Genomic DNA, 233781 nt, shown 5'->3' with positions numbered 1-233781 from the left:
ACTGAACATCTCATTTTCTTTCCCCTGCCCCATAGCTTTGAGGTTTGTACTGAATTTTGATAGTCATTACGGGGTTATTGTGAGACATTCCTATTTGTGGACCAAGGAGTCCCTCTCTGACTCTAGCCATGGGCCATTCCCAAGCAAAATTAGGAAGCAAGATGCCAACATCTTCCTTCTGTGTCATTCAAGGCATGGGAGATTCACAATAGAACGGTGAAATTCTAGGCGAGTGGGACTCGGCATTTTTGCAGGCACTCCTCCAATCGTATCAGAGGTGCAGCATGCACTTAGCCAGGCTGTAAAGCAATCCTGCCTAGACCTGGACACTCTAGTGCGAAGTAGCCTTCTTGGAGTTAACAGTGCATAGAGCACCACATGAATACAGCCCTAACGAAAAGTTGGAGAAGCCAGCATTGTACTATAGTGGGTTACGATTCTGCTTACAGTACCAGGATCCCATATCAAAGCCTCTTGGGAAATGAACTAGTAGATAGAAGATCATCTCTCTCTCTTTCTCTCTCTCTCTCTCTCTCTCTCTCTCTCTCTCTCTCTCTCACACACACACACACACACACACACACACACAGTCTCTCCCCTCACCTTTGTATCACTTTGCCTTGCAAATTAGTAAAATCAATCTTTTTAAAAACTGATGTTTCAGATGCTAAAGAAGATGTGGCTAATAAGAAGCAAGCAAAGAGGGACCTTGGGAATATACCTGAAGAAGATTTTGTCTTCCTTTCATTTCAACAGCTAGTTGTAAGACAGGTGACAAGAAGCCAACAGGGAAACAATGGGTACCTTCCTCTTGGGTTGCCACTCCAACTGGTGAGCATGAGAACTAGGATGGACAGACACGGCTAGACAGAGAGTAGCATCCGCCGGCACATGTGTGGGTTGGATAGTGAAGCTGGTTTGGTTGAACTAGGCTTCAGTGCCCATTGACATGTACAAGAGCTGAATGGAATGTGGGACAGACAGAATCAGTCAGCTGTACATATTGGCAAGCACAGGAACCAGGGCAGAGGTGGCCCTGGTGGGGGTTATTGTGAGTCCTCCAACTAGGCTTCGGCTCCCACTGGTTTGCATGAAGGCCAAGTATGTGGTGGGCAGGATCAGGCTGGACTCCAGCACCCTTTGGTTTGTGTAAAACACGGGGCTAGAGACAGAACTCACCTAGCAATTGCAACTACCAGTGTGTTTGTAGATGCAAATGGAGGATTTGGCAGTGCACTGGAGCCTTCAGAGGATACTTGGTACCATGGCAGAGGAGGAAGGACAGAACAAATGGATCAACTGCCCCAGACAAGCATTGGCAGTGAGTATCTGGGCAGACAGAAACTCTAAGGTGGACAAGAGCAGCCAGTGGATTCCAGCAAGATTTCATCGCGATTGGGGTGGTGGGATCGACAGCAATTCAGGACTGTTGAACTATCAAAATCTCTTGAGAACTTCATGGCATTGTAAATTTCTTTATTTCTTCCTGTTATTGATTTTGTATTGTGGCTTTTAATTTATCAGGATGTATAGTAATTGTGTAATGGAGACTATCATATTGAAATGTGAGGATACAATGCAGTATGCATCTCTATTTCCAGATTAAAGATGGACTCCCAATGAAACTGTTTACCATATCTTGACATTAGGTTGCTGGACTCTTTGCCATTGTCCATGCCTGCAATGATGGACATATGACTGTTTATGAAGAGCAATACTATAATAATAATATAGTGGAACTCAGTAAAGCGGAGGAGTCTTGAGGAGGGCGGTAAGGGAAATTCCAGGAGCTATGGAACTGTATCACAAAATGATAATAATAATAATAATAAAGAGAAAATAGGAAATCAATAGATGAAAGCCAACAAAAGTAAAAGCTGATTCTTTTTTTTTTAAAAGATTTGTTTATTTTATTACAAAGTCAGATATACACAGAGGAGGAGAGACAGAGAGGAAGATCTTCCATCCGATGATTCACTCCCCAAGTGAGCCACAACGGGCCGGTGCTGCGCCAATCCGATGCCGGGAACCTGGAACCTCTTCCGGGTCTCCCACACGGGTGCAGTGTCCCAATGCATTGGGCTGTCCTCGACTGCTTTCCCAGGCCACAAGCAGGAAGCTGGATGGAAAGTGGAGCTGCCGGGATTAGAACCGGCGCCCATATGGGATCCCGGTGCTTTCAAGGCGAGGACTTTAGCCACTAGGCCACGCCGCTGGGCCCCAGTAAAAGCTGATTCTTTGAAAAGATCAGTGCAATTGGGCCTGGCACCGTGGTCTAGCAGCTAAAGTCCTCACCTTGAACGTGTCGGGATCCCATATGGTCGCTGATTGTAATCCAGCAGCCCTGCTTCCCATCCAGCTCCCTGCTTGTGGCCTGGGAAAGCGGTTGAGACCCTGCATCCGTGTGGGAGACCTGGAGGAAGTTCCTGGCTCCTGGCTTCGGATTAGCTCAGCCCTGGCCGTTGCGCTCACTTGGGGAGTGAATCATCACACGGAAGATCTTCCTCTATGTCTCTCCTCCTTTGTATATATCTGACTTTGCAATAAAAATAAATAAATCTTAAAAAAAAAAAAGATCAGTACAATTGCTAAATCTCTGACCCAGCCAACCGAGAAAAAAAGAGAGAAAGGACACCAGTTCCTAGTATCAGAAATGAAAGAGACCATCACTACTGATTCCATTGTCATCAGAAGGACTATTAGGGATATTATGAAAATTTTACACCCACAAACTAGATCATTTAGATTAAATGAAGCAATTCCTTGAAAGAAAATAATCCATATCAGAATCAATAGACAACCCAAACAGGTCTTTATGAAGAAATTAATCCAGTAATTACTTTGTAAAGAAAAACAACCAGCTTTTTCAGGCCTCACTAGTGAATTTAAAATATATATATATTTTTTTATTGGGAAGCCAGCTATACACAGAGGAGGAGAGACAGAGGGGAAGATCGTCTATCCGATGATTCACTCCCCAAGTGGTCACAACGGCTGGAGTTGTGATCCAAAGTCAGGAGCCAGGAGTTGCTTCCAGATCTCCTACGCAGGTACATGGTCCCAAAGCTTTGGGTCGTCCTCGACTGCCTCTCAGGCCACCAGCAGGGAGTTGGATGGGAAACAGGGCCATGAGGACACAAATAGGAACCCATATGGGATCCTAGCGCAAGCAAGGTGAAGACTTTAGTCACTAGGCTACCGCATTGGGCCCCTCACTAGTGAATTCTAACAGATATTTAAATAAGGAACAATAGTGGTTTTCTATCATCGCTAACAGAAGCAGAAGCAGAGGTTAGACTTCCTAGTTTATTCCAGGAAAACAGCATTATCCTAATATCAAACCAAAGGCACAAGAGAGGAAAACAAACTATGACAGATATCTCTCTTGAACACAGATGTAAAATATCCTCAACGCTGTGTTAGCAAATTGAATTCAGCAGATTTTAAAAACTCTATATGACAATCTTAGTTCAGGTATGAAGCTTAATTCAATAATCAAAAATCAACTCAGATAATCCAGTAGGTGTAGAAAGCCACCTAAAATCTAAAAGGCACTTGAAACCTAACATTCACTCATGGTTTTTAAAAAAATTCATCTTGGATCTTTTATAAAAATTATGAAGATAAATTTCACCTGGGTAAATTCACTTGCCAAGAATGCTAAGACTCATTTCAATAGAGTTCTAAAGCATGTTAACCCTGGATAATGATCAAAAGGGAACAAGCAGAGATTAAAACCTCAAAGTTATGTTTGCACTGAAGATTGGTGCTAAAATGATGCATCACCAATGAGTGTGGTGTTCGCTCTCTGCTGTCGGCATGCTCTTTTGGATTCAGAAAAGAAAGAACCCCTTGCCCTTTGCTGCTGGCAGAGTCTGATGGACATGATATGACCCCGGAAGGGTAAGCCTCTGCCCTCCCTGGAGCCACGACCTCGAGGTCGAGGCAGGGTGACGGCAGCAGGCCCCGGCAGCTAGCAGTGAACAGACTCGGGCTGTGTCTAACCCTCTGTCCCCTCTGACATTCCGCAACCTACTTGGCCTTTAAAGCACAAGGACTTGGAAAATGAGACCCATTTTGCCAAGAGAAACAAAGGGCTGTCAGCCAAGAGAACAAAGCAGTCATGAATGTATCCTTTCCAGCTTGAAGGGGCCTTTCACCTCAGGCTCACAGGATCAGGACAACAAATCCCTTTATGCCTGATGTTCCAAAGGCAAGGTCTCTTCTCCACTCTTGCCTCGGAGGAGAGGAAATCATGGTCCAGTTGAAGCATTTCAGTTCCAAGAGAATTCAGAATCCAGATTAGAGCTAAATGAGACCACACACACACACACAATTTTTAATATCACCTGTATGAAATGAAGTCATTGCAAACCAGAGTGGTTAAAAGACCAGTCTAAGAACACCCATCAAGGAGAAGCAATATAGGACAATAGTAACAAACAGATCTGAGCTTAGTGTGCAAGCCGGAAGTAATTTCACCCATCTGAGCCCCTGGGGAAAGCAGAAACCATTGAGTAAGACTGCTGTGGAAACTAAGGCAGATAATCAGTCAATCAGCTGGCATAGTGCCACCCTGTGAAAATGCTTGACAGCTGTTACATTTACTTTGTAGGTTCTCAATATCAGAGCAAATATTCAGTCCCTGGAGTCTGGAATCCAAGTTCCTCCCTCTTTCTGCTTCTCCCTCCTATTTCCCTCCTTCCTCTGTTGAAGATTTATTTATTTGAAAGGCAAAGTTACAGAAAGGAGACACAGGGAAAAAGTGAACCATCCACTGATTTACTCTCCAAATGGCTGCAAAGGCTAGGGCAGGGCTGGGCTGAAGTTAAGAGCTTGGAGTTCCATCTGGGTCTCCCACGTGGTGGCCAGGGCCCAAAACACTTGACTATTTTCTATTGATTTCTCAAACACATTAGCAGGAAGCTGGATTAGAAGTGGAGCAGGTGAGACTCAAATCGACTCCCCTATGGGACACTGGCATCACAGGTGGTGGCTTAACCCACTGTACCACAATACCAGTCCCATCATTCCTTTTTTTTTTTTTTTTTCTGATTCAAATGATAGCAACAGGCAGTGTACAAGTGTTTGCAGTGACTTGGACAAGTTAGAAATGAATTTAATCCCTAGCTGTGCTTCAGTGACCCCGTGGTTCCACTGCTGAGCACAGGTGAAGCTGAACTGAACTTAGTTAACCACCACTCAGCAAAGCGATCACGGAAGTCGCTTCATTTTCCCAAACCTACACTTTCAGCCCTGATTTCTAACCAGAACTCTATAGACTAACAATTCAACAGTTTCACACGCATCTCAAATGGACTTGCTTGAAAGAGCGTTAGCCAGTTGCACCATTATGCTGGGCCAAATTTGCTTGAAAGAAAACTGTTCTTGGACCCGGTGGCGTGGCCTAGCAGCTAAAGTCCTTTCCTTGAACGCAGCAGGATCACATGTGGGCACCGGTTCTAATCCCGGCAGCTCCACTTCCCATCCAGCTCCCTGCTTGTGGCCTTGGGGGGCTGTCGAGGACAGCCCAAAGCCTTGGGACCCTGCACCCACATGGGAGACCTGGAGGAAGTTCCTGGCTTCGGATTGGTGCAGCACCGGCTGTTGTGGTCACTTGGGAAGTGAATGATCAGACGGAAGATCTTCCTCTCTGTCTCTCCTCCTCTCTGTATACCTGACTTTGCAATAAAAATAAATAAATCCTTAAAAATAAAAAAGAAAACTGTTCTTCCCTCCCCTTACCCAAATTTTCTTCTTTTCCAGGAATCCTCATACTGAAAAAGAAAGCATGACCCACAGAATTGCTTAAGGCAAACATTGAAGGATTTCTTTGGGTTTATTTTCCTTAGTGCTTGTAGAATCTTTGTCCACAGTGCACCAAAATGTTCACCAGATGTTGCCATTAGTCTCACTGTTCATGTCTAGGTTCAAGTCCAATCCACCACCATTTTTTCTTTTGTTTTTGTTTGTTTCACCACTGCAGTATTAGCTTAACCATCCTCCTGATTCCAAACTTGTCCCCTCTCCACAAAACCACCAGAATGATCTTTGAAAAATATGTAACCATAGCAAATTAGCCCTCTGCCTAAAGCTTTCCTATAATTGCCCATTGCACTTAGAGAAAAAAAATGTCAAACTGCTTCATTGAGTCACCATGCGTCTGTGATCTGGCCCCAGGCTCTCTTTCTAACTCATCTCACACACAATCTCTCTGTTGAACTCACTGTGTTCACATGAACTCCCTTGTTCCAGTTCCGAAAATATGCCAAGGTCAGCCTTGCCGTAGGCCCTAGCCCCAGCTGTACCTCTGGATAGGCCTTCCCTCAATTCTTGGCACAGTGAGCTCCTTCAGAACTCCACTTCATGTCACTGACTCAGTCACCCAATCTAAGAAGCTTCCACTGTATCAAACTCTCTTTCTAACCCTTATCACTTGCTGATAATTATCTTGTTTATTTCTTGCTCTACTAGAGGGGAAGATGAGGTAGCAACAACCTCATCTACTTAATCTTTGCACCCAGAAGCTGTTTTGACACAGACCAAGTATCAAACAGTTATGTGTTGGTTGAATATCCGAAGAAAGCAGCAGTAAACTACATCTTGATCTATTTTACATTACGATAACAGAATACCACAAATTAGGTAACTTATTTTAAAAATTCATCTGTCCCATTTCTGTAGGCTGAGAAGTCCAACACCTAGCTGCCGACATCCTGCTATGGCATCATCTAAAATTAGGTCCCATCTGCCTCTACTGGGATGTGGCAATTAAGTTCCCAACAGATTCTAATAGTGACAAACCTAGAGCATTATCTTGGGTGAATGTTCATTCTAAATGACTCAGAAGATGGGCTCACAAAACCCTGGCCAAGTTCAGAAGCTCAACAGCTCCACTTGGCTAAAGGAGCAGGAATGAGGACAACAGGAAGGATCCCACTCGGCTGGACACCCAGGTGCCTCTCTACAAGAAGAGCTCTGGACACACGGTTGTCTGTGTTTCTGCAATGAGAACCATTCGATGATCTGTCTTCAGAGGCTGTTAAATTCTGTGCGAGATGCTGTGAAGTGCTCGTGGCCTTGCATTTGAGACAGGTGGGCATGACTGTCACTTCCTAAGTACTACAGTGAACGTGAAACTTGACTATTTCCTTATTTTTACAGTATTCCAAGTGCTTTCACCTTTTTTCCTTGTGTTCCTGCTCACCCCACCTTCACTTCCACCCACCGAAAACAAAACTTCAAGGTACTGAGAAGCTCTTTGGCATCTTCCTGGTGTGATAACTGGCTGATTTCCCAGACTGCTCTTCTCTATGGACACCCATTTCAGTAGCTGTTCTGCCTTCTATAATTACTTATGTACATCTAGAATCATTCTTAGAAGGTATATATTTCATGGAGGAAAAACCATACCTTTTTCCCACAGTTTTTTAGAAGGCATATCTGCTTGATAAAGTAATAAAATGAGTAAAAGAATCCAAAAGGTAGAAACAATCCAAATATTTGGCAGATGGACGTATAAACAAAATCCTGTGTGCAATGCAATATTACCCTTTTAAAAAAAGGAAATTCCGACATAGGCTACAATCTATGGATATATTTTGAGGATGTGATGCTATTATGTAATATAAGCCAATTACAAAAAAACAAAAATTGTAAGATTTATATGAGGCACCTGGAGTAGTCAACTTTTCCAAAAACAAAAGGAAAGCAGAATTGAGCTAGTCAGAGGTAGAAATGAGGGGCTGATGAGTTAGCTTTTAATGGGTACAGAGTTTGATTCTTGAAGTTGAATGAATTCTGGAGATGGATGGCAGTAATGATGGAAAATTTTATGCCATATGTCCTTAACCATAATTCTAAAAATTGTGTTTTTGAGAGGGAGGGAGGAAGGGAAGAAAGGGAAACAAACAGAGGGAAGGAGAGAGAGAGAAAGGGAGAGAGAGAGAGAGAGAGAGAGACCCTGTCTGTTCATTCTCCAGAGCTAAAGCCGAGGCTGAGAACTCAGTCTGTGTCTCCACGTCGGTGGCAGGAATCCGATTACTTGGATTGTCACCCGCTGCCTCCCAGGGTCTGTATTAGCAGGAATCTGGAGCCAATGTGGGAGCCAGGTACTAAGCCCAAGTACTACAATATGGGAAACACGTGTCTTAACTGTTAGGCTGTATCCTCATCCCTGCAACATTTCTCAAGTGAGTAAGGGATAAGAGAGAGCAGCATTAGCCCTAATGAAGTAGCGGTTGAAAACCTGTTTATTCTGGAGAAAAACAGACCACAAGGCTAAAAGAGTGGTTCTGATATTTCAGCAAACATCTATGTATATTTACAGCTGTCTTCTCTCTGAGCACAGGGCACAGACAGAATTGAAGAGGCAAACCAGAGACTTGCTATGATTTGCTCAGAGTCATCCTGATGAGAATAACAGAGATACCCAAATGTCAGGGAAAGACAGTTGAAGACTGAGTTACCAGGCAACCCCAGATACAATGCTCAGCCATGCTGGGGTTGAGAGGAAATACTAAGAGAGATTTTAAAAATACATGCATTTGGAGTGAATTAATAGACTAATAAAAATCTGATTTTACATCAGTGTTTGGTTATAAAATTTTTCTAAGAAGCCATATTTGAAAGGATAAAGTTAAGCTATTTTAATAATGATATGTGCTTAAATCATAAATACAACATGGGGCAGGAATTGGGCTGCAGTGGGCTAATGGGCCTTTGGGGACACCCACACCCCTTATTAGAGTAATGCTGGTTCCAGTCCCAGCTACTCCACTTCCAGCCCAGCTTCCAGCTGATGAGCACCCTAAGAGGCAGCAAATGATGGCTCAAGTCACCTGCTATTCATGTGGGACATCTGAGTAGAGTTTCAGGCTCCTGGCTTCAGCTTGGCCCAGCTCTGGCTGTTGAGGGTAGATGGGGAGTGAAATAGCAGATGAGAGATCTCTCACTCTTTGTCTCTCTCTCTCTCTCTGTCATTTATTTCTAATTAATTAGTTAATTAAGTTTCAAATTAAAAAAAACAGGAAATACGATGTGGACAGTTCATGGTCTGTGCCTTTTGGGGATGTCAGATTGTTATCTCTATGGCCAAAGCTCCGACACCTCAGTAGGGCAGCAACATGGGGAAACTTCACAGGGCACTGATTCTTAGTTTTGCCACCTGGAAAATCAATGTAGTCCACTTTAGTGGACAAATGGCACAATTGTAAACAATTCTAAACTCTTCTAAAGGCTGTATCATCACCATTTTTTCCCCTTCCATGGACAGCAAGGGATTATTCAGTATTTGCAAGCACTCCAAAGGCGGCCTCTGTGTCTTCAACACCAACCCCTGCATTTCTGCCAACCTTCACTTCCCATCTCTAAGTTTTCATTCCATGTGCTTGGGTCCTCACTCTTTTCTTTCACAATTTCCTTCTGCCTCTCACCACTCCCCACTCTCTGGCCACTGACTGGGTCTTCAATAAACTATGGCCTCTATGAGAGCCTCTCCCTCTCCAAGATACTTGGAATTAAAACAGCCATAAAGTCGGTACCTCCCAAAGCAGAAGTGTGTACAGTCCTCTGACTCAGGGCATTACCCTGGGTGTCTACATAGAGAAATGAGAGTGTGCATTCAAAAGGCATGTACAACAGCATATAAAGGAGGCTCATTAATCACAACCCAAAGCTGGAAACAACCCGAATGCCCACTAACAGCCAAATGGATAAATCATGAGACATTCACACAATGGAATAGATACACAGTAGTGAAAAATAATGAGTTATTACTACATCTACACCACCACACATGGATGAAGGACAACAATGATGAGCAAAAGGGCTCTCACACACACCTACCCATATACCAGAGGGCATTTTAAAAAGTTCATGGAAAAATAAATTAAATGTTTTGGTGTCAAAGTTTTTAAAATCCACGCATATTTTTTTCACCATATGCACTGTCATGAACTTTTTTTGAAGACCCCTCATGTACACGGATTTCCAAGTTTAAACTCTGGTGTCTCCATAGGTACATATCAAACAGGCAAAGCTAATCCATAGTGCCAGAGGTTAGAAAAGTAGTTATTTTTGAGGGGGCTAATGAATGGGGAGGGAGCATAAGGGAACCAATTGGAGCCCAGAAACATCCTGTATTTTAGTTTGACTGGTGGTTACTTGGACCAATACTTGGGCGAAAAATTGCTGGGACTTTATGTAAGTTATATACACAGCTGCGTCTGGGTTGGGGTCCAGCTGCACCTCCCGATACCACCTTCCTGCTGATGCAGACACTGGAAGGCAGCAGATGGCTCAAGTACGTAGGTCCCTGCCAACCTTGTGAAAGCTCCCAGCGGCGTTCTAAGGCTTCTGGATTCAGCCTGGCTCAGTTCTGGCTTTTGTGGGCATTTGGGGTGTGACTAGTGGATGGAAGAATCTCTTGTCATTCTGCCTTTCAAATAGCCTTAAATGAACTACTTTGAAAGTATGAGAAGATATATACTCAAAAATAAAGTAACCTAGAGATCACCACAAAGTCTAAAACAGCACAAACCATGCTCACCTCCCTACCTTAGCTTTGCTGGAGCAGTCTCCCTTGGTTGTGAGCCAGGGCGACATCCAAGGGCTGAGCAAGCAGATGATGTGGGGAAACCTGCAAGACAAGCAGACAGTATGGCAGATGGAGGTGCACACACACCTGTGAAAAGAAGTGATAGGAATCTGCTTCTTGTAATTTCCTCAACTGTGGAGAAAGATGAAGAGTGTGTGCCCTGAGAAAAAATGGCAGAAGAAGCAATTGCCGATAGTTTTGCTTGACTGCATGCCTCACGCCCTTCCTTGCTGCTGAGAACTCTTTGAAAGCACTACAGCCAAGGTCCCACTTCAACAGGAGCCGGTGTCTCCGTCACTGTGCCACGTCTGCCCGACCCCGCAATGCCGCCCTGATGCCTTTGTAGCATCCACTTCGTCCACTTTTCGTTGCTGTATTCTCCTTCCTCTTCTGGCTTCTCTTCTCCCCTTCCGCCCCCAGATCCTCCTTCCAACCCCTTTCTTCTCCCATCCCTTCCTAATCTTTCCCCTCACTTCTTTCTTTTTTGGCTAGGGGTTGGGGACAAGGAAGAGAACTAGCCATTATTTGATACCATTCTGAATGTTGTCCCTTTAAAAAGAAATTTGCAAAAAGCTGGTTTTTTTTTTAAAGACCCATTCCCCATTAATTTACACATGTACATTATCACATGAAAATTTGATTTTTTTTGGTTATGTAGCTGTCACTCTGAAAGTTAAAAAAGACAAAAGACATAAAAAGTCTGCTGGAATTGCCCTATGGGGAGGCTTGCTGTTTTCTCCTCAGGAAAACAATTGACAGTAACATGTTATTAAGAACTAAAAAGATTGACTCCGAGTGAAAGTCACATAAAAATCTCTCTATGACCTCCATTTCTACACACAATAGCTCCCAAAATGCTTAGAGATAAAATGCTGCTGTTTCCTGCATTGTTTACAACCCACTGAGAGAGGCTGTCAGGGATGCGGGGAAGAGGCCTGCCTGGGGGAGGTGGGCTTGAAAGCTGCCAAGCAGAGGAAGCAGGCTCAGCCAGGGCTAATGGTAATGTCTCCGGAGGCTCATAAGCAATATCTGGAAGGCAGCCTAGTGCTGTGTGGCGGGGAGAGGACCGTCCAGTGCAAGTGTCTCCTCTGTTGTCCTGAAGCATTCAGCTCCCTAACCTTGCACGCCAATTCAGCCGAACAAAAAACCGCAGGAGCCTGACCCTCTTGTGCCATGCTCAAGGCTTTGTAGTAACAAGGGGTTATTACCCTCTCCCACTCATGGGATCATTAACCATTTCTCACAGCTAACAACTTGACCTTCTCCAGGAGAAATGCTGGAAATGAACAAGTCTCCACCCCATTACATTTCCAGTAAGGTCTTGGCAGCTTTTGAGAGATTTTCTCTGGGCACTTGCTGTTGGCCCAGATTATAATTCAGCTCTACAGGGAGTTATTGCTAGACAATTCATAAAACCTACAGTAAGAATGTGGGTGGGAAATATGGTCATTTAACCTGATTCTCGGCTTCCAAATCTTCACAGTTAGGATAAGCATAGGGTTGCTGTGAGGCTCAATGAAATGCAATAGCTCACGTAGTAGGTATTTGGGAAATGCTGTTAACTGTTCAACTCCTCTCCATTTTTTATCTCTTGAAAAAACTGAGTTGAGAGGCTGGCATTTGACAGAGTGGTTAGGACATCACTTCGGATGCCCGCATCTCATAGGCGAGTGCCTGGGTCTGAGTCCTGGCTCTGCTCTTAATTCCAGATTCCTGCTAATGTGCGCCCTAGGAGGCAGCAGATGATGGCTCAAACATTTGGGTCTTTCCTACTAACATGGGAGACTCAGATTAAAATCCTGGCTCCTGGCTACTGTATGACCCAGCTAAAACAGGGATTGGGTCCTGTGCGATAGCTCAGTGGCTAAAATCCTTGCCTGTACATGTCGGGACCCCATATGGACACACCTGTTCAAGTCCTGGCTTCTCCATTTCTCATCCAGCTTCCTGCATATGGCCTGGGAGAGCAGTCAAAAACAGCCCAAAGCCTTGAGACCCTATATCCACATGGGAGACCAGGAAGAATCTCCTGGCTCTTGGTTTCAGATAGGTGCACCTCCAACCATTGCGCTCACTTGGAGAGTGAATCATCGGACGGAAGATCTTCCTCTCTGTCTCTCCCCTTTGTATATCTGACTTTGCAACCAAAATGGATAAATCTTTAAAAAAAAACTTATTAAAAAAAGCCCTAGGCTACGGTGCTAGGCCCTAAATCTTTCCTTTAAGATGATAGATTTGGAGGCAGATCGAAAGGTACAAAATCCCAGCTGTGTCTTACCTGTATAACCTTGAGAAAGTTATTTAACGTTCCTCTGTTTTGCACATCTGTGAAGTGGAAATGTATTAGAATTATTGTGATGATTCAATGAATTAACCAATGAAAAGCATTCAGAATAGTACTTACCTAGTATATGCTAACTTCTGAAACTACAGAATATATTACATCATCAGTGAAATAAAACTTCAGTATATTTTACATTCAAATTTATAAATGGGGCCCAGCATGGTAACCTAGTGGCTAAAGTCCTCACCTTGAATACGCCAGGATCCCATATGGGTGCTGGTTCTAATCCTGGCAGCCCTGCTTCCCATTCAGCTCCCTGCTTGTGGCCTGGGAAAGCCTTGGGACCCTGTACCCCTGTGGGAGACCCAGAAGAGGCTCCTGGTTCCTGGCTTTGGATCAGCACAGTTCCGACCGTTGCGGTCACATGGGGAGTGAATCACTGGATGGAAGATCTTCCTCTCTGTATCTCCTTTTTGTTTTATTGGTTTTTTTAAAATTTCATTTAAAAACTCACTGTTATTGGAAGGCAGAAAGAGATCTTATGGATCTCAGACACACACACACACGGAGAGAAAGAGAGAGAGGTTTCCACCTGCTAATTCATTCCTCTTATACTTGAACAGTTTGGGCTGAGCCAGGCTGAATCCAGGAGCCTAGAACGTGATTCAGGTGTCCCACCTGCGTGGCAAGGACCTATGTTCTTGAAGCATCATCTGCTGCCTTCCAAGGAACAGGAATTTGGAATTGGACAAAGAGCTGAGAGTTGAAGCCAAACGTTCCAACATGCGATATGGGCAACAAGACCCAGCCCAACTGCTGTGCAAAGATAATTTTGTCTAGGAAACACAAGTTTACTTGGTAGTTAAAAGCCTGTGTTCTACATTGAAGTACTTGTATTTGATTGCTACTTCCGGCTTCTAATTCCAGCTTCCTGATAATTGCACATCCTGGGAAACAGCAGTCATGGCTTGCCACTCATCTAGGCAATCTTAACTGATTTCTTCTTTCTTAGCTCAGGCCAGTGCCAACCCTGCCTGTTGTAGCTATTTAAGAAGTGAACCACGAAGGACGGAACAGGTCAATCAACCACCTCAGCTAAACGTTGGGCAGCGAAATACTGGGCAAATGAAGACTCCATGATGGACTGTGACAATCAGTGGCTTCTTCAATGACCTAATCGAGCTGGGAGGGATGTGACTGGCAGCGATCCATAACTGGAAGACTTTTAAGACCACTTGAGCAAGTATCTCAGCATGCCCCACATCTGGGACCTTGGGCGGGTGGGAGACTGGGTGGGGATTCTCCCTCAATATCCCCCTTCACCTCAGATACATAAATAATAAAAATATATATAAATTTAAAAAAAAAAAGAAGTGAACCAGGGCCCAACACGGTAGCCTAGTGGTTAAAGTCCTCACCTTGCATGTGCCAGGATCCCATATGGGCACCAGTTTGTGTCTCGGCTGCTCCACTTCCCATTCAGCTCTCTGCTTGTAGACTGGGAAAGCAGTCAAGGATGGCCCAAAGCTTTGGGATCCTGCACCTCTGTCGGAGACTTCAGAGAAGTTCCTGGCTTTGAATCAGCTTATCTCTAGCCATTGTGGCCTTCTCTGGGTCTCCCATGAAGGTGCAAAGTCCCAAGGCTCCAGATTATTCTCCATTGTTTTCCCAGACCATAAGCAAGGAGCTGAATGGAAAGCGGAGCAGCCAGGAGACGGCACCCATATTGGATGCCAGCACTTGCAGGCAGAGGATTAGCCAATTAAGGCATTATGCCACTGCATAATATGGGACTTTAAAGACAGAAGTATTTAAATCAACTTATCCCATACTGAGGTGCCACCCTGAGTCCTAGAATTCAGGTGCTCTGCTTCCAATCCAGCTCCCTGTTAATATACCTGGGGGGCAGTGGAAGGTGACCCAAGTGCTTGGGGCCCTGCTACCTGTGTAGGAGCCCTGGATGGTTGAGCTCCTGCTGTCTTTTATGGAGCGATCCAGTGGACAGAAGATCTCCCTGTGTTTGCCTCTGTCTCTGTGTGTATCTGAATCTACCTTTCTCTGTTGTTCTTTCAATAATCTAGTTAAAAAGCTCTTGATAATTAAGACTCATTCTTGCAATGGGTCCTGTTTCAGTTGTTTGTCTTTCTCTCGTCAGACATTACAGAGACGTATGTGAACACTCCCCAGCTCAGTGTGCTCTACTCTCTTTAAAAATTGAGCTGTGAGCTGGCATTGTGGTGCAATGGGTTTAAGCCAGCATCTGCAGTGCCAGCATCCCATATGATCACTAGTTTGAGTCTCGGCTGCTCCACTTCCCTTCTAGCTGCCCGCTAATGTGCCTGGGAAAGCAGCAGAAGATGGCTCAAATGTTTGGACCCCTGCACCCATTTGGGAAACCCAGCCAACTTCAGCCTGGCCCAGCCCTGGCCATTGTGGCCATTTGGGAAGTTAATCAGTGGATAGAAGATTTGTGTCTCCCTCTGTCTCTGTAACTCCAACTTTCAAAGAAATAAACATTTTTTTTTAAAGAAAATTAAGCTGTCCTGAACTTTCTACATATTTCAATACAAATATTTTAGATTTTTAAAGGTATATTGGCAGCATTATGCCAACAACAATGCAAGTGTTTTAATGCTGCAAAAATAAGACAGCGCTGAAATATTAATACACCAAAGCATCAGAAAAAGTGAAGTTACAGTCTGTGTGTTGAGTCTCCACATGTTCCGTTCCGTGCAATTGTTGAGCTAACTCACAGAGAGCCTCGTGTTGTTCAGACAAGCAGTGTCCAATCCTTTCTTGTTCTCTTCTCTGCAGCCACCAGTCCTGACCAGCCTAGCAACCTGCAAAAAGCAAGCTCCTTGTTTTGTTTTTGCCAGGCCTATTGAGGTGCTTCCTCATGCAAGACGAATGCAATCCACTAGGGGGAGCCGTTACACTCCAGTTGCCCACCTAGGCTTCAGGAAACATTCCTGCAGGGCAGATCACAAACATAAGTAGCCTATGACCATGTCACACGAACATTGTTTAAAGATAAAAGTATATCTGACACAGTGACTTTTAAAATTAAGAACATAACTAGGGATCCTAAATCTTTACTGAAAACTGTTCAATACACTAATTATTACTATTCAATTTGTTATTATGTCCAATTCATGGAAAGAAAAAGATGGCAATGGCCAAAAAAACCAAAGATGGAAGGAGAAAGAGAGAAGGCAGGAGAGATAAGAGAGGAGAGGGGGTAAGGGTCTGATGAGGCAGAATCCTAAGGGGTCAGTGAGGCGGTCAACATGCAGCATAAGAGGCAAAGTCTAGAATAACGAGTCTTGAATCATGGGTCTTGTCTTTCCTGTTCCATCACCATCTGCTCTGGGACATGAGGAAGTATGGACTTCTCATACACTGGCCACGCGTTTCTATCCGGGGTTAAGAATTCCTGGGCAGCAGAGAGGCAGAAGCAATGAGAAGGGAACAAGAGGTGGAACAATGGAAAGAAGGAAGGTTAGAAAGAGCCACAGGGAGAACAAAGCAGGCAGCAGGGCATCAGCCCATTCCATGAGCAACCCTGGGCAAGCCTTGCCGAGGGCTCTTCCTCGGTGTTCCTTGTTGCCCTACCCTGTCTTCTCTCTCCTCAAAGCTTTCTCCCACTGTGGCCCTGACCCTCGTGAGCCATTCTAAGGCCCCCGGAAAAGGGAGCCTGCGCTGCTGCCACGTACCTTTAGTCCTGTCACCTGGACTGCCATCTCCCTCTCTAAGTCCCCATTTCTCATTTGCACGATGATGGGGATCAAATGAAATGGAATAATTTTGAATCAATGCAATGTCACCTCAGAAGTTGTCTGGGGCCCTACAGAGGACCCAGTGTCACGGACAGAGAACAGGAGCAAAGGCTGTTAGACAAGCTGAGGCTTCTCCTGCCATGTGTGCTCGGGACTACAGGAATAGGTGACTGGGAATGAAGTTACTCCCCTTCTTGTGTTTGTGCGTATTGTGACCACGGTTAAAATCATCAACCCAGAGCCCTGAACCTGACCTTTGTCCTAGACTTCTTCCCTTCCTTGGAGTACCAACTGAATATGGCCTAGGAGGACATCGGGAAGTGAGCTGCATAAATTCCAGCTTATCCTCCAAGGTAACCTTTAACTTGGACTATAATTCTAGTGTCCTTACCAAGAGCTAAAAACTACAAGAGAAAGTTTCCGTTGGGGATTTGAAGCAGGAATAAAATAATAATGATGACATTTGACATTTCTGGATTAGGCCAGCCGCTTTTCAGGAGTAAGGACTACTGACACAATATTCAGAACCTCATGTTATTTTCTTAGGGGTTATATTTCCTAAGCATCTGGGGGGTGGAGGGTAAGTATTGCTCAAAAGAACCGAGGCTTTGTTTTGGATCCCTTGGAGCAGACAATGTCTCCATTCAAGGGATCAAGGTGGGCTGGTCAGGGGTAATGGATTGAGGAAGAAAGGAAGAGATCAAGTGTGAAAATTCTGTGCCAAACAACTTCCCCAAACTTCCTTCCACCTAATCTGACCCTTTTCAACGAGATGTGTGAACTAAGCTGTTGCTTTGATGATCTTTCCACTTTTTTTTCCACTGAGGTGAACATGGAAGCCATATGGCACCCACTCATTTACAAGCCTACAAGAGAAGGCTCTGGGCCAAAGGTGAATAATGAGGCCCTCCCTTCCAGTCAGTCAACAAGTGCTGCTCATTAAGATGCTCCCTGGTGCACTGCTGTGCCCACGGGCCTTTCAGATGTCTGTACTCTTCCTGCTTGCCTACCACATAGCACAGTCAACCACTGTGCTGCAAGGGCTTCTCAAGTAAAGGAGAAAGGGCAAACAGATCTGAGAAGCACCCTGACCACTTCTCACCACCTGCATGTTTGTCTCTGTATGATTCAGGGAGGGGTTTCTTTCATTTCTTGCCTTGAACCAACAAAACAACAGGCCTGTTTCTGAAGTGTGTGCCTTGGGTTGTAGCAGCAAGTCAGCTTTGCTTTTTTTTTTTTTTTAAAGATTTATTTTATTTTTATTACAAAGTCAGATATACTGAGAGGAGGAGAGACAGAGAGGAAGTGGAGCTGCCGGGACCAGAACCAGCGGCCATATGGGATCAAGGCGAGGACCTTAGCCACCAGGCCACACTGCCGAGCCCAGCTTTGCTTTTAAAACAGAATCTAGGACAGGCATTGTGGTTCAGTGCATTAAGCTGTCACCCGAGAGACTAACATCCCACATGGGTATCAGCTGCTCCATTTCTCATCCCTGCTGGTACACCTGAGAGAGCACTGGAAGAAGGCCCCACATATTTGGGCCTTGTATCCATGTGTGACAGGGGTAGCATTCCAGGTTCCTTGCTTTGGCCTGGTCAAGCCCTGGTCATTTCAGCCATTTAAGGAGTGAACCAAAAGATTTCTCTCTCTCTCACTCTCTCTTTCTCAACCTCTGTATCTCCCTCTTTTTGTCACTCTATCTTTCAAGTCAATCGATAAATCAAAAATAAATAAAATTCCAAGAGTCCTGGGTCTGATCTCAGGCCTACTGAATCAGAACTCAGTTATCTGTTTTTTCATAACCTGTTCATCCCTGATGATTTTTATGCAAAGAACAAGGGAGACTCTCCAGTCACTGTCAACAGACTGGATTTCTAGTGCTGGTTTTCCCTTCAGGCTGACTAGGCCAGTGTTACTATCTGTTGGGTTAGATCAGAGATCAGCAAACTATAGCCTGTAGACCAAATCTGGCCCGACGCCTTTGTCATTAAAGTTTTATGAGAACACAGCCCTGCCCATTTGTTCATGTGTTGTCTATGTCTGCTTTTGTGCTTGGAGTTACAACAGTGATTGTTGTAATTAGAGAGCTTCAATTATTTATTGTGTGGCTGTTTGTAGAAAAACTCTGCCAGTCTCTCAGTAAGATGATATATTTAAGAAATTTTCCAACTCTAGGAATCTTTAAAAATGGAATTCGTTGTACCTTACATATATGCATTTATATTGCCTCTGTATCAATAATTATTTGTCTACATGGCCAGGGAGGAAGGTCAAGGATGGAGGGGAAAGAAGAGGGCATTTGGAGACAGAATTGGGTGATTGGCCACACTTGAAAAAACAGGGGAATTTAAGAGAAGGCAGGAAATCTTGCTCAGAGTTTGTTTTAAGCTATTAAAGTGTGTTTTGGTCTAAAACTGAAGTAGCGACAATTGGTTGCTGTACCTACAATTTTTTGCCTATCCACATTCAAAATCCTTTCCCAGCTTAGAATTTATAATCCCAGATTGGACCATTATCTCTCCTTCCATTGTATTGAATCCCTTTTCTCTCCCATCTAGAAATAAAGATGTTAATCCATTAATCCATGTTGATAACAGAGAACAGTAAAATAAGCCCACTCTTCCATAGGAAAAGGACATATTCACTGCATCTATCGTGTCTAATGGTTAGATGCTCACCTGTCATTCTCTTTAACATTAAGAATCTCAGTTTAATAAGTGGACTACCTACCAGGCTCTTGAGTTGCATGCTCTGCTCTAATGAGGAACACACTATACAGCTCTCTCACTCTCTATTCCTTATTGCCACCACATCTCCTGTCCACTGAGTCATTTTCACTCCATTCGCTGAAATCACCTGGTCCCAGTTTCCTCCTGACCCATCCTCAGAAACTTCCAGGCCTATACCAACTACCCCAATGACCGGCAATAGGTTCTCGGGTACCTGACAACGTCATGGCCAGTGTCCATCTTCTCTGTTCCATCCTGTCATCTGCTCCCACAGTTGTACCCTGAACTCCTTATCTCCAGAAACGGGATCCAAATTCATGCAAAACCAGGAGAGATCTTTTACTGGCCCCTCCTCCAGCGTATACCATGTACTTAAAAAAAAAAAAAAAGCTTTCATTAACCTCTGCTAGGATTATAATGTGTTGAAAACGATCAGCTTTGGGTCCCAACAGGATCAAGCAGAGCCTCATCACCACCAGCTGACAACAGAATCTCAGATATCCCCCGTGCTGCCAAGAGGGGAAGCAGCTGAGTCAGCAATGTAAGAAGCCATTCTAGAGAAGGGGTCTTAAGGGCCATCTGCTGCTTCCCTCCACCCCAAAGCTGCTACATAAAGAGATGGCTGGGCACAAATGACACATATCATTAGCAATAGAATACATGAATGCTTAAACCTAAATAACATTTTCAAAATAAGTAGGCTAAGCAATCTGTATAAAACACATTACAGATCAATTTAACATAAATTCTAAGGCAGAACATTATCAGGCAGAACAGAAAATAGAAGGTACAAACATTCTTGGCATCACTTTAGTCACTACTGAGTCTCAGGCTAGTCATCCGGAAAGAACAGTAATGGCACAGGTACCCACACTGAATAAGCTAGAATAACTCCAGCACTGCTTTGCCAGCCTGGATTGAAGATCCCCGGTGAGGCATCAGTGTGTAAGGCATCCTGTATTTCCCCAGGCCCTGCTTTCTGCTGCTCTTACAGGGATTACCTCATACTTCTGCCCAGCTCCTTATGCTTCCAACATCTGCTCCATCCCTATGCTAAGTGCCCTTACTTGCTATGACTGGACAGATTGCCACCAGGGCCCCCCTAGCACTTACCAACCCCTTGGGTGCTGCCTTCCCATTGTTATTCTGGAGGAGCTGTATCACATGTGGGTGTGCAATGGAACATCTTAACAACTACACAGAAGGCTGCTCCCTCAGCCCTACTTATTTAAAGATTTGTTGATTTCTCTGAAAACATTTCAATCCTTTCACAACAAGATTTATTTGTGTTTTTATTGGAAAGGCAGATGTACAGACAGAACTAAATTTCATGCACTGGTTCACTCACCACATGATCACAATGGCTGGAGCTGAGCCTATCTAAAGCCAGAAGACAGGAGCTTCCTCTGGGTCTCCCATGAGGGTACAGGGTCCCAAGGCTTTGGGCCATCCTCTACTGCTTTCCCAGGCCGCAAGCAGGGAGCTGGATGGGAAGTGGAGCAGCTGGTACATGAATCGGCACAGGTATAGGATGCCAGCATGTGCAAGGTGAGGATTTAGCCACTGAGCCATCGTTCTGGGCCCAACATTTCAACTTTTTAAGAGGCATGGAATGGGATGAAGAGACAGTGAGATGAAGTCTCATTTACTGAACACCTAACTTACATGAGGCATTGGATCTCATTTAGCTTCCTCTAAGATTTGGGAACTGAGAACCTGGTTAGGTAACTCGATTCCCCTTCCCCCAATATTCTTATTGCGGCTTTTACAAATAGTCCAGAAATAACGCCCAGCAGTGCGGGGCCAGTTACAGGTGTCCAGATCTCCATCTCTCTGGAGTGCCTGGAGTGCTGACCATCTCAACTGCTGGACCAAACGTCCACTCCAGTTATCTAGAAAGTTTTGTGTGTGCTGATTCTGTATTCTGCTACTTTGCTGAATTCATTTCTTTATTCTTACATTTTTTAATAGAATCTTCAGTTTTCTATATGTAAGTTTATATCATCTTTAGCTGGAGATAATTTACTTCTCCCTTTCCTATTTGGGTACTATTTGGCTGTTGTTCAGGGCAGAACATCCAGTACTGTGTTGAAGAAGTGGTAAAAGGATGTCTTCTTCATGATCTTAGAGGGGAAGCTTTGTCTTTTCCCATTGATCATGTCATGTGTTACCTATATGCTTTTCATCATGCTTAAGTAATTTCTTTGATTGTTGAGCATTTGTATGAAAGTATGTTAAATTTTGTCGAATGCTTTTTCCACATCAACTGAGATGATTGTTTTTCCCATTGTTCTGCTCTTGACCAATGTTAATGTCTTGAGCTATCTTTTTCTCATTTTTCCATTGAAACTTTACTGGAAGGTGGTGTGAGAGATCAAGGGAAAGAGAGACAGGGACACACACACACAGAAAATCTTTATTCCACTGCTTCACTTTCCAAAATGCCTGCAACAGCTGGGGCTGGATGAAGCTAAAGCCAGGAACTCTATCTGGATCTCCCACACAAGTGACGGATTCAAACACTCCAACAATCATGTTACCTGCCTGACTTGCTTAGCAGAAAGCTGGATTGGAAGTGGAAGCAGAACTGGATTCCAGGTACTGGGATACGCTACCAAGTGGTGGTTTAACTGGCTGTGCCAGTATGCTGGCCTCCCTTCCTCACTTTTGAAGGACAGTTCTGCTGAATACAAACAGCTTTCTCCCTTCAACATTTGGAATATGTTGCTCTACTGCCTTTGGTCTCCAAAGTTTCTGATGAGAAATCTGCTATTCATACATATCTATAAATATATATGTATTTTATATAACTTATTTATATGGAGGGTAGAGTTACAGAGGGAGTGATTTTTCCATCTGCTGGTTTGGTTCCCAGGTAGCTGCAATAGCCAAGGCTGAGCTAGGCAGAAGCTGGGAGCCCAGAACTTCCTGTAGGTATAGGGGCCCAAGCAGTTGGGCCATTGTTCACTGCTCTCTCAGGCACATTAGCAGGGAGCTGGATTGGAAGTGGAGCAGCAGGAACGTCGAAATGCTGTGCCGCAGTGTAGCTCTCTGCTGATACTCTTACTGGGAAATCCTGTGGCAAGTTGCTTCTCTCAGATCTGTGTTCTGTCAGTTTGATTATAATTGTCCTAGTGTGGGTCTCTTTGAGGTTATCCTGTCTGGCATTTGCAAGTTCCCAAAGGTTCTTCGGCCTCTCTACATTTTCACATTTCTACATTTTCACAGAGATGACTGTTTTCTCAGTCTTCATGTATTTTTCCACCCCTTTTACCTCTAACCTGACAGGAATCTTTCCAAGTACTTACTGGTTACAGAGGTAATTGAATTGCCTTTAATTCAATCTCCTTTTCTCCCTTAAGTGTAGTTTCTCTAGACTTCTGGGTCTCTGCAGTCTGGCAATGGGATGACAAAAGAAATATCTACCGTGAAAAAGTGTTTACTCTTCTACTTTAGGTAATTTGAAGTCTGTAGTGTTTGTGTTACACGGAAATGTATACTTTGCGTAATTTAATTCTTTCTGTTAAATAGTAAGAGGTAAACATGGAGGGAGTTAGAGTAGGTGGCCACTGTTACCTTGGTTACCCAGACATTAATTTTAGCTGTCTTTTTTTTTTAAGGTAAAATCTATTTGAAAGGCAGAAAGAGAGGGAGGAAGGAATGGAGGGAGGAAGAGAGACAGAGAAAGGTTTACCCCTCAAATGCTGCAATAGCCAGGTCCAGCTTGGCCAAAATCTGATGTCCAAATCTCCAGCCAAGTCTCCTCACCTGAGACGGGGGTATTTGAACTATTATCTGCTATCTCCCGCGACGCATTAGCAGGAAGCTGGTTTGGAAGCAGAGTAGCTGAGAAATGAACCAGCAGTAATTGCAAATAGCAGCCACTGTACCACAATGCTTGCCCCTTGGCCCTCACTAGAGTGTTTCCTGGGTTAGAATGTGATTTGTAGTTGTTTTCTTCTGGGTGAGTTGAGATACATTCCTGTCTTCTAATTTCCTACTATTGCTAAAGAGAAATCACCCTTCACTGTCTTTGCTCCTTCTTTGGGACTGATCTGTTTCTGCTCTGTCTTATTTTTTCTCTTCATGTGTTCTTCTTTCCTATAAGATATTTAAATGCAATTTTAAGAATGAATCTAATTTATTTTTATTGGAAAGGCAGATATACACAGAGAAGGAGCTAGAGAGATAAAGATTTTCCTGTCTGCTGGTTCACTCCCCAAGCAGCCACAATGGCAGGAGCTGTCAATCTGAAGCCAGGTGACAGGAGCTTCCTCTGGGTCTCCCACATGAGTGCAGGGTCCTAAGGCTACTTTCCCGGGCCACAAGCAGGGAGCTGGTCAGGAGGTGGAACAGCCAGGACATGAATCAGCACCCATGTGGGATCCCAGCATATGCAAGGTGAAGATTTAGCCACTAGACTATCATGCTGGGCCCCAAAAATGTTTCTTACGATTCTTTAAGCTCCATGTAGTTGGCAGTGTCAAATTCAGCCATTAGCCCTTCACAATTTCTTTAACCTCTTATGCTTTTAAATGTGTGTGTGTGTGTGTGTGTGTTTTTTAAGGAGCTAGTGTTGTGGTACAGTGGTTAAAGCTACAACCTGCAGCATTGGCATCCCACATGGGCACTGGTTTTTGTCCGGGCTGCTCACTACTGATTTAGCTCCCTGCTGGTGACTTGAAAAAAAGCAGTGGAAGATGCCCCAAACGTCTGGGCCCCTGTCACATAAATGAGGGGCCTGGATAATGCCCTCCTGGCTTGGCCTGGCTACTGGGGCCATCCGAAAGGTGAACTTGTGGATGGAAAATCTCTGTCTCTCCCACTCTCTATAACTCTTTCAAATAAATAAATCAATGTTTAAAAATCACGTTTTTAGTTTGTTTATTCCATGTTACTCCCTTGGTTAAAATGCTCTAATATCACTCTTTTATGCTTTAAACAATATACTCTTATGCTTTAAATAATACATTCTTCACAAATACCTTTAAGGACCTTATTGCACGACAGTGTTACTTCATAACCCAAAATTAGGCCTTTAAATGTTTACTTATCATTTCTGCTTTTCATTTAGTTTCCATTTTGTTCCCTAACATGATCTCAGCAATTGATGTGCCCAATTAATAATTATTATTTGTGTCTTTCATGTCTTTTTAAAGATTTATTTATGAAGTTTACAAAACGGTGGGGAGAGTCAGAGAGAAGTACAGAGATTTGCTGGTTCACTCCCCAAATGGCACAACAGCTAGGACTGGGCCAGGTTGAAGCCAGGATCCTCTTCTGGGTCTCCCTTGTGAGTACAAGAGCCTAAGCACTTGGGCCATCTGCTGCTGCTCTTCCAGTCACTTTAGCAAGGAGCTGGATTGGAAGCAGGACAACTGAGACTGAAACTGGCCCCCTGATGGGATGTCAGTGTTGCAGGTAGTGGCTTTATGCAATATGCCACAATGCAGGCCCTGAACCTGTCGTAGTCTGTGATGCTTCCTGTATCTCCAAGCTTCAGGCTAGAAGCAACCTCTTCCCTGCTGTGCTGCCACACTACTTCGAGCACTCCAGACTGCAGAAGTCAGTGCTTCACAGTTACCGCCTCCCTTCAGTGTCAACTTCACAAGACTAGAAACCTTGTCATTTTCTTGGAATGTTTAAAGTATCACTATCTGGTGTAAGGAGGAAGCAAATAGGTGGTTAATGCATGAATGAATGCTACTGATTGGTCACAGAGACTTGAGATAATATCCCTTAAAGTGATTTATATAACAGACAGAAAAAAAAAACCCAATATATAATGCCTGACGCTGGAAAAAAAAAACAAAAACACCCAAAAGCCAAACAGCCTTATTATCACATACATCATTGAAAATAATGATAGATAAAAAAATATATATTTTCTGCAAAAGTAGTCCTATCAATCAACAGGACAGGAGAACAAAAGATTATTAGACTAAGATTTAGTTTGCTTCCCACTTAATATCTGTATTTACTAATTAATATTAGTACTATAGCAATGGCTCCAGAAAAAAAAATCCTGGAAGTCATATGACCCAGACAATCTAGGATTTTCTGCAATGGTTATCATCACATTGAGAACTGTAAGGAACTTATCCTTGTCATTATGGCAAGGATTCTCTAACTGATGGCTAATTGGCACACAGATGATTTCTGCCCTAGGGACTATTACACATTCCCTTGGCAAGCAAAGCTGTGCTCAGTTTCTTTCTAGAGAGCAACCTCCTTCCCTCTGCCCTCCTGGCCACCTCCCCTTATGGGAAATCAGAAACCTGCATACAAATACAGCATGAGAATTTATTTCCCTTCTTCAGCAAATTTCCAATAAGTCTAGCGTCAAAAACATTCCCCAAATATATATCTTGTTGATTAATTTCGTGTGGAGTGTTTGAATATTGTAGTTGTTACTGTACAGGTACACACTGAATATTATTTGAGGTTGCTGAAGACTTTCTCTTAGAACTACAAGACCTTGGGTCTGGCGCGGTGGCCTAGCAGCTAAAGTCCTCGCCTTGAACGTGCCGGGATCTCATTTGGGCACCGGTTATAATCCCGGCAGCCCCACTTCCCATCCAGCTCCCTGCTTGTGGCCTGGGAAAGCAGTTGAAGACGGCCCAAAGCCTTGGGACCCTGAATCGCATGGGAGACCGGAAGAGCTCTTGCTCCTGGCTTCAGATTGGCGCAGTTCCGGCCATTGCGGTCACTTGGGGAGTGAATCATCGGATAGAAGATCTTCCTCCCTGTCTCTCCTCCTCTCTGTATAACTGACATTGTAATCCAATCCAATCCAATCCAATCCAATCCAATCCATCTTAAAAAAAAATAAAAAAAGAACTGCAGGACCTTTAGTCTTAAGCTATCTGCAAAGATACAGTAAAAAGGGTCAGTATAATTCCTCAACTGCAGAATAGAAGACAATGACCCAGGAGTTCCTTAGCAAAAACTTTTTACTTAAAAAAATATTTTTAGGGTCCGGCGGCATGGCCTAGTGGCTAAAGTCCTCACCTTGAACACCCCAGGATCCCATATGGGCACCGGTTCTAATCCCGGCGGCTCCACTTCCCATCCAGCTCCCTGCTTGTGGCCTGGGAAAGCAGTCGAGGACGGCCCAATGCATTGGGACCCTGAATCGCGTGGAAGACCCGGAAGAGGTTCCTGGTTCCTGGCTTTGGATCGGCATGCACCAGCCCGTTGCAGCTCACTTGGGAGTGAATCATCGGATGGAAGATCTTCCTCTCTGTCTCTCCTCCTCTCTGTATATCTGACTTTGTAATAAAATAAATAAATCTTTAAAAAAAAACAATAAGGCTATCTATATGTGATTCTCCTTTGTGTAGGTGTGCCCTGTTCAGGAGTACCCACACACCAGCAAATAAACCTATGCTCCCTAACTCTTTTAATAATTGGCACACTTGAAAATCTCCTTTATTCCAAAGCCAAACCCACTCCTTGTCTCCTTCTGACAAAACAGTTTTGCTGGTTGAGAATGTGGGGCTGAGACAAAGGCAGGATTCAGTCAGATTAACAGAGAAAAATAAACAGAATTTTAAACAGGAGGAAAATAAGATTAGAGAGACAAAAAATAAGGAAGATATGAGAATAAATGATAAGAAAACTGAAAAATCAATGGCTGGAAGAAAAGAGAAGGAATCTTAAGAAAGTTAGCAGGGACTGTTCTGTTATTAATCTCGACACCTATCTCTCGCCACCCACCTCCACATTGTTGCAACTGGCCAGGACTCTGAAATGCTGCTAATTCTTAATGTACTCCTTGGGCTGTTTTCCATTACTCATTTGTTTATTGCCTACATGCTGCAGATACGGAGGTGTGAGGCTTAGTACACCAGTTTTTTGTTGCTGTTGTAACGAATTACCCCAGGCTCAGGGGTTTAAGCAACACAGTATGATTATCCTACAGTTTGGCAGCTCCGAAGTCTGAAGTGGGCTTCACTGACCTGACAGCAAGAAACCATGGAGTTCCTTTCAGGACACCGAGGAGGGGGAGTTTACTTCTTCTGCTTATTCTGGTTGTTGTCAGAATTTCTTGCACTTGTAAGGTGAGATGTGCTTGCTGGCGCTCCCATTTCCACTCTAGTTGGGTCATGCTTTCAGTTGAGAAAATAAGGGTCAAATAAGAACAAAGATTACTAGCTAAGAAAGTCTTACCAAGAATCTCTTCAACACAGTTACTTAACAAGTTCTTAAAAAGAGAAAGGAAAAGGTAGCTAGAAACTGATCATTAATCAGAATGGTAGAAGAAATTTGGAGATAGTTCGGTCACTTAAAAATTTGTAAAAACCTTATGAAAGGGGCTTGGCACAGTAGCCTAGTTAGGCTAACGTCTTTGCCTTGAACGCACCGGGATCCCATACAGGTGCCTGTTCTAATCCCAGCAGCCCTGCTTCCCATCCAGCTCTCTGCTTGTGGCCTGGGAAAGCAGTCAACGACGGCACAAAGTCTTGGGATCCTGCACACCCGCGTGCGAGACCAGGAAGAAACTCCGGGCTTCTGGCTTTGGATCAGCTGCGGCTGTTGTAGCTGCTTGGGGAGTGAATGATCAGATGGAAGATCTTCCTCTCTGTCTTTCCTCCTCTGTATATATCTGACTTTCCAATTAAAAAAAGTTTTGAGATAATTGTAATTTACATATTGTCTTAATAAATAAATAATATTCATACCTAGTTTCTCTTAATGATAACTTTTTGGAATAACTATTAACATAGGAACCTGAAAATTAGCATAGACTATGCTAATTTTTCTATTCAGACTTTCATTTAACATGTATGTCAGTTCCATGCAATTTTAGCACATGTAGATTTGTGTAACCACCAACATGGCTAAAGCACAGGGAAATGTCAGTTTTTAAAAGTGGTTTCCTTGAGCTGTCAGAGTTCTATCTAACTCTTTCAAGGAATGCTGCAGAAGATAAGGGTTATGCAAGGCGAGGCCAAGAAAAAGCGGTATTCCTGGCACTCTGCCTTCCCTTTCGAGAAAAATCTGCTTTTATTTATCTATTGAAAAACAATCTCGTACAAAAAGCCATTGACTTGGCCCAATACTTTGATGTTACAGGTGAAGGAACTGTATTCATGCTATTATAGTGCTTAGTTAATAAAGGCTCCTTAGTACAAAAATAATAGTCTAACTCCTAGCTAGCCTTTCTGTGCACGGAAAAAAAATATCACCTGCCATTTGCCTACATGGGTTAGATTTCTCAGTGGAAAACCGATATATTCTAATGTGTTTATTCTTTTTTTTTTTTTAATTACAAAGTCAGATATACTGAGGAGAGATAGAGAGGAAGTGGAGCTGCTGGGATTAGAACCAGCAGCCATATGGGATCAAGGTGAGGACGTTAGCCACCAGGCCACGCCCTAATGTGTTTATTCTTAACAGATATTTACCAAGCCTCTATTTATGTGCTTGTAAGTGTTGTTATGTAGTAAGAATATAATAATGAACATAATAATGCCTTTTACTATAGTGACAAAATAAGTCCAAGAGAGGGGTATGATATATAATAATGTGTTTTTATTTTTATTTTTTTATTTTTAAAGATTTTTATTATTATTGGAAAGCTGGATATACAGAGAGGAGGAGAGACAGAAAGGAAGATCTTCCATCCGATGATTCACTCCCCAAGTGAGCCGCAACGGGCCGGTGTGCGCCGACCCGAAGCCGGGAACCAGGAACCTCCTCCAGGTCTCCCACGTGGGTGCAGGGTACCAAATCCTTTGGCCATCCTTGACTGCTTTCCCAGGCCACAAGCAGAGAGCCGGATGGGAAGTGGAGCCGCCGGGATTAGAACCAGCGCTCATATGGGATCCCGGGGCTTTCAAGGTGAGGACCTTAGCCGCCAGGCCACGCCGCCGGGCCCTATAATAATGTGTTTATACATTTCCATGAATCAGATTACTGAGTCCTGTATTATGAGTAAGAAAACTTAGTGATATTATAATATGGCATGTGAAACCTAATTTAAAAATAGCAGTGCAATATGCTACACAGGCTGTTTAAACAGAAAAGCTGGAAGATGATATAGAAAATTATAGTCAGATAGTAATGACAAAAAGAGAATAAATTATTCAATTTTATTAAAAATTTCCAATTTATAACCAAAATATACAACCACTACATTTTAAATCAGTTTGTACACTCACAGTTAAAGTGCTAAGAAAAAACATTTACAAAAACTGACGACATCAGTCTACTGTAAACAAAATAAATCTACAAGAGCAGAGTGCAAAGCACGTCCAGCTGATGTGAAGGTACAGTACATGCGCTAACCCAGTGCACTTGCCCTATCCAGAGCGCAACAGCATCTTTCCCACTCATTTGGAAATGAACAATTTTAATGCATGTATGAAACAGGAACATGAAGAATTAATGCCGCAAAAACCAGTCTGTAAACTTTCTAACTATATGTTTATGTGATAAAGATTATATATATATATAATCAATCCAAGATTACCTCAGCAATTCAATTCAGAGAAACAAAAATGCTAAGTGCCAGTTGTTTAAAGACAGTCACTTTTTTGGAACAAAGTAAAAACACATATATTCCTTTATGTGTTTCAAAAACTTGCTGTTAACCGTAAAATGGGGAGAGGTGGTTTGTTTTTGCTTGTTTTCACCATCATGAACAGTGTTCATCTGGAAATTTCCCATCAATGAGCAGATAGGTCCAGCTGTAGCACATCAAGACAGACACACTAATGGACTTTTAAAAGTACAAGTGATACAGGACTAGGATGCGCCAGACAGCGCCCTGGAACTGAAAGGAAAACAACACAACACAGGCTCACCAGTTTTGACTTCTAAGGCCCGTTACACCCTAACCAGTTCCCTTCCTTCAGGTCACTGAGGGCATACAGCACTGTGAGGCTTCATATGATTTCAGAGAAAAGGAGCAGATTTGCAAGTCAGGTCATTCCATGATAGCTCTTTCCTCAAAACAGTCTCACAATGTTAATAACGTTATTTCTACTTTTGTTTTAAAACATCAGTGTTCCAGTCATCGAGATGATCTGTGTTAACAGCAATGTGCTTTTTAACACAGATTTTAAAGGAGATAAAAGGGCTATGGTCATTAATACTTTAATAGGAATGGGTTAATGCAAACTTCCTCTTTATTAATGAATGAGATATTACTTGGCATAACTGAGGTCCTACTTTGGAGGTATTGAAAACAATGATTAAGAAAAGCAGTCAAGAAGGAAGATTTTAGATAATGTAGCAGTTGAGGAACAGATCACATGGAAAGGGTATGTATGTGGACAGAGCTCAGAATTTCACAAGCATACCAACCAAAGAACCAAATTTTCCTCAACTATAAAAAAAATGCATCCAACACCAAGACCCCCAGAGTAAATTCAAGAGTATACTAGATTACCTTTCGTTGGAGCAACACAATTCACAACTTTCTAGATTATCAACTTGAGGATACCCTGAATAGTAACTTCATGTTTTTATAATCACATATTACACTTACAATTTCAGTTCTCAAAATTTTAAATGGCATTTTATGGCAAAGTGGTTTATTACATCATATAGTAGTGTTCATAGTATTCACTATTTTAGGATGCCTACCAAGAAGATAAAATTCAACTTTAAAATCTATTTATTTGAAAGACAGAGAGGCAGATAGACACGTAAAAGACCAGTTAAGAGAGCTCTAATCTGTCTGCTCCCCAAATGCCACAAAGGCTAGAACTGTGCCTGCTCAAAGCTGGGAGGCAGGCACTCAACCTGAGTCTCCTATATTGGTGGCAGGGACTCAACGACTTCAGTCCTCACTTGTTGCCTCTAAGGGTCTGCGTTTGTAGGAAGCTGAAATCCCACGGATGCCTGAAACTAGAATCCAAAGACTTGGGTAATGGGATGTGGTAGCACATGTAGCATTTTAACCAGTAGGCCAAAAGTTCACTCCAAGAGTCTACAGCTAGCAAACTCTGAGTCTTTATTGGGTAATAAGAGAAAAAGAAAATTATTTTGCCCCTAAATAACATTTACAGTGGAATCCTTTGATATATGATAGTATTATAGCCGAGGCTAGCCTTCGGCTAAAGTCCCCGCCTTGCACATGCTGGGATCCCATTTGGACACTGGCTCTAATCCCAGCATCCCTGCTTCCCATCCAGCTCTGCTTGTGGCCTGGGAAAGCAGTCAAGGATGGCCCAAAGCCTTGGGATCCTGCACCAGCATGGGAGACCTGGAAGAGGCTCCTAGCTCCTGGCTTTGGATTGGCTCGGCGCCAGGTGTTGTCGCCAATTGGGGAGTGAATCATTGGATGGAGGATCTTCCTCTCTCTATATTTAACTTTCCAACAATAACAACAAAAAATTAAAATAAGTTATAAAAACTTAAAAACCATATAAGTTTCATAAAAGGCTTATGCATTCCCAAAAGGTATTTGCTTTCTTTATTAAAATCACTTTGATAACATGTCTTCAAGAACTAGGGAGTTTAACAACAAAACCAAAACTCTTCTTGGTAAGATTCATGGTTATTTGTAGACTATTCTACATAAGCCTTTTGACAGTTTGATAGGAAATGCTTAAATGAGAAAATAACGTAATTCTGAATATAAGATAAATGTAAAATAGTTCAGATTACATAAATATGAACTTTTGGTCTTCCATATTATGTTACAGGACATCACAATTATAGACACATTTATATAAATAATCCCCCAAAATTACTGCCATACTAGAATGTAGAAAATATTTTAATCTAAAAATTTTTAAGAAATTCCTTCCATAGTTCTTTCAAAAATCAAAACAAGTCATTTGGTAGCTTTTGAGCTGTCAAATGAATTTTCCTTTCAGGAGCTGGGAGCAAGGAATGATGGCAGTGATATCTTTATTATGCCAAAGCTATTATTTGAACTATAGCCACACATTTATATATGAAATAATTTTAGACTTCAATGAGAAAACTCAGAAACAAAATGGCATTTGAAAATAAAAGCAGAGAAATGGTTTGAAGTTGCTATTTAAAGATATGAAACTGGATAATTATAAAGAAGTTATGTATTATCAAAAGATGAATAGTTCAGATAAATCACAGCTATGGCAGAAATGATGACAAGAGCACTTCCAGATGAATATGTCTATACTTCAGAGTCCCTTTTATGATTAAAAACAATTAAATTTATGTTCAAGAGTGTCCTGATTTTGTCTCAGAAACAGAAAATTACTGAAATATTGCTGCTGACAATTTACTTCAGGTAAACTTACATGGGGCAAGGTATTTGTACATTTCTTTTTCAAAGCCCAGGAGTTAAGCAGTTAGGAGAAAAAGGAAAACGGTAGGTGGATAAACAGAAACTAACTTTAGGATCACTTGGCATGTATCAGAGAATAGCCTATTATCGAAATCCAGAAAACATTCAATGAAATCAGATCTCAGATTCAAATTTAACAAGTCTGACAACAAAGGTTTGCAGAAGTAGAAGACTGAAAATAAATTTGTTGTTGTTAGTGCTCTGTTTGTAGGCAATAAGATAACGTTTTCATGGTATGGGCATCTCTGAGACAAGCTGGCCATCTACTTTGATTTCCAGAAGCCAGCAGCAGAGTTACATGACCCAGATGGAAGTCTCAGCTCTTGGCTTAGCCCTGTCTATTAGGCAACTTTGGGAGAGAACAAATGAATGAATGAGAAATTTGGTTCTCACTCTCTGCCTTTCAGATAAATATATTTTTTAACAATAATAAGTTCATATCTGAATCTTATCAATCTGTATAAACTGAAAGTTCATGAATAAATATGGCTCATGAAAGAATAACAAGAATAAGTCCAAAGTGATGATAATAATAAGGCCAAGAAAGAATCAAATTAGAGCAGGTGAGGAAGTCGAGGAAACATGTCTTGTCTAACTTGCACAGCTCCCTGAAGGGAGGCAAGATTAGAAATTAGGCACCCTCACTCAAAATCCTGTATTTTTAACATAACTGTGCATTGTTAGTCATCACAAAAAAAATTCAATTTAGAAATTAAACTTTAAATTTTTAAAAAAGTCAATATGGTTAACATGAGAAATCATTTGCAACTAAGCACATAAATAAGGTGATACAGAACAAAACCCTTACAGGCTACCTAATAAAGGGATTCACCTTACTCCATAAATGCAAAATAAAAAGCATGAAAAAAGCACCTATAATACTAACTTTAGCAAAATAATGGAACAGTACATCTTCAATCTTTGAATTATTACAAGGTAATGATTTTTTTTTTTATCAGGGGAAACTGGTCACAGGGCCATATAACTAAATTATGAGCAATGTTATCATATCAATGGAAATAGCCAAGAAAGAAAATAGTAGATTTCCTGAGGCAAGTGATTATTTAAAAAAAAAAATCTGAAGGAAATTGTTCTTTATTGCGTTTAAGTAGACTGAATTACTCATTTTACAGGAAACAACCTGTTGGTTCGGGTTATGAGTAAAACATGTAAATTCTTTCTTCTGACAGTAACAAAGTTTTAATCTGAAAGGCCCAGAAAGACAAAGAGACAGAGAGAGAAGGGGAGAGAAAAAAGGAGAAATAGAGACAGAGAAAGATGAATTCCATTTGTTAGTTCAGGCCCCTAAAGCCCTTGAGGGGTCTCGGAGCCAGGAACTGAATCCAGATCTCTCATGTGCCTGGCAGATACCCAACTGCCTGATCTACCATCTGCTGCCTTCCAGAGTCGACACTGGTGGGAAGCTGGCATCAGAAGCCTGGGTTGGGTATTGACTTCAGGCAGTCTGGTAAGGGGATGCAGGTGTCTTTACCACTAGGTCAAACCCCCACTACTGGTTTCCTAAAAGATTTGGGTCCTAAGAGCAAATTAAAACCCTACAGCGGTTTATTAGAGCAGTATAAGATTAAAATTAAATTAGAAAAATAAAAACCCAAGAGACTGATGACAGTTTGTCAGAAAGCAAGGATGCTTAATCTTCCTCTGCTTTTCTCAAAGAGAATTAATCTATGAAGACATGCCAACATGACTTTTTCAAATAAAATGGATCAAAATTACATAATAAAGTATAAAATAATAAACATACTAGGAGACAAAGCTGAATTAAATGTAAACACTTTTCTTATTATGATGTTATAAAAAGGCATAAGAGCTTAAAAGAATCATGATGAATTCCTTTGTAAATCCAGGTTTTATAAAAATGCCATCCATGTGTTTGTGTGTGAAGAATTGGGGGAAAATTCTTCTTTAGCAATTGTTTAAAAAAATCATATCTATACCATTTCTATTGTAGCATTATTTAAAATGTAAAGCTTTTTCATGAAGAAAAACAGTGAGTTACAACAATCACTTTTTCAAAACTTGTTCTCAAATGGAAAAGAACTAGGTACATAAAAACCTCCAAAGGAAAAAAAAATTATATGATCTACATTCTTCTTTATATTTTTTCTATAAATTTCAGTCAAGTTAGTGTACTTACACAGTTTCATATGAAAGAAAAAACTTAATGGAGGTCCCTAAAGTTCTATTAGAAATGACTTCAAATTCCACTAACTTGAGTGTACCTTCTAGCATAATAAATATTAACAGCCCATATAATTCAAGAGCATACATTCAAGAATCTCATTTTTAATGGTCAATAGGACTAAAGGAACGCTGGCCTAATTCCTATTTTGTTATTAATAAAATTAAATACCAGTGATAAAATTGTTGCTTTCTATAACTCTCAAGTTCTAACAGAAACTAATAACATCAGCAAATCAATTCACAGGCTAGAGTTCTATAATATGCGTTATGCCATTTGATCCTTGCAGTGAAGTAGAATGGGACCAAAAATTATCTTAGCACAATTTCACACTGCAAAAATTGAGACTAAGAAATTAAATCAGCAGTTCAGTAGACATCATTACAGGTTTCTGAATTGCAAGCCAGTGCAAGATTTTCATAATGCAAGATTATGTAAGTCATCCAAATATGATAATATGGAACTGCAACTTTGGCATGTCAAAAAGCTACATAATCATATCAAAACTTTGACAATTGGTGCTTTAGAAGCTCCAGCCAATGATCTACTCAATTATCAAAAACAAAAACCTAAAACCTTAAGTATTTTCTTGTATTTCATGGGCACACATCCTAAACTAAGATGGGTATAATTTCAGTTATTTCCAGCATCAGCATAAAGAAACTAATCAGGCAAGAAAAAATGCAGCAATTTTTTTAATTTGAAGAGATTCTTACAATTTTTATGAAATCTAATTTTAAGAAGCAATAGGAAAAAAAAAAGTCTACCTGGATGATCACCTAACTGGTACACAAATACCTAATTATGCATGAGAATAACAGGACCTGTTTACTCACCTCCAAGAATCAATGTTCACCATTTTAAACAACTAAAAAGGCTGGTGTGTGTTTATATGTGTATTTCTTCAATTAAAAGAATAACATGGTTGTTGGCCAAGAGACACAAGTTTCATTTGGTATAATCTGCCTATTTCTTATTTCACTTAGCTTTAGATTAAGATCTTCCAAATCTGTTTTGAAATAAGACCCACAAGTTGTATGACATGAGTTTTCACTAATTTAAATCTTTATTGAGAAACTTGCTAGGTACTCAGTTCTGTGCTAGCTGCTGCCCTTCTAATAAATTGTTCTTTGAAACTCTTTGAGTTTTATGTTATTTTGGATCTTTTGCTTCATGACTAGATAAAATACTGCTGAAATAAAACACTTTTTACAACCTTTTGACAATATAAAAACCTTTTCTTAGAGTATTATTTTCAGTTGTCAACTGAACAAACACCAAACATTAGCACGTGTCAATCACAGCACAAAGTAAACACATGGGAAGAGAGTGATCCAGACCTATTTAAGGTGGTTTAAGCCAGTTGAGGCTTTTGCTTTAGTCCTTCAAAGGTCTCTTCAAAAAGAACACATTCTTAATTTGAAATGCTAGTTTACTAAATGGCATGACCCAAATTAAATTCTGTTCTTTAAGTCAATGGATCAACACTACTAATTAGATTCTGTGGAGCAAAATATAGATAGTTCCTGTTAAGTAAAGGAAGCGTCAATAAAGTCTTTTACACATACAGAACCATCTAACAGAGAAGATACAAATAAATACATAAAAATCTGAAAGCACAAAGCTAAGATTTTCACGGGAATGTTCACTTCACTGTCTATACTTGGCCCACTGGTACAAGAAAACCAATTAACATTTTGGCAGTTGGTTATATAATGCAGATGGCAGTGGATGGCAACATCTTTGAGCTCAAACTGGTACCTTCTATATTTTAACTATATTTTTGTTTGTGTATGTTTGTTTTGGTTCTTTCATGCTGTTCTCAGGAGAGATTCTCAGACAAAATCTTAAAGGAATTACTTATTTATAAATTAACTCTTACAAGTTTGGTCTTTAAAGAAAAGGTTTGCAAAACAACCAAAATGTCAAAACAAACAAGCCACTCAAGAAATGGGCACGGGAAATGGGCAAACACTTCACAAAGGAACAAACCCAAATGGCAAATAAACATATGAAAAAATGCTCAAGTTCCCTGGCAATAAGGGAAATCCAAATTAAAACATCAATGAGGTACCACCTAACGCCAGTAAGACTGGCCCACATGAATAAAAGCACCAACGACACTTGTTGGCGAGGTTGCGGGGAAAAGGGAACCCTACTCCACTGCTGGTGGGGCTGCAGGCTGGTACAGCCTCTATGGAAATCAGTATGGAGAATATTCAAACAACTCAAATTCAACATACCGTATGATCCAGCAATAGCACTCCTAGGAATATATCCAGAACACTTGTTCTATGAGAAACCAACATGCACTCCTATGTTCATAGCAGCACAATCAGTAATTGCAAAAACATGGAAACAACCAAAATGCCCATCAACAGAGGATTGGATAAGAAAGCTATGGTTCATCTACTCCATGGAATACTACTCAGCTATTAAAAAAAACAGAATGCAGTTCTTTGTGGCCAAATGGGCCAAACTGGAAACCATAATGCTAAGGGAAATGAGCCAATCCCAAAAGGTTAAATACCACATGTTTGCCTTAATTTAAGATGATATGATGTTATGTATAACATGTTATGTTTTGAATGTTATATGTTGTGTATAAACTAAAATTGAAGTATAGGTGAGGTGGTCACAGAAGGTGGCTGGGAACCCGCATTTACTTTTAACATATTGGTTACTCATTACTATGTCAATTAATTCCATAATGATGTAAATTTTTGCTGATGGTATGTTGGAGCTTTCAATTGACTGGGATGATGCTCTGCTGGCTCTGTCATCAGACCAGAGAGGGTATACCTAAGAAGCCGTTGAACTTGACGGGACAATAAGATGCTGGACTCTATGTTTGGTATACGCTTGCAATGGGGAAATCTCAACTGAACTTGAGCTGTGGTTATGCAACAAGGTGGAGGAATCCACCATGGTGGGAGGGTTTGGGGAGGGGTGGGGAGAACCCAAGTATCTATGTAATTGTGTCACATAATACAATGTAATTACTGAAGTTAAACAATAAATAATTAAAAAAAAAAAAAAAAAAAAAAAAAAAAAGAAAAGGTTTGCTAACTGTTAGCTGTGAGGGAATTCAGACCTTGCTTGTCTTGAATGCCAACTCTAGATCTAAGGATAAAGACAAAGAGGAGAAAAGAAAAACATTTTGGGCCAAATGGCTAAATATTTTATGAAGAATTAATAATAACTCATTAAGATGTCTGAATATGTATTTAAAAAAAACATGAAATGCAAACACACTGTTAACTTGTCTGAAAACTGACTCTTCTGCCCAATGAAATCTGCTTTTTCACCACCTAAACTCTTGGTATTTTTTTGTTTTACAGGATGAGAGAAAGTAAATGTAGATTAATAACGTCAAGAAATTCCTCAAATAAATTCTCAATAATCATAACCTCTTCTATTTCACAATACTTAACAGTTTTCAAACAGCTTTCATATGACTTGTTCCATTTGATATTGACTTGACAGCTTTTTGAGGTAGGTAGAGAAGGTTTTTAATCATTTATCTTCACTTACAAGCAAGGGAACAAAAGCTCAGAGACTGACTTGTTCAAGGTCAAAAACTCACATACATCAAAGCTTGGCCTCTCTAGAGTCTACACTGTTTCTCAAAGTTTGATTTTTGGGTCACCTGTGGTTTTTTTTTAAATATATAAATACAGCTTTTTAAAGTCCTACTACCTTTGAGATAAGAATCTCCAGCAATGGTAGCTCCGAATTCTGTATTACATAATGGACAATAAAGTGGAAAACAATTGTATATTAGGTAATGACATAAAAACATAACATTGAATGCTAGATCTTCCTCTGATATAACATGATAACATCAGTTCATTAGGGCAAGTTAGTTTTAAACAGTTGGTTTCAAGCATGGCTGTAGATGAAAACATCTGGAAAGTCTTAGAACAAAACAAAAAGCTAAGAATTATCAACTGAGTGGTGGAAAGTGTTGGACCTCAGCAGTTTTCCAGATGGTTCTTACCTATAGTCAGGGTTGACAACCACTTGTTCAAATATGCTTTTCTACATAAGACATCTAGCATTTTCTATAATTTTTTCCATTTTCGTTTTCCCTTTTGATTACTTTTTACATATTACAACATTCAGTTCATATTGTAAATTACTTAAACATTACAAGATAATATGTCAAATATTTCTTGATATTTTTAAGATTAAAAAATACTCATAGTAAGACTAATCATGCTCCATTTAGCTACGAGATTTCAAATATCAAATTATTTATCACTTTGGACTTGGGTTAATACGTATATTTCAGCTATGAACACGAATGATCCAGAAACTGAAAATAAAAATGTGGGACAAAAGCTGTGGTCTACTGGCTACTGGGACAGCACAAGTGCAGACAATCAACTCACTATGGAGGGGCCTGGATACCAAAGTCTGGTGGTTTGGGCAAGGTCACAATTCACTGCAGAAAAACACAACAACACGGAAAAAAGCTTTTGCCATTAAGTAACTGCGGTTACCACAAAAAAACCTTACAATGTATGTTTATCTCATTAGATGCCTCCACAAAGCACATCAGGACATGAGGTTCTCTATGAATCAATACTATTACATGAGAAGAGATGGGTACAAATTAAAATTTTTCTATCATGCATATGGTTAAGTTATAAAAATACAGCCAATAAAAGTAATATTTACAAAACAAAAACAACACAATTATAGGGGGGAAAATGCCCACCTCTGCTTTTATTCCATTACTAATCCAAATCCTATCTCTGGATAAAGATTATTTTGACTGAATTTTGATATAACCTTCCACAGACTAACCAGATTCTTCTGCTGCACTTACATTCTATTAGCTAAAATACACTTGCTGATTTATCAAATTTTCCTACAGTTTAAAAACAGCTTTTTTCTTCACTTCCTGGAAATAAAACTACAAAGTCCTACAATTCATCTGAGAAAAACACCTTGCATAGAAAATTTCTTTAATTCTGAAATTTTGTTATTAACAGAACTACCAGAATGTTATCTCACAACTAGTTCATATCATATGAAAGTTCACTACAAAGCAGTCACCACACATTGAGGATTTTTCTAAATATAAAATCAAGTGGGTTTATAAAAATGCTTACCAGACAAATAATTATCTCTTCACCACTTAGAAAGGATTACTTGTGAGGACTGAGGATTATATAATTCTTTGTGTTTTGGAGGCTTTGATGTTTGAAGCTTGATGCAATAGAAAAGCAACATTTACCTTTCCAACGGATACAATCTGCACCTGACTGAAAGCAGCGCGGTCAACTGAGTTTCAGCAATCAGTCATGCAAAGGCAAAGAAGAAAACCTGCTTTTTAAACAGCACAACTTTCCCACTGAGGACAAGACCAATCAAGCGCTAGTTCCATCTTCTTCAATAACTCGATTCATGCTGGTGCCGTGTGTGATGTGAGTCATTGGGTTGTTACTGAGGTCTCTGATGCTGCTGTGTCGTGACTGTTCGTTGAGCCGATGGGAACTGCTGTGCCTGGAGTGATCTGTGAGCCGGGACATGCTGCCGTGAGGTAGTCTCTCCTCCACTCCTCGGTAGCTGCAGGGAGTGAACCTAACACAACAGAGGTTATGTCGAGGGGTAAGAAAACACACTAGAAAATCACACTCATAATTTTCTTGAAAATGCCTATTAAAGACTTAAGCAAACTGGTAATGAGAATACAACTTGATTATTGAGAGTGATTTTTACAAATCATGTAGAATTAACATAGCTAACAAAAACAGCAGATGACCCACTCAAGTTCTATTTCCTGTGAAAGGCAAAAGTTACATAACATGGGCCAATCTGGAGCTACACTGACTGTGGAGAGCTTCTTCATTCAACTAAGTTTTGAGTAACTTTCAGGGAGAGGAGGCACAGTAATAGGAACAATGTGGCAATGCTCCTTAGAGCTTAGATGACTACTTAGGATCAATAGTAGAGCAAATTCAAATCTTACTAGAAGGCTAGGAATGGAAGAGAAACATGAAATCGGAGAAAAGAAATTACTATAACCTTAGAAAAGGTGAATGAATTGGCAAACAATGATGACAGTGTGTGCTGACAGTTTCTTTCCAGAAAGCTCAGTTAACAGCTGAATTAACTACCTACAAATGATCTTAATTAATTTTCATTAGGCTTGAGGCTGTGAATGTGTTTTTCATAGAAACTACATCTATACTTGGAAGTTACATCCTAACATTTTGTATCCTGTAAGAATATTCCTGTTAGAGTCCCAGAGCAGTAGCCTAGTGGTTAATGGATACTCCAGGATCCCATATGGGAATCAGTTTGTGTTCCGGCTGCCCCACTTCCCGTTCAGCTACTTGCTTGTGCTCTGGGAAAGCAGTGGAGGATAGCCCAAAGCATCGTGACCCTGCACCTGCGTGGGAGACTCAGAAGAGGCTCCAGGCTGCTGGCTTCGGATCAGCTCAGCTGCAACAGTTGCAGCCACTTGGAGAATGAATCAGTGGATGAAAGATCTTTCTGTCTCTCCTCCTCTATGTAAATCTGCCTTTCCCATAGAAATAAGTAAGTCTTAAAAAAAAATTCCTGCTGAAGTAAGTTTTCTGTAGCTCTCACTCAAAACTCACTCCGAGTACATCAGTGAAGTAACTGCTTGCTGCTTGTAGTTTCCTCTACCACTGGGTTGACCTTGAAAGGCAGCAGATGGAGCTGGTAAACTTTTTGTTGTTGTTGTTGCAATCCTGACTCATTGACTCACATTAGAGGTAAGGATATCTGAAAAAAAATTCTCAGTCACAGGGAGTGATGACTAGCTCTAGGTCAGTCACGAAAATCAGTCGCTTTTTAAAAATTAGTTCTTATCTTATAAAGCTAGTAATTTGCTTATCGATCTTTCTGGCTTTATAGTAAAGGACCATGTTTTACTTATCTTTTAATTTCTAGTGCCTCAAGAAGTATTTGTCTAGGATACTTGTTATTCACACATACCCTCTGTAAGATGACTTGACTTAGAAAAATAAAGTTCAAAGAAAGCTGAGTATAACACTGATATAGTAAGTTCTAAGTAATGTTTCTTCTACAAGTAAGCAGAGTGTAGCAAGATTTTAAGTCATCTCATCAAAAACCTAATTATAACTAGCTGAAGATCTACTGCCTGTCAAAAGGCATTCATCTGCCATTCCATCATAATAATGCCAAATTTCATGATTCAATATGAATCATTTATAAAACTTAAAGATCATAAAGACAGATTCATATCCTACTGAGGTGATTTTGCTTGTTAAATATTTTCAACAGATCCAGAGTTTACAAATTTATGTCCTTTGGAAATTTATTCTTTTAAAGTAATTTTTGTTTTCAAATTGAGTAAAACAAAGGAAAACTTAAGACTTGGATGGGGCCCGGCGTGACAGTGTAGTGGCTAAAGTCCTTGCCTTGAACACGCCGGGATCCCATATGGGTGCCGGTTCTAACCCTGGTGGCCCTGCTTCCCATTCAGCTTCCTGCCTGCGGCCTGGGAAAGCAGTTGAAGAGGGCCCAAAGCTTTGGGACCCTGCACCCGCGTGGGAGACCAGGCAGAAGCTCCTGGCTCCTGGCTTTGGATCGGCACAGCTCCAGCCATTGTGGCTGCTTGGGGAGTGAACCATCAGACGGAAGATCTTCCTCTCTGTCTCTCTTCCTCTCTGTACATCTGCCTTTCCAATAAAAATTAATAAATCTTAAGAAAAAAGACATGGATGGATGCATATTTAAATACAAATAAGATATTTCAGAGAAAAACATACTTTATAGTTTAGAACTGAAGTTTTTAGTTTATAGCGTATGTTTTAGTTTATACCATATGTTTTAATTTATACCGTATACCATAAATTATTATGACTTGTGTATAATTTTTGCAGATGAAAATGTTCAGAATGAGCTTGTTAGTTTACTGCAAGGACTATTATAATTATCACCCTATTATTATTATTGCTGTTCCTCTAGTATTATTATTGCCCAAGGATTATTATCATTATTATTCTTTCCACGAAGTAGACAACTCTTTCTGCTTTGTATGATTTGCCAGTTTATTTCAATGACTTCACAGTATCTCTTTCAAATAAACATGGTAAATGAAGGCAGTAAAATAATCTTCAGCATTATAATCAGGAAATGAATCATTTTTTTTAAAGACTTATTTATTTTTCATTACAAAGTCAGATATACAGAGAGAGGAAGAGAGACAGAGAGGAAGATCTTCCGTCCGATGATTCACTCCCCAAGTGAGCCGCAACGGGCCGGTGCGCGCTGATCCGATGCCAGGAACCAGGAACCTCTTCCGGGTCTCCCACACGGGTGCAGTGTCCCAATGCATTGGGCCATCCTCGAATGCTCTCCCAGGCCACAAGCAGGGAGCTGCGCGGGAAATGGAGCTGCCGGGATTAGAACCGGCACCCATATGGGATCCCGGGGCGTTCAAGGTGAGGACTTTAGCCACTAGGCCACGCTGCTGGACCCGAATCATTGTTTTAAAATATTGTGGTAGGAGCTCCCTGCTTGTGGCCTGGGAATGCAGTCGAGGATGGCCCAAAGCTTTGGGACACTGCACCCGTGTGGGAGACCTGGAAGAAGCTCCTGGTTCCCGGTTTCGAACTGACTCAGCTCCAGCCATTGCGGTCGCTTGGGGAGTGAAACATCAGATGGAAGATCTTCCTCTCTGCCTCTCCTCCTCTCTGTATATCTGCCTTTCCAATAAAAATAAATAAATCTTTAAAAAAAAATATTGTGGTGGGGGTTGAGGCAGGAGGCAGGTGTTCTACCAAGTCCTCCCCTCAAGAACCAGGTCCTCTCCTCAAGTTCCTGGGCTTGATACTCGGCTGCAGGTCCTGTCTGAATCCTGGCTCATGCACACTGAGATGCAGAGGTGTCGCTTGGTTCCTGCTCTGTAATGGGAGGCCTGGATTGAATTCCTGAGTCCCAGCTTTGGGTCCAGTATCAACCACTGCAGCCAACTGGCAGGGAGCCAGCAGATGAGATCTCTCTTACTCTGCCTCTCAAATAAATCAAACTTACAAAGTAAGAATTGGATATTTTCTAAAATGAAATCTCAAACTTTCAGTTAAAAATAAAAACACATTTTTCATAAAAAAATTACTAAGTAATCACACCTAATTATTTAAGTGACAAGTATGACAATACACAAGATTTTCTAAAATGTGAAAAACCTGCCCATGGATAACTAAAAATTAACTACACAGAGAATGACAAATTTAATTATATTGCTTAAGTTCAATATTTTATATGCAAATTACCAAGTTTATTTATCTCATGACAATAATTTAAATCACTGTAACCACTCACTCTAATATACAATATGAAAATGTACATTAATTACCTAGAAGCTTAGGTAAAATAATTAGGATTTTTAACTTGTTGCTATTGTTAAAAAAGGAAATGCATTCCAAAGTCAGAAGTAGAAAAGCTTGAAGATTAGTTACTGTTTCAGATGTTCTATACTACTTGTATCTGCTACAATTAATCTAAATAATTATACTTTCACCAGTACCTCATTACTCATGCTCAAGCTTGCCATGTTACTGTCACCTACTTACTAACCTAATAATTCAATCCCATAACTTTGCGTACCTACTCATCCACTTTATTTTCTATCCACCCTTTCATCATTGAAGTACCAATTACTGACTCTTTAAAGTTGACATATACGTGTAGGCATATTTATGTAAGCCTTTTTAATATTACACAGTAAAGAGATCAATAAATACCCCTTAAGGAGTCTGGACCAAAGTGAGTGTTGGGTATATGTGTGATTCCCCCAGCCAAGACACCACGACATGATGAGAAGATGGCCTAAAGACAGTGTTAACACACAAAGTTAAAAACTGACTGAAGTGGAAAGAAATCTTCATAGTACAACTTTTGCAATAATGAAAATTCTTGTTTGGGCCCAGCAGAAAGGGTCAGTGGCTAAATCCTTGCCGTGTATGCACTGGGATCACATATACTTTAGTTCAAGTCGTGGATACTCTACTTCACATCCAGCTGCCCATTTATGGCCCGGGAAAGTAGCAGAGGATGGCACAAGTCTTTGGAACCCTGCACCTGTGTAGGAGACCTAGAAGAAACTCCTGGCTCCTGGTTTTGGATTGGCTCAGCTCTGGCGTTGCGGCCATTTGGGGAGTGAACCAGAGGACAGATCTTTCCTTCTGTCTCTCCTTCTCTCTGCAAAGCTGCCTTTCCAATAAAAAATAAATAAACCTTAAAAAAAATTCTTGTTCATTTGTCTCTGTTCAATGTAGTCTTGTAATCTCTCAAATTTGCTCTTGAAGTTCTAAGTATGACAGTCTTGCGATGTAAGTATTCACATCTCACAATACCGAATACCTTTATCAGGCTGCCACTGGAGCCCTTGGGCCCTGATTTTCTGGGAAACATCCACATTATTTCTCAAACCACTAATTAGTTGACAGTCTTGTTAACCTGCTACCACACGTATACCTGATGTTGTGCTGGGTACTGTGGAGGAATATAAACATGTATGCCTCCTATTTCTTATTCTCCTTAAGCTATAAGCTTAACTGAGGAAAAACAATGTTGAAAATTGACTAAAACCAAAAGAATGACAAAGGTTAAAAAAAAAGGAAAGAAAAAAAAAGTAGGCTTACTGCCAAGCAGGAGTAGAGAAATTTTCTGCCACAGGCCATTTCAAGAACCACCTGCCATTGTGTTGGCAGGATTGGACCAGAAGATTTATTTGTATGGCCTGTGGGCTAGATGATCCCCACTCCTGCTGATGGGCAATTCAGATTAAACACAGTGGTAGAAAAAAGGGAAAACAGGAAGTCATAACCTATCCTCTGATTTTCATGGCAATATACTTTTAATTTTTTATTTGAAATACAGAGTTATAGAGAGAAACAGACTGAAAGGGAGAGAGGGATGGAAGGAGAGAGAGATGGGAGGGAGAGAGAGAGAGAGAGAGAGAGAGAGAGAGAGAGAGAGAGAGAGAGAGGTATCTTCCATCTGCTGGTTCACTCTTCAAGTGGCTGCAACAGCCAAGCCAGAGCTCAGCTGATTTGAAGCCAAGAGCCAGGAGCTTCCTCTGGATCTCCCATGTGGGTGCAGGGGCCCAAACAATCGAGTTTATCTTCACTGCTTTCCCAGGCCATAAACAGGGAATTGGATTGGAAGTGGATCAGCTCTTGAACCAGTATCCACATAAGATGCTAGCACCACAGGCAGAGGCTTAGCCGACCATGCCATAGTACTGGTCCTGTCAACATACTTTTTATAGACTTATTTGCCTATAAACACTATCTCTGAATCCCACGGCCACTATTCTTCAAGTATGATTATTATTGTAACCATTTATTAAGTCCTGTCCTTTCTTCTTTTTTGAAAATTATGATTCAAGGGATCCTATCTCACAATTCTAATGACCAATTGTCTTATACAGATAATTGTAAACTTTCTTATTTAAGTTCCAGTTCCAGTTAGATTACAGTGGCTGATACCTCCAGTCTAACTTGTACTCAAGTTCTCTACTCAATATGAATATATTTTTTATTCATTTACCCTATTGCTCTCCTTTAAGATATTATTATGGACCAGTCTGACATTTTTTGTTATTGAAGTTCTACAATATTCATCACCTCTAATACAGATTTAATCACATCTTAGCTTGCAGTAGGATATATGTATATATGTGTGTGTGTATTTATACATATATATGTAAACTTTGGGAGATACATATATCCTGTCTTTAATATAAGGTTATATGCTCTTATAACACATAAGTTACATTCTGGGGCTGGGCTCACAGGTTAATCCTCCACCTGCAAGCACCGGCATCCCATATAGGCACTGGTTCTAATCTTGGCTGTTCCACTTCCAATCCAGCTACATGCTTAGGACCCGAGAGGCTATCAGAGGATGGCTCAAGTCGTTGTGTCGCCTGTGTAGGAGACCCAGAAGAAGCTCCTGGCTCCTGGCTTTGAATTGGCTCAGCTCCTGCCATTGTAGCCATTTAGAGAGTGAACCAGTGAATGGAAGATCTCTCTTTGACTCTCCACTCTGTAACTGCCTTTCAAATAAAAAAATTTTTAAAGAAGTTATACTTAGTTTTCTTGTATATATTTATTTATTTATTTTAAAGATTTATTTACTTTTATTGCAAAGTCAGATATACAGAGAGGAGAACAGACAGAGAGGAAGATCGTCTGTCTGATGATTCACTCCCCAAGTGGCTGCAACGGTCGGTGCTGCGCTGATCTGAAGCCAGGATCCAGGAACTTCTTCCAGGTCTCCCACATGGGTACAGGGTCCCAAGGCTTTGGGCCATCCTTGACTGCTTTCTCAGGCCACAAGCAGGGAGCTGGATGGGAAGTGGGGTCACTGGCATCAGAACCAGCGCCCATATGGGATCACAGGGTGCATTCAAGGTGAAGACTTCAGCCACTAGGCCATCGCACTGGGCCCTGTATATATTTATACACAGAATGCCAATGTATAGGAGTTGTATATAAGGAACTGCTCATTCGTTGCAGAATGAGATTAATAACAAAAATGCCAACACTGAGAGTTCAGGAAAGACAGTACTTGATAAAATACAGTCTGAAAGACTCTGATTCCCTCCCTCCTTATCAGTATTTAAGCTAGGACTTGCAAATTACTATAGAAACTTACTAACAAGTCTCCTTTCTATGCTGTTGCCAAGAGATTTTTCTAAAACACAAATATGCTTTATCACCCCAATGCCCAAAGTCTTGTAATAATTTCTGTTTCTGGGAAAAATCCAAACACCTCAGGGTTGTTTCACATCCTAACATTGCTAAGACAGACATACTATGCTCTAAATCCCTCCCAGGTACCTAACCACCTGCCTGTCTTCCTTGCCTCCACATAGGCCATTTCCTTAATCTGCAACTGCTTCTTCTGAATCTAATTTAAAGTAGAGTGCCATCTCCTTTGTGAAGTTTTCTCTGAGTTACCACGGTATTACTCATTGCAATACTATTTCCAAAGCGCCCTGTCCATATTTGTATTACAACTCTTGCAATGTATTAGAATAGACTGTTTTTGTCTTCCATTTCTGTATCCCTAGCTCTCATACACAAGTGCTAGGTGGGAAGAATGAAGGCAGGAAGGAGCAAGGATATCTCCATGTGGTTAAAACAAGGCCATTGGTAATCCAGAGCGCAAAGTGTAGGCAGGTCAAGAAGAGAAAAAGGTTAGAGTTACTAGAGATGAAGCACCAAATTGGTGTATACACAAACTATTCAAAATATTCATTTCAAAAATCGAGCAAGGAAAACAAAAAGAAATTGGTATTATCTTTCTAAGAAAGATTGATTTTAAAACACAAAAAGCACGAGACAAAGTTGGACGGCAAAAGAAAGCAAATTAAGAAGAAAAACAAGGTATCAAAAAAGAATATAGAAATCATATTCTACACCAGCACATAAGGAGAAAAATGATAGAACAGACTAAGCTTGATAGGCTACAAAACAGCTGAATGAAAGATGTGTTTAAGTAAATGCAATGCTCTTGATTTTAAAGATCAGAAATGTCATTCTTTCCATTTCCAAAACTAGAAATCTAGAAGAAAAAAATACAGAATATCTTTGGTGTATTTTTTTCTAATTGCTGTTGTTAATCCATTATCAGTTCCTATCTTATTCCCCCTAAACATTCTGCAGGTCAAATCTTGTCTCACCTACTTCCACTCTACTCTGAGGTTCCAATATCTCTTAACTAAATTACTACAAAGTGCCCAAGAAGTTTCTAATTATATTGTCTAAGTTTTCAAACTTAAAAAGAAATTCAGTCAGATATTTCTAAGTCTTTTCTCTGTGAAGTTTGAAACCCAACTCCTACCAACACAGTAATTAGTCACACCCTCTTCATGCTACCTTATCTGCTACACAAGGGATGGTAAACAACTGATGCACAAATCCGGCCTTCTCTTGCTTTTGCAAATAAAGTTTTATTGGGATACAGGTATTTGCACTTGCTACATATTGCCTAAAACTGCTTTCATGCCATAATAGAGGATTGCAGAGTCGTGATATAGACCATGTCACTCAAGAAGCCTAAAATCTGATTCTTCATACAAGACATCTCCCAGATTCTGAACTATACCATTGTACTTACATTTCACCTCGTTCAAAACAAGTAATAATAGAAGGTAACATCAGGCACTTACTGAATAGGTACTGTTCCAAGTAATTAGGTATGTTGCCTGAATTAATTTTTAAAAAATATCTGACCACAATATAGGGCAATTCTACCTAGCAAAGTTTAAAAGATTTCATCATGGGCCTGGCGCAATAGCCTAGTGGGTAAATTCTTGTCTTGCATCTGCTGTGATCCCACATGGGAACCGATTTGTATCCTGGCTGTTCCACTCCCCATTCAGCTCCCTGCTTGTGTCCTCGGAAAGCAGCAGAGGAAGGCCTGAGGACTTGGGATCCTGCACTCATGTGGGAGACCCAGAAGAAGCTCCTGGCTCCTGGCTTCAGAGTAGCTCAGCTCTGGCCATTGCAGCCACTTGGAGAGTAAACCAGTGGACAGAAGATCTTCCTCTGTTTCTCATCTATGTGTATCTGACTTTCCAACAAAAATACAATAAATCTTAAAAAAGAAAGAAAGAACAGTTTCCATGGCATATGGCTAGCCTGGAACCTGACACACAGGAAGCTTCTGATTGATGTTAATAATTACTAATGTTGCAGCATCTCTTGGGGAGTGATTCAGTGGATAGAAGATCTTTCTCTATGTATGTCCTGCTCTCTGTATATCTGCCTTTCCAATTAAAAAAAATCCTTTTAAAAAAAAGTTCCATCATGTTTAAATTCTATTTTAGAACTGGTTACTCTTGTGGTTTTTAAGCATAAAAATAACTCAACATCTGAAATAAGCTTGTCATTAACAAAACTCACCTGCCATCACGCGACCTGTGCAGGCTGCCGTGGTAGCTGCTCACTTTGCTGTGGACGCTTCCTGCTTTGCTTCTCTGATCATCCACCATAGCCAACTGAGTGGAAGAGGCATGTGTAGATGTTCCTTGAGTGGAAGTTCCTCTTGATTTTCTTATAATAGGAGTATTGGGATCCCTAAGGAGTGACTGGGCGAAATCGGGTTCCTGGAGGACCTGTCGGCTCTCATTCACTATCCTGGACAACAAAATAGGAAGTTTAAGCCAATCCCAAAAGGTTAAATACCACATGTTTGCCTTAATATAAGATGAAAGGATGTCAATCTGGAAAATAATACCCATGTATTGTAATATTATTTTAACCTCAAACAGCCTGTATCTAATGCATTAAGATATTGTGATGTATTCAATGAACATACAATTAATGTGAATCAGACTGCTTATGTTCTACATCAAAGAACTGTAAAACCTAATATACTTTTTTTTTTTTTTTTTAAAGATTTATTTTATTTTTATTACAAAGTCAGATATACTGAGAGGAGGAGAGATAGAGAGGAAGTGGAGCAGCTGGGATTAGAACCAGCGGCCATATGGGATCAAGGCGAGGACCTTAGCCACTAGGCCACGTTGCTGAGCCCCAACCTAATATACTTTTAAGACACTAAGCTACTCGGAAATGGGGTGGAAGAACAAGGAAATCTTCCATCTCCTTAGAATGTGTGAGGAAGATGTAAAGTATAACCTACCAAAAACATAATAGATAATTCACAGACAACAGCCTCGAATCAGCATTGAACAATATAGTTAAATGACAAAGACATATAGGGAGAATCAAGAGCGATCCTGACAACCTCTTAACAGGAGGTCATATGCACAGAGCGGGGGGGGACCCCAGAGTGGAGCAGGTGGACAGGAGGGGGCTTGTATCCCAACCCTGAAGACTCAGATCCTCACCAAGGACTTATCAGTTTGGGCACCAAGGACCACATCCCAACAGACAAGGAGAACACGGGGAATTGGAGTACCTTCGGGGGCCTAGAACTCTGAGGTCACCCAGCCCCGTTTGGATCTACCACATGGGATGGAAGAGACCCAAATCCTTCCTCACAGGACCCAAGGTCATCGGAACAACCGCCAAGAGCCCTGAGAGATCTCAGAAACAGAAGAACAGCAAACTTCCTTTGGGTCTAGGGAGAGGAGCTTCTTCTGGTCCTTACTTAGTTCCAACCTTGGATCCCCTCCCTCTCTTGGAATGACCATCAGGATCGCCCCGGAGCCCATCCCCCAAAATAAAATAAATAATAAAATAAATAAATAAATAAATAGGATAGTCAGGGAAATACAAGGAAAGCTTAGAACCAAACAGGAAACTATCAGAGTGGATCCACACAAACCTTACTAGATAGGACACAAAGATTAGTTACTCCTCACTAGGGTACGGAAGATTTCTCTGCACACCCCTCCTAAAACTGTTCTGCACCTCAACTATAGACAAAGGCCTGGTTAGATTTATAAGCCAGTTTAAGACTATCCTAAAATCTACCAAGTTCAGCAAAATTACGCGTCAATACGATAAACAACTAAATACTAAAATGAAAACAGACACGAGACAGCTGAATAGTACCCTATAGCCACTTTAAGGTGTATAGCAGCCGGTGCTCAGTGCAAACAAAAAATGAAGGGTCAATGAAGTAATCACAGGAGGTGGTTAAGAATTTGATTATTCAATACTATGTCAACTAATTCTATAATGTAAATTGTTGTTGATGTTGTGCTGGGGCTTCTAATTGATCAGGACGATATTCTGCCAGCTCTACCTTCAGACCAGAGAAGGTCTCCCTAAAAAACTGCTGAATTTATCTGGACAAAAAGATGCTGGACTCTATGCTTGGTATGATTGCAACGAAAGAATCTAGACTTAATTCGAACTGTAATACTGCAACAAGGTGGAGGAATCCACCAAGGGGGGAGGGCACGAGGAGGGGTTGGGGAAATCCCAGAGCCTATGAATCTGTGTCACATAATGCAACGTAATTAATTAAAAAAAATAAGATGTAAAAATCTCTGTATCCAATAAACAAAGTACTGTGCAAAACTGACATTATTACTGAAATCAATTACTCTACAAAATATGTCTTTGGGACTAACGTAAGGTAATAATGTCAGCACACTGAAGAATATAACTTCTCCCTGCCCCATATCAATCTGTCTCCTAAAGTAGTATGATGGAAAGAGGTCTATGTTAGAAGAAAGAAATCAGGTTTTCAGTTCCAACTTTACCAATAAACATATAATCTTAGGCAAGTTGCTGTATTATCTTTCACATAACAACAAGTAAAATAATAATTAGCAAAAACTAATCGAAGAGCTATGTTTATAAGTGTCTTAATTTATTTAAATATGAGAATCAGATTTTAAAATTACATTAAAAAAACTTATTTACACATTTGAGAGACAATTCCATTTACTGGTTCACTCCCCAAATGCCCTAAAGCAGGGACTGGGGGCTGGGCAGAACCCAGGAACTGGGAATACAGTCTAGGTTTCCCATGTGGGTGACAGGAGCCACAGTTCCTAGACCATCTCTGACTCTCAAGATCTGCACTGGCAGCAAGCTGAAGTTAGGAGCCAGAGCCAGGAATCAAATCCAAGTACTTGGATGGGGGACATGGTCGGGCACTTTAACTGCTAGGCTAAATAATTTTTCTTCTAAAGTTAAAAATATGATGTGTAATTTCATCAAAAAAAAAAAAAAAACGGACTCGCAAGATGGCCGACATAGGAGGAAGACTGTGAGGGAGCTCACAGACAGAGAGGGCTGGAACGCGACAAAAGCGTAAGTGGAGCAGCATAGAACTACAGGGAGAAGAACGTGAAGTTCCCTGGACAGTGTGGAGCCAAAAAAATCCACACAACTCGGAAGAGCAACCAGGGAAAAACAAAACAAAGGGCAGGGAAGACGGCTTTCCGCTCCTGACCTGCTGAGTCACCTTTGAGTGCAGCCGCTGAGAGCCGCAGTCGACCCGCAGACCGACCAGCAGACGCTGTGGCTGTGAGGACCAGCGGTGATCTGGACCCGTTGGCACCTGCTCACCCTGGTCGCCAGGACCCGCCAGGACCTGCGCCCACTGCGGACATCAGGACCTGGAGTCATCGGGACCCGCCGGCATCCGCCCACCCTAGTCGCCAAGCCCCGCCGGGACCTGCACCAGCCGCAGCCTCCAGGTTCCATCCGCCTGCACCCGCCGGGACCTACAACGGACGCAGTAGCCAGGAGACGCACCCGCGGCGAGGGTTCCCACCAGAGGAAGAGGCAGACTGCAAGAACCTGAGATTTGAGTGAGTTGGGTGGGGACAGTGGTGGGTTGGAGGCTCTGGGAGTTGGCCCCCCAGGGGCATGCACAGAGCCTGAACACCCTTGGTGTTCGTCTCCCTGCCCCTCCCCCCCAGATTCCAGCGTCTAGGGACACCTGGCGAGTACCTTGAAACTGCCAAAACTGTGTCTGGGAGGTGAGGCACAGTGGTCCTGTGCGCTGAGGAGAAAGGCAAAAGGCACACTGAATACTCGCCCGTGCCTTTGCGGTCTGGCACTCAGCTGGGCGGTGCTATCCCACAGGAACCCAAGCACGCCTCTGGGCTGGGCAGTCCTGTGCTAGCGCTGGGGCGGTGGGTCCCCTGCAAGCGCTGGGGTGGGCGGGCCTGCGCAGGAGGCGCTTCCAGAGAGCACCTGGAACACCCCACGCCCTATAGTCCCATGCTTGGGAGACACACCAGGAGAGCACTGCAGACCCGTGTGCAGGAGGTGTTCCCAGAGAGCACCTGGAACCTCCACGCCCTGCAGTCCCTGGCATTGGGGACACACCGAGAAAGCACCTAGAATCCTCCGAGCCCTGTGATCCCGCGCACAGGGGGCGCGCACAGAGAGTGCCTTCACTCCCCCACGCCCTGTGGTAGCATACCTGTAGGGGACGAGCTGAGAGTGCGCTTGGAATCCGCTTGGCCCTGGAAGTGGCGCCCTGAGGTCCAGTGTTCTGGAGACGCACCAAAAGTGCCTTGAAAATTCCCACACCCTGCTATTCCACGCCTGCAGACTCCGATATCTACAGGATAGTGCTTGGAGACCCCTCAGCACACTGGTGCCTAGGTCTCTCACAAAAGAAACACTAACACAATGGGAAGAAATACCAGAAAAGGTAATGATCCAGATGAGAGTGCCAACACCCTACCAATAAAGGATCAAAAGCCAATGTCTATTTCGGAGATGCGAGATGAAGACATAGAAGATCTACCAGACAAGGAATTCAAAAAAATAATGTTAAAATATGTCAGAGACAATGAGAAGAATTGGGAGGACTTCAAGGAATTCAAGAACCACATAGCCTCAGAAATACAACAAATGAAAAGTAAAATCCTTGACTTAGAGCACAAAATTGAGAGCCTAACCAACAGAACAAATACAGCAGAAGAGAAGATCTCTGAAACGGAAGACACACAAAACGAACATACCCAGTTCATTAAACAGCTGGAGACAAGTCTGAACAAAGCCAATAAGACCATACAAGAAATGAAAGGCAACCTCAGAAAATCGAATATTAGGATTATTGGCCTTCCTGAAGGAGCGGAAAAAGAGTCAGGAATGCAAATGGTGCTCGACAAAATTATACAGGAAAACTTCCAAAACACTTGGAACATGAACCCAGCCCAAATCCAGGACGGTCAGAGGACTCCCAGCAGATATGACCCAAAGCGATCTTCACCCAGACATATGGTGCTCAAGTTCCACTCCAACGAAGACAAAGAAAGAATCCTAAGACAAGTACGAAGCAGAGAAAAGATCACATACCGGGGAAAACCAATCAGGATCACTGCTGACTTCTCTGAAGAGACCTTACAAGCAAGAAGAGAATGGACAAAGATCTTCCAAATCCTGAATCAGAACAACTGTCAACCAAGAATATTGTACCCAGCAAAGATCTCATTCGTATTTGAGAACGAAATCAAATACTTTCACAGCAAAGAGAAATTAGAAGAATATGCCAGCACAAAACCAGCTCTACAAAATCTCCTTAGAAATGCACTAAATCCAGAAAAAAAGGAGGTGAGTCATAAGCAAAGATGGCAAACAGGAAGATCTCCACACTAAAGTCCACACAAGGAAGGGCAATTACACAGATATCAACACCCACAAAAACAAGTATGGCAGGGCAAAATCACAACCTCTCAATTTTAACTCTTAACACAAATGGCCTGAACTCACCAATCAAAAGGCACAGATTAACAGAATGGATTATCAAACAGCACCCAACTATCTGTTGCCTACAAGAGACACATCTAACCAGAAGAGATTCTAAGAAGCTGAAAGTGAAAGGTTGGAAACAGATATTTCATGCCAATGGACGAGAAAAAAAAGCTGGGGTAGCTGTCTTAATTTCAGATGATGTGGACTTCAATCTGACACACATCAAAAAGGACAGGGAAGGACATTATATATTGGTGAAGGGACTGATCCATCAGGAAGTAATTACCATTGTGAACATATATGCACCAAATTCAAACGCACCTAGCTACGTGAAGCAATTACTCACGGACTTAAGGGGAGACATAGATATACACACAATAATAGTGGGTGATCTTAACACTCCACTAACAACAATAGACAGATCAACAAAACAAAAACTCAACAAAGAAACAACAGAGCTCATACAAACAATAGAACAACTGGACATGATAGATATTTATAGAATTTTTTATCCTAAGGCCACAGATTATACATTTTTTTCAGCAGTGCATGGCACCTTCTCCAGGATCGACCACATGATAGGACACAAAGCAAACCTAAATAACTTCAAAAAGATAGGAATCATACCATGTACCCCCTCAGACCACCATGGAATGAAATTGGAAATCAGCAATTCAAAATGCCCCAGGAAATACAGAAACTCTTGGAGGCTGAACAATATGCTATTAAACGAACAGGATCAGAGAAGAAATTAAAGATGAGATCAAAAAATTTATGGAAACCAATGAAAACTCTGAAACAACATTCCAAAATTTGTGGGACACTGCCAAAGCAGTGCTACGGGGTAAACTCATCGCAATTGGAGCTCATGTCAAGGCCCAAGAGAGGCGCCAAATACAGGAACTAAACACACACCTCCAGGAATTGGAAAAACAACAGCAGAAGAGCCCCATACACAATAGGAAACAAGAAATCATCAAAACAAGGGAGGAAATCAACCAGATAGAAATAAAAAAAACCATACACAAAATCAATGAATCAAAAAGCTGGTTTTTTGAGAAAATAAACAAGATAGACACCCCACTGGCCCGACTGACAAAGAAAAAACAAGAGAAGGCAAGAATTAACAGCATCAAAGATGAAAAAGGCGACATAACAACAGACACCGCATCCATTAAGGCCATAATTAGAAATTACTACAAAGCACTGTACTCCAACAAATCAGAAGATCACCAAGAAATGGAAAAGTTCTTAGACTTCTACCACCTGCCAAAACTTAGCCCAGAGGCAACAAACGACCTGAACAGACCCATAACTGAAGTAGAGATTGAATCAGTGATTAAAGACCTCCCAACAAAGAAAAGCCCAGGTCCAGACGGCTTCACTACAGAATTCTACAAAACATTCCAAACAGAACTGACCCCAATCCTCTACAAACTCTTCAAAACAATAGAAAAAGAAGCAACCCTTCCAAACTCATTCTATGAAGCCAACATTACCTTAGTCCCAAAACCAGACAGAGAACTAACAGAGAAGGAAAACTACAGACCTATCTCTTTGATGAACATTGATGCTAAGATTCTCAACAAAATCCTAGCCAACAGAATTCAAAAACACATCAGACAGATCATTCATCCAGATCAAGTAGGATTCATCCCTGGAATGCAGGGATGGTTCAACATTCGCAAATCCATAAATGTGATACACCACATCCAAAAACTGAAAAACAAGAATCACATGATAGTATCAATAGATGCAGAAAAAGCTTTCGACAAAATCCAACACCACTTCCTACTAAAAACCCTAACCAAGGTAGGCATAGATGGAAAAATCCACAACATAATTAAAGCCATATATGAAAAACCCAACGCCAGCATCATACTGAAAGGAGAAAAGCTGGAACCCTTCCCACTGAGATCTCGAACAAGACAGGGATGTCCACTTTCTCCACTACTATTCAACATAGTCCTAGAGGTACTCGCTGAGGCCATAAGACAAGAAAAAGAAATCAGAGGAATCCAAATGGGAAACGAAGAAGTCAAACTCTCACTATATGCTGATGATATGATTCTTTATGTAGAAGAGCCAAGAGACTCAACACAGAGACTGCTAGAACTTGTACGAGAGTTTGGTAGAGTGGCAGGGTACAAAATTAATGAACAAAAATCAACAGCCACAGTGTATGCGAACAGCCCCAAGATGGAAAAAGACTTAACCAGCAAGATACCATTCAAAATAACAGAGAAAAGTATGAAATGTCTGGGAATAAATCTAACCAAAAATGTAGGAGACTTATTTGAAGAAAACTACAAACTACTTAAAAAAGAAATTGAACAAGACCTCAAAAGATGGAGTAACATCCCATGCTCCTGGATAGGTAAAATCAATATCATTAAAATGTCTATACTGCCAAAAGCAATATATACATTCAACGCAATCCCAATCAAATTGCCCAAAACATTCTTCATGGAACTGGAAACAATGATCCAAAGGTTCATCTGGAAACACAAAAAACCACGGATAGCTAGAACCATCCTGAAGAACACGAAGTTAGCAGGGGGAATCACAGTTCCGGACCTCTGGACATACTACACTATAGGGCAGTGGTTATCAAAACAGCCTGGTACTGGCACAAAGATAGAGAGGAAGATCAATGGAGCAGAATAGAAACATCAGAAAGGAACCCACACAGATACAGCCAAATAATCTTTGACAAAAAGACAAACAACAATCCAGGCAAATGGGAAGGTCTGTTCAATAAATGCTGTTGGGACAACTGGTTAATAGCCTGCAGAAACAAAAAAATAGATCCATATCTCTCACCATACACTAAGATCAAATCTAAATGGATAACAGATCTAAACCTACATCCAGAAACCTTAAAACTTTTGGAAGAAAATGTTGGAAACACACTGCAACACTTAGGGGTAGGCCCTCACTTCCTAAAAAAGACTCCAAATGCAGTAGAAATCGAGACCAAAATAAACAATTGGGACCTCATCAAACTAAGAAGCTTCTGTACAGCTAGAGAAACAATCAACAAAGTAAAAAGGCAACCCACAGAATGGGAGAAGATCTTCGCACACGACATAGGTGATAGAGGGCTGATCTCCAGAATATACAAAGAGCTACAAAACAACCAAAATGTCAAAACAAACAAGCCACTCAAGAAATGGGCACGGGAAATGGGCAAACACTTCACAAAGGAACAAACCCAAATGGCAAATAAACATATGAAAAAATGCTCAAGTTCCCTGGCAATAAGGGAAATCCAAATTAAAACATCAATGAGGTACCACCTAACACCAGTAAGACTGGCCCACATGAATAAAAGCACCAACAACACTTGTTGGCGAGGTTGCGGGGAAAAGGGATCCCTACTCTACTGCTGGTGGGGCTGCAGGCTGGTACAGCCTCTATGGAAATCAGTATGGAGAATATTCAAACAACTCAAATTCAACATACCGTATGATCCAGCAATAGCACTCCTAGGAATATATCCAGAACAATTGTTTTATGAGAAACCAACATGCACTCCTATGCTCATAGCAGCACAATCAGTAATTGCAAAAACATGGAAGCAACCAAAATGCCCATCAACAGAGGATTGGATAAGAAAGCTATGGTTCATCTACTCCATGGAATACTACTCAGCTATTAAAAAAAACAAAATGCAGTTCTTTGTGGCCAAATGGGCCAAACTGGAAACCATAATGCTAAGGGAAATGAGCCAATCCCAAAAGGTTAAATACCACATGTTTGCCTTAATTTAAGATGATATGATGTTATGTATAACATGTTATGTTATGAATGTTATATGTTGTGTATAAACTAAAATTGAAGTGTAGGTGAGGTGGTCACAGAAGGTGGCTGGGAACTCGCATTTGCTTTTAACATATTGGTTACTCATTATTATGTCAATTAATTCCATAATGATGTAAATTTTTGCTGATGGTATGTCGGAGCTTTCAATTGACTGGGATGATACTCTGCTGGCTCTGTCTTCAGACCAGAGAGGGTATACCTAAGAAGCCGTTGAACTTGACTGGACAATAAGATGCTGGACTCTATGTTTGGTATACGCTTGCAATGGGGGAATCTCAACTGAACTTGAGCTGTGGTTATGCAACAAGGTGGAGGAATCCACCATGGTGGGAGGGTTTGGGGAGGGGTGGGGAGAACCCAAGTACCTATGTAACTGTGTCACATAATACAATGTAATTAATGAAGTAAAATAATAAATAATTAAAAGAAAAAAAAAAACAAGTTTGGGTCATATATTCATAAAGAACCTGAGAAAGTATAGTCTAAGTTTTTAAATTACGTGAGAACTGGGCCTGACATGGTGGCTTAACTGGCTAACTTAATATTATAATGGTATGGTAGCTTAACCACTACCTCCATGTGCTGGGATCCCATATGGGTGCTGCTTTGTGTCCTGGATGTTCCACTTCCCATCCAGCTCCCAGTTTGTGCTCTGGGAAATCAGTAGAAGATGGCTGAAGGCCTTTGAATCCTGTACCTATGTGCAGACCTGAAAGAAGCTCCTGGCTCTTGGCTTTGAATCAGCTCATCTCCAGGCATTGTGGCTACTTGGGAAGTGAACTAAAGGATGGAAGGTCTTTCTCACTGTCTCTCGTTCTCTCTATAAATCTGCCTTACCAATAAAAGTAAATAAATAAAAAAATTACATAAGAATTTTTATTATTTGCTTTTGTTATTTTTCTTTTTTCTTTTTTTTTTTAGATTTATTCATTTTATTACAGCCAGATATACACAGAGGAGGAGAGACAGAGAGGAAGATCTTCCGTCCCATGATTCACTCCCCAAGTGAGCCGCAATGGCCGGTGCACGCCAATCCGATGCCTGGAACCAGGAACCTCTTCTGGGTCTCCCACGTGGGTGCAGGGTCCCAATGCACTGGGCCGTCCTCGACTGCTTTCCCAGGCCACAAGCAGGGAGCTGGATGGGAAGTGGAGCTGCCGGGATTAGAACCGGCACCCATATGGGATCCTGGGACTTTCAAGGCAAGGACTTTAGCCTCTAGGTCACGCCACCGGGCCCACTTTTGTTATTTTTCATGCTGAGGTAGAAGGGCTGAGGAGAATGAATTATTTGTTGAGTATTTTATATACACATGCTCATTTAATGCTTTTAGTGATATTCATAATTTCAAAAATTATGGAGTATACAGAGAGATAAGGAATAACTCTGTGAAGAAACAAAACGTATCTATCTGAATCCAAACTCCAGGATCATGATAACAGGCACACCAGAAGCCACCAAGATATTTGCATTAAAGTCAGGAATACAAGAATACTGCTGTCACTCTTGATTATTTTTATTTCAACAGCTCTAGGCTGTAATTACACCTCCTCCCTCCAAGAAATCAGTTATAAAACTTTTAGCATCTACTGCATCAGAATAAAGTAACAGCTTATCTCTTTAACACTGCTGGTATACTGGAACAGTAATGAACAATCAGAAATGGAAGCTTAACTCTGAATACCCGAGTGACTTTGGCCAAGAGCTTAACCTCTTTTTGTCTTAGCTTTATGGTCTGTAAAACACAAATGAAAACCCACACAAACCTTTGCAGGAATATCAGGAGGATTATGAAAGAATGTATAAAAAACATTCACTTGTTTTTTTAAGAAAACTATGGGTATCTGACATGGCAGTAAAGATGCCGGTTGGGATGCCCACGTCCTTAGACTGGACTGGTTGGGTTCGAGGCCTGGCTCTGCTGCTGACTCCAGCTTCCGGCTGATACACCCTTGGGCTCAAATGTTGACACCCTGTCACTCAGGTGGTGGACTTGTTTAGAGACATAGGCTTCTGGCTTTAGCCTACCCCAGACCTGGTTACTGTGGGTACTGGCATCTGGGGGGAGGTTAATCTCTCTCTCACAAATTTTGCCTTTCAAACTTTTTTTCTTAAGAAAATCAACATTTTTTGTTATAGCTAATTGTTTATTTAAAAGACAGTTACAGAGAAAGAGGCTTAGAGATATATAAATATTTCTTCCTTCCACTGGTTCACTTCCCAAATGGCCACAATGGCCAGGATTGCCAGTGTTGCAGGTGGCACTGGTTTTACATGATGTGCTACGACACTTGTCCCATAATTAGGATTCTTTTCCGCATAAATATTATTCATCCTCTAAATACTCTGAATTATCTCAGGAGCATACTTCAAGCTTAGTGTTACCTGGCTGTTTTGCTCAAAATAAATGTTTTAATTAAAACATGCTATTGTACCAATCGTAACTGGTCACTTCTGGCAAGGGTATAGTTTTGAGTTAATATTTCTCTATACTCAACATGAGTTATAAATAAGCCTTTGACATAAGCACTGCAAAAAACTTTCATAAAGGTGAGATGCATGAATATTGTGACATTAAAACTTACTCTTTTTTCCGACGACCATGGAAGAAACTGGCCCATTCAAAACATGTCTTTTTGCTTCCAACCCAAAATACAGAGGGAATACCAACTATGAGAGCCATCAGGTATTTCATGAGAAAAAGAATCAGGTCTGGACGACTCATTTGAGTCACCTACAAGAAAGTAAAGAAAAATATCTTAAGCATATAAAAGAACTTTCTACTAATAGGTCTTATAAACATTTAAAATAAATAGTAAAATATTCTAAAGATTTGATTTTTCACTTACAAGAGTCCATAGGTAATTTTCTTGTTATATAGAAAAAAATATACTGAAAATTCATATTCTCTATACTGGACTACATATTGTTTTATTAGCTGACATTAGACACCTTCTAAGGAAAAAGATTATTATCTTAGAAAATAAACCATGTACAGTAAGAAAGGCTCAGATAATATCTAAATTCTTCTTGGTCAATTTCACAATGAGGAAGTATTAATCCCTTCCTTTTATTAATTTTGTTCTTAGGTTTACTATGTCCTTCATTCGCCTATTCTATTTTTTAAGTCTCCTCTTCATAAAAGTGAGCTTTTGAGAAAGTCCATTTTTATAGTCTGTAGTCAGATAAGCTTTTAAAAACATTTTTTTTAAAATGTGGCATTGTGGTACAAAGGGTAAAGCCACTGCCTGTGATGCTAGCATCCCTCAAACGCACGAGTCTGAGTTCTGGATGCTCCACTTCTGATCAAGCTCCCTGCTAATGAACATTAGAAAGCAGCCCAAGGACTCGGGCCCCTGCACCCATGTGGCTCCTGGTTTCGGATCAGTGCAGTGAATCAATGGACGGAAGATCTTCCTCTCTGTCTCTCCTTCTCTCTGTATATCTGACTTTACAATAAAAATAAATAAATCTTTAAAAAGTATAATTAAGTAAAAAGCCTACAATTTGTAAAAAAAAAAAATGGCCAAAAGATGCATTATTTACAGAAAAAAAAAAGAACAAGAGTTCAGAGTCAGTTAAAATTATACAAAGCCTCTATCTCTTAACCTATCAATAAGAGGCAAATGCCTAGTAGTATACTATGTGGAGAAATAGATACTTTCATATACTGGCATCATAGTCAATTTTCTGTTGCTGTAACTGGCTATAACTGAATACCCTCATTTGTACTTAGATAACTCTGAAAAGATGTATACAAACTCTTTATAATACTCCAAGGTATCCTTACGGAGGGCTGTTTGGAAATTAGATAATACAGTTAAGGACAGAAGGACCTTGCCTATATAGTTTTTGTAACTTTGGGCTTTGAATAAGGTCAATATTATGCATTTTAAAATTCTTAAAAGATTGTGGAAAAATGGAGGATTTAATTATTTTAAAAGCATGAACATTCCAAACATAAAAACAAGTGATTGGAAGGTTATTAGGAAACACTTTCCGGGATGGCACAGAAATATACATCTAATTGACATGTTGCAATAATCAATAGCTGTACTTTTTGCAAACTGCAGTAAGTATGGTTTTCTGTTTAAGTTGCAGTGACTTTCTGACTACAGACCTTTGTTCTTCTGAGGCAGACTTTCAGTTCCCCTAAATGCATTTGGGAATAACTTTTTCAAAGTAATCCAAAGCTTTCCCGACCTCTCCTTGTTCTCTGTCCTATTAAAAACTGTAGTTCTTTTCTGCTGTTTTTAGAACCTTCTGTTACTGTATCTACCACTTTCAGAACCAGCTTTATAACTAACACCACAAGGATGGCCTGAGATTCTTTCATCAAAACTTCTCTCTTTAAGGGGCTCATAATTTCTTTATTGCTGTCCATTATAATTTTCAAAATCACTGTCGTTTCCATTACCACCATAGTAAAATTTTCTCCTTCACTATAACTCTCCCATTCCACCAAATTTACTCCCCTGGTTTCCACAGCTTGGTCTATCACCACCACAGTCTCTTCTGCAAATATAACTTCTGCTCTGTCTTTATAACTTCTAAGGTTTCAACCTTGTCATTCTTCTCAAAGTAGTCACTCAAATTATACTCCGTATTGGGCCCAGCAGCGTGGCCTAGCGGCTGAGGTCCTCGCCTTGAAAGCCCCAGGATCCCATATGAGCACCGGTTCTAATCCCGGCAGCTCCACTTCCCATCCGGCTCCCTGCTTGTGGCCTGGGAAAGCAGTCGAGGACGGCCCAAAGCTTTGGGACCCTGCACCCACGTGGGAGACCCGGAGGAGGTTCCTGGTCCCGGCTTCGGATCGGCGCATACCGGCCCGTTGCGGCTCACTTGGGGAGTGAATCATCGGATGGAAGATCTTCCTCTCTGTCTCTCCTCCTCTCTGTATATCCGGCTTTCCAATAATAATAAAAAATCTTTTAAAAAAATTATACTCCGTATCTTCTTTAAGACTACCAGCAAAGGCCTCCCTCACTGTTAGATGGCACCATGCTTTACTGAATCCTCTCTAGAAAGAACTCTGTGGTTCCACCACACACCTATCAACTTTGTGTGGTTCAGTATGCATTGCTACCGTTTATTAGAAGAACAAGTTACAAAACCAAAGCCCTTGCAATATTTTATTTGGGGGAGTCTGTTATTACCTTACAGTCTGTGAGTGTGCCCCAATTCTCAAAACGCTCTCTCAAACTATCGTCAGTAGTTTCAAAGTTCAGACCAGCAATATACAGTTGTCTCAGCTGCTCTAGTCCCTTTGGATCATGGCCCTTTGGAGGCTGAATCCCAATCATTAGGTGGAACAAGGAAAAAAACAATAGAGATGTGTTAGTAAATGCTTAACGGCTGTCTCTTTGGGTGGAGTGCAGCCATCGTTTGCAGAATGTGCCAATGTCTATGGCCGTTTTCAAGCTACCAATGGACTCATGGAGCGCTCCAGGTAGTGGACTCTTCTGAACCTGTGTGAGCTAGCTCTAGCATATAACCAGGTGTAAACTCGTGTGCCAAGTACTACTCTGATCACTAGTAGTGTAATCACTACTACTATGCATGACTGCAGAGTCACAAAGTTTTAAAAATCAAAAAGTTTAGAAAATTACAATTCAGGTGGGCTTATTGAAAATGTATTTTATAAAGCTTATTGTAGTCTACATATATGGTATTTATAAAGTCTACAGTAGTGCAGGATAATATCCTGTGTTTTCACATTCATTGGCCACTTGGCTCAGTGAGTCTTGAGCAACTCCTACTATGTGAATTTCATTTCTCTTGTTTTCTCATTATAAAGTTGCTTATAGACACAAAATAGATATAAACAATCTTCTCTGCTAAATATTTTTGGCATGGGGCACATTTTTTTAAACTTTTAAATGCACTTGTTGAGATCTGTAAAACTTTCTGCTGAAGTCCTCACTAGATTTTCATGGAAATTCTTCACCTCTCCTTCAGTTACATGCTCTTGCTCCAGTCCCAATAATTTCTCATTAATCAATTCCACCACTAAAAGCTCCTCCCATCCTCATCCACAATCATGTTAAAACTGCTTGCCATCTCAATCACAGCCTTGTTGATTTCTGCAACCTCTGCATCCTTTGTGACTGCTCTAGAAGTCAAAATTTCTTAAGCATCTTCTTCCAGATGCCATTTATACACTCCTTGGTAAATTACAAGTCCAAGCAAGATTTTTGATGTAGTAAAAGATTTTGTAATCCTTCAATAATTGTACATCTTGTTGGTGTGTTTTTTTTTTTTTCAGTTTCAACAATGGCCTAGTCAAAGATTCTCCTCAGATAGTTGACTTTCTAGAGCTCCCTGATCCACAGATGTTTCCAAGGACAAATCCCATTGTGAAGTTAGGATGACCATATGGGACCTATAGGTTAAGACACAGATTTCTTAATGTCTTAATCTGTAGGTCCTATATGGAAACATGTATCTTCCCTAAGTGTGCCTGGGTTTGCTACCTGGCTTGAGCTCGTCAGCAACTTCCTTACAACATTAACCCTTGAAGTTAGTGGTGATGGTTTAAGTAACTGGGTTCCTGCCACCCATACTAGAGTCCTGTATTGAGCTCTTTGTTCCTGGCTTTAGTTCAGCCCAGTCCTGGCAGTTGTGGGTATTTAGGGGAGTGGGCCAGTGGATGGGAGATTTCTGGGTCTCTCAAACAATTTTTTAAATGCGGGTATACGGACACATTTTCAGTGATAAGCAGAATCATGAAAGGGTGTATTATTCTTCAAACAGTACAACTCATTAGCATAGCAATTCTGAGGCCATACTGGAAGAGGAGCTGGGTCGTACATGACTTCTATATTGCTTCAGCAATACATTGACCTTATGTATGCTGGTCTCCTCACTGTCAGATCACAATGGGTTTCAACTTATAGCAGGCAACACTGTACTGAAGTAAAACTGTGATCCTGTTCCTAAAAGCTCTTAAACCTGGCATTACCGTGGCCTTTTTAAGGATGAAAGCCTGGGGTTGGTACAATGGCACTTCGAGTTAAGCTATTGCCAGCAATGCTAGCCTCTCATATATGAATGCTGGTTCAACATATGGTTGCTTCACTTTCAATGCAGCTCCTTGTTAATGAACCTGGGAAAGGAGCAGAAGAGGGTCCGAGTGACTGGGTCTGCATATCACATGGAAAATTAGGATGTAGGTTTAGGTTCTTAGTTTCAGCCTGGCCTAGACTCTGCCATTGCAGACATCTGAGGAATGAGCCAGTGGATGGAAGATTTCTCAGCTTGTCCCTCTCTCTCTGTAATTCTGCCTTTCAAACAAATAATCTTTTCTTCTTTTTAAGAAAAAATATGAAAGTCCTTTGTGGCATGTTTCCTGACTTTGTGGATCATTCAGTTTTCCTCTACAATCAGTCTATCTGTAGTCTCCAGATACCCTCAGCTGTCCTTCCATCAGTACTTGCAGACTCACTATTCACATCCACATACTATGATGAATAATGATCCTTGAACTGTTCAAACCACCCAGAGTAGGCAGTAAATTCAATGTCGTAGTCATATCCAGCTTTTCTCTCGACACCACAAACACTGCTTTGACTGTGATCATCCTAGTTCAAGGAGAGATGTGTTTGTTTTTGGTCTCTAATTGTTTCCCCATATCTAGAAACAAGATGGCGGAATAGGGCAAGAACATGTTTAAACAGATGGAGAATGAAGAGCTAGGATGAAGCAGAGGCCGCAATCCTGGGAAATAAGAGAGGACAGGACAATGGCAAAGGGTCACCTGGAGACCCATGGACATGGGGAAACAGTGGAACGGTGCTGTAGTGATCATATACTCCAATGGCGGTCAGCAATTGGCCATCAGAGCTCCACCAGCAGCCAGATGGGAAGGAAAGTTCACTGGGACCTCAGAAGGTGAACCCAGGCAAAGAACTCCCTGTCCTGCTGATTTGCTTGATTCAACCAAGAGCAGAAGCAGAGTGGCAGAGTCCAAGGAGGCAGGTGTAGGAACAGGGTGAATTTCACAGCTCATACCCACAGCAGTGCCACATCAGTTGTGATTTTGTGTACTGAGGAAAAAGCTGTGGGGTTGGAGGGACAACAGCGAGCTGCACATGTGATAAGGTTGGAGAGAAACCATGTCCGGCTCAACATATTGTTCTGGTCTGACAGGGAAAACAGTACCACTTGGATGCCTATAGGTTCCACTCAAAATAGCTTCAGTGGCCTCCAGACCTAATGGTCTGCAGGCCCAGACTTCCATCAGTGTCACACTGGACACCATTCTGTGTACTGAGGAAAAGGTTGTGGAGCTAAAGAAACAACAGCAAGCTGCACAGGTGCTAAATTGGAAGCAAACTCTCTTCTAGCTCAATACATTGTACTGTTCTCACTAGAAAAAAGGCACCAACTTGGCATCCTACAGGTTCCACCCAAAATAAGTCCATGTGGCCTTCTAACATAACAGCCAGCAAGTTCCAACAAGAACAGCATTGCTGGCAACCTAACGATTTAGAACAGCTGGTGTCTCCATAATCTTACGCACTGCTTGAATTAGGAGTGGGAGAAAGCTGAGCAGGCAATGCTGTGGCCACAGCACAGGATCACAGTGGGTGGAAAGTGGTGAGCCAGGAGCTGGGCTGGCGGAGACTGTGGTGGAAGCCTAGCACAAAAGCCTGGGAGGGAGATTCCCTGGGAGGGAGTTGCAAAAGTGAATGCAAAGAACCAGGCTCTTAAAGCAATCAGTAAACTTGACCTGTAGCCCAGTGGGCAACACAGTCTAGAAAGCTGCCCTAAGGAGAGGAATCTGTTAACCAGAACTGCAATGACCATGAGCAAATCAAGAGACAGAGGCACAATGAATACTACTGATGCCTCCCCCTCAAAAAAGCAGCAGAATTTGTCAACCTCAGAGCTAACTGAGGAAAAGACTGAGAAAATGGGGGATAAAGACTTTTAAAAACTTGTTATAAAGCTTCTTAACAAGAAGCACATACAGGCATTCAAGGAATTTAAGAAATATGTCATATAAGAAATTGCTTAATAAGAAATAAGAAACAAAATCAAGCTAAATTATTAAAAATGAAGGACAAAATGGAACAATTTCAAAATTCAGTGGAAAGCCTCAGTAATAGAACAAGTGAGGAAGAAGAAAGAATCTCAGAATTGGAAGATATTTCCTTCAACAATGGTGAAACAATCAAAAAGCTGGAACAGGAATTAAGTCAAACTAAGAAAAGTATTCAAGAATTAATGGACACTATTAAAAGGTTGAATATGAGAGTTATGGGAGTTCCAGAAGGCACAGAAAGAGAATATGGATTTTAAAACGTATTTAATAAAATAATAAACAAAGACTTGCCTAATTTAGAGAAAGAATTGGGAAACAAAATACAGGAAGGGCATGGAACTCCCAATAGTGTAGATCAAAAATGATCTTTGCCACAACACATGATAATTAAGCTCCCTTCAGCTGAACACATGGAAAAGATTCTTAAATATGCACATGAAAGAAATCAGTTAACATATAGAGGAACCCCAATCAGATTCACAGCTGACCTCTCAGAGGAAACTATAGGCCATAATAAAATGAAGTGATATATTCCATTATTCTAATAGGAAAAAATTGTAGTCCACAAAATGCTCATACCCAGCAAAACTTCCCTTTGTCTTTGAAAATGAAATAAAATTCTTCCACAGTAAAGCTCAAAGAATTTGTTCTTCCAGACCTGCCTTACAAATGATACTTAAAGATGTTCTCTTGACAGAGAAGAGGAATAGCACCTATCAAAACCAAAGGCAAATGTGAAGAATGTCCCAATAAAACAATAAAAGAAAACTAAATCAAACAATGACCAATCCATGGCTAAAATGACAGGACCAAGTTACTGCTTATCAATATCAACCCTGAATGTAAATAGCTTTAACTCATCAATCAGATGTTTTAGGTTAGTGGACTGGATCAAAAAGTAAAACTCATGTATCAGTTGCATATAGGAGACAAATCTCACTAACAAAGATATGTGGAAACTGAGAGTGAAAGATGGAAAAAGATATTCCAGGCTAATGGGAGGGAAAAATGAGCTGGTATAGCCATACTAAATATCAGATAACATAGACTTGGACATGAAAAATATTAAAAGAGATGAATAAGGCTACTACATCATGATCAAAATATCCATTCAGCAAGAAGAGTTCACCTTACTAATTTTTTAGGATTTTTCCTTTTTTAATTTCTGATTTTACTTGGTTTTTCTCTCTTGCTTTTCTTTGTTAGTCCAGCTAAGTTTGTTTTGCTTATCTTCTTAAAAAATGTCTCTTTCTGGGCCCGGCGGCGTGGCCTAGCAGCTAAAGTCCTCGCCTTGAATGCCCCGGGATCCCATATGGGCGCAGGTTCTAATCCTGGTAGCTCCACTTCCCATCCAGCTCCCTGCTTGTGGCCTGGGAAAGCAGTTGAGGACGGCCCAAGGCATTGGGACCCTGTAACCGCATGGGAGACCTGGAACAGGTTCCTGGTTCCTGGCTTTGGATTAGCGCAGCACTGGCCATTGCAGCTCACTTGGGGAGTGAATCATCGGACGGAAGATCTTCCTCTCTGTCTCTCCTCCTCTCTGTATATCTGACTTTGTAATGAAAATAAATCAATCTTTGAAAAAAAAAAAAAGTCTCTTTCTTATTGCAATTTGTAGTTTTTTAGTTTCAATTCTTTATTTTTACTGTTACTTTATCATTTCTTGCTTCCTGTTCATTTTTTCTTTTTTATTAAGTCCTTGAGATTCAAGATTCGCCCTTGAGATGCATTATTTTTTCAGATATTTCAATGTTTTGTAAGCATCTGATATTATATCATAAATATCCCTTTCAACACTGTTTTTGCTACATCTCATGGGTTTTGATTTTTTATTTTCATTTCTTCAAAAATTCCTTAGCGACACATACGTCATACTGCAGTACTGTTTTGTTCAAGGTTTTTTATATTCTTTTTCATTTCTACAGCAACATATGGGTCATTCAGTAGCATGTAATTATTTGACTTCATACTGTAGTAAATTTTTAATTTTTCTTCCTGTTGATTTTATGGCTTTTCATTTAAGGGGATGTATAGTAACTATAAAAGAGATCATCACATCCAGATGTGAAGATACAAAGCAGTATGCATCTCTACTTCCAAATCAAAGATGGATCCCAATTAAACTTAAATATATCTTGACAATAGGATCCTGGACTCTCTGACATTGTCCATAACTACAATGTCAGGATACACTTAAGCAGTAGAATGATGGACTTATGACTGTTCATGAAGGACTATACTGTTGTAATCATACAAGGGTAATCAATGGGAGGGTAGAGAAGTTGGGGAAGAAAAAATCCCAGACCTATGGAATTCTGCAGTCAAATGCTCTACCACTGAGCTATACCTCCCTAGACCTATGGAATTCTATCACGAAATAATAAATGGTAAAAGAAAAAAAAGTTCTTCCATATCTGATATAGACCCTTCTTAAATTCTTGTTAATCTTACTACCTTCAATAAGGTATCTCTTAATAGCTTTCACCACTTTGTTCTTTTAAAAAACATACTTCTATATTAAACATTTTGAATACCATCATTTTGTTCTTACTCTTCAAGATTTTAGTGATGGTGGCATGTGACATACTTGGCTAGAGAGTAAAAACCATTACTGATTTTCTATCTTTTTAGTCTTTAATCACTGTTTATTTCATTTCCAAGTTAATCCCTAAACATAGCCTCTTTCTGGTAACATTAGCAGTGGATTCTGAAGGTTATGGTGAAAAATACAACTTGAAATCAAATGAAGCTTAAGAGAAAATGATGAAATCGATAGGGTAAACATGAGCTATATAAAGGCTGCTGCTGTATAACAAACCACACTGTTTTACAGTATATTCTAAAATAGTGATTAGAAGCAAACCAGTTATCATGATCAAGTGTTATGTACTATACACATTTGTATGGCTATAAATTTGTACAAATGGCAGTAAAGTTTTGTCTACAGCACAAACATGAGCAACAAAGTTATTGAAAATATGTACAAGATAGGTACTACAAAATTTTAAACTATTACACCGGAAACTAATACCACACAATGGCTTATTAGTTATGAAAATGTTTAAAGATGAAAAGTCACTCAAAAATTTTCAAGAAGGAGCTATCACAAAGATTCAATTGGCTAATCGTCTGCCTGCAGGTGTAGGGACAACATATCAGTACCGGTTCACGTCTTGGCTACCCCACTTCCCATCCAGCTTCCTGCTGGAGGCCAGGGCAGATGGCAGAGGATGGCCCAAGCATTTGGGCCCCTATGTTTATAGCTCCTGGGTTTGTATCTGCTCAATTCATTGCAGACATCTGGGGAGTGAACCAAAAGATGAAGGTCTCTGTCTCTACTTCTCTCTGCAAATCAGCCTTTCAAATAAAAATAAATAAATCTTTAAAAAAAAAAAAAAAGCAGAACCTTTAAAGAATAATAGTATCAAAAAAAAAAAAAAAAAAAAAAAAAAAACTTTCAAGAAATAATACAAGGCCCAGTGCAGTAATCTAGTGGTTAAAGTCTTTGCCTTCCATGCACGTGGATACCATACGGCACCGGTTCGTGTCCCAGATGCTCCATTTCCCATCCAGCTTACTGCTTGCGGCCTGGGAAGGCAGTCGAGGATGGCCCAAAGCCTTGGCACCTTGTGCCCATGTGGGAGCCCCCAAAGAAGCTCCTGGTTCTTGGCTTCAAATAGGCTCAGCTCCAGCCATTATGGCCACTTGGGGAGTGAATCAGCAGATGGAAAAGCTTTTCTGTCTCTCCTTCTCTCTGTAAATCTGACTTTCCAACTAAAGAAGATCTTCCTCTCTGTATATCTGACTTTGTAATAAAATAAATCTTAGAAAAAAAAAAAACATTATTCACTATGCAACAGCACAATCACTTAACATTTCTAAAGTTCAAATTTCCCTCCATGTGTATGTGTGTATGTATACGTGGCACATCTTTAAAAACTCTACCTTAAAGAGGGAATTTAAAATTCTAAGCTTCTGTGACTAGGAGACACTTAGAAGTCTTTAAAGATAAATTGCAAAATATTAGTAGTAGACAAAGAAAATGAAGATATAAGGGTTTGTATAACTGCATTCTGTTATTTTTACAAAACCCTCTAAACAATTTCTATTCTGGTCATCAGTAAGATTTCCAGAAAATGACAGTGCTCTTTTTATCAGAGTTCTACAAATTTGGGACTTTTGAGGAATCGACAAACAACTGTTTTGTGGTAACAAAGGTAAATTGATTAGGTCAGTATCTTAGACTTGTAAGTCACCTTTTAAGATGTTCATACAAGTATGTCTATTACATGCTTACTACCATGTAAGTTAATTATCTTCACTTTAAATTTTTAATGTACAAATTGAAGGTTTATGAAAAAGTGTTTGCAAACAGCTTATATTACCTCCAAATAGACAGTCACACACCTGCTTTTCACTCACACATTCTGAAATTGGCAAGAAGGTTTCCCTTACCTGATACGGACATGGAATGTGATACTCCCTGCAGCGCTCTTGGATCCACGTGGTTTCCCAGATGCCACGGTAAGCTTGTTCATAAAAGTAGCATCCAATTACAACCAAGAGTGGTACGAGGTAAAGAATGCTGAAAACACCAATCCGGATCATAAACTTCACTAATTTATCTTGATTCTCCTTTTCTAATGGAATCTCAATTCGAACTCTGTTCAGTGATATAATGCCGGCTAACAGGAGAGAAACTCCGACTACCACATACAGGCAGAGGGGAGCAAGAACAAAGTATCTCAGTGCGTCAACATCGTAGAGGCCAACAAAACACACGCCACTAATGTTGTCACCTTCAATTTTATTCATCGCTAAAAGGATGATAGTTAGAGTTCCGGGGATGCCCCACGCACTGGCATGAAACAGCAATGCTTTCTTCTCAATAGCTTCACTCCCCCACTTTGGCACAGCTGCTAAGAACCATGTGATGGTAAGAATTACCCACCATACACTGCCAGCCATGGTGAAAAAATAGAGTACCATAAAAAGCATGGTGCAGGCCTTATTATGAGATCCTTGTGTCACTGTAGAGGCTTTATACTGTGCAGGGCTGGATGCATTGCAGGCTACTCGGTCCTCAAGCAAAAACCCAATGAAGAAAATCAAAGACACCATCATATAGCAGACTGCGTAAAATATAATAGGCCTTTCAGGATAACGGAATCTTGTGACATCAATCAAAAACGTTAAAAAAGTAAACAACGTGGCAGAAAGGCAAATGATGGAAATCAATCCTATAAAATAGCGAGCAAATGAGAGTTCTTCTCTCCTAAAATACATATTTGGACAAGGAGGTGAACAATCACGCACGTGCAAAAAAGAATAACCAAGATCAGGATCAATTTTTAACTCTCGGGGACACCAAAAACCATAGTCCCTCTGCACTGCCACTGGGGCTCCTTCAGTTGGATCTCCAACTACATTCAGGTCCACAAGTCGAGGATACGGCTCATCGCAATCTGGAAACCTGAAAAACACAAGATGGGAGCGATTTTTACTCAAGGGGAAATCTACCGCAACAGAACAATTTGGATTTCTAAATTTAGCCCCAAGACCTATTTTTTCCAAGTCTGTGGATGGTAATTGCAATAACCAGGAAAAAAAGTAAAAGTTATTTTCTTGTGTGTGAGTCCTACAACTAAATTTCTAATAACTGGGGTGAAAATGACAATGTTCTCTGTATAATTTTGCCTTGTCATCAAAACCAGGATTCATCATTAAAATAGTAAAACACAGCCATCAATTAGTAACAGTATATAAAAAATATAAAGGACCTATTGTTTGGAGTAAGATTTTAATGTCAAAATATATAGATACAATTATATAGCTCCACCAGAACAGTAGCTAAATTACTCTTTTCCTAACCTTTAAACTCTAACACAGTTCTGAATTTAGCCTAGACTCAGAACTTATCTAAGCATTAGAGCTAAAAAAAAAAAAAAAATCTTCCCTAAACACATGGTTCAAGGTGATGTGAGATTAACATACAAACTTTTAAGTGGCTTAATTCTCTGGGGACCTCCAACTGCCAACATAACCAGAGTGGTCTTCTGCAGACATGTAGCAAATGTGTTCATGATCATGTCTGTTCTGCTTAAAACCAGTCAGTCAACTGGTTCCCCATCTCACTCAGAATCAAATCCAAATTTTATCAGAGCCACAGAGATTTCAGTTCCAGTATTTTTCTGATCTTATTACTTTCCATTCCTTCTCATTCACTTGGCATTGCTTCCTAGCTCTTTAGTTTTTGATGTTATTGTTTAAAGAGTTATTTTTGGGGGGCTGGTACCATAGAATAGTAAGCTAAGCTTCTGTCTGTGGCACCAGCAACCCATATGGACTCTGGTTCACATCTCAGTTTTTCCACTTCCCATCCAGCTCCCCACTATGGCCTGAGAAAGCAATGGAGGATGGCCCAAGTCCTTGGGTCCCTGCACCTACATGGGATATCTGTAAGAAGCTTCTGGCTTCTAACTGGCTCAGCTCTAGCTGTAACAGCTATTTGGGGAGTAAACCAATGGATGAAAGATCTCTCTCTACATCTCCTGCTCTCTGTAACTCTTTCAAATTAAAATAAAAAAAAAAAAACCTTTAAAAAGAGATTTATTTATTTGAAAGGCAGTGAGTTACAGAGGGAGGAAGAGTCAGAGAGAGAGAAAGAGGGAGAGAGAAAAGTATCTTTTCATCTGCCAGATGATTTTCCAAATGGCTAAAACGCTGAGGCTGGACTAGGCAGAAGCCAAGAGTGTAGAACTCTATGTGGCAGGGAAGGTGCACAAACACTTGTGCCATCTGTGGCTGCCTGCCCATGAGCACCAGCAGGGAGGTAGATAGGAAGTGGAGCAGCTGAAACTTAAACCAGAGCTTGTATGGGATGCTGGCATCACAGGCAGTAACACAACCAGCTGCACCAGGATCCAGTCCCTAGCTCTTGGAATCCACGCTGTATGCTCTGTCTTTAGGACCTCTGTACATGCTCCGCTGTGTCCTCTGCCTGCATCGCTCTTTCCCGGATATTTGCATCATCTATTTCCTCAGTTTGTTCACCTCCCTAGCCTCATCAGAAAGGATTTCTCCTTGTTAGTAACACTAACAAACATCTTCCCTGCTCCCCACTATGGTATCACTGTCACCATACACTATTCTTTCTTTGTGGTATTCTTTTTTTTTTTTTTTTTAAAGATTTTATTATTATTGGAAAGCCGGATATACAGAGAGGAGGAGAGACAGAGAGGAAGATCTTCCATCCGATGTTTCACTCCCCAAGTGAGCCGCAACGGGCCGGTACGCGCCGATCCGATGCCGGGACCAGGAACCTCTTCCGGGTCTCCCACGCGGGTGCAGGGTCCCAAGGCTTTGGGCCGTCCTTGACTGCTTTCCCAGGCCACAGGCAGGGAGCTGGATGGGAAGTGGAGCTGCCGGGATTAGAACCGGCGCCCATATGGGATCCCGGGGCTTTCAAGGCGAGGACTTTAGCCACTAGGCCACGCCGCCGGGCCCTGTGGTATTCTTTACGATTTTGTTTTTTAAAGATTTATCTACTTTTATTACAAAGTCAGATATACAGAGAGGAGGATCTTTCGTCTGATGATTCACTCCCCAAGTGACCTTCTCTGGGTCTCCCACGTGGGTGCAGGGTCCCAAGGCCCTGGGCCGTCCTCAACTGCTCTCCCAGGCCACAAGCAGAGAGCCGGATGGGAAGTGGAGCCGCCAGGACTAGAACTGGCACCCACATGGAATCCTGGTGCGCCTCCAGGCCATGCCGCCGGGCCCTATTCTTTACGATTTTGACATCATCTATTTAGCTGTTATCTTTCACCACTACCACCATTAGAATTTTACTTCCTCGAGAACTACACACTCACTGCCCATGCACAACAGTGACTAACAAACTAAAGGCATTCAATTAATATGTGTTGAACCAATGAACGTTAAATTAATACTCATGTGACCCTAATCCAAGTAATATGAACCATAACTAGGAGCTGTGCAGAAGACAGACCTGAACTAGACAAAAATGAGAATAAAGATATCCGTGGGGACAGAACAAATTAAAGAGATGCCAAAATAACTAACCAAGTAACGAAAGAGATAAATAAATAAATAAAGCAAGCAAGCCAGACAGACAAGCAGAGAGACTAAGACACATATAAAATCAGCTCCGGCCATTGTGGTCACTTGGGTAGTCAATCATTGGACAGAAGATCCTCCTCTCTGTATATCTGCATTTCCAATAAAAAAAAATAAATCTTTAAAAAAAAAAACAGAATGTATAAGTGATTGGAAGTGGGTGCTGGGGTCAAAGAAGGAGCATCGGAAGATGACAACCAAGGGAAATGAATCAATAAGCAGAGAAATAAAGTCAATTTTGTATATGCTGAAATTGAAGTATTTGAGACCAATTCTAGCTAAGATTCATTCCCACTTAGAGCTTAGCAAGGAGATTTTTAAAAAAGGCTACAAATTTAGATTTAGGAATCATTAGTATAGAGAGTTTAAAATCAGTGAGATGAGCTTATCCAAAGAAAGCTACAGAATAAGAGAAACTGAACTTGGGGAAGAAGCATTAATCAAGAGGTAGAAGCAAAACAGTTTCAAAGGAGGAAACTAAGAAGAATGGAGTAATTTCACCTATGATTTGGGGAAACGAGGACAGATTGAGATTGCAGTGAAAAAGGGGAGATATGGATTTAACAAGATGAGCAAGTCATACAGATTGGACATTAGTGTTAAGGAGACTTACCAAAAAAATTTCCTGATAAAAATAATTAGCTACAAATAGGGTTCCTGTGGTTTGGGAATTCTGAAATATATAACTCAATTAATTGGTGAGATATTGGTCGAAGTAGTCCATTTGAAGTCCTAAATAAGCAAAGGAATGAGGTAAAACCACTAATAAGCATGTTATCTCAAGTAAGAGATCCAAACACTTAAGCTAAATAACATAAATGAGATCAGACAGGGGGTGACTGAGGATAAAAATCAAAATTGTGGAGACGTACATGGTCTGAAGGGATGCTACGGTCTAAATGTTGCCCCCAAATTATGCACTGAAACATAACTGTTAGTGTGATAGTATTAAAAGGTGAGGCCTTCAAGGAAGTGATGAAGTCAGGAGGGCCCTGCTGTCAGAAACAGATTACCACCCTTACAAAAGAAGCTTCAGAGGGAGTTTGGTCCTCTCGCTCTCTTGCCCTCCCCCACTGTAGAAACAATTTGCCTCCTCTTGGAAGACAACGCAACCAGGTACCACCTTGGAAGTTGAGAACAGCCCTTCCAGAAACAACCTTTCAGAGTTCTCATTGTGGGCCATCCTGGACTCTACAAGGGTAAAAAAGTTAAGTTCTACTGTTTATAAAAAACCCACTCTGTGGTATTACAGAGGACAAATAAACTAAGACAATGAGTACACTAGGAACAAGGGTAAAAGAGAAGGAAGAATAAAATATTATAAAAGACCAATTTGCAGGCCTGGCATGATAGTCTAGTGGCTAAAGTCCTTGCATTGCATGTGCCAGGAACCCATATGGGCGCCGATTCTATTCTGGTGACCCTGCTTCCCATCCAGCTCCCTGCTTGTGGCCTGGGAAAGCAGTCAAGGACGGCCCAAAGCCTTGGGATCCTGCACCCACATGGGAGACCCGGAAGAGCTCCTGGCTCCTGGCTTCAGATTGGCTCAGCTCTGGCTGTTGCGGCCACTTGGGGTAAACCATCGGACAGAAGGTCTTTCTCTGTCTCACCTCCTCTCTGTATATCTGACTTTCCAATAATAATAATAACAATAATTTGCCAGAATTTACAATTTTACAATTAGGAATTCTAGGCCACAAAGAAGAAATCAAATATATTTAATCCCCTTAAAATAAAGATTACAGTGAGGTTTTCATAATTATAATTATTGATAATTATAGATAATTATCAATTCCAAACAACAGGAATCAAATTCAAGGGGTTTAAAGTAGGATTTCTGCCCAAGCAATTCACCACCATTGTTATAAAGATCAAGAAATTTACAGACTTCTAAAAGAGAACTAAAAGCACTCCCAAGTGTTTGGAGAGAGATGAATGCTTACATGGGGCTGGATAAGAGAATAAGTCAAATAGGTGGGACATAAAAAGGAAAATGCCAGTGAATTGACTCCAAAAAAGTAACACATGCTTTATTTCCCAAGCATCTCCATCTGTCAATAGTAATATCTGCTTTATATTTCTCCAAGGGTTATTATAAGATAAAAAATTTTCATAAAGGAAAAAATTAATGTTCACAACAGTCTAGAAACAACAAAAATGATGTTGAGTAGGAAACAGCTAAAAACTACAAGGCAATATAGCTGGCCATTATACAGCAATGAAAAGGAACAGACTGGACCTAAAATACAAACATGTAAAAAATTGTGGTTATAAATATGCATCTATGTAGTAAAAATTCCTAACAAACAGGGAAGACAGTGGTTAGGACTTCTGCACCCCCACATCCAAGTGCCGAGCTTGCACACTGAGCTGATTCCTGACTGCTTCCTCCTGCTCGTGCACACTCCAGGAAGCGGGAGTGATGGCTAAACAACAGGCTTCCTGCCACCATCGTCTGAGTGCCCAGCTCGAGCCACTCATGGCCAAACACCGGCACGTGGGGTAAGGAAGCAGAGAGCAGGAGCTCTCTGTCTCTTCCTCTTTGCCTTACTTATCTGATAAATGAATTAAGGGAAAAACATGAAAATGATTAACAACAAATCCATCATGATTACCTCACCCCGGGCAGCAAAGGTTTAAGATGAGTATCAAAGAAGGTCCTTCAATTGCAGCTACATTATTTTATTTCTTACAAAAGTCTGAAGCAACCATCAAAAAAAAATTAAAACTGGACAAAACTAGATAATTATTGGTAAGTGGGCATGCATATTCCTTCTCCGTGAAAAACACAATAAGTACATTACACGATGAGTGCATGTGTAGTATACTATTACTAACGATGCTCACACAAAACTGTAAAGATGTCAGATAAACAAATCCTCAATTAATAAGTCTTGCAAACTGAGTATAATTTGAAAAGCATGCGACATTTCCTGGATTTGGTACGTTATTTTGTGACACACACACACACAAATAACTAACAGAAGTACCTTAATCATTAACACATATACATTGTAAAGGTATTTAAACTGCCACAATGATCAATGAAAAATTTCATACCTACTGCATTCCATATCTTCAGGCCAAGGAACACCAAACATCTCCATGAGCTTCGAACATTCACTGTAAGCTCGCTGACACAGCCTTCGGCAGGGAAGTGTGACACGACCATATTCCATGCAAATAGGAGCATACAGTGCACAAAGAAATGGCCGGAAATCTCGAGAACAATCCAAATTCACCATAGGATGGAATGGCTGGAGAAAAGTTAAGATTGAATAATTAAACACAGGGCTTTAAAAGGGTTAAGGCTTTATACATTACAACATTCATTTTTTAAAGTTTCAGAAGGTTATTAAAACATTTATGAAGAGTTCTTATTTTTAAAAATCTTAGCTCTGTCTCTAATGAATCTGATTTGGCTACATCTGAGGTAGATACCATAATTTGTATGTATGTTAGAAATGTTATACGTAGGATTAGTAAAGAGGCAGGATTGAGAATCACTAATAGTAACACAATTCATTTTATGTTTTTTTAAAAAGATTTATTAATTTTTACTGGAAAGGCAGATATATTGAGAAGGAGAGAAAAAGAGGGAAAGACCTTCCATCTGCTGGTTCACTCCCTAAGTGGTCAACAACAGCCAGAACTAAGCAGACCGTAAGCCAGGAACCAGGAACCTCTTCTGGGTCTCCCACATGAGGGCATGATCCCAAGGCTTTCCTTTGCTGCCTTGCCAGGCCAAAAACAGGGAGCTGGAAGACCTGTGCCCATGTGGGAGACCTGAAGAAGAGCTCCTGGCTTCAGACTGGCTCAGCCCCGGCTGTTGCAGCCATTTGGGGAGTGAATCAGCAAATGGAAGATCTTTCTCTCTTCTTCTCTCTGTAAATCTGACTTTCCTTTAAAATAAATAAAATTAAAAAAAAAAAAAAAAGATACAAAAGGAAAAATTATGGTGTCAAACATGAAACCATATTAAGATAATTATTTTAAGACACAGGAATAGATCAAAATTGACTATTGAATATTTTCCTGTTCATGTAACAGTTTATATAAAAGTCAGTAATGATTTTGAACTAGCTACAGGTATTTTCATAACCAAGTCCTGCCACTAAGAAATACTCAATTTCTGCAAAAAAATTTTTAACACTACTTAAGTCTATATAACAGCTTTCCTTGTAGAAAAAAGAATACTGGACTAAGTTAGACTTTGTTCCCACAGCAAGTTATATAACCAATTTGTCTCTACATTATGTACATTCTCTAGAAGTCTCTCACACATAATGAAACCATAAAATCAAGAGATGTAGAAAGTGAAGTCCAAGAATTATAGATCGAACAGGATAGGCAATATATAATGAACTAGGGCCCGGTGGCGTGGCCTAGCGGCTGGGATCCTCGCCTTGAAAGCCCCGGGATCCCATATGGGCGCCGGTTCTGATCCTGGCAGCTCCACTTCCCATCCAGCTCCCTGCTTGTGGCCTGGGAAAGCAGTCGAGGACGGCCCAATGCTTTGGGACCCTGCACATGTGTGGGAGACCTGGAAGAGGTTCCAGGTTCCCGGCTTCGGATCAGCGCACCGGCCCGTTGCGGCTCACTTGGGGAGTGAATCATCGGACGGAAGATCTTCCTCTCTGTCTCTCTTCCTCTGTATATCTGACTTTGTAATGAAATAAGTAAATCTTTAAAAAAATAAAAAATAAAAAAATATATATAATAGACTAAATGTGACTATCACTTCCAATTATGTACTTTGTGGTAAGTCTATGTTTCTATGAAGAACAACTTTGAAAGAGGAAATGTTTTGGGGTTACTTATGTAAGCTGGAGAATCACTGATGAAAAACAACTTTGAGGTGGCTTGCAAAGTGCAGCCACTACTTTTTCCATGGAGACATTTGTTGAATATGGGTGGAAGGCCAGAGGCTGAGAATTCTTTGCATAGAGAGGTGCTAAAGAACTAAGAAACAAGTCGAATTTTTGGTGATCTTCAGAGGTTATGGAGACAAAATTGCAAATAAAAGGAATGAGATCTAGGTAACACCTGGATACCAGTTTGAGGGCCATCTGTTCTACTTTGTGATCCAGCTCCCTGCTTCTGGCCTGGGACAGCAGCACAGGATGGCTCAAGTCCTTGGTACCTTGGCACCCACATGGGAGACCCAGAGGAAGCTCCTGGCTCCTGGCCTTCAGAGAGGCTCAGCTTTGGAACATTATAGCCCCTTTGGGGGTGAATCAGCAGATGGAAGATCTCTATATATCTCCACACTTCTCTTTAAATCTGGCTCTCAAATAAAAATAAATGTCTTTTTTTTAAAAAGTATTTTTTAAAAAACTACAATAATCAGAACAGTATGCTACTGGAATGAGGACAAACATAAAGGACATAAAGATCAATGGACAGAATTTGGAATAATGTCCTCACAAAAATGTGAACAAGAATATTCACAGGTTTGTTTGTACCAGCAAGAGCTGGAAATAACCTCAGTGAGGGAACGTTTATACAAACCTTGATCCATCTATAAAGCGGAATCAGCAATTAAAAGACAGAAGTGTGGCAGGCTGGTCCTGCCTCCAATGTGAGTGCTGGTTCAGGTCCCAGCTGATCCACTTCCGACACAGCTCCCTGCTGGTGGCCTGAGAAAGGGGCTGAAGATCCAGGACCTTGGGCCCCAGCAGGTTCTGGCTCCCAGCTTCACACTGCCTAGCTCTGGCCATTTGACCATATAGGGAGAAAACCAAAGGATGGAAGGTCTCTCTCTCTTTCCTTCTCTCCCTTCCTCCTTCCTCTTCTCCTTCTCTGTAACTCTTCTAAGTAAAATACAGAAATCTTTTTAAAATGGGGGGGGGATGAGGTGTCTTACCCACTAGGTAGACGCTTGCTTTCCAATCACAGCATTCTTTCATGAGAAAGAGAGAGAGAGAGAGAAAAGGCATTGACAACTGACACATGTAATAACTTGGACCCCAATGGCATTAAATTAAGTTTAAAAAAAGTAATCTCAAAAGATTACATACGTATAATTCCACTATGGCTCTGCCATCACAATTTCGTTACTATATGAGTGGGTTTGTCACTGCAAGAGTCAGTTCCTATTTAAGAGACAAATTTGGCTCCCTTAGCCCTCTATTCGTGGGCAATCACACTCTGCCTCCTGCTCAGCACCTTTATCTTGGGTGTTTCTACTTTCAAAATTCTCAGAAAATTCTCTGTAAATTTCTCTATAAGTTTCCCAATCTGTGGTATTCTGCCAAAGCACCCGAAAAGGTTAGCATACAATATTCTCAAAATGACAAAATCACGCTGTGGGAAACAGAGTCATGCTTTTCTGGGCTCAGGAAAGGTGATGAGGGAGAGATAAATAATGAGAGAACATTGTGGTGGTGCTAGAATAGCTCTGTATCTTGACCACATGCAGGTAACGCAAATGTGTACAAGGGATAAAATTGCAAGGATTAAACACATATGCATATTCACACATGTAACAAGAAACATACACAAATGAGTTGCATATAAAAATTTTTTAAAAGTTAAAAGATTACAACATATGCTGATATATGTTCACACATCATTAGCAGATGCCTATGTACGTCTTAAGTTCCAAAGTTTCAAATTTGCTAGGCAATATTATAAACAAAATATAAAGTATCAAACAAGCAGATACTGTTATGTAACAATGTTACTAAAACCCCCATCTGTGAAACCCACTGTAAATTACAAAACTGATTTGAATGACTACTTTGTGCTGCTTGCACTGAGCATGCGACTCTGTACTTCTAACCTTGCTTTAAATCAGTGAGACTAGTTTGAAATGCCGTATCCTAATACTTTCATTTCATGACTAAAGGTTAGGGATTATTCAAGGTGCCTTACACACATCATCTCATTTAACTCACAACAGCTTTATAAGGTAGGTACTACTAATTCTATTATATATACTTTGGGGGGAAAAATGAGACCGAGGGATTGCTCAAACTTTGCCGTGCCTATCTAGGGCCTTATACTTAACCAATTTGTTTTCCTTGACGTCTCAGCTTCTGTAAAACTGTCTTAATAGCATATAAATAAAAAGACACATCATATACAGCATTGCTAATTGGTGGCTTAATGGGACCAAATAATGGTCAAAAGACAACAGAGCTGTTACAGGCCTGTGTGATGGGCATGAGGAACCTGAAAAAATTCCCTATTCTCAACTGCCTTAACAAAGTCAACTGGCATGACATTTTTAAGAAGTGAAACAACCATGCTTGGTGAAAATCAGAAATCTAAAATTACAAGTTAAGATTCTGCTGACATAAAACTCCAGAAAACGAAAAGTAATCCCTAATGCTAGATGCCTGATCATTTGGTACAGGGAAGGGGTTTGGGCTACAAAAAGAAACAAAGCTGTTCAGATAGCAGTAATATTTTATATGTTAATTGTGTGGTGGTGGTGTCATAATATCTGTCAGAATTCATCAAACTGAAAACTTTAACCATGTGTAGTTTTTTGCATACATACTATATCTCAATAAACTTATATAAAATAAATGCAAACTGCTTTGATTTTTGACCTTAATTTTTTTAATGTTGGCAAAATCAGAATTAAGTCAGAGAGCTTGAAAAAACCTGAAAAGCCGAGTATAAGATAGGGGATACTATTAAAGATCTGTGAAGCAGAAAAAAAGAGCTTTAGCTGATTGAATTTTAAAACGTTGTTAGTACTCCCTAAACATTAAACTTCCATCAAGACCAGGGTACAGGAAGTTTACAAACTAGAACACAACTTTCTAAAATTAAATTTCTGGTATCTGCAACAAAGGTGCACAACATGGAACCTTCCATTCTTTGTTCAAATTCAAATCAACCAAGCCTTTGTATTCTCATTCCCTCTCTTCTTTCAAATTTCCATTCCCGTTACCATAGGAACCTGCTAGCTGACAAGCCTTCAAGCATAGCAACAGCCCAAGCTGAGCAAGGGATGTGAAAAAGAGGACAGAGTCAAAGGCCAAAATCTGACTCAAGAGAATCAGAATTCCAACCTTTGTCCCTCTACAAAGGATCTGGTAACCATAGAAACTGCACCTAAGGAGTTTGGGAATATTATGGTTATATTCACTAAATGTGAAACTACATGTAAAACTGTTTTGAAAATTAAGGAACAGTATTCATAGCCATCTCAGGTGTAAATTTGAATAAGAAACTTCCCAAAAACAACTTCTTAGAAGAATTTAAGTTATTAAAAATAAGATCCTCTAAATATCTCATTTCTGTAACAATAAAATTCCTAGTGAGATAAGGTTTAAAAGTTTAAGATTTTGGATTTTTAAAAAATGATCTTTAGATTTGTAATAACATAAAACAGACTTATTTTTTGCAAATCTTAATTTTTTTTAAAAAAAAATGCCCTATAACAGAATGAGAGTTTCAAGAAGTTGGCTACAGAAATCTGTCATTGTCACAGGAACATCTTCATCCTCAAGTCAAACTGGAGTTCCCAGAGCCGTCGGTAAACTGGACTTTTCTTTGCAAAGTAAACTCTTAACATTTTCAATATCACGAACAGTCCTAAGTTACAGTCTGTCTTTAGAAATAAAATTCTACTATATTTAATAATCTAAAGCATTTTGAGGTATTCCTCTGAAACAATCTGTCACACAAAGAAACTAAACACTCCAAAGTTTCTGAAGTCAGAAATGACTAAGTGTCATATATTCTCCACCATGTGTATGTATATTTTTCAATTTAGAAGTTTCTTAGTGCCTGGCTGGTTTCCCCACTCACAGCCTTCTCAAGCTGCTGCACTAGAATGTTGTTGATTTAGGCAAAGCCACCTTATTATTAACCTGAACAAAAAGGAAAGCGAATCTGCTGTATAATGCACAAACTCGAAGGACAAAAACATTCAAAGTACAAACATAATAAATTTCATTTTCTTAAAGAGCTGTCCACAAAATGCTAATAATTATTGTGTACATGTTATTCTATTGTCTTAAAGCTTCAACCACCACCTAAAATTGTCTCTCACGGTCCATTCAAATACCACCTGCAACTACAAACCTTCCTTGATGCCCTCCCCATCATCTTAGAACATCCTTTCTTGTGGAAACGTCACCAACTTCTTGTTTACAGTGCAGTCATTCAACCAGAATCTATGCAATAAATACTAAGCCTTAAGTTTTGCATTGGTAGCTGGATAAAACAGGACAGCTAATATTTTTAATTAATTTTAAAAGTTTCTTCACCATTTACTTTAAAATAATAATGCATTTCTTCCAGAGAAATGAGAAAATACAAACTTTAGATGAAGAACAAACAAAACTACACATAAAATTGCTAATTCAGGAATAACCAGTTGGCCTTGGTGAAAGATCACTTACTCCACATAAACATGCATATTTTTCCACAAAACCAGGATGATATCATATATGTTTTTCATTGACTCCCCTTCCCTGACCATTTTAAACTCCACAGTGAATCATGTACAATGATATTTTGACAAGCAAAGTTGAAGAAAATTCAGATAAAAGCAGGCTTAGGATTGGGAGAAATATTATTTTGTTTTATTAATCATACCACCTAGAGATGCAAACACATAACACTGAAAGTTTCAAGTCACTTTAACCAAAAAATAAAAATTAAATTAAATTCAGAGGAAAATAAAATGCCAGAGCTCTCAAGTTATATGGTAATTTTAATACTGGGATTCCTGTCACCATCCCTGCCAGGCACAACTCCAGAAGATTAAGAGAAAGGCACAGAACTACCTCAGTAATCATGACTATTACCACCTCCAAGAGATTTATGTTAGAAAGTTCATTCATTATTTAAAAAATCTATTTAGCAGTTATTTTTTTTAAGATTTATTTATTTTCATTGGAAAGTCAGATATATAGAGAGGAAGAGACAGAGAGGAAGATCTTCTGTCTGATGGTTCACTCCCCAAGTGGCAACGGCTGGAGCTGAGCCAATCCAAAGCCAGGAGCCAGGAGCTTCTTCTGGGTCCCATGCGGGTGCAGGATCCATGGCTTTGGGCCACAAGCAGGGAGCTGGATGGGAAGCAGGGCCACCGGGATTAGAACTGGTGACCATATGGGATCCTGGCGCAGTCAAGGCGAGGACTTTAACCACTACACTATCACGCTAGGCCCAGCAGTTATTTATTTAGCAATTACATTAGTAGCAGACATAACCCTGTTTCATTAAAGGAGTTAAAATTCTAGGAGGAACAAAAATGTAAATAATTATAACATATACATTAAAACAGAGGCACAAACAGAAAATACTGGAAAGAATGGAAGAGACAGTCACTAACTTCTGGACATCCCAGGCTTCACAACTAACATCCAAGCCAAGCCCTGAATGCTGAACGAGATTTTCACCAAAAAGGCTACTAGAAGGACCTTCTAGACATAGCATCACAGACTTGGCATGATCCCTGAATGCTGAGTTCTGTGCTACTGTGGAGAACAGAACTGCTCCAAGTGCAGAGGCCATGAGATTCAGCAGGAGCCAACTTGGATTTTTTTGGCCATGATGTTTTAAACAGCAATTTTCACCTACCTCACTTGTTCCTTATAAGCAATTCTGCTCTTATGACACAAAGACATTATACTTCGGCATTGTCACACAGACAAGTAACAATACTTGGGCTTGAAGTCTTCCTCGTCCAAATATCATTTTTACCCAAAAAGTATGTGGAAAAAATGCAATTGAAAGAGGTTTATTTTAATGGAAAAAAATTGAAACCCACGCATAAACCTTTCGTACCATGTATTTCCATGAGGAATTTTCTCAAATATTCTCATATGATGACTCACATATGTCAGTAGTTGTGAAGCAGTCTGTACAGCTGGTGCTGAAGATCCCCAACACACCAGTTTTTTAATATTGTTTGAGTGGCTTAAAACCAAAACAACAACAACAAAAAAAAAAACCACAACCTATTCTATTAGTACAGCTGTTCCCCTACATTGCCAGTGAGAATGCAAAATGGAACAAACTCTGGGTAAAGGTGTGGCAGTATTACATAAGCAACACACACCTTTGTAACACTAGCACCCTATCCAAGAATACATGACTAAAAACATGAAATTACACCTGGCGTGTTATTTGTAATAGCAAAAGACAGGAAAGAACCCAGATGTTTATGAACAGAGGATGAATGAAGAAAAACTACATATCAAACTCACCAGTGATTGGGGCAGGAGTTGTGGCACAGTGCGTTAAGCTATTGTTTGGAACATTTGCATTCCACATTACAGTGTTGCTCTGCAGTTAGTCCAGAATCCTGCTGATGTGTCCTCTTTTTCTTTTAAAAATTTACCTTTCTATTTATTTGAAAGGCACAATTACAGAGAGAGGGGAACGGAGAGACCTTCCATCTGCTGGTTTACTCCTCAACCGGCTGCAGCAGGCTGGGACTATCCCAGCTGGAAGTCGGAAGCCTAGAGTCTTTCCTGGTCTCTCACTGGGGACCAAGCACTTCGCCCAACATCCACTGCCTTCCCAGGTGCATTGTTAGGAAGCTGCATCACAACTGGAGCATCTGGGTCTCCCATCAAAGCTGATAAGGGATGTTACTGCCACAGGCAGCGCCAGACTCTCTTTCAAATACATGAAAAATGATTTTATTTTTAAAGAGATGGCCAAGGCCGTTGTGGCCACTCGGGGAGTGACCTAGCAGATGGAAGTTCTTTCTGTCTCTCCTTCTTTCTGTAAATCTGCTTTTTCAATTAAAAAATAATAATATACATATACATTTTAAAAAGATTTATTTCATTTTTATTGAAAAGTCAGATATACAGAGAGGAGGAGAGACAGAAGATCTTCCATCCGTTGATTCACTCCACAAGTGGCCGCAATGGCCAGTGCTATGCCAATCCAAAGCTAGGAGCCAGGAGCCTTTTCCAGGTCTCCCATGTGGGTGCAGGGTCCCAAGGCTCTGGGCTTTCAACTGCTTCCCAGACCACAAGCAGGGAACTGGATGGGAAGCAGGGCTGTTGGGATTAGAACCAGTGCCCATATGGGATCTCAGCACATACAAGGTGAGGATGTTAGCTGCTAGGCTCCTGCGCCGGACTTCGAGGCCTGGTTCAGTAGCCTAGTGACTAAAGTCTTCACCTTGCATGCACCAGGATCCCATATGGGTACCAGTTTGTGTCCCTGCTGCTCCACTTCCCATCCAGCTCCCTGTTTGTGGCCTGGGACAGCAGAAGAGGATGGCTCAATGCTTTGGTGGGATCCTGCGCCCACCCTGGAGAGTCAGGGGAGGTTCATGGCTCTTGGTTTCAGATTAGCTCAACCCCAACTCTAAGGAGAGTGACTCAGTGGCCGGAAGATCTTCCTCTCTGCCTCTCCTCTTCTGACTTTTCAATAAAAACAAAACAAAACAAAACAACAACAAAAAGTGTTACAGAAAATGAGAACCATTTTATATCACTATGAAGGTTATTAACCAAAAAACCAAACAAGAGAGAAAACAGCAAGTGCCAGAGGAATGTGTGAGTGCAGCCAATATGGAAAAATGTATAGTACAGACTGAGTAGCTCAAAAAAACACTAAGAATACACTCAATAAGAAGTGAAAGCAGGGATTCAAACAGATTGGACAGCCATGTTCATAGCAGCATAATTAATAATAGTCACAATCCAAGTATCTACTCATGAATAAACAGAAAGTGATGTGTGTTCATGTGTGTGCATACACATGCATGCATATGCATGAAAATAAAATTCTGTGAATAACCGTAAATATACCCTAAGTGAAACATATTAGTCACAAACACCATGATTCCTCTTGCATGACATACTTAGTAGTTAAATTCAAAGGTTTGGGAAGTAAAATGGCAACTGGCAGGGACTGAGGGAGAAGAGAATGGGAAGCATAGGGTTTCAATCTTGGAAGATGAGAAGGTTCTGGGGATAGAACTGCAACTTTGGTTATATTTTACAAGTTAAAACTTGTTTTTAAATGAAGTTTACCCACAAACACTATTACAGAATATCAGGTTATTTGTGCTGAAAAACTAGTCTACTTGAGTGAGAACACAAAGATTTCCAGAACTAGGCAGCATTTCAGACTAACAATTATTCCAAATGCTGCTGCTTCTTTTGCTTATAAAACTAAGCAAAATTAAACTGACCAACAACAAAAAGACTGAAGAACCAGCCTGCATTTCAAACAATGGTTCCCAATGCTTCATCCCCTACTTACAATTTGAGTCACATCTATAAATCAGAAAGACCAGAACTAATGTGAAGATCACCTGGCTGGTACACTGTGCCTTTTGGGGTACAATGTGGCAGCCCTTATCATTGATTAAAGCCTGGCTGCTTAGCTGAAACAGCACATTCCTAATTTCAATTACAATCTACTTACACATCAAGCCAGGTTTTAGTTTACTATGTCCCTGGTACTTCTGGATCAAATTTATCATTCAAGTAGAAGCTTCAGAACAATTTATTCTGATCCACAACTGTTAAGTGAAAAAAATATTAAGGTTCAGAAAATGAACAGCTTAACACTATAGAAAAAAATAAACACACATTCTTTAAACGTTTTTATTAATGATATAATTTTCAATGGAAAGTTTTTAAAAAATTTTTAGGGGGCGTGGCATTTGGTATAGTGGTTAAGACACTACTTGAGAGGCCTGTTTCTCACATTAGAGTGCCTGGGTTTGAGCTGTGTCTCCACTCCTGACTCAACCTAGGAGGCAGCAGGTGGCGGCTCACGGGGTTGGGGCTCTACCACCAGCTAGGAAATCCCGACTAACTTCCTGCCTTCCAGCTTTGGCCTGGCCTAGCCCTGCTGTGGTTGTTCTAGAATGAACCAACAGATGAGAGCTCTCTCTTTCTCTCTCCATCTCCATCTTTCAAATAAACAAATCTTAAATATGGTTATTTTTAAAGGGAAGGAAAGAACCAAGGTAGAGGTGAGAAGGATAGAAAGTACAAAACCCTAACTGTACCTTTTTTTTAAATATAAACTTAAAAACACGATTACACTGTAAGTTTAAATAAAAACGTAAGTCATTCCTCAAAACCTAAATGAAACATATAAACCTAAATGTGCAATGAGTTAAACCATACAGAAAAACACCAGTTAACTGACTTTATACCACAATATTTTTTTTATTATATTTTTGACAAATCTGTGCATAGTTAATTAGGGTAAAAAGGTTCAAGGGCTACAGGAAAATGCGTAAGACTATTATTTCCATATTGTTTTCTTCATATATCAGAGGTAAAGGGGAATTTTAAGGGAGAAGCCCCACCCAGTCTCCCACCCACCCCAGGTCCCTGATGTGAAGCATGCTCCGAGGGTCTTGCTCAAGTGGTTTTGATAGTTCAACAGTTCTGAATTGCTGCCAATATCTCACCACTCCAAGCACAATGAGGTCGTTGAAGAATCCATTGATTGACATAGTCTATCATAGAGTCTCCGTCTGCCCATTTTTTCACTGCAAACATATAGCTGAGGTGGTTGATTGACTTGTCCTGTCCTCTGTCTTTTCACAGTTAGGGTTCTGAGTCCGGCAGTTCAATTGGGGAGATCCCCAAAGAAACTTTGTCTAAGGTGTTCCCAGACCAGATTCTTGTGTGCACTAGCAAGTACAGGGCCCAGCACAGTCCATCACCCCGATCTGCCGGTCATTTCAATTGTTGGGTTGGTTCTGTTTCCAGCATTACCTTCCATTGGAACCAATGGGTGTGGCAGTCCAGCCTGGTTCTGCCCAGCACATACTCGGCCCTCATACAAACCAGTGGGAGCTGCAGCCTAGTCAGAGTGACCTACAATAACCCCCACCAGGCTCGCCCCCTACCCTGGTTTGCCAGTATGTGTAGCAGACTTGTCCAGTCTGTCCCACATTCCATTCGGCTCTCAGACATGTCAATGTGCATTAAAGCCTAGTTCCATCTAACCAGCTCAACCATCCAGCCCTTACTGATGTTGCTGGATGCCTCTCTGTCTAGCCACCCCAGCCCCTGTCCTAGTTTTCATGCCCTCCAGTGGGAGTGGTAACCTAAGAGGGAGAAGCCCACTATTTCCCTCCCAGGCCATTCCCACTCCTGGATTGTGCACTCTCCAGGTGGTTCTGTGGTTTAACTTGACAGAATTAGTCCCCAGTGCCAGCTTCTGCCATCTGATGCTGTGGCTAAGCCCAAACAATCCTCACCCACTCTAATAGTAGTTTGCACCAGTAGGAACAATCAACCCAGCCTGGCTTTTCCCTGATCCAGGCCACATGAGGCGCACAGGTGTTGTTGTAGCCCTGCTTAATCTGGTTTGTCCCCATCCCAGCTCACGCTTTCCAGTGGGAGTAGCTGTTGGGCGCTGTGGTCACATCCGGCACAGGTAACCTCACCTTGGCATTCCGTAATGTGCGCTGGTTTTTGTCGTGACCAAACCTGGCTCGACCCACACTCTGTTCTGGGCTGATTCACCAGTGGATGACGTGAACTGATTCAGCCTGGTCTGCTCCCAACCCATGCCAAATGTATGCAAGTGTTCCCACTTTCCACAGCCTGTTCTGGGCTGTTTCCTTTCATGCTTCTTGCGCTTACCTGCAGGGTCTGTGTCCTGCCAGAGGAGCTGCCCAGGCTCCTCCATCAGAACCTCTCCCAATGCCAGATTTCGTGCATACCAGGGGGTCCATGATCCAGCACTACTCAGTTCACCTCCTGTCCTAGCAGGAAAGGTGGCTTTTCCTGACTGGCCTTCAACCCAATCTGTACACCACAATAATTTCATTCCCTAGAGGACATAAAAAGTGCAAAGAAATCGTACATGGTTTTCAACTGTCATATTGGCATTAATACTGCTATCATTATTGTAACACTTTACACAATGTCTTGTATGATAAAGTTTCAGTGTAAGAGAAGAAACACTATGGGTACTTGCAGACTCTCTCTAGTGTGTATATACAGAATTATAAACCTGTGCCTAAATTCTTTTCTGTAATGTACTAAATTGCAAAATGTACTATACTAAATCCAAAATGATTTTTGTACCATTTTTTAAACAAATTCTTTCCACTGTTGGTACCAGACTTACTATAAATTATTACTGCCACGGGGAGTTCAACTTTTTTGTTAGTAAAGACACAACTGGAACACTGAGTTACAAGTAGTATTCTTGGAATAAATAACACAAGTCAATATTATTAGGTTTAGTTCAAAATTTTTTCAATGTCGAAACACAATTTTTTTCACTTGATCTTAGCCAAAAGCCCGAGAAGCAATACATGTTTTTCGAGAAAGAAAAAAATGTGGTTTGATTTACATCTTTCAATTATATTTTATGTAGCCAAGAAAAAAAATCTTTGGTTGGTGTTGTGATCGTCATTCACAGGCAATTGTAAGGTTATTTTATGTGTATTATATAGTAGATAGGTGATTTTGAGAAAAAAAAAACGATTTACATGTTAATAAAAACCCAGTAATATTTTGTTACAAAAAAACCTATGTATTAAGAGAGATTTTTTTTCATCTGCTGGTTCATTCCCCAGGTGGCTGCCAACATCGGGGACTGGGCCAAGTAAAAGTTAGGAGCGTCATCCGGGTCTCCTACATGGGTGCAAAGGCTCAAACCCTTGAGCCATTTTCTGCTGCTTTTCCAGGCCATTAGCAGAGAACTGGATCGGAAGTGGAGCAGCCATAACTCCAATCAGCATCCATATGGGACAGCAGCTTTAACCACTATGCCACAGTGCCAGTCCCAACAATATGTTTAAATTGAGTGCATCAATAAAAACCCATCATAGTTTTCCTCAAAAAAAAAAAAAAATTGAAAAAGCCAGAGAAAAAGATACCTCCCACTCTTTGCATCACTACTCAAATGTTCACAATGGCTGGGTTTGGGCCAGGCGAAAGCCAGCATCCAGGAACTTCATCTGAGTGTCCCACATGGGTACATGGTCTTCTCAGGCACATTAGCAGGGTGTTTGATAGGAAAGGGTGCAATCAGACTTGAATCAGTGCCCCTATGGGGTGGTGGTGTCACAGGCAGCAGCTTCATTTGCTACACCACAATGCTAACCTCAATGGTTTTTCTCTTAAAAAAAAAAAAGAAAGAAAGAAAAGAAAGAAAAAGAAAACTTTTTTTTCTAGCTATGATCATGAAAAGCCCTAAAAATGACTAAACCTGACTCCCAGATAAGGATCTCAAATTATCATTTCCAACAAAAAGAAGCCTAAATAAATTGATGATTCAAAGCATTACAGAGTGGATAAAACTTAATCAGAAACTACGATGTAGAAGTTCTCACTACATTTTGAGCCCCCAAAACAATAATGATTACAATAAATTAAAAGCTCAGTAAATATGTGAGAAATTTGAGTTTATAATGAAATTTGAAAAGTCACTGGCTGCCTTTGGAGAATGTTTGGGTATTAGTGCCTTATTCTGATAATTAATAGAGAAATTTATTCTTTCAAAATATTTTTTGTTTACTTACTTTAAAAGGCAGAGAGGAAGATTTCTTTCCCTTTGGTTCACTCCATAAATGCCCACAACCGCTAGAGCTGGATCAGGCCAAACCCAGGTACCTGAATGTCCATCTGAGTCTAACACTGTGGGTGGCAAGGACCGAGCACATGGGTCATCCTCTGCTACCTTCCAGCATGTGCATAAGGAAGAAGACAGGCGGGAAACAGGGCGTCCAGAGCTCGAGCCAGGCCCTCTGAGAGGGATGCAAGATTCCCAACCAGTGACTTAAGCTGCTGCAACAAATGTCTGTCCCATATTCTGTCTTTTTTTTTAAATGAGTATTAACTGTACATGAGAGTAATCCAATAACTGATTAGAACATTCTAGAGAAGTGATAGAATACGACCATTCTGCAAACCACCAATAAAGTTACTGAGCTAAAAAATGATCAATGGCAGCCAGTGTGGTAGCCTAGCAGCTAAAGTCCTTGCCTTCCATGCACCAGGATCCCAAATGCACTCTGGTTCTAATCCTGGCAGTCCTGCTTCCCATCCAGCTCCCTGCTTGTGGCCTGGGAGAGCAGTAGAGAACAGCCCAAAGACTTGGGACCCTGCACCCACATGGGAGACCCGGAAGAAGCTCCTGGCTCCTGGCTTCAGATTGGCACAGTTCTGGCCATTGAGGCCACTTGGGGAGTGAGTGATTGGATGGAAGATCTTCCTCTGTCTCACCTCCCCTTTGTATATCCAACTTTGCAATTAAAAAAAATCTTTAAAATAAAAGGTCAATGGCTGTTAACACTACAAGCAAAATGAACAACCAGATATATGGTTTTTAGCAGGAATAGTTTACACCATCTATGAGGCACACATCCTACTGTCTCTACTCCAATTCGAAACTGAATTTAATCAGCTTTAATCTTACTGGCTTCAGCATGTGAAAGACAGAGAGGAGAGGCATTTTGGGCACCTGCTTTTCACACCAGAGTGCGTGAGTTTGTGTCACAGTTTCCATATCTAATGCCAGCTTCCTGATAAGGCACATCCTGGCAAACAGAAGGTGATGGCTCAGGTATGTACCGTATCTCTTTTATTACCTAGATTGTAGGTGGTTCAGTAAAAAACAGTTACTGACAACTTACTATCATTCCCATCTTGGACTGTTTCCAACTTAGCTAAATATGGTTTGGAAAATTCAGAAATATGAGGCAAGAATTTAACCTATTGTTTAAGATGTTCACAATCTGTATTGCAGCACCCCAGTTTAATAGCAGCCTCCAGTTCCTGACGACAACTTCCTGCTACAGCAGATTCTGAAAAACAGTGACAATAGCTTGAGTAATTGGATTCCTGTCGCCTACAAGGGAGACTTGGATTGAGTTCCTGGCACAAGCTATTGACTGGCCTGGCCCCAGTCCTGGGCAGTCACTGTGGGCATTTAGGGAACGATCAGTGGATGTAAGCTTATTCTTACTCTCTCAATAAGTAACTTTTTCAAAGTCTCAGAAATGAGGAATTTTTTTCTCTATCTAAACTTACTCATAACCAGCATAAAAACAGAAATATCAAGTTGAAAACTTCAAAATATTTAGCATGTCAACTGGTGTACAGATACGTATGCTTTGGAAAGCAAGGACAGAAATATTAACACAGTAACATGGTCTTTCTTTTTCTTTCCTAACTCAATGGGTTTACACTTTATTTAAACATGTTCCAGTTTCAATGAAAGCGCTTAATTAGAGTCCTCTCTACATAAGAGATATTCAATTTTTTGATTATGAATAATCCAATTTAAAGTAGCCTGGAGTGTTTGGCACAGCAGCTAAGACTTTGCTTAAAACACCCACATCTCATAACGCATAAACAAGTGCTTGAGTTTGAGTCCCAGCTACATTTCCAATTCCAGCCTCTTGACAAATGCACATCTGGGAGGCAGCAGTTGACACAGCTCAAGTAGTGGAATACCCACTACTTAACTGAGTTTCAGACTTCTGGATTGAGTTTCAGGCTTCTTGTGTCAGCTTGGCCCACTCCCACATGTGAGCATTTAGGGAGTCAATCAACAAAGGAAGATCTCTATTTTCCAAATAAGATGAAAATTAATACATCACATAGTTCAGAATCTTCATTTCTCTCATCCTTGGCATCTCTAGCTTACTGTCATAAACCATTCCGTTTCAAGGACTCATTTTAACTCAACAAGCATAAGTAGAGGAAAGGACTCTAGGTGGACTCAAAAGTCTGCGCCTCCCGAAGAGGCTACACCCAGGAAATCATATTTCAATAGTTTCTTATTTAGTCTCACACTGAACACTCCTGAATGTGCCAGGACTGTCTACTCCAATTACTTCTTCCTGGTAAAACCTGGCACACATATTCAAAACTCCTGGATCAGCTGAGGGACAGAAGTGTGAAAGTGGAAGTGCCATTAGCAGTTTTGTCCATGTTACATTGTCTAAGGAGCTTTCCTGTCCTTTGCTACTACGGGAGTTATACACCCTCGTACTTACTATCTGATGAGTCTGTCAGTGGCATCACCATCCTGATACAGCAATGATGCAATAACCAGCCATCAGCAACATTACATTAAGTCACTAGAGCCTTCTCCAAAAACTATTTCCCACTTAGATGATCTCCTTAGAAAGTCTTAAACTGAAAAGATTGCAACAAATATCACATTACAAAAAAAAAAAGATTCTTTGGGGTTGGTTATCAATCAGACAAGAGGGTAGACAGAGCCCACCAGGATAATACAACTAAAGATACAAGTTCATTTGAAGTTAATATATCATCTTGTTAGTATGTCTCTCTAGATAAAGTCCAATTGGAGATAAAATTAGCATTTGTGCTTCAGCTACTCTGTACTATCCATTATGTGAGTCTCTCTTCCTACCCTGTGCAGTATTTTCATAATTACTGTCTTTTCACAAATGAAGGAAAACAAGGCTCAGGAATGTTAAGAAAACGAACCAAAACTTATTTTGTAAAATTTTCTTCTTTTCCTTCCTTCCTTCTTTTCTTTCTCTCTCTCTGCCTTGCTTCTTTCCTTCCTTTTCTCTCTCTCTGTCTCTCACTCTCCACTCTCTGCATATGTATACAGAGAGGGAGAACGAAGATCTTCCATCTGTAGGTTCAATCCTTAATGACCACAATGTCCCAGACTAGACAAGGACAAAGCCAGAACCCTAGGATTCCCTCGAGATCTCTCGGGGCACAGAGCCCAGGGACTTGAACCATCTTCTGCTGCCTTCCCAGGTGCACTGACAGGGAACTGGATTTGAAGTGGAGCTGTCAGAACTTAAACCAGCCCTGATAAATTAGTGTCGTTGTGGCCACTTGGGGTATGAATCGCTTCCTCTGTAAATCTGACTTTCCAATAAAAATAAATAAATCTCAAAAAAAAAAAAGATAAAGCAAGTCAGTACAAAGATCTTAAGGACTAGTTTCTTAAACCCTATTTGCCTTCCAAAGGAATTAGAAATCATAATAATAGAAATAATTCTATCTCTAGTTCAATTTTTTGAGGAAGTAACTTCAGTACATAACAAAAGTTATTATGTTTAAAACCAACTCAAAAACTAATTCTCATTTTCATATACCCTAGTATAGAGTCTATACTAAATTTCCCTCTTTACCACGCAGATCTTGTATAGTTAAAGGCAGAGCAGAAAAACGCCTTGTTCAATCTCAATAGCATTTTCAGATATTTTTGTATATAAGCTGCCACCTCAACATTTCAAAATAAATGTAAAATACTCTTATACAAATTCCCTAGACTTATGGCTTTAACTTCAGAGCAATGAACCTTTGAATTTTATTCTCAAAAGCAGCATTCTAAAACATGCATGTTTCCATTTGTTGAAAGCACTGTAAAAATGGATTAAAGTACAAACCATTTTACCATATCATAAAATTACACTGATAGGAAGATGTAGACGTAAACAGCATAAGTTATCACTTATAGAATGCTTACTATGTGCCAAGTACATATACTCGTTCCTTCATTTTGAACTTGCAAAACCCTGTGTGACTACTGGCTCTATTTTACAAGCAAAGAAACTACAGTGAAAAAAGTTTACATAACTTGTCCAGAGTAAGACAGCTCCTGCCAGAGCTAGAATTGAAACCCAGGCTGTTCAGCCCTCAAATGTGTGTTCCTTACAATCAATGCTTACTGCCTTCTAGTTCCTACACACACACACACACACTATACAGGCACAGGATAATTCCTTGGGAGTTATTCTTAAGTTGATATGAACACAAGACAACCAGGAAGTCATCCTAAGTATTCAAGAAAATTTACATAGTATAAGCCTAAATGTTGGAGAAAAAACTCGTTTTTTAAAACACATATTTAGAACTTAATAAAATAATTGATTCATATTATTTTGTTTATCTACTACACAAAAAAACAGGAGGTATTTAATTTCTGAATGACCATCTCTTACATTTCAGTGTTTAAATTTTTGCTTTGTAAGAGTATCTAAACAAGGAGTGTTATACACCTATTTCTCCCCCTCCACAGCCTCTTCATCCCTACCAGTGGTCCACATGGGTCTGCAATCCTCATCCCTTCACATCTATAATGAAAATTAAGAAGTCAAATAGAAAATAAATTTAGCATTCCCCAAATAAGAATCCTTCACTCTATTAAAGCATGAAGCAAAACATACAAATTTTAACATGTGTAAGTTAAAGTAACATTCTTTTTTTTTTTCTTTAATATTCATTTATTCATTAATTACATTGCATTACATGACACAATTTCATAGGTACTGGGATTCCCCCCCCTTCACCCCAAACCCTTCCCCCATCATGAATTCCTTCACCTTGATGCATAACCACAGCTCAAGTTCCTAAAGTAACATTCTTTTCCAGTTATTTATCAAAGCAAAACAAGAGCCATTATTGATGATGTATCAAAAAAGAGATGAAGCCTTACCTCCATTGCTAAAGCTGCTGTTTGTTGGTCATAATGATTCAGAAGATTAGGCATGAAGGTAGTATTATAAGGCAAATCTTGGCACATCCTCAAGGTAATAGGTTCACAAGAAAACAAACTGTGTCCATTTATATGTCCCACAAACATGGTCAAGGGCCAAAGACAGAAGACGATCCAACGAAAAGCCATCTTTGCTGGATCTGAGTGATATTTTGGATGATCAGCCTACTCAACACAAATTTTAGATCTTTATGCACCTGCAGGTCTCAGCTTGAAAGTACTTCTAATATCTTGCTGTAAAGTTCTTCAACAGTTAAACACTCTTGCACCGTCAGAGATTTGTTAGCTTGATCTCACAAAAGGCATTTGTTGTTGGTTTCACAATATGGGAAAATGACATCATCTTGTCTCTTCCTTTCATTTTATTACATAGGGCACATCTGACCAACACATCAAGTTGATCAACCACATTCCCATACTACAGATTCCATCTTAGGAGAAGAGCTATTTCTTCCTTTGATTAGATTATCTGAAAAGGATTATTTTGAAAATAGAAATTAGTCATTTCCTATCAAAATATTATGAAATAGGCATTAAAATCTTTGATAAGAAATATCATACTGATCTAAAACTAAATACATGGACATATCATTGAGACATTGTTTTCCTGTTTATTATTTATTCTCTAGTACACTGAAGGAATCCTTAAACTGCATTAAAATTTGATTAATGTAAAAATTTCACATTTTTGTGAGGTACAATAGAATATTTCAACAAATAACATTGTGAACTAATAAAATCAGGGAGCCAACACTTCCATTTGTTTATGTTTGGAGCCTCCTGGTCCCTCTTACACAGCCTATAAAAATTTTTAATTTTCTTTCCCTAGTTTCTTAAATAACACATGCCTTATCTTCTTGTCTATGGTGACAACTCTTCATTTGTCACAAATTACATCTGGCCTATTCTAAATGAGTTATTGGCCTAAAATTTATTTAAATAGTATAACCCAAGACATCAAACTTAAAATGTATGGCATGTGATTTAATCACTGATGCTATAATCAGCACTAGCTGACTTGACAGAAGGCATCTGCCAAAGAAAGTTACAGATTCAAGCCTCTTATTACAAGTTATATGACAATAAATATATATCACTTTACTTCTATAAACCAAAATTTTTCTTGAATACTCCAGTGCTACCTCTAACAAGGAGGATGAATGAGTGAATTATGAAGTAATATACTTCAAAAGCACTTTATAAATGCTGAAGCAGTATCAAACATTAAGTAGTTTTATTACAGAATTACAAGTGGTGACTTTACTAACCATGAGTGACACACAGAAGGTTCTGAAAATATATCTGAATTTTTTTTTGTAATACTACACCATTTTTTTAGATAGTACAAAAAAATTAATACTGTAGACTTAGCCCTTGAATCAGAAACATTTATCGAACAGATAGCCATTACACATAGCTAGGCTGCACAAAGAATCAAAAACATCTCTAGAAAGCCACAACAGGAATAGGAATGATTACTGGTTATTTCCACGAGTTTCAGAATCTCTCACTTTCTAGGGGCAAAAACACATGTGATTCTCAATCTTGGCAGGACAGTATGTGTGCAAGAGAAGGCAGGTCTAGTATTTAAAAAAAAAAGCATAATCTCAGCTATCATACTGACTTGGTTTAATAATGACATTAACTTTGCTTCTATTTCATTTTGTCCACATGTATTAGATATTCTTATGTGTGCCATGAAGGGTACAGGTTGGCAAAAGGTATGAAATCCAGGTTCAGAAATTCTCATATCATTATGATAGCATAGTTCTTCATGAGGAGTTATAATTCCATCAGTCTGTTATTTAAGTGTGCCCCGACACTGACAATATGGGAAAAATCAGTTGAGAGGGGGTGGAAATTGGTGGTGGTGGGGGGGGAATCCCAGACTCTACAGAATTATACCATAAAATTCATAATTTTAAATAAAAATAAAAAAATAAATTCTCAGAGATCCAGGTTAACAGGACAACTCAAATACTAGCACCCAAGACAGCTGAGACCTTGAGATCTGATTTGGCTTAAGCAAGAAAAGAAACTGTCCTTCCATTTCTGGATCATATCAGTGATTGAGATCTCTGCAGCCCATGTTTCATTCATTAGGCAGAAAACCATTTAGAAGAAGTAAAATCTGACCAAAATTTACCAATTTCTCCCTCTTATAGATGGTCTTGAATGGCAGAACGGAAAATGGAAGTCTAGAATTAGAAACAATAAGATTTGTGACTTCGTGGTCTGCCATATTTTTTCCCCATTTAGGCTAGTCCCACAAATGTTGAAGTCTAGCAACAGAAACCGATATCAACCACAGTTAAAAACCTATTTAAGCTAACTACCATGCAGCATGGTAACAATTATGCATATCATTAAACATGTGTCAAGTAACTGTTAAAAGCTTTCTTTGATTATAGTGCTAAGATATCCAGGTAAGTTCAGTCTTTGTAGTTTATTGCTTATATAGCATGTTCATCTGCTTGCAACTAAAATAATTAAAGGGAACCCTGCTCCCAACTGGATATGTATTTAATAAGACCAAGGTTTCCAAAAATTTCATTTAGACTAATCTGTTTTTGAAGTACTTAGGCAGCTCAAACTTATGGTCCAAAGACAACTACCATATGGAATTTGAAGTAACTGAGCAACACCTCCCTTGGTTTAAAAACTTGATAAGGCTCTTCCTTTCCTTGTAGGTGATCTCAGGTGATCTGTGAAAATGGGGTTCACTAATCACTTGATTCAGAAAATCCCACAGAATCATGCAATCAGGAGGTTCAAATCTTTGTGTTCACTTTACGAGTGTGCAAGAAACTTCTAGGCCAACAAGGGGATATATATATAAAAAGCCAGTAAGTATTTGAAAGACTTTGCATAAGAAGCAATCTGTACCACTCTGTTGTTAAAATAATGCACTTAAAGAATTCATGGTAGCACTAACAGGCACTTCCTGTGCTACACAGAGATGGTTCTTACTGAAAAGAAACAACAAACTGTTCCTAAACCAGAAGTGGCAGCACAGATGAAAAAGATCTCCCAGAAGAAATGGAAGAAAAACGTGCGGATCAGGAATAAATTCAGCATAGAATCAAAGCATCCTGAAAGCTAATAATTTATTATAACAGAAATCTGATAAAAACTCTCTTCTACTTCCTGCCTACTCCCATCTATTTTTCATGATTTTCTATTAAATATTCCTTTTGGCTTTGTTTGCAAAGGACGCTTTCCATCTGTAAGATAAAGATTTTTCTTTACAGACTATAACGTTCAAATTTCCATATATCAAAACATTTTGCAAAATCTATCAACAGCAGAAAGACAACAATCTTAAAATGGTAAAACACTGACTTAGAATTACTCACATGGGGAAAAAAATGGGGCCAGTGTTGTGCAATGGATAAAGCTGCCACCTGTACTGCCAGCATCCCACATGGATGCTACTTTGTGTCCCGGCTGCTCCACTTACGAATCAGCTCTCTGCTAATGCCTTGGGAAAAGCAGCAGAGTGTGTCCCAAGTTCTTGGGCCCCTGCCACCCACATGGGAGACAGGATGAAGCTCCTGACCCCTGGTTGTAGGAGGACATTGTGACCCTAGAAGGTCAGTGAGCACAGGATTACAGTTGGTTGGATAATATTTGGAGGAGAATAACCAAATGGCTACCTTTTGTATACCTTATTGGATATCATTTGCATAAGAACAGTTGAGTGGAGAGTATGTATATGAGAACACCTGGTGGAATATACAAGACAAAAGAGTTCCAAACAAAAGCATTGATAGTTTTGTTGATGAGCTCAATACTTCCTCCCTTTTCCTGTATGGCCCTCAGTGTATAAAGTTTGATGCCACTAATAAACTACGGCTTTGACCATCAGTCAGGGTCCACGTGTGTTATTATCGGCTCCGTGCACCAAGTCCATCGCTGCGGGACAGCAACACCTGGCTTTAGCCTGCCCCAGCCCAGGCCATTGAGGCCATCTGGGAAGTGAACCAGCATATAGAAGATCTCTATCTCTCCCTCTTACTTTTGAGTAAACAAACAAATCTTTAAAAAACAGTGAAACTTGGTGAGGTTTTTTTCTTTATATACCATTCTCTATACCTAAATGTTAGGATATACTTAAATAGGAGAATGATGGACTTGTGACCATTGTTGAAAGCAACTATTATCATAATATAGGGGGAAAAACTATTGGGGGGGGGTGCAGAGGAGGAGGGAAGAAGGGGAAATCACTAAGCCTAAGTAACTGCAATGAAAAATTAAAAAGGGGGGGGCAATGAGAAGAGCTTATGGAATTTCATATTCCCTAAAACAGTGCTCTAATTTTAAAGTACAGCAGATACATGAATCCCCTACCACAGGTCTACAAAAGCCAAATCCTGAAGAATGACATGCATTCCGTTGAGTATCTCAGGTTACAAGTATTTGTTATTCAGGTCTGAGAAATGCTATTCTGAAACAGAATAATTAGAAAGAGCCAAGATATACTGTGCATAACATATGACAAAAGAAGTCTTAAAGAGCAGAAAAGAAATACCTTAATAGAAAAACAGGCAAAGGACAAAACAAAAACAAAAACAAAAAACGGGCCTGGTACAGTGGCCTAGTAGCTAAGGTCCTCTCCTTGCACACCCTGTGATCCCATATGGGTGTTAGTTCTAATCCCCGCAGCTCCACTTCCCATCCAGCTCCCTGCTTGTGGCTTGGGAAAACAGTTGAGAACAGCCCCAAACCTTGGGACCCTGCACCCATGTGGGAAACCCGGAGGAGGCTCCAGGCTCCTGGCTTCCAATCAGCACAATTCTAGCTGTTGCAGTCATTTGGGGAGTGAATCATCAGACAGAAGATCTTCCTGTCTATCCTCCTCTTTGTATACCTGACTTTGCAATAAAAATAAAATAAATCTTTTTTAAAAATACAAATAGCTAGTAAGCACATGAGAAGACATTTAACTTTACTACTAACAACGAATGTAAATATGAAATAACATTTTTATCAACCAGACGGGCAAAAATAATGATGGAAAACAGTATAGGAATGGGTTGGGGAAAAGAACAAAATCAACATTTTCAGATACTTTGGGCAGAAATGTAAACTAGATAATACTTTTAAAAAACAGTTACTTACGCCACAAGCCCTTAAAATGTCTACAACTGGATTCAGCAAGTCCATTTTATAACATTTTTTTTAAGAAGGCAAACACAAGTACACATGATGCATAATCATACTATCAGTATTATTTGCAAAATAAGAAAACTGGGCTATGAGCCTTAACAGAATGCTGTGGGTCTGAGCCTTGGCTCCTCACTTCTGATGCAGCTCTCTGCTAATATGCTTGGCAAGGCTGGGAGGATGGCCTCAGTACTTAGGCACCTGCCACGCAAGCAAGACCAAGATGCAGTTAGGGCTCCTGCCTTTGGCCTGGCCCAGTCTTAGATGTTGCAGGCATTTGGGAAATGAACCATCATATGGAAGCTCTCTCTTTCACTGTTTTTCTGCCTTTCAAATAAATAACTAAAAACAATCTAAAAGCCTAATAAGGGACAACTACACGATAGAATATTATATAGTCACCAAAAATAACGATCAGGAACCTATAGTGGCAGGCTATGACAATAACGATATAATTAGTAGATACAAAATTCTAAAAGCTTATAGGGCATTATAAAATAGCAAACACTGGCATCATCCCACAAGGATGCTGCTTTGTGTTCTGGTACTTCTACTTCTGCTCCAGCTCCTTGTTAATGGACGGAGACAAGCAGTGGAGGCAGAACGAAGCTTTTGGGCCTCTGCCACCTCGGAGGAGACGCAGCTGAAGCTCCTGGCTCTTGGGTTTGACTTGGCTAAGCCTTGTCTGCTACAGACATCTAGCAAGTGACCCACTGGAGAGAAGATTTCTCTAATTCTCTTTCAAATAAATAAATCTTAAAATGATTCTAAAACATTTATGCTTGCACCCCCATTTTTTTGAAAATTATTTCCTCAGTGTTCTGAAAAACTGATATACACAGAATAAAAACATTTTAATTTGTTAAGATGAAATGTTATAAATGCTTTATATAATTTTATAAAAACTTAGTTATTTTATATATGGAAAAATTAACTATTAAATCTATAGATGTATAGTGCCTATATGACAGGAATAATATACTTAGTAAGATAAGCCAGTCTCATAAAGACAAATATCCTATGTTTATTCTTTGTGTGGTAGCTTATATAGAACACAAAACAAAAAAAGTATAGGAATGAAATGATCACTTTGAAATGATTGCCATTTTAGCTTGTATTTATACTCCAGTGGAAATACAGTCTCCCTACTTTTTACTTGTTGGATATCATGAGCAGTGGCTAATTGAGCACGTGAATACAGAGCAGATTAATGCCAGGGTCTTCGCAAAAACTGCTCCAGAGGAGAAGGGAGGGCAGTGCATTGGGCAGTGAGCAAGCAAACAAGGGAAGTACGCAGTCTTCTTGGAACTGAACCTAGGGAACACATAAAATCTGTCACCTTTATATCAATAAAAACTTTCTAAAGATGACAGGTTTACGGCTACTAATTAAGTAACAAGCAAAGACACACACTAGCAAGAAAAAAGTGATCACAATTTAGTAGAAGTAAAACACTGACTTCAACACTGAAAAAAAATCAGACCCTTATAACTGAATCAAAAGTTACACACATTTTTAAAAGCTTTTAAAATATATTTCAAAGCACTCTCCATTAACATAATACCTGCTTCTCCAGATTCGTGTATCTGTATCTTTTCACTAAGAACTGTGGAAAAACTCAAAGTTCTAGGACATAAACAAAAATCTGGAACTACAGAAATTCTGCCAAAAGGCAGCAATTCACTAAAGAACATTTGCGTTGGCATTCTTGCTGACACTACCGTATATTCTATTTTAAGAATATACAGAATTCAACTCAAACCTATGGGTTAGCTTAACTAGAATGAACAACTTTAGGGGCCAGGAACCAACTCAGTGTAAATGCTATGGCCACGACTCTTTATGAATTATCTGTGGGAAAAGAATAATTCACTTCACAGAATACAAAACATTTGGAAATTGATTTCACACTAACCCATGAAGTCCCAACTTGTCAATCCTGCAAAATTTCAGGACATAAGGTTTCAAAGTTATTATAAGTAGTATATTTATCGCTCAATTTGTCTTTATAGGAGTGCTATATATAAATAAGATGACGGGACACAATAGATTAAATTACTAGCCTACCATTCCATCAGAAAACAAAGACCTTAATACCTTTAAGCCTTCACGTTTCCATTTTTATCAATTATAACATCAGTACTCTGATAGCCCCAATTGTTCCATATCACTATGCTGATGATTAAAAAAGAGGGGAAAAAAGCCCTTAAAATAAAATCAGCTGAATATGTGCCCAAAAGGGAATGATATTCTGCCTAAAAGGGGCAGATGCAATCTTGGAAGACTGTCTTCCTAAGCTGGCAACAAATCAGACTCAAATAATTCAGGAGGGTAAGCAAGATAGCAATAGGAAAGCAGGCCAAATTCCAGGAAAAAAAAACAAAGAGAAAAGCAGATCCTAAGGACTTGTAAAGACGGTCCTGAAAACAAAAGATGTTGAGTTTTCTTCTTGCATTTTCTTTACAGATAAGGATCCATTTCCACCACTCTCAGTTTAATATGCTGGACATTTTATAAATACAGGTAACATATTGTATTTCCAATTCAGAAATACATCTGAAGTTTGTCTCAAAGCAAATACTGAGTACACAGGAGCAACAATAAGAAGAGAAACAATACTCAGCTTTCAGACTCCCTTTTCCAAGACTTTATTGAAAGGAATAACAATGACTACTTTCTAAATAGCTGTTTCTTCTCTATAGGCTACTGACTTCTTAGGCAAAATACAGAGAATATATTCACTACTCAAGCGTCACTTTTCCTAAAGAACAGGTGGAGTTCTGTTTACAATACATTCATTCTCAGGATAGTAATTCTTGGTTGTCAGAAAAAAAAGCTCATATATTTTCAAATGTAATTTATGGGATTGAAACTTCTAATCTCAAAGGTCAGATATCTCCTCGCTTAACTTTTCTATCTCACCTATCCAGGTTTTAAAGCTCATCTAGCTACCTGCTAATCACAATAATCTAATCTTTCAGTTATCTTTAAGTGATAGGATTTTTAAAAAAGAGGAACAAAAATATTAGGTTCAAAATTAAAGTAATGATAGGCATCAAAACCTGGCCCAATTTACAAATTACTAATGAAGCCAAAAGAAATCAGATCATCTTTTTAAATTAACCTGAAAATGAAATTAGAATTAAAAGATGGACAAAACTTAAAAAAAAAAGGTAAAACTGAAATTCCAACCCCCCTTACCTTTCTAATTAAAACTGTTCATCAGAAGTTACCAAGGTCCTGAATTTTCCCCCTAATAAAGATACCTGCTTCGTGTTCTGATTCCAGAGTAATTTTAAAGAGATTAAAATCCAAGGACTGGAAGTTTTTTTTTAACCCCCTAGTCCAGCTGCATTTGTCTTGAACTTCCTTTGCAATGTGTTCTTTACACCCTCCTAACTGTTGATGATTCTTACATGATGAATTCAAAAGCAAAGAGAAAATCCATTTATGATACAATGCTTAAAACTCTTTCCTAGCCAGTGAATAGCTGTTACTCTTCAAACATGTATTTTTAACCTCAGAGAAAGACTGCTACTGAACAACCTCATTTCTTTCCTCAAAACCTGGATAATCTTTTCCCCAGCCTACACTGGATTATTTCTCTAACAGGTACTTTTGAAATCTGTATTTGGGGCCCGGCAGCGTGGCCTAGCAGCTAAAGTTCTCGCTCTGAACGCGCCAGGATCCCATATGGGCACCGGTTCTAATCCTGGCAGCTCCACTTCCCATCCAGCTCCCTGCTTGTGGCCTGGGAAAGCAGTCGAGGACAGCCCAATGCATTGGGACCCTGCACCCGCGTGGGAGACCCGGAAGAAGAGGTTCCAGGTTCCCGGCTTTGGATCGGCGCACCGGCCCGTTCCGGCTCACTTGGGGAGTGAATCATCGGATGGAAAATCTTCCTCTCTGTCTCTCCTCCTCCTCTCTGTAAATCTGACTTTGTAATAAAAATAAATCTTATAAAAAAAAAAAGAAATCTGTATTTGTTTTAGTGTTCTTTTTGTGGCTTTTAAGCGGCAAAATTCTAGAGTCTGGTGTGTATGTGGGCAGGGAGAAGAATACATGAAGCCAAAAGCTCTCTTTTTGGGGAAAGAAAGCAGAGATATGCTGGCAACTGTTTCCTATCACCTTATCTCCTTATGAAAATAAAGTCAATGGCAGCCTAACATTAATAAACTAATATGTTCACCAGAGCCTAAAATCTTGGCATATTACTAACAAACGATTAGAAGTTGGGTAGATTTTTTTTTCTTGGGGTCAAGCGGAAAACAGACAACTTATTATGGGGGAAAAAAAGCCTCTAGTCTCCCTCAATGATAAAGCTTCCACATTGCACTATACTAAGAAAGAATGTACACTTTGCTATTAAAATCCCCTCAACTTTCTCTACTTCCAATCTCAATCATGAAACTTGAAAGAAAAATTCACCTCAAAGTACAAATAAAGCTCAAAAGAAATACAGTAGCTAAGATGAGGAATGTCTTTAAAAAAAAAAAGCCTGGTCGTTTAGTCTTCCTTCATGAAAGGGACACTATTATAGATTCAGGAAGAGAGATAAAGATGGAGAATATTCGCAATAACTAAGCTAAAAAAAGTGAGAGCAAAGACAAGATAGGCTTGGCAAAATTTATTTCTTTTCCTAAGAGTTTCAAAGCATTTGGGAGGTGGGAGGCACATTGTCTTCCTGAATACTCCATGGGGCAAGGAGCAAGAAGAAAGGGCTGCGTCTTCATTATGCCTTCCCTAGCTCCTCAGCTGGATCTCCTCTGATCTCCCAAGCTCTGCCCTGCCAAGCCCACCCAATCAAGCTTTCCCACACGGCTTGCCTAGGCTCCCTTACTCTGAATCTGCACTTCGGCAGGTCAAGTAAATGGTTTGGGGGGATTTTGATTTGTTTAAAAGTCAAAATCGTGGTCTCTTCAAAAACAAAAAAAAAAGCTTCTTCACATCAGAACTAAGGACATCAGAACTAAGGGCTCTTTTCCCAGCCCACAATGCACAAAAACATCAAAACAGCACAAAAACCCGGCTACCAGCACATCACCCAGGGAGGAAAAGAAGGCTGAGGAGGAAGGGAGGGTATATCCTCAATGTCAGTCAGGTCTTTGTTTCCTTGCTCCTCTGGTGTTAGCTTTGCAGAGGAACCCAACTCCCACGAATAAATATTCCAGGTCTAGCAAAACTACTTTTCTAAACCAGGATTTCGTTTGCATTCTTTCACATCGCAGCCCGTCTGCCCCATTGCTGCATTAATCTAAACTGAAAAGGAACCCCAAATTAAAACTGTTCTTTTACACCAAGCAAAACACTGGACCTCTTTGACGGGATGGGTATCTTTCAACTTTAAGTACACTCCTCCCCTTAATGAATGACACACGCTTTTGTGTGTGTGTGGGGGGGGGGGGGCGTCTTTCTCTTCCAGCAAAGGTACCTAACTCAATACTCCAAGGATGCAGCAAGACCCTAGGAAGATGACACAGGATGACTTCACGTTGCCTGACCTCGGCGCAGCGCCTTTATTTCAAAGGCCAGCGTCTACTGATGAGCCAACAGACCCACCCCGTGGCAAACACGACCACCATAAACGTGGCGGGTGGGGGGAGGCAGCAGGCGGTGGGGACTGGAGCAACAGACTTTGCCAACGGACCGGCTGGAGGAGACAACTTTTGGGCGCTGGACTGGAAAGGTCGGAACCGTGCCAAAAAGGGATCCTGGCCACGGGCGAGTCTTGCCGCCGCGCGTCTGGGGCTGCCCGAGTGCGGGCGGCGCGGGAGCCGCGGGTGCAGCGTCCTTCCACTCACGCCCCCGCGGCGCCGGGCTCAGGGGCCGCTCTCGCCCGGCTCCTGCCCCTCGCCAGCAGGGTCGGGGTCGTAGCAGGTGGGGGCGCGCAGACAAGGACGAGGCGGCCACACTCGCACAGGTTGCCCAGCGTAGGCTCAGGACCGACGGGGTTAAGCGTCTCTCAGGGCACCTCCCCGCCTCAGCCTCTACCCCCAACCCCTCCACCAGCCCCAAACTCGGCGGCCCCGACTCCCGAAGCCCCACCACCACGAGCCCGGGCCCCTGCTCTCCACGAACCCCTCCGACCCCCACCCCCGCCCCCACAACAACCCAGCGTCCAAGGCTTTTGTTTTGGCCGCGACGGAGAATAACGATCCCCGAGGAGGAGGTGCCGACTGCCTCCGCCGCCGCTGGAGGTGGCTCCTCCGCGAAGGGTTAAGGCAGAGCGGCAGGCAGCCGCGGCGGCTCATTCTCCATACTCGCTGCTGCCTTTCTTTCCCCTGCACCTGGCCCGGTGGGACGTCCGCCTCGGGGCTCACCTTAGACCTTGGCGCCGGGTTCCAGGATCGGGACGGTGGATGCAGAGCCGGCCGCCGGCGCCCGCGCGTCCCTCAGGTACACCGAGCGGCTCGAGGACCGCTTGCGCGCGCTTGGGAGCAACCGCGAGCTTTCCGCGAGCGCCAGGACGCGCGGCCCCGGGGAGCGAGTGCGCGCGCACGCACGGCGCAGGCGCGCAGCGCACACGGGGCCAAGCGCTCCCATTTTGAGCCTGTGTGGTGCCAACCTTGGGGGCTTCGTGGTGGGCTGGTTTCCTCGAGCTGTGGAGGAGGTGACGACTCCTTGAGCTGCCCGGTACCTGCGTGCTTGTTCCCGGCTCAAGAAGCGTCCGTCTGAAAGGCACTCGGCCGTTCTTGAACAGTACTGCTTCCCGTGCTGCGGTCACCCTAGCCTGGGATACTGTTAGGACAAGACCACCAAATCCTAGCTTGAGGACTGGTGTAGACCTCAAGCCTTCTGGAGTGAGAAGTGGTCTGGGGCAGACACCTGGGCCCAGGGTGAGCTGAGTACAGGTGGAGGCCGGCACCTAGGCTGTTGCAAAACAGCTGGGAATGGACAGCTCTCCCATGAGCAGTTTATATCCTCACTGTCAAAACCTCAGTGAGTAGGTGCGGCTTGTGGTTCCAAGTGCCCTACCCTGTATCTTGATCCTTAGGAACCCCCGTTTCCCCCCCCCCCCACCTCTACTTTGTTTCTCTCAAAAGAACTATTGGAAAGCTGGAAGAAATCCTCTAAGTTGAACCCAGAAATTATTTGACATCCCCAAAACCATAGAGTTTTTCTTTTAAAAGATTTATTCATTTTATTACAGCCAGATATACACAGAGAGGAGGAGAGACAGAGAGGAAGATCTGCCGTCCAATAATTCACTCCCCAAGTGAGCCGCAACGGGTCGATGCGCGCCGATCCGAACTGAAGCCGGGAACCTGGAACCTCTTCTGGGTCTCCCACGCGGGTGCAGTGTCCCAATGCATTGGGCTGTCCTCAACTGCTTTCCCAGGCCACAGGAAGGGAGCTGGATGGGAAGTGGAGCTGCCGGGATTAGAACCGGCGCCCGTATGGGATCCCGGGGCTTTCAAGGCGAGAACTTTAGCTGCTAGGCCACGCCGCCGGGCCCCAAAACCATAGAGTTTTAATGACAGTCTGGAGTCATTCAAAGTCCTGACGGTTTTTGCTGCATAATTTTACCTGTTTTTCTCTTCCTGCTAGTCCTTCTTCAATCTAGACTTCGTGAACATTGTTTTGTTCCATTAGTGGCTCACCAGGCTTTTAATGTTGATCGTGTTGCACAATGATGTGAATGAACTTAATACTATGGAACTACATGCTTATTTTTTAAAGATTTATTTCTCTGAAAGGGTTATAAAAAGAGAAAGGGTGAGACCAATCTTCCATCTGTTGATTCACTCCTCAAATGACTACAAAGTTTGGAGGTGGGCCAGGCAGAAGCCAGGAGCCAGGAGCTTCACCCTGGTCTCCCACATGGATGCAGGAACCCAAGGATTTGATGGGTCAAGTCCTCTGCTACTTTCCCAAGTGTATTAGGGAGCACAATGGAAAGCACAATGGAGAAACTGGCCATGGTGGCTTAACACTATGCCTTAGTGCCAGCCCCAGAACCACACTTTAAAAAGATTCCCATAGGAGCAGGGCCTCTAGAAGGAAAAGCAACAACAAAGGTAAAGATGATACATTTTGTTATGTGTGTTTTTCAAGTTCTTTAGAAGATGCTTCATAAACTGATATTGAAGGGTATTCAGATTATAAGAAGGTGAGCAATGGAGCTGTGTTGTGCTGCCAGTTAAGCAGCTACCTTCAACATGGACAATTAGCTGATCCACTTCTAATCTAGCTCCCTGCCGACCTGCTTGGGAAAGCCTCAGAAGATGGCTCTGATACTTGGGTCCCTGACACCCACTTTTGACTTCCTCCTGACCTTATCCTGGCTCTTAGAACCATTTGGAGAGTAAACCAGCTGATGGAAAATATTTTTCCCTCCCTAAATCTGGCTTTCAAAAGAATCCTCTACTATCCAAAAACAAAATTGAATCATTTAAAAAAAAATCATGGAGGGGCTGGCTTGGTTGCTTAGCATGCTAATCCTCTGCCTGTGGTACTGGCATAACATATGGGCACAGGTTCAAATTCTGGCTATTCAACTTCCGGCTCCCAGCTTATGGCCTGGGAGAGCAGCAGAGGATGGCTGAAGTCCTGAGACCCCTGCACCCACCTGGAAGACCTGGAAGAAATTCCTGGCTCCTAGGTTTGGACCAACCCAACTCTAACCATTGCAGCCATTTGGGGAATGACTCAGCAGATGGAAGGTCTCTATCTCTCTCCTCTCTCTCTCTTTTCTCCTCTCTCCCCTTCTCTCTCTAAGTGCTGACTTTTAAAAGATTTATTTATTTTTATTGGAAAGTCAGATATACAGAGAGGAGTAGAGACAGAGAGGAAGATCTTCTGTCTGCTGATTGACTCCCCAAGTGGCCGCTATGGTTGGAGATGCACCGATCCAAAGCCAGGAGCCAGGAGCCTCTTCCAGGTCTCCCACACAGGTGCAGGGTCCCAAGGCTTTGGGTCATCCTCAACTGCTTTCCTAGGCCTCAAGCAGAGAGCTGGATGGAAGCAGGCCACTGGGTTTAGAACTGGTGCCCATATAGGATCCTGGTGTGTACAAGGCGAGGACTTGAGCCACTAGGCTACTTGCTGTGCCCTAAATGCTGACTTTCAAGTAAGATAAATCTTAAAAAGTGGAGACTCAGTGTCTTTGCTTATGAATGTCTGCAAATGTTTTTTTGTGTTTGCAATGTCCCACTTGAAAATACTGTGGAAGACCAGACTTCCAGCTGTGGAAATGTGCTACCTAGATGAGTGGGAATGGTGTGACTCACTCTTCTGGTGAGAACAGTAGCCAGAGGTGCGGCTGACAGGAGGTACAGAGAAGGCGCTGCTTGAAAGGAGAGACAGAAGGGACCCTCTTTTTCAGGGATAAAAATATTCAAGTCCAACAGGGATAAGTGAAGAGCCTCTCTATAATCCCATCTCTCTTTCCTTCCATGTTGTAACCTCCAGTGGAAGGATTTAATGAGTAGGAACTTCACAGAAAGCACTGCACTCTTGACTTTGTTGAAACTGGTCTTTTTCTGGCTGAACCCGTTTGGAAGCTGTAAATGTTAACTGCTAATGCATGGTAATTTAGTATTGCATCTATGCACTACCCCCCACACACACACACACCCCCACCCTTGGCCGCCCTCTCAAGCCCCAAAGGCATTGTTTATTCATTTACATATAACCTGGTCATGTGGAAAAACCACTAGGCTGGAATTCAAGACAACCTAGGTTCTAATTTCAGTTTAGCTACTTGCTGAGTCTTTGGTAAAGAAAGTAGCAGCCTTTATTTATTTATTTTAATTTGAGAAACACAAATGCTGCCTATCTGAAAACTAACAGAAAAAAAAAAAAACAGGATTTGTACATTTGTTTAAGTTTTTCTTTTTTCTTTCTTTTCTTTGATTGTTGTTTTGTTGGCTGGTGCCCATAAGAACTCTTATACATCATTAAGAAACTGAGAGGTTCTGTCCTGGAATTTTGAACTGTTTGGTGTTCTCCAGCCCATTTATAGCTTTATCATATCTGTCAGGACTGTGAACTTCCCAGTAATTAATTATCCTTGCATTTTCCAGTCTTCCTCATCAGATTTATTTTTTCTTTTTGTATGCCCAACTCTACTCCTTATTAAAAGATGGGCATGTCAATTTATTTCATTAATTAGACTGGATTTTAAGCGTTCCCAAATTTAGAGTGATTCTTAATGGGGCATACCAACTGCTGGTTCCCTGGTATATCTGCCTGAATTCGTGAGCCAAGACACTGAAATTCCTGTTGCAGCATTTGTGTGTTTGGCACTGTCCCTACATCCTTCCAGTTCCTTTGCAGGTGCTATTCTTTCAGTGAATCCAGTCTTGAATTCATCTCCTCCAACCTTCTTTTACCTGTTGGCTGGCCATTCCTAATATCTGGCAAAGTGGAATTTGTATTTCGGAGCTCTGGAATGACTAGACCAACATAACTGGGCATGCTCAGTAGGTATTGGCCACTTTGGAACACAAGATGACTTGAATAAAGGTTTGCAATGCTGCTTGCTTTTAGGATTGGATGTACATTAATCCTGGCATTATATCGGAAATCTTGCAGTCCTTCCCACGCTCCTGAAGCCCACATTTCTTCATTTGACCCTCCTGCCTAATTTGGAGCCAGCCTCCAGGATCTTCCGGCCAATCAAAAGACCACACATTGTTGCCTAAGAGACCCTGGATGCCAGCGACAGGATTTACAAATAGTGATTGGACTGCTTGGAAGCAGGGAGGGGCTGGAAGGAGTCACAGAGAAGGCTGACCTAGTGCAGCTATGGCAACAACAGCGCCGGAGACTTGAAGAGGAAGACACTAAAAGAGGTGAGAGCAGTGGAGGGAGACTCCTTGGAGAGCTCTGGGCCTCCCACAAGCCTTGCCAGTGGGCATGGGTATGCTATTTTGCTTTCCCATTTCAGCTGCAGGTCAAGTATCAGATGCTTCATACTCATGAAATGAACAACCAACAAATAATTTTTGTGCCTATCAAGTACACATTCTTTGCAGTTTATCTTGGTTCTTTGTTTTTAACTAGTGCAATATGAAATGCATGTATATTTAAACCTACCCCTCATCCTGTTTCCTGGTAAAATTTGAAATATTCTTGTCTGATGACATTAATGTGTACAGTGGGTAGACTGTGTGTTGGCAGAGAAACTAAGCCCTATTCAGCTCGGTAAACTGCAAATAAAAATCTGATAACCTCGAGTATTAACAAAGTGTCCAGTTCACAATGTTTTGAATTTCACTATACATTTCTACTAGTTTTAATCCTTAAACTTCTTCCCTCTTCATTGTTGTAGTCATTGCTTCCATTGATTTGGAAATATTTATGTGATTAGGATTCAGGTAAACACCAAAAACCACCTAAGCAAAGGAACATCAGAGTTTTATGCCATGTTCCCAGAGTGGTCAGGAATTTAGTGTTTCTAGGCAGAGAGTAAATGAATAGGGATGGGGGCAATGAAGCTGAAATAGTCAGTGATGAAATCAAAATGGACCAAAACTTTCATGTTAAGGAACACAGACTCTGTAACCATTAGCGAGCCTATGAAGGTTTATGAGCTGAAAAAAAATATATAACCATTTTGTCTTAAAAAAAAAAACCTATCATTAGATTGTGAGGTCCATTACAGACTCTTTGTACCTCTAACACGGGTCCAGTATGTCCTTAATAAAATTATGGATTAATGATGATGGTGTGAAGAATGGCTTAAAAGCTAGATTGGAAGTGTGTGGATGCTGGATTCTGAACACCCACCCTTGCTGATGAACTTGAAACTAGAACTGTACCTGAGTGACTATGACTTTCAGAAGTTGCAACATCAGACCTTGAGCAGTCAACCAACTTCTGAACCTGCAGGTGAGGAAGAGAAGGTGTCTTGAGCCTACTCTCCAAGCAGTATAGAAGCAGAGACTAACCTTATCCTACAAAGATAAAATACAGATCAACTACACTGAATGGCCTACAAAGGATCATAGTAGCGCTTGCTAGAGAGTTGGAAGAGTTGGTGGAAGGTTGCTGCAAGAGGAGAAAGAGGTCATCCAACCTCCTCTTCAGCGACAAAGGAACCTCAGCTAGACCCACATTCCTGCTGCCATCCTCTATGTAAATGTCCTCTAACAGATGAAGAAGATGGAGATTTTTAAGAGCAGAATGATGATGATGACACTGCAGCTTCTTTGAAGAACTGTAAAAAAAAAAAGTTGAGAAGACAGAACTAAATGAAACACAGACCAGGAAGAAAAATGCACAAAACACTGAAGAAGAGAAAATTTGCATGGAGATATTTTTAGTGGAGGCCATATCCTTAATGTCATAGGCTAGCCCATCCCAGCCTCGGACCAACTCTAAAGCTGGGAGAAGGGAGGATGACGATGACACAAGAATTGTGCAGAAGGGTGCTGGTGATGGAAAGAAAGGCAAAAGATTTGTGAATGACTTACTGTGGTAAAAAAATTCATGAAAAAATATGAAATATACACATTTATGTGTGTAAGACTGTAAAATTTTGACAGGGATAGTTTTTTTTTTCTTCCCAGCTATCTAAATTATAGTTATGGCTGCCTTAATTTTAAATTGAAAAACATCTTTTCCTTGATTGATAATTTGATAATGGACTCAGGAATAGGTTTAACCCAATTTCCATGCTCTGATGGTTTTCAGACATGTTTTCTTTTTTTTTTTTTTTTTTTTTTTTTTTTTAAAGATTTATTTTATTTTTATTACAAAGTCAGATATACTGAGAGGAGGAGAGATAGAGAGGAAGTGGGGCTGCCGGGATTAGAACCAGCGGCCATATGGGATCAAGGCGAGGAACTTAGCCACTAGGCCATGCTGCCGAGCCCCCAAGACATGTTTTCTTTTTAGTATCAAGAAAGGAAGTCTGCTTATAATAAATATTTTAATCTAAATTTTTGAAAAACATGCTTTCATTAAAAGAAACCAGACTGCATACCAGACAACTGGAAGCAGCAAATTTCCCTCAATAAGTTCAGGTAGGTTTGTTCATCACACCCATTCTAACTCTTCAGTATGGTGTAGGGCTGGCACTCCTATTATTTACATAGCAGAAAATTTAAAAGGGAGGAGGAATTTTATTAATATCATAGGCACAAAAACAGCATCTCATATTGTGATTTTAAATCTAAAAGATTCCTTTTATTGATCAATATGATACATTCCTACCCAGAGATATTTTGGACTTAACCCCTGTACTCCAATGAAAGTGAAATTAAACTGACTTGGGCTGATTCTTGGTTCTATTACTTGCTGTCTCTATATCCATGGTGAGGGGTGTAACTGTCATCAGACCCAATTTTTTCCTTTATTATTATTGTATTATTATCATTTTATGATACAGTTCCATAGGCCCTGGGATTTCCCCTATCTCCCTTCCTTAATTCCTCACCCCACTGAGTTCTCCCATATCATTACAACAGCATAGTTCCTCATAAACAGTCATAAGTCTGTCATTACAGGCATGGACAATGGCAGAGACTTCAGCATCCCATGGTCAAGACACATCCAACAGTTTCACTGGGAGTCCGTCCTCGATCTGGAAGTAGAGATGCACATTGCACTGTATCCTCATATCTGGATATGTCAGTCTCTACTACACAGTCACTGTAAATCCCCCCAAGTGAAAAACCACAAAACAAAGCCAACGACAGGAAGAAAAATAGAAATTTACAATGCCATGAAGTTAAACAACATGACACTGGATATGATAGCCTCCCTTACACAGTTACCATACATCCTCTTAAATGAAAAGCCACAAAACAAAATCAATAGGAAGAAAAAAATAGAAACTTCTAACACCATGAAGTTAAATAACATGACACTGAATGACTAATGTGTCACTGAAGAAATGAAAGAGGAAATCAAAACCTTCTTAAAGAAAATGATGCTACTATATGATCTATGAGTCATTAAAAATTTTAATGAGAAAAAACATATTTTGAAGAAATGAAACTAAAAATCTTCAAAATCCATGAGGTATAGTTTCCGTTGATCTTTGTTGGTGAGTGCATATCCTATAGGCAATAAATAGATGGGTTTTGTGTTTTTAATCCAATCTACTAATCTATGACATTTGTTTGATGAGTTTAACCCATTTACATTCAAGGTTAATATAAATAGGTGGTAATTTGATCCTGTCAATTAGCAATGGGTTGTTCATTGATTTAGTCTTCTGTTGTTATTTTACTGGGATGTTCTTCACAATATGCTTTTGTGTTAGCTGGGTGCTATTCCTCTTCTCTGTCACGAGAACATCTTTAAGTATCTTTTGTAGGGCAGGTTTGGAAGACGCATATTCTTTTAACTTAAAAAAAACATTTTTTTTTTTAAGATTCATTCCATTTTTATTACAAAGTCAGATACACTGAGAGGAGGAGAGACAGAGAGAGGAAGTGGAGCTGCCGAGATTAGAACCAGCGGCCATATGGGATCAAGGTGAGGACCCTAGCCACTAGGCCACACCGCCAAGCCCAAAAAACATTTATTTTTATTGGAAAGTGAGATACACAGAGAGGAGGAGAGACAGAGAGGAAGATCTTCCATCCGATGTTTCACTCCCCAAGTGACCGCAATGGCTGGTACTGTGCCGATCCAAAGCCAGGAACTTCCTCCACGTCTCCCATGCGGGTGCAGGGTCCCAATGCATTGGGTTGTCCTTGATTGCCTTCCCAGGCCACAAGCAGGGAACTGGATGGGAAGTGGAGCTGCCGGGATTAGAACCGGCGCCCATATGGGATCCTGGTGTGTTCAAGGCGAGGACTTTAGCTGCTAGGCCACCATGCTGGGCCCTTCACTTTTCTTTATTGTGGAAGAATTTTATTTCATTTTCAAAGACTAAGGAAAGCTTTGCTGGGTACATTATTCTGGGCCAATAATTTTTTGCTTTTAGAATCTGGAATATTTCACTCCATTCTTTTCTGGCCTGTAGAGTTTCCTATGAGAGATCAGCAGTGAATTTAATTTGCATTTCTTTATATGTCAATTGATTTTTTTCATGATTACATTTAAGAATCTATTCCTTATGTTCAATTGAGGAAAGCTTAATTATCATGTCTCGTGGTGAAGATCACTTTCGGTCAACCCTGTTGGAAGTTCTGTGCCCCTCCTGATTGTTGTTTCTCAATTCCTTCTCCAGACTAGGGAAGTTTTTCTTTATTATTTCACTAAATACATTTTTAAACCCAGCTTCTCTTTTTGCACCTACTGGGACTGTCATAACTCTTAGATTTTGCCTTTTAATAGTGCCTCTCAATTCTTGAATACTTTTTTTTTTAGCTTGTCCTGACTGCTTCCAGGTTTTTGATCATTTCCCCATTGTGATAAAAAATAGCTTCCAATTCTGACATTCTTTCTTCTGCCTTCTTTGTTCTATTATTGAGACTTTCCATTGAATTTTTTTTCAAAAACATTACATATGTAATCCACAACACATAGATAGCAGGGTTTAGGAGATGGGAGGATATCTTTGATATGTTACATCTTATGGATTACACAGTTAGAAACCAAACCACTTCTTGACAGAAATGTGTAACTGTCTAGCTTTTCTACCAGAGAGTGACCGTGTTCTGTAGTTTCTAGCTTGAATTCCGTGGAGATATTTTGTGTGAGATTTTTGTTTGTTTAATATAGATTTCCTTGGCTAACATGAGAGCTTGTGAATCTGAGTCTCACATGACGCCTGTTCCTTCTTGGTCCATGGAGATGACAGATGATGGCTACAATACAAGAATTCAGTCAAACTAAAGAGGACAACTGATAAAAGCATATCAGGTTTTTCAGTTCTTTGATGCAGTTCCTCTGGTGATTCCGTCTTCTCCAGGGGCAGCATTGTATTCAAGCGAGTTGTTGCACCTCTGAGGTCAGAGGAGCCATAGGGAAATCCACAGTTTTTCAGAAGATCCATCAGGAAATTCTAGAGACAAGAACATAACCTTGTTATTATTGTTATTAATGTTATTAGTGTTCCAGGATACCAATCATTTAGTTGTTTCATTTACCCAGGGATTTGCGAAGTCCTATCAGAGAATGTAGAAAAATGTAAAAAATTTAATATGATTTTTTTTTCTTTTTTAAAGATTTTATTATTAATGGAAAGCCGGATATACAGAGAGGAGGAGAGACAGAGAGGAAGATCTTCCATCCGATGATTCACTCCCCAAGTGAGTCACAATGGGCCGGTACTGCGCCAATCCGATGCCGGGACCAGGAACCTCTTCCGGGTCTCCCACACAGGTGCAGGGTCCCAATGCATTGGGCCGTCCTCAACTGCTTTCCCAGGCCATAAGCAGGGAGCTGGATGGGAAGTGGAGCTGCCGGGATTAGAACCGGCACCCATATGGGATCCCGGGGCTTTCAAGGCGAGGACTTTAGTCGCTAGGCCACGCTGCTGGGCCCTAAAATGAATTTTTAATTTGCTCTATTGCATCCTTCATTTCCACTAATTCGGCTTGATTTTGTTTCAGTGTTGCTATGTGCTGTGTGTCATATTCCTTAAATGCCTGCTTGTGCTTCTCATTGTTGATAAGAAGCTTTACAGCAAGTGTTTTGAAGTCTGTATCTCCTATTTTCTTAATGTATTCCTCAGTTAACTCTAAGGTTGGCAAAGGCTTTTCCTCCTTTGCAGGGGAGTTTTCAGTCATATTCATTGTGCCTTTGTCTTTTCTTTTGCTCTCGGTCATTGTACTTTTGGTTAGCAGATTCTTCTCCTCAAAGTAGGTTTCCACACTGTGTCACCCACAGGTCTGCAATTCGATTTTACTTATTGTGGTTGACATACGGTTCTTTGTTTATAGTCACTTGTGCTATTCCCTCCAGCAAGTTTCAGATCTGGGTTCTTATGTCAGACTTCTACCATGGTCTCCATAGCTCAACTCTTGGCTCACCACTCTCTCTGCCTCCTGTGATCTTGCGCTGTTGTTGCACCGTTATCTGTACAATGTTTCTCTCAGTTCTGGTTCACACAATTCCCAGGACTAAGGAGACATTTGGTGTCCTATATAGCTAGGTTGCTGGTGGTGCTGATCTTGTCGGAACCTGCTGGCCATTAGGTCTGAGGGTCACTGGACCTATTTTGACCTGTACGATGCCAAAGTCAGTATTATTTTCTATGTGGGACCAGTGGAATATATTGAGCTCAGTAAGTTTGCTTAAAGCTCAGAGCATGTACAGCTCACTGTTGTCCCTGCAGCCTTTGCCACACTGTACAAAATGGCACCTGATGTGCAACTCATGGAGTTCTTGAGCTTCTGGCCATTAGGTCTGGAGACAACCCAGACCTATTTTGGGTGGAATCTGTAGGATGTCACGTCATTACAATTCACTAAGTTGGAAATGCGTTCACTCCCAGCTTAGTGCATGTTGAGTGCTGTCCCATAGCCATTGCTTCCCTACACAAGATGGTATTCAATTCGGCTCTACTGGGTGTTTGAGCTGTGAAATCCACCCCTTTCCTGTACCACCTGTTTGGGATCTGCTGCTCTGTCTCTGCTCCTGGTCAAGTCCAACAAACTAGCAAAACAGGCAGCTCTTTGTCTGGGTTCACCTCCTGAGCTCCCAGTGAACTCCCCTTCCCACTTGGTTGCTGGTGGAGCTCCGGCCACTGGTGGAGTTCAGATTGCCACTTGCTGAATGCCTCAGGAGTATCAGGTCACTGCAGCACCACACCATTGTCTCCACTGCTTTCCTGTGTCCACTAGTCTCCAGGTGTTCCTTTGCCATCAGTCTGTCCTCTTCTATTTCCTGGGATGTGCCCTCTCTGCTTCACCCTGCTAATGTTTCTCCATCTGTTTAAACATGTCCTCACCCTCTTCTGCCATCTTGATTCCATCAGCTCCATTTCTTCATCCATAAAATGACAAAAAGACACCATCTCACAAGTTCATTCAGAGCTTTTATTGCATAAAATTGTTGACATAAAGGTGCCTGCACAAAGTTTTTCCTCATTCTATCCCCCAAAATGCTAAAAATATTTATCTGTGTTTTTACTATTCTGAAATTTATACCATTCACTTCTTCTGATAGGTGTGGTCTTCCTTACGAAGGAAAACTTTGCTATTTCATGATGCCATTGGCACCTCCAAAAAGCATCAATGGCTACAAAATGCAGACAAAGATGAGTACCTGGACACCCCTGAATCATCAACTTTTGAATAACCAGGTAAGTGGCCAGAGTTGATAGTGTTGCATCACCTGGAGCCATACTTTAAAGAAAAGCATATTGAAATTTTGCTTATCATAGTATGGATAGGAGATTATGTAATGGATGAAAATAGACAAAAAATGAAGGATTTATTTTAAATCCTTTTAATAAGCCCTTGCTATGTGGTCAAGGCTGGTGACAGACAATGCCTGCCTGGTAAGAAAGCATCTTAGGTTTGTTTTTTGTTCTACTCTCATTACCCTACTTGCTTTTTTTCTCTTCCATCACTGGTTCTGTGAAACCACCAGAACTGAGAGAAGAAAGTGGTCTGCAAGGATTTCTCAGAAAGTAGGTTTTTCTTGTTACAGTTAAGGTCACTCTGGTAATGCTGCACATTTAATCAACAGCATAAAATGAATAAATCTTAGCTAAATAGCCATATGGCTCAGTGAACATTAGAACAATGCCCACTAACATTCTGAGGGGGCACTAGCAGAAAATCCACCGAAGGACAGTGGTGGATTGCTGCTGTGTGGCATTGACCTCTGGGGATTTTTATAAAGCAGGAAGGGTTAAGTATATAGTTTAGACCTGTAACAGATCTGCTGGCTCTTATTTGGAATCCTTGTGTCCTAGCTGACAGTAAAATATAATCAGTAGGGCCCAGCAGCGTGCCCTAGCAGCTAAAGTCCTCGCCTTGAACACACCAGGATCCCATATGGGCGCCGGTTCTAATCCCGGCAGCTCCACTTCCCATCCAGCTCCCTGCTTGTGGCCTGGGAAGGCAGTTGAGGACAGCCCAAAGCATTGGGACCCTGCACCCGCGTGGGAGACCCGGAAGAGGTTCCAGGTTCCCGGCATCGGATTGGGGCGTACCGGCCCGTTGTGGCTCACTTGGGGAGTGAATCATCGGATGGAGGATCTTCCTCTCTGTCTCTCCTCCTCTGTGTATATCTGGCTGTAATAAAATGAATAAATCTTTAAAAAAATATATAACCAGTATGTACGAAGCTGGGAGTGAACTCATTTTGGACTTAGTGAATTGTAATGACGTGGCATCCTACAGGTTCCACCCAAAGGTCCAGGTAGCCCCCAGACCTAATGGCCAGAAGATCAAGAACTCCATGAGTTGCAGTTCAGTAGTTCCTTCCTTATTCTTCTACACCAGTCCCTCCCTCTGGTGAAAGGTACCACTTTACACCAAGTTGTTCAAGTCAGAAAAGTTCATTCTCACTGTCAGGTCTGGAATTTGATTTTGTGCAATTTATAAGCTAATAAATTTACCTGAGGCTGATGAAATAGAAGGTAATGCTACTTTGCAGCAAAAGACTCAAGGCTCTTAGGTCAAAGACAAAGAAGTTTTGCTCACAGCTCTGCAAGAAACATGAGCATCGTTTGCATTGATTCTCTTTACTCACATTGTCCCACTGCAGAGACACAGAGGACCAGGATAACTGCCCCTCACATGATGGGCTTGCCTCCCAACTGAGAAACAATGTGTTGGGGGAATCCACTGATTTTACTTATTTTTTTTTTAAAGATTATTTATTTTATTACAGCCAGATATACAGAGAGGAGGAGAGACAGAGAGGAAGATCTTCCGTCCGATGATTCACTCCCCAAGTGAGCCGCAACGGGCCGATGCGCGCCGATCCAGAGCCGGGAACCAGGAACCTCTTCCGGGTCACCCACGCGGGTGCAGCGTCCCAATGCATTGGGCTGTCCTCAACTGCTTTCCCAGGCCACAAGCAGGGAGCTGGATGGGAAGTGGAGCTGCTGGGATTAGAACTGGAGCCCATACGGGATCCCGGGACTTTCAAGGCGAGGACTTTAGCCGCTAGGCCACGCCGCCGGGCCCTACTTATTTTTTTGTTTAAAAGGTCAAGTGCCAAAGGAAAGTAAGAGAGAGAAAGGTCTCCTAACTACTTGTTCACTCCCCAAATACCTGCCACAGCTGAAGCTGGAATAGATGAAAGCCAAGAGCCAGGAATCCCATATATATCTACCATGTGTGTGGCAAGCAACCTAGTACCTGAGCCTCCTGAGCTCATTTACCAGGAGTAGATTAGGAGACAGAGATGGCTCTCAATCCAAGGTATACCCAATTCTCCACTGCTTTTATAGTAAGCAGTAAACAAGCCTGTTCTTGGTCCCAAGAGGAAATACTATATCAGGTATCAAAGTTAGTATGCTACTAATATAACCTAGAGAAGTGGCCCAAATAGGGAGTGTTTAGGGCCTTGTACTTTTGGCATGCCAACCTATCTAGAAGCAAGAGAGGCCCATGCAAGAATGTCTACCAACATACCCACATTCTCACATTCCATTTGTCACAGAGTTCTCTAATTTTTCCTCCCAGATTGTCATTCAGACCCCTTTTCTCTCCCTCTACCTATGTTCTCCCAGCTCTGCATTCTCTAGCCACATCCTCATCACTTGGTGCCTAGCAATAACCCCTTAATTGGCTTCTTTTTTTTAAAAAAAAGATTTATTTATTTTTATTACAAAGTCAGATATACAGAGAGGAGGAGAGACTGAGAGGAAGATCTTCCTTCCGATGTTTCACTCTGCAAGTGGCCGCAATGGCTGGTGCTGCACCGATCTGAAGCCGGGAACCTGGAACCTCTTTCGGGTCTCCCACGTGGGTTACAGGGTCCCAAGGCTTTGGGCTGTCCTCGACTGCCTTCCCAGGCCACAAGCAGGGAACTGGATGGGAAGTGGAGCTGCCGGGATTAGAACCGGCACCCATATGGGATCCTGGCGCGTTCAAGGCGAGGACTTTAGCTGCTAGGCCACACCACTGGGCCCTAATTGGCTTTTTGACCTCTATCCATACTATGTGTAGTCAGTCCATTTTGGTATTAGACTGATCTTTCTAAAATACCAGTCCTGTTATGAGAAACTGATAATGAGGCCTACTCCAAGGGGTAGATTCCAGCCCTCCCACAAATAGCATCTGACATACACCAACCTCCTGCTTCCCATGCATGACACTGCCCACTCCCACCTGATGCCTAGGGCAACTTGGGGTTTTTCCAGGAAACCTTACTCTGCCATAGCTCCATGCCCCTATCAGAGTAATTTACTGGTCCTTTCCTCTGTGACATCTCCACCCTGCTTCCTGCCTCCTTTTCTTTACTGTCATGCTCTTTAAGGACTCTTCTCCCATCACCCCAAATTCTAATGCATTCCAAATCAAGATCTTCTGTTGTCACCTAATTTTCAGTGTTTGATATGGTTCCCGAAGCCCAAGAAATGGAACCAGAGTTCAGTCTGTTCCCCGGCACCTCTTCCATATACTGTCATCTTCTTGTGGCTTGTCTCCTTTCTTAGCCTGGATTTTACCTTTTTTCTCTCTGCAACTGATAGATACGTTTATCTCTCTTGCCAAGCCTGATGGTCACACCTGAGTCCTCGTTATTTCTACTTCTCTGATGTGAGACATGAACAATCTCAGAGAGCAATAAAAGAGCCAGGGTAGGGATTGGACTAGTGAGAAGTAAAATGAACTCTAAGAAAGAAAAAAAATATAAAAGAATGAGGAAAATGAAATAATAAATGGGGAAAAGGAGAAAGGAAGGGTCAGAAAAAAAATGAAAGGTACACACTGAGAGTGAGAAATTGAGCACTCATCTAGCCATGAACACCAAACAAGTTTATTGAAATATTTTTCTTCATCTCAACAATTATTTATTGAATACCTACTTGTGATGCTCTTAGCTCTCCAACAGTTTGTGTAACACTCTATCTGCTTTTTCCCCAAAACATGGAAGTGTTTGCTTTTGAAATCTGTTTTTCCATAGAATTGTAAAAGATCTTAATCGCAGTGAAAAAGTGACCTGAATTAAAATATACATATTTGTTAGATGTCTTTATTTTTAGAAATTTTCTCAAAGAAATTAAGAGCCTTGAACAATAGCAGCTTTGGAGAGGAAAAGGTGTCTTAAAATGGCCTGTGCCTGTCACAAGTTGGGTTACCAGAGCAGTAGACATTGGCAGTAGTGGACACCTTGGGACAGATGCTGGGATTCAAGTCCCAAAGTCACTTCCAATTCCAGCTCCCTGCTGTTGCATACCACTAAAGGCAGCAGATAATGGCCAAAGTACTTGAGTTCCTGCCATACTGATGGTAGACCCAGATTAAGTTCCAGGCTCCTTGTCTGGATCATACTTGGTTGAGCTGTAACAACCAGCAGTAAAAACCGGAATGGGTGAAGGCCAGTCAGGAAAGACCACTGTTCCTGCTAGGACAGGAGGTGGACTAAGTAGGGCTGGCCCATGGATCCACCAGTGTGCGCAAGATCTGGCCCATGGACCCACCAGTGTGCGCAAGATCTGGCATTGGGGGAGGTTGTGATACAGGAGCTCAGCAATTCCTCTGTTGGGACACACTCCCTGCAGGTGAGTGCAAGAACCAAGAAAGGGACCATGGACCCTCTGATGGGTGTGAGATCTGGCATTGGGAGAGGTTCAGATGAAAGAGCTTGGGGAACTCCTCTATTGGGACACAATCCCTGCAGGTGAGCACAACAACCACAATAGGGAGAAGCCCAGAGTAACCAGGTAATGGTACCCACCAGCACACATTTGGCTCAGGTGTGGGGTGAGCCAAGCGGGGCCAGTTCATATCACCCACAGACAAATCTGAACACTAGAATGGAGTGTGGGTTGGGCCGGGTTGTATCGCACACAAGCCAATTCACCTGAGGGCTGGGACTTGGACTTGTCAGGGCTGGGATAGGCTGTAGCCTATACCAGCATGAGCTAAAACTGGGGGTGGGCAGGGCCCAGCCAGGCTACAGCACCCACTGGCAAATGCTGAGATGAGACGGGCCATGCCAGACTGGGCCATAGCACCCAACCTGCACATGTGAGACATGGAGGAGAGGGGGCAAACCCAGTAGGGGGGCTGTTTGGGGCTCCCTGTCTGGACCACCATTCCCACTGGTGAGCATAAGGGTTGGAATGGGGGCAGACCTGGCTCGGTAGGGTATAACACCTGTTGGCCTTATGTGAGCTGGATCAGGGGAAAGCCAGGCTGGGTTGACTGTTCTTACTGGTGCTTGCATAAGCCAGAGTGGGTGTGGTTTGGTTGGGTTTGCCACAGTATCAGCTGGCAGATGCTGGCATGGGGATCAAATTCTGTAGAACTACCTGGAGAGTGCAAGATCTGGGAGTGGGAGTGAGCCTAATAGGGAAACAATGGGTACCTTCCTCTTGGGTTGCCACTCCAACTGGTGAGCATGAGAACTAGGATGGACAGGGATGGCTAGACAGAGAGTAGCATCTGCTGGCACATGTGTGGGTTGGATAGTGAAGCTGGTTTGGTTGAACTAGGCTTCAATGTCCATTGACATGTATGAGAGCTGAATGGGATGTGGGACAGACTGGAGCAGTCAGCTGTACATACTGGCAAGCACAGGAGCCAGGGCTGGAGGCAGACCTGATGAGGGTTATTGTGGGTCATTCTGACTAGGCTTCAGCTCCCACTGGTGTCCGTGAGGATTGAGTGTGTGGAAGGCAGGATTGGGCTGGGGTGCAACATCCATTGTCTTGTGTAGAAGTCAGGACTGGAGAGACAGAATTGACCCAGCAATTGCAACTACCAGCATGTGTATAAGTTAATTGGGGTGGCAGACTGGGCTAGACTCTGTATTAACAACCACATAGAAGAATCAGGGCTGGGATCACCTCAGATAAGTTTCTTTGGAGATCCCTCTAACTGAATTACTGGACTCAGAACCCCAATCATGGAGCAAACTGCAGGTTTCATGGTCTGACCTTGGAGTGTATGTGTCAAAGCTGGACCTCTTCAATGTCCTAGACGAAGTGTGGACAGGATATCCAGGTACACATGGAGGATATGGCAGTACATTGGAGTCTGCAGAGGATACCTGCTACCATGATAGAGGATGGAGGACAAAACAAATTGATCAACGTAACCAGCCAAGTTTTGGCAGTGTGAATATCTGGGCAAACAGAGACTCTAAGGTGGACTATATCAACCAGTGGATTCTGGAAAGATTTCATCGTTGTTGGAGTGGCGAGATTAGCAGTAATTCAGAACTGTTGAACTATCAAAGCCTCTTGAACAGGAACCTTAGAGCATGTCCCACATCAGGGACCCTGGGTGGTGTCAGGTGGCTGTCCTCCATTCCAGCATACAGAGGCATTTGGGAGGCTGGGTGTGGCTTCTTTCTTTATCTCCCCGATTCCCCCAGACACAGGAAGGAAAAAAAAGAGAATGTAGAAATAATGGTCTCATCCACTTTTCTGTAGCCCTTGACCCTTATCACCATAATTAACTATGTAAAAATAAATAAATAAATAAATAAATAAATAAATAAATCTTTTTTTTTTTTTATATATAATCCATTTTATTGTATTGTTGTTGACAATCTTTACATAGTTAACTATAGTTGAAGGAAAATCAAGAAAGAGAAGAAAAAAAAAAAAAGGTTCAGGGGGATAGGGAGGTGGGCAATGCTATTATGTCCATATTGTTTCCATCATGTATCTGAGGTAAAAGGGGATATTGAGGGAGAAGCCCCACCCGGTTTCCCGCCCACCCCAAGTCCCGGATGTGGGGCATGCTCTGAGATATGTGCTCAAGTGGAGTTAATAGTTCTCCAGTTATGAGTCACTGCCAGTTTCGCTCGATGAGGTGGTCCACTGATTGATATGGTCCATCATGAAGTCTCCATTTGTCCCATATTTCGCTGCCAACATGTAGCTGAGATGAATGATTGTCCTATTCTGTCTTCTGTCTTTTCTTGGTTAGAATTCTGAGTCCAGCAGTTCAAGTGGGGAGATCTCCAAAGATACTTTGAGGTATTCCCAGACCAGATTCTTGTATGTTCTAGCAAGCACAGGGCCCGGCACAGTCCATCACCCTGGTCAGCTGGTGGTTGCAATTGCTGTGTTGGTTCTGTTTTCAGTCCCGAGTTGCACTGGAACCAATGGGTGTTGCAGTCCAGTCTGGTTCGGCCCTTACAAAAAAAAAAGTTCCAGGCTCCTGACTTGGCCTGACATAGCCCTGACCAAGGAATTTAGCGGATAAGCCAACAAGTGGGAAATCTATCTTTTTCTCTCCCTCTGCTTTTCAAATTAAAAGTAAAATCTAGTTTTAAAAAGAGTGTGTGTGTATGTTGCATGTGACTATAGCATACTCTTACTACTCACTTCCTCACCCCCAAAACTAGATGGGCATTGGTAGCCAAAGGGAGATCTATTATAAGAGACATACTTTTTTTTTTTACATTATGCAATATAATAACATTTCACATTTTAAGACATACTCAAAATAAGTAGAGCTAAAAACAAAGAATAATGTCTCTGGGAGCTGAAAACTTTGGCTCCAGGTCAGCTGTCCCAACAATCTCCTGCATGAGCTGAGTAAGTCACTTCCTTTCTACAGGCTTTGTCCTCCTTTGTAAAATGAGTGCATTGGATCAAATGACCTCATAGATCCCTTCCAAATATAACAATTTGGCTATAGGAAAGGGATTAAAAATAGATGTCCAAGGAAAGAGCTGACTGCGGGGAGTCCATACAATAACTTCAAGGGATTTTCCATCCTTCTAAATCAGGGCCTTTGTCATCAAAGATAAGTACAATTTTAAGGTTATGGCTTTGTCCGGGGAATCACAAGTGGGGATCTATCTGAGCCACTTCTTAGTCACCATGTCATCAAATGCATCCCATTAAACTTGAACTTGACCCTGCATTGGGCTTCAATCACATGTTCATTGTTCTGCCCGTGTGAACCCTCACCACTGTGCCCTGGGGCCTTTGCAAGTCACCCCACATACCTGTCTGGGGCCTAAACTGGGAGCAGAGCCAGGTCAGAGACATAAAGGGCCATTGGAAGGGGCTCTGAGCTCCCTGAAGGCAACCTATACAAGTAGCAGGCTGCATACACTATCAAGGAGGCTACTGATTGCATGCTGAGTCCCTGTGAGGGAAAAAAAAGAGCCTCCTCAGCCCACTTGGCTGCAAATGAATTCAAATTTATGTGCATTAAAAAACAGTACATCAGCATAGGCATATGTAACAAATCACAAAATAATTCGGACATTGTAAATTCTGAGTGGAGAAATATTTTACAATTGTGTATCTCTTTGCCATTGAATGTTTAGTTGAAAGTGACCCATGGGGCTGGCATTGTAGCATAGAGGGCTAAGCTGCTGCCTGGCTGGCATCCATATGGGCTCTGGTTTGAATTTCAGCTGCTCCACTTGTAATCTAGTTTTCCGCTAATGACCTGGGGAAAATGTTGAAAATGGCCCAAGTGGTTGGGCACCTGGGAGACTCAAAAGAAATTCTGGCTTCTGGTTTTGATCTGATCCAGCCCTGGCCATGACAGTCATCTGGAAAGTGAACCAGGGGATGGAAGATCTCTCTGGGTAACTCTGGCTTTCAAATAAATAAACACATTTTAAAGAGAGAGAGAGAGAGAGAGAGAGAGAGAGAGAGAGAGAGAGGAGGATCTTTAGCACATCTTTCCCCACTGGCCAGCATACAAAAATCAATTATGGAAAATGAGAAATAATGCATTATAATGATAATGATTGACTTTAGCAATAATTTCTCTGTGTATGTATATATTAAAATATGTTATACACATTGAATATACAGAAATTTTTTAAAAGATTTATTTTTTTTATTTGAAAGACAGAATTGAAGAGAAGGAGAGACAGAAAGAACTCTTCCATTCACTGGTTCACTCCCCAAATGGCCATAACAACTACAGCTGAGCCAATCTGAAGCCATGAGCCAGGATCCTCCTCTGATTCTCCCATGTGTGTGCAGAGGCCCAAAGACTTGAGCCATCCTCTGCTGCTTTCCCAGGCCATAAGCCGGGAACTAGATCAGAAGCAGAGCAGCCAAGATATGAATGAGAGCCCATATGGGATGTCAACATTGCAGGTAGAGGATTAGCCAATTGAGCCACCCTGCCAACCTCAATATATGCAACTTTAAAAGGAAGTTAAAAAGGGAGGATGCTTGACCCAGCAGTTAAGATGCTGCTTGGGATACCTGTGTCCCATAGTCACGTTCAAGTCCCAGCCTCACTTCTGATTCCAGCTTTCTGCAAATGCTTGCTCTGGGAGGCAGCAGGTGATAACTCAAGTACTTGGGTCCCTGTTATCCATGCACGGGACCCATATCTGGCTCTTGGCTTCAGACTGACTCAGGCATTGTGGAATAAGCCAATGGGTAGGAGATTTCTCTTTCTCTCTGTTGTAAGAAACACACAAATAAATAATTTTAAATACATTGAAACACATTTCTTTTAGAGTAGATTTCACATATGTAGTATAATACAATTTAAAATTATATTCTAGGGCCAGTGTTGTGGCATAGCAGGTTATAAACTTCTGTTTGCATTATTGACTTTCCATATTGGACTGTATGTTCAAATTCTAGTCACTCCATTTCTGATCCAACTTCCTGCTGGATCCTCCACTTCCTGGAAAGGTAGTTGTAGATGACCCATGTGCTTGGGTCCTTGCTATCCAAATCAGAGACCCAGTTGGAGTTTTGGGTTCCTGGATTCAGTTTAGTCCAGCCCCAGTCAATGTAGATGAAAAATCTCTTTCTCTGTCTTTCTGTTACTCTTTCAATTAAGTAAAAATATATATTCTGAGACAAATCACTTAGTTGCCAACAATCAATCCTAATTTGGGAACCCCAAAATAATAACTTCTACGCTGTAATGATGTCACATGGTGAAACACACAACTGTAGTGTTAACAGACTAAAATAACAACCGTGGGATTTTTGACTTAACAGCAGGCTCTGAGTAAACTGTGATATAAACAGACTGTGACATTCTGCAAGAAAAGAAGAGCCACTTTAATATTCCCAATTTGAATAGTTAACTTTGTTTTCTAGCTCTTGGAATTGAAGAAACTGATTACAAATCTTTGAAATGAAGATGTGTTTCAAACCAGGAGATATAAGACAATAGCTCTCTCTGAGGATTTGATAATGAAATTATGTGTCTCAAATTGTGTAGGGTAAGGTAAAATCCAGAGGTTTTCCTGATTTATAATGTAGTATTTCTTATCGGCGCCTGCACTCCCATCAGTTTCTCCTTTGGGTTTAGGCCTATTCTGGTGAAGAGTTGGATTTGCTTGGACTCTTGCTTTTAGACTTTATCTTAGTTATAGCCTGCATAACACTTCCCACTTCCTGTTCCATGTCTTTTTCTGCTGTGTTCTTGCTGCCTGTTGTCTCCCTTCAAGCTGCTGGCCCTGTTTCCCATGAGCTGAACCATCGTTGGACAACACAGCCTTTTAAGAAGCTCAGCTGTGGTTTCAGGTCCCAACATTTTTTTTTTCCTTTCTACTGTGGTCAAGGCATGGGCAGACAGCAGTTCATGAAAAACATGGGGCAAGAAGTCAGTACGGGAAAGACCCAATTTCCAGTGAGGAACTGAGTACAGAGTTGAGCTGAACAGATTTTAAAACCAGTGATTTTTTTTTTTTTTAGATTTAATGATACAATTCCATAGGCTCTGGAATTTTCCTTACTCCTCCCCAAATTCCCTACCCCTCCTGATTTCCCCTATATTATTACAAACATATAATCCTTCATAAACAGCCCATGATTCCATCATTCTGCCATTTAAATGTATCCTGACATTGTGGGTATGAACAATAACATAGAGTCCAGCATCCTATTGTCAAGATATATTGAACAGTTTCATGGGGGGGGGTCCATCTTTGATTTGGAAGTAAAGATGCATGCTACATTGTATCTTCAAATCTGGGTATGATAGTCTCTATTACATAGTTTATTATGCATTCCTTTAAATGAAAAATTATTAAGACAAAATCAGCAACAGTAATAAAGCTAAAAAAATTTACAACTTTACATAGAGTTAAAGAACATGCTACTGAATAACCAATGTGTCAATGAAGAAATGAAAAATAAAACAATTAAAAATCTGTAAGAGTGGTCATTATGGCACACTGGGTTCAGGCGGCCATATCTCATATTGTAGTACTTAGTTCAGGTCCCTACTATTCTACTTCGACTCATATTCCTGCTAACACACCTGTTAGGTAGGAGACAGTGGCTCATGTGTTTGGGTCCCTATCACCTATTCAGAAGATTCAGATGAAATTCCTGGCTCCCAGCTCCTAATAGCTGAGGGTAGCAAACCATTGGATAAAAGATCCTCTCTGTTGCTGTCTCTGTGTGTCTCTCTCTCTCTACCTTTCAAATAAGTAAGTCTTTATAAAATATGTATGTATATATATATGTATATAGATATAACTAACCTTTTTGGGGATCAGTTTGTCCTCATTAAGAGAATGGAACAAAAAAGACATTTTTCTTTTAGTTCTGAAATTCCATGACTTTCAAAGATTTTTTGCTGTGATTATTCAATCAGCTGGTGTTTTCTCAGGGCCTACCATGCAGCCTGTACTCATTGGTTTTAAGGAAAATTGAGAAAGGAGTGCTTTAATCCACTTAGGAAGACAAAACTAACAGAAAGCAACAGAGAGCAAAAACGAAGCTAAAACGTCGAAGCAGTGCATGAGCTATGAGTGGAGGAGCAGTTGGGAGGAGACAACCCTGGTGAGGAGCATTAGACCGTAGCTGATTAAAGGAGAGGAAGGGCTTAGGAAATATTTGGATCTTGTGTGTCCTATAGGCTATCTTCTGTTTTCAGATGGAAATTCTGCATTACTTGAGTGTTCTTGCAGCCCAGGTGGCAGTTAATTTGAAAGGGGTGGGGGAGTGGCAGTGAGGATCTTTTATTTTTTTCGCTAATGTGCAAAAAGCATCTCCCTGTAAGACAAGATTCCCCAACCAAGAACAAAATTCGCATTTCACTGTCCTTCAGGCAGTTGTTGAAGCAATTACTTCAACTCTCATTTTGTAGTCACTTGGCAACTAGAGTTTGAGACTCTAAAAAGGGAAGGAAAGCATTATCGGTTGGAAGCATAAAAACAGCTCCTCATCCTCCTCCACAAAAAGGGAAGAAATAGACCTGCACCACCTCTCTTGCAATGCTAGAGCATATAGGCAGTGCCAAGAGGAATGGAAAAACATCTTTGATTTTGAAAGCCAACAAGAAGGTGTATGCATTGCAGTGAGAAAGACAATCATATTTGTTCATTATACTCTGGCCCTTCCTATCTTCATAAGCATCCCCTTCGTCACTCTCCATACACAGAAAAACACCTGGAAATCAATGGTATCAAAATCTGAACACTGTATTGCTCTACTAAAGAGGCTACACAATCTCCACAACCACAGCCTCTTGATTTAACAAGCATGGCTACTCCAAGAGCCATCTATGGAATCCCACACTGAAGATATCAAGATGAACGCAAATGATTTCTGGCCCAGATGGTATTTCCAGAAAAACACTCAGTGGCAAGCCCAGAGGGACAGATACCTACTTTTGATCCTGCAAGTCAAGCGTGGAAGTACCTAGACACCACAGATATTAGTACACACTGAAGAATAGACAGAGCTGTTCATTCAAACATCTTGTAAATTCTTATGTAATTTATGTAAATTCTTAGGTAATTCAGGGAAGCAGTCTTTTCCTGTGTTTTTCTCTCCTTTCAGATTATAAAATTGAGTTCTCCTAACAGTTATGTTGTTTCCTTCTTTCATTTTTGCAAAAATGTTCATTTGAAAATCAGAGGGGAATGAGAGAGACAGACAGGAGAATCTTTCATCCATTGATTCACTCTCCAAATGTCCACAACAGCTCAATGACGGGATTGGGCTACACAAAGTCAAGGTGCTCAGAAATCACTCCTGATTTCCTTTATAGCAGGGACCCCAAAATTGAGTTATCAAATTCTGCCTCCAAAGGTGCACATTAGCAGAGATCTGGATCCACAGTGGATCAGGGACTCAAGCCCAGGAACTGCAGTAAAGGATCCCAACAGCATCTTAATCACTGTGTTTTAATGCCCACCTCATCTTTCAGGTTAGTCATCTTCCAAAGAACTGTTCTTTTTTTACATGAATTATTCCACATGGAAAGACTGAGAAATATAGAAGAGAAGTCATGGCAGAATGGAGGAATGAGCATTTAGCTCAGTGATGGAGATGCCTCTTGGGATGTTCAAATCCCATGTCTGATTCCTGGGGCTCAAGTTCTGGCTTCATTTCTGACCCAGTTTCCTGATACTGTGCACTGTGGGAGGCAGCAGTGAGCAATAAGAGGTACCTGCCAGCCATATGGGAAGCCTGGGTTGGAATTCTGGCCCCTGGATTTGGCCTGGCTCAGTGGGCATTTGATTAGTGAATCAGCAAATGGAAGATTTCTTTCATGCACTTGCGCTCTCGCTCTCTTTCTCTCCACCTTTCAAGTAAATAAAACATTTTAAAATTTTGCACAAGTTAGCAATGGATAAGTATCCTCTCAGGAATGGTCTTTTTATTCAGTTGACAGAGTGAATATTTATTTACTAATCTTTTAATGATGTCTTTCTTGTAATGGGTATTTGAACCATGCTATGTGAGATTACCCTATTCTTTTTTCCCCCTCACTGTAGGTATTTGAAGAAAGAAGAGTTCTGCTAGGAAAATGGGTAAACATTTAAAACATGCCTATTTCTGAATTATGCTCTGTGTTTCAGTCTGTTCATGCTGCTGTAGCAAAATTATGAATTCAGCAACTTAGGAACAACAGACATTTTTAAATTCACACCATCTGGAGGCTGTGAAGTCCATGATCAAAGTGCCACCAGAGTCAGCATCTGGTGTGGGCAGTCATCTTCTTGCTGTGCCCTCACATGGCAGAAGAGAAGAAAAGGGTTTCTGGGGCTTCAACTAACAACCTCCCAAAGGCCTCACCTCTTATTGCTCACACCATGGGTTAAAAGATTTTCACACTGTCTGGGCTGGAGGCAGTGGGTGGAGGAGAGACAAACACTGTCTGTAGCACCATCACAGAGCCTAAAGAATTCCACTTGAACTTTAAGGAGTGATCTGCTCATTTCCTGAGAAGCAGGGCTGGTGCTTTCTGAAAGTCTTTGTTAAGGTGCAGTCAGGAAAACAAAATCATACGTCATCATACAGGTGTCATTTAATGAAATGACTCATCTAAATGAGCAACAGAAAACAGAATAGGCAAAAAGGGAGCTATAAGTTTCCACGGAGCTAGAACTCCTGGAAGTAGCCATTACCAGCTTCCTTGGGACCCGAGGAGCTCAGAGGAGGACCTCCAGTCCTGTGGAGGAGTCAGGCAGCCAAGGAAAAAGAGTGCAATAACATCACAGCCAGCCACTTCTGATTAGGAAGCATGGTGTATGAGGAGAAGCTGGGCTGGGAACGAACTGCTGCCTCCAGGGTGATCCTGCCCCTGCTGCTGACAGCGCACACACAGGGAGCAGGATATCTCTTCTTCTTTCATGTCCATGGAGCCCCTAGGCAGTTCTTGGCACCTGACTTCAGCCTGGCCCTGCCCTGAGTGGTGGATATGTGGAATGTGAACTCTCTCTCTCTCTCTCTCTCTCTCTCTCTCTTTCTCTCTCTCTCTGTCTTCCCACCCCAGGCACTGACCCAGCCATCATTCTGTCTCTCAAATAAAGAACTAATTTTGAAAATATGAATAATAGGAAGCACCTCAAACTTTCAGCCTCTGTTAATGTTGTTAATCAAAACAATACTGTTTTAAGAAATTTAGTAAAAGTAGATGGCATTTAAGAAACTGATCTCTTTCTACATTTTTTTTCCTTTTTACGTTTTTATTTGAGAGAGAAAAGAGAAAGTCTGAAGTCAGGAGCCTGGAACTCAGTACCAGTCTCCCACACAGGTGTCAGAGCCCAACCCCTTGAGCCATCATCTACTCCTACACTGGATATGCACTAGATGGAGACCTAAAGGGAGAGCTCTAACAGCTATGTCAAAAGCCTGTCTATAAAAGAGGAATTTCATGTTTCAGTTCTGTATGTATCTGTTGGCTACTTTGTAAACACAGACATATTCATAGATGAAATTTTTGATAATAGGACTTGGAAATTGAACCAGGTTAAGACAATATGACCAATAAGCAAAGAAAAAAATGTAGCCTTTCTCTTCATCTCTCGCCCACTCTCAGTGGCTGGAACCAGGCAGCTCCAGCAATCTTCCTCACTTCCTGATGCCACAAAGAGAAACCTGTTAACAGCTTCTCTAAAAAAAAGGATGTTTTCAGTTATTTTGAGCCAAAAGTCTCCTTCGGGACCAAATTGTGAAGTCAGGTGTTGTGGCTGATACCAGAACAGCTCTCAGACGCTCTCCAGTCCCACATGAGGAAGCCCTGGCTACCACATTATGCATGTTTTTACTTGAAACAAGGTGCAAGAGATGTCAGAGACTGTTGAATTCCAGCAGTTAACTCTTTCTTCCCTGAGTTATCCACTCTTTGGATTATTCCAGACACCTTCTGAATTCCAAAGGGATTCCCCCTGCTGTTAAGCATTCTGAATCATCTACCAGCCTTGAATTGGTAGGAGTTCAAGGAATGCAAATTCGTTTGCTATTAGCTTAAACAAACACAGTTAGAAAGGAGAATCCCTTGAGGCAAGGAACACCTCTCAAAGCCAAATATAAATTACCTTTGACCATTGTAATCAGAGAAAGAAATGAGGAACCAATGTAATTATCTTTTTTATCTCTAGAGGAAAGTGTTTTAATGTTTTATTTTATAGACTCCCTGAGTATTTTATAATCCTTATATTCTTTTACATTCATTTAAATCGCTCATTCTGTAATCGGTACCCATTCTCTTCGGTGCCAAGGAAAGATTGGCTAGCCTCAGATATCGTGAGTGTGCTTCCCATCCCTGACAACACACAAGCATAGCAACTGGGTGTTTTCTATCCGAAGTTTTTGCACATATCTTTTCTTTTTTGCATTGACTTAACCCACATGCGTATGATATTTAACATTGTGGTTGCATTTTAATAACCACCTTTTTAAAAAGAAAAATATTTTATTCGAAAGTCAGAGTCACACACAGAAGGAGAAATGTATTTGCTAGTTCACTCCCCAGATAGCCACAATGGCCAAAGCTGGGTTAGACCAAAGTCAGGAGCTTCATCAAGGTCTGCCACGTGGTGCAAGACTTCAAACACTTGGCCCATCTTTTACTGCTTTTCCCAGACCTTTAGCAGGGAGCTGGGGATCAGTGTGGAGAGGCTGGGATGCAACCCGGCAGATGTATGGTATGCTCACATTACAGGCAGTGGCTTTGCCCACCTACCACAATGCTGGTACTATTGCTACAGCAAGTCATGCACTCAGGAATTTTATCCATGTATTAGCTTTTTGCCACTACACTGATGTACCTCAGAAAACTAGCCATATGAAGAGAAAAGGCTTGTTTTGCCTCACTTTTCTGCAGTTTCACAGTCGAAGATGGGGCTGTTGCATTGGCAGGACATCTGGTGTGGGCCTTCTTGGTGGTGGCAGTGCATCATATGGCGAGGGAGAACACGTGTGTGTTGATATCAATGTGGTCTCTTACAGCCACCAGGATTTAATCTCAGGGGCTCTCCACTCACAACCCAAGCCAATCAAGTCACTTCCGAAATGCCCACCTTCAGGCACCATGATTAGATTTAGTTTCCACCCTCCCCCTGCTTACAGCCGTTAACATAAAACTGTGGGGATCAGATTTTTAACAACCGGGCCTTTGCAGGAACAGTCAATATCCAAACCAGTATTCAGCCTGCAGTAGTCAGATGGCCATGTTGTGTGATTTTCACTACAATGTTGATATGATTCTTTTTCACAATTTATTTATTTGAAAAGCAGAATGACAGGGAGAAGAGAGAGACAGAGGTTGTCCATTTGTTAGTTCACTCTCTAAATATCAGTAACAGGCTGAAGCCAGGAATTCCATCCAGGTCTCCCTTGGGGTGGTAGAGCCCAAGCTCTTCTACTATCTGCTGCTGCTTTGTCAAGCACATTCGTAGGGATGAGGAGATGAAGCAAAGCAGCTGGGACTTGAACTAGGTTGCTGATACGGGATACCAGCATTGCAGGCTATGACTTAACTCACTTTACAACACTGGAGCTCAAATAGAAAATGTATAAATAGAAGATGAAGCTGAAATACTTCCGGTGAGTATTAGACATAATAGAAAATAGAAATGAGACCCCCTAATATTCGTTCCAAGCTCCCATCGCCCACTCTTAGACCCACCCTTACACTTTGATTAGTTGATCCCCTACTGTTAAGCATTTTGTGTTATCTCTGATTTCTCACAGGGAAAATAATTAGCTCATAAAAAACCTTTGTAATTGTTATCATCCTGTGTTCCCACATAGTCTAGTCTCTACAGAGTCACATTGCACTGCCCCAAGTAATTTAAAAAACTAATTCCTATCTTCATTTTATCTCTTGAAGAAAATCACAGGAGGTCCTATCTGAACTTATAGCTGTACTCCCGAAATCCCTTTCCTTCACTCTGCTTCTCTCATTGTAACTATTAGAGAGGCAATCATAGTGGTTGCGAATCCCCCTAAGTGCCATTAAGCCAAAGCCTCTCACCTGCCCCTTAGCTGTTCACTTTATAGATCAGTTTGGCTTGTTGAACTTGATCCTTCCCTTACCCCCAGCCATTCTGATCTACTTTCTCTTTACTTGTTTTCCTAATAATCCATGCCGCCCAAAACTGGGAAAGAAGTCACTTTTTGTACAAGTTGGACCTCTGGATTGTGCAAAAACCAAGAAAGAAGAAATCAGGAAGCATATATTGATTTTATTCCTGTAGTATTTGTAGTGTAAGTTTTCATTTTTTTTTTTTTTTCCGTTTCAGGAAAATTTCCAAGGAGAGATTTGTGGGTCACTGAAGAGATCAGTAATAGTGAATAACTTTAATTTAGAAGGGAAGGGGCGTTGAACCCAGATCTTATGTCAGAGATCCTGGGATGGAGTCCTGCCTCTGCTTCTACCTTCCTGCTCACGTGCACTCTGGGAGGCAGGAGATGCTGGCCCAAGGACTTGGGTCCCTGTCATCCAGATGAGAGACCAAGAAGAAGTTCCTGGTTCCAGGCTAGGCCTAGTCTAGCCATGGCTGTTCTGGCATTTGGAGAATGAGCCGGCAGATGAAAAAATAATCTCTCCGTGTCTATCTCTTTCAGACACATTAAAATTTTTTTTAGTTAATTATATGACTGTAACAAAGTTGGTAAGTCATAAGATTTGAAAAAGTTTATTTTTTGCTTTCTGTACCTATTTAGGTAGTCAGCATATTTTTTTTTTTTAAAGATTTATTCACTTTATTACAAAGTCAGATATACAAAGAGGAGGAGAGACAGAGAGGAAGATCTTCCATCCGATGATTCACTCCCCAAGTGAGCCGCAACGGCCGGTGTGCGCTGATCTGATGCCGGGAACCTGGAACTTCTTCCGGGTCTCCCACGCAGGTGCAGGGTCCCAAAGCTTTGGGCCATCCTCGACTGCTTTCCCAGGCCACAAGCAGGGAGCTGGATGGGAAGTGGAGCTGCCGGGATTAGAACCGGCGCCCATATGGGATCCTGGGGCGTTCAAGGTGAGGACTTTAGCTGCTAGGCCACGCCGCCGGGCCCGGTAGTCAGCATATTTCATGATTCAAATAAAAGTCACTATAAAATTCTGCTTACTTTTTAGTAACTATCCTAAATATCTATACAGAGATGCAATACTCATACATGAAAATATAGCCAGCCCAAACTTCTCTGCTTTCTCTTCCCTAATGGGCTGAGAGGAAGGAGAGAGAGATGTGAATGCTGGTGAAGTGGCTGGCTCAGCTGGTAGGAGCTGTTCCCTTAAAAGCCTTTCTTTTTTTTTTTTTTTAATTTTTATTTTTATTACAGTCAGATATACAGAGAGGAGGAGAGACAGAGATTTTCCTCCGATGTTTCACTCCCCAAGTGACCGCAACGGGCCGGTGCGCGCCGGTCCGATGCCGGGAACCAGGAACCTCTTCCGGGTCTCCCACGCAGGTGCAGGGTCCCAATACATTGGGCCGTCCTCAACTGCTTTCCCAGGCCACAAGCAGGGAGCTGGATGGGAAGCGGAGCTGCCGGGATTAGAACCAGTGCCCATATGGGATCCCTGGGTTTTCAAGGCGAGGACTTTAGCTGCTAGGCCACGCCGCCGGGTCCAAAAGCCTTTCTTTTACTTTGGCTGGTCAGCTGTTCCATAATGTTAGTAGCCTCTGGGTAAAACTGTGCAGCAGGCTAGAGCTGTTGTTGGAGGTGCCTTGGATTCTTTTGGCATCTATTCCCCCTTTTGTACTCTCTGTTCCAAGTACTCCTCCACCCACACTTCTTCTATCATATCAGTCATTACCCATTCCTATAAATATTTAACCCCGTCTTATCCCTTAAATCCAATTATAAATTCAGGAGTTCACATCTAGCCTTGAGTTTTGAGTACAATGAGCTAATGGAGAAACTATTCAAAGGGAGAGGAGCTGCCCAGGTGCTTTCTCTTAAAACTATTTTACAAGTGCATATTTTCTTCGTTTACACCCATGGCCAGCTCCCAAACTTACCATTCTTATGTAACTGCAAGTTCTGACATCAAGTGCACCTCCACGTACACATTCAGGTTATGCAGATGCTCCAACATGTAAATCTGGAGAGGACAGGTAGGTGGCAAAACCTGGAATGCATCGGTGGGGGAAAGAAAGGGATAATATGTGTTAGAACCAAATCACCAAACTTGCTTTGGATGCCATTGTTGTCACTTCTTCACAGCAAGTCTCTGGTATTAGACTGCACCTGGAGCTCTTTGTGTTGTGTTGTGTTTCTCCAGTTTGACAAGTGGACAGACTCTCAAAGGAGAAGAATCCTCACAGGCTTGTTGGAGCGCTGCTCCCTGTCACAGCAGAAATTCTGCTGTCGAAAGCTGCAGGAAAAAATCCCAGCAGAAGCTCTGGATTTTACCACCAAGCTTCCAAGGGTGTTATCTTTATACATCTTTTCTTTCCTGGACCCCCGAAGCCTTTGTCGCTGTGCACAGGTAAAGTCCTATAGGTAGTAGTAAGGGGAGCCTTAAGACACTCTGAAATGCAATGAAAAGGGCATGGGGGAAAGAGGAAACCGACATATGTGAGGGTGCTGCAGAAACTTCATGGAGAATGAAATTAAAAGGTAAGTTTGAGGGGGAATCCCTGAGTGTGTGGAACTGTAGCTCAAAAAATAAATCTTTAAAAAGTGATAAGTTTAGGAGCAAGTGAGGTGGCACAGTGGGTTAAGCCACCACTTAGGATGCCTGCATTCCGTATTGGAGTTCCTGGGATGGAGTCCTGCTCTCGCTCCTGATCCAGCTTCCAGCTCATGGAAGCAGCAGGTGATGACTTAAGTACCAGGGCCCCTGCTGCTCAAATGGAAACTCAGATGAACTTCCTGATTCTGGCTTTGGCCTGACCAAGCTGCAACTACTGCAGGCATTTGGGGAATGAGCCAGATAATGGAAGATTCTCTTTCTCCCCTTTGTAAATAGCATCTCAATCACAGTTATGAAAGATATATGTCACAATGATGCTAAGTTTCCTACATATTTTAGAGACATTTGCATTTCTGCTTCTGTAAACTACCTGTTCTTTTCCCTGGCTCATTGTAAAGTCAATGAGTATTCTATATTAGAAATAGTATAGGGAAGCAAAAATTATTGGTAGGTAAACTGGTACAGCAGCTATGCAGAATCACTCAGTAGTAGTAACATTTTAGATAAAAATTCTTTTGACCTAGTAGTTTCACTGCTTGGTTTGCCTGATAACTGTGTAAGAATACTGCAGCATTGTTTGTAATAGCAATAGGCTGCAAACAACAAAAATGTCTGCCAGGAGGGGATGAGATAAACAATTAAAAAAAAAATGTCGAACACGTGCACGTGTTACAGTGAAAAGAGCAAATAGTGGCATGCATTTGGGAAGCCCATATCTCATATATCAGAGTGCTTGGGTTTGAGTTCTGGCCCCACTTCCAATTCAGCTTCCTGCTAAAGTACAGCTTGGTGGCATCAGTTGTGACCCAAGCATTTGAGTTCCTATCACCCACATGATGGACTTCCAGTTGGCTTTTGGCTCCTAACTTCAGCTCAGCCCTGGCTGTTGTTAGGAAGCAAACTAGCAGATAGAAGATTTGTGTTGTGTCCCTCTTCCATTCAAATAAATAACAACAACAAACAAGCAGATGTGCAATACTGGCCTACTATTTTGGAAAGAAAAAGAATACATACTTATTCATTAATAAACTGCTCAAATATTTCTTGAATAACATAGAAGAAACTGGTGGCCGGCATTACTTCCAGGAAGGAGAATGGGTGGCTACGGGGTGGAGATGCAAAATAAACTTCATTTTTTTATTGTGTGCCCCTTTGTATTTGGTATTAATGTACTCATGTGACCTATTTAAAAAATGAAATAATTTTTCAAACAGCAATCGACATGCCCAGTTATGGTATCTTATAGCCCTGTGATAAATTACTAAACAGCAATTAGAAATCATGTTTTGAAAGAACAGAGAAAAAGGTAACTAGTTTTATTGCTTACCATGACTTGCAAAAAAAAAAAGAAAGAAAGAAAAGGAATTTCTGTTTCCTTAATCATGTAATCTTTGCTGGATGGAGTTTTTCTTTAAACTGCTCAGAATTTCCCAAATTTTTCATAATGAGAATGTTAACATTAGAAATTCAAAATCACTAATTAAATCAGCTGTATGTCCTGTATGTCCTACCTTGTAAGAACACAGCATGTCTTATTCCCATCATTTCCAGTGAGGAAGATACAGGCCATTGATCTTCAGCTAGATTTAGAGTAAATAGTAAAGTCATGGCACCATAACACCCGGGAGCTGTTTGTAAAAGATGGAAAGAGACGAGATGGGTAATCCAGGGAGATCTGTCACAGTTTTGAAAGCTCCTGCTACCTTTCAAAGCTCTTTTGTCTGTCTTAACTCTGTGTGTGTGTATGTGTGTGTGCACTTACACACACACAAAACAAAAACCTCATGTGCCTTTGAGGAAAAAAGCAACTTCAGTACTTAAGTCAAAACAAGGTCTAATGGGAAGGAGGACAGGACTGAGACCTGAGAGACATTGTTTTCATCCTTATCTATCCCCCTCCCATCCCCAACTCCATCTCTGTGTTGAACTTTCAGTTAGGCTGCCACTTAGAGATAAAGGCAAGTGCTGTTTCATTTCTGGGTTGAACAAACTGGGTGCGATTTCTGTTTCTACCTGTAGGGCTCTGCCAGAGCTCTTAACCTTTTTACTCCTTCCAGCTCATGACCCTTTTGTTTCTTCTAATTGCTCCCCGTGTCCTTGATGGCTCATCTTCAGTACATAAAATAGTCCCGAACACAGGAGAAACTTGATAAACAGTGAATTGGAAGGAGAAAGAAAGGGATGGATTAATGGATATGTGTGGGTAGAAAGGCCATTAAAGGGTTGACTGATTTTGTTGTTTTGGCACACAAAAATTACCAATTATGTAATTAATATCGAAACTAGGTTTGTAATGCTTATGATTAAGAGGATTCCTAGAGTTCTGTGCCATAGGCTGGTGGCTGAAGTCCTTGCCTTGCATGTGCCAGGACCCCATGTAGGTGCCACTTTGCTATCTGGCTGCTCTGCTTCCCATCCAGCTCCCTGCTTGTGGCCTGGGAAAGCAGTTCAGGATGGCTTAAAACCTTGTGGCCCTGCACCCACGTGGGAGACCCAGCAGAAGCTCCTGGCTCCTGACTTCGGATCAGCTCTGCTTCAGCTATCATGGCCACTTGGGGCAAATTACTAGAACTACCATTACATATGGTAGGACCACCTTCACTGTTGGCTAGATGTGTGGAGTTGGTCATAACACAATGGAAATGGAAGGTATAGAACAAGTTATTTTTTGAGGAGTTGTTTATTTTTATTGGAAATAAAGATTAACAGAGAGGAAGAGGGACAGAAAAGTCTTCCATATGCTGGTTCATTCTCCAAATGGCCACAGCAGTCAGCGTTGCAGCAATCTGAAGTCAGAAACCTCTTCTGGTTCTCTCACATGGGTACAGGATACCTAAGCCTTGGGCCATCCTCTACTGCTTTGCTAGGCCATAAGCAGTAAGCTACATGGGAAGTGGCACCTTCAGGATACAAACTGATGCCAATATGGGATGCTGGCACTTATAGGCTGAGAATTGGCCAATTGAGCCACTGTGCCAGCCCGAGGAACAAGTTCTTTATGCTTTGTGGAATCCTGAATGCTGCATATGACATTCCAGATAGCATCAGTAATTATGTTGTATTTAATTGAAATTTTTATTTAGTAAAGGAATGGAGAAAAAAGGAAACATCACAAAAAGAATTTTTAGAAGTACAGATCTGAGTTTACATAACCTTCATATATAACTTTCAAGGAACTTTTAGGAAACTTTCAACGTTTGTCTGAGCCTCCATCTTGTAATATGCAATGTGAAGCTAATAATTATGTGTACCTCTCAAGGTTTACTATGAGGTTGGTAAACGGGCATTCAATAAGCATTATTTGGCTACCATTCTAATTCTGAATAGAAATTAAAATAAAATATCTTGCCTAGATAAAAAGCACCTTAGGCCAGAGTTAACTGAGCTGTGAACTGAAGGAAAATGATAAAAAGAGTGACAGAGAAAGGGACATGTGCACTAAATAGGTATTTTTGTTTTTGTTTTTGTTTTTTGTTAATTGTCCTTGTTTTTTCAGGTGAGCTGGCATTGGAAGAATTTGGCTGAGCTGGACCAGATCTGGATGCTCAAATGCTTACGCTTTAACTGGTGCATCAATTTCTCCCCAACTCCCTTTGAGCAGGGCATATGGAAAAAGCACTACATTCAAATGGTGAAAGAACTTCATATTACCAAGCCAAAAGTAAGTTTGGGACAAAAATCAACAGTCTTATACACATTAGCTATTTATAAATTCTAGAACTAAGAATGAATGATCAAAATGGAAGTGAAGTAGTTCAAAGGAAACACTACGATTTCAAAATTCTCTTTTGAGAAGTGCTTTCCCTTGAGAGCCGTTATTTTCTGAGGCCAATCCTTCACCTGCAAATGCTGTTCATGTCCTGGCTGCTCCACTTCCCATTCAGCTCCCTGCTTGGGGGCTGGGAAGGCAATGGAAGATAGTTCAAGTCCTTGGGACCCTGCACCAATGTGGAAGACCCAAGGAGACTCCTTGGCTCCTGGCTTCAGCTTAGCTCTGGCTGAAGTAAACCAGTGGTTGGAAGATCTTTGTCTCTTCTCTCTGTAAATCTACTTTTCCAATTGAAAGGCAGAATTACAGAGAGAGAGAGAGAGAGAGAGAGGTTTTCCATTAGTATGTTCACTCCCTAAGTGGCTGCAATGCTCAGGGCTGAACTAAACTGAAGCCAAGAGTCAGGAGCTTCATCTAGGTCTCTGTGATGGGTGTTGGGAACCAAGCACATGGACTGTTTTCCAATGCTTTTCCCAGGCTGTTAGCAGGGAGCTGGATCAGAAATGGTGCATCTGGGACAGAAACTGGCACCCATATGGGGTGCCAGTATCACAGATGGCAGCTTTACAGATATGTCACAGCACCAGCCCCTTTATTCTGTTCATTCTCATAGATACTGTTGGTGAGATAAGTTATGGAAAATTTTTATGAGCCCTTTGTTCAAGGCATGATATATATACACATGCAGTCTTGTGCATGATTTTGGATAATAGATGAGTTCCTGAAAAATGATGTGCAAATTAAAATTTTAAGATGTTTTTAAAACCACAGAGTTATTACTGACTGAAAAAAAAAAAAACCAGCGAATCTTTGTAAAAATGAAGAATTTTTTGGAAACACAAATAGTCCACATTAACCTGCTCATTCAGGCTGAGATTTTATTGTGTTTTTTTCAAGTTGTAAACCAAGATTCCTGAAACTTAGGGGCCTCTGAAATAAAAAGAGTCTATTGAGCTATTACAAATAATGGACCCTGGGACAAGTTTCCGTAATTTTCAGCAGCAAGGCTAGGTAACAGTTGGAAGAGTATCTTCTTTACCAGCAGTTAAAGCCCTGTTTTTTGTTTGGTTAGAATCTTACCCCTTCTGGAATGAGTGAGTGGCGCAGTGGATAAGATACCTGTGTTCCTTATTGGAGTGCCTGGGTTTGAATCATGGTTCTGTTTTTTATTCCTGCTTCTTGTTCATGTGCACCCTGGAAAGCAGTAGTGATGGGTCAAGTAATTGAGTCCCTACCACACATATTGAGTGGACCTGGATTGAGTTTTAGGTTCCCGGCTTCAGCCTGACCCAGCTCAGCTGTTGTGGGCATCTGGGGACTGAACCAGTGAGAAGAGATGATCTTTATCTTTGGGTTTTTTTTTTTTTATCTCTCAGTCCCTTTGTCATTCAAAAAAAAAAAAAAAAGAATGACTCCCTCCAAAAGACATGCTCTTGTGATACGGCCTGGCTCAGGAGGACAGAACAGGAGGTTTAGTCCTGGAAACAGGAGGCTGCATTGCAGAAGCTGCCTCTTCAGATGTGAAGACACATAATAGGAAGCTGCCTTCAGGAATGTGACATGCCCCTTTGGTATTTTCCTGCCTTTAGCTGCCAACTGATTAACCTCTTCCATCTACTCCCCTCCCCTTCTGGATTTTTTTTTTTTTTTTTTAAGATTTATCTTTATTGGAAAGGCAGGTGTTTACAGGAAGAAGGAGAGAAAGAGCTTCCATCACTGGTTCACTCTGCAAATGTCCACAGAGGCTGGAGCTGAGCCCATCTGAAGCCAGGAGTGTGAGCTTCTCTCGTCTCCCACACAGGTTCAGGATGCCAAGGCTTTGGGCCTTCCTCGACTGCTTTCCCAGGCCACAAGCAGGGAGCTGGGTAGGGAAATGGGGCTGCTGGGATTAGAACTGGTGCCCATATGGGATCCCGGCCATGCAAGGCAAGGACTTTAGCCGCTAGGGTACCATGCCGGCCTGAAAAAAAATTTTTTTGATTATCATAATTATGACTCTTTAATAAAACTTCTTGAATCTTGATTGAAGTTGAAGAGCAAGAAATAGCCTTCAATAGCTGAAGTTCAAGTTATTATGGGGCAGAAGAGAGAAAGTTGATCAATCAAGTAGAATGAAAAGAGGTTTTGAGTATTACACATAAAACTGTGACATTAATGCTTTATCTTTCCTATAAAACATTTGTGCATAATTCTGTGTTAAAATGATAATTTGGGTAATGAAAATATCTTTTTGTTTGGCATGAAATTTCTGTGAGGAATACTTTATTATATGAAACTTATTTTTTTGTTAAAGAAACAGACCCAAGTCAGAAAGACAGAAATTAATGAAGTCATCTGACAAAGATTAATCAAGTCAGTTGTCAGCACCAGACATAGTTGTGGAAGATGTGCAAGTCTCTGGGATGACTCCAATGATGTGAACACAGGCAACCACTGGAGTATAGCACAATTAACCCTCATTACCCCAATGTGTGTTTCAGCATAGTTTAAAAAATGTTATGAGCAAATGACAGTGGCTAATACTAGTACCCAGCCTTCAAACAGGATGATCTGTGCATGCTCTGCTCTACCCATGCCAGCAATCATGATTTCAACAAGACTCTAGGGGGTTGTTGTGTTGCCATGGGTAAAGCTGCTGCCTGAAATACCTGCATCCCAGATCACAGTGCCAGAGTTCAAATCCTCCCTCCACTTTGACTCAGCTTCCTGCTAATGTGCATGCTGGGAGACAACAGAAGAAGCCTCAAGTGCTTGGGCTTCTACCACTCACCTGGGAGAGCCAGAAGGAATTCCTGATTCCTGACTTCAATTTATCCCAGATGTGACTAGTGTGACCATTTAGGGGAATGAACTAATGGACTGAAGATCACTCTGTCTCTGTTAATTTGCCTTTCAAATAAGTAGATAAGTACATAAATATATAAATATTTTACAAAAGCACAAAGTGCTAATATCAGGAATGAGGAAAATTCTGAAGGGCTGGTGAGGTGATACTTCAGATTAACCCTCCACATGCAGTGCCAACATCCCTTATGGGCATCAGTTTGTGTCCCCGGCTGCCTCATTTCTGATCCAACTCCTGCCTTATGGCATGGAAAGGCAGCAGAGGGTGGCTTAACTCCTGGGCCCCTGCACCTACATGAGAGACCTAGAGAAAATTCCTGGCTCCTGGCTTAAGATTGGCTTGGGGATTTGGGGAGTTATCTAGCAAATGGAAAATCTCTCCCTCTCTGTCTCTCCTTTTCTCTAAAAAAAAACTTTTTAAGATTTATTTATTTTATTACAAAGTCAGATATACAGAGAGGAGAGAGACAGAGAGGAAGATCTTCCATCCGATGTTTCACTCTGCAAGTGGCCGCAATGGCCGGTGTTGCGCCGATCTGGAGCCTGGAACCAGGAACCTCTTCTGGGTCTCCCACGTGAGTGCAGGGTCCCAAAGCATTGGGCCGTCCTCGACTGCTTTCCCAGGCCACAAGCAGGAAGCTGGATGGGAAGTGAAGCTGCCGGGGTTAGAACCGGCGCCCATATGGGATCCTGGCACGTGCAAGGTGAGGACTTTAGCTGCTAGGCCATGCCGCGGGGCCACCTTTTCTCTAAAAATTTGTCTTTCAGAAAAAATTAAATCTTAAAAAAAATGAAAGAAAATTGTAGACAATTACGTGTGACTAAATTTAGTGACATAAATGGACAAGATTCTTGAAAAATACAATTTACTAAAACTGACTCAGTATGTAATATAAAATATGAATAGAGCCTGGTATGGCACAGCTGCTTAAGCTACTGCCCATGATACTGGTATCCCATATCAGAGTATTGGTTCAAATCCTGGCTGCTCCACTTCCAATCCAACTCTCTGCTAATGTTCCTGGGAGGGCAGTGGAGTCTGGCCCAAATACCTGGGTTCGTGCAACCCATAGTGAGAGACCAAGATGCAGTTCCTGATTCCTGGCTTCAGATCCTACTGTTGAGGTCATTTGAGGAGTGAATTGGCAGACAGAAGATCTGTGTGTGTTTGTGTGTGTGTGTGTCTTTCTCTGTGTCACACTGCCTTTCAAATTAGTTAATTCATCTTTTTTTTAAATGAAGACATCTGTATTGATTTTAAATTGAATTTATACGTTTAAAACTTACTACAAGGCTCCAGATCCCAGCACTTTATTGGCAAATTCTCCCACATACTTACAGAAGGCATAATAACACTTCTATGTAACTTCCTGCAGAAGGTAAAGAGGAACTAATTCCCAACCCTCTATTCTTATATCAAAACAAGACAAAACTTTGTAAGAAAGGATACAAAACCATAGACCAATATCCCTCATGAATATAGAATGCGAACGTCCTTTAAAAGTATCAACAAATTAAATCCAGTAATACATAAAAAGAATGATAATGCTGACCTAATGGGATCCAAGGAAAGTCAAATTGGCATAGCAATTGAACACCAGTACAGGGGTGGGCATTTGTCCTGATGATTAAGGTGGTGGTTCTGGCACTTCAGAGCCCCAGATCAGGTAACCTTGATTTGATTCGCCTCTAGCTCCTGACTCCAGCTTCCTGCTAATGCACACTCTGGGAGGAAGCAGTACAAATAAATGGGTTTCTTCCACCCACTTAGGAGACTTGGATTGAATCCCTAGTTCCTAGCTTCTGCTCTCCAGGGCTGTTATGGGCACCCAGGGAGTGGACCATGAGGTTGTAGTTCATTAGTAAGAACTCTTTCTCTCTGCCACATTTTCCTTCCTCTCAAATATTTGTTTTAAGATTGTCAGCCCAATCAATATAATTCACTTAATAAAAGAGACATATATATATATAGGCATTTTAATATGTGTATGCCAACAAAAGCACTTAGCCTACACCAACACCCATTCATGATTCTGAAATTCTCAGAAATACTGGAGATAATATGAACAATAGATTGTTTACTCAATATAGAAAATTTGTCATAATTTCATTAATGCCTATTTTGTGGAAGTGTTGGACACTTTGCATTTTTCAAATTTAGTGTTTCCCCCAAATTTGTTTTTATTATTGTGTGTATTTGTACTGAATAATATTAACTAATCTTCCTCCAGCAAAAACAGGTTTAATTCCATATAAGCTCAGAGAAATGAAATTAATGGTCATTCTAAATGAAATCTTCATAGAACACTGAATACTGCAACCATAAAGAGATGCCAATTATATAAATACAAAATACCTTCCTAATTTGCTACTAGCCCACAAGGAAATATATGGGCAGGTATTATAGCATAGCACGTTAAAGTATAACTTGGGATGCCCAATTCTGATGTCAGAGTCCTGGATTCAAGCCCCAGCTCCACTTCTGATGCAACCCCCTGCTAATGGACATCCTGGGAACCAGCAGGTGATAGTTCAAGGACGAAGGCCCCTGCCACCCATGTGGGGGATCCAGATGGACCCTGGCTACTGGCTTCAGCCTGGCATCTGAGGGAGTGAACTAAGGGATGGGAGAGTTCTTTTTCTCTTTCTGTCACTCTTCCTTTCAACCAATAAAAATGAATATGTAAAGTTTTAAAAAATATATAATGAGTAAATATAGATTGAACACTCTTGTGCATTACCTGCTAAAAGTACCAGAGTCCTAATCCTGCTTTTACAAAGCCTGGTTTGGTACCCTGGGACATAGACAAGTAGACAAATCATTTTAAGACCAAGTACTAAATGGTATCCTGTAGTAAAAAATATATACTAAAAAAGTTAAAACAAGAATGAGAAACTAACTGATTATGCTTGGAGAGATTGGTGGAATTCTTGACTTTTCACAAGCATTTGAAGCAAACCAATTTACCAGAAAAGCTTCCCTAATCTCTTAATGAACAAAAATTATGCCCTTAATTGCTTCTCAACATACCAGGACCACTTCCCTTAGGCAACAACTACATAAAACTTTATGAATTACACACACAAAAGACAGACTCAGTCTGAGAAATTAAGCAGATGTATTCTTTGGAAGTAGCTGAGATTTGGATTCTTGATAAAATCTATAAACCACTTCTATACAACTTAGAATTGTACCTGCATGTTACAGTTCACTAGGGTCAAAGTCCTTTCATTAAAATGTGTCCTTTTTATGACTAAATTCATTACAGTTATAAGGAGGCTAGGTGAGTGTACTTGAAGCAAGACAGAGATGGTACAAATTCTAGATTCAAATTCAAGTTCTATATATGTGTAAGTGGACAAATGATCTGATTTCTACTATCTACAATTTCCTTCTCCATATAACAGGAATAGTGATTATTACTCCCACCAGTGTCATTGTGAGGGCTAAATAAGATAATGCAACAAAATTTCTCAAGGCAATGCCTGCTATATTGCAAACATTCCAGGAGGGTGGCTGCTGTGGTCATCATCCCCTATTATTATTGCCATGATGATGGTAGTGCTGACATTTTTTATTGCTGTTATGGGTGGGTTTTTTTTAAGATTTATTTTATTTGTATTTGAAAGGCAGAGTTGTAGAGAGGAGAGATAGAAATGTATCTGCTAGTTTACTCCTCAAATGGCCTCAATGGCCAGAGCTGAACCAATCTAAAGGCAGGAGCCAGGTACTTCTTCCCTGTCTGTCATGTAGGTACAAGGGCCCAAGAGCTTGAGCCATCCTCCACTGCCTTCCTGGGACAGAAGCAGGGAGCTGGATCAGGAGCGGAGCAGCCAGGCCATGATCAGGTGCCAAAATGGGATGCCAGTGCTCTATGTCACTGGCTCCAACTGGAGTGTTTTCAGAAGAAGGCTTATTCATTTTCTTCTTTTAGACACCTCCAAAAGATGGATTTGTAATTGCTGATGTTAAACCAGTTACAAGCAGTTCTTCAGAGGAAAAACAGTCACCTTCATCAGCTTTTAGGTCCTCTTCAAGAAAGAAGAATGCAGGGGAAAAAGAACTCCCACCTTGGCGATCTTCTGATAAGCATCCGACTGATATCATTCGTTTCAATTACCTTGACAACTGTGAACCCATGGAGCGCATCTGGCAAGGGTAAGAAGCTCCTCCTTCCTTTCAACTTCTTTTTCAACTTCTTTTTTTTTTTGAAACAGGTTTTTTTTTTTTTTTTTGCTACTTCAATGTAGGAAATAAAACTTACTGTAAAATATACAAACTTCACTATATGGAAACAAAAGTAATTGCTACCTGGGTTGGCAAATTCATCCTGTTCATTATGATTTGTTTGAAACTCAAGCTGGTGGTGCTTGCTTTGGCAGCACATATACTAAAATTGGAATGATGAACCTCAAGCTGTAATGATTTAACACTTTAGCATCCTTTAGTATCTTAAAATTCCAATCCAGCAACCTAGGGTACATTCTAGGCTTTCTCCTTTCTGTAATTGTATCTCTCTTCTCTGTAAGTGAGAAAATTGGTTCCCATTATATTTATTTGCTGCATTATATATATACCATAGTGTATGTGTTATATGTTTAATAAATTGATATTTACTTATAAATTCCATAATTAATTTCAGAATTAATAATCCATAGAAGTATGGAAATAAATCTTTTAACAAGAATCCTATATTTAATTATGATTTCTGACAGTACATATTCATAACACTGTGTTCAAAAGTTACATGGCTATAACTTTTTAAAAAAGATCTGTTTATCTATCTATCTATCTATCTATCTATCTATTTATGTGAAACAGAGTTAGAGAGATAGAGTTCATCCACAGGTTCACTACCTAAATGGTTGCAGTGACTCAATTGGGCCAGACTGAAGCCAGGAGCCAGGAGCTTCATCTGGGTCTCCCATGTGTGTGACAGGGACCCAAGCACTTGGACCATCTTTTGTTGCTTTCTCAGGTGCTTTAGCAGGAAGCTGAATGGAAAGTGGCGCAGCTAGGACACGAACCAGACATATATGGCAGCTTAACTTGCTGCACCACAAAGGAAGCTCCTGGGTTCTTTTTTTTTTTTTAAGTGTTCTTCAGAGTGTTTATGTTCCAATAGCTTTTAAACTTAAAGTATACAGGAAGGGAAGTATCACATCACTCTTCCCATCTCTTCCACTCCACTCCAACCCCCATCACCTTTTCTACCCCATTCACCTTAACAACATTCTGTTGTCTGTGACTTACCCTTTCTGTGCTGTCTTTTGAGTAGAGTTACATTGAGGTACCATTTTCCAACAATCCAATTGGCAGAAGCCTTAACACTTGGCATTATTTTCTGTTGGTGAGACTGTGGGGCAAGCAGGCACCTTCATGCACTGCTGGTGGGGCTACATGTTGGCACACACCTAATGGAGAGAGCACCTGTGGTTCACATAGGCTTAGTGCAATATTGAGCAGTTTGTTAAGATACAATTAAATTGTAAGTGATAAAACATGGGCTGATGGTGTTATTAATTTATTTTGAGAATCATATTTAAAAGCTGTTAATTACTGGACCTGAACAGAGAAGGGCTGAAAATGAAAGCCATAGTGTTCTTTCTATTCTTGGCCTAGATCTGTTCACCATTTGCTGTATAGCAGAGGTTGTTTATTTAAACAAACAAAAAAAATCAATGTTCAAAATCATCTAAAATGAGGAGCCTGGATTAAAAATGAAAAGAAGGATAGTAATATAGTAATATATATATTTGCAAAGTTTGATTTAGCTTCTAACATTTGGATTGTAATGTATCAAGATATCAACATGTTCTATTAGGGGTCAGTGTTGTAGTACAGTGAAATAAGTTGCTGCTTGTGACACTGACATCCCATGTTAGAGTGTCAGAGTGTTAGAGTCCTGGCTGTTCTATGTCCCTTCCAGTTTCCTGTTAATGCACCTAGGAAGGCAGTGGAGGATGACCCAAGCACTTGGGCTCTTGCCTGTAACATGGAGGACCCAGATAGAATTCCAGGCTCTTGGATTCAGATGGCCCTGGCCCTAGCTGTTGTGGCCATTTGGAGAGTGGACTACTGAATGGAAGACCTCTTTCTGTTTCTGTATCTCCCTCTATCTCTCTGTGTCATTTTGCCTTTTCATTAAAAATAAATCTTGGAGGGGGTGGGAAGATGTTGGTACATTCTGGTAATTCCTCTTCTGGAGACACACACACACATTTTTATTTTTTTTTTTCCTTTTTTTATTTTTTATTTTTTTAAAATTATTTTTTTAAGAATCTTACCTAGTTGATTAGGGTACAAAGGGTCAAGGGCTACAGGGTGAAAGTGGGTAATACCGTTGTTTCCATACTAATATTATCATTTTTTCCCTGTATCTGGGGTCAGGGGAGAAACAAAGGGAAAAGCCCCACCCAGCCTCCCACCCATCCCAGATCCCCAATGTGAGGCGCGCTCTGAGGGTCCTGCTCAAGCAGTTTTGATAGTTCAACAGTTCTGGATTGCTGCCAATCTCGCCATTACAATCGTAATGAAACCTATTCAGAATCCACTGGCTGACATAGTCTCTTCATGGTTGGGGTTCTGAGGTCAGCAGTTCAGTTGAAGGAATCTCCAAAGAAACTTCATCTGAGATGTTTCCAGACCTGATTCTTGCGTGAGTTTGGTAGTACAGGGTCCAACAACGTCCGTTGCGCCAATCAGCTTATGCACATGCTGGTCGTTGCTATTGCTGGGTCTGTTCTGTTTCCAGCCCTGTCTTCCTTGTGAGCCAATGGGTGTTGTAGTCCAGCTCGATCCTACCCACTTCATACTTGGTCCTCACGCAAACCAATGGGAGCTGCAGCCTAGTTGGGGCGACTTCCCATAACCCCCACCAGTTCTGCCCCCTTGCCCTGGTTCCCATGCTTGCCAGTATGTACTGCAGGCTTGTCCAGTCTGTCCCACATCCCATTTAGCTCTCGTACATGTCAATGGGCATTGAAGCCTAGTTCAACCCAACCAACCTACTATCCAGCCCACATACTTACTGGCAGGTGCCTTTCTGTCTAGTCATGCCTGCTCCTGTCCTGGTTTTCATGCTGTCCAGTGGGAGTGGTAACCCCAAGGTAGGTAAGTGCCCACTATCTCCCTACTAGGCCACTCCCACTCCCAGATTATGTACTCTCCAGGTGGTTCTGGCATTTGACTTGACAGAATTAGCTCCCAGTGCCAGCCTCTGCCAGCTGATGCTGCGGCTAAGCCCAACCAGCCCTCACCCATTCTAAGTTTTGCTTGCACCAGTCGGGACAGTCAGCCCACCATGGCCCTTCCCTTATCTAGCTCACATGAGGCCCACAGGTGTCATAGCCCTGCCTAGTCTGGTCTGCCCTCATCCTGACTCACGCTTTCCAATGAAAGTAGTTGTCCAGCAGGGGAGCCCACATTCCCCTGTCGGCTTTGCCTCCTCCCCCTGGTTTATTTGGGCTCTGCAACCACATCTGGTACAGCTCATCTCACCTTGGCATTCTTTAATGTGTATTGGTATTTGTCACAACCAAACCTGGCCCAACCCACATTCTGTTCTGGTACTCGGATTCGCCAGAGGGTGATGTGAACGGGTTCAGCCTGGTCTGCCCCCAACGAATGCCAAATGTATACCAGTGGGATAATTTCCACAGCCTGTTCTGGGCTGTTTCCTATTGTGCTTCTTGTGCTTACCTGCAGGGACTGCACACACACACATTTTAAACAGCTCCTTTCTGAAATGAATAGTAGCATACAATACACACTGCTTTTCCCACTTTTCTTTCTTCATGTGCCAGTATATCCTGGAGATCATACCACTGTTGTATCTGGAAATATCCGCCTTCCCTTTTACAGTTCATAGTATGCAATTGTGTGGATAGACCAAAGTACGTTCAACTAACTCTCTATTGATAGACATTTGACTTATTTCCAATGAAGCCTGTATTTTAAGTCATAAGAGCAACAAAGTGAAATACACGAAGGGCTAGGTCAACCACCAAAGTTGATAAAGTGATCATTTATGATTTTCCCACTTTCTTTAATTTACAGAAGGAGGAAAAGAAATGAAATGATCCCAGAATTCAGCCGACAGTCACATGATAAGAAAAATAAATTACAGGACAGAGCCAGGCTAAAAACAGCACAGTCACTGGTAAGTATTACTCATAAAAGGTTCACCACCGTAAGGTTAATGAAAATTGCTACATCTTCAATGCTATTTGCAAAATCAAATCTGTTTTTGTTAGAATCCTCAAGTGATCGTTTAAATCTTAGGCTCTGACATTGACCCACAGATGGATTGTGTGACCTTAAAGATACCGGTCCTTTAACCTTTCTGAGTGAGATTTTTATATGTTGTTTTTTTAAAGGCTATGAACTGATATGAAATGACCTTAAAAACATTGCAGTGTGAAGGGAGTATTATTATCATCTGTTGCTTCTTTCTTCAAGGTAGAAGCTACCAGAAATCACTTCTCTCTAGAGTGCAGGTACTACAGACCTAAGAGAAAGGCATACTCTCCATAGCTCTCCTGCTGCCAGCAAAACATGATTGTAAAACTGCATTTAACGTAATTCCAGGAAAGTGAATTAAAAACTTTTCTCTCCCTAATTAGAAAACAGCTAATTGACTTCCCAATCAAGTCAGTAACTGTGATTAGGGACGATTATCATTTTCTCACAGTTTCCCAAATCGTATCTCCGAACCCCAGTGGATCCCTTTCAGTAATGCATGCTGAGTTTTTAGAGCAACATACAGGGAATTTGGTTAGGACTCACACTCAAGGAAAATTAATATAAAGTGAATGCCAGTTGGGAGACGAATCAGTATGTACTCATGAATAAATCACTTTTGTAGTTATGCTTTAAAGGCCTAACGCTTTGTGCTTAGATGTATTTTCAAGTGCTATGTTCTAAAACGAAGAGAATGAACAAGACAGGGGCTTCTTAAAACACAAGTCCATATGCTGAAGGGCTGGTTTCCTTGGACTGGGTGAGGCTTATCACGGACATGTGTACGGCTGCCCAAGGGAATAGGGAAGCCTGGACCAAAACAGTAAAATTGTCAGTGAACACATGAACTGAGGACAATAACTGCATGGCTTGTCACCAGACCCCTGTGACATGATTCTACCTGCTTTTCAGCCCCTGCTAGGCAAGGAATAGAAGTACAGAGACAACAAGGAATTTGAAGGATAGTAGAAGTTGATGGTGATATGTGTTTAAAAATTATCAGCCCAGTCAGAGTTCTCCTGCTTTAAAAATCAACTAACCAATCAACCAAAGAACAAACACAACCACCAAAGGTTGCCCAGAAGCCATGCCATAGGCTTTTGACATTAACCATCTGTCTAACATTTAGAAGGGATTGCTAGAATGAAAATATGCATTATAAATTAAAAATTGATAGCAAGTTGTGCTAATTAAGTCTAAATAAGAAACCAGGGTAGGGCCCGGCGGCGTGGCCTAGCGGCTAAAGTCCTCACCTTGAAAGCCCCGGGATCCCATATGGGCGCCGGTTCTAATCCCGGCAGCTCCACTTCCCATCCAGCTCCCTGCTTGTGGCCTGGGAAAGCAGGAGAGGACGGCCCAATGCTTTGGGACCCTGCACCCGCGTGGGAGACCTGGAAGAGGTTCCTGGTCCCGGCATCGGTTTGGCGCGTACCGGCCCATTGCGGCTCACTTGGGGAGTGAAACATCGGATGGAAGATCTTCCTCTCTGTCTCTCCTCCTCTCTGTATATCCGGCTTTTCAGTAATAATAAAATCTTTAAAAAAAAAAAAAAAAAAGAAACCAGGGTAAATTAAACCGTGATAAAGAACAAGTAGCTAATGATGCACATGAATTGATCTACTTGTATTATTTTGGTAAACATGCCAGTTATAATCACTATTAATATTAAGTCATTTTCACTAAGAGAAGATTCCATTAAATCTCCCAAAGAGTGTGCTGTGATTCTCGACTCACACTTGTGACTTGGCTGCTTATGGCAAACCTGGCTCCTTGGGCTTTGGGGCTGTGTGGGGTTCAAGTTGCCTCTCCAAGGATTGGCATTATGCCCTCCATGGTACTCCAGAGGAAATATGCAACCCAAGTGATGCAAGGGGATTGTGATCACAAAGATGTGCTGAACGCAAAGCCCAAGAGAAAAGAGGATTGGGAAGCTCCAATTACAAGACTTAAAGAGAGTGGGAGTACAATGTTCTTAACTGCAGTGCTGGAGATAATTAGTTATGGCGGGGGTAATTGGTAAGGGGAGACACAGCCCAGATGTGATTCCAATCACAGAGAACATCTTGGATTCATTTGAGAGAAAGTTACCACATCATTTTGACAGGTCTATGAAGGAGTATTTCAGGAGGAACCAGAGTAACAGGTAAGCAGGTGAATCGGAGGGGAGTCAATGTGAAGAACAAGAATGAAAGAAACAGCACTAAGCTGTGACAAGGACTGCCCGCACTAGCTTGGGGCCGCCACCACGCCACGACCTGGGGCCACAGCTTCTCCCAGCCTGAAGCCAACCCGTTTCTACTAAGTTACTTAGACAGAATAGCAGTCTGCATAACACTAACTCTTGGGACAAAATAGGAGCTTGCACCTTCAGACACGTGTGGTGCTAGTAGGCCCTGCTCTGCCTGGATCACCCGGTGGGTGGAGGGTCCCCACAGCTCAGAATCAGAGGGTGGCCCTGGGACAGCTCAGTGTCTTAGCTCGAACGGAGGCTCCAGGAGGCCAGTTCCCGCCCAGGCAGGGTCCAGGGACCCCGTTGGGAGGAAGGGCAGGGCTATGCTGCAGGCTTCTCCCTTCCCAGGTTGGGTGCAGGTGGGGCCGGGGGCAGTATGGGGCAGGCTGGCAGGACCCCTGGGTGTCCTGCTGAGCCTGGACGTGGTCTCCATGGCAGGAGTGGCGTGGAGCTCCACCTCACGCCCCTTGGTGTGGGGGGCTTGGGGGACAGGGGCTGGCAAGCAGGGTGGCCACGGAGCTGGGTTCCAGCCATCAAGGCCACACACGTGCCAGACCACGGAGGAAACGTTCGACGGTTAGTGACTTCACGGGCCAAGCCCCACTCCCTTGTTGGCAGTGAGGTCCGCAGAATCCTGTACAGACGCCGCCCCCACGTCCCCCACTGTACACACCCCGCTGACTCAGCTGCCTGCCTGGTGGTGCCCTGCCCTGGGAGGGGGTTTTGTAGACTGTACAGAAATTGGCACCCTATTTTCCTGCAGCTCTCAGATTTTGTTAATTGGGATTATACAGACAGACGTAAAGTGTTTTAGCAAAATGGAAAAAAAAAAAAAAGAGAGAGAGAGAGAGAGACCTGACCATCAGAAGCCTTTGGAAAAGGGACTGGGTGATGCTTGGAGAATCTCAAGCTTTCTATCAGGGAAGAGGGAAAAAAAAGTCACAGGAGCACAAAAAAATACCATGAGGACCTGGAACGGGAGACTAATGGCTATTTTTTTAAAAAAGATTTATTTTATTTTTTTTTAATCATCTCTGCATGCACTAGGGGCCCATATGGGCACCAGTTCATGTCCTGGCTACTCCACTTCCCAACCAGCTCCCACTTGTGTCTAGGAAAGCCTTGGGACCCTGTACCGGTGTGGGAGACTGGGAAGAAGCTCCTGTCTCCTGGCTTTGGATTGGCTCAGTTCCAACCATTGTGGCCACTTGAGCAGTGAGCCAGCAGATGGAGGATATTTCTCACGTTCATTTCTTTTCTCTGTAAATCTTTATTTCCAATAAAAATAAATCAATCATTAAAAAAGAGCAGAAAAAAAATCCAACACCATGAGAATGTCTTTTAGTCCATCTCTCCAGGTCTATTGTTGTCTGCCTTGTACCTGGCTTCCCTCGGGAAACATTTCAAATCTTCACTGTAAACTGGCCATGTTTGTCAATAGTCTTATAGCTTTCATCTCTTCGGCCTTTTGGTTAAGATCAAGTGTAATAATTCTATAGCTTTGAGTATGCAAAGCTTTACTGTTTGAAAGGGTACCGACTTGCTCTTCTGCTTTCGATTCTTTTTTTAGTTTTAATTTTCAAAATTTTTATTTTGAAGAGCAGTGAGAGAATGTTCCATTCACTGGCTCATGCCCCCGCAGGCTGAACCAGCTGGAGCTGGAGAGTCTCGCACATCGATGGTGGGGACCATCATCCATTGCCTCCTAGCAGGAAAGTGGGATTAGAAACAGAGCCAGAACTCAAACATGGACCCACCCTTGGGCTTTCAGTTCTGAAGGAGAACTCCTGCTTCCCCACTCTGTCTCCTCCCCTCTGCTCCAGGGCTGCCTCAGTGGAGACTGCTTAATCTAACTACTTGTGGGTGTGAATGATTGACAGAAGATGATAATAAAGCTTAAATTTGATGTTACTGCTTTGCAATTTCCAAGACTTTCTTAAAAAAATTGACTTAAATTGGAGAAATCCCAATTACTATCAGTTGTGATAAGATTACATATAGAACAAAGCAATGGAAAATATAAACATAGTGCAGTTAGCTATGATCATCTTTAAACTTCAAAGACGTTCCATCTTGTGTAAAGATGCCTGCACATTTGGAAAAAAAATCTTACCAGCTGGCTTGACAATTCCTCTTAGAGAAGGAGGCAGCCGCCTACTGCAGAAGAGGAGGAGACTTTGATAAGCTCTTGGGGAGGGTGAGACCTTGAGGGTTTGGGGATTAGGACTGGGACTTCAGAGGAGGGGAAAAACCCTGCTCTGCTTGAGATCAGAGCAAGAGTTTTCCTTGTTCCTGATCCTGGCAGGGAAGTGGGAGAGGAGGAAGAGAGAGCAAGAGGGAGGAAAGAGGTGAGAGGAATGAAAGAAGAGAAGCTGAGACTAGGTCAGGGAGATGTCAAAACAATGTTAGTACGATACAACCTATTCCAGGGGGATTTGTTTGCCATTCCTGGGCTATAAGCCCCTCCTCTCATCTTGGTAGTAAAATTACCCAATTTACATATAGAAGCATGAGTGCAGAAGCCTAGACTGAGGCCAAGATAATGTTTACAAAACAAGGAAGTGGACTTTGGATGTCCGGACCCTAAGAGAACACCAATTGACCTCTTACTTTTGGCTTATTTTCCTAACCAAGTTGAAGTATTTAACACTGATTCCTTTTGTCCCACATTGAACTTCCACTTGAGAGTTAGATAATTCTCACTTTCTAGGTTCTGATTTTTGGCCACACATTTCCCGGGGTTTACTTAAGTAGCAGTAACAGAAGCCCTTAATTACCTGCTTACTCGATTGCCCTAGATAAGTCCTTATCTTTTCCTGTGCCCTGTTAATGCTAGCCTCTGAAATTACCTTTTCCATTTCTTTCTAGAGTAACTTTACTCTTAGCATCCTGTAGCTTTCCTTTTTTGATTTTTAAAAAAATGCTTCTTTAAGCTTTATCACGTTTTTCTGCCACATTGACTCAAAAAAGGAGACCAGAATAGACTCTCACATGATTCTTGCACATGTTATGATGTGGAAAGAATCAGAAAATGCAGATTTCAGTTTCCTCTCTTCTGTGACTTAGCCATCATTCAACCTTTCGGAATTTTCATTATATCTTTAAAAAAGATTTATTTGCTTCACAGAGTTAGAAAAGAGGGAGAGACAGAGATCTTCCATCTGCGGCTTCACTCCCCAGATAGGTGCAATGGCCAAGGCTAGACCAAAACAAAGCTGGGAGCCAGGAGCTTCATCTGGGTCTCCTACATGGTTTGGCAAGTACCCATATAAGATACCCGTGTCATAGGTGAGGGCTTTATCTGCTGTGCCACATTGCTGACCCATCATGGCATTTTTTTTTCAAACTTTTTTTTATTGGAAAGGCAAATTTGCAGGGAGGAGGAGATACAGAAAGATCTTCCATCTGCTAGTTCACTCCGCAAGTGGCTGCAATGGCCAAACCTGAGCCAATCTGAAACCAGGATCCAGGAGTTTCTTCCAGGTCTCCCTCACAGTACAGGGTCCCAAGGCTTTGGGCTGTCCTTGACTGCTTTTCCAGACAACAAGCAGAGAGTGTATGGGAAGTGAATCAGCTGTGACATGAACTGGCACCTATGTGGAATCCTAGCACTCACAAGATGAAGATTTAGCCAATTGAGCTATCATGCCAAGCCCTTTGTTACATGTTTAAAGAACTGTACAGGTCAGCGTCTTTAAATACTTATTTTCATTTCATTAATGAAAGGCCATGACACAGAAAAAGATCTTCCTTCTATTTTCACTCTATCTGCCAGGGCCAGGGCTGGGCCAGGTTTAACCCGGAAGCTCAGAATTCAAGCTGGGTTTTCTTTATAAGTGACTGAAATCCAGCCACATGAGCCATCACCACTGCTTCACAGAGTGTACATAGCAGGAAGCTGGAAATGGGAGGAGAGCCAGGATGCAAACCCAGGCCCTTTGATATGGGATAAGGGCAGTCCAAGCAACATCTGCCACAAATGCCCACCGCTTATTACACCTTTCAAGTGCATTCCAGGCTGAAGTCTGGACTTAGAGAGCCACATAGGTTTGTACATTGTGCTCACTCCTCCCTTCATACCTGAAGGACAAGTTATGATTGAAGTGACTTTACAAAGAACACCCCCCCCAAAGAAAAACCCCATCATGCTTGCAAATCCTACTTTTAAGCCATTAACAAGTGGTTTCTGCCGTCTGTCTTTTTCTTTGAACTTTAGAGAATATAATTAGCTAAAACAGAAGAATTTACAAAACAACATGTATGCAGTGGTTACCTTGCAGGCAGTCTTTAATGGACTTCTTTCAAATTCTGATAAACTCTCCAGGTGTTTGTCTTTATAATACCCTTGTGGTATTATAATACCTGTTTGGATGTGCAGAAGTAAAAATAGCCATTGGAGAGACCTTTAAGCTATTTTGTCCAACCCACGAAATTGCTGGGAATTGAATTTGGAAGAAAGAATAAGAACGAATGTGAGTTTTGAGGTTTTTTTTTAGTTATTTGTTTGAAAAAAAGAGAAACCAACAGACCGAGAGCATCCATTTTCTGTTTCATTTCCCAAATTCCTGCAACAAGCAGGGCTGGGACCAGGCTCATGCCAGGAGCCCATAACTCAATCTGGGTCTCCCATGTGAGTGACAGGAACACAACTCCTTGAGCCATCACCTAGTGTCTCCCACAGTGAGCATCAGTAGGAAGCTAGAATGGGGAATGAGATCAGAGTCAGGACTCAAACCTAGCACCTCTGATAAAGAAAGCAGGAATCACAGCTGGTATATTAACTGCTAGGCCAAACACCAAGCCCAGACCTAGGCACTTTAAAAAGTTTATTTATTTATTTATTATTGTTTCTGATACAATTTAGTTGGCAGTGGGTTCTCCCCTCCCCCAAATTCCCTGCCCTTCACGCTGTTCTCCCCTCTAGGTTCATAATGTGTGTCCATCGTGAATTTTCCCAAGTCTATCGTACTTCCTCTAGAGTGTCTCCCAACCTTGTAGGAGAATAACTTTTTGTTGTAGGTTAATTCTTGTATCCTGAGGCCCCCTAGACACTTTTTTATTTTATTTTATTTATTTTTTTTTTATTTTTTTTTTTTTTAGACACTTTTTTAACTGGAAGGTACAACTTTGGATACATTATCTAACTTCTCTAAGCTTCAGTTTCTACAACAGGCATACTGAAGCCTACTGAAGGATTGTTGTGAGGACTAACTGCCAGGCATAAATTAAGTACTTACACATGCTTACATTTTTCTGCCATTAAATACCATCTGATGTCCTCTGTGGTCTTGAGCCAGAGTTCAGTATTCAGTACGACTATTTTAGTCACTTGCTGAGTCTTTGGCCAAGTCCCTTAATCCTTCTGGGGAGGTGTTTCCTTATCTGAAAAATGGGGTTGGGAGTAAGATGTAAAAAGCTCTTATAGCCCAGTGTGCATCGTATCAACAGTGGCAAATTATGATAATAGTTGTAATGGCAGCAGTAAAAGTCACTTTGCATCATCACCTGAGACCACAGGGAATGGCCAGAGGTACTAGGTGGGGAGCAGGTAGCACCCAGAAGTCCTGGCAGGAGGCTCCTACCTGTGGGACAACGAGCTCTCTCTTGCTCTCTCTCTCTTTCTCCTCACTCTTACATTCAGGTTTCTCCCCACCTCCTTGTATTTTTTTCCCTTTTCCTTAGTTTTCACTGTGAAATATGTTTACATCAATAGCTAGCCATATGAAGTGTAGGCGTGTATTTTCTTCTGCATGCTGTCTGTGGTTGAGGCTTCTTCCTTGTTGTGTTTTTTCACTGAAGCATGTGTGTGTGCATTTGTGCATGTCTTCGGGTGTGTGTCTCTGTGTGTGTGAGTGCCAGGAATTCTGTGTATATGCACCCTGTTGCATACTGGTAACAATCCTGGTGGTGGTTTGGTTTAGCTGCCGAAGAGAATGAAAGCGCCTACTTGCTAAGAATCCTGGGGCTCAGGAGGGACAGTTCCTTCCCGTCTCTGCGCTTCTCCTCAGCCTCTGTGAGAACCTAGCTGACTTTGACTTGTTCTGTCTTGTTGCATCTCGTTCCATCCTGCTGTACATAACAAATTACTCCGGCATTTCCAGCTGGAATGGTTCTACCTACATCTCTCACAGCAGTTTTAGACAGGTGCCAAATGGTGATTTGTTTTAATTTAAGCAAAATATTAAACATGAGTTGGCCTCTATTCAGCATCTACCAGAAAAGGGCCGCGTATGTGAGTTACATAGTAGTATTTGTATACATTTTACTTATAACATGTTTTAACCAGTGTTACTACTAGGGCTTAAAAATATATATGTATGTATGGGGTGTGTGTAAACATTAGCTTTTCAGTGCAGACAACATTGGAAGTCATTTTTTTGGAACATGGATGCTTTGAAATACAAAATCATAGACATTATTAGCAAACCACCTAAATGTTATAGCCCATGAATGTTTTGTAATCCATTTCATCTTATTCCACCTACGTTGGATGGGTAGTGTAATCATGTAATTTTAGGTTTAAATTCAAAACTCTTACTTGAGGGCAGCGCGATGGCTCAATTGACTAATCTGTCTGTAAATGCTGGGATCCCATATGGGTATTGATTCGCATCCTACTGCTCCACTTCCCAGCTAGCTCCCTACTTGTGGCCTAAGAAAGCAATGGAGGATGGCTTAAGCCTTGGAACCCTGCACCTGCGTGTGTGAGACCTGGAGTGGGCTCCTGGCTTTTGGCTTCAAATCAGCTCAGCTCTAGCGATTGGGACCATTTGGTTAGTGAATCAATGGATGGGAGATTTTTCTGTCTCTCTCTCTCTGTAGATCTCCCTTTCTAACAAAAATAAATAAGTCTTAAAACAAAACAAAACATTTCTAATTGAAGTTACTTAGCCTTTCTCTGCAGTTGGCAGTTTTACTCCAACGTAACTTAAAAAGTGAATCAAGTATGAAGACATGCTGGTAGCTTCTTTAAAACTGTGTTAGTTATTTCTGCCTAACACCTTGCCTCGATTGCTCTTAGAAGCAAAATAAGCCAGGGGAACAAGGAAGCACCCTCTTTGTGAATGTAGACCAAGGCAAGGGTCCCTGGAAGGGGACCAGACAAGCCTGGGTAGCTTTCTGGGCCCACTGGCAGACAGGAGACAGCCAAGGTCCTCCTCATAGAATTTCTGGATGGCAGAGTCCACGGAGCAGCTCTGTCCTGGGGACCAAGTACCCCTTACCTGTAGGAGGCTGGGAAAGCTGTCACTCCCTCTTGGATCCCCTAGGTGGAAGTGTGCTCTGAGCCTGTAGCTTCATGGGGGCATCTTGCACACTGCTCAGCCCGCAGTCTATACTTCAACCATATTTCTATAACTAAATTAGATTTTATTATTTTCAAACATAATAATCCACATTGAGACATAAGGATGCTTTCAAACGTTGGTGGAAAAATAGATTTAAAAGATAAGTTTACATCAGCACCAAAAAATGTCAAACTCCATGCATTGATTCTTTCCAGGAATGTGTTTTTCCACAAACCTTTTGAATACTAGAAATGTTTCATAGCTCAGATTTTTAGGATTATGGGACATTAACAAAAACAAAATGATAGATTTGGGGGAATGGGCCCAAGTCTAGCACATCATTCACTGATGTTTCATATACAGTTTGTACATATGGCCTAAAGGTGATCTTACAGAATGTTTTAAGTCATGTTTGTGCATTAAACAAAACTTGCATATCTTGAGCCATCAGAAAGTGAAGGTGTTGCCACCCCAGTTACCCACATGAGCATCACCATCATTCATTTCTGGAAGCACCTGCTGCCACCAACAATCATCCTCTTACTTGCATACACTTACAAGTAGAAAGTGTAATGTAAATGCTCAGGGTAACAAAAATGCACAGTGGCATTGCCACAATGCAAGGAAACTTCAGAAAATGGAACTGAAGTATAACTTTGTTTCAGTGCAAAATCGTTTTTGAAATCCATGGATATGAGGGCTCATCAGAAAATTCCCTCATACCTTTATCAGCTGTTGAACAATGGCAGTGATAAATAGTGGCAACTTTCAGTCTCCACCTGCCGTGCTATCCACTAGTGGCATTACATCATCACCCAAAAAGTTTTGGATGTTAGAACATCTCTGATTATTATGGGCTTTGGGATTAAAGATGCTTGACCTGTATTTCAGTTCTCTCAACCTTTCCACATATTTATTCAATAGTGTTGTTCATTGCAGTGATCATTTGAAAATATTTGCTAACAAAATTACTAGAGGACAAAGGAAATATCAATTAGGGAGTAGAAAGCACAGGTCTATATGCAAAGTTGTTTCCTATTTCTGTCTCTTTTTGGGTCTTAGCACCCCTCGGCCCTATAACCCCCCTCCCCCCCGGGGGCTTCTCAGCATAGCCTCGTGGCATCCTCCCTTCTCTGTGCCAATAAAATGACATCCAGCCCAAAGATGGGAATTTTGTGTCCTGATTTCCAGGTCTGTTTGCAAGATAGTTTCAGTCATTGCCCTGGAATGAAAGAGAAGGAACCAGTGGTATTTTCTTTTCTTTTAAATTATACATTCAGCAAGCATTTTGCATACACTGAACTAGGCATTGACCACTTAAAATTAGGGTTCAAATGACAGGCATCCGATGTAGCAGTTAAAAGTCCACTTGGGATACTTTGAGTTCATAGCCGAGTGTCTGGGTTTGAGTTCTGGCTCTACTTCCAATTCTAGCTTCTCACTCAAATACACCCTGGGGGGCAGCAGATATTGACCCAAGTGCTTGGGTCCCTGCCACTCCCATGGGAGATTCAAATGGAGTTCCCTGCTCCTGGCTTCTTCCTGACCCCACCTGAGTCATTGCAGGTATTTGGAAGCAAGCCAACAAATGCGAGATTGCCTCTGTCTATCTGCCTTTCAAATAATTTTTAAAAAGGAATCTAGGTTTGGTCATCCTGCTGTTAAGTCTATGTGCTGAAAAGACCTTTGCAGGTGATACAGGGAGAGGGCAAAGACCAACAGGAAAGGAATGGTGTAGTTAGCCCCAGCATGGGTATAAAACTGATTCCTACTTATCGTTTCAACCAGGTGGTGAGATGCGGTAGAACAAAGTCCTGGACTATGATGTTTTCACCTTTTTTAATAGCTTCCCCATGTTTTCCTTTTAAATCTTGTCTCTTTGTAATGGTGGACATTGAAGTCTTAAAATGGAAGGGGTACATGAGCTGGTTTCCAGGGGCCCACAAGAAAAGGTGTGAGGGAGACCCATCTTCCTAGAGTCCAACATTCTTGAAGGCGGCAGTAGCCACCAAGAGTAGAGTGGGTGGTAGGGGAGCCCTTAGGACCTGCTGCGGTGCGAGAAAGGAGAGCAGCCAGGAGCCTGCCTGGGCCTGCGGACTGCCTGGGGGATGGGAGAGAGGGGTTCCTCTAGTGCAGCCACGAGCAAGCACCACACAGTCGGAGGATTAGCTTTGAAACTGTTACAGGTGAGGTGTGACCAGCCCGTTCTTGTAGCATAGAGAACTAGGCTTTCCTTCACTCAACAGGTCTTATATTTATCTGCATTGTTACTAAAAGAGCACAAAAGAATACTGCTCTGTGTTCTCTTACTGTCCCCTAATCTTAAAACAACCGAAAAACATGCAATGAAGGATAATTATGTATTCCCATGTCTTCCCCCTTTTCCTCTCCCTTCTTTCTCCCCCATCCCTATCACTTCCCTTCCTCTCTTTTTTTATTAATTATTTTTAATTCATTAATTACATTGTATTATGTGACACAGTTTCATAGGTACTTGGGTTCTCCCCACCTCTCCCCAAACCCTCCCACCATGGTGGATTCCTCCACCTTGTTGCATAACCACAGCTCAAGTTCAGTTGAGATTCCCCCATTGCAAGCGTATACCAAACATAGAGTCCAGCATCTTATTGTCCAGTCAAGTTCAACGGCTTCTTAGGTATACCCTTTCTGGTCTGAAGACAGAGCCAACAGAGTATCATCCCAGTCCTTCCTCTCTTTTTAAAAGATTCTCTCTTTGAAAGACAGAATTACAGAGAGGGAGAAATCTTCTATCCACTGGCTCACTTCCCAAATGGCCAGAGCCGTGCCAAGTAGAAGCCAGGAGCCTGGAACTTTCTCTAGGTCTCCCACGTGGGTGGCAGGGTCCAAGCATTTGTGTCGTCTCCCACTGCAAGCACTCATATAGGTGGCTATCGTCAGTGTCCCTAGGCACCCTGGGCATTGCAAGCATAGTGGCCAGAACACCAGAGAGTTCACAGACGAGCTGATCTAACTCCTGTGGCCTCTGGGGTCCCTGCAGAGAGCTGGGTTCAGGGACGGCTACAGTGGCTGTGTCCCATCCAGGTTCTTCGTGTCTGTGCAGCTGGAACCAAGATAGGGGGTACACTCTGAAAAGCACATCACTCGTTCTTGCCTGTAGGCTCAGCTTGCATCACAGCTTTCTTCTTTTTCCTTCCATCCCTTCCTCTTTCTTTTCCTGCTAACGACCAGATGCCGAGGAGAAATCCTTTCTCACTGTGAGTTTCGGTCAGCATGCGATGTTCACCTTGTTCTAGAGAATGTGTGCATGCAGGGATGCGTAGCGGATATCAGATGCGGGAACCTGACCCATTCCTCCTCTAGCGTCATTGTTTCCGGAGCCAGCTATGGCATCTTGTAACTGTATGAATTTGCATAGTTATTGAAGTGCCTCTTTGTCAGGTTAATTTATTTGTCTAGTGGAGATGGTTACTATCTTCCTGCCTGCCTCCTGTGTGGTTTCCTCAAAATCCAGACAGAAGCACTTGGGAGATGAAGAACTTAGGAGTAGCCCAAGGTGCAGGCTGCATGGGGGTTAGTGAGGATGTTCCGTCTAGCCCTATGATTTTATAAAACTGTTTTACATAATTAAAATCAGTTAAATTATACCGCTGCCTTTGATGTCTTAATAACTCTACTTTTTAATGATACCTTTTCCCTCCTTAGACATCCCTAAGTTCCAGCTCTCCTCTCACAATTCCAGCTCATCTCGCCTGGCCTTCCTGCGTGTCACTGGGACCCTCGGCCCCCAGAACAGCAAGCCCATTTCTCCGGCAGCAGCTTCAGAAGTGCCCTGGGTCGCAGTCCCCACCCAGCCAGGCTCCAGAGCTGACACCGGTTTAGAACTGGAACAGGACTTGGACGGAGACAATTGGATGTTCCCCGGGCTGCCAAGCCACCTTTCCCCGGCCCCTCTTTCAGTAATGCTGCCAGCGTGATACCTGCTTGTGAAAGTGAGCCCGACTACAGCAAAAAGATTTCAGGCCATAAATCTCGACACACTGTTTTTAAAGCATGGTTCTTTTAAAAAAATTTTATTTGAAAGGCAAAGTTACAGAGAGAGAGAGAGAGAGGCCTTCCATCCTCTGGTTTGCTCCCCAAATGACTGTAATGACCAGGGCATGCCTGGTCCAGAACTAGGAATCAGGTACTTCTTCCATGTCTTCCACCTGGGTACAGAGGTGCTTAAGCCATCCGCTGCTGCTTTCCCAGGTACAGTAGTAGGGAGCTAGATTGGAACTGTAGCAGCCAGCATTGGAACTAGAGTCCATATGGTGTGGCACCAACCCCAAATGTTGATCATTTTACAAACCTAAACAACTGTGGTGACAGATACCATGCGCAGGGTTACTGGGACACATCAAGGTGCATGGGTGGAGTTGTGTGTGTGATGCAACGCATAACTTTGCTTGAGCAGTTTACTGAAGGAGCTATTTACCATGGTGTTTACTAGGGCAGCAGCACAAACTGGGGCTTCAGAGTCATTTTCTCATAGTTCTTGTGGCTAGATGTCTAAGCCAAGAGTAGGGTTGGTTTCTCTTGAGGCTGGTCTCTCTCCTTGGCTGACAGATACTGTCTTCTCCCTGGGTTCTCACTTCATTGTCCCTATATGCCTAGCTGTGTCCTAACCTCTTCTTAGAATGGCTCAAGGCCCATTCTAATGACCTCATGTATCCCTAATCACATCTTTAAAGGCCCTGTCTCTGGCAGTCACATATTCCAAGATGGTGGTGGTTAGAACTTCAGCCTATAAGCTTGGGAGGGGATGCAGTTCGGGTTATAACCTATATTGTGGGGAGAGAGGAGACTCAAGAAGGGAAGATGAATCACCCAGGAATCAGCAATAGGGGCAAATCTTTTCTATCTGCTGGGCTGAAGAGGAAAAGCAGAGACAGAGTGAGAGCTGTAGTCCTGGGTGAGAGTGCACCCAGCAGGAGGTGCCACAAGGAGGAGCAGCACAGTACCTGTCAACACCGAGGCTTGGCAGGGAAGGCAGGAGATGCAATCTCTCTCTCTTCCACAAGTCCAACAGAGCTTCCCTTTGTGGAAGTCATCTGGAAGTCTGAGCAAAGATGACTGGGAGTACCGCTCTTTGATACTAACCCACCGAGGCAGGCACAGAGCTGGTGAGTGTGAGGAGTGCATTGAGATGGGGAGGACTGGGATATGAGAAGAACAGAAAATAACCAACATCGTGGAATAAAAGTACACAATTTAAGTGGCCTTTGAAGAGTTAAACTATTAGTCACACATTCTAAACTAAACCACCTGCTCGTGTAACCATTTCAGTATCTGAGAAGTTACCATTCTAGGACACTTATTTCCCTAGGCCAAGCAGAATAATAGGAAAATAGATATGTAGTGTACAACACTTTCCTTCTTACACTACATACTGTTCTAGAAATATTTTTGCATTCTTCCCGTTGGTAGATTGGAGAGCTCTCAGGAAGGTGTCCTCTGCCTGAAAACCTGGGCCTGCACAGTGATATAGCAGTCTAATCATCCACCTGCGGGGCAGGCATCCCTTAGGAAGACTGGTTCTAGTCCTGGCTGCTCCACTTCTGGACCAGCTGTCTGCTAATGACCGGGGAGAGAAGCAGAAGATGGCTCAAGTGCTTGGGCCCCTGCATCCATGTGGGAGCCCTGGAAGAAGCTTCCAGCTTTGGATCGACCATTTGGGGAGTAAACCAGTGAGCGGAAGATCTCTCTTTCTGTCTTTCCCTTTGTAACTCTATCTGTCTTGCAAGTAAAATGAATAAATCTAAACAAAACCAACCAACCAAACAAAAAGCAACCCGAAACTATAAAGTCCACTGCCTCTGTGCATTCTGTGTTCAGTTTAGTCTGTCTATGCCAATCATCCTGGTGACTAAGACAAGCATTACCTCCCACCATTCACCTGCTGTGGATGTGTCTACATATGTGTGACACAGATTCCCTGTCACATTCTATATTTCACACTCGAATGTTCCCATATTCTAAATAATTCATCTAAAATAGATGGTGATTTATTCTTTTGACTATGAAATTCCATAGTTTTACCAAGTGCAGAGTGTCAGGAACCCACCACTAAAGAAACTGCAGTGGGGTGCGTGTTACAGGGCAGCAGGTTGAGCTGCTGGTTTTGACATCCATATTCCTTGTTAGATTTTTTTTTTAAAAAAAGATTTACTTATTTTTATTACAAAGTCAGATATACAGAGAGGAGAGACAGAGAGGAAGATCTTCCGTCCGATGATTCACTCCCCAAGTGAGCCACAACGGCCGGTGCTGTGCCGATCCGGAGCCAGGAGCCAGGAGCCAGGAACTTCGTCCCGGTCTCCTATGCGGGTGCAGGGTCCCAAAGCTTTGGGCTGTCCTCGACTGCTTTCCCAAGCCACAAGCAGGGAGCTGGATGGGAAGCGGAACTGCCAGGATTAGAACCGGTGCCCATATGGGATCCTGGCGCGTTCAAGGCGAGGACTTTAGCCACTAGGCCACGCTGCCGGGCCCAATTTGTTAGGTTTGCAGCTGGAATCCTGACTTTCCTGCTGCCAATCCAACTCCTTCTTAGTGTGCCTGGGAAGGCAGCAAATGATGGTCCAAGTACTTGTGTCCCTGTCATTCACGTGGAAGACCTGGATGGAGTTCTGGCTCTGCTAGACACTGCAGACAAAAGATCTCTCTCTTCTCTCTCTCTCTCTCTCTCTCTCTCTCTCTCTCTCTCTCTCTCTCTCTTTCAAATACATAGTTTTACAAGTATCCTACAGGATACTACAAACTCTCACCTCTTACAGCAGCTGCCTTCATAAGTTGTACTTTTTCTTTAATGCCTCTGGTCATTGTCTCTGTAGTTCTGGCTCTTCTAGAAAGTCATATAAATGCAGTCTTACAATCAGGTGTTCAGGCTGGCTTCTCTCTCTTAGCCATATGCATGTAAGCTTTTCCTGTGTCTGTGTGGCTGAATAGGTCCCACTGTATGGATGTGCCCTGATTTGGTAAAGCATTCAGCTATTAAAAAAGCATTATGGTTATTTCAAGTAATGCCCCGATGAATAAAGCTATTGCACATCATTACTTGTTGACTTTTGTCTGGACATAATTTTTTCAAAGCAGTTGTCTATGCACAGTGAACGAATGTGCTTGATGGGTCATAAAGGGAGAGTTATTTAACCTTGGAAACACTTGTCAAACTCTTCCAAGATGCTGTGCCCTTATACAGTCAGCCAGCAGTGAGTGAGTGTTCCCATGATTCCTCATCCATTCTCCAGCAACTGGTATTGTCCTTCCTTCTTACAGCTTTGCAGTTCCCACAGGTGTGCAATACTATTTAATTAATGGCTTAATTGTAGTTATCTAATGGTATGTTATAAGAGGTAATTCAGATGTTTGCGTACTTGCACTTGTTAGTCCTTTTTAAGCGTGGTTTGTGTATCTGCTGATTGACTCCTGAGATGCATGCAGCATCCAGGGCTGGCCCCAGGGTGAAGCCAATGAGCTAGAATTCATTCTTGGTGTCCCATAGGATAGCAGGGAGCCAGGTTGCACATTAGCAGGAAGCTGTATTGCTGGATCCGAAGTGGAACTGGACTCAAGCCCTGTGAAATGTGGGCATCTTGACTGCTTTACCAAACAGCTCCCCTCTGCCAGTTCATCCACAATGTCTGCAGAGCCCCTGGGTGATGCTGAACCCAAGAGTCAGAGCTCAATTCGGTTCTCCCACATGGGTGCCAGGAGCCCAGCGATGCGACTCATGACTTGATGTGTTAGCAAGATGCTGGAGCCAGGAGCCAGAACCTAGAATGAAAGGCAGTCACTCGGATGTGGAACTAAATGCCCATCCCTGGACATGCATGCTTTGCTAGACACCCACTTTCAGTGTTTGCTCCCAGTCTGTGTGGTGTTTCCTTGTTTTCTGAACAGGATCTTTCATGAAAAATAGAACATGGAATTTTATAAAGTCGGTGTTCACACTTTTTCTTTTGCAAATTGATTTTCAGTGGTAAGTGTTAAAACTCATTACAAAATCCAAGATCACACATATTCTGCATTCTGTTTTTCTATAATTCCTCTATTTCTGCATTTCAAATGTCAGTGTATGGACTGTTTCGGTTTAATGCGTGTGTGCGCTACTAATGTTCACGTTGTGGCATCTGGTATTAATCATGTTTATGTCTACATCCATGACATTTCATATGTTTTGCAAATAATTCACACACACAAAAATAAGCATCACCATGCTTAGCAAAGGCATGGGATAGTGCGCGTCATCCGAATACCAACACTGTGGTCTTGGAGAAGCAGAGCTCCGTAGTGAAATGCTTTCATTTCGTGGCGAAGCCAGTCTCGGCTAAGCATCTCTGCGCGAGCATCCTGCGCAGAGTCCCAGCAGCCAGCAGAGGGCGCGCGAGGCGGCCATCTCCGACCTTCAGCCGCGGAGTCTGAGGCACCAGACCGTATTGGGCCCTGGTGAGTAAAGGGGCCTTGGTGCTGGGGCGGGGGTCGCGGAGCACAGAGAAGGGCTTCTGGTAGAAAAACGTAATTCAAAAGGGCCTTTTCTACTGCAAGCCCAGGACATGGGTCTACTGATAGGTGTACACACAGTGGTCCCTAAAACACAAGTGATACCCATGATGCCGTGTGACAATACGCCTAAGCAGCCTAGGGTGGGAGGCTGCTGCCCCTCCTCCCTAGTCTTAGTGACAGTCCCCTTGGGTCACAGTCCCGCCCTTACCAGTATTGCATACAACACTTGCCCCCACCTCCCATCTTATCCTGTCCCTTTAGTGAAAAAGTGTATTTAGCAAGGGGCTGGCACTGTGGCACAGCAAGCTAAGCCTCTACCTGCAGCTCTGGCTTCTTATATCAGTGCTGATTCAAGTTCCGGCTACTCCAATTTCAGTTCAGCTCCCTGCTAATGGCCTGAGAAGGCAGTGAAGAAGGGCCTGACTTGGGCCTGTGCACCCCTGTGGGAGACCCAGAAGTTCCTGCCTTCAGACAGGCCTACCTCCTGCTATTGGGACCATTTGGGGAACCAATCAAGGGATGGAAGATCTGTCTCTCCTTCTCTCTCTCTCTCTCTCCCTCTCTCCCCTTCTCTCTTTTTTAAAAAGAATTATTTATTTTTATTGGAAAGATGAATCAGATTTCCAGAAAGATTCTCCCTCTGCTGTTTCACTCCCCAGGTGACTACAAAGGCCGCAGCTGAGCTGATCCGAAGCCAGGAGCCAGGGGCCAGGAGCCTTTTCTGGCTTTGGATCATCTTCTGATGCTTTTCCATGTTGCAAGCTGGGAGCTAGATGGGAAGTGGGGTAGCCAGGATACAAACTGGTGCCCATGTGGAATCCTATTCTGCCCATTGAAGGGAGAAGATTAGCCAACTGAGCCAGTGCACCAGGCCTCAGCATTACTATTTAAATACATATTTTTAAAAGTTTTTAAAACACATTTTAAAAAGGCAAACTGGTAAGGGAGAGAGAGAAATCTTTCATCTACTGGTTTACTTGCCCACAATAGGTGGTGTGGGGCTGGACCACAGCAGGAAGCCGGGAACTACAGCCACATATCTCAAAAGGGTAGCAGGATTCCAAGGACCTGAGCCATCAACCTGTTGTCCACTCCCCCCCCCCCCGGGACATTATCAGAAACCTGGAGCCAGCAGTGGAGCTGGACTCAATCCCAGGCACTCTGACATGGGATGCTGGCTTCTGGAGTGATGGCTTAGCCCAGTACACCACAACACCTGCCCAGATGTTCTCTTTAGTCCAACTTCCATTGGAGTGAGCGGATAAAAGCAGCATGCACTGCTGAACTCCAGCAACATTTATATAAAGCATTCTTTTAGTCACAAGAGAAGAGGAAACAAAGACTGAGTCCACAGGAGTCCTTCTCCAGGCAGCCCCCACAAGTGCGGTGCTGCGACCCCAGCCACGGTGATGGTTCAGGGGCTGCTCAGCTTCTGCCCACTGAAGGAGAAGCCTAGGCACCTGCTGCCTGCGATCAAGCCACAGGTGGGTAAGGTTTTGGGTCGTGTCTGCTTGTGGTGGACTGAGGACACTTCAGGGGGGAGGACACTCTAGTCTGATGAGTACTAGTGGCCACTGCCCACTAGGCTGTCTGCAAGGCCTTCTGGGAGATGGAATCCCCAGGTGGCTGAGTAGAGATGGAACTACATGTTCCCCTACCTGACTCTACCGCCCTGACCTGGCATAGCACCTGCCCACATCTCTTGAGGGTGGTGAGATGTACCAGGAAGGGCTTTCCAATGATTCTGCCCCTCTCCCACCTGCCCGAGCCCTGGCCTCCACCCTCTGCCTGCCAGCAGTTACAGGCTAGATCTCTCTTGAGCTTTCCAGGAATCCTGGCTGATGTCCCTGCCCTGGCACCGTGCAAGAAGGTTTCTTTCCAGCCTGGACAGCTGGTCCTCAGTCATACACAGGATGTCATGATGTGCCCTGCAGATGCTGTTGTGGCTGTGTCTGCTGCCACCTGACTCCAGCCCCGAAGGTGGGTTCCTTCTGAATAGGTTTTGATTTTAGGATCTATTGTAGGATGCCAGGGTAGGGATGGAGGGGCATGGTGGATGTCCCTCTGGGGAGGGGTCAGAATTTGCTGCGTCAATCCATGCTATTTGGTTATTGAGACTCAGTTCCTTCCACAAACACCCTAGATTTATTCTTTCTTTCTCTCTCTTTTCTTTCTTCTCTCTCTCTTCTCCTTTTCTACTACTGAGAACATTCCTATACCTGTGTAGTCTTTAAAAAAGTTTTGTGTTTTATTTTTTGATTATTTGAAAGAGGGTGGGGAGAGAGTGAGTTGTGGTGGGAGGAGAATCTTGCATCCACTGCTTCACTCTCCAAGTAGCCCTAACAGCTGGGGCAGGAGCCTGGAGCTTCTTCCAGGTCTTCCCCATGGATGCAGGGGCACACGCACGTGGGCCATCTGCTGTTGCTTACCTGCCTTAGCAGGGAGCAGGATTGGAAGTGGAGCAGCCGAGACACTGCGGGGCCTTTGTGGGATGCTGGTGTCATCGGTGGAGGGGTGAGCTGCTCTGCACAATGTCAGCTCCATGTGTGTCGTCTTACACACCTGCCTTCCTATTCCATGAGGCAGGTCTAGGGGGCCAGTTCCACGCTTGCTTGGGGACCACCAATGCTGTCCAAAGTGATGGTCGCTGCTGTCCTCCCCATGCCCTTTAGTCCTCATGGTTTCTGCTCTTCCTCACACGTAGTCCCTTCCTTCTTCACTGTTGCCCCTTCCCTCACTCAGGTTGCCTGGCCCCATCACCGTGAGGGGCAGTCGTCCACTACTGCCGTTTCCCCACCCACTCCACACAAGGTCAAATTCCCTCACCCAGGTAGCTTGAGGAGGGAGGCCTGGGCAGTGTTTGATGTTTGTTACAATTTGTTGAACTGAGTGGCAGATGGCTGCACGTAGAGGGCTCCCATTCTGATGCCCGTATGGATGCACCATGGTCTCATCCCCCATGTGTGGGAGGACCATGGGTAGCACTCCAAGTGTGGGACCATTCTAATCAGAATGGTGGCTGTGATTTGGCCAGCTCTCTTCAAAACTGTTGTCATGAGTATTGATTGTCTGGTTCTGCGCTTAGCGTTGGAAAACGATCCAGCTGTTTTCCGGAAGTGAGCTGTGTGGATTCCGCCAGCAACGAAGGAGGGTTTCTGTTGTTCCACAGCCTTCACACCAATTATTGTATTTTAGGAAAGATTTTATCCATGTTCACAGTCATCCAAGTCTAGCTCATTGTGTAAATCTTCTTTTTCCTGCTGAAAAAAGATGTTGAGTGTTATTCTACATGCTTATTTGACACCTACATATGTTCTCTGATGAGGTGGCATCTATTCTGATCTTTATTCATCTGTAATGTTGCTGTTTTCTGATACGTGGATTTTAGATTGTTAGTATATACTGGATACATTCTTTTTTCATGTATTTTTCCAGGGATTTCTCCCAGTCTGTGGCTTGTACCTTTAACTCCTTTATAGCATTTTTCATTGGGGTAGAGTTTTTTTTTTTTCAAAATTCATTTTACTTTTATTGGAAAGTCAAATATAGAAACAGCAGGAGAGCCAGAGAGGAAGATCTTTCATCTGACGATTCTCTCCCCAAGTGGCTGTGATGGCCAGAGCCAGGAGCTTCTTCCAGGTCTCCCACACAGGTACAGAGTCCCAAGGCTTTGGACTGTCATCAACTGCTTTCCCAGGCCACAAGCAGGGAGCTGGATGGGAAGCAGGGCCACCAGGATTAAAACCCGTGCCCACGTGGAATCCTGGCATGTGCAAGATAAGGACTTAAGCCGGTAGGCTACCACGCCAGGCCTGGGGCAGAGTTTTTTTTTTTTTTTTTATAATCTATTTTATTGTGTTGTTGTTGACAATCTTTACATAGTTAATTACAGTTAAAGAAAGAAAAAGAAAAAAAAAGGTTCAGGGGGATAGGGAAGTGGGTAATACTACTATGTCCATATTGTTTCCATCTTGTATCTGAGGTAAAGGGGGATATTGAGGGAGAAGCCCCACCCGGTTTCCCGCCCACCCCGAGTCCCAGATGTGGGGCATGCTCTGAGATATGTGCTCGAGTGGTGTTAATAGTTCTCCAGTTATGAATCGCTGCCAGTTTCGCTCGATGAGGTCGTCCACTGATTGATATGGTCCATCATAAAGTCTCTGTTTGTGGGGCAGAGTTTTTAAAAGATTTCTTTTTTTATTTGGAAAGTAGACTGACACAGAGAGAGGAACACAGAGAGATTTTTCCATCTGCAGGTTCACTTCCCAAATGCCTCCCCCAGCTGAGTCTGGAACAGGCTGGAACTAGGAACCAAGAAGTCCAGCGAGATCTCCCTCCTGGCTGGCAGTGATCCGAGTATTTGAGCCATTTACTGCCTGCCAGGTGCATCTGAGTGGCAGGACTTGAACTAGGTACTCTGACATGAAGTGGCGGCATCCCAAGTGGTGACTTGACTGCACTGGCCCACAGCATCTGCCCACCGAGTAGATTTTTAAATTCTAATGGGTTCTGCATTCATTATTTCCCTTCATGGATTGGCTTTTGGACTTGCATTTGCAAATGTATCATGAGATATATGTTCATGTCCATTTTTGTCCAGACTTGTTATAATTTCACATTTTTGAATGTAAGCCTGGGGGCCATTTTGAATGAATGAATGTTTACTTTGGTTCTAAGGTGGGGAACCGTGTTTTCTTTTTTTTTTTTTTTTTTTCTGAATGGTTTCCAACTGTGCCATCACTAATTGTGGAACAGACACTCCTTTCTCCGTGGAGTTGCCTTTGTTGCTTCGCCAGTCAGTTGGCTGCCTTTGCCGCAGCCCATTTGGGGCTCTCAGCTTCTTCCCAATTTATCCATCTGTCTGTTCATCACCATTTACCTCGTCACTGCAGCTCCGTGTTAACCGCCGGGATCCGGGGACCCTGAGGCGCTAGTTCTTCGTGGTTGGCCTTCTTCGGGCAAATGCCATCTGTTCTAGGATCTGAAACAGTTTCAGGGAAGGTTTCATTGAATTTCTATGGCACTTTTGAGAGAATTTTCATCTTAACATTAAGTCTGCCAGTCCTGGATGGGTCACATCTCCCTTGATTTGTATTTTGTTTGATTTCTTTTGACACAGTTTCAAGATTTTCCGAATGCATTTTTGCTTAGGGGCATACATTTTAGGCTGCGCAATTGTTAATGATACTGTTTCTTTAAAAATGTTTATCTTCCAGTTTCTCTTCTAGACTGTTACTGACCCATAGTAAATCAAATGGTTTTGTCTACTGACCATGTTCTCTGACTTGGGTTGTTTCCATCCGTTCCCACCAAGGGAAGCGGTGGTGGGCTCTTTCTGTCAATCTCGCTCTGGAGTCCGGGCTCCATCAGAGCAGCGACGTGCAGGACCGCCGCCAGGGGGCGCCCAGTCGCCGCGCGGACGGCGCCCAAGCTCCTCGCAGCCGCCAGGGGGCGCCCAGCTCGCCTCGTCGGACGAGCGCGAGGCGCCATGGCTCCGTGCGCGGTTGTCTCGTCCTCACTGCGCGCAGCTTTGCTGTCCTCGGGAGCAAGCCCGGGGAGATGCCTCAGCCTGGGGACACCTAGGAGCCCGAGCTCAGGCCGGAAACCGGGGCTGTGTGCTCCTCAGGATCGAACCAGGGGGACACCATTGTGGCTCCAGATGGGGCTGAGGAAAAGATGAGGGCAAAGGTGAGGGAAAGGTGAGGTGAAAGGTGGGAGGGAAAGGTGGGGACGCCCCCACGGAGCCAGCACCCCGGGTCACTCTGTGCGGGTCCGGGTCTGTGGCTGCCAGAGATGCCTCCTCGGGGTCCCGGAGAGTGGGGGGTGGTCCTGCGGCGAGGAAAGGACACTCCGGTCCCGGACAGTCCCTGGAACGGTGTTAAATGCGTGGAACACGCTGAAAAGGCCGTGGGTGTGAGTGCAGAGTAGGCCCTCAGGTCAAACAGAGTGGTGCGAGCCAACAGAGGGGCACGGGCTCCGGGCTCGGGCACCCCACCCGTGCCAGCGGGGTCAAGTGTGTTAGGGGCCTCCCGGCAGCTCGGCCACGCTGACCCGTTGCTGGGCGGCTCTGGGGAGGGGGCCTGGTGACCCCTCGACTGGCTGTTAGTGATGGCTGAGGATGGCTCCTCTTCCTTCCTTCCTTCCTTCCTTCCTTCCTTCCTTCCTTCCTTCCTTCCTTTCACTTTTTAACAGTAACAAAAGCTGGCGAGGATGTGGAGAAAGAGGAACACTGATTATAATGTGGGTGGGAATGCAAATTAGCGCAGTCACTGTGGAAAACAGGGTGGAAATTTCTAAAAACGCTAGAAATAGGGGCCGGCCAGTGCTGTGGCATTGTGAGTTAAGCTTCTGTAGCAGCTCTGACTGCTCCGTTTCCCATCCAGCTCCCTGCCTGTGGCCTGGGAAAGCAGGGGAGGACGGCCCAAAGACTTGGGACCCTGTACCTGCATGGGAAACCCGGAAGAAGCTCCTGGCTCCTGGCTTCAGATAGGCTTAGCTCCAGCTGCTGGGGCTATTTGAGGAAAGAACCAGTGGATGGAAGATCTTTCTCTCTGTATCTCTTTCTTTCTGTAAATCTGCCTTTCAAATAAAAATAAATAAGCTTTAAGAAAAGAAAAGAAAAACAGAGTAGCCAGGATTTGATCCAAGCACTGTGATATGAGATGCCACTGCCCAGCATAGAATCCTGAGATTGTTTTTTTTAATTCAGTTAAAGAAAACACTTCCAGGTTCGTTTTATGTCTTGCCATTAGCATGCTCACATTTTTGTGGCTGAGAAAGTCAGTTTTATTCCCAATATATCTTCAGTGGGGCAAAAGCTAAAGTGGGTCTTAAAATCATAGATTCAATGAAACATACTGAACCACAAAGTGAACTGAGTTGCCTGGCTCTCCTGGGCTGCGTGTAAAACGAATTCAGTTAGTGGGACCCGATGGCGTAGGTGAGATCTTTATTGTACTAAATCTTGCTATTACTTTTCTGTACTGGTCAGCCCTTTAGTTTTATTATTTCAATGTGAACACTTAAGTAAACGAGCAGATGTGAAAAAAGTAACAATGATTTACAATACAGTTTTTGCTTCATATTGGGTTTAGATTTGCACAGACATTGTGAAGAGGAATGTGTAAAATTCTCCAGCCTCATTTCCCCTCTTACTGGTCCATATGGTCTGATCTCTTATGAAGATGGACCCCTCGCCAGCCAATCTTGTTCGAATGACCCCTTGATAATCTCACTTTGAGGGCTAGATCTCAGCTGTGAGTTTTGAGGAGATACAAACTTTCAGGCCGTATTGGTAAAGTTGGTGTTTCTTTCATTTTGGTTTGTTTTTCAGTTCTGCGAGCCATCACAGCAACGACCAAACCTGAGTAGGAGCTTGTGTGAGCCTCCATTCTGTTGTCTAGTCCCACAGGTGTGTCTGTAAACTGGGTACCCACCGCTTGCCGTTGGCATCTGAAGTGGGAGAGGCAGTCGCATGCTGCTATGCCTTTCCATTGATACCCAGCTAATATGCAGCAACTTGGGGAACCAGTTCATGGGGGATGTTTCCCTGCCCTCACCTTCCTGAACTGTAAGTGTTGTAAGTAGAATCCAGAGAAACAATGTCTGGTTCTCTTTTCAGACTTGTAAGGACTGTTTCTGTGGAGGGATTTCCCCAGTTCAGTTCTACATTCTGCTATGAAAGGACAGTCTTGTTCCTGTATGTTTCCACAGTTTTACCTGGTGATTTATGTTTGGGAAGCATTTTCAGTTCAGAGAATCGAGGGGTCTCAATGTCAGGTTGTCAACGTGACACTAGTTGCACGTTGAGAAAAGCTGCCGCTCTGCTGTTCTGCTTTCTGCCAGCCTTGAGGGAAGCTTGCTCTGGTTCCTCACCCTCTGGCAACAGTTCCTTTGTTCTGTGTGTGTGTGTGTGTTAATATTTTTTTTTTATTGGAAAGTCAGATTTACAGAGAGAAGGAGAGACAGTGAGAGAGATCTTCCATCTGCTGGTTCTCTCCCCAAGTGGCCACAATGACTGCAGTTGAAGCCAGGAGCCTAGAGCTTCTTCCGAGTCTCCCACATGGGTGCAGGGTCCCAAGACTTGGCAATCCTCCCCTGCTTTCCCAATGCATTAGCAGGGAACCGGTTGGAAAGTGGGGCAGCCAAGACATGAACCGGTGACCATATGGGATGCCAGTTCCGCAAAGCTGAATATTAGCCTGATTTGCCACTTTGCTGGCCCTGGATAGCATACTCTTATCGGATATATATAATGTGAAAATATTTTCTTCTAGTTTGTTGGTTGTGAAACAATGCGAGGTTTATATTTTGCCTGCTCTGCTTTGGTTTTCTGCGACTTCACTCTTGTTAAACCTTTGGAATGCAGGCAGTGGTTGTATTTTGTTCACTGATGACTGACATATGGAGGATCCTAGAAGCCCAAAATGGCTGGATGCCAGGCAAATCAACCCTGTGATTCCTGGTAGGAAATTCTGAGTCCTGTCCCAAACCCTGCCACCAGGCTTCATGGGGAGGGGGATGTCAGACTAATCCTAAGTGGCCGATAATCTTATCCATTGTGGTTATTTAATGAAACCTTCATAAAAATACAAAGGACGCGGTTCAAGGAGCTTCCCTGTTGCCCAACGTGAGATACCAGGAGGAAGCTTTCCTGTGGAGGAAAGTGAGAGAGTTCCACCTCCTTTCCCATCTACCTTGTCATCTTCTGGCTTCTCCTTGTCAGTTTCTGTAGAAACCAGCTCTGGAAAGTACTGCTTTGGCTTGAGTTCTGTGACTTCTAGCAGAGGAAGGACATGAGACGATGGCGGTGAGAACCTCTTACTTGTGGCAAAGCGGGGCAGGAAGTCGCTGATAAACTGGGCGCTTACAGTTGGCATCAGAGGTGGGGCAGCCTTTTGGGACTGAGCCCCTGTCTGTAACTACCCCTGGGTAAATGGTGTCATGGGGGGATTGAACTACAGCACTCCAGCTACTCTTAGAATTGCTTGGTGTGGGAACAGTCTTACACTTTCTGGGCAAAGAGTTCTGTGTTGAGCAAAAGCAGGAGAAACAGTTGCTTTGCTCCTTGGCTAAGAATGTTTCTTCAACTTTCTTAATAGAGTCTTCAGGCGTTTGTTTTGAATTAAATCCAATTTGCTTGACTTTCTATCATTTGTGCTTTTGGTGTCAGATCTTAAAAACAAATGCTAAATGCAGGGTCATGAAGATTTATCTGTGCCTTCTTCTGGAGTTTATAGTTTTACCTCTTATGAGGGTTTTTAAGATTTATTTATTTATTTTAATTGGAAAGGCAGATATACAGAGAAGGAGAGACAGAAAGATCTTCCATCTGCTGGTTTACTCCTCAAGCAGCTGCCACAGCTGGGGCTAAGCCAATCCAAAGCCAGGAGCCAGGAGCTTCTTCCAGGTTTCCCAGTGTGTGCTGGGTCCCAAGGCTGCTGGAGGGGAAGTAGAGCAGCTGGGATTAAAACTGGTGCCCATACGGGATCCCAGTGGTGCTTGGAAAGTGAGGATTTGGCTGCTAGGCTATCAAGCCAGCACCCACATTTAGGTTTATGATTCATTTAATTTTTTTTTAACCTCATGTGAAGTTAGGGCATGTGGATAGCCAGGTACTGAGTACTCTTTGCTGAAGATATTCTCTTCAACATTTGCTTATTTACTTATAGATTTATCTGAGAGAGAGAGAGATCACTAGTTCCCCATCTTCTGGCTCACTCCCCAAATGCCTGCTGGTGTAGTAGGAACAATGAAGATGGGTGCCAGAAAATTAATCCAGGGGTTTCCGACATGGTGGCAGGGACTCAAGTCCATTGTCAAGTATCTCTGCCTCCAAGGGTCTGCCTTGTCAGGACAATGAGGTCAGGAGCTGAAGATGGATATTAACTGTAGGACTTTCCCCACCAGGCCTCTGATCCACTGGGAAGGTAACAGCCTTTCCTGCATTCCTCAAATCCAAGAATCTTTCTGTTTAGCCAGTATCATACTTTGTTTGATTTCCATTATTTTATATTAACATTTGAAATTGGCAAGTATGACTCATCTTAATTTGTTTCTGTTTTCATGATTGTTCTGACCATTTAGTTAGTGCCCCTTGAAATTCCATATGAATCTTAAGATAAGTGTCCCAATATATAGCCAATGGTCTTTGTGATAAGAATCACACCGAATCTTCAGACTGCTTTGCTGTATAATAATATAATCTGAAAGAATCTTAGGTGTTCTGTTGCATGAATGTGATATCATTTGTATTTGTTTTGGTCTTCTTTAAGTTCATTCACCAGTGTTTTGTAATTGTCAATGTGTAAGTCTTCCTACAATCCAAATTTGTTCATTGGTATATAATTAGTGTTGACCTTTATTATTTAAAATGGAATTTGAAGATTTCCTAAGAGTTTATACTGCTGGCATGAAGTGGAATGTTGCATGCTTAGACTGTGTTTTTAGCTTTACTGAGCATGTTTGCTGGCTCTAACACTGCTTTATGACCCCTTAGTATTTTCTTTCTCTTGCCCCATGGTTCTGTTCTGCAGAGTCCCTTTAGTGCAGTGTTGAATACAGAGGTGACATTAGTATCCCTTCCTTGCTCCTCAACTCAGGTCTAGAGCTCCTGGTTCCTGGTTTTGGATCAGCCCAATCCAGCTGTTCCATCCATTTGGGGGAGTGAAGCAGTAAATAGAAAATCTCTCTCTCTCTCTCTTTCAAATAAATATTTTCCTAAAGACTGATTTTTAGGAGAAATATTTAGATAGAGAAGGAGAAACAGAAAGATCTTCTGTCTGCTGATTCACTCCCAAAGAGGCCACAATGGCCAGAGTAAAGCCAATCTGAAGCCAGGAGCCGAGAGCTTCTTCAAGGTCTCCCACATGGGTGCAGGGTCCCAAGGCTTTGGGCCATCCTCTACTGCTTTTCCAGGCCACAGGCAGGGAGCTGGATGGGAAGTGGAGCAACCAGGACATGAGCCAGCATCCATACGAGCTCCCAGAACTTACAAGGTAAGGATTTGTTAACTAGACCATTGCACTAGACTCGTAAATCTTTTTTCAAAAGGATTTAGAGATTAGGGTTTGGGATTTGGATGAGGATTACAGAAAAGGTTCAGGATTGGTGGCTAAGAGTTACAGGGTTAGAAGGTTACAAAGTCAGAAGAATAGAAGGTTAGGGCTGAGGGCCAAGGCCAGGATAGGGTTAGGCAAAGGGATTGGGATTAGCGGTTAGGGAACAGGGATGAGGGTAGGAAAAAGCTAGTGCTATGGTTAGGGCTGGGACCAGAGATCTAGTCAGGGATTAAGGTTGGGGCTGTGGTTAGGATTTAGGGCTAGGGTAGTATTAGGGTTAGCGCTAACACTAGGATTGGCACTAGAATTTAGAGTTTGGGCTAAGAAAGTGCTAGGGGTAGGTTAGAGTTGGTATTAGGGATTAGGTTAGTTAAGGGTTTGGGTGAGGGTTAGGCAGAACCTGGAAAACCATTGGTGCCACAACCTTGAATGACTCACAGCATCACTTTTGTTCTCAGTTGGCTAATTTAAGGATGCAAACCCAAGACAGTTGCTAGATTCTTAGAAAAGCCCTTAGAACCTTAGGTACTTAGAAGTAATACTTTTGTGACTATTTGGCATAAAAATACATTTGGAATAGATTTTCCCTGGTCATGCTAACCTGTCTGTAGGTCACAAAATAATGACATGAAAGGGTGAGAGGAACCAGACAACAGCTGGTCAGCTGGCACTGCTTTTCCTTAAATCAGAAAACATCTTTGCAGAGTATGTACTGTGGGCCAGACTCCAGGCCAGGTCTCAGGGATACAGGTGTCTCCCAGCATCAGCAGGAGATGTGTCCCAGGTTCCTTGTGAATACCAAAACCCACATATGGTCAAATCCCTTATAAAAGCTGCTGCAGTCTGTGTATACAACCTACACAAAGGTGATGCTTTATGTCATCTTGGGATTAGTTATTCCTAATGCAATGAAAATGCCACATAAACAGTTGTTCCACTGTACACTTAAGAGGAAAACAAAAGAAGAAAATCTACACATGATCAGTTTCAAGCAAGCAGGGCTGCCTTGATAGGATTCGATACACAGTACATGGTCACAACAAAGCAACTCTCTTCCTGATGATGCTTGACCTGTGGTTGGCTGGACCCAAGGATACAGAACTTGAAGATGCAGTGTTTTTACGAGAAAAATAAAAAAGGTCATGCTTTCACTGAGCTTATCACAGGTGAGAGGAAGGCAGAGCAATGGTTACAAGACAGTGCTAACTGCAAGGATATGAGCTGTGAGAGCTCAGGAGGGGACAGCCAAACTTCTGTTAGATCCATTGTAGAAGTGATGTCCACGCAGAAACCCAGGCTGCAGTGGTGAAGGGGAGCATTCCAAAGAGGAAGAAGTTATATAGAGACCCAAGGAAACACAGGGGTGACCACCTGACCTGGTTTGCCCATGGATGCCCTGGTTTGAGCACTAAATGATCACGCTCCCATGAAGACCCCGTGACCGCTGAATTGTCCTCAGAACTATGATTATTCCAGGAGAGGTGGAGCCTGGAGTTGGAAGAGAAAGGAAGCTGGAAAAACAAAACAAAGCAAAACAAAACAAAAAAACCCACTAGGAGTCCAAACCAGAAACCAAGTCATGCTAAAGACTGAGGACTTCATCTTGAAGGTTATTGCACAACCAGTAAGGAATTTTAAAGAGCACAACTTGCTAAAACGTGTGTTTAGAAAGAGCTCTGGCTTCTGGATAGTTAAGGAGAGGCACAAGATTTCTAGGGAAGAGATTATAGTGACCTGATCTAAAGTAGTGAAAGACGGTGACAAGAATTTGAAAAACGCAGGAAATTTCCAGGAGATTTTTATAACAAATTTAGAGATGGATAGGAGGAAAAGAAATCAAAACTGACTTTCAGATTTCTGGCTTGGGCAACTGGAAAAAAAAAAAGTCTTGGGAACTAATTAGTGTAGTTTGGAAATAGGTTCACTGCACCACCCTGTACCCGGATGCATACAAAGCAGCTCTCTGTTTCCCATACAGCTCTTGTTGACTTAAAGGCGATCTCCATTGTTGTTTGATGGGTTTAGAAGTTTCAGGCACAGTTTTGAGATGTAGAGAAGGGGAAGGAGAAGGTTTGGAGTGTGAGGGGGAAACAGGTATTTGTCAACCTAAATGCTTGCATTTTACTGTATTCCATCTTTATAACAGTTGCACAAGGTGGGTAGAGAAGTTAAAAAATTTTTTTTTTATTTGAAAGGCAGAGCAACAGAAGTTGGGAGGGGAGAGAGAGTGAGAAACAAAGAGATATCTTCCATCTGCTGGTCAGCAGAGGCTGGGCCAAGCCAAAGTCAGGAGCCAGGCACTCCACTTGGATCTGCCCCACGGGTCGCAGGGGCCCAGTGCTTGGGATTCTGCCTGCTGTCCAGGCCCCAATGGCAAGGAGCTGGATTGGAAGCTAAGCGACCAGGACTCAAACATGGGTGCTGGCATTGCCAACAGTGGCTTAGCCTGCAGTGCCACAGAGGTAAAGAGACCTTAGTGTCTTCATTTTACAGCTGCAGAATTGGGGATCAAAGAATTGTGCCAAGGATGACAAAGAACTAAAGCTGAGCTTTCCACCCAGGCATGTGGGACTCCAGGGATCCACTCTTTCCACAGGCAGCTTCCCAGGGAACACTGGTTTCTACCCAACGGGATATTCCTTCACACCCACTGCTTTGTATTGAATTCCTCTTCACTCTGCATTGTGATGACAAATTGGGGGTAGAGGGGTTCTTCCTAGAAAGAGTTTGACATAGTGGCCTAGAGAAGGATGCAGACCACAGACCGTGAGTGTCACCTCCTCTTGTCTTGGAGGCAAGCTAGAGGCTGCTTCCCAGAATTGGGACTGTCTGTTTCTTAATCTTCCATAACTGGTGCTTATACTGATTATATTTGCAAAAACCCCCAAACCAGAGGACCTATATAATTATCTTTGTGGAACTCAAGGCCAAGGGAAGCTATGGAGACAGTGTGGGCATCCACAGCTGATCTGGGGAAGCAGGCAGTGCCTGGAGATACAACTCAAGAGAAAAATAGCTATGGGAAGGCCACACAGAGAAGGAACAAGAGCAGATTCTTTCCTGGGATCCCCCACGAAGGGGAGAGGATGCACAGAGCACTTCTCTACCCCGAGTGAGGGGAGGAAGCCTCCAGGTAGACCTGTGCACCTTGCATGGAGGCTAGGTCTCAGGACCAGGTATGTTGCAGCAATAAAAGAAACCCCAGCACCATGAGGAGCTCCTCTTTTATTTATTTTTCTTGGAAAGTCAGATTTACAGACAGAAGGAGAAACAGAAAGATCTTTCATCCACTGGTTCACTCCCCAAGTAGCCACAACGGAAAGAACTGAGCCAATCCAAAGCCAGGAGTCAGGAGCTTCCTCCTGGTCTCCCATTCAGGTGAAGGGTCCCAAGTCTTTAGGCCATCCTCCACTGCTTTCCCAGACCACAAGGAGAAAGGTGGAAGGGAAGTGGAGCAGTCGTGACACAAACCGCCACCCAGATGGGATCTCAGTGCAAGCAAGGCTAGGACTATCACGCTCGGCCCAAGGAGCTCCTTTTTTAATCAGCCAGGTTTGCATGTTGATGTAAATCTTATCTTCCTCAAAATGTCAATCCTTCTGTATTCATGTAGAACTCTGCCCATTTCATCCCATCAGTCTTTTAACTGTTATTTTGCATGTGCATTATTTCCCCACTTGAAATTATCCAAAGGATCCCGTTCTTCTCATTCTGTATTTCCGCATTTTCCCTCCACGTGGTCAGTATTTCTCAGGAACACTCATTGGAAGGCCAGGAGCAGACCTGACTTGCATCTCGCCGGGGGTTTCTTTCTTCACTGACAACTAGCAGCCAAAGGGCACCAGGGGGCGTGTTCCCCTTATTTGAGTGCAGAGCTGAGCCGCTTCTGCCAATTAGTCCCTTAAAACTTCAGACGTGGATGAAATGACAGAAACCAGTCTTCACATTGTCAGTTTCTGTACAGAACACATTTTTAAAAGCAATCAATCGTCAGGATAGCTATTATCAAAATGAAAACAGAAAAAAAATTGTCAAAGAAGTAGTCAACGTGGAACTCTTGTGCATTACTGGTGCTGCAGCCGCTGTAGAAAACAGTAGGACAGTTTCTCAAAAAATTTGAACACGCTATTATAATCAAGCAACTCTAATGCTGGGTATATACCCAAAAGAACTGGAAGCAAAGACAGGCAGATATTTGTACACCATGTGCATAGCAACATCATTTATGATAGCCAAAAGGAAACAACTTGAGTGTCCATCCACAGATGAACAGAAAGACCAGCTGTGGTCCATTCACACAGTGGACTATTAGTTAGCCTTAGAAATGGAGGAAATTTTGACACATGCTGTGACATGGATGGATAAACTCTGAGGACCCTGTGTTAAGTTCACTGAACCAAACACTCAGGGACAAACACTGTATCATTCCACTTACGTAGGTATTTAGCATAGTCAAATTCATAGACAGAGAGTAGAATGGGAATTGCTAGGGCTGAGGGCACAAGGGAAGTGGGAGAATTAGTGTTAAATAAGGGCAGAACTTCAGCTTGGAAAGGTAAAAAAGTTCTGGGATGGATGGTGAGGCACAATGTGAATGTAGGCCACTGAATTGCACACTTAAGCATGGAAGAGAAAAGGGATAGATGTGTCTGCGTTAGGCTTTACATACTAACCTAATGTTCTAGTATAGGGCCTTGGGGTAGTGAAGCATTTCAAGAGCCATGCAGCCCCACAACTGTAAGAAAGAGGGGCCTGGTGTCAGACAAGCTAGCCTTGCTAAGGCTCACCTCCCACCTGCCCTGCACTTCCAATGCACTCCCTCAGCCCAGCCAGGATCTTGCTTTCTCAAATTTCCTTCATTTGTGAGGTTGCATTTGGTGCAGCAGTTAAGATCTTGCTTGAGATGTACACATGTCAGAGCAGAGTTCCTGGGTTTGAGTCCCGACTTCACTTCTAATTACAGTTTCCCGGTACTTCCTACTATGGGAGGCTGCAGGAGATAGCTCAAGTGCTTGGTCTCTGGTATCTAGACCAAGTTCCAGGTTCCTGGATTTGACTCAGCCCAACCCTGGCTGCAGGATCCCTCCTGGCTGAGGAGTGGACCAACAGGTGGAAGAATCTCTCTCTCTCTCCTCCCCGCTGTGTCTTCTTTTCAAATCAACAAAAACAAAAGTTTTTTTAAACCTACTTTTCCATGTCTTACATTCTACATCCCATACTTTATAACGTGTCTCAAAAATGTCATTTGATGCAGGCTGGGTCCTGTAGTCCTTTCACTAAATGTGTTCCTGTAAGTTGCACATGTAGTTCCTCTTCTGAGACCAGGACACTGGGTCTCAGCCTTGATCTCTTGGAGTTGATGAGGACCCGCCTGATGCTGTCTCCCATGGCCTGTTTCCCATCTTCACCCTACATGATCTCTGTAGCATTTGATTGGTTGAGTCTTTTCTTCTTAAAATGGTCTGCATCTTTGTGACTGCTCTTAGCTTCCACTAGAACAGCAGAAAGCAAGTGTCATGGCACTGACATGTGACAGGTTAAATAAAGCACAGCACGACAGGTGAGAATTCACAGGTGGTATTCAATGAAGTCCCAGTTGATGGGCAGGGACAATAAATGGTCTGAGTCAGATGGGGACATTCATCTTCCTGAACTAAGTGGAGGATGGAATTAGTCATTGAAGTTTGGATGAAGTTTCTACAGACAGGAATGAGCAGGGAAAGAGTTCTAGGACAATAGCATGGGTTGTGAAAAGAAAATAAATAAATAACTAAAACCAAAAGGATGCATACTTGTCAAAAGTCAAAGAGAATGGTAGCAATAAAGTTGGAAAAAACTAACGTATTCATTCTAGAGTGATGTTTAAATTCTTCATGATGAAATTTTGGTGTGTTTCTTTCCCGCATCATAAAAGCAGTAACCCAGGACGAGCAGTTGGCACAACAGTGAGGACACCACTGGAGACACCCACGTCCCATAGCAGAGCATTTTGGTTTGAATCCTGGGTGCACCTCTGATTCCAGCTTCCTGCTCATAGCCATCCTGGAAGGAAGCAGGTGATGGCACCACTGTCATCCACATAGAAGACCAGGACTGAGTTCTTGAATCCTTGGTTCAGACCGACCCAGGCCCAGCTATTTCTGGTATTGGAGAGTGAATTACCAGATGGAAGATCTCTCTCTCTCTCTCTTTCTCTCTCTCTCCTTCTCTATCTCTCTCACTTTTATTCAAATAAATAAAAGTAAATAAAATTTTAAAAATAGGAATGCTTTTTTGGATGCTTTAAAAATCTTCAATTTATTTGAAAGGCAGAGAGATCTTTTATTTATTGGTTCACTCCCCAAATGCGCTCAACAGCTGGGGCTGTGCCAGGCCAAAATCAGAAGCCCAAAACTTATCCCACATCACCCATATGGGTAACAAGGACCCAAGGACTTGAACCATCATGAGATACCCTCAGGGTGTGCTGGATTGAGAGTGGAACCAGGATTCAAACCCAGGCACTCCGACATATGATGTGGGCATCTCAAGTGGCCTTTTGGCTGCTGCACCTGACATCTACCCCTAGAAACGTATTTAAGGAAGGAAAATGGCTACGTAGTTGACATGCATACTAAAAATCACAACAACACACATACCCATGAGAAAAATCAAAATGCTGAGCTAAAGATAATTGGCTGTTACCAAATCTGTACTGTTTAGTTGACGTTTGTTGTTTCATTTTGTCATTGAAATGCTAGCAGATGAAAGCTTGAACCCTACTCCTATGAAGAATCAAATATAGGAGGGGGAAAGATATTAACCAGCTTAGAATTCCATCCATTGACTTCTTCATGTTTCTCAAAGAAAGGTCATGGTTATTTGAGCTGAGGACAGACCACCTTGGTTCAGCTTGGAGGACACAGGCTTCCTAAGGAACATGGATTAAGTAAGCCCCACCATGGGCCGTGGGAAACGAGGTCCTGGAAGGATAAATGTGTGCTTTTAGGCAGATTGCTCTGGTAACTGTAGACAGGATGGGTTGGTGATGGGAGCAACCCGAGACAGGAAGACCTCTTAGCAGATCAATGCAGTAAGTAGCAGTGATCCAAATTTGACATGGGATCACAAGACCTTGTGTTTACACAGTGCTTTATGTTGTGCACATTCTTTTCAGACACTCGTTAACATGGTTATATGAGATAGGTAGGGCCACAAAGAGAAAAGTTGGAGGTTTAATTTAAAAAGCAGCTATGTGAGAAACATTTTCCAAGGAATTGACAGGACTTAGTGACCATGAAGGTAGGGGGAAGGAGGTGCTGGGGTGGGGGTAGGAGAGGCATCAAAATAAATCCCAAAGTGTTTAAGCTGGAGTGACTGGGAGAATGGGTTATAACAGTAACCGAGAGGGGCAAACTAGTATGGAGGGGGCAGAACTTGAATCGGGGCTTTCTGCCCGGGGTCTCTATAATGTAGTCTAATCACAGCACCGTGTAGCGTTACCCGATTGTCGTTCTGTGGCGTGTCCTCCAAGCAGGAGCAGCTCTGCAGGCTTCCTGGGACCTCACAATCTTGACTTTTTAAGATATCACAGGCCATTGTGCCTGGCTGTTCCTCAGTTGGGCTCGGTCCAGTGTCTCCTTGTGACAACCCAGGTCATGCATCTTTGGAATATCACAGAAGGGACATTGTCACTACTCACTGTGTCCTCTCGGACGGTACACAATGTGGATCTGTTTAACTGTGGCGTTAACTTTTATGATTTGATTAAGGTGGTATCTGCCAGATACCTCCATGGTAAAGTGCCTCCCTCTGCCTGACCTTGAAAGGATGCCAGCACAGCTGTCTTCGAGGCGACCTGCTGTTGGGAGCTGGGAAAGGGTCATTTGCTGGGGGTGGGGTGGGGCTTGTGCTGAGCAAGGCAGGCGGGGAAGGAGGGATTGTTTCATTTGATTTGTCAGGATCCCCAAGGAATAGTAAAAGTGCGAGAGGGACTTGCAAGGGAAATCTGGGTTGGAAGTAAAGGCTGGGACATTTCACCAAGTGGTGACCACAATAAGGAGGACAGACTAAGGAATTAGAAGCACTGAGCTTTTACCTTTGAGAGCACACACAGATTTGGCAAAGGAGAAAGGGAAGCCAGGAAATAAGTGAGAGAAATGTATCAGAGAGAAAAAAGGAAATCCTAGAGTATCAGGATTTTAGGAGCAAAGTCAGTATCCATGCTATCAGGACCTCTACAGCGATCCATGAAGAAAAAAATGGTTCTCTCTCTTTCTCCTCTTTTCAAAGGAATTTTTCAAACATTGGTTAGAGCATGAGCTTGAGGGTGGAAAATGTGCAAAGCCGGTTTCCTGGTGCAGGTAGACACATAGGGTCCCATGCTTGAAAGAGTTCTGGGCCTGACTTCAATACTCTTCCTTCTCAGTCTTAAAACCATGTGTTTTCGAGCACAAGGTTCTGCACTTTCATTTCGCACTGGACTCTGTAAATGACGCAGCAAGTGCCAACCATTCATGCCTCTGCGACTGTTTCTTAGTGACCAGTAGCTGGGCCCCACCGCAAGGTGGGAGTGAAATTGAACGCTGCCCTTAGCAGAGCCAGCAGATGAGCCCACCAGAATGTGGATGGACTTACAGAGGCTAAGGGAAGGGGCCAGGCCTTGGTGGGTCAGACCAAGACTTGGAAAGGCATTGGGACTGGAGGCCAGAAGTCGAGGTGGAAAGACCGCAGGCCACGAGGGGAAGGGGCTTAGCGGGAAGGTGGCCTTGTGGGGCATCTTGGCGGCCCGCCGGGAAGTGGCTGCTGGGGTTCGCCATCAGGGAACAGCTGGGCTGCCTAGGATTCGGGGACAAAAGGGTTAGATCTAGCGACCTGGAACAAGACGTGGCAGATCCGCAAAGGTGGGCAGGATCCTGGCCTCCGGCCTCCCTGCGTGCCCTCCGCCGGGCTGGTGGCCGCCAGGGAGCGAGCCTGGGCCGCGGGGGCGGTGCACGGAGGCCTCCGTGGGTCCGGGCACGTCCGCGCCGCCACCGCCTTCCCAGCCTCCGGCGCCCGCAGGCTGAGCTGGCGGGGAGGGGCGCGCTCCTCCCTCTCTGGCTCGGGCGCTTCCGCCGGCCACAAGCCGGGGGTTAGGCGGCGGGCCCAGGAAAAGCGATGGAGGCGGACACGTGGGGCCGCAGCAGCAAGCGGTGGCCGCCCCTGGGCCCGGGCTTGGCGCTTTTCAGCAGGACGGCAAGGTGGGCAGGCTAGCTCCGACGCAGCCTGGCTGGTAACTCTGCCTGCGCTGCCAGGGCCTTCCGATCCCGGCTAGTGGGGGTGGGGCGGGGTTCTAACCGCCGCCTGGGCGCTCGCGTCGGGGAAGAAGGTGCAGAGGTCAGCCCAGCCCAGCGCTGCCCCTTGCCAAGCGCCACAACCTCCCCGAATTCTTCCCCCATAGGCCGGCGTACCCTGCGAAACCTCAAAAACTGTATGAAGCCGGGAGGAAATGATTCTGGCTCTAAGAAAAAGAGGGGAGCAAATGGAAGAGCTGTGAGATGGTGTTCAACCTCTACCCGCCGCCCAAGGAGCACAGTAATATGCGCTTTAGTTTATAAAGCATGACAAGAAAAATGTAAAGAATTAGACATCCCTGCCCCACAAACGCCCATGGATCCACCATCCAGAAGCCAACACCTTACATATTGGGATGTAACTTCAAATTTTAGCTGCGTGTTTCTCTTCACGTACTTAGAAATTCTGTATAAACGATCGAATCTTGCTTTTTGTACTTAATATCATACAAACATTTCCCATTTCCTTAAACACATTGTAAATACGTTTCATGGTGGTTGGTTGTTATACATCTGCAACAAATTGTACCCATCTGCATTTTTTGAAAGGATCAAAAGATACACGTATATTAAAAAGTTCCGGATTGTCAGTGTTAAAGCTGTTCTCCGGGAATTCTACTAATTTATAGTTCCTGTCTCTCTCAATGAATGGCAAGACTTCCTACCCCCCAAAGATATTAATCAGGAAAAGATGTTGGACCCACAACTGGGAACCCCATTTCCCAGCTGTCCTTCCAGGTCCCTAGCCTTCACTCTAACCTCCTTCCTTCATTAAAAATGTAACAGCAGGGCTGGGGTTGAGGGACATTGTGACCCTGGGGATAAGCTTCCACTTCAGACAGTGCTCAGCCCCTTCAAGTCCTGGCTGCTCCACTTTCAGTCCAGCTTGCTGCCTATGTGCCTGGACTCCAAGGCTTGGACCTCTGCCTTCATGTGGGGCACTGGAGTGGAGTTCCAGCTTTCTGACCCAGTAATAGCCATTCTGATCCTTTAGGGGAGTGGACCAGTAGATGGAAGATGGCTTTCTCTGTCTCTGCCTCTTTGTCACTCTGCCCTTCACATAAAGAAAATAAAATCTGTTCTTTTTTTTAATGAAAGGTAGAAATATTTAAATTTACAAATTACAACAAATCACAATTATATGCTCATAAAAATTCCACATCATCTTCAGAATAGTGTTTCTATACAAAGATTTACAGAGGTCCAGTGCAGGCAGTTCTCCCTCAGTGTGCTACAGAGTTCTGAGGTTCTGCTGGAATGTTCCCCAAGTCAAGGGCAGAATCCATCTCTTCATCAATTTCTCCAATGGCTGCAGCATTGTCATCTCTCACGATGTACAACCCCAGTACCACTGTTTCTACTCCCTGTGAGGAGCTGAACACTGGCTCATGGCTTTCGTCCAAAATCAAGTTAATGGTCTGGTCAAAGCCTTTGCGTGTTCCCACAATCATTCTCCCATCCGAGGTAATCACAGCGACTGTTGGGTTGATGTAGTTTTCCAACCAGACGTCATGCTATCCCGCCCTGCCAACGTGGCACCCACGGCTGGTGGAGCACAAAATCTGTTCTTTAAATGTAAAGAAATTGCAGATGTTTCTTAATTCAGACATCTGAACTGTTGGGAACTTCAGCTTCTTGTGTTTCAGCTTTCCTATTGTTTACTGCTCTTCTCAAGCTTAAAATATCATCCAAACAGCACCTTAAAGAGTTGGAAGAGAAATCAGAAAGAGTGTCACATAGGGCCTGGTGCACCCTCAGAGTTTTAAGGTGAGGTTCCTGGGTCTCCTCTTTGTGGACCAGCATGTGAATAAGTATAGCAGCTCTCATGGGGTTGGGCTCAATACTAATTCCCAGTAGAGGTGTTAAATGATTATAATTGTTAGGAATCTTTTGGAAAGTCAGCCCTGCTGTTTCTCTACAGGGGAGCATGGTAAACCATGGTCCAGAATTTGTCATATCTGAGTGACTGAAGGGGCTTTGAGTGACTTTATGGATTGCATTGTAACAATAAATTGTTCACTTCTGATTGGCCACGCGTTTGCTGTTCTGTGGTTTAATCATACCTTATCCCTCAACTGGTCAGTTTCCTTGGCTCTGTTTCATTGGTGATGTTTTGGCTCTGTTTCATTGGTGATGTTTTGGAGACTCTGAATTATTCTTTCCAGGATAGGCTTGTCTGTCTCTTCAGATTTGCTTAAGACTGATTTGTTCATTCTCCTGGCATCTCCCAATCAAGCTGAAAAGGACTTCATCCACTGTGTTTCTTTCTTTCTTTTTACGATGTATTTATTTTGTATTGGAAAGGCAGATTTGCAGAGAGAAGGAGAGACAGTGAGAAAGATCTTCCATCTGCTGGTTCACTTCCCAAATGACTGCAATGGCCAGAGCCAGGCTGGTCCAAAGGCAGGAGCCAGGATCTTCTTCTAGGTCTCCCAAGAGTGTGCAGGATCCCAAGGCTTTGGGTCAGCCGTTGTTGCTTTCCCAGGCTTACATGAGCAGGTTGCTGGATGGGAAGTGGAACAGCTAGGACACGAACTGGTGCCCATATGGGATCCTGACACTTGCAATGAGAAGATTAGCCAATTGAGCCATCATGCTAGGCCCATCCACTGTGTTTCATCATTTACAGAGGAGGTGCTCCAGTCACTCAGTCCTGCCACCAAGGCCTCCCCCCAGCTTTCTTCAGTAAAAATTCCAGCCTCTGGTTGCTGTGGTTTCCTTGGCCCTGGGCCTAGCTGATAGGAGTAGATAACACAGCAACCCGTATAGAACAAGCTAAAGACTCTGCCTCTTGGCTGTTCAGAATGGCTGTGTAGCACATCATGAACTCTTGAGCAATGTCCCTGTTGCCCCCTTTGACTCTGCAAACTCTGCTGAGAAATTTTTTAGCAGATTTGTGTGAGCTAAGCGTCTGTCCTTTGTTGTATGGTGGAGGAGAGCAATAGAAAGGAAGACCAGACACCAAGTCATACTTACAAAGAAGTCATGCCAGTATTAAACTTTCTTAATAGATGGTAAGAGCTTTATTTTGAAAAATCATTTATTTGTTTTTGTTTGAAAGGCAGAGAGACAGAGGTCTTCCACTTGCTGGTTTATTCCACACATGGAACAGCTGAGAAGGCTAAAGTGGTCACCTGCTGCCTTCCAAAGTGTGCAGTAGACGGAAGCTGGATTGTAAATTGGGGAGCTGAGGTTTTGATATGGAATACCAGCCAACTTAGCCATTGCACCAAAGATCCACCCTAGAGCTTTCATTTTTCAATTGACTTAAATTTTATTTTAAAACATACCACAAGCACATTCATGCTTTTTAAATTACATTATCAGGATTGATGATGGTAGTGATTTTTTAAGATATTATTTTTATTGTACTTTTATGTAATTTTTATGCTGCTTCTTTAAAATGAAATAAGGATAAGGTTGTGGCATAGTAGGTAGAGCCACTACCTGCAATTCCAGCATCCATGTGGCTACTGGTTTAAGGTCTGCTACTCCACTTCTGATCTAGCTACCTGCTAATGTGTTTGAGAAGGCAGTGGCTGATTGGCCCAAGTATTTGGGCTGTGCACCTTTCCGGAGACCTGGATGCAGCTTCTGGCTCCTGGCTTCTGGCTTTGGCTCAGTTCAGCCCCAGCTGTGAGACCATCTGGGGAATGAGCCAGCAGAGTTTATCTTTTAGATAAAATCTTGTTAGAACTCTCTTGTTTCTCTCTCTCTCTCTCTCTCTCTCTCTCTCTCTCTCTCTCCTTATCTCTAACTCTTTCAAATAAATGAATAATTAAATATTTAATAAAACTGTTTAAGAAGCTGAGAGCAGATGTTTATTTAAGAACAGCTAAACTCCTCACCTTGGACTCACTGGGATTCCATATGGGTGCCAGTTTGTGTTCCGGTGGCTACTGCTTTCCATCCAGCTCCCTGCTTGTGGCCTGGGAAAGCAGGTGATGATAGCTCAAAGCCTGTGTGGGAGACCTAGAAGTTGTTCCTGGCTCCTGGCTTTAGATTGGCTCAGCTCCAGCCGTCATGGTCTTTTGGGGAGTGAATCATCTGATGGAAGATCTTCCTTTCTGTCTCTTCTGCTCTCTGTATATCTGACTTTCCAATAAAAATAAATAAGTCTTTTTAAAAAAAGAGGCAGAGAAAGACATGTGCGCACATGTAGACAGAGAGAAAATCTCCAAATGCCTGCAGTGATGTTGGACGGGGCTGCGCTGTGTGAGTCAGGACCTGAAGCCAGGTCTTTCATATCGGTGGGTAGAAACCCAACCACTGAGCCATCACCTCTGCCTCCCAAGACCTACATTATAGCAGGAAGCTGGAGTCAGGAATAGATCTGGACACCATCCTAGACGTTTCGATATGAGTTGTCGGTGTGTTAATGAATAGGCCAAACACCCACCCCTGCATAAGGATTCAATTCAACACTTTATGTTGCTGTTCTTTTTTAGAGAGATTCATACATCACAAGTGTTCAGTTTATTGAATTTTCTCAAGCCAAACGCATCCAGTTACTTACGTTCAAATCAAGAAAACATTCCTAGCATCCCAGCAAGCAGCCCTTACACAGAGCTTTTTGTTCTTGCTTTGTTCCCTCTTCAGAAGTTTGCTTGATGTGAAAATGGGTTTTTATTTGGTATAAAAATGGTACATTTCCCAGCATCCCAGTATGCAGGATGTTCCCAACTGCAGAAATATTTCTTTTCTTCCCACTCTGAGGAGGCTGAGTTAAAATTAAGTGCTTTGCAAACCTTGGCCTCTTTAGAGAAAGCTGGAGGGCAGATACACAGATACTGAAAGCTGGAAGAGATTTTGGAAAGAGGAGGTTATGGCCAAGGTGTTATACCTCCCAAGTGGCGGATCTGGGACTCATGCCCAGACCGCCCAACAACCCACCATTATTCTTTGTTTTGTTCATAGCATTAACAGAGGGGTGGAGTGAGGTACCAGGAAAAACAACCTTAGGAAGACTTCCTGGGAACAGGTGAATCAGAATACTGTGGCACATAGTGGACATGGAAGGGGACACAGAATGCCTCCTCTTCCATTCTACTGAGAAGAACCATGCTGCCCTTCGGTTGACTCCTGGAATAGCCTCCAACAGCATCCTTAAGACTGCGTTTCCCAGATCATGAACAGAGGTGCCATAGGCCTGCAGCCAGCATACATGGGCATCTCAGCATGCTTCAGTTTTTAAGGAAAACACAGTGATTCCTGACATCGGTCACACACTGTGCAAACAATTGGTTAATCTTAGATCGTATTGCATTTCTTTTGATGACATTATCCATGGATTTGGGTTTTGATGGATGCTAAGAAGTAACCAGTATGTGGATAGGAAATGATACCGCAGAGACCCCAATATAGAGAAATGTGTTCTATGAGTGTTACTTGAGTGGTTTTGATAGTTCATGCAGGATGATTTTATTTAGATGAAATTTCCCTCTCAGAAAATAACTTGAGGGTCACCTAGTTGGGACAGATCGAGGCTTTATGGGGACTGAAGGTTATGTGATTGTTGGGGCCCTCAATAAGTACAGTAATGTAAAATCAGGGATTTGATATGAAGTAGAAGGTTTGCAGTGGACTTATAAGTGAGAGACCCTGAACCCTAAGTGTCGGTAGCTTCATTAGCCTCTGACATCAGCTAATAAGTAGTAGAAATGGAATTCAAATTCACTTTGACCCCAAAGACACAAAAAGGGAATTTCCTTTCATAGAATGATAACAGAAAACCAAAGATGTGAAAGTACTCCCAGAAATATGAGCCCAGCTGAGTCAGCCCAACCTCTGACTCTGGGAACTCCATTCCTGTGTCTTCTCTATAAATCATAAGAGAGGGCCTGGCACAATAGCCTAGCGGTTAGAGTAGTCGCCTTGAACGCACTGGGATCCCATGTGGGTACCAGTTCTTGTCCCGGCGGCCCCACTTCCCATCCAGCTCCCTGCTTGTGGCCTGGGAAAGCAGTGGAGGACGGCCCAAAGCCTTGGGACCCTTATCCGAATGGGGAACCTGGAGGAAGCTCCTGGCTCCTGCCTTCGGATTGGCTCAGCTCTGGCCATTGCGGCTGCTTGTGGAGTGAACCATCAGATGGAGGATTTTCCTCTCTGTCTCTCCTCCTCTCTGTATGTTTGCCTTTCCAATAAAAATAAATAAATCTAAAAAAAAAAAAAAGAGGATCATAACAGAAGCAGTTAGAGAGGGCTCTGGCCTCAGAACTGTATTCATGTTCTGATTCCACCCATTTCATAGCTCTGGGATGTGGGAAAGCTACTGACCATCTCAGGCCTGCCCGAGGCCCCTCCATAAGACTGTGAGGTTTAAATGAGGTACCACAGGTGAAAGTTTCACCCACGGCATGCATCCCCACTATGCTAATCTCCCTATCCTTCCTCTGTTCCCACACAAATACCATGTGTATTTGGAGATGAAATAAACAGAGACAAAAACTAGCTGATGGTGCTTCCTTTGTGTGAGGTAAATTCAGTTCATGCACATACACAGCAGGCAACTGTCTGCAAAAGATGCAAATCAGTCCAGGTTGGCAGGTCTTTGCCTGGTACCTTGTCTTGGTTCAATGCCTTGCTCAGCGTCTGTATTCAGGGGTTCCCCATGACCCATTCACTAAAGTGCAAACTCCGTGTCCTGGCATTCCAACTCTCCCAAAGTCTGACCTCAGCCTCCCCAGCAGCCTTCTGTCTATGAGCCAATGCAAACCCCTCTTCTAACCCCATTGGTTTCCTCCCTGACCCTTGAGTCATCACTACAGCCTCAGTAGGAAGCCACTTCCCCTCTCAACACTTCTACTTTAATCCAAATGCTACCAGGTCTTCAGGGCTGCTCTGAGCCCTCTCTTGTAGTGAGCTCTTTGATCTGATCCCAGCCCCTAAGAATCCAGTTCCCTCAATCCCTGCCACATCTACCTACTTTTTGATTTGTATCACTCATTCAGGTCTAAACCGTACACTGCCTCATTTTGTGTTTTGGGTTTTAGGGAGTTGGTTTTTCCTTCAACTCAAGTTCTAAGTTCAGTGTAGAGTCATGAAAATGACATAGGCTAAAAAGAGACTTGGCTTTTGTTTTTCACTTGCTGTACAACCCTCAGAGTTCTTGAACTCTGAAACAAGGGAGTTGAACAGGGAGACTCCAAACTTCCTGAAGCTGAAGATCCCTCCTTTGCCTGGTGCTGTGGCATATCAGGTTTAGCTACCATCTGCAGCGCCGGCGTCCCATATAGGCACCCATTCCAGTCCTAGCTTCTCTACTTCTAATCTCATGCCTTACTAATATCTTGGGGAAAGAAATGGAAGGCGACCAAAGCCCTTGGGTCTCTGTATCCATGCAGAAGACCCTGAAGAAGGTCCCGGACCCTTGACCAGATCTGACTGTTGTGGCCATTTGGGGAGTAAACTAACAGATGGACTCTCTCTCTTTGTTTCTCTTTCTCTCTCTACTCTCTGCAACTCTGCCTTTCAAATAAATAGAAATCTTAAAAAGAGAGAGAGAAGATGAGGATCTCTACTTTGGGCTCAAGTGCTTATATATAACATTTTATTCAACAAATGTTCAGATATTCATGAGGTGATAGCTGTGCCACTTAAATTGATCTGACTTTAAAACTTTTTAAAAAATTTTATTTAATTTTTATTGGAAAAGCAAATTTACAGTGAGAAAGAGAGACAGAAAGATCTTCTGTTCACTGGTTCACACCACAAGTAGCTCCAATCAGCCAGAGCTGATCCGAAGCCAGGAGCCAGGGGCTTCTTCAAGGTCTCCCATGCAAGTGCAGGGTCCCAAGGCTTTGGGCCATCCTCCACTGCTTTCCCAGGCTACAAGCAGGGAGCTGGATGGGAAGTGGAGTAGCTGGGATATGAATCGGCATCCATATGGGATCCTGGTGTATGCAAGGTGAGGATTTAACCACTGAGCCATTGTGCTGTATTATAAGAGAGGACTCTAGAAAGCTTGCAGAAGGCTGGGCACTTGACACAGAAGTTATGATGCTGCTTGGTCTGCACAGTATACCAAATTAGAATCTAGGCTCTTCTGCTTCTCATTCAGATTCCTGCTTATGTAAACCCATGGAAGTCACAGGTGGTGGTTTGAGTACTCTGTCCCCTGCCACCCACATGGGAGATCTAGATGGAATTCCAGGCTCCTGACTTTGGTTTAGCCTTGAATCAGCTATTGTAGGCTCTTGGGAACTGAACTGGAGGTGGAAGAGCTTCCCCCCTCTCTGCCTGCTTCCCAAAATAATTTTTTAAATGTTTGGGGAGGGGTCGACATTTTCATGCAGTGTGTAGAGCTGCCACCTATGATGCTGGTATCCTAATATGGATGACGGTTCAAGTCACGGCTGCTCCAATTCTGGTCCAGTACCATACCAACGGCTTGAGAAAAGCAGAAGGAAATGGCCCACATGCTTGGGTCCCACCGCCCATGTGGGAAACCCAAATGAAGTCGTATCTCTTAGTGTTTGCCTGGCCCCGCCGTCACTACAGCCATTTGCAGAGTGAATCATGGGCAGAAGATCTCTGTCTCTCTTCTCTGACTTTCAAAATAAATTAAAAAAAATTTTTTTGAAAAAAAGTTTGACATAAAAGATATCTGAGCTCCATTTTTACAAGGAGTATTCGAAAAGTTCTTCAATGAAGGCGGATGCTATGGCATATCACATTAACCCATTGCCTACAGTGCTTGCATCCCATGTGTGCACTAGTACAAGTCCTGGTTGCTGCACTTCCAACTCAGCTTCCTGCTATTGTGCCTAGGAAAGCAGCAGAAGATGACCCAAAGCCTTGGGATCCTGCACTCACATGGGAGACTTAGGAGAAGCTCCTGGCTCCTGGCTTCAGCCTGACCCAACCCTGGCTGTTGTGTCTATTTGGGGAGTGAACCAGCAGATGAAAGACATTTCTCTCTGTCTCATTCTGTAACTTTTAAAAGTAAAGAAAAAAAAAATATTTTTTAAAAAGGACCTAAAAGTACACTCTCAGCCACTTCAAAATATATATAAGCATATATTTTGCTCTGTGATAAACTTTAAATTCTATTTTTATTAACTAATTAAAGTGTTCTCATATACATGTACTGAAATGCCACATATCAAAATGTACTTTTACTGTTTATAAATTTAAAATATATACAAACAATAAATTTTTTTTAAAGATTTATTTATTTTTATTACAAAGTTAGATACACAGAGAGGAGGAGAGACAGAAAGGAAGATCTTCCGTCAGATATACAGAGAAGAGGAGAGACAGAGATGAAGATCTTAAGTCCGATGATTCACTCACCAAGCGATCGCAACGGCCGGTGCTGCGCTGATCCGAAGCTGGGAACCAGGAACCTCTTCCGGGCCTCCCACACGGCAGAGTCCCAAAGCTCTGGGCTGTCCTAGACTACTTCCCCAGGCCACAAGCAGGGAGCTGGATGGGAAATGGAGCTGCCGGGATTAGAACCGGCGCCCATGTGGGATCCCGGCGTGTTCAAGGTGAGGACTTTAGCTGCTAGGCTATTGTGCCGCTGGGCCCCAAACAATAAACTTTTAAAATTGGCTTTTTCCTACCCAGAAAAACCTTCAAACATTTATTGATCACTATGTCCATAACACTAAACTAGTTGCTAAAGGCCAAAAACAAAAAAAAGGTAAGGAAAACATCATGTTTATGAAATGGGGGTGGTGGGTCTTGTTTTTTATTCCAAGCCCATGCCTTCTACTTAGAGAAGCATTTTATGTACAGGCGTATATATGGTGACAGAGTGATAAAGTTTACTTAAAAGATTAGAAAGTCGAGCCAGTGCCATGGCTCAACAGGCTAATCTTCCCTTGCAAGTGCCAGCATCCCATATGAGTGCAAGTTGTGTTCTGGCTGCTCCACTTCCCACCCAGCTCCCTGCTTATGGCCTGGGAAAAGCCTTAGGACCCTACATTTGCTTGGGATTCCCAGAAGAGGCTCCTGGCTCCTGGCTTTGGATTGGCTCCGCTCTGGCTGTTGTGGCCATTTGGAGAAGTATGCCAGCAGACGGGAGATCTTTCTCTCTGTGTCTCTCTTTCTCACTATAAATCTGCCTTTCTAATAAAAAAAATCTTTAAAAATAAACAAGATTAGAAAGCAAAAACACATACGTGAGCATAGGTGCGACAGGTAAGGAACAGAGTGGGTCAGAGGAGGGGCAGGGAGAGAGAGGAGAGAAAAGCTGAACACATCCTTTGGCCTGGTTCTCTGAGGAAAGAGGGACAAGCGCTTCCTGACAATACGACACCTCCATAAACTTCCAGTGAAGCTTAACATACGTATTTACACAGGGGGGACAGAGTGAAATGCAGTGGGGGTCTGTGGTTTGTGATCTCCATATCGCTTGGGGGACTGGCTTTGTGCAGCACCTGCCACGCTGGCTTCCCATATGCAGACTGGTTCGAGTCCCAGCTGCCCCATTTCCAACCCAGCTCCCTACCCATGCTGCTGGGAAAGCAGTGGAAGCTGGCTCAAGTTCCCTGAGCCCCTGCCACCAATGGATGCAATTCCAGGCTCCCACCTGCAGCCCCAGTTGTTAAGTATTTGAGGAGTGGTCAGGAGAGCTAGCCTCTTCCTCCCTGTAACTCTACCTTTCCAATAAGACTTAAAAACAGCACAGTTAAGTGTTGTCAAGCAATGTACAAGAGAGGACTCCATGCAGCGCCCCAGTTGTGTAACTTAGTGAATAATGGCGGATCGGTCTGGCATCTGTCCGGTAGCTCCCGTGTCTCCCCACTCCACTACTTGCTCTCACGGTCAGCTCATCTTTGCTGCATTCCAGCACCTCACCATGCACACTCTACACCTGTCTTCACCGCCACTGCTAGTAGTTGCATGCCACACGTTTTGCTTCCCTGTTTTGGAGCCTGTCAAGCTCAGGATGCCCCCCGCCACTCAGCGTCACAGCCTGCCCTCCGCCCCTCCTTCCTTTGCCCTCTGCCAGTGAAGCCAGTTCTCTCTCACCAAGTCTGGCCACGGCTTGTAATGGGAGGCGCCGGGAAGAATACGCCAAGTGAACCAAGCTGAGTGATGCCAAATGCGGCTCTCAGCACTTGACTAACATTCACACAGTGACCCCGCGCATGTTTGTAAGATATTTCCTTCTCATCACCCCAGGTTTATAATCATGCCCCGAATCCAAGCCGAGAGGTCAAATGACTGGCTCAAGAGCGCAGATAGGTGGAGGAGAGCGGCTGGAATTCCTGTAGTGGTTTGGCGCCACAGCCGTCCCGCCCCCCTCCGTCAGGCTCTCCAACCTCTGCCTAACCCTGGTGTCGGGGCAGGGTACTCGGGCGACTGGAACCCACAGAAGATCCTGGGCAGACAATTTCCCTAGCGGATCTGCAGGGGTGAGGGCTGGAGGAAGTTGCTAACTAGCTGACAAAAGCTTGGAGCCACCTGTTTCAGCGAAGTCGGTCTCGGTCCCGGGCTAGGAAATCTTCCCACCTTCTGGACCTCAAGTTTCCCCACCGTCACAGAGGGAAGAGAGAAGGGAGAGGGATTGGGCCAGGTTGGGAAGGCCCTACACTGTAGATCTGTGTGCAGGAGCTCCGGGGAGGGGCTATGTTTGTGCAGCGGGAAAATATGTCGGTTTCTGTGCACACAGGCAGGAAACTCCAGGAAGAGGCTCGGCAGAGTGGGGACTCGGGGGAGGGAGGGGAGAGGAGGAGTCGGAGCCTGAAGAAACAGCAAGGGCAGCAGTCACAGCGGGGCCTGAGCCGGGGCCTCAGGGCTGGAGGAGGGGTGGCGGCGGCCGCCAAGCCCGGCCCTCTGCCGCTCCCCGGCTTTCCCCTCGGTCCCCCACTCCGCACACCCTGCCCACAACACGAGTCACGTGCGCGCCACGCACCCTCCCTCTGCGCGGGCTCGGGTCCGCGGGCGGGGCCGGGAAGCGGGATCCGGGGGGACGGGCTGGATCGGGATGGAGGGGGCGGGCAGGGGAGTCGGCACGGGGTCGGGACCCCGCCGCAGGCCGACGGGCGCCGAGAGGACGGGGCGGGGCCTGTAGTGAGGGGCGGGGCCTGTTGCTAGGGCTGGCGCAGGAAACGGGGTGAAGGGGCTGGTCCTACTGGCTGGTTGTCGGGGCTGCTTGTTTACTCCTGGCGGGGGAGCTTTAACGCGGAGGGCGGGAGTGCGAGGGCGAAAACGCGGGGTGGAGCGGCGCGCCGCCGGAGCGGGAGGAGCGGGAAGGAGGGGCTGCTCAGCTCCTGGAACCGGGCCTCTGAAGACCCCCGAGGAGCTGTGCTTGCCTCTCTTGCTCTTTAAAAAGTTAATACTCAGTGCTCCGCGTCAGAAAGCAAGCCAACACACACACACACACACACACACACACACACACACACACACACACAGGCACTGTAGTCACAGAAGGGTGCTCGGTTGCTATCCTTTCCCCTCTTGGCCCTAAAATTCCTGAATCCTGGAGTGGGCTCCCCCGAGAGGAGGGGCTGCCTAACACGAAGTTTGTTCGTGTGGTCCCTGTGTGGTTCTCTGCGCCACTTTTCAAATCCAGGAAATGATTCAATCGCAGTATCGTCATATAGAGTGCGTACTTGCCTGGCTGCAGTTAACACACATTAATTGTCTGTATTCCGGGTAGGCCTGCCTCTGGGACTTCACTTTCTGGTACAGGTGCTAGATGTCAAAACTTTTTGTAAATGCACGGTACTTGCACGGATGTCTTAGCATAAAAGTTGAGGACTGGAAGTGGTGTTGCAATGCCTTCCCCAGCTGAGTCAGTTTTTCATGATCTGAAAAATACAGAGCTTGTATTTTAAACACGTAGTTTGATACTGTTTTAGGAACTACTGTGTAATCGTTTTATACCAGAGGAATTGAAGCTGAAAAAGGGAAAGTGTCAGAAGTCGTCCAGCGAGTTACAGAGCAAGCCAACACAAGTCTTTTGGCTCCCAAAGGTGCCCCTCCCCCAACCCGAGTATTGAACTGAGGGTCATAGATCCTTTCCTGGGGAACTTCACTCCTTCACTCCCTGCCAAGCTCACTATCATCGTACCCATCCCCCTGACCACAGCGATACAGACAGTGGGCATTTGAACTAAGCAAGATCAATTACAGTCATTCCTTGGAACTAATACTTGAAGTATTGAGAAAGAAAAAAGTTGTTTTCTTCTGGTGTTGCTAAATTGGGTTTTCATGATGCGGAGCTGCCAGCCACCATCTTCACAACTGTATGAAGGAAGGAAGCTGCATTCCCCCCCCCCCTTTTTTTTTAAGAAGGAAAAAAGGGAGTGATGGTGGGAAAAAAAAGCCTAGTAAGAATGGGGTAAACAGAAAGATTTATAGAACAGCTCTGACAACTCCTTTGAAACCTGGGGTGGATTTGTGTTTGTTGCCAGTTGTACCCAGCTAAGTAAGCCAACATTTTAAGGTTATTTTTCCCATAAACTAACGTCAGTTGAGTTCCTGCCACTTATCTCCAAAAGGAGGCCTGACTAATAGGTTTGGCACAGTGTCGTTTATTTATCCATCATGGAATAATTGGGTGCTGGCCACAACTATCACTTCTTAAGTGTTCCACTTCCTATCATGAGTCACTGCAAGCCTAGATCCTATGGATGTGGGCAGAAGAAAATCTAGATCTCCCTCCATATTATTGCTATTATAAACAGCACAATTCAGGAAACCCAAATTAAATGGTGGATGGATTGGCCTTAACCTTGGGAGATTGCTATGATCTCAACCATGAAATGGATAAGATAGAGATTTTTGCATTGCTAGGTTTTTAGTGACATGGGGAAAGAAAAAAGGACCACTAACAAGTGTTCCATTCCGTGGTTAAAGCTGAAGGATTGGAAAGTGAGCAAATGAGTTTTAGAGAAGCAACTGGAAGCATAAGAAACAGACTTGTAATGAGTAGGAGTATTGAGCCCTGCATGATGGCTAAAACCTTACTTTGTAAGCACCAGGATTCTATTTGTGTGTTGGTTCATGTCCCTGATGCTCCACTTCCCATCCAGCTCCCTGCTTGTGGCCAGGGAAAGCAGCAGAGGATGGCCCAAAGCCTTGGGTCCCTGCATCTGCCTGAGAGACCTTAAAGAAGCTCCTGGGTTCAGATCAACTTAGCTCTGGTTATTGTAGCCAGTTGGGGAGTGAACCAGTGGATGGAAGATCTTTCTCTTCTCTCTGTAAATCTGCCTTTCCAATAAAAATAAAGAAATCGTTCAAAAAAAAAAAAAAAGAGTATGAGTATTTGAGTCATAAAATCCTAGAGACAGAGTCCCTAATGGGTCACTCTCTTCTAAATAATTCCAGTGATGGACAGCTGTGTAGATCACCAATGAAAGGTGGCCCAGTGACCCTTTGATAGCCAGAAGAGATGGAGTTTTTTCATGTCCTTTGTCAGTTTATGACCACTCTGAGTGTCTGGGGATATGATGACAAAGGCCTTGGGAAGATCAGAGAGGCAGAATGGTCTGATAAAGTTGACATGATAAGAAAACACTTAACATTTAAAATGAATTCAATACAAATCCCTGCCCAATCTTCCAGGGACCTGATTGTTTCCTGTAGCTGCTAGGTCTTTGGTCTTTACACAATTGTGAAGTAAAAGTCAGGGTCAGGCTTTCTTTCCTTACTTGAGGAAGCAGGAGAGAAAGGAACCGGATGGTTAGAAAGCTAGACAAGCTTGAGGGCAGTCCAAGAGAGAAAGAGGAGGAGGGGAGGGAAACAGCAGCTGTGGGGAGGAGCACTAGAGGGGTGGGGGTAGAGGAATTTGGAGGACAGTTTTGGAAGCATTACCATGTGTTGTACAATGGAATTCCTCCTTGATTTCCTCCCAATAACGCTCAATACAGACATACTTTATTTCCTGGGGATTTTGGTACTGGATTTGCTTTTTGGTTAGTCCTGTAATCCAGCTTTCACAGGTCTCCTATGGGCACTCATCAATTCTCCAAGTAACTGAAGCTGCTGCCGTGGCTCAGCTCCTGCCGCTCTCCGTGCATTCCAGTGACAATGATCATTTCTGTTTATCACGCCAAGGGGCTCCCGCATTGGGAACCGGTGGTTATTAACTCACACGACAGCCATGAATTTCCAGTCAAAGCAACCTGGCAGGGTGTTGGCAAGTGAACTTCGGAGAGTCTTTTCTGGGTGATTCGTTTGAATCGGGTAAGTCAGGATGGAAGGAGGGAGATGTCAGGGGCATAACCACCTAGAATACATTGTGAGTGGATTTTGGTTTGGTTCCTTTATGGGAGAAATCTTCACTTCCACCTCTGAGAGTGAACTACTGAGCATTTGGTTGCTAGTTGTTTCTGTTGCCCTCGGGGATCATGGAGAGCTTGTCTGTCAGGAGTGGTTGGGGAGGGCATTACTTACCCTGAGAGAAGGAAAAGGCTGGGACTGGGTAAATCAGCCGTTCCCCAGTGGGCAGATTGTGACACTGGCCATATCTAAGAAAACACTGAAAATCAGAGCGCTCTCCGGTGGAGAATACAAAAAGGTAACCGAGCAGGATTTTAATAATTCACAGGACTTCCATGCCAATGTATCAGGGTTACTGAATCAGGATGTGGCCTGAAGCCAGATGAATTGCAGGTAAGAGTATCTTGTGGTTACATAGTTCATTGTCGTCAGAATATCTATCTATCTATCTATCTATCTATCTATCTATAGATATATCTGCAAAGTATTTCATTTTCTCTAAAAAAAATTAAGGCTCAGTTTCCTCATCAAGGTGAATGAGGTGGGTCTCTGTAAAGAGGAGAAACTATCTGAATAGATATGTGAGCCTGGTGTCTTAGTTGGCTTGGCACTGCTATAATAGAATACCAAAGATTGGTTTTTAATGAGCAGAAATAAATGTCCTTCACGGTTCTGAAGACTGGGAAGTTCAAACTCGTGGTGTCAGCACATAGGGAAGGCCTTCTTGCTGCATAATAATATGGTAGATGACCTCACTTGAAAGATGGCAAAGAAAAGAAGAGAGAGAAAAAACACAGAAGATGGGAGGGGTGACCAAATCACCCACCCTCAAGACAATGACATCGGGCCCGGCGCGTTCTTCCTCTCTGTCTCTACTCCTCTCTGTATATCTGACTTTCCAATAATAAATAAATAAATTTTAAAAAATCTGTGCTGAAGGTAAACACAATATATCTGTGACCCATAGGAAACAGTGCCTATTCTTATTTCTTAGAAATTGTAATAGGGGGCTGGTATGGTAGATCAACAGGCTAATCACCCGCAAGTGATGGTATCCCATATGAGCATTGGTTTGTGTCCCAGTTGCTCCACTTCTAATCCAACTGTCTGCTTCTAGCTTGGGAAAGCAGTAGAGAACGGCCCAAGGCCTTGGGCCCCTGCACGCATGTGGGAAACCCAGAAGCTCCTGGTTCCAGCTTTGGATAGGTTCAGCTCTGGCTGTTGTGGCCATTTGGATAGTGAACCAGCAGATGGAAGACCTCTCTCTCTCTCTCCCTCTGTCTCTTCTTTTTTCTAAGAATCTTTCAAATAAAAATTAATAAATATTTTTTAAAAAGAGAGATTGTACTAAAAATCATTGGCATCGGGGCTGGAATGTTGACTCAACGGGCTGGTTCTCTACCACCAAGCACCAGGATCCCGTGTGGGCACCAAAATGTGTCCTGGCTGTTCTACTTCCAATCCAGCTTCCTGCCTATTGCCTGAGAAAAGCAGAGGAAGATGGCCCAAAGCCTTGGGACCCTGCGCCCATGTGGGAGACCTGAAAGAAGTTTTTGGCTCTTGGCTTCAGCTCAGCTCAGCTCTGGCCTTTGTGACTACTTAGAGAGTGAATCAGCAGATGGAAGCTTTTTCTCTGCCTCTCCTTCTCTCTGTAGATCTGCCTTTCCAATGAGAAACAAATCTTTTTAAAAAATTATTGACATCATTTATTATTTATTATTTTTAAAAGATTTATTTACTTATTTGAAAGGCAGAGTTACAGAAAGGGGGAGACAAAAAAAAAAAAAAAAAAAAAAGAGTTCTGCCTTCCACTGGTTCACTCCCCAAATGGCCACAACAGCCTAGGCTAAAGCCAGGAGCAGGATCGCCAACACAGGCTATCTGCTGCTGCATTCTCAGGCACATTAGCAGGAACCTGAATTGGAAGTGGAGCAGCTAGGACTTGAGCCAGTGCTCATAAGAGATGCTGATGATGCAGGTGCCAGCTTAACCGATTATACCTCAACACTGGCCTCAACTGGCAGCACCAAACACTTTTACTGGACATTTTTACTGGCCTAGTGGTGCAGACGCTGACTGGTAAACCTTTACCCTTTCAGGAACATTTGGATCCAAATCCTGGCTCTATTCCTGATTTCATTTGGGGGGGTAGTGGACCAGCAGATGGAAGTTTTCTCATTCTGTTTGTCTCTGTCTTTCCACCTCTTACGTGAATAAATGAACACTCAATGTTTTTAGAAACACTCTTTTATATTTGGATTCTATCTGATTGAATTATGGCTTATGGAATTTTCATTTTAACATTTTCATTTTGTTTGTCACAAAGTTGTTCAGTTGATCAACACTAAATCCCTAGCAATGAGTGGTTAGCATACAGCTGTTGTGGCATTGAAGCAATTGTAATTATGTGCCAAAGTTTTATGGTTCTGTCAGCCCATGGTCTACCCAGTGGATGCAGATCATCCTGTGTGCTTTGTGTGTGTGTGCTTTGTCAAAAAATAACCGTGGGGGGTAGAGGGAGAAATGTGCAATGACTCAACTGGCTAATCCTCTACCTGCAAGCTCCAGAATCCCATAAGGGCTCCTGTTCCTGGCTGTTCCATTTCCCATCCAGCTCCCTGCTTATGGCTTGGGAAAGCAGTGGAGGATGGATCAAGTTCATGGGCCCCTGCACCCACATGGAAGATCCTGGAGGAGGTTCCTGGCTTCGGATCAGCTCAGCTCTGGCCATTTTAACTCTTTGGGGGAGTGAACCGGCAGACGGAAGGAAGATCCAAAGAACAAAACAGGAATTTAGCCTGGTGGTTAAGATGACTGTGTCCCACCTCAAAGTGCCTCTTTTGATGCCTGGCTGTGGCTTTGGCTTTGTGCTAATACACACCCTACCAGGCAGTAGTTAGAACTCAAATAATTGAGTTTCTGCTTCCATGTAGGAAACCTAATTGCATTATTGGATGCTGGCTCCTGGCTCTGGCCTAGTACCTGCCATTGTAGGTATTTATCTTTCAAGTAGTTGAAAATAAATAAACATTTTTAAAGAGATTTATTTATTAATTTGAAAGGCAGAGTTGTAGAGAGGGAGAGAGAGAAAAAGGGAGAGATAGAGAGAGAGTAAGTGAGAAAGAGAGATATCTTCCATATACTGGTTCACTCCCCAGATGGTCATTACTGCTGGAGCTGGGCCAGTCTGAAGCCAGGAGCCAGGAACTTCATTTTTTCTTAGGATTTGTTTATTTTTTTATTGGAAAGGAAGATTTACAGAAAGAAGGAGGAGAAGGAGAAGAAGAAGAGGAGGAGGTGAAGAATGAGGAGGAGAAGATAGCTTCCAAAATAAATAAATCAGAGAGAGAGAGAGAGAGAGAGAGAGAGAGAGAGAGAGAGAGAAAGATCTTCCATCAGCTGGTTCAATCCCCAAATAGGGAGTTGAGCCTATCTGAAGTCAGGAGCCAGGAGATCTTCCAGGTCTCTTATGTGTGTACAAGGGCTCAAGACTTTGAATTATCCTCCAGTGCTTTCCCAGGCCATGAACAGAGAGCTGGATGGAAAGTAAAGCAGCCGGGACACAAACTAGAGCCCATAGGGGATCCTAGCGCTTGTGGGCAGAATTTTAGCCAGTTGAGCCATCACTGGCACTTGAGCCAGGAACTTCTTCCTGGTTTCTAATGTGGATACAGGGACCAAGGCCTTGGGCTATCTTCTGCTGCTTTCACAGACATGTAGCAGGGAGCTGGCTTGGAGGCAGAGCAGCTGGTGTCAATAGGGGATGCTGCTGCCACAGACAGTACCGCTCCCCCCCCCATTACTAAGCATTAAGAAGTATCATGTTACTTATCTAAATTTATGTATCCCTTCTCCCAGTAAAAAACCTATGGAATTATGGTACTCCTATATGGTCACTGCCTCTAAATCTGGGCCATTCTTGATCATTAGGGTGGTCTGGTTTGGCAGGCATCGTTGTCTTGGGAAGTAGTTTGGTCTTGCAGAAGAATGAAAGCGATGCCAGGACGCTTACATGGAGCTGGGGAACAGGATGCACTACAAAATGTGTGAGGTGAAACTGGGAGCTTCACTGAAGAAAAGCTTATCAACTGGGGCGGGGGTTGTAGAGAGGGTGATTCTGCCGTAAGATGGAAAGGAAGGGCCTGGCGCGGTAGTCCAGTGGCTTCAGTCTCTGCTGTGCATGCACCGGGATTGCATATGGGCACCAGTTTTTATCCCAGCAACCCTGCTTCCTATCCTGCTCCCTGCCTGTGGCTTTGGGTCGGCGCAGCTCTGGCCGTTGCGGTCACTTGGGGAGTGAATCAGCAAACTGAAGATCTGCCTCTCTGTCTCTCCTCCTCTCTGTATATCTGCCTTTCCAATAAAAGTAAATACAATCTTGGGAAAAAAAAAAGATGGAAAGGAAAAACAAGAGCTTTGAGAGCAAAGTCACAGGACACACTGCATTATTGACTGGAGCACAAGAAATTGAGAGAGTGGTTGGCACTGGTGGGACACTCATAACGTGCATTTTTTATCTGCCAATGTTTCACTTCTTACTGACTGATTTATTATCAGTAGTGCTTACAAATTTTTAAATGATATATGAAAATTCTATCTGTTTATTTCTGCTCAATCTTCTCTCTTTTGGGAGCCTTCAGTGTTGCTTGTGGTCCTATTCTAGGAGGTCTTATACCTTCTGTTTTCCCCTTATAGTATATCTTTGTCTTCTTTAAATCTAAAGTTCCCTGTTTCTGCCCTTGTGTTTGTTCTAACAGAAGATCTGAGGCTGGGATTATTCAGCTCACAATCCTGGAAACTGAATATCCAAGGCTGGGCTTCCCCATTGGTATAGCCTCTTCTATCTCGTGGCTGAAGATATAAGTGACTGGAGGTTGGCATGACAGGAAGTCAGCAAGATCCAGGGGCCAGACTTATTGTTTTGTTTTGTTTTGTTTTGCTTTGTTTTTTTCCATGTAGATCTTCTATGTGGGTGGCAGGGACCCAAGCACTGGTCTCTTCTTCTATTGTTTTCCAGGTGCGTTAGGAGGGAGCTAGGTTGAAAGTGAAACAGCTGGGACTTGAACCAGAGTTTATAAAATGCTGCTAGTGGCTTACCCACGGTGCCACCAAGCTGGCCCACGGCTAGCACTTTTTTTTTTAATAACCACTCACTATTGCAAAAATCAGCCCACTATGAGACCAGTATTAATCTCTTCCTGAAGCTCCCAGTAACCTAACCAACTTGTTCCTGCCCCTGCCTCACGGAGGTTCTACCAGCTTCCACCACCACCACATTGGGGAGCAAGCCTCCAAAACACCCCTTGGGGAGACAAACCACATCCCAACCATAGCAGCTACCTTGTTTGATACCGTTTCTCTCTTACATAATCTTGTATTATTGCTCTTGTGGTTGGGCCAAGCTGGCTGTTTCCGTCCGTGTGAAAGGACTTCTGTGAAAGGACTTCTGCTACTGACTTTCTAGAAGCCTAATGGGGAAGGGCTTCCAGTGAGGTTTGGAACCATGGAAATAGTTGGTGAGTTGAGCTGAACTGGCATTTTTACCACATGGTATTTTCCCATACCTGGTATGCTTCAGAGTGGGAGTCGGCTCACATAGCCTTGAGCCTGTGCAGGCATCTTTTTTTTCCCCCCCTGTGGCCTTCCATTCCTCCAGGTTCAGTTACCAGTTCCTCCCTGGGGGCACAATATTGGATGAAGCTGCTGCTGATTCACCCTCAGAATGGTACTGTTCTGGATTTTATCATCCTTCTCTGAACAGTGAGATAAACATAATTTTAATCCCCATTTTAAAAAAAATGCACTCACTAGAAAGCAGACAGGGTTGTTCCAGAATGGATTTCCTGTGTCATAGAAATCATAGAAGCATAAAAGGAAAAAACCAGATGTGCACATAGAGCCTGCCCAGGCTTACACATTCTTTCATACCCGGAGTCATTAGGCTCATGCTCCGTGTTCCCAAAGCCAGCTCTCCTTTCTTTCTCTGTCTCTCACTTTCCTTTCGAATATGAACTTTTGCACAGATTCAGAGTTTCAGTAGAGTAAGGAAGAAACAGACAGTGATCTGGGAGTTTATACTCTGGGGTGTAACTTTACACATGTGGGGGCTTGTTTGTGTGAAATTGTATCTGTGCGGATCTAAGCAAGATACTTCAGGAATACCCTTAAGCTGTGAACAACCTCCTTGCAACCAATCAGTCCTTTCTTTTCAACGGAATGCAAAGGCCTCCTCATCCAGGAAAGCCCTATAGATCAGAGTGAGGATGTCACTGGCCCCAGGCACACTTACGAATCATTTTCTTTTTAGAATTCCTGACTCCTATGTTTTGTAGAATAAAAATACTTCAAGTAGGTTGTGGGCCTGTTTTTGACCATTAAAATACATCAGAATTTTATCAATTAAAAGAATAATATGGAGTATGCTCTGCATATAAAATTAGCAGTAAGGTATTACTCCTTTCACACATTGAAGTTGCATTACAGAAACTTTTTATTTTCAAAATTTTGTTTTAATTATTTTTTAAAAAAGATTTCTTTATTTTTATTATTATTGGAATGTCAGATTTACAGAGAGAAGGAGAAACAGAAAGATCTTTGGCCTACTGCTTCACTCCCCAAGTGACTACAACAGTCATGCTGGACCGTTTAATATTATTTACTTGAAAGGCACAATCACAGAGAGAGAGAGAGAGATCTTTCATTCACTGGTTCACTCGCTCAATGATTGCAAAGACTAGGGCTGGGCCAGGCCAAAGCCAGGAGCCAAAATCTGGGGGCCCAGTGCAGTGGCCTAGTGGCTAAAGTCCTTGCCTTGCATGCCCAGGATCCCATATGGGTGCCAATTCATATCCTGGCAGCTCCATTTCCCATCTAGTTCCCTGCTTGTGGCCAGGGAAAGCAGTAGAGGATGGCCCAAAGCCTTGGGCCAGAAGAATCTCCTGGCTCCTGCCTTTGGATTGGCTCAGTTCTGGTTATTGTAGCCACATGGAGAGTGAAACAGCAGCTGGAAGATCTTTCTCTCTGTCTCTCTTTCCCTCTGTAAATCTGACTTTCCAATAAGATAAAATAAAATAAGTGTTAAAAAAAAATCTTCTCCTGGGTCTCGCACATGGGTGGTAGGGTCTCAGGAACTTGGGCCATCCTCTACTGCTTTCCCAGGTGCACTAGTAGCGAGCTGGATTGGAAGTGGAGCAGCTGGGACTAGAACTGGTGCCAGTTTGAAATACTGACAATGTGAACAGTGGCTTAATCCACAAAACTACAGTGCCAGTCCTAGTAACTATTTTTAGAACTGTGGTCTCTGAATGAGAAGCGGAGTGGCAAACACCTGGGCCACCTGGACCCAGGATGTTCTGAATTCTGGAAGGACTAGTCACGACTGAAGTAATTGTTCAGGAGTGAGTTCTGATTCATCCAACCAGATCCTTGATTATAACTGACGTTAATTCAATGAATGCCTACTGCTTGTCAGACACCGTTGTGCTACATTTCATGAGTGAATAGCAAGAAATGAAGTTCTTGTTCTGAACTACAGTGGAGAGGATGGAGCCATACTGGTGGTGACATGCGAAGAAGAGATATAATGTAGAGTCAAAGAGATGGTGTGGTGCTGCCTTAGATCTTTGCTGAGAGAATGTCTCTCTCTCTCACAAGGATACTTTGAACAGAGCTCTGACTCAAGCGAAGGAGCAGGTCTTCTGGAGATCCGGAGGAAGATCATTTCAGCCCAAAGGCAGAGCCAAGGCAAAGCCTGGCTGGGAGTGTCTCTAAGCAACAGAAGGAGGTCTGTGTGTTTGGAGCCCTGTGATCTAGGGAGGAATGGTGGACCCTGGTGTCAGAGTCAACCAGGGGGCAGGGTAGAAAGAAGGTGGCTAGAATAGGGAAATGTGAGCTGTTAGTCAGGTTTTCGATCTATGCCATAGAACCAGCAGGGTTTTGGAGTTTAAGCAAGTGAAACAACAAAAAACAAAAAACAAACAAAACAACAATAACAACAACAAAAAAAAAAAAAAAGGAAAGAAGAGTGACTCCAAATTTTTGTTTCTGAGCTACTAGAATAATGAATTCAACATTTATTGAAATGAGAGGAAGCAGATTTTGAACGGAAATCAAAAGTCTGGGGTTTAAACATGGTCCCTGGAAGAGCTGATTGGACATCTAAATGGAGATACCAAATAGGTTATGAGTGATGAGGTTTGGGGTTCAGCAAACTAGGTGAGGTTTAAATTGAGCAAGTTGGTTCTTTAAGCCTCAAACTACTTTATAGAAAGGGTTAGCAGGACTATAATGGGCTGGGAATCCACTGAGCAGCCAAGGCATGCTTCGAACCAGGGATTGCATGCACTGTGATCTGTCTCCTACCACCAATCAACAGCTCATTCATTAACAGATGTTTATTGAGTGCTTACTACTGTTCTGGGTGTTGGATGTGCAATAGAGAAGGTGGCACACTTTTTGTCCTCACAAAATGCTTAGTCTTATGGAGAGTCAGGGACATGAGAATGGAGATTTCAATGCAATGAGTTGAGGGTCAGCACACAGAGCTTTTGGACACAAAAGGGAGACACCCTGTTCAGCCATGGTGTCTACAGGATGCCAACTCATAGGTGTGTCACCTAAGATGGACACGAAAAAAATGAGAAGGAACAGCCAGGTGAAGAGTAGAGAGGGTTGGATGGGCACTGTTGGACAGTGGGTTAAGCTTTCTCATGATGTTGGTATCCTACATTGGAGTGCCCTGGTTCAAGCCTAGGCTATTCTGCTTCCAATCCAGCTTCCAGCTAATGCACCTGGGAAGGTAGACATTGGCCCAAGTACCTGAGTACCTGGACCCCTGTCACCTATGGGAGGACATCTGGATTGAGTTCATGGTTGCTGACTTCAGCCTGGCTCGGATCCCACCTGCAGCAAGCATTTAGGGGAATGGAGATGGAGCGCTCTCTGTCTCTATGCCTTTCAAACAGTTAAGAATTTAAAAAGGAAATAAGTGGATCAGAGGTAGGCAACCCTGGAAACAGTTGTATTGGGGAAATGGGGACAGTGGCAATCTTAGGCTCATATTGCCCTTGCACATCACCTATATGTGTGTACATATGATAAGAAGCTGGGAAGAGAAGGCAGGGCCTGGATCTGCTTTGCTTAAGTTCAGCTAGTGGTGGACAGGGTAGACTCTCTGAAGAGATGATGTGATGGAAATAGAATGCCTACATTTTACTAGGGGGCCAAGGTGTGGGCTAAAGGAAGGGCAAGCGTAGTGCTGAGATAGAACAGACTAGGGAAGAGTGAGCAGGGACAAGACCCAGAAACCAGTGATGTCCTGAGTCCATCTTGCTTTGTGTCATGTGTGCACTGTGCAGGGTAGGGGTTCCAGCTAACGGTGTAGAGTGCTTGGTGAGTGCATGCTTGGGAATGAGTATTTGTGACGGAACCTCTTCTCTGAGTTGGTGTTCACATGCATAAGTCTGGAACACACTGAACAAGTAGCTACCTGCAGGGAAAAAAAAAGGTAAGGGTAAGGGGTGGGGTATATGTCCAACATGCTGGGAGAAAGCATATGCCTGTTTGTGAGATACTGTCTCAGAGACAACAAGCCACGGGTTCTGCTCAACTTCAGGGACTCTCAGCTCACTTGCCAACAGCAGATGCTCAACGAGTGTGCTGACTTGAGTGCAGTTCATTTTAGGAAATTTATCCATTTTGTTAAATCCTAGAATTGATGTTTGATCAAAAATAAGGTCACAAGCCGGGCATCAACATCCATTGACAAGACCAAGACCCAGCAATCTAAATGCTGGAATGGAACATCATACACACGCTTGAATCCGACCTGTGTGAAAAACCATCACTACAGATTTCACTTTATTCAGCCAACATTTCCTGAACACCTCAGCCTCAGGGCTGCTGCTGCTGCTGGGGACTCATTTCCTTTTCCTCTGAGTACCTTAATCTGGGCACTGCAATTAAAGTTTAATTATATGTTATCCTTGCATTGTTCCCCTGTTGTTGCATGTGTATGAATCCACTTCCAAGGAGGCTGTGTGTTCCTTGGGGGCAGGGATCATCCTATAAACTTCAGGAGAGGTCAGAAAGTAGGAAGAGAAGTGCACATTCAAAAATGAGAACACTCTCTGCTTGGGAAGAACAAAGAACAGAAAGGTATTTATGAATAGCATTAGTATGTAATGTATGCATACATACCTCAATAATAAGGGGGCATACATCTTTTATGAACTAAAATGTTCCCTTAACAATAACATATAAAATTCTCATCTCTGCATGCTCATGTGAGGGGAAGGCTTTGTGTATTGTTTAATGGTTGCATACTTGTCCCTAAGGCAAAACTACAGCATTCAGAGGTTGAGAGTGAAAAGGTAGAACCTGTATTTAGGGACTTAATGGAGAGCAGGACCCTCCTGGTGCAGAACTTCCCAGCCAGGGCACTGTTGACAGTTCAGACAATTCCTCCTGGGGGCCAGAGCCTGGCTGTATCCCTCAGCTCCACCCACTCTGTGTCTGTAGCCAAAATGTGACAATTAAAAATGTCTCCAGACATCGCCACTTGTCTCCTGGGGGCAAAGTTAAGAAGCAAAGTCCTATAGGAATTTTGATTCTTAGATCATTTTCTGTAGCAAATGATTGGGAGTAGGGGGAGAGAAAACACTGTTTGCTATGACTGCGGTGCTACCTCCATGTTAATTTCATTTCACTTTGTAAGGGAATCCCTGATAGGCATAGACAGCTGAGGTTTACAGAGATGAAGAAACTACTTTAGATCATACAGTTTAGTCTGGATTGCATGTGAGGCTTGCCCAACTCCAGACTTTAGCCCTTCCCAGCACACTCACACTGCCTTTGGTGCAAGAAAAACAGCAAACCTGAAGTTGAAAGCGAGTTGTAAATGCACAATTTATGTGCAAAAATTATTTTTAAAGCATTTTTTGGGGAAAAGGGATGACGACTTTCCTATTCATTGAAGTTTGCGTCATTATAAATTATATGCTTCCAAGTATAGACACGGGGCCTCCTCGTTACCGTTGTGGCTCTGGTCTTATCTAGGAAAAACATAGAGCGACACAATGGAACAGCTTCAATTCTCCTTGTTACAAATTATCCAAAAGGGAGTCCAACGGTGCCAAAAGCAACCGGTACTGTTTACATAAGGGTGGAAGGCTAATAGTTAACTTTCTCCTTTTTAATTCCAGAAACAGTAAACAACGCCTCAGTTTACAACCACAAATGAGCAAACATGTCATAAGATGGGGGTGGGGGGCAGAAAACACCGACTCAGAAGGCAAATAGGAAGGTTGGTTTTTCGGTGCCCGTTCCCACTTGCGCTATCGCACACGCTCTGAGCGCTGGGGCTGCGCTGCCGGTCCCAGCGGCCCCCGCCCAGCTCCGGCCCGCAGCACCCCTGCCAGCTTTCTGGCTTCCTTTCCCGCCCTGGGGGCGAACTCGGCCTCTCTCGGAGAAGCCTGACCCAGAGCCAGGCCTGGAAAAACAACAGCCAGAAACTTTGGCTCGGTTTGAGGTTCAGTGAAAAAAAGCAAACACTTTGGTTTGGGGCTGCAGCTGCCGGTTCCGATTTGGGGGCGGGGATGGGGAGCGGAGGGGGTGTCATAACTCGGTCAGGTTCAAGTGCGCATGTGCTGGGGTGGGGGAGCGACATTCCGCCCCCCTCCCTCTCAGGCACTTATTGGGCACCGGCTGTCTACGGGCGGCTGGGGGTGTGTATCCCGTGCCAGCGCGGTGTGCGCGAGGAGGACTCGGGCGTGCAGGCCGCGCGCGCGCGGTGCCTGGGGCCGGTGGGGAGCGCGAAGGGGGGGGGGAAGGCGGCGCGGGGGGTGTGTCCCGAGTCGAGCTCGTTCACTCGCTCGCTGGCAGGCTGGCGCGCTCCTCCGCTCCCTTCCCTGGCGCGGAATCCGGGCCGGGTTGTGGCCGCGGCCGCGTACGTGAGCGCAGTGTCCCGGAGAGGGAGGGTTGGCCGGCCAGGTGGGCGCGAACCGATCCTCGGCGGGCGGGCGGGCGAGCGGCCGGAGCGGAGCGGGGCCGTGGGCCGCGCCGGGTGGGCGGGCAGGGCCGCGGCAGCTGCAGCCCGGAGGCGAGCCTTCCGAGCGGGAGCCGCCCAGCCCGCGCTGTCGCTCTTGGCGGGCCAAGGTGAGCTGCGCCGGGGATCTCGCTGCAGGAGCTGCAGCCTGGGGACGGGGGCGGACGGGAACTTCCCACGCTGAGCTCAGCTGCGCGGGCCCGACCCGCGGGGCCTGGGGGCCGGGAGGCCGGCGTGTTCAGGGCAGCGGCGGGTGGGGCGCTGCGGCAGTGCCCGCGCCGGTTGGGTGGCCGGGTGGCTGGGTGGCTGGGTGGGAGAGGCCGCCCACTCTCTAGCGCGCCACCTTGTTTATCTGTCCGCCGCCAGCACTCCCATCGGATCCCCCTCCCCAACTTTGAGAGCTGGTTCAGAGTCGCCCCTCGGAGGGAATCTAACCGGTTAACCTGCCCCCTCCCACCCCTTTCCGGCTGGGCCGTCTGCCCAGTCCTCCCCGCGCCCCGCGCGCGCCCCTGCACACTCCGGCGAGCGAGCTAGCAAGCGGCGCTGGGCTGCGGGACGGGCGGCACGACACGCCCTCCACCAGCCGGGGCTGCCTTCCCCGCACCCTCTGTTCGCTTCTAGCCACCACACCCCTCCAGCCCGCGCTCTCGCTCTGCCTCGCCTCCGCCATACGCTTGGTCGCTCACTGAACGGTGCCCCTGTGGGCAAACGGGGTATCCGCTCAGAGTTTGTCATGTGCAAACACTTTTAAAGGCTGCGTTTTCTTCTTTGCCTTGAAGTTTGGGGCTCTGCGCCTTCACTTTGGGTCTGACAGAGAAATCTGAATAAGCCCACACGCCAGGAACTGTGGGGCGGCCCCACCTCCCACTTTGTCAGGCAGCCCGAGCAGGTCCCAGGTGGTTCCGGAGGACTCGCACCTGTTGGGCCTTAAGGTGCGGGGATACCTGCCAGCCCACCCCTTTTCTTTACTTCTCTTTTCCTGGAAAGGTGTACTTGGGGCATTTTGCTTCTGAGGTGGTGATCAACACGTACTGAAGGTTTTCTTGCCACCCTGCTAAGGTGTTATGTAAACAGGTTCCTGGTCTAAAGGAACTTGAAACAGAAGGAAACAGCAGTTTAAGGTCAACGCCACAGGTTCCTTTGAAGAGCAGCAGTGTTCTCAGCGGGATGCCAGGTTCTCTGGGAGATGGTTGTTAGAACACTGGAAAGCTCCTGATTGGTTAGAAGTGATTGGGGAGCTCAAGTCAAGGTGCTCTGGCTTCCTACGTGGTGTGAATGCTGGGGGACAGAGTTAAGTAAAGGAAGTATGAGAAGTTGGGAAGGGAGTTGGAGAACACTCAGGTTTGGAATAAGTCACGCATGTAAGGCAAGGCCCAGAGAGAACTGGAAGTTAACAGGTGGTAACAGTTTCCGAGGAAGCAGCAGCAGTTCCTGCAGGTAGCTCAGGGAGAGAGGATACAAAAGAATACACATATGCTTTTCCCCTAGGCCTTGTCATGGCCTGGAACAGACCCTGCAGACTTGGGCTGGTGAAACAAGATCTCCAGGTAGGGTAGAGTTCAGTGTCACTTGGGATCGTAGAAATAGGTGCTTTGGAGGTCAGAGAAGGGCTTGTGGCCAGGGGCTGCCAGCATGGGTCTTCTGGGAGACATGAGATCGCTGAGCTGGACCACGAGGTGAGAAATGAACAGGGCTTTCCTGAGATGCCGGAGAGATGGCCTTGGCCATGTTGGAATGTTTCCTGAACAGTAGGAGATAAAAATGGACAGGGACAATGGTTGGGATTGTGAAAGTCCTAGAAAGCCAGACTGGAAACTGTACTTCTCCCTGTGTGTACTGAGGGAAATATGAAAGGTTTTTGAGCTGGGACGTGATGTAACAAAAGGGTTAGGAAAGTAGTGTTAAGGAGACAGATCAGTTCGCAGACTGTTGGAGCTGTGGAGCACACACTTTCTAGATTGGTGTTAATTAGCAATGGAAAAAGGGAGGTAGGTTTTAGGAATAGTAGTGTGGAAATCATCTGTTGACAGGGGCAGGGTGAGGGACAGAGATGACTGGAAATTAATTCTTTGAGGAAATTGATTATACGCCAGGGCCTGGGAGCTGCTGTGGTTGGTAACCTGAGAAATCAGCAATGTGTGTTTCAGAGAGAAGTAATTGACACTCAGGCTATAGAGAAAGTTGAAAGTTTCTCCTGTTTGCCAAGATATCCAAATATAGGTGGCCTGCCAGCATCTGCCTCTCTGGCTCAGGAGTGAGAAGACTCTCAGAGGACACGTGGGGAGTTTCTGTGGTCATAAGTGGGTGGCAGAGAATGTCACTTGCGTGGGATTTGGTATCTGAAATCAGAGGACTTCTGTTCTGCCTTCCTGTGTTGTATTTCAAAGGAGGCTACTTGGTCTTGAACTTGAGGTTGGAGAAGTGACTCTGGGGAATTGGAGCTGTTTATTCTTCTAATCTTGAGGGTGGGATTGGAGGTTGAAGGATACTAGGATAGGATTTGCTAACATTGTAAATCCTTGTGCTTTGAAATGTGTTGAACTTTACCCTCCTCGGAGACTTTCAGATTGGCCTGAAAGTCCAGTCCCATGCATGTGGTGGGAAGGAGTTGCACCTACAGGAGAGGAACGGCATTTGGGACCCGGAGATATTACCTTTTCCAGGGCTTGTGCCATCCCCCACCCAAGCAGGTTGCTGGTTCTCAGAATGCAGGCAACGTGTAGGTGGAAGAGGCCCGATGCTGCTTTTTTCCTAAGATCTAAATTCTGCTTTCTTGCTGCAAGGGTGTCTTAGGGTGATTTGTTGAAGAAATTCCCCAAGCCTCATCTTGCAACATCTGATTTTGAAGAATAGTTGCAAAAAGTTGCAGAATGAGCCAATGTAATTACTTAGTTACTTGGCCCCCTGTAAACCACCCTGAGAGGAGGATTTGAGGAGGGGCCTGGAGGTAGGCCATGGGTCAGGCACTTTTTGTTTATAGGGAATATTTGACCGTCCAAAAAAAAATCATTGCGTGGAACAGTGGTTGAGTTAACTTGCTCATTATGCAGCAGCATTGTTTTCTGCCTGGTTTGACAGTGACCTACATTAAGAAAATTTACACCATGACCTAGTACATGCAATCATGGACATACAAATTTCTAAGTTTGTGAAGTACCTCCACTCCTTGCTGGTACACTTTCCTGTGCCATTTTTATTTTCTATGCTGTGGTTTTTCACTAAAAAAAATAATAATGCTGCTGTCTCCCGTTAAGTTGCTATAACCACTGTCTAATGAATCATAATCCGTTATTTGACAAGCACCAAGAGAGTTTTCACATGCATGAAGTACTGACTAAGCTACCCTTCCTAGTGCTGAAAGTGGGGGAAGCTTTAAGACGTTTGTAGCCTGGGTGGAGTGACTGATTGAGGAGCAAGTTAAGACAGTTAAATGCTAAGATGAAAAACAAGCAGCTGTTGAATTCAGGGAAGGAGAGAGCACCCTGTGTTGGTGTGACTTAGAAAAGCCTTTTGGGATAAGGCAGGAAGTGTGGGATAAACTGTTCAGGGTGTCTCACGGTGTGGCATAGGTGGGGAGGGGTAGGGTGAGTAAAGGCCTAAAGTTAGGGATGTGTCCTGTGTGCTTGTGGGAGAGCGAGTAGAGGATGCATGTTGAGGGCAGGGAGGAGCAGGGTGGGCAGCTGGGGGTCTGATGGAGCGTAGAGACTGCAAACAGGTGACCTGAAGCTTGCAGACATGTTTCAGTTGGGATTGTCTAAACGTTCCAAACTTTGTGAAGATACCAGAAAACTTCTGCATCTGGGGGTTTTTAAAGAGCAGAGCTGGCAGTCGTCTCAAGCTGAGTAGTGACTGTTCGCCACGGACAGCAGACATCCCTAGGTGTCATGGTCCCAGTCCTCCTTATTGCTTCCATGCAATCACTTTACATTCTCTGTTTAGTCCTGTAGGCGTTTGGCTTTACTAGCCCAGTTTTCAAGAGACTTGAATGCTGCTAGACAATTGGGGGTTGCTGTCATGGGCTGTAGGTGGCCCCTGGAGGGTTACAGTGAGAGTCTGACATTATGAAATCTGAGATAGTTGTGTTCAGTGAATTTGTTTTAGGCAAGTCAGGCTGCACTTTGTGAGGAGCTGCTGGCTGGAACTTGGACATATTTCTGTGCTGATGGGAATGGTATTCATCAGAGAAGACTTTGACCTGTATTCTGTAGAGAGAGGCAAATTTCTAGCAATCCCGAAATCTCTCACCCATCGTCATTTTCTGTTTGGCTGCCTATGTTAGGTGGTGTGTATTTTGGTGTGTATCTCTCAGAGTAACACTGGGTTCATTACTTGGTGAGATGTGATTTACAGCCACCAAATGCCATATGACAGTTGAGTCTCAGCTTTGGTTGTGAGCCAGTACTGAAGGACTTGCAAGGACAGGAGCTGAACCACTTTTTTCTTGTGTTTCCTTTCTTCTAGGAGGTAGGCATCCAGGATCCAGAGAGCCTCATGATGCAGACTCATTGCTGGTTCAATTCCAGGTGTTAATTTACCAGAAAACAAGCCCTGGTGTGAGAACCGGCTGAAGTGAGCGAGTTCAGGTCTCTGTGGTCCAAAACAGTCCAGTTTACCTGGAGGAGTCCAGGACCATCTGTGGTTCAGAGCCCTTCCCAGGTGAATGAGTGGTGGTAGGGACTGACCAAGAGTCACCCTGCGAGAAGGAGAGACAGGAAGGAGAACTTATATATAGGACAGAATTCAGTCCTTAAAAAGTACTGCTTTTGTAGCATTGAAAAGAAAGTTGAAACTGAAATGTGTTTTCTTAATGATGTGTGGCTGCAGGATGTCAGGGTAACCAGAAGTCAGCTGAATTTCATCAAATCATATCCATTTGATGCTTCCTATGATGTTTTGGCTGCTGGGCCGGACTAGTGTAGCAGCTGTGGTACATTCTGACCTTTGTGAAGTCTAGATCTGATGCTCCATGTAGTCAGCCGTAAGTGGTAAAATATGGGTTACGTGATGTGATTAACTTGGCAAGCCTGGTGTAAAGGCTATGACTTATTGGCTCTGAGTGAGCCTGCAGAAGGACTGAAAGAGCTGTAGCATTGGTTCTGTTCTTGGCCTTGGTTTGTTCAATGTGGATGAAAATATAGAAGGTGTGTTTGTCTCATTTACTGGTGGCTCAGGGATAGGAGGGGTTACTTATTTAGCAGATAAATTGATTCAGAATGGGGTTCAATAAGGGTAGAATGGGGTTCAATAATGGGGTTCAATGGGCTAAATAAAATAAGTTAGTGTTAAAATTTTGAATTGTAACATATCGAGATGTTCATACATTCTGCTAATTTCTTTTAATGGTGACTTAGTTGAAGCTCTCTCCAAAATGTAGAAGTTTTAGGCATGGAAATTTTCAGAGATTAAAACAAGCAAACAAACAAACAAAAAACTGTGGGCCCCCGTGCAGTGGCCTAGCAGCTGAAGTCCTCGCCTTGAACGTGCTGGGATCCCATATGGGTGCCAGTTCTAATCCTGGCAGCTCCACTTCCCATGCAGATCCCTGCTTGTGACCTGGGAAGGCAGTCGAGGATGGCCCAAGGCCTTGGGACCCTGTACCCACGTGGGAGACCTGGAGGAAGTTCCTGGCTCCTGGTTGTGGATCGGCGCAGCACCGGCTGTTGTGGTCAGTTGGGAGAGTGAATCATCGGACAGAAGATCTTCCTCTCTGTTTCTCCTCCTCTCTATATCTGACTTTGCAATAAAAATAAATATGTGTTTAAAACAAAAACTATGGTGAAACATTGGAAATGACCTGAATATTCAATGGCATGGGGCCAGTGCTATAGCCCAGTGTGTTAAGCTGCTTTCTGCAGTGCTGGCATTCTATGTGGGCATCAGTTAGAGTCCCACCTGCTCCACTTATAACCCTGCTCTCTGCTGATGTGCCTGGGAAAGCAGAAGGTGGCTTATGTGCTTGGACCTTAGCACTGGAGTAGGCAATTGGGAAGAAGTTCCCGGCTCCTGGCATTGGCCTGGCCCAGCCCTGGCTGTTGTGGTCCTTTAGGGAATGAACCAGTAGGTAGTAGATGTGCTTCTTTCTGTCTCTCATTCTTGCTCTGTAACTCTCCCTTCCAAATAAGTAAATCTTTATATCTTTATAATGGGATGTTATAAAGGCATGGAAAACATTTAGTCATACTTTCAAAAAATATTTATTAAGTTTTATTTGAAAGTCAGATTTACAGAGAGAAGGAGCGAGAGATGGAGATCTTCCATCTATTGGTTCACTCCCCATATGGCCACAACAGCAGGCCTGGGCAGAGCTAGGAGCTTCTTCTGGGTCTCCCACACAGGTGCAGGGACCCAAGAACTTGGACCATCCTTCGCTGATTTCCCAGGCCATAAGCAGGAAACTGGGTTAGAAGTGGACAGTTGGGAAATGAATTGCTGCCCATAAGAATGTCAGTGCCACGGGCAGAGGATTAGCCTGTTACTCTCCCATGCCAGACCCAGGAATACTGAGCTATGGTGCATACACAATATGATTTCAAGTGTTAGAAAAATAATGTGCAATATAGTATCAATATGAAAATATCAATACTGGTTGCTTCTAGATATTTGTGAGGTTTGTTTATATTGTGAAATTTTATTGGTCTTTATATTGTGTATATATTCCACAATGGCAAAAAGCTACTATTTTAAAAACATTTTATTGTTTATAAACAGGATGGGATCAAGTAGATTTAAGCTGTGAACAGTCTTAAGTATTTACCTGCTGTGTGCCAAGTACTGGTAGCTGCTAGTTACCAAAGGAGACACAGTTCCTGACCCGAGTTGATGTAGGCCCATTGAGGGGTGACAGGACACATGAGAAAAGGGCTCGAGAATTTTTCTATTGCTCACAAGTTCACTTTTTAAAAAGAATTTATTTTTTTTATTTGAAAGGCATATTTACAGAGAGGAGAGACAGAGAGAGACCTTCCATCCTATAGTTCATTCCCCAAATGGCCCCCAATGGCCAGAGCTGGTATGGTTGGAAGTCAGAAGCCTGGATCTTCTTCTGGATCTCCCGGCTGGGGACAGGGATCCAAGGACTTCATCCATTCTCCTCTGCTCTCCCAGGCCACAAGCAGGGAGCTGAATCAGAAGTGGAGTAGGTAGCCAGGACTCGAACTGGTGCCTATATGGGATGCTGTTGCCACAGGTGGAGGCTTAACTTACTATGCCATGGCACAGGCCCCCTGATCATGAATTCATTGTGAGCCTTGAGTGAGATGAGGCTTTCAAAAATGAAATCTAGTTCATAACCAGATCAGTTAAACTCTTCACTTGTGATGACCTCAACTGATGATGTGACAGACCACTGAAGAGCCCTGATTTAGAAAGAACATGAGTGTATCCAATTTGGTTGATCAAGGATCCTAGAATGATGCAGGGTCAGCAATGATTGGCATATACTCCAGAGGTGGATGCCTAGTGGCCCCTTCATGGGTATCAGATTTAGGCCAAAGTACTTACTTTTATTCCTGAGAATGTGATCAGAAGGTGAGACCACCGCTTTTGTGTTTGTTGCTTCTGATTCTTCAGCTATGGAGTGGTTGGTCTCGGCAGCGTGGCCTAGTGGCTAAGGTCCTCGCCTTGATCCCATATGGCCGCTGGTTCTAATCCCAGCGGCTCCACTTCCTCTCTATCTCTCCTCCTCTCAGTATATCTGACTTTGTAATAAAAATAAAATAAATCTTTAAAAAAAAAACTATGGAGTGGTTGTTGTCTAAGATTCCTTACCTGTAGGGTGATTCTGTTGAAGTTGATGGTTTCCTGTAAGTCTCAAGACTGGGAATGCAGATTTCAAAGCAGTGTGCAAAAAGGATATTCTAGTTGACGGATCTGGCAGTAGAAAAAATGCTTGTCAAGGGAGTGGTAAACTTCACATTGTTGGAGGTATCCAAGGAGGGTTGAATGCTGTTGATTAGAGATGTTATGTTAGCAGTTAGGCTGGTCTTTACCATCCCTTCCAATTCCTGTGGTCAGTTATGATGTGACTTGTCAAAACAGAGAGATAACACGGAGTAGAAGTTCTCTGGTGTCATAATATTTGAATATTTATTTATTTATTTATTATTGGAAAGTCAGGTATACAGAGAGGAGGAGAGATCGAGGGGAAGATCTTCCATCTGATAATTTACTCCCCCAGTGACTGCAATGGCTGAAGCTGAGCCAATCCGAAGCCAGAAGCCAGGAGCCTCTTCTGGGTCTACCATGTGGGTGCAGGGTCCGAAGGCTTTGGGATGTCCTCGACTGCTTTCTCAGGCTACAAGCAGGGACCTGGATGGAAAGCAGGGTCACTGGGATTAGAACTGACACCCACATGGGGTCCCAGCACTGCAAGGCGGGAACTTTAACCACTAGGCTACTGCACTGGGCCCATGCCATAGTATTTGAATGGACCTCATCATGGTGGCTCCTTAAAAAGTGCCTATAAAGTGATTCTTCTAGGGCCATTTTAGGAAGGATGAAAAGAGCCATCACAAGGGGTATCAGAATGCCGTTGATGGTATCAGGCTGCTAAAAATTGAGTTTGGTCCTTAGAAGCAAGAACATGGAGGAAATGGCCAGAATTGTAAAGCTATTATGATCAGTTGAAAGCTATTATAATGAACATAAACTTCATACAAAATAGATGGACATAAGGAAGGATAATGTGGATGTCTGTCCTGTTCAGTCCAGTGACCAAGTTTAGGCCTCTGGGTGCCGGGTCCTGTGCTCGGCTGTGGGAGATCTGGATTAAATCTGCTTCTGATTTAATTTTTCCACATAGTGGATTGATGCTGTGAGAAGAGCATCTTCAGTGCCAGCCTCACATCAGGAATGAGATTGGAATTTTGATTGTTCTCTAGCATAAGCAACAAAGACAGACAGTTAATCTAAAGAAACTTTTAGAGGGGAAGGTGTTGTCTTTCTCGCACAGTGAATTAAGCGGCCACCTGCGATGCTGGCGTCCCCTTGAGTGCCAGTTGCATCTGCTGCCATTTGAATGGGCTGCCTGCCAATGCACTCAGGAAGGCACTGGAAGGTGGCTCAGGTACTTGGGCCTCTCCCACCCATGTGGGAAACCCAGATGGAGCTCCTGGGTCCCCTCTGGGTGGCTTCATTGTGGCCCAGCTCTGGGAATTGTGACCATTGAAGGAGTGAACCATGGGTGGTATGGAAGTTTCCCTTTCTTTGTACCTCTCTCTTCCCTCTCTGAAAAACAAAAAATATCTTAAAAAACAAAGAGGAAACAAACCATTGATTGGGATTTTCCATACACTTAGTTTATATCAGCAATAACTATATGGTTTTATGTATGAAATTTATCCTTACATGTTAATTATTATAGCTTTACATGTGGAAAGTTTGATTTTTTAGTTGTGCTGAAACTGCTTATTAAGAATGGTTTATTAAGAATCCACCCTGATTGTTTACAATTTTTAGGTTCCTCCTTGTATTTTTGGACTGGCTGTGTTGTGATTGTCATACTGTTTTTTGTTGTTTAGTATCATTGCAGAGGCTAAATCACGCAGTCAGTTTCTTAGAGAGTTCTATAAAGAGAAGAGAGGATTATCTTATCTTTGGAGAATATCACAAGATTTCTACCTCCATGTGATTCATGGTCACAGTTTGGTATTGGAAAAATCCCTTTTCTGGCAAGAAGTGCTTGCTTTTCCCATGGAATAAGGCCATTTTGAGTGCACCGACTGAAGGAAAGTGAGTTTTAGACGAATGTCGGCTGCATAGAAGGTTTTGGTCATTTAGAAATGAGGTTGAAATTATTATACACTTGCTAATGCTGGGCTTGGGTCTGTATTGTTTCTGTACTCTGTGTCATCTGTGATTTGAGTCCCCGGGCTGTGTAACAGTGGGTATGGGGAAAAAGCTAATGTATTCCTTTCTGTCTTTCTTTTTCTTTCAAAGATGTATTTGTTTATTTAACAGATTGAGTTACAGAGGGAGAGAGAAGCAGAGTTTCTCTCTGCTGGTTCATTCCCCAATGGCTGGGGCTGGTTCAGGCTGAAGCCTGGAGGCAGGAGCTACATCTGGGTCTCCCACATGGGTGAAGGGGCCCGAGCAAGCACTTGGGCTGTCTTCTGCTACTTCCCCAGGCTCCTTATCAGGGAGCTGGATTAGAAGTGGAGCAGTGAGAACTCAAACCAGTATGAGTATAGGATGCCAGCGGAGCAGGTAGTAGCTTAGGCTGCAGTGCTATGGTGTTGTTCCCTTTACACACACACACACACACACACACGCACACACATGTGCACATGTAATATATAACATATAAAACATATATGTCTATATACACATAAAAGCAAAGTATGCTAAAAAAATGAAATTCTCAACTGTTCTTATACTCTGAGTATTGGGAAGGCGTACAACCTTTTAGTAATAAATAACCACATTTAATGCTGTTTTTCAAAGTGCAGGAGGAGTTAAAAACCCCCTCTATTTTTTTTCTTCTGCTGAAAATGAATTGTTTTTGGTGCGCTTTCTTCAATTCCTGTGTCCCCTATCCATTTTAATCTTATCTATTTTGATGGTGGCTGTCGCCATGGTATTCGTGTTCCTTTGCAGCACCACAGAGACTGCCTGTGTCTGATAGGACAGTCAAAGCTCTGGTGCAGTTGTCGGGAGAGAAACTGTTTATATAGTGTGGTTTTTTTTCTTTTCTTTTTTTTTTTAAAAAGATTTATTCATTTTATTACAAAGTCAGATATACAGAGAGGAGGAGAGACAGAGAGGAAGATCTTCCATCCGATGATTCACTCCCCAAGTGAGCCGCAACGGCCTGTGCGCGCCGATCCAAAGCCGGGAACCTGGAACTTCTTCTGGGTCTCCCACACGGGTGCAGGGTCCCAAAGCATTGGGCCGTCCTCGACTGCTTTCCCAGGCCACAAGCAGGGAGCTGGATGGGAAGCGGAGCTTCCGGGATTAGAACCGGCGCCCATATGGGATCCCCAGGGCATTCAAGGCGAGGACTTTAGCCGTTAGGCCACGCTGCCAGGCCCGATTTTTTTTCTTAATTGAAGTATAATTTACCTACAGCAGAATGCTTAGATCTTAAGTGTGCTATTTAATCAGTTGTATCAAAATAGAACATTTCCAGAGATACTTCTAATGGTCACTCCCAGATCATCCCCACTTATGACCCAAAATACCAAATCTCTAATTTTTGTCACCGTAGATTAGTGTTACTTAGTAGGTTTTTAATATCATAGTTGTTGTGCTTCCTGAGGACTTATTTTTTTTTTAAATTTATTCATTTTACTTGAGTTAGAGAGAGAGAGAGAGAGAAATTTTATTCGCTACTTCATTT

General features: G+C 42.8%; 3 protein-coding genes and 1 non-coding gene across 11 annotated transcripts in view; 2 read left to right on the top strand and 2 right to left on the bottom strand.

The window, feature by feature from the left end:
* Positions 1 to 38815: 38815 nt before the first annotated feature.
* On the bottom strand, positions 38816 to 110126 carry FZD3 (frizzled class receptor 3). Of its 3 annotated transcripts, XR_009246288.1 has the most exons (8): positions 109955 to 110126; positions 98409 to 98937; positions 79110 to 79306; positions 72369 to 73386; positions 61453 to 61601; positions 49808 to 50041; positions 41559 to 41645; positions 40345 to 40475 (listed from the first exon to the last, which is right to left on the bottom strand). XR_009246288.1 is itself a non-coding variant. In XM_004579092.4 (7 exons), the coding sequence occupies exons 2-7, from the start codon at positions 98595 to 98597 to the stop codon at positions 40262 to 40264; spliced, it is 2001 nt and encodes a 666-aa protein (XP_004579149.1). In that variant the 5' UTR covers positions 98598 to 98937; positions 109955 to 110126; the 3' UTR covers positions 38816 to 40261. The 3 variants fall into 3 exon arrangements, 2 of the variants coding, with proteins under 2 accessions (XP_004579149.1, XP_058526047.1); XM_004579092.4 differs by lacking the exon at positions 41559 to 41645 and having other exon boundaries at positions 38816 to 40475; XM_058670064.1 differs by lacking the exons at positions 41559 to 41645; positions 98409 to 98937; positions 109955 to 110126 and adding an exon at positions 83956 to 84208 and having other exon boundaries at positions 38816 to 40475.
* On the top strand, positions 109232 to 170367 carry FBXO16 (F-box protein 16). Of its 5 annotated transcripts, none has more exons than XM_058670066.1 (9): positions 109232 to 109320; positions 114171 to 114430; positions 121650 to 121785; positions 135303 to 135338; positions 141542 to 141748; positions 145452 to 145616; positions 152504 to 152727; positions 156628 to 156730; positions 170011 to 170367. In XM_058670066.1, exons 3-9 carry the CDS (start codon positions 121687 to 121689, stop codon positions 170185 to 170187), a joined length of 1011 nt encoding a protein of 336 aa, XP_058526049.1. In that variant the 5' UTR covers positions 109232 to 109320; positions 114171 to 114430; positions 121650 to 121686; the 3' UTR covers positions 170188 to 170367. The 5 variants fall into 5 exon arrangements, with proteins under 5 accessions (XP_058526049.1, XP_012786745.2, XP_058526048.1 ...); XM_012931291.2 differs by having other exon boundaries at positions 109247 to 109511; XM_058670065.1 differs by lacking the exon at positions 109232 to 109320 and adding an exon at positions 110161 to 110244.
* LOC118760069 (small nucleolar RNA SNORA70) lies at positions 129635 to 129765 on the bottom strand. The gene has a single exon (XR_004996560.2). It is a non-coding gene; the product is annotated as a small nucleolar RNA SNORA70 (small nucleolar RNA).
* A 51865-nt stretch (positions 170368 to 222232) lies between the features above and the next one.
* The window catches only part of ZNF395 (zinc finger protein 395), a 43706-nt gene continuing 32157 nt past the window's right edge, over positions 222233 to 233781 (top strand). The window contains exon 1 of one of the 2 annotated variants that reach the window (XM_058670063.1): positions 222233 to 222347. The gene's annotated coding sequence lies outside the window, so the exon portion shown is untranslated. The other variant, XM_004579091.2, reaches the window with a different exon arrangement.

The sequence above is a fragment of the Ochotona princeps genome, chromosome 11 (genome assembly GCF_030435755.1).
Source record: "Ochotona princeps isolate mOchPri1 chromosome 11, mOchPri1.hap1, whole genome shotgun sequence".
Classification (NCBI taxonomy): Eukaryota; Metazoa; Chordata; class Mammalia; order Lagomorpha; family Ochotonidae; genus Ochotona; species Ochotona princeps.
Note: the sequence above shows the minus strand (reverse complement) of the source record. Positions and strands in the feature narration are given on the sequence as shown.

Excerpts from the sequence above, each read along its gene's own strand:
- FZD3 (XM_004579092.4), bottom strand. The coding sequence starts at position 98,597 with ATGGCTTTTCGTTGGATCGTCTTCTGTCTTTGGCCCTTGACCATGTTT. Across the intron at positions 79,307-98,408 it reads CAGCAGCTTTAGCAATGGAG|CCATTCCATCCTATGGTGAA; the intron begins GTAAGGCTTCAT and ends ACTTTTCTCCAG. Across the intron at positions 73,387-79,109 it reads GAAGATATGGAATGCAGTAG|GTTTCCAGATTGCGATGAGC; the intron begins GTATGAAATTTT and ends TGTGTTTTTCAG.
- FBXO16 (XM_058670066.1), top strand. The coding sequence starts at position 121,687 with ATGATGCCATTGGCACCTCCAAAAAGCATCAATGGCTACAAAATGCAG. Across the intron at positions 135,339-141,541 it reads GAGTTCTGCTAGGAAAATGG|TTTGACAAGTGGACAGACTC; the intron begins GTAAACATTTAA and ends GTGTTTCTCCAG. Across the intron at positions 156,731-170,010 it reads TAAAAACAGCACAGTCACTG|ACATCCCTAAGTTCCAGCTC; the intron begins GTAAGTATTACT and ends TTCCCTCCTTAG.